Genomic DNA, 288,358 nt, shown 5'->3' on the forward strand with positions numbered 1-288,358 from the left:
GAAATTGAATCAGGATTAAATACAAAAGGCACAATGCCGACTTAAGTACAAGAAGACTGACTCTTCCAACTGTCTATGATTTGATCCATTCCTGTGACACTAGTTATAGATTCCGATGCTTCACTTCTGGTTTACTGTATCCCTCTGACACTCTTATTGACGATGAAACACAGAAATAGCATCGGAATTAAATACAATAGGCACAATGCTGACTTAAGAACAAGAAGACTGATTCTTCTTACTGTCTATGATTTGAACCATTCCTGTGCCACTAGTTATAGATACCGAAGCTTCACTTCAGGTTTACTGTATCTTTTGCACCCTCTTATTGATGATGAAACACAGAATTTGCATCAGAATTAAATACAAAATGCACAATGCCGACTTAAGTACAAGAAGACTGACCCTTCCCACTGTCTATGTTTTAACCATTCCTGTGACACTAGTTATAGATTCCGATGCTTCACTTCAGGGTTACTGTATCCCTCTGACCTTCTTATTGACGATGAAACACAGAAATTGCATCGGAATTAAATACAAAAGGCACAACGCCGACTTAAGTACAAGAAGAATGATTCTTCTTACTGTCTATGTTTTGAACCATTCCTGTGACACTAGTTATAGATTCCCAAGCTTCAAATCAGGTTTACTGTATCTTTTGGACCTTCTTATTGACGACGAAACACAGAAATTGCATCGGAATTAAATAGAAATGCACAATGCCGACTTAAGTACAAGAAGAGTCACTCTTGCTACTGTCTATGTTTTGAACCATTCCTGTGACACTAGTTCTAGATTCCGATGCTTCACTTCAGGTTCACTGTATCCCTCTCACATTCTTATTGACGATGAAACACAGAAATTGCATCGGAATTAAATACAAACGGCACAGTGCCGACTTAAGTACAAGAAGAATGACTCTTCTTACTGACTATGTTGTGAACATTTCCTGTGAGACCAGTTTAAGATTCCGATGCTTCACTATATGTTTACTGTATCCTTTGGACCTGCTTATTGAAGATGAAACACAGAAATTGCATCGGAATTAAACACAAAAGGCACAAAGCCGACTTAAGTATAAGCAGACGGACTCTTGTTACTGACTATGATTTGAACATTTCCTGTGAGACCAGTTTTAGATTCCGATGCTTCACTATATGTTTACTGTATTCCTTGGACATTCTTATTGACGATGAAACACAGAAATTAATCGGAATTAAATACAAAAGGCACAATGCCGACTTAAGTACAAGAAGACTGACTCTTCTTAGTGTCTACGTTTTGAACCATTCCTGTGACACTAGTTATAGATTCCGATGCTTCACTTCAGGTTTACTGTTTCCCTTGGACCTTCTTAATGACAATGAAACACAGAAATTGCATCGGAATTAAATACAAAAGGCACAATGCCGACTTAAGTACAAGAAGACTGACCCTTCCTACTGTCTATGTTTTGAACCAATCCTGTGACACTAGTTATAGATTCCGATGCATCACTTCAGGTTTACTGTATCCCTTGGATCTTCTTATTGACGATGAAACACAGAAATTGCATTGGAATTAAATACAAAAGGCACAATGCCGACTTAAGTACAAGAAGACTGACTCTTCTTGCTGTGTATGTTTTCAACCATTCCTGTGACACTAGTTATAGATTCCGATGCTTCACTTCAGGTTTACTGTATCCCTCTGACCCTCTTATTGACGACGAAACACAGAAATTGCATCGGAATTAAATAGAAAAGGCACAACGTCGAATTATGTACAAGAAGACTGACTCTTCCTACTGTCTATGCTTTGAACCATTCCTGTGACTCTAGTTATAGATTACGATGCTTCACTTCAGGTTTACTGTATCCCTCTGACGTTCATATTGACGTTGAAACACAGAAAATGCATCGGAATTAAATACAAAAGGCACAATGTCGACTTAAGTACAAGAAGACTGACTCTTCTTACTGTCTATGTTTTGAACCTTTTCTGTGACACTAGTTATAGATTCCGATGCTTCACTTCAGGTTTACTGTATCCCTTGGACCTTCTTATTGACGACGAAACACAGAAATTGCATCGGAATTAACTAGAAAAGGCTTAATGTCGAATTATGTACAAGAAGACTGACTCTTCCTACTGTCTATGCTTTGAACCATTCCTGTGACTCTAGTTATAGATTACGATGCTTCACTTCAGGTTTACTGTAACCCTCTGACGTTCATATTGACGATGAAACACAGAAATTGCATCGGAATTAAATACAAAAGGCACAATGCCGACTTAAGTACAAGAAGACTGACTCATCTTACTGTCTATGTTTTGAACCATTCCTGTGACACTAGTTATAGATTCCGATGCATCATTTCAGGTTTAATGTATCCCTTGGACCTTCTTATTGACGATGAAACACAGAAATTACATCGGAATTAAATACGAAAGGCACAATGCCGACTTAAGTTCAAGAAGACTGACCCTTCTTGTTGTGTATGTTTTGAACCATTCCTGTGACACTAGTTATATATTCCGATGCTTCACTTTAGGTCTACTGTATCCCTCTGACCCTCTTATTGACGACGAAACACACAAATTGCATCGAAATTAAATGGAAAAGGCACAATGCCGACATAATTACAGGAAGACTGACTCTTCCTACGTTCTATGTTTTGAACCATTCCTGCGACTCTAGTTATAGATTCCGATGCTTCACTTCAGGTTTACTGTATCCCTCTGACCTTCTTATTGACGATGAAACACAGAAATTGCATCGGAAGTGAATACAAGAGGCACAAAGCCGACTCAAGTACCAAAAGACTGACTCTTCTTACTGTCTATGTTTTGAACCTTTTCTGTGACACTAGTTATAGATTCGGATGCTTCACTTCAGATTTACTGTATCCCTTGGACCTTCTTATTGACGACGAAACACAGAAATTGCATCGGAATTAAATAGGAAAGGCACAATGCCGACTTAAGTACAAGAAGACAGACTCTTCCGTGTCTATGTTTTGAACCATTCCTGTGACACTAGATATAGATTCCGATGCTTCACTTCAGGTTTACTGTATCACTTGGACCTTCTTGTTGACGACGAAACACAGAAATTGCATCGGAATTAAAAAGAAAAGGCACAATGCCGACTTAAGTACAAGAAGACTGACTCTTCCAACTGTCTATGTTTTGAACCATTCCTGTGATACTAGTTATAGAAACCGATGCTTCTCTTCAGGTTTACTGTATCCCTATGACACTCTTATTGACGATGAAAAACAGAAATTGCATCGGAATTAAATACAAAAGGCACAATGCCGACATAAGTACAAGAGGACTGACTCTTCCTACGGTCTATGTTTTGAACCATTCCTGCGACTCTAGTTATAGATTCCGATGTTTCACTTCAGGTTTACTGTATCCCTCTGACCTTCTTATTGACGACGAAACACAGAAATTGCATCGGAATTAAATGGAAAAGGCACAATGCCGACTTAAGTACAAGAAGACTGACTCTTATTACTGCCTATGTTTTGAACCATTCCTGTCACACTAGTTATAGATTCCGATGCTTCACTTCAGGTTTACTGCATCCCTTGGACGTTCTTATTGACGATGAAACACAGAAATTGCATCGGAATTAAGTAGAAAAGGAACAATGCCGACTTAAGTACAAGAAGACTGACTCTTCCAACTGTCAATGATTTGAACCATTCCTGTGACACTAGTTATAGATTCCGATGCTTCACTTCTGGTTTACTGTATCCCTCTAACACTCTTATTGACGTGAATCACAGAAATAGAATCGGAATTAAATACAAAAGGCACAATGCTGACTTAAGAACAAGAAGACTGATTCTTCTTACTTTCTATGTTCTGAACCATTCCTGTGCCACTAGTTATAGATTCCGAAGCTTCACTTCAGGTTTACTGTATCCTTTGGACCTTCTTATTGATGATGAAACACAGGATTTGCATCGGAATTAAATACAAAAGGCACAATGCCGACTTAAGTACAAGAAGACTGACCCTTCCCACTGTCTATGTTTTAACCATTCCTGTGACACTAGTTATAGATTCCGATTCTTCAATTCAGGTTTACTGCATCCCTTCGACCTTCTTATTGACGACGAAACACAGAAATTGCATCGGAATTAAATACAAAAGGCACAATGCCGACATAAGTACAAGAGGACTGAATCTTCTTGCTGTGTATGTTTTGAACCATTCCTGTGACACTAGTTATAGATTCCGATGGTTCTCTTCAGGTTTACTGCATCCCTCTGACCTTCTTATTGTCAATGAACCACAGTAATTGCATCGGAATTAAATACAAAAGGCACAATGCCGACTCATGTACAAGAAGACTGACTCTTCTTACTGTCTATGATTTGAACCTTTCCTGTGACACTAGATATAGATTCCGATGCTTCACTTCAGGTTTACTGTATCCCTTGGACCTTATTATTGACGACGAAACACAGAAATTGCATCGGAATTAAATAGAAATGCACAATGCCGACTTAAGTACAAGAAAAGTGACTCTTGCTACTGTCTATGTTTTGAACCATTCCTGTGACACTAGTTATAGATTCCGATGCTTCACTTCAGGTTCACTGTATCCCTCTCACATTCTTATTGACGATGAAACACAGAAATTGCATCGGAATTAAATACAAACGGCACAGTGCCGACTTAAGTACAAGAAGACTGACTCTTCTTACTGACTATGTTGTGAACATTTCCTGTGAGACCAGTTTAAGATTCCGATGCTTCACTATATGTTTACTGTATCCCTTGGACCTTCATATTGACGATGAATTACAGAACTTGCATCGGAATTAAATACAAAAGGCACAAAGCCGACTTAAGTATAAGTAGACTGACTCTTCTTACTGACTATGATTTGAACATTTCCTGTGAGACCAGTTTTAGATTCCGATGCTTCACTATATGTTTACTGTATTCCTTGGACCTTCTTATTGACGATGAAACACAGAAATTGCATCGGAATTAAATACAAAAGGCACAATGCCGACTTAAGTACAAGAAGACTGACTCTTCTTGCTGTGTAAGTTTTCAACCATTCCTGTGACACTAGTTATAGATTCCGATGCTTCACGTCAGGTTAACTGTATCCCTCTGACCCTCTTATTGACGACGAAACACAGAAATTGCATCGGAATTATATGGAAAAGGCACAATGCCGAATTATGCACAAGAAGACTGACTCTTCCTACTGTCTATGCTTTGAACCATTCCTGTGACTCTAGTTATAGATTCCGATGCTTCACTTCAGGTTTACTGTATCCCTTTGACGTTCATATTGACGATGAAACACAGAAATTGCATAAGAATTTGATACAAAAGGTACAATGTCTACTTAAGTACAAGAAGACTGACTCTTCTTACTGTCTATGTTTTGAACCTTTTCTGTGACACTAGTTATAGATTCCGATGCTTCACTTCAGGTTTACTGTATCCCTTGGACCTTCTTATTGACGACGAAACACACAAATTGCATCGAAATTAAATAGAAAAGGCACAATGCTGACATAAGTACAAGAAGACTGACTCTTCCTACGGTCTATGTTTTGAACCATTCCTGCTACTCTAGTTATAGATTCCGATGCTTCACTTCGGGTTTACTGTATCCCTCTGACATTCTTATTGACGATGAAACACAGAAATTGCATCGGAATTAAATTCAAAAGGTACAATGTCGACTCAAATACAAGATGACTGGCTCTTCTTACTCCCTATGTTTTGAGCCTTTCCTGTGAGACCGGTTTTTGATTCCGTTGCTTCACTTCAGGTTTACTGTATCCCTTGGACCTTCTTATTGACGACGAAACACAGAAATTGCATCGGAATTAAATAGAAAAGGCACATTGCCGACTTATGTACAAGAAGACTGGCTCTTCTTACTGACTATGTTTTGAACATTTCCGGTGAGACCAGTTTTAGAATCCGATGCTTCACTATATGTTTACTGTATCCCTAGGAACTTCTTATTGACGAAGAAACACAGGAATTGCATCGGAATTAAATACAAGAGGCACAATGCCGACTTAAGTACATGAAGACTGACTCTTATTACTGCCTATGTTTTAAACCATTCCTGTCACACTAGATATAGATTCCGATGCTTCACTTCAGGTTTACTGTATCCCTTGGACCTTCGTATTGACGATCAAACACAGAAATTGCATCGGAATTAAATACAAAAGGCACAATACCGACTTAAGTACAAGAAGACTGACTCTTCTTATTGTCTATGTTTTGCTCCATTCCAGTGACACTAGTTATATATTTCAATGCGTCACTTCAGGTTTACTCTATCCCTCTGACCTACTTATTGACGACGAAACACAGAAATTGCATCGGAATTAAACAGAAAAGGCACAATGCCGAATTAAGTACAATAAGACTGACTCTTCCTACTGTTTATGTTTTGAAAAATTCCTGTGACACTAGTTATAGATTCCGATGCTTCACTTCAGGCTAACTGTATCCCTATGACCTTCTTATTGACGTTGAAACACAGAAATTGCATCGGAATTAAATACAAAAGGCACTATGCCGACTTAAGTACAAGAAGACTGACTTTTCTTACTGTCTATGTTTTGAACCATTCCTGTGACACTAGTTATAGATTCCGATGCTTCAATTCAGGTTTACTGTGTCCCTTGGACCTTCTTATTGACGACGAAACACGGAAATTCCATCGGAAATAAATGGAAAAGGCACAATGCCGACTTAAGTACAAGAAGACTGACTCTTCCTACTGTATATGTTTTGAACCATTCCTGAGACACTAGTTATAGATTCCGATGCTTCACTTCAGGTTTACTGTATCCCTCTGACATTCTTATTGACGATTAAACACAGAAATTGCATCGGAATTAAATAGAAGTGCACAATGCCGACTTAAGTACAAGAAGACTGACTCTTCTTACAGTCTATGTTTTGAACCATTCCTGTGACACTAGTTATATATTCCTATGCTTCACTTCAAGTTTGCTGTATCACTTGGACCTTCTTATTGACGACGAAACACAGAAATTGCATCGGAATTAAATAGAAAAGGCACAATGCCAACTTAAGTACAAGAAGTCTGATTCTTCTTACTGACTATGTTATGAACATTTCCTGTGAGACCATTTATAGATTCTGATGCTTCCCTATATGTTTACTGTATCCCTCTGACCTTCTTATTGACGATGAAACACAGAAATTGCTTCGGAATTAAATATAAAAGGCACAATGCCGACTTAAGTACAAGAAGACTGACTCTTCTTACTGTCTATGATTTGAACCATTCCTGTGACACTAGTTATAGATTCCGATGCTTCACTTCAGGTTTACTGTATCCCTGGGACCATCTTATTGACGACGAAACAGAAATTGCATCATAATTAAATAGAAAAGCACAATGCCGACTTAAGTACATGAAGACTGACTCTTCTCACTGTCTATGTTTTGAACCATTCCTGTGACACTAGTTATAGATTCCGATGCTTCACTTCAGGTTCACTGTATCCCTCTGACCTTCTTAATGACGATGAAACACAGAAATTGCATCGGAATTAAATACAAAAGGCACAATGCCGTTTTAAGTACAAGAACACTGACTCTTCCTACTGTCTATGCTTTGAACCATTCCTGTGACACTTGTTATAGATTCCGATGCTTCACTTCAGGTTTACTGTATCCCTCAGACCTTCTTATTGACGATGAAACACAGATATTGCATCGGAATTAAATACAAAAGGCACAATGCCGACTTAAGTACAAGAAGACTGACTCTTCTTACTGTCTATGTTTTGAACCTTTCCTGTGAGACCGGTTTTAGATTCCGATGCTTCACTTCTGGGTTTCTGTATCCCTTGGACCTTCTTATTGACGACAAAACACAGATATTGCATCGGAATTAAATAGAAAAGGCACAATGCCAACTTAAGGACAAGAAGACTGACTCTTCTTACTGACTACGCTTTAAACATTTCCTGTGAGACCAGTTTTAGATTCCGGTGCTTCACTATATGATTACTGTATGCCTCTGACCTTCGTATTGACGATTAAACACAGAAATTGCATCGGAATTAAATACAAAAGGCACAATGCCGACTCAAGTACAAGAAGACTGGCTCTTCTTACTGCCTGTGTTTTGAACCGTTCCTGTGAGATCGGTTTTAGATTCCGATGCTTGACTTCAGGTTTACTGTATCCCATGGACCTTCTTATTGACTTCGAAACAAGGAAATTGCATCGAAATTAAATAGGAAAGGCACAATGCCGACTTAAGTACGAGAAAACTGACTCTTCTTACTGTGTATGTTTTGAACCATTCCTGTGACACTAGTTCTAGATTCCGATGCTTCACTTCAGGTTTTCTGTATCCCTCTGACTTTCTTATTGACGATGAAACACAGAAATTGCATCGGATTTAAACACAAAAGGCACAATGCCGACTCAAGTACAAGTAGACTGGCTTTTCTTACTGTCTATATTATGAAGCATTCCTGTGAGACCGGTTTCAGATTCCGATGCTTCACTTCAGGTTTACTGTATCCCTTGGACCTTCTTATTGACGATGAAACACAGAAATTGCATCGATATTAAATACAAAAGGCATAATGCCGACTTAAGTACAAGAAGACTGACTCTTCTTACTGAATATCATTTGAACATTTCCTGTGAGACCAGTTTTAGATTCCGATGCTTCACTATATGTTTACTGTATCCCTTGGACCTTCTTATTGACGATGAAACACAGAAATTGCATCGGAATTAAATACAAAAGGCTCAATGCCGACATAAGCACAAGAAATTTAACTCTTCTTACTGACTGTGTTTTATACCATTCCTGTGACATTAGTTATCGATTCCAATGCCTCACTTCAGGTTTACTGTATCGCTCTGACCTTCTTATTGACGATGAAACACAGAAATTGCATCGGAATTAAATACAAAAGGCACAATGCCGAATTAAGTACATGAAGACTGACTCTTCCTACTGACTATGATTTCAACATTTCCTGTGAGACCAGTTTTAGATTCCGATGCTTCACTATATGTTTATTGTATCCCTTGGACCTTCTTATCGACGATGTAACACAGAAATTGCATCGGAATTAAATAGAAAAGGCACAATGCCGACTAAAGTACAAGAAAATTGACTCTTTTTACTGTCTATGTTTTTAACCATTCCTGTGACACTAGTAATAGATTCCGATGCTTCATTTCAGTTATACTGATCTCTCTGACCTTCGTATTGACGATGAATCACAGAAATTGCATCGGAATTAAATATAAAAGGCACAATGGCGACTCAAGTACAAGAAGACTGGCTCTTCTTACTGTCTATGTTTTGAAACTTTCCTGTGAGACCGGTTTTAGATTCCGATGCTTCACTTAAGGTTTACTGTATCACTTGGACCTTCTTATTGACGACGAAACACAGAAATTGCATCGGCCTTAAATAGAAATGGCACAATGCCGACTAAGATACAAGAAAACTGACTCATCTAACTGTCAATGTTTTGAACCATTCCTGTGACACTAGTTACACATTCCGATGCTTCACTTCAGGTTTACTGTATCCCTCTGACCTTCTTATTGACGATGAAACACAGAAATTGCATCGGAATTTCATACAATAGGCAAAATGCCGACTTAAGTACAAGAAAACTGACTCTTCCCACTGTCTTTGTTTGAACTATTCCTGTGACACTAATTATGGATTTCGATGCCTCACTTCAGGTTTACTGTATCCCTCTGACCTTCTTATTGACGATGAAACACAGAAATTGCATCGGAATTAAATACAAAAGGCACAATGCCGACTTATGCACAAGAAATCTAACTCTTCTTACTCTCTGTGTTTTGAACCATTCCTGTGACATTAGTTATCGATTCCGATTCTTCACTTCAGGTTTACTGTATCGCTCTGACGTTCTTATTGACGATGAAACACAGAAATTGCATCGGAATTAAATACAAAAGGCACAATGCCGAATTAAGTACAAGAAAACTGACTCTTCCTACTGTCTATGATTTGAACCATTCCTGTGACACTAGTTATAGATTCCGATGCTTCACTTCAGGTTTACTGTATCTCTCTGACCTTCTTCTTGACGATGAATCACAAAAATTGCATCGGAATTAAATACAAAAGGCACAATGCCGACTTAAGGACAAAAAGACTGAATCTTCTTACTGTCTATGTTTTGAACCATTCCTGTGACACTAGTTATAGATTCCGATGTTTCACTTCAGGTTTGCTGTATCCCTCTGACCTTCTTATTCAAGATGAAACACAGAAATTGCATCGAAGTTAAATCCAAAAGCACTATGCCGACCCAAGTACAAGAAGACTGACTCTTCCTACTGGTTATGTTTTGAACCATTCCTGTGACACCAGTGACTGATTCCGATGCTTCACTTCAGGTTTACTGTATCCCTGGGACCATCTTATTGACGACGAAACAGAAATTGCATCTTAATTAAATAGAAAAGCACAATGCCGACTTAAGTACATGAAGACTGACTCTTCCCACTGTCTATGTTTTGAACCATTCCTGTGACACTAGTTATAGATTCCGATGCTTCACTTCAGTTTCACTGTATCCCTCTGACCTTCTTAATGACGATGAAACACAGAAATTGCATCGGAATTAAATACAAAAGGCATAATGCCGTCTTAAGTACAAGAACACTGACTCTTCCTACTGTCTATGCTTTGAACCATTCCTGTGACACTTGTTATAGATTCCGATGCTTCACTTCAGGTTTACTTATCCCTCTGACCTTCTTATTGCCGATGAAATACAGAAATTGCATCGGAATTAAATAGAAAAGGCACAATGCCGACTTAAGTACAAGAAGACTGACTCTTATTACTGTCTATGATTTGAACCATTCCTTTGACACTAGTTATAGATTCCGATGCTTCACTTCAGGTTTACTGTATCCCTCAGACCTTCTTATTGACGATGAAACACAGATATTGCATCGGAATTAAATACAAAAGGCACAATGCCGACTTAAGTACAAGAAGACTGACTCTTCTTACTGTCTATGTTTTGAACCTTTCCTGTGAGACCGGTTTTAGATTCCGATGCTTCACTTCAGGGTTTCTGTATCCCTTGTACCTTCTTATTGACGACAAAACACAGATATTGCATCGGAATTAAATAGAGAAGGCACAATGCCGACATAAGGACAAGAAGACTGACTCTTCTTACTGACTATGCCTTGAACATTTCCTGTAAGACCAGTTTTAGATTCCGGTGCTTCACTATATGATTACTGTATGCCTCTGACCTTCGTATTGACGATTAAACACAGAAATTGCATCGGAATTAAATACAAAAGGCACAATGCCGACTCAAGTACAAGAAGACTGGCTCTTCTTACTGCCTGTGTTTTGAACCTTTCCTGTGAGATCGGTTTTAGATTCCGATGCTTCACTTCAGGTTTACTGTATCCCATGGACCTTCTTATTGACGTCGAAACAAGGAAATTGCATCGAAATTAAATAGGAAAGGCACAGTGCCGACTTAAGTACGAGAAAACTGACTCTTCTTACTGTCTATGTTTTGAACCATTCCTGTGACACTAGTTCTAGATTCCGATGCTTCACTTCAGGTTTTCTGTATCCTTCTGACTTTCTTATTGACGATGAAACACAGAAATTGCATCGGATTTAAATACAAAAGCACAATGCCGACTCAAGTACAAGTAGACTGGCTCTTCTTACTGTCTATATTATGAAGCATTCCTGTGAGACCGGTTTCAGATTCCGATGCTTCACTTCAGGTTTACTGTATCCCTTGGACATTCTTATTGAAGATGAAACACAGAAATTGCATCGATATTAAATACAAAAGGCACAATGCCGACTTAAGTACAAGAAGACTGACTCTTCTTACTGAATATCATTTGAACATTTCCTGTGAGACCAGTTTTAGATTCCGATGCTTCACTATATGTTTACTGTATCCCTTGGACCTTCTTATTGACGATGAAACACTGAAATTGCATCGGAATTAAATACAAAAGGCTCAATGCCGACATAAGCACAAGAAATTTAACTCTTCTTACTGTCTGTGTTTTGTACCATTCCTGTGACATTAGTTATCGATTCCAATGCCTCACTTCAGGTTTACTGTATCGCTCTGACTTTCTTATTGACGATGAAACACAGAAATTGCATCGGAATTAAATACAAAAGGCACAATGCCGAAGTAAGTACATGAAGACTGACTCTTCCTACTGACCATGATTTCAACATTTCCTGTGAGACCAGTTTTAGATTCCGATGCTTCACTATATGTTTATTGTATCCCTTGGACCTTCTTATCGACGATGTAACACAGAAATTGCATCGGAATTAAATAGAAAAGGCACAATGCCGACTACAGTACAAGAAAATTGACTCTTCTTACTGTCTATGTTTTTACCCATTCCTGTGACACTAGTAATAGATTCCGATGCTTCATTTCAGTTATACTGTATCTCTCTGACCTTCGTATTGACGATGAATCACAGAAATTGCATCGGAATTAAATACAAAAGGCACAATGGCGACTCAAATACAATTAGACTGGCTCTTCTTACTGTCTATGTTTTGAACCATTCCTGTGACACTAGTTATAGATTCCGATGCTTCACTTCAGATTTACTGTATCCCTCTGACCTTCTTATTCAAGATGAAACACAGAAATTGCATCGGAATTAAATCCAAAAGCACTATGCCGACCCAAGTACAAGAAGACTGGCTCTCCCTACTGTGTATGATTTGAACCATTCCTGTGACACCAGTTACAGATTCCGATGCTTCACTTCAGATTTACTGTATCCCTCGGACCTTCTTATTGACGATGAAAAACAGAAATTGCATCGGAATTAAATACATAGGCACAATGCCGACTCAAGTACAAGAAGACTGGCTCTTCTTAGTGTCTATGTTTTGAACAATTCCCGTGACACTAGTTATGGATTCCGATGCTTTACTTCTTGTTTACTGTATCCCTCTGACCTTCTTATTGACGATGAAACGCAGAAAATGCATCGGAATTAAATAGAAAAGGCACAATGCCGACTTAAGTACAAGAAAACTGACTCTTCTCACTGTCTAGGTTTGGAAGCATTCTTGTGACACTAGTTATAGATTCCGATGATTCACTTCAGGTTTACTGTATCCCTCTGACCGTATTATTGACGATGAAACACAGAAATTGCATCGGAATTAAATACAAAAGCTAAATGCCGAATTAAGTACAAGAAAACTAATCTTCCTACTGTCTATGTTTTGATCCATTCCTATGACACTAGTTGTAGATTCTGATGCTTCACTTTGGGTTAACTGTATCCCTCTGACCTTCTTATTGACGATGAAACACTGAAATTGCATCGGAATTAAATAGAAAAGGCACAATGCCGACTTAAGTACAAGAAAACTGACTCTTCTTACTGTCTATGTTTTGAACCCTTCCCCTGACACTAGTTATAGATACCGATGCTTCACTTCAGATTTACTGTATCCCTCTGACTTTCTTATTGACGATGATACACAGAAATTGCTTCGGAATTAAATACAAAAGGCACAATGCCGAATTAGGTACAAGAAAACTGACTCTTTTTACTTTCTATGTTTTGAACCATTCCTATGACATTAGTTATAGATTCCGATGCTTCACTGCAGGTCTACTGTAACCCTCTGACCGTCTCATTGACGATGAAACACAGAAATTTCATCGGAATTAAATACAAAAGGCACAATGGCGACTTAAGTAAAAGAAGACTGACTCTTCTTACTGTCTATGTTTTGAACCATTCCTGTGACACTAGTTATAGATTCCGATGCCTCACTTCAGGTTTACTGTATCCCTCTGACCTTCTTATTGCCGATGAAACACAGAAATTGCATCGGAATTGATTACAAAAGGCACAATCCCGAATCAAGTTCAAGAAGACTGGCTCTTCTTACTGTCTATGCTTTGAACCTTTCCTGTGAGACCGGTTTTACTTTCCGATGCTTCACTTCAGGTTTACTGTATCCCTTGGACCTTCTTATTGACGACAAAACACAGAAATTGCATCGGAATTAAATAGAAAAGACACAATGCCGACTTAAGTACAAGAAGACTGACTCTTCTTACTGACTATGTTTTGAACATTTTCTGTGAGACCAGTTTTTGATTCCGGTGCTTGACTATATGTTTACTTTATCCCTCTGACCTTCTTTTGACGATTAAACACAGAAATTGCATCGGAATTAAATACAAAAGGCACAATGCCGACTCAAGTACAAGAAGACTGGCTCTACTTACTGATTGTGTTTTGAACCTTTCCTGTGATACCGGTTTTAGATTCCGATGCTTCACTTCAGGTTTACTGTATCCCATGGACCTTCTTATTGACGTCAAAACACAGCAATTGCATCGGAATTAAAGAAAAAAGGCACAATGTCGACTTAAGTACAAGAAAACTGACTCTTCTTACTGTCTATGTTTTGAACCATTCCTGTGACACTAGTTATAGATTCCGATGCTTCACCTCAGGTTTACTGTATTGCTCTGACCGTCTTATTGACGATGAAATACAGAAATTGCATCGGAATTAAATACAAAAGGCACATTGCCGACTCAAGTACAATAAGACTGACTCTTCTTACTGACTATCATTTGATTTTTTCCTGTGAGATCAGTTTTAGACTCCGATGCTTCACTATATGTTTACTGTATCCCTTGGACCTTCTTATTGACGATTAAACACAGAAATTGCATCGGAATTGATTACAAAAGGCACAATCCCGAATCAAGTTCAAGAAGACTGGCTCTTCTTACTGATTGTGTTTTGAACCTTTCCTGTGATACCGGTTTTAGATTCCGATGCTTCACTTCACGTTTACTGTATCCCATGGACCTTCTTATTGACGTCGAAACACAGCAATTGCATCGGAATTAAAGAAAAAAGGCACAATGTCGACTTAAGTACAAGAAAACTGACTCATCTTACTGTCTATGTTTTGAAGCATTCCTGTGACACTAGTTATAGATTCCGATGCTTCACCTCAGATTTACTGTATCGCTCAGACCGTCTTATTGACGATGAAATACAGAAATTGCATCGGAATTAAATACAAAAGGCACATTGCCGACTCAAGTACAATAAGACTCACTCTTCTTACTGACTATCATTTGATTATATCCTGTGAGATCAGTTTTAGACTCCGATGCTTCACTATATGTTTACTGTATCCCTTGGACCTTCTTATTGACGATTAAACACAGAAATTGCATCGGAATTAAATACAAAAGGCACAATGACGACTTCAGTACAAGAAGACTGACTCTTCTTACTGACTATGTTTTGAACATTTCCTGTGATACCAGTTTTAGATTCCGATGCTTCACTATACGTTTACTGTATCCCTTGGACCTTCTTATTGACGATGAAACTGCATCAGAATTGAATACAAAAGGCACAATGCTGACTTAAGTACAAGAAGACTGACCCTTCCTACTGACTATGATTTCAACATTTCCTGTGAGACCAGTTTTAGATTCCGATGCTTCACTGTATGTTTACTGTATCCCTTGGACCTTCTTATTGACGATGAAACACAGAAATTGCATCGGAATTAAATAGAAAGGCGCAATGACGACTTAAGTACAAGAAAACTGACTCTTCTTTCTGTGCATGTTTTGAACCATTCCTGCAACACTAGTTATAGTTTCCGATGCTTCACTTCAGGTATACTGTATCTCTCTGACCTTCTTATTGACGATGAAACACAGAAATTGCATCGGAATTATATACAAAAGCACATTGCCGACTTAAGTACAAGAGAACTGACTCTTCTTACTGTCTATGTTTTGAACCATTCCTGTGACACTAGTTATAGATTCCGATCCTTCACTTCAGGTTTACTGTATCCCACTGACATTCTTATTGACGATGAAACACAGAAATTGCATCGGAATTAAATACAAAAGGCACAATGCCGACTCAAGTAGAAGAAGACTGACTCTTCTTACTGTCTATGTTTTTAAACTATCCTGTGAGACCGGTTTTAGATTCCGATGCTTCACTTCAGGTTTACTGTATCCCTTGGATCTTCTTATTGACGACGTAACACAGAAATTGCATCGGAATTAAAGAGAAAAGGCACAATGCCGACTTCAGTACAAGAAGACCGACTCTTCTTACTGACTATGTTTTGAACATTTCCTGTGAGACCACTTTTAGATTCCGATGCTTCACTATACGTTTACTGTATCCCTTGGACCTTCTTATTGACGAAGAAACTGCATCAGAATTAAATACAAAAGGCACAATGCTGACTTATGTACAAGAAGGCTGACCCTTCCTACAGACTATGATTTCAACATTTCCTGTGAGACCAGTTTTAGATTCCGATGCTTCACTATATGTTTACTGTATCCCTTGGACCTTCTTATTGACGATGAAACACAGAAATTGCATCGGAATTAAATACTAAAGGCTTAACGCCCACTTAAGTACAAGAAGACTGACTCTCCTTACTGAATATCTTTTGAACGTTTCCTGTGAGACCAGTTTCAGACTCCGATGCCTCACTATATGTTTACTGTATCCCTTGGACATTCTTATTGACGATTAAACACAGAAATTGCATCGGAATTAAATACAAAAGGCACAACGCCGACTTAAGTACAAGAAGACTGACTCTTCTTACTGACTATGTTTTGCACATTTCCTGTGAGACCAGTATTTGATTCCGATGCTTCCCTATATGTTTACTGTATCCCTTGGACCTTCTTATTGACGATGAAACACAGAAATTTCATAAGAATTAAATACAAAAGGCACAATGCTGACTTAAGAACAAGAAGACTGACTCTTCCTACTGACTATGATTTCAACGTATCCTGTGAGACCAGTTTTAGATTCCGATGCTTCACTATATGTTTACTGTATCCCTTGGACCTTCTTATTGACGATGAAACACAAAAATTGCATCGCAATTAAATAGAAAAGGCACAATGTGGGCTTAAGTACAAGAAAACTGACTTCTTTCTGTGTATGTTTTGAACCATTCCTGTGACACCAGTTACAGATTCCGATGCTTCACTTCAGGTATACTGTATTTCTCTGACCTTCTTGTTGACGATGAAACACAGAAATTGCATCGGAATTAAATCAAAAGGCACAATGCCGACTCAAGTCCAAGAAGACTGGCTCTTCTTACTGTCTATGTTTTGAAACTTTCCTGTGAGACCGGTTTTAGATTCCGATGCTTCACTTCAGATTTACTGTATCCCTTGGATCTTCTTATTGACGACGAAACACAGAAGTTGAATCGGAATTAAATAGAAAAGGCACAATGCCGACTTAAGTACAAGAAATCTGACTCTTCTTACTGTCTATGATTTGAACCGTTCCTGGGACACTAGTTATCGATTCCGATGCTTCACTTCAGGCTTACCGTATCGCTCTGGCCCTCTTATTGACGATGAAACACAGAAACTGCATCGGAATTAATTAAAAAAAGGCACAATGCCGAATTAAGTACATGAAAACTGACTCTTCTTACTGTCTATATTCTGAACCATTCCTGTGACACTAGTTATAGATTCCGATGCTTCACTTCAGGTTTACTGTACCCTCTGACCTTCTTATTTACGATGAAACACAGAAATTGCATCGGAATAAAATACAAAAGGCACAATGCTGACTTAAGTACAAGAAAACTGACTCTTCTTGCTGTCTATGTTTTGAAGCATTCCCGTGACACTAGTTACAGATTCCGATGCTACACTTCAGGTTTACTGTATCCCTCTGACCTTATTGACGATGAAGCACAGAAATTGCATCGGAATTAAATACAAAAGCACATTGCCGACATAAGAACAAAGGAACTGGCTCTTCCTACTGTCTATGTTTTGAACTATTCTTGTGACACTAGTTATAGATTCCGATGCTTCACTTCGGGTTTACTGTATCCCACTGACCGTCTTATTGACGATGAAACACAGAAATCGGATCGGAATTAAATACAAAAGGCACAATGCCGTCTTAAGTACAAGAAGACTGACTCTTCTTACTGTCTATGCTTTGAACCTTTCCTGTGAGACTAGTTATATATTCCTATGCTTCACTTCAAGTTTGCTGTATCCCTTGGACCTTCTTATTGACGATGAAACGCAGAAATTGCATCGGAATTAAATAGAAAAGGCACAATGCTGACTTAAGTACAAGATAACTGACTCTTCTCACTGTCTAGGTTTGGAAGCATTCTTGTGACACTAGTTATAGATTCCGATGATTCACTTCAGGTTTACTGTATTCCTCTGACCGTATTATTGACGATGAAACACAGAAATTGCATTGGAATTAAATACAAAAGCTAAATGCCGAATTAAGTACAAGAAAACTATTCTTCCTACTGTCTATGTTTTGATCCATTCCTATGACACTAGTTGTAGATTCTGATGCCTCACTTTGGGTTTACTGTATCCCACTGACCTTCTTATTGACGATGAAACGCAGAAACTGCATCGGAATTAAATACAAAAGGCACCATTGTGACTCAAGTACAAGAAGACTGGCTCTTCTTACTGTCTATGTTTTGAACCATTCCTGTGACACTAGTTATAGATTCCGATGCTTCACTTCAGGTTAACTGTATCCCTCTGACCTTCTTATTGACGATGAAACACTGAAATTGCATCGGAATTAAATAGAAAAGGCACAATGCCGACTTAAGTACAAGAAACCTGACTCATGTTACTGTCTATGTTTTGAACCCTTCCCCTGACACTAGTTATAGATTCCGATGCTTCACTTCAGATTTACTGTATCCCTCTGACTTTCTTATTGACGATGAAACACAGAAATTGCTTCGGAATTAAATACAAAAGGCACAATGCCGAATTAGGTACAAGAAAACTGACTCTTCTTACTTTCTATGTTTTGAACCATTCCTATGACATTAGTTATAGATTCCGATGCTTCACTGGAGGTTTACTGTAACCCTCTGACCGTCTCATTGACGATGAAACACAGAAATTGCATCGGAATTAAATACAAGAGGCACAATGCCGACTTAAGTAAAAGAAGGCTGACTCTTCTTACTGTCTATGTTTTGAACCATTCCTGTGACACTAGTTATAGATTCCGATGCTTCACTTCAGGTTTACTGTATCCCTCTGACCTTCTTATTGCCGATGAAACACAGAAATTGCATCGGAATTGATTACAAAAGGCACAATCCCGAATCAAGTTCAAGAAGACTGGCTCTTCTTACTGTCTATGCTTTGAACCTTTCCTGTGAGACCGGTATTACTTTCCGATGCTTCACTTCAGGTTTACTGTATCCCTTGGACCTTCTTATTGACGACAAAACACAGAAATTGCATCGGAAATAAATAGAAAAGACACAATGCCGACTTAAGTACAAGAAGACTGACTCTTCTTACTGACTATGATTTGAACATTTTCTGTGAGACCAGTTTTTGATTCCGGGGCTTGACTTTATGTTTACTGTATCCCTCTGACCTTCTTATTGACGATTAAACACAGAAATTGCATCGGAATTAAATACAAAAGGCACAATGCCGACTCAAGTACAAGAAGACTGGCTCTTCTTACTGATTGTGTTTTGAACCTTTCCTGTGATACCGGTTTTAGATTCCGATGCTTCACTTCAGGTTTACTGTATCCCATGGACCTTCTTATTGACGTCGAAACACAGCAATTGCATCGGAATTAAAGAAAAAAGGCACAATGTCGACTTAAGTACAAGAAAACTGACTCTTCTTACTGTCTATGTTTTGAACCATTCCTGTGACACTAGTTATAGATTCCGATGCTTCACCTCAGGTTTACTGTATCGCTCTGACCGTCTTATTGACGATGAAATACAGATATTGCATCGGAATTAAATACAAAAGGCACATTGCCGACTCAAGTACAATAAGACTGACTCTTCTTACTGACTATCATTTGATTATTTCCTGTGAGATCAGTTTTAGACTCCGATGCTTCACTATATGTTTACTGTATCCCTTGGACCTTCTTATTGACGATTAAACACAGAAATTGCATCGGAATTAAATACAAAAGGCACAATGCCGACTTCAGTACAAGAAGACTGACTCTTCTTACTGACTATGTTTTGAACATTTCCTGTGATACCAGTTTTAGATTCCGATGCTTCACTATACGTTTACTGTATCCCTTGGAACTTCTTATTGACGAAGAAACTGCATCAGAATTGAATACAAAAGGCACAATGCTGACTTAAGTACAAGAAGACTGACCCTTCCTACCGACTATGAATTCAACATTTCCTGAGAGACCAGTTTTAGATTCTGATGCTTCACTGTATGTTTACTGTATCCCTTGGACCTTCTTATTGACGATGAAACACAGAAATTGCATCGGAATTAAATAGAAAGGCGCAATGACGACTTAAGTACAAGAACACTGACTCTTCTTACTGTGCATGTTTTGAACCATTCCTGCAACACTAGTTATAGTTTCCGATGCTTCACTTCAGGTATACTGTATCTCTCTGACCTTCTTATTGACGATGAAACACAGAAATTGCATCGGAATTATATACAAAAGCACATTGCCGACTTAAGTACAAGAGAACTGACTCTTGTTACTGTCTATGTTTTGAACCATTCCTGTGACACTAGTTATAGATTCCGATCCTTCACTTCAGGTTTACTGTATCCCACTGACATTCTTATTGACGATGAAACACAGAAATTGCATCGGAATTAAATACAAAAGGCACAATGCCGACTCAAGTAGAAGAAGACTGGCTCTTCTTACTGATTGTGTTTTGAACATTTCCTGTGAGACCACTTTTACATTCCGATGCTTCACTATACGTTTACTGTATCCCTTGGACCTTCTTATTGACGAAGAAACTGCATCAGAATTAAATACAAAAGGCACAATGCTGACTTATGTACAAGAAGGCTGACCCTTCCTACTGACTATGATTTCAACATTTCCTGTGAGACCAGTTTTAGATTCCGATGCTTCACTATATGTTTACTGTATCCCTTGGACCTTCTTATTGACGATGAAACACAGAAATTGCATCGGAATTAAATAGAAAAGGCACAATGCCGACTTAAGTACAAGAAAACTGACTCTTCTTACTGTGCATGTTTTGAACCATTCCTGTGACACTAGTTATAGTTTCCGATGCTTCACTTTAGGTATACTGTATCTCTCTGACCTTCTTATTGACATTGAAACACATAAATTGCATCGGAATCAAATACAAAAGGCACAATGCCGACTCAAGTACAAGAAGACTGGCTCTTCTTACTGTCTATGTTTTGAAACTTTCCTGTGAGACCGGCTTTAGATTCCGATGCTTCACTTCAGGTTTACTGTATCCCTTGGATCTTCTTATTGACGACGTAACACAGAAATTGCATCGGAATTAAACAGAAAAGGCACAATGCCGACCTAAGTACAAGAAAACTGAGTCTTCTTACTGTTTTTGTTTTGAACCATTCCTGTGACATTAGTTATAGTTTTCGATGCTTCACTTCAGGTTTACTGTATGCCTGTGACCTTCTTATTGACGATGAAACACAGAAATTGCATCGCAATTAAATACAAAAGGCACAATGCCGACTTAAGTACAGGAAATCTGACTCTTCTTACTGTCTATGCTTTGAACCATTCCCGCGACACTAGTCATAGATTCCGATGCTTCACTTCAGGTTTACTGTATCACTCTGACATTCTTATTGACCATGAAACACAGAAATTGCATCGGAATTAAATAGAAATGCACAATGCCGTCTTAAGTACAAGAAAACTGACTCTTCTTACTGTCTATGTTTCGAACCATTCCTGTGACACTAGTTATAGATTCCGATGCTTCACTTCCGATTTACTGTATCCCTGTGACCTTCTTATTGACGATGAAACACAGAAATTGCATCGGAAATAAATACAAAAGGCACAATGCTGACACAAGTTCTAGAAGACTGGCTCTTCTTACTGTCTATGCTTTGAACCATTCCTGTGACACTAGTTATAGATTCCGATGCTTCACTTCCGGTTTACTGTATCCCTCTGACGTTCTTATTGAAGATGAAACACAGAAATTGCATCGGAATTAATGACAAAAGGCACAATGCCGACTTAAGTACAAGAAGACTGACTCTTCTAACTGACTATGTTTTGATCATTTCCTGTGAGAACAGTTTTAGATTCTGCTGCTTCACTATATGGTTACTGCATCCCTTGGACCTTCTTATTGACGATGAAACACAGAAATTGCATCGGAATTAAATACTAAAGGCTTAACGCCCACTTAAGTACAAGAAGACTGACTCTCCTTACTGAATATCTTTTGAACGTTTCCTGTGAGACCAGTTTCAGATTCCGATGCCTCACTATATGTTTACTGTATCCCTTGGACATTCTTATTGACGATTAAACACAGACATTGCATCGGAATTAAATACAAAAGGCACAATGCCGACCTAAGTACAAGAAGACTGACTCTTCTTACTGACTATGTTTTGCACATTTCCTGTGAGACCAGTATTTGATTCCGATGCTTCCCTATATGTTTACTGTATCCCTTGGACCTTCTTATTGACGATGAAACACAGAAATTTCATAAGAATTAAATACAAAAGGCACAATGCTGACTTAAGAACAAGAAGACTGACTCTTCCTACTGACTATGATTTCAACGTTTCCTGTGAGACCAGTTTTAGATTCCGATGCTTCACTATATGTTTACTGTATCCCTTGGACCTTCTTATTGACGATGAAACACAAAAATTGCATCGGAATTAAACAGAAAAGGCACAACGTGGGCTTAAGTACAAGAAAACTGACTTCTTTCTGTGTATGTTTTGAACCATTCCTGTGACACTAGTTACAGATTCCGATGCTTCACTTCAGGTATACTGTATTTCTCTGACCTTCTTGTTGACGATGAAACACAGAAATTGCATCGGAATTAAATCAAAAGGCACAATGCCGACTCAAGTCCAAGAAGACTGGCTCTTCTTACTGTCTATGTTTTGAAACTTTCCTGTGAGACCGGTTTTAGATTCCGATGCTTCACTTCAGATTTACTGTATCCCTTGGATCTTCTTATTGACGACGAAACACAGAAGTTGAATCGGAATTAAATAGAAAAGGCACAATGCCGACTTAAGTACAAGAAATCTGACTCTTCTTACTGTCTATGATTTGAACCGTTCCTGGGACACTAGTTATCGATTCCGATGCTTCACGTCAGGCTTACTGTATCGCTCTGGCCCTCTTATTGACGATGAAACACAGAAACTGCATCGGAATAAAATAAAAAAAGGCACAATGCCGAATTAAGTACATGAAAACTGACTCTTCTTACTGTCTATATTCTGAACCATTCCTGTGACACTAGTTATAGATTCCGATGCTTCACTTCAGGTTTACTGTACCCTCTGACCTTCTTATTTACGATGAAACACAGAAATTGCATCGGAATAAAATACAAAAGGCACAATGCTGACTTAAGTACAAGAAAACTGACTCTTCTTGCTGTCTATGTTTTGAAGCATTCCCGTGACACTAGTTACAGATTCCGATGCTACACTTCAGGTTTACTGTATCCCTCTGACCTTCTTATTGACGATGAAGCACAGAAATTGCATCGGAATTAAATACAAAAGCACATAGCCGACTTAAGAACAAGGGAACTGACTCTTCCTACTGTCTATGTTTTGAACTATTCTTGTGACATTAGTTATAGATTCCGATGCTTCACTTCGGGTTTACTGTATCCCACTGACCGTCTTATTGACGATAAAACACAGAAATCGCATCGGAATTAAATACAAAAGGCACAATGCCGTCTTAAGTACAAGAAGACTGACTCTTCTTACTGTCTATGCTTTGAACCTTTCCTGTGACACTAGTTATATATTCCTATGCTTCACTTCAAGTTTGCTGTATCCCTTGGACCTTCTTATTGACGACGAAACACAGAAATTGCATCGGAATTAAATAGAAAAGGCACAATGCCGACTTAAGTACAAGAAGACTGACTATTCTTACTGGCTATGATTTGAACATTTCCTGTGAGACCAGTTTTATGTTCCGATGCTTCTCTATATGCTTACTGTATCCCTTGGACCTTCTTATTGACGACGAAACACAGAAATTGAATCGGAATTAAATAGAAAAGGTACAATGCAGACTTAAGTTCAAGCAGTCTAACTCTTCCTACTCTCTATGCTTTGAACCATTCCTCTGACACTAGTTATGGATTCCGATGCTTCACTTCAGGTTTACTGTATCCCTCTGACCTTCTTATTGACGATGAAACACAGGAAATACATCGGAATTAAATACAAAAGGCACAATGCCGACTTAAGTACAAGAAGACTGACTCTTCTTACTGTCTATATTCTGAACCTTTCCTGTGACACTAGTTATAGATTCCGATGCTTCACTTCAGGTTTACTGTATCCCTTGGACAATCTTATTGACGACGAAACACAGAAATTGCATCTTAATTAAATAGAAAAGCACAATGCCGACTTAAGTACATGAGGACTGACTCTTCCCACTGTCTATTATTTGAACCATTTCTGTGACACTACTTATAGATTCCGATGCTTCACTTCAGGTGTACTGCATACCTCTGACCTTCTTATTGACGATGAAACACACAAATTGCATCTTAATTAAATACAAAGGCACAATGCCGACTTAACTACAAGAAGACTGACTCTTCTTACTGTCTATGCTTTGAGCAATTCGTGTGACACTAGTTATAGATTCCGATGTTTCACTTTAGGTTTACTGTATCCCTTGGACCCTCTTATTGACGACGAAACACAGAAATAGCATCGGAATGAAATAGAAAAGGCACAATGCCGACTTAAGATCAAGAAGACTTACTCTTCCAACAGTCTATGTTTGAACCATTCCTGTGACACTTGTTATAGATTTCGATGCTTCACTTCAGGTTTACTGTATCCCTTGGACCTTCTTATTGACCATGAAACACAGAAATTGCATCGGAAACAAATACAAAAGGTACAATGCCGACTTAAGTACAAGAAAACTGACTCTTCTTACTGTGCATGTTTTGAACCATTCCTGTGACACTAGTTATAGTTTCCGATGCTTCACTTCAGGTATACTGTATCTCTCTGACCTTCTTATTGGCGATGAAACACAGAAATTGCATCGGAATCAAATACAAAAGGCACAATGCCGACTCAAGTATAAGAAGACTGGCTCTTCTTACTGTCAATGTTTTGAAACTTTCCTGTGAGACCGGTTTTAGATTCCGATGCTTCACTTCAGGTTAACTGTATCCCTTGGATCTTCTTATTGACGACGTAACACAGAAATTGCATCGGAATTAAACAGAAAAGGCACAATGCCGACCTAAGTACAAGAAAACTGAGTCTTCTTACTGTTTTTGTTTTGAACCATTCCTGTGACACTAGTTATAAATTTCAAGGCTTCACTTCAGGGTTACTGTATGCCTGTGACCTTCTTATTGACGATGAAACACAGAAATTGCATCGGAATTAAATACAAAAGGTACAATGCCGATTTAAGTACAAGAAATCTGACTCTTCTTACTGTCTATGTTTTGAACCATTCCTGAGCACTAATTATTGATTCCGATGCTTCACTTCCGTTTTACTGTATCCCTGTGACCTTCTTATTGACGATGAAACACAGAAAATGCAACGAAATTAAATACAAAAGGCACAATGCCGACTCAGGTACTAGAAGACTGGCTCTTCTTACTGTCTATGCTTTGAGCCATTCCTGTGACACTAGTTATAGTTTCCGATGCATCACTTCAGGTATACTGTATCTCTCTGACCTTCCTATTGACGATGAAACACAGAAATTGCATCGGAATTAAATACAAAAGGCACAATGCCGACTTAAGTACAAGAAGACTGACTCTTTGTACTGTCTATGTTTTGAACCATTCCTGTGACACTAGTGATAGATTCCGATGCTTAACTTCAGGTGTACTGTATCCCTCTGACCTCCATATTGACGATGAACCACAGAAATTGCATCGGAATTAAATACAAAGGGCACAATGCCGACTCAAGTGCAAGAAGACTGGCTCTTCTTACTGTCTATGTTTTGAACCATTCCTATGACACTAGTTATAGATTCCGACGCTTCACTTCAGGTTTACTGTATCCCTCTGACCTTCTTATTGACGATGAAACACAGAAATTGCATCGGATTTTAATTCAAAAGGCACAATGCCGACTCAAGTACAAGAAGACTGGCTCTTCTTACTGTCTATGTTTTGAAACTTTCCTGCGAGACCGGTTTTAGATTCCGATGCTTCACATCAGGTTTACTGTATCACTCTGACCTTCTTATTGACGATGAAACACTGAAATTCCATCGGAATTAAATACAAAAGGCACAATGCCGACTTAAGTACAAGAAAACTGACTCTTCTTACTGTCTATGTTTCGAACTATTCCTGTGACACTAGTTATAGATTCCGATCTTTCACTTCAGGTTTACTGTATCCCTCTGACCTTCTTGTTGACAATGAAACACAGAAATTCTATCGGAATTAAATACAAAAGGCACAATGCCGACTTACGACAAGATATCTGATTCTTCTTACTGTATATGTTTTGAACCATTCCTGTGACACTAATTATAGATTCCGATGCTTCACTTCCGTTTTACTGTATCCCTGTGAACTTCTTATTGACGATGAAACACAGAAATTGCATCGGAATTAAATACAAAAGGCACAATGCCGACTCAAGTACTAGAAGACTGGCTCTTCTTACTGTCTATGCTTTGAACCATTCCTGTGACACTAGTTATAGATTCCGATGCTTCACTTCCGGTTAACTGTATCCCTCTGACCTTCTTATTGAAGATGAAACACAGAAATTGCATCGGAATTAAATACAAAAGGCACAGTGCCGACTTAAGTACAAGAACACTGACTCTTCCTACTGTCTATGCTTTGAACCATTCCTGTGACACTAGTTATAGATTCCGATGCTTCACTTCAGGTTTACTTATCCCACTGACCTTCTTATTGGCGATGAAACACAGAAATTGCATCGGAATTAAATAGAAAAGGCACAATGCCGACTTAAGTTCAAGAAGACTAACTCTTCCTACTCTCTATGCTTTGAACCATTCCTCAGACACTAGTTATAGATTCCGATGCTTTACTTCAGGTTTACTGTATCCCTCTGACGTTCTTAATGACGGTGAAACACAGAAATTGCATCGGAATTAAATACAAAAAGCACAATGCCGACATAGGTACAAGAAGACTGACTCTTCTTACTCTCTATGTTCTGAACCTTTCCTGTGACACTAGTTATAGATTCCGATGCTTCACTATATGTTTACTGTATCCCTTGGACCTTCTTATTGACGATTAAACACAGAAATTGCATCGGAATTAAATACGAAAGGCACAATGCCGACTTCAGTACAAGAAGACTGACTCTTCTTACTGACTATGCTTTAAACATTTCCTGTGATACCAGTTTTAGATTCCGATGCTTCACTATACGTTTACTGTATCCCTTGGACCTTCTTATTGACGAAGAAACTGCATCAGAATTAAATACAAAAGGCACAATGCTGACTTAAGTACAAGAAGACAGACCCTTCCTACTGACTATGTTTCAACATTTCCTGTGAGACCAGTTTTAGATTCCGATGCTTCACTATATGTTTACTGTGTCCCTTGGACCTCCTTATTGACGATGAAACAAAGAAATTGCATCGGAATTAAATAGAAAAGGCACAATGCCGACTTAAGTACAAGAAAACTGACTCTTCTTACTGTGCATGTTTTGAACCATTCCTGTGACACTAGTTATAGTTTCCGATGCTTCACTTCAGGTATACTGCATCTCTCTGACCTTCTTATTGACGATGAAACACAGAAATTGCATCGGAATCAAATACAAAAGGCACAATGCCGACTCAAGTATAAGAAGACTGGCTCTTCTTACTGTCTATGTTTTGAAACTTTCCTGTGAGACCGGTTTTAGATTCCGATGCTTCACTTCAGGTTTACTGTATCCCTTGGATCTTCTTATTGACGACGTAACACAGAAATTGCATCGGAATTAAACAGAAAAGGCACAATGCCGACCTAAGTACAAGAAAACTGAGTCTTCTTACTGTTTTTGTTTTGAACCATTCCTGTGACACTAGTTTTAAATTTCGATGCTTCACTTCAGGTTTACTGTATGCCTGTGACCTTCTTATTGACGATGAAACACAAAAATTGCATCGGAATTAAATACAAAAGGTACAATGCCGACTTAAGTACAAGAAATCTGACTCTTCTTACTGTCTATGTTTTGAACCATTCCTGTGACACTAATTATTGATTCCGATGCTTCACTTCCGTTTTACTGTATCCCTGTGACCTTCTTATTGACGATGAAACACAGAAATTGCATCGAAATTAAATACAAAAGGCACAATGTCGACTCAAGTACTAGAAGCCTGGCTCTTCTTACTGTCTATGCTTTAAACCATTCCTGTGACACTAGTTATAGTTTCCGATGCATCACTTCAGGTATACTGTATCTCTCTGACCTTCTTATTGACGATGAAACACAGAAATTGCATCGGAATTAAATACTAAAGGCACAATGCCGACTTAAGTACAAGAAGACTGACTCTTGTTACTGTCTATGTTTTGAACTATTCCTGTGACACTAGTTATAGATTCCGATGCTTCACTTCAGTTTTATTGTATCCCTCTGACTTTCTTATTGACGATGAAACACAGAAATTGCATCGGAGTTAAATATAAAAGGCCCAATGCCGATTCAAGTACAAGTACACTGGCTCTTCGTACTGTCTATGTTTTGAACCATTCCAGTGACACTAGTGATAGATTCCGATGCTTAACTTCAGGTGTACTGTATCCCTCTGACCGTCTTATTGACGATGAAACACAGAAATTGCATCGGAATAAATACATAGGCACAATGCCGACTCAAGTACTAGAAGACTGGCTCTTCTTACTGTCTGTGTTTTGATCCATTCCTGTGACACTAGTTATAGATTCCGATGCTTCACTTCAGGTGTACTGTATCTCTCTGACCTTCTTATTGACGATGAAACACAGAAATTGGATCGGAATTAAATACAAAAGGCACAATGCTGACTCAAGTACTAGAAGACTGGCTCTTCTTACTGTCTATGATTTGATCCATTCCTGTGACACTAGTTATAGATTCCGATGCTTCACTTTAGGTGCACTGTATCTCTCTGACCTTCATATTGACGATGAACCACAGGAATTGCATCGGAATTAAATTCAAAAGGCACAATGCCGACTCAAGTGCAAGAAGACTGGCTCTTCTTACTGTCTATGTTTTGAAAAATTCCTATGACACTACTTATAGATTCCGACGCTTCACTTCAGGTTTACTGTATCCCTCTGACCTTCTTATTGACGATGAAACACAGAAATTGCATCGGATTTTAATTCAAAAATCACAATGCCGACTCAAATACAAGAAGACTGGCTCTTCTTACTGTCTATGTTTTGAAACATTTTTTTGCGAGACCGGTTTTAGATTCCGATGCCTCACTTCAGGTTTACTGTATCCCTCTGACCTTCTTATTGACGATGAAACACTGAAATTCCATCGGAATTAAATACAAAAGGCACAATGCCGACTTCTGTACAAGTAAAAACTGACTCTTCTTACTGTCTATATTTCGAACCATTCCTGTGACACTAGTTATAGATTCCGATCCTTCACTTCAGGTTTACTGTATCCCTCTGACCTTCTTGTTGACAATGAAACACAGAAATTCTATCGGAATTAAATACAAAAGGCACAATGCCGACTTAAGTACAAGATATCTGACTCTTCTTACTGTCTATGTTTTGAACCATTCCTGTGACACTAATTATAGATTCCGATGCTTCACTTCCGTTTTACTGTATCCCTGTGACCTTCTTATTGACGATGAAATACAGAAATTGCATCGGAATTAAATACAAAAGGCACAATGCCGACTCAAGTACTAGAAGACTGGCTCTTCTTACTGTCTATGCTTTGAACCATTCCTGTGACACTAGTTATAGATTCCGATGCTTCACTTCCGGTTTACTGTATCCGTCTGACCTTCTTATTGAAGATGAAACACAGAATTTGCATCGGAATTAAATACAAAAGGCACAGTGCCGACTTAAGTACAAGAACACTGACTCTTCCTGCTGTCTATGCTTTGAACCATTCCTGCGACACTAGTTATAGATTCCGATGCTTCACTTCAGGTTTAGTTATCCCACTGACCTTCTTATTGCCGATGAAACACAGAAATTGCATCGGAATTAAATAGAAAAGGCACAATGCCGAATTAAGTTCAAGAAGACTAACTCTTCCTACTCTCTATGCTTTGAACCATTCCTCAGACACTAGTTATAGATTCCGATGCTTTACTTCAGGTTTACTGTATCCCTCTGACCTCCTTAATGACGATGAAACACAGAAATTGCATCGGAATTAAATACAAAAGGCACAATGCCGACATAGGTACAAGAAGACTGACTCTTCTTACTCTCTATGTTCTGAACCTTTCCTGTGACACTAGTTATAGATTCCGATGCTTCACTATATGTTTACTGTATCCCTTGGACCTTCTTATTGACGACAAAACACAGAAATTGCATCGGAATTAAAGAGAAAAGGCACAATGTCGACTTAAGTACAAGAAAACTGACTCTTCTTACTGTCTATGTTTTGAACCATTCCTGTGACACTAGTTATAGATTCCGATGCTTCACTGCAGGTTTACTGTATCCCTCTGACCTTCTTATTGACGATGAAATACAGAAATTGCATCGGAATTAAATACAATAGGCACATTGGCGACTCAAGTACAAGAAGACTGACTCTTCTTACTGACTATCTTTTGATTATTTCCTGTGTGACCAGTTTTAGACTCCGATGCTTCACTATATGTTTACTGTATCCCTTGGACCTTCTTATTGACGATTAAACACTGAAATTGCATCGGAATTAAATACGAAAGGCACAATGCCGACTTCAGTACAAGAAGACTGACTCTTCTTACTGACTATGCTTTAAACATTTCCTGTGATACCAGTTTTAGATTCCGATGCTTCACTATACGTTTACTGTATCCCTTGGACCTTCTTATTGACGAAGAAACTGCATCAGAATTAAATACAAAAGGCACAATGCTGACTTAAGTACAAGAAGACTGACCCTTCCTACTGACTATGTTTTCAACATTTCCTGTGAGACCAGTTTTAGATTCTGATGCTTCACTATATGTTTACTGTATCCCTTGGACCTCCTTATTGACGATGAAACACAGAAATTGCATCGGAATTAAATAGAAAAGGCACAATGCCGACTTAGGTACAAGAAAACTGACTCTTCTTACTGTGCATGTTTTGAACCATTCCTGTGACACTAGTTATACTTTCCGATGCTTCACTTCAGGTATACTGTATCTCTCTGACCTTCTTATTGACGATGAAACACAGAAATTGCATCGGAATCAAATACAAAAGGCCCAATGCCGACTCAAGTATAACAAGACTGGCTCTTCTTACTGTCTATGATTTGAAACTTTCCTGTGAGACCGGTTTTAGATTCCGATGCTTCACTTCAGGTTTACTGTATCCCGTGGATAATCTTATTGACGACGTAACACAGAAATTGCATCGGAATTAAACAGAAAACGCACAATGCCGACCTAAGTACAAGAAAACTGAGTCTTCTTACTGTTTTTATTTTGAACCATTCCTGTGACACTAGTTATAAATTTCGATGCTTCACTTCAGGTTTACTGTATGCCTGTGACCTTCTTATTGACGATGAAACACAGAAATTGCATCGGAATTAAATACAAAAGGCACAATGCCGACTTAAGTACAAGAAATCTGACTATTCTTACTGTCTATGCTTTGAACCATTCCTGTGACACTAGTTATCGATTCCGATGCTTCACTTCAGGTTTACTGTATCCCTCTGACCTTCTTATTGACGATGAAACACAGAAATTGCATCGGAATTAAATACAAAAGGCACAATGCCGACTTAAGTACAAGAAGACTGACTCTTGTTACTGTCTATGTTTTGTACTATTCCTGTGACACTAGTTATAGATTCCGATGCTTCACTTCAGTTTTATTGTATCCCTCTGACTTTCTTATTGACGATGAAACACAGAAATTGCATCGGAATTAAATATAAAAGGCCCAATGCCGATTCAAGTACAAGAAGACTGGCTCTTCGTACTGTCTATGATTTGAACCATTCCTGTGACACTAGTTATAGATACCGATGCTTAACTTCAGGTTTACTGTATCCCTCTGACCGTCTTATTGACGATGAAACACAGAAATTGCATCGGAATTAAATACATAGGCACAATGCCGACTCAAGTACTAGAAGACTGGCTCTTCTTACTGTCTATGTTTTGATCCATTCCTGTGACACTAGTTATAGATTCCGATGCTTCACTTCAGGTGTACTGTATCTCTCTGACCTTCTTATTGCCGATGAAACACAGAAATTGCATCGGAATTAAATACAAAAGGCACAATGCCGACTCAAGTACTAGATGACTGGCTCTTCTTACTGTCTATGTTTGGATCCATTCCTGTGACACTAGTTATAGATTCCGATGCTTCACTTCAGGTGTACTGTATCTCTCTGACATTCTTGTTGACGATGAACCACAGAAATTGCATCGGAATTAAATACAAAAGGCACAATGCCGACTCAAGTGCAAGAAGACTGGCTCTTCTTACTGTCTATGTTTTGAACCATTCCTATGACACTAGTTATAGATTCCGACGCTTCACTTCAGGTATACTGTATCCCTCTGACCTTCTTATTGACGATGAAACACAGAAATTCCATCGGAATTTAATTCAAAAGGCACAATGCCGACTTAAGTACAAGAAGACTGACTCTTCTTACTGACTATCTTTGCACATTTCCTGTGAGACCAGTATTTGATTCCGATGCTTCACTATATGTTTACTGTATCCCTTGGACCTTCTTATTGACGATGAAACACAGAAATTTCATAAGAATTAAATACAAAAGTTACAATGCTGACTTAAGAACAAGAAGACTGACTCTTCCTACTGACTATGATTTCAACGTTTCTTGTGAGACCAGTTTTAGATTCCGATGCTTCACTATATGTTTACTATATCCCTTGGACCATCTTATTGACGACGAAACACAGAAATTGCATCTTAATTTAATAGAAAAGCACAATGCCGACTTAAGTACATGAAGACTGACTCTTCCCACTGTCTATGATTTAAACCATTCCTGTGACACTAGTTACAGATTCCGATGCTTCACTTCAGGTATACTGTATCTCTCTGACCTTCTTGTTGACGATGATACACAGATATTGCATCGGAATTAAATCAAAAGGCACAATGCCGACTCAAGTCCAAGAAGACTGGCTCTTCTTACTGTCTATGTTTTGAAACTCTCCTGTGAGACCGGTTTCAGATTCCGATGCTTCACTTCAGATTTACTGTATCCCTTGGATCTTCTTATTGACGGCGAAACACAGAAATTGAATCGGAATTAAATAGAAAAGGCACAATGCCGACTTAAGTACAAGAAATCTGACTCTTTTTACTGTCTATGTTTTGAACCATTCCTGTGACACTAGTTATCGATTCCGATGCTTCACTTCAGGCTTACTGTATCGCTCTGGCCCTCTTATTGACGATGAAACACAGAAACTGCATCGGAATTAAATACAAAAGGCACAATGCCGAATTAAGTACAAGAAAACTGACTCTTCTTACTGTCTATATTTTGAACCATTCCTGTGACACTAGTTATAGATTCCGATGCTTCACTTACGGTTTACTGTATCCCCTGGACCGTCTTATTGACGACGAAACACAGAAATTGCATCTTAATTAAATAGAAAAGCACAATGCCGACTCAAGTACATGAAGACTGACTCTTCCCACTGTCTAAGATTTGAACCATTCCTGTGACACTAGTTATAGATTCCGATGCTTCACTTCAGGTGTACTGTATCCCTCTGACCTTCTTATTAACGATGAAACACAGAAATTACATCGGAATTAAATACAAAGGCACAATGCCGACTTAAGTACAAGAAGACTGACTCTTCTTACTGTCTATGTTTTGAGCAATTCCTATGACACTAGTTATAGATTCCGATGCTTCACTTCAGGTTTACTGTATCCCTTGGACCTTCTTATTGACGACGAAACACAGAAATTGCATCGGAATTAAATAGAAAAGGCACAATGCCGACGTAAGTACAAGAACACTTACTCTTCCTACTGTCTATGTTTTGAACCATTCCTGTGACACTTGTTATAGATTCCGATGCTTCACTTCTGGTTTACTGTATCCCTTGGACCTTCTTATTGACAATGAAACACAGAAATTGCATCGGAAACAAATACAAAAGGTACAATGCCAACTTAAGTTCAAGAACACTGACTCTTCCTACTATCTATGTTTTGAACCATTCCTGGGACACTAGTTATAGATTACGATGCCTCACTTCAGGTTTACTGTATCGCCTGGACCTTCTTATTGACGATGAAACAAAGAAATTGCATCGGAATTAAATACAAAAGGCACAGCGCCGACTTAAGTACAAGAACACTGACTCTTCCTACTGTCTATGCTTTGAACCATTCCTGTGACACTAGTTATAGATTCCGTTGCTTCACTTCAGGTTTACTTATCCCGCTGACCTTCTTATTGCCGATGAAACACAGAAATTGCATCGGAATTAAATAGAAAAGGCACAATGCCGTCTTAAGTTCAAGAAGACTAACTCTTCCTACTCTCTATGCTTTGAACCATTCCTCAGACACAAGTTATAGATTCCGATGCTTTACTTCAGGTTTACTGTATCCCTCTGACCTTCTTAATGACGATGAAACACAGAAATTGCATCGGAATTAAATACAAAAGGCACAATGTCGACATAGGTACAAGAAGACTGACTCTCCTTACTCTCTATGTTCTGAACCTTTCCTGTGACACTAGTTATGGATTCCGATGCTTCACTATATGTTTACTGTATCCCTTGGACCTTCTTATTGACGACAAAACACAGAAATTGCATCGGAATTAAATAGAAAAGACACAATGCCGACTTAAGTACAAGAAGACTGACTCTTCTTACTGACTATGTTTTGAACATTTTCTGTGAGACCAGTTTTCGATTCCGGTGCTTGACTATATGTTTACTGTATCCCTCTGACCTTCTTATTGACGATTAAACACAGGAATTGCATCGGAATTAAATACAAAAGGCACAATGCCGACTCAAGTACAAGAAGACTGGCTCTTCTTACTGATTGTGCTTTGAACCTTTCCTGTGATACCGGTTTTAGATTCCGATGCTTCACTTCAGGTTTACTGTATTCCATGGACCTTCTTATTGACGTCGAAACACAGCAATTGCATCGGAATTAAAGAGAAAAGGCACAATGTCGACTTAAGTACAAGAAAACTGACTCTTCTTACTGTCTATGTTTTGAACCATTCCTGTGACACTAGTTATAGATTCCGATGCTTCACTGCAGGTTTACTGTATCCCTCTGACCTTCTTATTGACGATGAAATACAGAAATTGCATCGGAATGAAATACAAAAGGCACATTGCCGACTCAAGTACAAGAAGACTGACTCTTCTTACTGACTATCATTTGATTATTTCCTGTGTGACCAGTTTTAGACTCCGATGCTTCACTATATGTTTACTGTATCCCTTGGACCTTCTTATTGACGATTAAACACAGAAATTGCATCGGAATTAAATACGAAAGGCACAATGCCGACTTCAGTACAAGAAGACTGACTCTTCTTACTGACTATGTTTTGAACATTTCCTGTGATACCAGTTTTAGATTCCGATGCTTCACTATACGTTTACTGTATCCCTTGGAACTTCTTATTGACGAAGAAACTGCATCAGAATTATATGCAAAAGGCACAATGCCGACTTAAGTACAAGAAAACTGACTCTTCTTACTGTGCATGTTTTGAACCATTCCTGTGACACTAGTTATAGTTTCCGATGCTTCACTTCAGGTATACTGTATCTCTCTGACCTTCTTATTGACGATGAAACACAGAAATTGCATCGGAATCAAATACAAAATGCACAATGCCGACTCAAGTATAAGAAGACTGGCTCTTCTTACTGTCTATGTTTTGAAACTTTCCTGTGAGACCGGTTTTAGATTCCGATGCTTCACTTCAGGTTTACTGTATCCCTTGGATCTTCTTAGTGTCGACGTAACACAGTAATTGCATCGGAATTAAACAGAAAGGGCACAATGCCGACTTATGTACAAGAAAACTGAGTCTTCTTACTGTTTTTGTTTTGAACCATTCCTGTGACACTAGTTACAAATTTCGATGCTGCACTTCAGGTTTACTGTATGCCTGTGACCTTCTTATTGACGATGAAACACAGAAATTGCATCGGAATTAAATACAAAAGGCACAATGCTGACTTAAGTACAAGAAATCTGGCTCTTCGAACTGTCTATGTTTTGAACCATTCCTGTGACACTAGTTATAGTTTCCGATGCTTAACTTCAGATTTACTGTATCCCTCTGACCGTCTTATTGACGATGAAACACAGAAATTGCTTCGAAATTAAATACATAGGCACAATGCCGACTCAAGTTCTAGAAGACTGGCTCTTCTTACTGTCTATGTTTTGCCATTCCTGTGACACTAGTTATAGATTCCGATGCTTCACTTCAGGTGTACTGTATCTGTCTGACCTTCTTATTGACGATGAAACACAGAAATTGCATCGGAATTAAATACAAAAGGCACAATGCCGACTCAAGTACTAGAAGACTGGCTCTTCTTACTGTCTATGTTTGGATCCATTCCTGTGACACTAGTTATAGATTCCGATGCTTCACTTCAGATGTACTGTATCTCTCTGACATTCTTATTGACGATGAACCACAGAAATTGCATCGGAATTAAATACAAAAGGCACAATGCCGACTCAAGTGCAAGAAGACTGGCTCTTCTTACTGTCTATGTTTTGAACCATTCCTATGACACTAGTTATAGATTCCGATGCTTCACTTCAGGTTTACTGTATCCCTCTGACCTTCTTATTGACGATGAAACACAGAAATTCCATCGGAATTTAATTCAAAAGGCACAGTGCCGACTCAAGTACAAGAAGACTGGCTCTTCTTACTGTCTATGTTTTGAAACTTTCCTGCGAGACCGGTTTTAGATTCCGATGCTTCACTTCAGATTTACTGTATCCCTCTGACCTTCTTATTGACGATGAAACACTGAAATTCCATCGGAATTAAATACAAAAGGCACAATGCCGACTTAAGTACAAGAAAACTGACTCCTCTTACTGTCTATGTTTCGAACCATTCCTGTGACACTAGTTATACATTACGATCCTTCACTTCAGGTTTACTGTATCCCTCTGACCTTCTTGTTGACAATGAAACACAGAAAATCTATCGGAATTAAATACAAAAGGCACAATGCCGACTTAAGTACAAGATATCTGACTCTTCTTACTGTCTATGATATGAACCATTCCTATGACACTAATTATAGATTCCGATGCTTCACTTCCGTTTTACTGTATCCCTGTGACCTTCTCATTGACGATGTAACACAGAAATTGCATCGGAATTAAATACAAAAGGCACAATGCCGACTCAAGTACTAGAAGACTGACTCTTCTTACTGTCTACGCTTTGAACCATTCCTGTGACACTAGTTATAGATTCCGATGCTTCACTTCCGGTTTACTGTATCCCTCTGACTTTCTTATTGTAGATGAAACACAGAAATTGCATCGGAATTAAATACAAAAGGCACAATGCCGACTTAAGTACAAGAAGACTATGTTTTGCACATTTCCTGTGAGTACAGTTTTAGATTCCGATGCTTCACTATAAGTTTACTGTATCCCTTGGACCTTCTTATTGACGACGCAACACAGAAATTGCATCGGATTTAAATAGAAGAGGCACAATGCCGACTTAAGTTCAAGAAGACTTACTCTTCCTACTGTCTATGTTTTGAACCATTCCTTTGACACTAGTTATAGTTTCCGATGCTTCACTTCAGGTTTACTGTATCCCTTGGACCTTCTTATTGACGATGAAACACAGAAATTGCATCGGAATTAAGTAAAAATGGCACAGTGCCGACTTAAGTACAAGAAGACTGACTCTCCCTACTGTCTATGTTCTGAACCATTCCTGTGACACTAGTTATAGATTCCGATGCTTCACTTCAGGTTTACTGTATCCCTCTGACATTCCTACTGACGATGAAACACAGAAATTGCATCGGAATTAAATAGAAAAGGCACAATGCCGACTTAAGTACAGTAAGACTGACTCTTCTTAATGTCTATATTTTGAACCATTCCTGTGACACTACTTATAGATTCCGATGCTACACTTCAGGTTTACTGTATCCCCTGGAACTCCTTATTGACGACGAAACACAGAAATGGCGTCGGAATTAAATACAAAAGGCACAATGCCGACTTAAGTACAAGAAGACTGACTCTTCTTACTGACTATGTTTTGAACATTTCCTGTGATACCAGTTTAATGTTCCGATGCTTCTCTATATGTTTACTGTATCCCTTGGACCTTCTTATTGACGACGAAACACAGAAATTGAATCGGAATTAAATAGAAAAGGCACAATGCAGACTTAAGTTCAAGCAGACTAACTCTTCCTACTCTGTATGCTTTGAACCATTCCTCTGACACTAGTTATGGATTCCGATGCTTCACTTCAGGTTTACTGTATCCCTCTGACCTTCTTATTGACGATGAAACCCAGAAATTGCATCGGAATTAAATACAAAAGGCACAATGCCGACTTAAGTACAAGAAGACTGACTCTTCTTACTGTCTATATTCTGAAACTTTCCTGTGACACTAGTTATAGATTCCGATGCTACACTTCAGGTTTACTGTATCCCTTGGACCATCTTATTGACGACGAAACACAGAAATTCCATCTTAATTAAATAGAAAAGCACAATGCCGACTTAAGTACATGAAGACTGACTCTTCCCACTGTCTATGATTTGAACCATTCCTGTGACACTAGTTATAGATTCCGATGCTTCACTTCAGGTGTACTGCATCCCTCTGACCTTCGTATTGACGATGAAACACAGAAATTGCATCGGAATTAAATACAAAGGCTCAATGCCGACTTAAGTACAAGAAGACTGACTCTTCTTACTGTCTATGTTTTGAGCAATTCCTGTGACACTAATTATAGATTACGATGCTTCACTTCAGGTTTACTGTATCACTTGGACCTTCTTATTGACGACGAAACACAGAAATTGCATCGGAATTAAATAGAAAAGGCACAATGCCGACTTAAGATCAAGAAGACTTACTCTTCCAACTGTCTATGTTTTGAACCATTTCTGTGACACTAGTTAGAGATTCCGATGCCTCACTTCAGGTTTACTGTATCCCTTGGACCTCCTTATTGACGATGAAACACAGAAATTGCATCGGAATTAAATAGAAAAGGGCACAGTTCCGACTTAAGTACAACAAAACTGACTCTTCTTACTGTGCATGTTTTGAACAATTCGTGTGACACTAGTTATAGTTTCCGATGCATTACTTCAGATATACTGTATCTCTCTGACCTTCTAATTGACGATGAAACACAGGAATTGCATCGGTATCAAATACAAAAGGCACAATGCCGACTCAAGTACAAGAAGACTGGCTCTTCTTACTGTCTATGTTTTGAAACTTTCCTGTGAGACCGGTCTTAGATTCCGATGCTTCACTTCAGCTTTAATGTATCCCTTGGATCTTCTTATTGACGACGTAACACAGAAATTGCATCGGAATTAAACAGAAAATGCACAATGCCGACCTAAGTACAAGAAAACTGAGTCTTCTTACTGTTTTTGTTTTGAACCATTCCTGTGACACTAGTTATAAATTTCGATGCTTCACTTCAGGTTTACTGTATGCCTGTGACCTTCTTATTGACGATGAAACACAGAAATTGCATCGGAATTAAATACAAAAGGTACAATGCCAACTCAAGTACTAGAAGACTGGCTCTTCTTACTGTCAATGCTTTGGACCATTCCTGTGACACTAGTTATAGATTCCGATGCTTCACTTCAGGTTTACTGTATCCCACTGACATTCTTATTGACGATGAACCACAGAAATTGCATCGGAATTAAATACAAAAGGCACAATGCCGACTCAAGTGCAAGATGACTGGCTCTGCTTACTGTCTATGTTTTGAACCATTCCTATAACACTTGTTATAGATTCCAACGCATCACTTTAGGTATACTGTATCCCTCTGACCTTCTTATTGACGATGAAACACAGAAATTGCATCGGAATTTAATTCAAAAGGCACAATGCCGACTCAAGTACAAGAAGACTGGCTCTTCTTACTGTCTATGTTTTGAAACTTCCGTGCGAGACCGGTTTTAGATTCCGATGCTTCACTTCAGGTTTACTGTATCCCTCTGACCTTCTTATTGACGATGAAACACTGAAATTTCATCGGAATCTAATACAAAAGGCACAATGCCGACTTAAATACAAGAAACCTGACTCTTCTCACTGTCTATGTTTCGAACTATTCCTGTGACACTAGTTATAGATTCCGATCCTTCACCTCAGGTTTACTGTATCCCTCTGACCTTCTTGTTGACAATGAAACACAGAAGTTCTATCGGAATTAAATACAAAAGGCACAATGCCGACTCAAGTACTAGTAGACTGGCTCTTCTTACTGTCTATGCTTTGAACCATTCCTGTGACACTAGTTATAGATTCCGATGCTTCACTTCCGGTTTACTGTATCCCTCTCACCTTCTTATTGAAGATGAAACACAGAAATTGCAACGGAATTAAATACAAAAGGCACAATGCTGACTTAAGTACAAGAAGACTGACTCTTCTTACTGACTATGCTTTGATCATTTCCTGTGAGTACAGTTTTAGATTCTGCTGCTTCACTATATGTTTACTGCATCCCTTGGACCTTCTTATTGACAATGAAACACAGAAATTGCATCGGAATTAAATACTAAAGGCACAACGCCGACTTAAGTACAAGAAGACTGACTCTTCTTACTGAATATCTTTTGAATGTTTCCTGTGAGACCAGTTTCAGATTCCGATGCCTCACTATATGTTTACTGTAACCCTTGGACATTCTTATTGACGAGTAAACACAGAAATTGCATCGGAATCAAATACAAAAGGCACAATGCCGGCTTAAGTACAAGAAGACTGACTCTTCTTACTGACTATGTTTTGCACATTTTCTGTGAGACCAGTATTTGATTCCGATACTTCACTATATGTTTACTGTATCCCTTGGACCTTCTTATTGACGATGAAACACAAAAATTTCATAAGTATTAAATACAAAAGGCACAATGCTGACTTAAGAACAAGAAGACTGACTCTTCCTACTGACTATGATTTCAACGTCTCCTGTGTGACCAGTTTTAGATTCCGATGCTTCACTATATGTTTTCTGTATCCCTTGGACCTTCTTATTGACGATGAAACACAAACATTGCATCGGAATTAAATAGAAAAGGCACAATGTGGGCTTAAGTACAAGAAAACTGACTCTTCTTACTGTGTATGATTTGAACCATTCCTGTGACACTAGTTACAGATTCCGATGCTTCACTTCAGGTATACTGTATCTCTCTGACCTTCTTGTTGACGATGAAACATAGAAATTGCATCGGAATTAAATCAAAAGGCACAATGCCGACTCAAGTCCAAGAAGACTGGCTCTTCTTACTGTCTATGTTTTGAAACTTTCCTGTGAGACCGGTTTCAGATTCCGATGCCTTACTTCAGATTTACTGTATCCCTTGGATCTTCTTATTGACGACGAAACACAGAAATTGAATCGGAATTAAATAGAAAAGGCACAATGCCGACTTAAGTACAAGAAATCTGACTCTTCTTACTGTCTATGTTTTGAACCATTTCTGTGACACTAGTTATAGATTCCGATGCTTCACTTCAGGTTTACTGTACCCTCTGACCTTCGTATTGACGATGAAACACAGAAATTGCATCGGAATTAAATACAAAAGGCACAATGCCAACTTAAGTACAAGAAAACTGACTCTTCTTACTGTCTATGATTTGAAGCATTCCCGTGACACTAGTTATAGATTCCGATGCTACACTTCAGGTTTACTGTATCCCTCTGACCTTCCTATTGACGATGAAGCACAGAAATTGCATCGGAATTAAATACAAAAGCACAATGCCGACTTAAGAACAACAGAACTGACTCTTCCTACTGTCTATGTTTTGAACTATTCTTGAGACACTAGTTATAGATTCCGATGCTTCACTTCGGGTTTACTGTATCCCACTGACCTTCTAATTGACGATGAAACACAGAAATCGCATCACAATTAAATACAAAAGGCACAATGCCTTCTTAAGTACAAGAAGACTGACTCATCTTACTGTCTATGCTTTAAACCGTTCCTGTGACACAAGTTATATATTCCTATGCTTCACTTCAAGTTTGCTGGATCCCTTGGACCTTCTTATTGACGACGAAACACAGAAATTGCATCGGAATTAAATAGAAAAGGCACAATGCCAACTTAAGTCAAGAAGACTGACTCTTCTTACTGACTATGTTTTGAACATTTCCTGTGAGACCTGTTTTAGATTCCGATGCTTAACTATATGTTTACTGTATCCCCTGGACCTTCTTGTTGACGACGAAGCACAGAAATTGCATCGGATTTAAATAGAAGAGGCACAATACCGACTTAAGTTCAAGAAGATTGACTCTTCCTACTGTCTATGTTTTGAACCATTCCTTTGACACTAGTTACAGATTCCGATGCTTCACTACAGGTTTACTGTATCCCTTGGACCTTCTTGTTGACAATGAAACACAGAAATTCTATCGGAATTAAATACAAAAGGCACAATGCCGACTTAAGTACAATATATCTGACTCTTCTTACTGTCTATGTTTAGAACCATTCCTGTGACACTAATTATAGATTCCGATGCTTCACTTCCAGTTTACTGTATCCCTGTGACTTTCTTATTGACGATGAAACACAGAAATTGCATCGGAATTAAATACAAAAGGCACAATGCCGACTCAAGTACTAGAAGACTGGCTCTTCTTACTGTCTATGCTTTGAACCATTCCTGTGACACTAGTTATAGATTCCGATGCTTCACTTCCGGTTTACTGTATCCCTCTGACCTTCTTATTGACGATGAAACACAGAAATTGCATCGGAATTAAATACAAAAAGCACAATGCCGACTTAAGTACAAGAAAACTGACTCTTCTTACTGTCTATGTTTTGAAGCATTCCCGTGACACTAGTTATAGATTCCGATGCTACACTTCAGGTTTACTGTATCCCTCTGACCTTCCTATTGACGATGAAGCACAGAAATTGCATCGGAATTAAATACAAAAGCACAATGCCGACTTAAGAACAACAGAACTGACTCTTCTTACTGACTATGATTTGAAAATTTCCTGTGAGACCTGTTTTAGATTCCGATGCTTCACTATATGTTTACTGTATCCCCTGGACCTTCTTATTGCCGACGAAGCACAGAAATTGCATCGGATTTAAATAGAAGATGCACAATACCGACTTAAGTTCAAGAAGACTGACTCTTCCTACGGTCTATGTTATGAACCATTCCTTTGACACTAGTTACAGATTCCGATGCTTCACTACAGGTTTACTGTATCCCTTGGACCTTCTTATTGACTATGAAACACAGAAATTGCATCGGAATTAAGTAGAAATGGCACAATGCCGACTTAAGTACAGGAAGACTAACTCTTCTTAGTGTCTATGTTTTGAACCCTTCCTGTGACACTAGTTATAGATTGCAATGCTTTACTTCAGGTTTACTGTATCTCTTGGACCTTCTTATTGACGACTAAACACAGAAATTACATCGGAATTAAATACAAAAGGCACAATGCCGACTTAAGTACAAGAAGACTGACTCTTCTTACTGACTATATTTTGAACATTTCCTGTGAGACCAGTTTTATGTTCCAATGCTTCTCTATATGTTTACTGTATCCCTTGGACCTTCTTATTGACGACGAAACACAGAAATTGAATCGGAATTAAATAGAAAAGGCACAATGCAGACTTAAGTTCAAGCAGACTAACTCTTCCTACTCTCTATGCTTTGAACCATTCCTCTGACACTAGTTATGGATTCCGATGCTGTACTTCAGGTTTACTGTATCCCTCTGACCTTCTTATTGACGATGAAACACAGAAATTGCATCGTAATTAAATACAAAAGGCACATTGCCGACTTAAGTACAATAAGACTGACACTTCTTACTGTCTATATTCTGAACCTTTCCTGTGACACTAGTTATAGATTCCGATGCTTCACTTCAGGTTTACTGTATCCCTTGGACCATCTTATTGACGACGAAACACAGAAATTGCATCTTAATTAAATAGAAAAGCACATTGCCGACTTAAGTACATGAAGACTGACTCTTCCCACTGTCTATGATTTGAACCATTCCTGTGACACTAGTTATAGATTCCGATGCTTCACTTCAGGTGTACTGTATCCCTCTGACCTTCTTATTGACGATGAAACACAGAAATTGCATCGGAATTAAATACAAAGGCACAATGCCGACTTAAGTACAAGAAGACTGACTCATCTTACTGTCTATGTTTTGAGCAATTCCTGTGACACTAGTTGTAGTTTCCGATGCTTCACTTCAGGTTTACTGTATCCCTTGGACCTTCTTATTGACGACGAAACACAGAAATTGCATCGGAATTAAATAGAAAAGGCACAATGCCGACTTAAGTAAAAGAAAACTGACTCTTCTTACTGTCTATGTTTTGAAGCATACCCGTGACACTAGTCATAGATTCCGATGCTACACTTCAGGTTTACTGTATCCCTCTGACCTTCTTATTGACGATGAAGCACAGAAATTGCATCGGAATTAAATACAAAAGATACAATGCTGACTTAAGTACAAGAACACTGACTCTTCCTATTGTCTATGTTTTGAACCATTCCTGTGACAATAGTTATAGATTCCGATGCCTCACTTCAGGTTTACTGTATCGCTTGGACCTTCTTATTGACGATGAAACAAAGAAATTGCATCGGAATTAAATACAAAAGGTACAATGCCGTCTTATGTACAAGAAGACTGATGCTTCTTACTGTCCATGCTTTGAACCTTTCCTGTGACACTAGTTATATAATCCTATGCTTCACTTCAAGTTTGCTGTATCCCTTGGACCTTCTTATTAATGACGAAACACAGAAATTGCATCGGAATTAATTAGAAAAGGCACAATGCCAACTTAAGTACAGGAAGACTGACTCTTCTTACTAACTATGTTTTGAACATGTCCTGTGAGACCAGTTTTAGATTCCGATGCTTCACTTCAGGTTTACTGTATCCCTTGGACCTTCTTATTGACGATGAAACACAGAAATTGCATTGGAATTAAGTAGAAATGGCACAATGCCGACTTAAGTACAGGAAGACTGACTCTTCTTAGTGTCTATGTTTTGAACCTTTCCTGTGACACTAGTTATGGATTGCGATGCTTCACTTCAGGTTTACTGTATCTCTTGGACCTCCTTTTTGACGACGAAACACAGAAATTACATCGGAATTAAATAGAAAAGGCACAATGCCGACTTAACTACAAGAAGACTGACTCTCCCTACTGTCTATGTTCTGAACCATTCCTGTGACACTAGTTATAGATTCCGATGCTTCACTTCAGGTGTACTGTTTCCCTCTGACCTTCTTATTGACGATGAAACACAGAAATTGCATCGGAATTAAATACAAAGGCACAATGCCGACTTAAGTACAAGAACACTGACTCTTGTTACTGTCTATATTCTGAACCTTTCCTGTGACACTAGTTATAGATTCCGATGCTTCACTTCAGGTTTACTGTATCCCTTGGACCATCTTATTGACGACGAAACACAGAAATTGCTTCTTAATTAAATAGAAAAGCACAATGCCGACTTAAGTACATGAAGACTGACTCTTCCCACTGTCTATGATTTGAACCATTCCTGTGACACTAGTTATATATTCCGATGCTTCTCTATATGTTTACTGTATCCCTTGGACCTTCTTATTGACGACAAAACACAGAAATTGGATCGGAATTAAATAGAAAAGCACAATGCCGACTTAAGATCAGGAAGACTAACTCTTCCTACTCTCGATGCTTTGAACCATTCCTGTGACACTAGTTATAGATTCCGATGCTTCATTTCAGGTTTTCTGTATCCCTTGGACCTTCTTATTGACGACGAAACACAGAAATTCCATCGGAATTAAATAGAAAAGGCAGAATGCCGACTTAAGTACAAGAAGACTGACTCTTCTTACTGACTGTATTTTGAACCATTCCTGTGACACTAGTTATAGATTCCGATGCGTCACGTTAGGTTTACTGTATCCCTCTGACCTTCTTATTGACGATCTAACACAAAAATTGCATCGGAATTAAATACAAAAGGCACAATGGCGACTTAAGTACAAGAAGACTGACTCTTCTTACTGTCTATGTTTTGAACCTTTCCTGTGACACTAGTTATATATTCCTATGCTTCACTTCAGGTTTGCTGTATCCCTTGGACCTTCTTATTGACGACGAAACACAGAAATTGCATCGGAATTAAATAGAAAAGGCACAATGCCAACTTAAGTACAAGAAGACTGACTCATCTTACTGACTATGTTTTGAACATTTCCTGTGAGACCAGTCTTAGATTCCGATGCTTCGCTATTTGTTTACTGTATCCCTTGGACCTTCTTATTGACGACGATACACAGAAATTGCATCGGATTTTAATAGAAGAGGCACAATGCCGACTTAAGTTCAAGAAGACTGACTCTTCCTACTGTCTATGTTTTGAACCATTCCTTTGACACTAGTTATAGATTCCGATGCTTCACTTCAGGTTTACTGTATCCCTTGGACCTTCTTATTGACGACGAAACGCAGAAATTACATCGTAATTAAATAGAAAAGGCACCATGCCGATTTAAGTACAAGAAGACTGACTCTTCCTACTGTCTATGTTCTGAACCATTCCTGTGGCACTAGTTATTGATTCCGATGCTTCACTTCATGTTCACTGTATCCCTCTGACATTCTTATTGACGATGAAACACAGAAATTGCATCGGAATTAAATACAAAAGGCACAATGCCGACTTAAGTACTAGAAGACTGACTATTCTTACTGTCTATGTTTGAACCATTCCTGTGACACTAGTTATGGATTCCGACGCTTCACTTCAGGTTTACTGTATCCCTTGGACCTTCTTATTGACGACGAAACACAGAAATTGCATCGGAATTAAATAGAAAAGGCACAATGCCGACTTAAGTTCAAGAAGACTTTCTCTTCCAACTGTCTATGTTTTGAACCATTCCTGTGACACTAGTTATATATTCCGATGCTTCACTTCAGGTTTACGTATCCCTCTGACCTTCTTATTGCCGATGAAACACAGAAATTGCATCGGAATTAAATAGAAAAGCACAATGCCGACTTAAGTACAAGATGACTGTGTCTTCTTACTGTCTATGATGTGAACCATTCCTTTGACACTAGTTATAGATTCCGATGCTTTACTTCAGGTTTACTTATCCCTCTGACCTTCTTATTGCCGATGAAACACAGAAATTGCATCGGAATTAAATAGAAAAGGCCCAATGCGGACTTAAGTACAAGAAGACTGACTCTTCTTACTGACTATCATTTGAACATTTCCTGTGAGACCAGTTTTAGATTCCGGTGCTTCACTATATGATTACTGTATGCCTCTGACCTGCTTATTGACGGTTAAACACAGAAATTGCATCGGAATTAAATTCAAAAGGCACAATGCCGACTGAAGTACGAGAAAACTGACTCTTCTTACTGTCTATGTTTTGAACCATTCCTGTGACACTAGTTCTAGATTCCGATGCTTCACTTCAGGTTTTCTGTATCCCTCTGACCTTCTTATTGACGATGAAAGACAGAAATTGCATCGGAATTAAACACAAATGGCACAATGCCGTCTTAAGTACAAGTAGACTGGCTCTTCTTACTGTCTATGTTATGAAGCTTTCCTGTGAGACCGGTTTCAGATTCCGATGCTTCACTTCAGGTTTACTGTATCCCTTGGACCTTCTTATTGAAGACGAAACACAGAAATTGAATCAGAGTTAAATAGAAAAAGCACAATGCTGACTTAAGTACAAGAAATCTATCTCTTCTTACAGTCTATGCTTTGACCCTTTCCTGTGAGACCAGTTTTAGATTCCGATGATTCACTTCAGTTTTACTGTATCCCTTGGACCTTCTTATTCACGATGAAACACAGAAATTGCATCGGAATTAAATACAAAGGGCACAATGCCGACTTAAGTACAAGAAGACTGACTCTTCTTACTGACTATGTTTTGAACATTTCCTGTGAGACCAGTTTTAGATTCTGATGCTTCACTATATGTTTATTGTATCCCTTGGACCTTCTTACTGACGATGAAACACAGAAATTGCATCGATATTAAATACAAAAGGCACAATGCCGACTTAAGTACAAGAAGATTGACTCTTCTTACTGACTATCATTTGAACATTTCCTGTGAGACCAGTTTTTTTCCGATGCTTCACTATATGTTTACCGTATCCCTTGGACCTTCTTATTGACGATGAAACACAGAAATTGCATCGGAATTAAATACAAAAGGCTCAATGCCGACTTAAGCACAAGAAATTTAACTCATCTTACTGTCTGTGTTTTGAACCATTCCTGTGACATTAGTTATCGATTCCGATGCTTCACTTCAGTTTTACTGTATCGCTCTGTACTTCTTATTGACGATGAAACACAGAAATTGCATAGGAATTAAATACAAGAGGCACAATGCCGAATTAAGTACATGAAGACTGACTCTTCCTACTGACTATGATTTCAACATTTCCTGTGAGACCAGTTTTAGATTCCGATGCTTCACAATATGTTTATTTTATCCATTGGACCTTCTTATCGGCGATGTAACACTGAAATTGCATCGGAATTAAATAGAAAAGGCACAATGCCGACTTAAGTACAAGAAAACTGACTCTTCTTACTCTCTATGTTTTTAACCATTCCTGTGACAGTAATTATAGATTCCGATGCTTCACTTCAGTTATACTGTATCTCTCTGACCTTCGTATTGACGATGAATCACAGAAATTGCTTGGAATGAAATACAAAAGGCACAATGGCGGTTCAAGTACAAGAAGACTGGCTCTTCTTACTGTCTATGTTTTGAAACTTTCCTGTGAGACCGGTTTTAGATTCCGATGCTTCACTTCAGCTTACTGTATCCCTTGGACCTTCTTATTGACGACGAAACACAGAAATTGCATCGGACTTAAATAGAAAATGCACAATGCCGACTTAAGTACAAGAAAACTTACTCATCTTACTGTCTATGTTTTGAACCATTCCTGTGACACTAGTTACACATTGTGATGCTTCACTTCAGGTTTACTGTATCCCTCTGACCTTCTTATTGACGATGACACACAGAAATTACATCGGAATTTCATACAATAGGCAAAATGCCGACTTCAGTACAAGAAAACTGACTCTTCTCACTGTCTTTGTTTTGAACCATTCCTGTGACACTAATTATGGATTTCGATGCTTCACTTCAGGTTTACTGTATCCCTCTGACCTTCTAATTGACGATGAAACACAGAAATTGAATCGGAATTAAATACAAAAGGCACAATGCCGACTTAAGCACAAGAAATCAAACTCTTCTTACTGTCTGTGCTTTGAACCATTCCTGTGACATTAGTTATCGATTCCGATTCTTCACTTCAGGTTTACTGTATCGCTCTGACCTTCTTATTGACGATGAAACACAGAAATTGCATCGGAATTAAATACAAAACGCACAATGCCGAATTAAGTACAAGAAAACTGACTCTTCTTACTGTCTATGTTTTGAACCATTCCTGTGACACTAGTTACAGATTCCGATGCGTCACTTCAGATTTACTGTATCCCTCTGACCTTCTTATTGACGATGAAACACAGAAATTGCATCGGAATTAAATAGAAAAGGCACAATGCCGGCTTAAGTACAAGAAGACTGACTCTTCCTACTGTCTATGTTTTGAACCATTCCTGTGACACTAGTTATAGATTCCGATGCTTAGCTTCAGGTTTACTGTATTCCTCTGACCTTCTTATTGCCGATGAAACACAAACATTGCATCGGAATTAAATAGAAAAGGCACAATGCGGGCTTAAGTACAAGAAAACTGACTCTTCTTACTGTTTATGCTTTGAACCATTCCTGTGACACTAGTTACAGATTCCGATGCTTCACTTCAGCCTGTATCTCTCTGACCTTCTTGTTGACGATGAAACACAGAAATTGCATCGGAATTAAATCAAAAGGCACAATGCCGACTCAAGTACAAGAAGACTGGCTCTTCTTACTGTCTATGTTTTGAAACTTTCCTGTGAGACCGGTTTTAGATTCCGATGCTTCACTTCAGATTTACTGTATCCCTTGGATCTTCTTATTGACGACGAGACACAGAAATTGCATCGGAATTAAATAGAAAAGGCACAATGCCGACTTAAGTACAAGAAAACTGACTCCTCTTACTGTCTATGTTTTGAATCATTCCTGTGACACTAGTTATAGATTCCGATGCTTCACTTCAGGTTTGCTGTACCCTCTGATCTTCTTATTGACGATGAAACACAGAAATTGCATCGGAATTAAATACAAAAGGCACAATGCGGACTGAAGTACAAGAAGACTGGCTCTTCTTACTGTCTATGTTTTGACCCATTCCCGTGACACTAGTTATAGGTTCCGATGCTTCACTTCAGGTTTACTGCATCCCTCTGACCTTCTTATTGACGATGTAACACAGATATTCCATCGGAATTAAATACAAAAGCACAATGGCGACTTAAGTACAAGAGAACTGACTCCTCTAACTGTCTATGTTTTGAACAATTCCTGTGACACTAGTTATAGATTCCGATGCCTCACTTCAGGTTTACTGTATACCTCTGACCTTCTTATTGACGATGAAACACAGAAATTGCATCGCAATTAAATGCATAAGGCACAATGCCGACTCAAGTACAAGAAGACTGGCTCTTGTTACTGTCTATGTTTTGAACCATTCCTGTGACACTAGTTACATATTCCAATGATTGACTTCAGGTTTACTGTATCCCTCTGACCTTCTTATTGACGATGAAACACAGAAATTGCATCGGAATTGAATAGAAAAGGCACAATGCCGACTTAAGTACAAGAAAAAAGACACTTCTTACTGTCTATGTTTCGAACCATTCATGTGACACTAGTTATAGATTCCGATGCTTCACTTCCGGTTTACTGTATCCCTCTGACCTTCTTATTGACGATGAAACACAGAAATTGCATCGGAATTAAATACAAAAGGCACAATGCCGACTTAAGTACAAGAAAACTGACTCCTCTTACTGTCTATGTTTTGAAACTTTCCTGTGAGACCGGTTTTAGATTCCGATGCTTCACTTCAGATTTACTGTATCCCTTGGACCTTCTTAATGACGACGAAACACAGAAATTGCGTCGGACTTATATAGAAAAGGCACAATGCCGACTTAAGTACAAGAAAACTGACTCATCTTACTGTCTATGTTTTGAACCATTCCTGTGACACTAGTTACACATTCCGATGCTTCACTGCAGGTTTACTGTATCCCTCTGACCTTCTTATTGACGATGAAACACAGAAATTGCATCGGAATTTCATACAATAGGCAAAAAGCCGACTTAAGTACAAGAAAACTGACTCTTCTCACTGTCTTTGTTTGAACCATTCCTGTGACACTAATTATGGATTTCGATGCTTCACTTCAGGTTTACTGTATCCCTCTGACCTTCTTATTCACGATGAAACACAGAAATTGCATTGGAATTAAATACAAAAGGCACAATGCAGACTAAAGCACAAGAAATCTAACTCTTCTTACTGTCTGTGTTTTGAACCACTCCTGTGACATTAGTTATCGATTCCGATTCGTCACTTGAGCGTTTACTGTATCGCTCTGACCTTCTTATTGACGATGAAACACAGAAATTGCATCGGAATTATATACAAAAGGCACTATGCCGAATTAAGTACATGAAGACTGACTCTTCGTATTGACTATGATTTCAACATTTCCTGTGAGACCAGTTTTAGATTCCGATGCTTCACTATATGTTTATTGTATCCCTTGGACCTTCTTATCGACGATGTAACACAGAAATTGCATCGGAATTAAATAGAAAAGGCACAATGCCGACTTAAGTACAAGAAAACTGTCTCTTCTTACTGTTTATGATTTTAACCATTCCTGTGACACTAGTTATAGATTCCGATACTTCATTTCACTTATACTGTATCCCTCTGACCTTCTTATTGACGATGAAACTCAGAAATTGCATCGGAATTAAATACAAAAGGCTCAATGCCGACTCAAGTACAAGAAGACTGGCTCTTCTTACTGTCTTTGTTTTGAAACATTCCTGTGAGACCGGTTTCAGATTCCGATGCATCACTTCAGGTTTACTGTATTCCTATGACATTCTTATTGACGATGAAACACTGAAATTGCATCGGAATTAAATACAAAAGGCACAATGCCGACTTAAGTACAAGAAGACTGACTCTTCCTACTGTCTATGTTCTGAACCATTCCTGTGGCACTAGTTATAGATTCCGATGCTTCACTTCAGGTTTATTGTATCCCTCTGACATTCTTATTGACGATGAAACACAGAAATTGCATCGGTTTTAAATAGAAGAGGCACAATGCCGACTTAAGTTCAAGAAGACTGACTCTTCCTACTGTCTATGTTTTGAACCATTCCTTTGACACTTGTTATAGATTCCGATGCTTCACTTCAGGTTTACTGTTTCCCTTGGACTTTCTTATTGACGACGAAACACAGAAATTACATCGTAATTAAATAGAAAAGGCACAATGCCGACTTAAGTACAAGAAGACTGACTCTTCCTACTGTCTATGTTCTGAACCATTCCTGTGGCACTAGTTATAGATTCCGATGCTTCACTTCAGGTTTATTGTATCCCTCTGACATTCTTATTGACGATGAAACACAGAAATTGCATCGTAATTAAATACAAAAGGCACAATGCCGACTTAAGTACAAGAAAACTGACTCTTAGTACTGTCTATGTTATGAACCATTCCTGTGACACTAGTTACACATTCCGATGCTCACTTCAGGTTTACTGTATCCCTCTGACCTTCTTATTGACGATGAAACACAGAAATTGCATCGGAATTAAATACAAAAGGCACAATGCCGCATTAAGTACAAGACAACTGACTCTTCTTACTGTCTATGTTTAGAACCATTCCTGTGACACTAGTTGTAGATTCCGATGCTTCACTTCAGGTTTACTGTATCCCGCTGACCTTCTTATTGACGATGAAACACAGAAATTGCATCGGAATTGAATACAAAAGGCACAATGCCACCTTTGTACAAGAAGACTGACTTTTTCTACCGTATATGTTTTGAACCATTTCTGTGACACTAGTTATAGAGTCCGATGCTTCACTTCAGGTTTACTGTATCCCTTGGAACTTATTATTGACGATGAATCACAGAAATTGCATCGGAATTAAATACAAAAGGCACAATGCCGACTTAAGTACAAGAAGACTGACTCTTCTTACTGTCTATAATTTGAACCATTCCTGTGACACTAGTTATAGATTCCGATGCTTCACTTCAGGTCTACTGTATCCCTCTGACCTTCTTATTGACGATGAAACACAGATATTACATCGGAATTAAATACAAAAGGCACAATGCCGACTTAAGTACTGGAAGACTGACTCTTCTTACTGTCTATGTTTGAACCATTCCTGTGACACTAGTTATAGATTCCGATGCTTCACTTCAGGTTTACTGTATCCCTTGGACGTTCTTATTGACGACGAAACACAGAAATTGCATCGGAATTATATAGAAAAAGCACAATGCCGACTTAAGTACAAGAAGACTGACTCTTCCTACTGTCTATGTTTTGAACCATTTCTGTGACACTAGTTATAGAGTCCGATGCTTCACTTCAGGTTTACTGTATCCCTTGGACCTTCTTAATGACGATGAAACACAGAAATTGCATCGCTATTAAATACAAAAGGCACAATGCCGACTTAAGTACGAGAAGACTGACTCTACTTACTGACTATCATTTGAACATGTCCTGTGAGACCAGTTTTAGATTCTGATGCTTCACTATATGTATACTGTATCCCTTTGACCTTCTTATTGACGATGAAACACAGAAATTGCATCGCTATTAAATACAAAAGGCACAATGCCGACTTAAGTACAAGAAGACTGACTCTACTTACCGACTATCATTTGAACATGTCCTGTGAGACCAGTTTTAGATTCCGATGCTTAACTATATGTTTACTGTATCCCTTGGACCTTCTTATTGACGATGAAACACAGAAATTGCATCGGAATTAAATACAAAAGGCTCAATGCCAACTTAAGCACAAGAAATTTAACTCTTCTTACTGTCTTTGTTTTGAACCATTCCTGTGACATTAGTTATCGATTCCGATGCCTCACATCAGGTTTACTGTATCGCTCTGACCTTCCTATTGACGATGAAACACAGAAATAGCATCGGAATTAAATACAAAAGGCACAATGCCGAATTAAGTACATGAAGACTGACTCTTCCAACTGAGTATGATTTCAACATTTCCTGTGAGACCAGTTTTAATTTCCGATGCTTCACTATATGTTTATTGTATCCCTTGGACCTTCTTATCGACGATCTAACACAGAAATTGCATCGGAATTAAATAGAAAAGGCACAATCCCAACTAAAGTACAAGAAAACTGACTCTTCTTAGTGTCAATGATTTTAACCATTCTTGTGACATTAATTATAGATTCCGATGCTTCACTTCAGTTATACTGTATCCCTCTGACCTTATTGACGATGAATCACAGAATTTGCATCGGAATTAAATACAAAAGGCACTAAGCCGACTTAAGTACAAGAAGACTGACTCTTCTTACTGTCTATAATTTGAACCATTCCTGTGACACTAGTTATAGATTCCGATGCTTCACTTCAGGTTTACTGTATCTCTCTGATCTTCTTATTGACGATGAAACACAGAAATTGCATCGGTATTAAATACATAGGCACAATGCCAACTCAAGTACAAGTAGACTGGCTCTTCTTACTGTCTATGTTTCGAACCATTCCTGTGACACTAGTTATAGATTCAGATGATTCACTTCAGGTTTACTGTATCCCGCTGGCCTTCTTATTGACGATGAAACACAGAAATTGCATCGGAATTAAATACATAGGCACAATTGTGACTCAAGTACAAGAAGACTGGCTCTTCTTACTGTCTATGTTTTGAACCATTCCTGTGACACTAGTTATAGATTCCGATGCTTCACTTCAGGTTAACTGTATCCCTCTGACCTTCTTATAGACGATGAGACACAGAAATTGCATCGGAATTAAATAAAAAAGGCACAATGCCGACTTAAGTACAAGAAAACTGACTCTTCTTACTGTCTATGATTTGAACCATTCCCCTGACACTAGTTATAGATTCCGATGCTTCACTTCAGATTTACTGTATCCCTCTGACTTTCTTATTGACGATGAAACACAGAAATTGCATCGGAATTAAATACAAAATGCACAATGCCGAATTAGGTACAAGAAACCTGACTCTTCTTACTGTCTATGTTTGAACCATTCCTATGACACTAGTCATAGATTCCGATGCATCACTGCAGGTTTACTGTAACCCTCTGACCGTCTTATTGACGATGAAACACAGAAATTGCATCGGAATTAAATACAAAAGGCACAATGCCGACTTAAGTACAAGAAGAGTGACTCTTCTTACTGTCTATGTTTTGAACCATTCCTGTGACACTAGTTACAGATTCCGATGCTTCACATCAGGTTTACTGTATCTCTCTGACCTTCTTATTGACGATGTAACACAGAGATTGCATCGGAATTGAATACATAGGCACAATGCCGACTCAAGTACAAGAAGACTGGCTCTTCTTACTGTCTGTGTTGTGAACCATTCCTCTGACCCTAGTTATAGATTCCGATGCTTCACTTCAGGTTTACTGTCTCCCTTGGACCTTCTCATTGACGATGGAACACAGAAATTGCATCTGAATTAAATAGAAAAGGCACAATGCCGACTTAAGTACAAGAAGACTGACTCTTCCTACTGTCTATGTTTTGAACCATTCCTGTGAGACTAGTTATAGATTCCGATGCTTCACTTCAGGTTTACTGTATCCCTCTGACCTTCTTATTGCCGATGAAACACAGAAATTGCATGGAATTAAATAGAAAAGGCACAATGCCGACCATAAGTCCAAGAAGACTGACTCTACTTACTGTCTATGTTTTGAACCATTCCTTTGACACTAGTTATAGATTCCGAGGCTTCACTTCAGGTTTACTGTATCCCTCTGACCTTCTAATTGATGATGAAACACAGAAATTGCATCGGAATCAAATACTAAAGGCACAATGCCGACTCAAGTACAAGAAGACTGGCTCTTCTTACTGTCTATGTTTAGAAACTTTCCTGTGAGGCCGGTTTTAGATTCCGATGCTTCACTTCAGGTTTACTGTATCCCTTGGATCTTCTTATTGACGACGTAACACAGAAATTGCATCGGAATTAAAGAGAAAAGGCACAATGCCGACTTAAGTACAAGAAAACTGACACTTCTTACTGTCTATGTTTTGAACCATTCCTGTGACACTAGTTACACATTCCGATGCCTCACTTCAAGTTTACTGTATCCCTCTGACTTTCTTATTGACGATGAAACACAGAAATTGCAGCAGATTTAAATACATAAAAGCAAAATGCCGACTTAAGTACGGGAAAACTGACACTTCTTACTGTTTTTCTTTTGAACCATTCCTGTGACACTAGTTATAGATTTCGATGCTTCACTTCAGGTTTACTGTATGCCTCAGACGTTCTTATTAAAGGTGAAACACAGAAATTGCATCGGAATTAAATACAAAAGGCACAATGCCGACTTAAGTACAAGAAGTCTGACTCTTCTTCTGTCTATGTTTTGAACTATTCCTGTGACACTAGTTATAGATTCCAATGCTTCACTTTACTTTTATTGTATCCCTCTGACCTTCGTATTGACGATGAAACACAGAAATTGCATCGGAATTAAATACAAAAAGCACAATGCCGACTCAAGTGCAAGAAGACTGTCTCTTCTTACTGTCTATGTTTCGAACCATTCCTGTGACACTAGTTATAGATTCCGACGCTTCACTTCAGGTTTACTGTATCCCTCTGACCTTCTTATTGACGATGAAACACAGAAATTGCATCGGAATTTAATACAAAAGGGACAATGCCGACTCAAGTACAAGAAGACTGGCTCTTCTTACTGTCTATGTTTTGAAACATTCCTGCGAGACCGGTTTTAGATTCCGATGCTTCACTTCAGGTTTACTGTATCCCTCTGACCTTCTTATTGACGATGAAACACTGAAATTCCATCGGAATTAAATACAAAAGGCACAATGAAGACTTAACTACAAGAAAACTGACTCTTCTTACTGGCTATGTTTCGAACCATGCCTGTGACACTATGTATAGATTCCGATCCTTCACTTCAGGTTTACTGTTTCCCTCTGACCTTCTTATTGTCGATGAAACACAGAAATTGTATCGGAATTAAATACAAAAGGCACAATGCCGTCTTAAGTACAAGAAATCTGACTCTTCTTACCCTCTATGTTTTGAACCATTCCTGTGACACTAGTTATAGATTACGATGCTTCACTTCCGGTTTACTGTATCCCTCTGACCTTCTTATTGACGATGAAACACAGAAATTGCATCGGAATTAAATACAAAAGGCACAATGCCGACTAAAGTACTAGAAGACTGACTCTTCTTACTGTCTATGCTTTGAACCATTCCTGTGACACGAGTTATAGATTCCGATACTTCACTTGCGGTTTACTGTATCCCTCTGACCTTCTTATTGACGGTGAAACACAGAAATTGCATCTGAATTAAATACACAATGCACAATGCCGACTTAAGTACAAGAACACTGACTCTTCTAACTGACTATGTTTTGATCATTTCCTGTGAGAACAGTTTTAGATTCTGCTGCTTCACTATATGTTTACTGCATCCCTTGGACCTTCTTATTGACGATGAAACACAAAAATTGCATCGGAATTTAATAGAAAAGGCACAATGCGGGCTTAAGTACAAGAAAACTGATTCTTCTTACTGAACATTTTTTGAAAATTTCCTGTGAGGCCAGTTTTAGATTCCGATGCCTCACTATATGTTTACTGTATCCCTTGGACATTCTTATTGACGATTAAACACAGAAATTGCATCGGAATTAAATACAAAAGGCACAATGCCGACTTAAGTACAAGAAATCTGACTCTTCTTACTGTCTATGATTTGAACTATTCCTGTGACACTAGTTATAGATTCCGAAGCTTCACGTCAGTTTTATTGTATCCCTCTGACCTTCTTATTGACGATGAAACACAGAAATTGCATCGGAATTAAATACAAAAGGCCCAATGCCGAATCTAGTACAAGAAGACTGGCTCTTCGTACTGTCTATGTTTTGAACCATTCCTGTGACACTAGTTATAGATTCCTATGCTTAACTTCAGGTTTGCTGTATCCCTCTGACCGTCTTGTTGACGATGAAACACAGATATTGCATCGGAATTAAATACATAGGCACATTGCCGACTCAAGTACTAGAAGACTGGCTCTTCTTACTGTCTATGTTTTGATCCATTCCTGTGACACTAGTTATAAATTTCGATGCTTCACTTCAGGTGTACTGTATCCCTCTGACTTTCTTATTGACGATGAAACTCAGAAATTGCATCGGAATTAAATACAAAAGCACAATGCCGACTTAAGTACAAGAGAACTGACTCTTATTACTGTCTATGCTTTGAACCATTCCTGTGACACTAGTTATAGATTCCGATGCTTCACTTCTGGTTTACTGTATCCCAGTGACCTCATTATTGACGATGAAACACAGAAATTGCATCGGAATTAAATACAAAAGGCACAATGCCGACTTAAGTACAAGAAAACTGACTCTCCTTACTGTCTAAGTCTTGGACCATTCATGTGACACTAGTTATAGATTCCGATGCTTCACTTCAGGTTTACTGTATCCCTCTGACCTTCTTATTGATGATAAAACACAGAAATTGCATCGGAATTAAATACAAGGGGCACAATGCCGACATACGTACAAGAAAACTGACTCTTCTTACCTTCTATGCTTTGAACCATTCCTGTGACACTAGTTATAGATTCCGATGCTTCACTTCAGGTTCACTGTATCCCTCTGACCTTCTTATTGACGATGAAACACAGAAATTGCATAGGAATGAATTTCAAAAGGCACATTGTCGACTTAGGTAGAAGAAAACTGACTCTTCTTACTGTCTATGTTTTGAACCATACCTGTGACACTAGTTCTAGATTCCGATGCTTCACTTCAGGTTTACTGTATCCCTCTGACCTTCTTATTGACGATGAAACACAGGAATTGCATCGGAATTAAATACAAAAGGCACAATGCCGACTTAAGTACAAGAAAACTGACTCTTCTTACTGTCTATGTTTAGAACCATTCCTGTGACACTAGTTGTAGATTCCGATGCTTCACTTCAGGTTTACTGTATCCCGCTGACCTTCTTATTGACGATGAAACACAGAAATTGAATCGGAATTAAATAGAAAAGGCACAATGCCGACTTAAGTACAAGAAAACTGACTCTTCTTACTGTCTATAATTTGAACCATTCCTGTGACACTAGTTGTAGATTCCGATGCTTCACTTCCGGTTTACTGTATACCTCTGACATTCTTATTGACCATGAAACACAGAAATTGCATCGGAATTAAATACTAAAGGCGCAATGCCGACTTAAGTACAAGAAAACTGACTCTTCTTACTGTCTATGTTTTGAACCATTCCTGTGACACTAGTTATAGATTCCGATGCTTCACTTCAGGTATACTGTATCCCTCTTACGTTCTTATTGACGATGAAACACAGATATTGCATCGGAATTAAATACAAAAGGCACAATGCCGACTTAAGTACAAGAAAACTGACTCTTCTTACTTTCAATGTTTTGGACCATTAATGTGACACTAGTTATAGATTCCGATGCTTCACTTCGGGTTTACTGTATCCCTCTGACCTTCTTATTGACGATGAATCACAGATATTGCATCGGAATTAAATACAAGAGGCACAATTCCGACTTAAGTACAAGAAAACTGACTCTTCTTACATTCTATGTTTTGAACCATTCCTGTGACACTAGTTATAGATACCGGTGCTTCACTCCATGTTCACTCTATCCCTCTGTCCTTCTTATTGACGATGAAACACAGAAACTGCATCGGAATTAAATACAAAAGGCACAATGCCGACTGAAGTAGAAGGAAACTGACCCTTCTTACTGTCTATGTTTTGAACCATTCCTGTAACACTAGTTACAGATTCCGATGCTTCACTTCAGGTTTACTGTATCCCTCTGACCTTCTTATTTGCGATGAAACACAGAAATTGCATCTGAATTAAATACAAAAGGCACAATGCCGACTTATGTTCAAGAAAACTGACTCTTCTTACTGTCTATGTTTAGAACCATTCCTGTGACACTAGTTGTAGCTTCCGATGTTTAACTTCAGGTTTACTGTATCCCTCTGACCTTCTTATTGACGATGAAACACAGAAATTGCATCGGAATTAAATACAAAAGGCACAATGCCGACTTAAGTACAAGAAAACTGACTCTTCTTACTGTCTACGTTCTGAACCTTTCCTGTGATACTAGTTATTGATTCCCATGCTTCACTTTAGGTTTACTGTACACCTCTGACCTTCTTATTGGCGATGAAACACAGAAATTGCATCGGAAGTAAATACAAAAGTCAAAATGCCGACTTAAGTACAAGAAAACTAACTCTTCTTACAGTCTATGTTTTGAACCATACCTGTGACACTAGTTATAGATTCCGATGCTTCACTTCAGGTTTACTGTATACCTCTGACCTTCTTATTGACGATGAAACACAGAAATAGCATCGGAATTAAATACAAAAGGCACAATGCCGACTTAAGTACAACATAACTGACTCTTCCTACTGTCTATGTTTTGAACCATTATGTGACACTAGTTATAGATTCCGATGCTTCACTTAAGGTTTACTGTATCCCGCTGACCGTCTTATTGACGATGAAACACAGAAATAGCATCGGAATTAAATACAAAAGGCACAATGACGACTTAAGTACAAGAAAACTGACTCTTCTTACTGTCTATGTTTTAACCATTGCTGTGACAGTAGTTATAGATTCCGATGCTTCATTTCAGGTTCACTGTATCCCTCTGACCTTCTTATTGACGATGAAACACTGATATTCCATCGGAATTAAATACAAAAGGCACAATGCCGACTTAAGTACAAGAAACTGACTCTTCTTTCAGTCTATGTTTTGAAACATTCCTGTGACACTAGTTATAGATTCCGATGCTTCACTTCAGGTTTACTGTATCCCTCGGACCTTCTTATTGACGATGAAACACAGAATTTGCATCGGAATTAAATACAAAAGGCACAATGCCGATTTAAGTACAAGATAACTGACTCTTCTTACTGTCTATGTTTTGAACCATTCCTGTGACACTAGTCATAGATTCCGATGCTTCACTTCAGGTTTACTGTATCCCTCTGACCTTCTTGTTGACGATGAAACACAGAAATTGCATCGGATATAAAAACAAAAGGCACAATGCCGACCTAAGTACAAGATGACTGACTCTTATTACTGTCTATGTTTTGAACCATTCTTGTGACACTAGTTATAGATTCCGATGCTTCACTTCTGGTTCACTGTATCCCTCTGACCGTCTTATTGACGATGAAACACTGAAATCCCATCGGAATTAAATACAAAAGGCACAATGCCTACTTAAGTACAAGAAAACTGACTCTTCTTACTCTCTATGTTTTGAACCATTGCTGTGACACTAGATATAGATTCCGATGCTTCACTTCAGGTTTACTGTATCCCTCTGACCTTCTTATTGACGATGAAACACAGAAATTGCGTCGGAATTAAATACAAAATTCACAATGCCGGCTTAAGTACAAGAAGACTGACTCTCCTTTCTGACTATGATTTGAACGTTTCCTGTGAGGCCAGTTTTAGATTCTGATGCTTCACTATATGTTTACTGTATCCCTTGGACCTTCTTATTGACGATGAAATACAGAAATTGCATCGGAATTCAATACAAAAGGCACAACGCCGACTTAAGTACAAGAAGACTGACTCTTCTTACTGACTATATTTGAACATTTCCTGTTATACCACTTTTAGATTCCGATGCTTCACTATATGTTTACTGTATCCCTTGGACCATCCTATTGACGTTTAAACACAGAAATTGCATCGGAATTAAATACAAAAGGCACAACGCAGACTTAAGTACAAGAAGACTGACTCTTCTTACTGACTATCTTTTGAACATTTCCTGTTATACCACTTTTAGATTCCGATGCTTCACTATATGTTTACTGTAACCCGTGTACCTTCCTATTGACGATTAAACACAGAAATTGCATAGGAATTAAATACAAAGGGCACAATGCCGACTTAAGTACAAGAAGACTGACTCTTTTTACTGACTATGTTTTGAACATTTCCTGTGAGACCAGTTTTAGATTCCTATGCTTCACTATATGTTTACTGTATCCCTTGGACCTTCTTATTGACGATGAAGCACAGAAATTGCATCGGACTTAAATAGAAAAGGCACAATGCGGACTTAAGTACAAGAAAACTGACTGTTCTTACTGTGTATGTTTTAAACCATTCCTGTGACACTAGTTATAGATTCCGATGCTTCACTTCAGGTTTACTGTATCCCTCTGACCGTCTTATTGACGATGAAACACAGAAATTCCATCGGAATTAAATACAAAAGGCACAATGCCGACTTAAGTACAAGAGGACTGACTCTTATTACTGTCTATGTTTTGAACCATTCTTGTGACACTAGTTATAGATTCCGATGCGTCACTTCTGGTTCACTGTATCCCTCTGACCGTCTTATTGACGATGAAACACTGAAATCCCATCGGAATTAAATACAAAAGGCACAATGCCTACTTAAGTACAAGAAAACTTACTCTTCTTACTCTCTATGTTTTGAACCATTGCTGTGACACTAGATATAGATTCCGATGCTTCACTTCAGGTTTACTGTATCCCTCTGACCTTCTTATTGACGATGAAACACAGAAATTGCATCGGAATTAGATACAAAAGGCACAATGCCGACTTAAGTACAAGAAGACTGACTCTTATTACTGTGTATGTATTGAACCATTCTTGTGACACTAGTTATAGATTCCGATGTTTCACTTCAGGTTCACTGTATACCTCTGACCTTCTTATTGACGATGAAACACTGAAATTCCATCGGAATTAAATACAAAAGGCACAATGCCGACTTAAGTACAAGAAAACTGAATCTTCTTACTGTCTATGTTTTGAACCATTCCTGTGACAATAGTTATAGATTCCGATGCTCCACTACAGGTTTACTGTATCCCTCAGGTCTTCTTATTGACGATGAAACACAGAAATTGAATTAGAATTAAATAGAATAAGCACAATGCTGACTTAAGTACAAGAAAACTAACTCATCTTACTGTCTATGTTTTGAACCTTTCCTGTGAGACCAGTTTTAGGGTCCGATGCTTCACTTCAGGTTTACTGTATCCCTTGGACCTTCTTATTGACGATGAAACACAGAAATTGCATCGGAATTAATTACAAAAGGCACAATGCCGACTTAAGTACAAGAAGACTGACTCTCCTTACTGACTATGTTTTGAACATTTCCGGTGAGACCAGTTTTTGATTCTGATGCTTCACTATATGTTTACTGTATCCCTTAGACCTTCTTATTGACGATGAAACACAGAAATTGCATCGGAATTAAATACATAAGGCACAATGCCGAGTTAAGTACAAGAAAACTGACTCTTCTTACTGTCTACGTTCTGAACCAATCCTGTGATACTAGTTATTGATTACGATGCTTCACTTTAGGTTTACTGTACACCTCTAACCTTCTTATTGGCGATGAAACACAGAAATTGCATCGGAAGTAAATCCAAAAGTCAAAATGCCGACTTAAGTACACGAAAACTATTTCTTCTTACTGTCTATGTTTTGAACCATACCTGTGACACTAGTTATAGATTCCGATGCTTCACTTCAGGTTTACTGTATACCTCTGACCTTCTTATTGACGATGAAACACAGAAATTGCATCGGAATTAAATACAAAAGTCACAATGCCGACTTAAGTACAAGAAAACTGACTCTTCCTACTGTCTATGATTTGAATCATCCATGTGACACTAGTTATAGTTTCCGATGCTTCACTTCAGGTTTACTGTATCCCTCTGACCATCTTATTGACGATGAAACGCAGAAATTGCATCGGAATTAAATACAAAAGGCACAATGCCGACTTAAGTACAAGAAAACTGACTCTTCTTACTGTCTATGTTTTGAACCATTCCTGTGACACTAGTTATAGATTCCGATGCTTCACTTCAGGTTTACTGTATCCCTCTGACCTTGTTATTGACGATTAAACACAAAATTGCATCGGATATAAATACAAAAGGCACAATGCCGACTTAAGTACAAGAAGACTGACTCTTATTACTGTCTATGTTTTGAACCATTCTTGTGTCACTAGTTATAGATTCTGATGCTTCACTTCAGGTTCACTGTATCCCTCTGATCTTCATATTGACGATGAATCACTGAAATTCCATCGGAATTAAATACAAAAGGCACAATGCCGACTTAAGTAGAAGAAAACTGACTCCTCTTACTGTCTATGTTTGAACCATTCCTGTGACACTAGTTATAGATTCCGATGCTTCACTTCAGGTTTACTGTATCCCTCTGACCTTCTTAGTGACGATGAAACACAGAAATTGAATCAGAATTAAATTGAAAAAGAAAAATGGTGACTTAAGTACAAGAAAACTAACTCTTCTTACTGTCTATGTTTTGATCCTTTCCTGTGAGACCAGTTTTAGGGTCCGATGCTTCACTTCAGGTTTACTGTATCCCTTGGACCTTCTTATTGACGATGAAACACAGAAATTGCATCGGAATTAAATACAAAATTCACAATGCCGACGTAAGTACAAGAAGACTGACTCTCCTTTCTGACTATGATTTGAACATTTCCTGTGAGACCAGTTTTAGATTCTGATGCATCACTATATGTTAACTGTATCCCTTGGACCTTCTTATTGACGATGAAACACAGAAATTGCATCGGAATTAAATACAAAAGGCACAACGCCGACTTAAGTACAAGAAGACTGACTCTTCTTACTGACTATCTTTTGAACATTTCCTGTTATACCACTTTTAGATTCCGATGCTTCACTATATGTTTACTGTATCCCTTGGACCTTCCTATTGACGTTTAAACACAGAAATTGCATCGGACTAAATGCAAAAGGCACAATGCCGACTTAAGTACAAGAAGACTGACTCTTCCTACTGACTATGTTTTGAACATTTCTTGTGAGACCAGTTTTAGATTCCTATGCTTCACTATATGTTTACTGTATCCCTTGGACCTTCTTATTTACCATGACACACAGAAATTGCATCAGAATTAAATACAAAAGGCACAATGCTGACTTAAGTACGAGAAAACTGACTCTTTTTACTGTCTATGTTTTGAACCATTCCTGTGACACTAGTTATAGATTCCGATGCTTCACTTCAGGTTCACTGTATCCCTCTGACCTTCATATTGACGATGAAACACAGAAATTGAATCAGAATTAAATAGAAAAGGCACAATGGTGACTTAAGTACAAGAAAACTAACTCTTCTTACTGTCTATCTTTTGATCCTTTCTTGTGAGACCATTTTTAAGGTCCGATGCTTCACTTCAGGTTTACTGTATCCCTTGGAACTTCTTATTGACGATGAAACACAGAAATTGCATCGGAATTAAATACAAAATTCACAATGCCGATTTAAGTACAAGAAGACTGACTCTCCTTACTGGCTACGTTTTGAACTTTTCCTGTGAGACCAGTTTTAGATTCTGATGCTTCACTATATGTTTACTGTATCCCTTGGACTTTCTTATTGACGATGAAACACAGAAATTGCATGGGAATTAAATACAAAAGGCACAACGCCGACTTAAGTACAAGAAGACTGACTCTTCTTACTGACTATCTTTTGAACATTTCCTGTTATACCACTTTTGGTTTCCGATGCCTCACTATATGTTTACTGTATCCCTTGGACCTTCCTATTGACGATTAAACACAAAAATTGCATCGGAATTAAATACAAAAAGGCACAATGCCGACTTAAGTACAAGAAGACTGACTTTTCTTACTGAATATGTTTTGAACATTTCCTGTGAGACCAGTTCTAGATTCCTATGCTTCACTATATGTTTACTGTATCTCTTGGACCTTCTTTTTTACCATGAAACACAGAAATTGCATCAGAATTAAATAAAAAAGGCACAATGCTGACTTAAGTACAAGAAGAATGACTCTTCCTACTGACTATGATTTCAACATTTCCTGTGAGACCAGTTTTAGATTCCGATGCTTCACTATATGTTTACTGTATCCCTTGGACGTTCTTATTGACGATGAAGCACAGAAATTGCATCAGAATTAAATAGAAAAGGCACAATGCGGACTTAAGGACAAGAAAACTGACTCTTCCTACTGTCTATGTTTTAACCATTGCTGTGACACTAGTTATAGATTCCGATGCTTCACTTCAGGTTCACTGTATACCTCTGATCTTCTTATTGACGATGAAACACAGAAATTGCATCGGAATTAAATACAAAAGGCACAATGACGACTAAAGTACAAGAAAACTGACTCCTCTTACTGTCTATGTTTTAACCATTGCTGTGACACTAGTTATAGATTCCGATGCTTCACTTCAGGTTCACTGTATACCTCTGACCTTCTTATTGACGATGAAACACAGAAATTGCATCGGAATTAAATAGAAAAAGCACAATGCCGACTTAAGTACAAGAAAACTGACTCTTCCTACTGTCTATGTTTTGAATCATTCATGTGACACTAGTTATAGTTTCCGATGCTTCACTTCAGGTTTACTGTATCCCTCTGACCTTCTTATTGACGATGAAACGCAGAAATTGTACCGGAATTAAATACAAAAGGCACAATGCGATTTAAGTACAAGAAAACTGACTCTTCTTACTGTCTATGTTTTAACCATTGCTGTGACACTAGTTATAGATTCCGATGCTTCACTTCAGGTTCACTGTATACCTCTGACCTTCTTATTGACGATGAAACACAGAAATTGCATCGGAATTAAATACAAAAGGCACAATGACGACTAAAGTACAAGAAAACTGACTCTTCTTACTGTTTATGTTTTAACCATTGCTGTGACACTAGTTATAGATTCCGATGCTTCACTTCAGGTTCACTGTATCCCTCTGACCTTCTTATTGACGATGAATCACTGAAATTCCATCGGAATTCAATTCAAAAGGCACAATGCTGACTTAAGTACAAGAAAACTGACTCTTCTTTCAGTCTATGTTTTGAACCATTCCTGTGACACTAGTTATAGATTCCGATGCTTCACTTCAGGTTTACTGTATCCCTCTGACCTTCTTATTGACGATGAAACACAGAAATTTAATCAGAATTAAATAGAAAAAGGAAAATGGTGACTTAAGTACAAGAAAACTAACTCTTCTTACTGTCTATGCTTTGAGCCTTTCCTGTGAGACCAGTGTTAGGGTCCGATGCTTCACTTCAGGTTTACTGTATCCCTTGGACCTTATTATTGACGATGAAACACAGAAATTGCATCGGAATTAAATACAAAATTCACAATGCCGACTTAAGTACAAGAAGACTGACTCTCCTTTCTGACTATGATTTGAACATTTCCTGTGAGACCAGTTTTAGATTCTGATGCTTCACTATAAGTTTACTGTATCCCTTGGACCTTCTTATTGACGATGAAACACAGAAATTGCATCGGAATTAAATACAAAAGGCACAATGCCGACTTAAGTACAAGAAGACTGACTCTTCTTACCGACTATCTTTTGAACATTTCGTGTTATACCACTTTTAGATTCCGATGCTTCACTATATGTTTACTGTATCCCTTGGACCTTCCTATTGACGTTTAAACACAGAAATTGCATCGGAATTAAATACAAAAGGCACAATGCCGACTTAAGTACAAGAAGACTGACTCTTCTTACTAACTAAGTTTTGAACATTTCTTGTGAGACCAGTTTTAGATTCATATGCCTCACTATATGTTTACTGTATCCCTTGGACCTTCTTATTGACGATGAAACACAGAAATTGCATCAGAATTAAATACAAAAGGCACAATGCTGACTTAAGTACAAGAAAACTGACTCTTCTTACAGTCTATGTTTTGAACCATTCCTGTGACACTAGTTATAGATTCCGATGCTTCACTTCAGGTTCACTGTATCCCTCTGACCTTCATATTGCCGATGAAACACAGAAATTGAATCAGAATTAAATAGAAAAGGCACAATGGTGACTTAAGTACAAGAAAACTAACTCTTCTTACAGTCTATGTTTTGATCCTTTCTTGTGAGACCATTTTTAGGGTCTGATGCTTCACTTCAGGTTTACTGTATCCCTTGGACCTTCTTATTGACGATGAAACACAGAAATTGCATCGGAATTAAATACAAAATTCACAATGCCGATTTAAGTACAAGATGACTGACTCTCCTTACTGACTATGTTTTGAACTTTTCCTGTGAGACCAGTTTTAGATTCTGATGCTTCTCTATATGTTTACTGTATCCCTTGGACCTTCCTATTGACGATTAAACACAGAAATTGCATCGGAATTAAATACAAAAAGGCACAATGCCGACTTAAGTACAAGAAGACTGACTCCTCTTACTCTCTATGTTTTGAACCATTGCTGTGACACTAGATATAGATTCCAATGCTTCACTTCAGGTTTACTGTATCCCTCTGACCTTCTTATTGACGATGAAACACAGAAATTGCATCGGAATTAGATACAAAAGGCACAATGCCGACTTAAGTACAAGAAGACTGACTCTTATTACTGTGTATGCATTAAACCATTCTTGTGACACTAGTTATAGATTCCGATGTTTCACTTCAGGTTCACTGTATACCTCTGACTTTCTTATTGACGATAAAACACTGAAATTCCATCGGAAATAAATACAAAAGGCACAATGCCGACTTGAGTAGAAGAAAACTGACTCCTCTTACTGTCTATGTTTTGAACCATTCCTGTGACACTAGTTATAGATTCCGATGCTTCACTTCAGGTTTACTGTATCCCTCTGACCATCTTAGTGACGATGAAACACAGAAATTGAATCAGAATTAAATTGAAAAAGAAAAATGGTGACTTAAGTACAAGAAAACTAACTCTTCTTACTGTCTATGTTTTGATCCTTTCCTGTGAGACCAGTTTTAGGGTCCGATGCTTCACTTCAGGTTTACTGTATCCCTTGGACCTTCTTATTGACGATGAAACACAGAAATTGCATCGGAATTAAATACAAAATTCACAATGCCGACTTAAGTACAAGAAGACTGACTCTCCTTTCTGACTATGATTTGAACATTTCCTGTGAGACCAGTTTTAGATTCTGATGCATCACTATATGTTTACTGTATCCCTTGGACCTTCTTATTGACGATGAAACACAGAAATTGCATCGGAATTAAATACAAAAGGCACAACGCCGACTTAAGTACAAGAAGACTGACTCTTCTTACTGACTATCTTTTGAACATTTCCTGTTATACCACTTTTAGATTCCGATGCTTCACTACATGTTTACTGTATCCCTTGGACCTTCCTATTGACGTTTAAACACAGAAATTGCATCGGACTAAATGCAAAGGGCACAATGCCGACTTAAGTACAAGAAGACTGACTCTTCTTACTGACTATGTTTTGAACATTTCTTGTGAGACCAGTTTTAGATTCCTATGCTTCACTATATGTTTACTGTATCCCTTGGACCTTCTTATTTACCATGACACACAGAAATTGCATCAGAATTAAATACAAAAGGCACAATGCTGACTTAAGTACAAGAAAACTGACTCTTCTTACTGTCTATGTTTTGAACCATTCCTGTGACACTAGTTATAGATTCCAATGCTTCACTTCAGGTTCACTGTATCCCTCTGACCTTCATATTGACGATGAAACACAGAAATTGAATCAGAATTAAATAGAAAAAGGAAAATGGTGACTTAAGTACAAGAAAACTAACTCTTCTTACTGTCTATGCTTTGAGTCTTTCCTGTGAGACCAGTTTTAGGGTCCGATGCTTCACTTCAGGTTTACTGTATCCCTTGGACCTTCTTATTGACGATGAAACACAGAAATTGCATCGGAATTAAATACAAAATTCACAATGCCGACTTAAGTACAAGAAGACTGACTCTCCGTTCTGACTATGATTTGAACATTTCCTGTGAGACCAGTTTTAGATTCTGATGCTTCACTATATGTTTACTGTATCCCTTGGACCTTCTTATTGACGATGAAACACAGAAATTGCATCGGAATTAAATACAAAAGGCACAATGCCGACTTAAGTACAAGAAGACTGACTCTTCTTACCGACTATCTTTTGAACATTTCGTGTTATACCACTTTTAGATTCCGATGCTTCACTATATGTTTACTGTATCCCTTGGACCTTCCTATTGACGTTTAAACACAGAAATTGCATCGGAATTAAATACAAAAGGCACAATGCCGACTTAAGTACAAGAAGACTGACTCTTCTTACTAACTATGTTTTGAACATTTCTTGTGAGACCAGTTTTAGATTCCTATGCCTCACTATATGTTTACTGTATCCCTTGGACTTTCTTATTGACGATGAAACACAGAAATTGCATCAGAATTAAATAGAAAAGGCACAATGCTGACTTAAGTACAAGAAAACTGACTCTTCTTACTGTCTATGTTTTGAACCATTCCTGTGACACTAGTTATAGATTCCGATGCTTCACTTCAGGTTCACTGTATCCCTCTGACCTTCATATTGCCGATGAAACACAGAAATTGAATCAGAATTAAATAGAAAAGGCACAATGGTGACTTAAGTACAAGAAAACTAACTCTTCTTACAGTCTATGTTTTGATCCTTTCTTGTGAGACCATTTTTAGGGTCTGATGCTTCACTTCAGGTTTACTGTATCCCTTGGACCTTCTTATTGACGATGAAACACAGAAATTGCATCGGAATTAAATACAAAATTCACAATGCCGATTTAAGTACAAGAAGACTGACTCTCCTTACTGACTATGTTTTGAACTTTTCCTGTGAGACCAGTTTTAGATTCTGATGCTTCACTATATGTTTACTGTATCCCTTGGACCTTCCTATTGACGATTAAACACAGAAATTGCATCGGAATTAAGTACAAAAAGGCACAATGCCGACTTAAGTACAAGAAGACTGACTCTTCTTACTCTCTATGTTTTGAACCATTGCTGTGACACTAGATATAGATTCCAATGCTTCACTTCAGGTTTACTGTATCCCTCTGACCTTCTTATTGACGATGAAACACAGAAATTGCATCGGAATTAGATACAAAAGGCACAATGCCGACTTAAGTACAAGAAGACTGACTCTTATTACTGTGTATGCATTAAACCATTCTTGTGACACTAGTTATAGATTCCGATGTTTCACTTTAGGTTCACAGTATACCTCTGACTTTCTTATTGACGATAAAACACTGAAATTCCATCGGAATTAAATACAAAAGGCACAATGCCGACTTAAGTAGAAGAAGACTGACTCTCCTTACTGACTATGTTATGAACATTTCCTGTGAGACCAGTTTTAGATTCTGATGCTTCACTATATGTTTACTGTATCCCTTGGACCTTCTTATTGACGATGAAACACAGAAATTGCATCGGAATTAAATACATAAGGCACAACGCCGACTTAAGTACAAGAAGACTGACTCTTCTTACTGACTATCTTTGAACATTTCCTGTTATACCAGTTTTAGATTCCGATGCTTCACTATATGTTCACTGTATCCCTTGGACCTTCTTGTTGACGATTAAACACAGAAATTGCATCGGAATTAAATACAAAATTCACAATGCCGACTTAAGTACAAGAAGACTGACTCTCCTTTCTGACTATGATTTGAACATTTCCTGTGAGACCAGTTTTAGATTCTGATGCTTCACTATATGTTTACTGTATCCCTTGGACCTTCTTATTGACGATGAAACACAGAAATTGCATCGGAATTAAATACAAAAGGCACAATGCCGACTTAAGTACAAGAAGACTGACTCTTCTTACCGACTATCTTTTGAACATTTCGTGTTATACCACTTTTAGATTCCGATGCTTCACTATATGTTTACTGTATCCCTTGGACCTTCCTATTGACGTTTAAACACAGAAATTGCATCGGAATTAAATACAAAAGGCACAATGCCGACTTAAGTACAAGAAGACTGACTCTTCTTACTAACTATGTTTTGAACATTTCTTGTGAGACCAGTTTTAGATTCAAATGCCTCACTATATGTTTACTGTATCCCTTGGACCTTCTTATTGACGATGAAACACAGAAATTGCATCGGAATTAAATACAAAAGGCACAATGCCGACTTAAGTACAAGAAAACTGACTCTTCTTACTGTCTATGTTTTGAAGCATTTCTGTGACACTAGTTATAGATTCCGATGCTTCACTTCAGGTTTACTGTATCCCTCTGACCTTCCTATTGACGATGAAACACAGAAATTGCATCGGATATAAATACAAAAGGCACAATGCCGACTTAAGTACAAGAATACTGACTCTTATTACTGTCTATGTTTTGAACCATTCTCGTGACACTAGTTATAGATTCTGATGCTTCACTTTAGGTTCACTGTATCCCTCTGATCTTCATATTGACGATGAATCACTGAAATTCCATCGGAATTAAATACAAAAGGCACAATGCCGTCTTAAGTACAAGAAAACTGACTCCTCTTACTGTCTATGTTTTGAACCATTCCTGTTACACTAGTTATAGATTCCGATGCTTCACTTCAGGTTTACTGTATCCCTCTGACCTTCTTATTGACGATGAAACACAGAAATTGAATCAGAATTAAAAAGAAAAAGGAAAATGGTGACTTAAGTACAAGAAAACTAACTCTTCTTACTGTCTATGTTTTGATCCTTTCCTGTGAGACCAGTTTTAGGGTCCGATGCTTCACTTCAGGGTTACTGTATCCCTTGGACCTTCTTATTGACGATGAAACACAGAAATTTCATCGGAATTAAATACAAAATTCACAATGCCGACTTAAGGACAAGAAGACTGACTCTCCTTTCTGACTATGATTTGAACATTTCCTGTGAGACCAGTTTTAGATTCTGATGCTTCACTATATGTTTACTGTATCCCTTGGACCTTCTTATTGACGATGAAACACAGACATTGCATCGGAATTAAATACAAAAGGCACAACGCCAACTTAAGTACAAGAAGACTGACTCTTCTTACCGACTATCTTTTGAACATTTCCTGTTATACCACTTTTAGATTCCGATGCTTCACTATATGTTTACTGTATCCCTTGGACCTTCCTATTGACGTTTAAACACAGAAATTGCATCGGAATTAAATACAAATGGCACAATGCCGACTTAAGTACAAGAAGACTGACTCTTCTTACTGACTATGTTTAGAACATTTCTTGTGAGACCAGTTTTAGATTCCTATGCCTCACTATATGTTTACTGTATCCCTTGGACCTTCCTATTGACGATTAAACACAGAAATTGCATCGGAATTAAATACAAAAGGCACAATGCCGACTTAAGTACAAGAAAACTGACTCTTCTTACTGTCTATGTTTTAACCATTGCTGTGACACTAGTTATAGATTCCGATGCTTCACTTCAGGTTCACTGTATCCCTCTGACCTTCTTATTGACGATGAAACACTGAAATTCCATCGGAATTAAATACAAAAGGCACAATGCCGACTTAAGTACATGAGGACTGACTCTTATTACTGTCTACGTTTTGAACCATTCTTGTGACACTAGTTATAGATTCCGATGCTTCACTTCTGGTTCACTGTATCCCTCTGACCGTCTTATTGACGATGAAACACTGAAATCCCATCGGAATTAAATACTAAGGGCACAATGCCGACTTAAGTACAAGAAAACTGACCCTTCTTACTCTCTATGTTTTGAACCATTGCTGTGACACTAGATATAGATTCCGATGCTTCACTTCAGGTTTACTGTATCCCTCTGACCTTCTTATTGACGATGAAACACAGAAATTGCATCGGAATTAGATACAAAAGGCACAATGCCGACTTAAGTACAAGAAGACTGACTCTTATTACTGTCTATGCATTAAACCATTCTTGTGACACTAGTTATAGATTCCGATATTTCACTTCAGGTTCACTGTATACCTCTGACCTTCTTATTGACGATAAAACACTGAAATTCCATCGGAAGTAAATACAAAAGGCACAATGCCGACTTAAGTACAAGAAAACTGCCTCTTCTTACTGTCTATGTTTTGAACCATTCCTGTGACAATAGTTATAGATTCCGATGCTCCACTTCAGGTTACTGTATCCCTCTGACCTTCTTATTGACGATGAAACACAGAAATTGAATTAGAATTAAATAGAATAAAAAACAATGCTAACTTAAGTACAAGAAAACTAACTCTTCTTACTGTCTATGTTTTGAACCTTTCCTGTGAGACCAGTTTTAGGGCCCGATCCTTCACTTCAGGTTTACTGAATCCCTTGGACCTTCTTATTGACGATGATACACAGAAATTGCATCGGAATTAATTACAAAAGGCACGATGCCGACTTAAGTAGAAGAAGACTGACTCTCCTTACTGACTATGTTATGAACATTTCCTGTGAGACCAGTTTTAGATTCTGATGCTTCACTATATGTTTACTGTATCCCTTGGACCTTCTTATTGACGATGAAACACAGAAATTGCATCGGAATTAAATACATAAAGCACAACGCCGACTTAAGTACAAGAAGACTGACTCTTCTTACTAACTATCTTTGAACATTTCCTGTTATACCAGTTTTAGATTCCGATGCTTCACTATATGTTCACTGTATCCCTTGGACCTTCTTGTTGACGATTAAACACAGATATTGCATCGGAATTAAATACAAATGGCACAATGCCGACTTAAGTACAAGAAGACTGACTCTTCTTACTGACTATGTTTTGAACATTTCCTGTGAGACCAGTTTTAGATTCCAATGCTTCGCTATCTGTGTACTGTATCCCTTGGACCTTCTTATTGACGATGAAACACAGAAATTGCATCAGAATAAAATACAAAAGGCACAATGCTGACTTAAGTACAAGAAGACTGACTCTTCCTACTGACTATGATTTCAACATTTCCTGTGAGACCAGTTTTAGTTTCCGATGCTTCACTATATGTTTACTGTATCCCTTGGACCTTCTTATTGACGATGAAACACAGAAATTTTAACGGAATTAAATAGAAAAGGCACAATGCGGACTTAAGTACAAGAAAACTGACCCTTCTTACTGTGTATGTTTTGAACCATTCCTGTGACACTAGTTATAGATTCCGATGCTTCACTTCAGGTATACTATATCTCTCTGACCTTCTTATTGGCGATGAAACACAGAAATTGCATCGGAATCAAATACAAAAGGCACAATGCCGACTCAAGTGCAAGAAGAAAGGCTCTTCTTACTGTCGATGTTTTGAAACTTTCCTGTGAGACCGGTTTTAGATTCCGATGCTTCACTTCAGGTTTACTGTATCCCTCAGATCTTCATATTGACGATGAATCACTGAAATTCCATCGGAATTATATACAAAAGGCACAATGCCGTCTTAAGTACAAGAAAACTGACTCCTCTTACTGTGTATGCTTTGAACCATTCCTGTGACACTAGTTATAGATTCCGATGCTTCACTTCAGGTTTACTGTATCCCTCTGACCTTCTTATTGACGATGAAACACAGAAATTGAATCAGAATTAAATAGAAAAAGGAAAATGGTGACTTAAGTACAAGAAAACTAACTCTTCTTACTGTCTATGCTTTGAGCCTTTCCTGTGAGACCAGTTTTAGGGTCCGATGCTTCACTTCAGGTTTACTGTATCCCTTGGACCTTCTTATTGACGATGAAACACAGAAATTGCATCGGAATTAAATACAAAATTCACAATGCCGACTTAAGTACAAGAAGACTGACTCTCCTTTCTGACTATGATTTGAACATTTCCTGTGAGACCAGTTTTAGATTCTGATGCTTCACTATATGTTTACTGTATCCCTTGGACCTTCTTATTGACGATGAAACACAGAAATTGCATCGGAATTAAATACAAAAGGCACAATGCCGACTTAAGTACAAGAAGACTGACTCTTCTTACCGACTATTTTTTGAACATTTCGTGTTATACCACTTTTAGATTCCGATGCTTCACTATATGTTTACTGTATCCCTTGGACCTTCCTATTGACGTTTAAACACAGAAATTGCATCGGAATTAAATACAAAAGGCACAATGCCGACTTAAGTACAAGAGGACTGACTCTTCTTACTAACTATGTTTTGAACATTTCTTGTGAGACCAGTTTTAGATTCCTATGCCTCACTATATGTTTACTGTATCCCTTGGACTTTCTTATTGACGATGAAACACAGAAATTGCATCAGAATTAAATAGAAAAGGCACAATGCTGACTTAAGTACAAGAAAACTGACTCTTCTTACTGTCTATGTTTTGAACCATTCCTGTGACACTAGTTATAGATTCCGATGCTTCACTTCAGGTTCACTGTATCCCTCTGACCTTCATATTGCCGATGAAACACAGAAATTGAATCAGAATTAAATAGAAAAGGCACAATGGTGACTTAAGTACAAGAAAACTAACTCTTCTTACAGTCTATGTTTTGATCCTTTCTTGTGAGACCATTTTTAGGGTCTGATGCTTCACTTCAGGTTTACTGTATCCCTTGGACCTTCTTATTGACGATGAAACACAGAAATTGCATCGGAATTAAATACAAAATTCACAATGCCGATTTAAGTACAAGAAGACTGACTCTCCTTACTGACTATGTTTTGAACTTTTCCTGTGAGACCAGTTTTAGATTCTGATGCTTCACTATATGTTTACTGTATCCCTTGGACCTTCCTATTGACGATTAAACACAGAAATTGCATCGGAATTAAGTACAAAAAGGCACAATGCCGACTTAAGTACAAGAAGACTGACTCTTCTTACTCTCTATGTTTTGAACCATTGCTGTGACACTAGATATAGATTCCAATGCTTCACTTCAGGTTTACTGTATCCCTCTGACCTTCTTATTGACGATGAAACACAGAAATTGCATCGGAATTAGATACAAAAGGCACAATGCCGACTTAAGTACAAGAAGACTGACTCTTATTACTGTGTATGCATTAAACCATTCTTGTGACACTAGTTATAGATTCCGATGTTTCACTTTAGGTTCACAGTATACCTCTGACTTTCTTATTGACGATAAAACACTGAAATTCCATCGGAATTAAATACAAAAGGCACAATGCCGACTTAAGTAGAAGAAGACTGACTCTCCTTACTGACTATGTTATGAACATTTCCTGTGAGACCAGTTTTAGATTCTGATGCTTCACTATATGTTTACTGTATCCCTTGGACCTTCTTATTGACGATGAAACACAGAAATTGCATCGGAAGTAAATACATAAGGCACAACGCCGACTTAAGTACAAGAAGACTGACTCTTCTTACTGACTATCTTTGAACATTTCCTGTTATACCAGTTTTAGATTCCGATGCTTCACTATATGTTCACTGTATCCCTTGGACCTTCTTGTTGACGATTAAACACAGAAATTGCATCGGAATTAAATACAAAATTCACAATGCCGACTTAAGTACAAGAAGACTGACTCTCCTTTCTGACTATGATTTGAACATTTCCTGTGAGACCAGTTTTAGATTCTGATGCTTCACTATATGTTTACTGTATCCCTTGGACCTTCTTATTGACGATGAAACACAGAAATTGCATCGGAATTAAATACAAAAGGCACAATGCCGACTTAAGTACAAGAAGACTGACTCTTCTTACCGACTATCTTTTGAACATTTCGTGTTATACCACTTTTAGATTCCGATGCTTCACTATATGTTTACTGTATCCCTTGGACCTTCCTATTGACGTTTAAACACAGAAATTGCATCGGAATTAAATACAAAAGGCACAATGCCGACTTAAGTACAAGAAGACTGACTCTTCTTACTAACTATGTTTTGAACATTTCTTGTGAGACCAGTTTTAGATTCAAATGCCTCACTATATGTTTACTGTATCCCTTGGACCTTCTTATTGACGATGAAACACAGAAATTGCATCGGAATTAAATACAAAAGGCACAATGCCGACTTAAGTACAAGAAAACTGACTCTTCTTACTGTCTATGTTTTGAAGCATTTCTGTGACACTAGTTATAGATTCCGATGCTTCACTTCAGGTTTACTGTATCCCTCTGACCTTCCTATTGACGATGAAACACAGAAATTGCATCGGATATAAATACAAAAGGCACAATGCCGACTTAAGTACAAGAATACTGACTCTTATTACTGTCTATGTTTTGAACCATTCTCGTGACACTAGTTATAGATTCTGATGCTTCACTTCAGGTTCACTGTATCCCTCTGATCTTCATATTGACGATGAATCACTGAAATTCCATCGGAATTAAATACAAAAGGCACAATGCCGTCTTAAGTACAAGAAAACTGACTCCTCTTACTGTCTATGTTTTGAACCATTCCTGTTACACTAGTTATAGATTCCGATGCTTCACTTCAGGTTTACTGTATCCCTCTGACCTTCTTATTGACCATGAAACACAGAAATTGAATCAGAATTAAAAAGAAAAAGGAAAATGGTGACTTAAGTACAAGAAAACTAACTCTTCTTACTGTCTATGTTTTGATCCTTTCCTGTGAGACCAGTTTTAGTGTCCGATGCTTCACTTCAGGGTTACTGTATCCCTTGGACCTTCTTATTGACGATGAAACACAGAAATTTCATCGGAATTAAATACAAAATTCACAATGCCGACTTAAGGACAAGAAGACTGACTCTCCTTTCTGACTATGATTTGAACATTTCCTGTGAGACCAGTTTTAGATTCTGATGCTTCACTATATGTTTACTGTATCCCTTGGACCTTCTTATTGACGATGAAACACAGACATTGCATCGGAATTAAATACAAAAGGCACAACGCCAACTTAAGTACAAGAAGACTGACTCTTCTTACCGACTATCTTTTGAACATTTCCTGTTATACCACTTTTAGATTCCGATGCTTCACTATATGTTTACTGTATCCCTTGGACCTTCCTATTGACGTTTAAACACAGAAATTGCATCGGAATTAAATACAAATGGCACAATGCCGACTTAAGTACAAGAAGACTGACTCTTCTTACTGACTATGTTAAGAACATTTCTTGTGAGACCAGTTTTAGATTCCTATGCCTCACTATATGTTTACTGTATCCCTTGGACCTTCCTATTGACGATTAAACACAGAAATTGCATCGGAATTAAATACAAAAGGCACAATGCCGACTTAAGTACAAGAAAACTGACTCTTCTTACTGTCTATGTTTTAACCATTGCTGTGACACTAGTTATAGATTCCGATGCTTCACTTCAGGTTCACTGTATCCCTCTGACCTTCTTATTGACGATGAAACACTGAAATTCCATCGGAATTAAATACAAAAGGCACAATGCCGACTTAAGTACATGAGGACTGACTCTTATTACTGTCTATGTTTTGAACCATTCTTGTGACACTAGTTATAGATTCCGATGTTTCACTTCTGGTTCACTGTATCCCTCTGACCGTCTTATTGACGATGAAACACTGAAATCCCATCGGAATTAAATACTAAGGGCACAATGCCGACTTAAGTACAAGAAAACTGACTCTTCTTACTCTCTATGTTTTGAACCATTGCTGTGACACTAGATATAGATTCCGATGCTTCACTTCAGGTTTACTGTATCCCTCTGACCTTCTTATTGACGATGAAACACAGAAATTGCATCGGAATTAGATACAAAAGGCACAATGCCGACTTAAGTACAAGAAGACTGACTCCTATTACTGTCTATGCATTAAACCATTCTTGTGACACTAGTTATAGATTCCGATATTTCACTTCAGGTTCACTGTATACCTCTGACCTTCTTATTGACGATAAAACACTGAAATTCCATCGGAAGTAAATACAAAAGGCACAATGCCGACTTAAGTACAAGAAAACTGCCTCTTCTTACTGTCTATGTTTTGAACCATTCCTGTGACAATAGTTATAGATTCCGATGCTCCACTTCAGGTTACTGTATCCCTCTGACCTTCTTATTGACGATGAAACACAGAAATTGAATTAGAATTAAATAGAATAAAAAACAATGCTAACTTAAGTACAAGAAAACTAACTCTTCTTACTGTCTATGTTTTGAACCTTTCCTGTGAGACCAGTTTTAGGGCCCGATCCTTCACTTCAGGTTTACTGAATCCCTTGGACCTTCTTATTGACGATGATACACAGAAATTGCATCGGAATTAATTACAAAAGGCACGATGCCGACTTAAGTAGAAGAAGACTGACTCTTCTTACTGACTATCTTTGAACATTTCCTGTTATACCAGTTTTAGATTCCGATGCTTCACTATATGTTCACTGTATCCCTTGGACCTTCTTGTTGACGATGAAACACAGAAATTGCATCAGAATAAAATACAAAAGGCACAATGCTGACTTAAGTACAAGAAGACTGACTCTTCCTACTGACTATGATTTCAACATTTCCTGTGAGACCAGTTTTAGTTTCCGATGCTTCACTATATGTTTACTGTATCCCTTGGACCTTCTTATTGACGATGAAACACAGAAATTTTATCGGAATTAAATAGAAAAGGCACAATGCGGACTTAAGTACAAGAAAACTGACTCTTCTTACTGTGTATGTTTTGAACCATTCCTGTGACACTAGTTATAGATTCCGATGCTTCATTTCAGGTATACTATATCTCTCTGACCTTCTTATTGGCGATGAAACACAGAAATTGCATCGGAATCAAATACAAAAGGCACAATGCCGACTCAAGTGCAAGAAGAAAGGCTCTTCTTACTGTCGATGTTTTGAAACTTTCCTGTGAGACCGGTTTTAGATTCCGATGCTTCACTTCAGGTTCACTGTATCCCTCTGATCTTCATATTGACGATGAATCACTGAAATTCCATCGGAATTAAATACAAAAGGCACAATGCCGTCTTAAGTACAAGAAAACTGACTCCTCTTACTGTCTATGTTTTGAACCATTCCGGTTACACTAGTTATAGATTCCGATGCTTCACTTCAGGTTTACTGTATCCCTCTGACCTTCTTATTGACGATGAAACACAGAAATTGAATCAGAATTAAAAAGAAAAAGGAAAATGGTGACTTAAGTACAAGAAAACTAACTCTTCTTACTGTCTATGTTTTGATCCTTTCCTGTGAGACCAGTTTTAGGGTCCGATGCTTCACTTCAGGGTTACTGTATCCCTTGGACCTTCTTATTGACGATGAAACACAGAAATTTCATCGGAATTAAATACAAAATTCACAATGCCGACTTAAGGACAAGAAGACTGACTCTCCTTTCTGACTATGATTTGAACATTTCCTGTGAGACCAGTTTTAGATTCTGATGCTTCACTATATGTTTACTGTATCCCTTGGACCTTCTTATTGACGATGAAACACAGACATTGCATCGGAATTAAATACAAAAGGCACAACGCCAACTTAAGTACAAGAAGACTGACTCTTCTTACCGACTATCTTTTGAACATTTCCTGTTATACCACTTTTAGATTCCGATGCTTCACTATATGTTTACTGTATCCCTTGGACCTTCCTATTGACGTTTAAACACAGAAATTGCATCGGAATTAAATACAAATGGCACAATGCCGACTTAAGTACAAGAAGACTGACTCTTCTTACTGACTATGTTTAGAACATTTCTTGTGAGACCAGTTTTAGATTCCTATGCCTCACTATATGTTTACTGTATCCCTTGGACCTTCCTATTGACGATTAAACACAGAAATTGCATCGGAATTAAATACAAAAGGCACAATGCCGACTTAAGTACAAGAAAACTGACTCTTCTTACTGTCTATGTTTTAACCATTGCTGTGACACTAGTTATAGATTCCGATGCTTCACTTCAGGTTCACTGTATCCCTCTGACCTTCTTATTGACGATGAAACACTGAAATTCCATCGGAATTAAATACAAAAGGCACAATGCCGACTTAAGTACATGAGGACTGACTCTTATTACTGTCTATGTTTTGAACCATTCTTGTGACACTAGTTATAGATTCCGATGTTTCACTTCTGGTTCACTGTATCCCTCTGACCGTCTTATTGACGATGAAACACTGAAATCCCATCGGAATTAAATACTAAGGGCACAATGCCGACTTAAGTACAAGAAAACTGACTCTTCTTACTCTCTATGTTTTGAACCATTGCTGTGACACTAGATATAGATTCCGATGCTTCACTTCAGGTTTACTGTATCCCTCTGACCTTCTTATTGACGATGAAACACAGAAATTGCATCGGAATTAGATACAAAAGGCACAATGCCGACTTAAGTACAAGAAGACTGACTCTTATTACTGTCTATGCATTAAACCATTCTTGTGACACTAGTTATAGATTCCGATATTTCACTTCAGGTTCACTGTATACCTCTGACCTTCTTATTGACGATAAAACACTGAAATTCCATCGGAAGTAAATACAAAAGGCACAATGCCGACTTAAGTACAAGAAAACTGCCTCTTCTTACTGTCTATGTTTTGAACCATTCCTGTGACAATAGTTATAGATTCCGATGCTCCACTTCAGGTTACTGTATCCCTCTGACCTTCTTATTGACGATGAAACACAGAAATTGAATTAGAATTAAATAGAATAAAAAACAATGCTAACTTAAGTACAAGAAAACTAACTCTTCTTACTGTCTATGTTTTGAACCTTTCCTGTGAGACCAGTTTTAGGGCCCGATCCTTCACTTCAGGTTTACTGAATCCCTTGGACCTTCTTATTGACGATGATACACAGAAATTGCATCGGAATTAATTACAAAAGGCACGATGCCGACTTAAGTAGAAGAAGACTGACTCTTCTTACTGACTATCTTTGAACATTTCCTGTTATACCAGTTTTAGATTCCGATGCTTCACTATATGTTCACTGTATCCCTTGGACCTTCTTGTTGACGATGAAACACAGAAATTGCATCAGAATAAAATACAAAAGGCACAATGCTGACTTAAGTACAAGAAGACTGACTCTTCCTACTGACTATGATTTCAACATTTCCTGTGAGACCAGTTTTAGTTTCCGATGCTTCACTATATGTTTACTGTATCCCTTGGACCTTCTTATTGACGATGAAACACAGAAATTTTATCGGAATTAAATAGAAAAGGCACAATGCGGACTTAAGTACAAGAAAACTGACTCTTCTTACTGTGTATGTTTTGAACCATTCCTGTGACACTAGTTATAGATTCCGATGCTTCACTTCAGGTATACTATATCTCTCTGACCTTCTTATTGGCGATGAAACACAGAAATTGCATCGGAATCAAATACAAAAGGCACAATGCCGACTCAAGTGCAAGAAGAAAGGCTCTTCTTACTGTCGATGTTTTGAAACTTTCCTGTGAGACCGGTTTTAGATTCCGATGCTTCACTTCAGGTTTACTGTATCCCTCTGATCTTCATATTGACGATGAATCACTGAAATTCCATCGGAATTATATACAAAAGGCACAATGCCGTCTTAAGTACAAGAAAACTGACTCCTCTTACTGTGTATGTTTTGAACCATTCCTGTGACACTAGTTATAGATTCCGATGCTTCACTTCAGGTTTACTGTATCCCTCTGACCTTCTTATTGACGATGAAACACAGAAATTGAATCAGAATTAAATAGAAAAAGGAAAATGGTGACTTAAGTACAAGAAAACTAACTCTTCTTACTGTCTATGTTTTGATCCTTTCCTGTGAGACCAGTTTTAGGGTCCGATGCTTCACTTCAGGTTTACTGTATCCCTTGGACCTTCTTATTGACGATGAAACACAGAAATTTCATCGGAATTAAATACAAAATTCACAATGCCGACTTAAGTACAAGTAGACTGACTCTCCTTTCTGACTATGATTTGAACATTTCCTGTGAGACCAGTTTTAGATTCTGATGCTTCACTATATGTTTACTGTATCCCTTGGACCTTCTTATTGACGATGAAACAAAGAAATTGCATCGGAATTAAATACAAAAGGCACAACGCCGACTTAAGTACAAGAAGACTGACTCTTCTTACCGACTATCTTTTGAACATTTCCTGTTATACCACTTTTTGATTCCGATGCTTCACTATATGTTTACTGTATCCCTTCGACCTTCCTATTGACGTTTAAACACAGAAATTGCATCGGAACTAAATACAAAAGGCACAATGCCGACTTAAGTACAAGAAGACTGACTCTTCTTACTGACTATGTTTGAACATTTCTTGTGAGACCAGTTTTAGATTCCTATGCCTCACTATATGTTTACTGTATCCCTTGGACCTTCTTATTGACGATGAAACACAGAAATTGCATCAGAATTAAATACAAAAGGTACAATGCTGACTTAATTACAAGAAAACTAACTCTTCTTACAGTCTATGTTTTGATCCTTTCTTGTGAGACCATTTTTAGGGTCTGATGCATCACTTCAGGTTTACTGTATCCCTTGGACCTTCTTATTGACGATGAAACACAGAAATTGCTTCGGAATTAAATACAAAATTCACAATGCCGATTTAAGAACAAGAAGACTGACTCTTCTTACTCTCTATGTTTTGAACCATTGCTGTGACACTAGATATAGATTCTGATGCTTCAATTCAGGTTTACTGTATCCCTCTGACCTTCTTATTGACGATGAAACACAGAAATTGCATCGGAATTAGATACAAAAGGCACAATGCAGACTTAAGTACAAGAAGACTGACTCTTATTACTGTGAATGCATTAAACCATTCTTGTGACACTAGTTATAGATTCCGATGTTTCACTTCAGGTTCACTAAAAACCTCTGACCTTCTTATTGACGATGAAACACTGAAATTCCATCGGAATTAAATACAAAAGGCACAATGCCGACTTAAGTACAAGTGGACTGACTATTATTACTGTCTATGTTTTGAACCATTCTTGTGACACTAGTTATAGATTCCGATGCTTCACTTCTGGTTCACTGTATCCCTCTGACCGTCTTATTGACGATGAAACACTGAAATCCCATCGGAATTAAATACTAAGGGCACAATGCCGACTTAAGTACAAGAAAACTGACTCTTCTTACTCTCTATGTTTTGAACCATTGCTGTGACACTAGATATAGATTCCGATGCTTCACTTCAGGTTTACTGTATCCCTCTGACCTTCTTATTGACGATGAAACACAGAAATTGCATCGGAATTAGATACAAAAGGCACAATGCCGACTTAAGTACAAGAAGACTGACTCTTATTACTGTGTATGCATTAAACCATTCTTGTGACACTAGTTATAGATTCCGATGTTTAACTTCAGGTTCACTGTATACCTCTGACCTTCTTATTGACGATAAAACACTGAAATTCCATCGGAATTAAATACAAAAGGCACAATGCCGACTTAAGTACAAGAAAACTGCCTCTTCCTACTGTCTATGTTTTGAACCATTCCTGTGACAATAGTTATAGATTCCGATGCTCCACTTCAGGTTACTGTATCCCTCGGACCTTCTTATTGACGATGAAACACAGAAATTGAATTAGAATTAAATAGAATAAGCACAATGCTTACTTAAGTACAAGAAAACTAACTCTTCTTACTGTCAATGTTTTGAACCTTTTCTGTGAGACCAGTTTTAGGGCCCGATGCTTCACTTCAGGTTTACTGTATCCCTCTGACTTTCTTATTGACGATGAAACACAGAAATTGCATCGGAATTAGATACAAAAGGCACAATGCCGACTTAAGTACAAGAAGACTGACTCTTATTACTGTGTATGCATTAAACCATTCTTGTGACACTAGTTATAGATTCCGATGTTTCACTTCAGGTTCACTGTATACCTCTGACCTTCTTATTGACGATTAAACACAGATATTGCATCGGAATTAAATACAAATGGCACAATGCCGACTTAAGTACAAGAAGACTGACTCTTCTTACTGACTATGTTTTGAACATTTCCTGTGAGGCCAGTTTTAGATTCCAATGCTTCGCCATATGTGTACTGTATCCCTTGGACCTTCTTATTGACGATGAAACACAGAAAATGCATCAGAATAAAATACAAAAGGCACAATGCTGACTTAAGTACAAGAAGACTGACTCTTTCTACTGACTATGATTTCAACATTTCCTGTGAGACCAGTTTTAGTTTCCGATGCTTCACTATATGTTTACTGTATCCCTTGGACCTTCTTATTGACGATGAAACACAGAAATTTCATCGGAATTAAATAGAAAAGGCACAATGCGGACTTAAGTACAAGAAAACTGACTCTTCTTACTGTGTATGTTTTGAACCATTCCTGTGACACTAGTTATAGATTCCGATGCTTCACTTCAGGTATACTATATCTCTCAGACCTTCTTATTGGCGATGAAACACAGAAATTGCATCGGAATCAAATACAAAAGGCACAATGCCGACTCAAGTGCAAGAAGAAAGGCTCTTCTTACTGTCGATGTTTTGAAACTTTCCTGTGAGACCGGTTTTAGATTCCGATGCTTCACTTCAGGTTTACTGTATCCCTTGGATCTTCTTGTTGAGGACGAAACACAGAAATTGCATCGGAATTAAATAGAAATGGCACAATGGTGACTTAAGTACAAGAAAACTGACTCTTCTTACTGTCTATGTTTTGAACCATTCCTGTGACACTAGTTACACATTCCGATGCTTCACTTCAGATTTACTGTATCCCTCTGACTTTCTTATTGACGATGAAACACAGAAATTGCATCGGAATTAGATACAAAAGGCACAATGCCGACTTAAGTACAAGAAGACTGACTCTTATTACTGTGTATGCATTAAACCATTCTTGTGACACTAGTTATAGATTCCGATGTTTCACTTCAGGTTCACTGTATACCTCTGACTTTCTTATTGACGATTAAACACAGATATTGCATCGGAATTAAATACAAATGGCACAATGCCGACTTAAGTACAAGAAGACTGACTCTTCTTACTGACTATGTTTTGAACATTTCCTGTGAGGCCAGTTTTAGATTCCAATGCTTCGCCATATGTGTACTGTATCCCTTGGACCTTCTTATTGACGATGAAACACAGAAAATGCATCAGAATAAAATACAAAAGGCACAATGCTGACTTAAGTACAAGAAGACTGACTCTTTCTACTGACTATGATTTCAACATTTCCTGTGAGACCAGTTTTAGTTTCCGATGCTTCACTATATGTTTACTGTATCCCTTGGACCTTCTTATTGACGATGAAACACAGAAATTTCATCGGAATTAAATAGAAAAGGCACAATGCGGACTTAAGTACAAGAAAACTGACTCTTCTTACTGTGTATGTTTTGAACCATTCCTGTGACACTAGTTATAGATTCCGATGCTTCACTTCAGGTATACTATATCTCTCAGACCTTCTTATTGGCGATGAAACACAGAAATTGCATCGGAATCAAATACAAAAGGCACAATGCCGACTCAAGTGCAAGAAGAAAGGCTCTTCTTACTGTCGATGTTTTGAAACTTTCCTGTGAGACCGGTTTTAGATTCCGATGCTTCACTTCAGGTTTACTGTATCCCTTGGATCTTCTTGTTGAGGACGAAACACAGAAATTGCATCGGAATTAAATAGAAATGGCACAATGGTGACTTAAGTACAAGAAAACTGACTCTTCTTACTGTCTATGTTTTGAACCATTCCTGTGACACTAGTTACACATTCCGATGCTTCACTTCAGATTTACTGTATCCCTCTGACCTTCTTATTGACGATGAAACACAGAAATTGCAGTGGAATTAAATACAAGAGGCACAATGCCGATTTAAGTACAAGGAAACTGATGCTTCTTACTGTCTATGTTTTGAACCATTCCATTGACACTAGTTATAGATTCCGATGCTTCACTTCATTTTTACTGTATCCCTCTGACCTTCTTACTGACGATGAAACACAGAAATTGCAGCGGAATTAAATACAAATAGCAAAATGCCGACTTAAGTGGAAGAAAACTGACTCTTCTTACTGTCTTTGTTTTGAACCATTCCTGTGACACTAGTTATAGTTTCCGATGCTTCACTTCAGGTTTACTGTATCCCTCTGACCTTCTTATTGACGATGAAACGCAGAAATTGTATCGGAATTAAATACAAAAGGCACAATGCCGACTTAAGTACAAGAAAACTGACTCTTCTTACCGTCTATGTTTTGAACCATTATGTGACACTAGTTGTAGTTTCCGATGCTTCACTTCAGGTTTACTGTATCCCTCTGACCGTCTTATTGACGATGAAACACAGAAATTGCATCGGAATTAAATACAAAAGGCACAATGACGACTAAAGTACAAGAAAACTGACTCTTCTTACTGTCTATGTTTTAACCATTGCTGTGACACTAGTTATAGATTCCGATGCTTCACTTCAGGTTCACCGTATCCCTCTGACCTTCTTATTGACGATGAATCACTGAAATTCCATCGGAATACAATTCAAAAGGCACAATGCCGACTTAAGTACAAGAAAACTGACTCTTCTTTCAGTCTATGTTTTGAACCATTCCTGTGACACTAGTTATAGATTCCGATGCTTCACTTCTGGTTTACTGTATCCCTCTGACCTTATTGACGATGAAACACAGAATTTGCATCGGAATTAAATACAAAAGGCACAATGCCGACTTAAGTACAAGAAAACTGACTCTTCTTACTGTCTATGTTTTGAAGCATTCCTGTGACACTAGTTATAGATTCCGATGCTTCACTTCAGGTTTACTGTATCCCTCTGACCTTCCTATTGACGATGAAACACAGAAACTGCATCGGATATAAATACAAAAGGCACAATGCCGACTTAAGTACAAGAAGACTGACTCTTATTACTGTCTATGTTTCGAACCATTCTTGAGACACTAGTTATAGATTCTCATGCTTCACTTCAGGTTCACTGTATCCCTCTGATCCTCATATTGACGATGAATCACTGAAATTCCATCGGAATTAAATACAAAAGGCACAATGCCGTCTTAAGTACAAGAAAACTGACTCCTCTTACTGTCTGTGTTTTGAACCATTCCTGTGACACTAGTTATGGATTCCGATGCTTCACTTCAGGTTTACTGTATCCCTCTGACCTTCTTATTGACGATGAAACACAGAAATTGAATCAGAATTAAATAGAAAAAGGAAAATGGTGACTTAAGTACAAGAAAACTAACTCTTCTTACTGTCTATGTTTTGATCCTTTCCTGTAAGACCAGTTTTAGGGTCCGATGCTTCACTTCAGGTTTACTGTATCCCTTGGACCTTCTTATTGACGATGAAACACAGAAATTGCATCGGAATTAAATACAAAATTCACAATGCCGACTTAAGTACAAGAATACTGACTCTTCTTACTGTCTATGTTTTAACCATTGCTGTGACACTAGTCATAGATTGCGATGCTTCACTTCAGGTTCACTGTATCCACCTGACCGTCTTATTGACGATGAAACACTGAAATCCCATCGGGATTAAATACTAAGGGCACAATGCCGACTTAAGTACAAGAAAACTGACTCTTCTTACTCTCTATGTTTTGAACCATTGCTGTGACACTAGATATAGATTCCGATGCTTCACTTCAGGTTTACTGTATCCCTCTGACCTTCTTATTGACGATGAAACACAGAAATTGCATCGGAATTAGATACAAAAGGCACAATGCCGACTTAAGTACAAGAAGACTGACTCTTATTACTGTGTATGCATTAAACCATTCTTGTGACACTAGTTATAGATTCCGATGTTTCACTTCAGGTTCACTGTATACCTCTGACCTTCTTATTGACGATGAAACACTGAAATTCCATCGGAATTAAATACAAAAGGCACAATGCCGACTTAAGTAGAAGAAAACTGCCTCTTCTTACTCTCTATGTTTTGAACCATTCCTGTGACAATAGTTATAGATTCCGATGCTCCACTTCAGCTTTCCTGTATCCCTCTGACCTTCTTATTGACGATGAAACACAGAAATTGAATTAGAATTAAATAGAATAAGCACAATGCTGACTTAAGTACAAGAAAACTAACTCTTCTTACTGTCTATGTTCTGAACCTTTCCTGTGAGACCAGTTTTAGGGCCCGATGCTTCACTTCAGGTTTACTGTATCCCTTGGACCTTCTTATTGACGATGAAACACAGATATTGCTTCTGAATTAATTACAAAAGGCACAATGCCGACTTAAGTAGAAGAAGACTGACTCTCCTTACTGACTATGTTATGAACATTTCCTGTGGGACCAGTTTTAGATTCTGATGCTTCATTATATGTTTACTGTATCCCTTGGACCTTCTTATTGACGATGAAACACAGAAATTGCATCGGAATTAAATACATAAGTCACAATGCCAAATTAAGTTCAAGAAAACTGACTCTTCTTACTGTCTATGTTTTGAACCATTCCATTGACACTAGTTATAGACTCCGATGCTTCACTTCAGGTTTACTGTATCCCTCTGACCTTCTTATTGACGATGAGACACAGAGAATGCATCGGAATTAAATACAAAAGGCACAATGCCGACTTAAGTACAAGAAGACCGACTCTTCTTACTGTCTATGTTTTGAACTATTCCTGTGACACTAGTTATAGATTCCGATGCTTCACTTCAGGTTTATTGTATCCCTCTGACCGTCTTATTGACGATGAAACACAGAAATTGCTTCGGAATTAAATGCACAAGGCACAATGCCGAGTCAAGGACAAGAAGACTGGCTCCTCCAACTGTCTATGTTTTGAACCATGCCTGTGACACTAGTTATAGATGCCGATGCTTCACTTCAGGTTTACTGTATCCCTCTGACCGTCTTATTGACGATGAAACACAGAAATTGTATCGGAATTAAATACATAGGCACAATGCCGACTTAAGTACAAGAAGACTGACTCTTATTACTGAGTATGTATTGAACCATTCTTGTGACACTAGTTATGGATTCCGATGTTTCACTTCAGGTTCACTGTATACCTCTGACCTTCTTATTGACGATGAAACACTGAAATTCCATCGGAATTAAATACAAAAGGCACAATGCCAACTTAAGTACAAGAAAACTGCCTCTTCTTACTGGCTATGTTTTGAACCATTCCTGTGACAATAGTTATAGATTCCGATGCTCCACTTCAGGTTTACTGTATCCCTCTGACCTTCTTATTGACGATGAAACTAAGAAATTGAATTAGAATTCAATAGAATAAGCACAATGCTGACTTAAGTACAAGAAAACTAACTCTTCTTACTGTCTATGTTCTGAACCTTTCCTGTGAGACCAGTTTTAGGGCCCGATGCTTCACTTCAGGTTTACTGTATCCCTTGGACCTTCTTATTGACGATGAAACACAGATATTGCTTCTGAATTAATTACAAAAGGCACAATGCCGACTTAAGTAGAAGAAGACTGACTCTCCTTACTGACTATGTTATGAACATTTCCTGTGGGACCAGTTTTAGATTCTGATGCTTCATTATATGTTTACTGTATCCCTTGGACCTTCTTATTGACGATGAAACACAGAAATTGCATCGGAATTAAATACATAAGGCACAACGCCGACTTAAGTACAAGAAGACTGACTCTTCTTACTGACTATCTTTGAACATTTCCTGTTATACCAGTTTGATATTCCGATGCTTCACTTTATGTTCACTGTATCCCTTGGACCTTCTTGTTGACGATTAAACACAGATATTGCATCGGAATTAAATACAAATGGCACAATGCCGACTTAAGTACAAGAAGACTGACTCTTCTTACTGACTATGTTTTGAACATTTCCTGTGAGACCAGTTTTAGATTCCAATGCTTCGCTATATGTTTACTGTATCCCTTGGACCTTCTTATTGACGATGAAACACAGAAATTGCATCAGAATAAAATACAAAAGGCACAATGCCGACTTAAGTACAAGAAGACTGACTCTGCCTACTGACAATGATTTCAACATTTCCTGTGAGACCAGTTTTAGTTTCCGATGCTTCACTATATGTTTACTGTATCCCTTGGACCTTCTTATTGACGATGAAACTCAGAAATTTCATCGGAATTAAATAGAAAAGGCACAATGCGGACTTAAGTACAAGAAAACTGACTCTTCTTACTGTCTATGTCTTGAACCATTCCTGTGACACTAGTTATAGATTCCGATGCTTCACTTCAGGTATACCATATCTCTCTGACCTTCTTATTGGCGATGAAACACAGCAATTGCATCGGAATCAAATACAAAAGGCACAATGCCGACTTAAGTACAAGAAAACTGACTCTTCTTACTGTCTATGTTTTGAACCATTCCATTGACACTAGTTATAGATTCCGATGCTTCACTTCATTTTTACTGTATCCCTCTGACCTTCTTACTGACGATGAAACACAGAAATTGCAGCGGAATCAAATACAAAAAGCAAAATGCCGACTTAAGTAGAAGAAAACTGACTCTTCTTACTGTCTTTGTTTTGAACCATTCCTGCGACACTAGTTATAGATTTCGATGCTTCACTTCAGGTTTACTGTATCCCTCTGACCTTCTTATTTACGATGAAACACAGAAATTGCATCGGAATTAAATAAAAAATGCACAATGCCGACTTAAGTACAAGAAATCTGACTCATCTTACTGTCTTTGTTTTGAACCATTCCTGTGACACTAGTTATCGATTCCGATGCTTCACTTCAGCTTCCCTTTATCGCTCTGACCTTCTTATTGACGATGAAACACAGAAATTGCATCGGAATTAAATACATAAGTCACAATGCCAAATTAAGTTCAAGAAAACTGACTCTTCTTACTGTATATGTTTTGAACCATTCCATTGACACTAGTTATAGATTCCGATGCTTCACTTCAGGTTTACTGTATCCCTCTGACCTTCTTATTGACAATGAGACACAGAGAATGCATCGGAATTAAATACAAAAGGCACAATGCCGACTTAAGTACAAGAAGACCGACTCTTCTTACTGTCTATGTTTTGAACTATTCCTGTGACACTAGTTATAGATTCCGATGCTTCACTTCAGGTTTATTGTATCCCTCTGACCGTCTTATTGACGATGAAACACAGAAATTGCTTCGGAATTAAATGCACAAGCCACAATGCCGAGGCAAGGACAAGAAGACTGGCTCCTCCAACTGTCTATGTTTTGAACCATGCCTGTGACACTAGTTATAGATTCCGATGCTTCACTTCAGGTTTACTGTATCCCTCTGACCGTCTTATTGGCGATGAAACACAGAAATTGCATTGGAATTAAATACAAAAGGCACAATGCCGACTTAAGTACAAGAAAACTGACTCTTCTTACTGTCTATGTTTTAACCATTGCTGTGATACTAGTTATAGATTCCGATGCTTCACTTCAGGTTCACTGTATCCCTCTGACCTTCTTATTGACGATGAATCACTGAAATTCCATCGGAATTCAATTCAAAAGGCACAATGCCGACTTAAGTACAAGAAAACTGACTCTTCTTTCAGTCTATGTTTTGAACCATTCCTGTGACTCTAGTTATAGATTCCGTTGCTTCACTTCAGGTTTACTGTATCCCTCTGACCTTATTGACGATGAAACACAGAATTTGCATCGGAATTAAATACAAAAGGCACAATGCCGACCTAAGTACAAGAAAACTGACTCTTCTTACTGTCTATGTTTTGAACCATTCCTGTGACACTAGTTATAGATTCCGATGCTTCACTTCAGGATTACTGTATCCCTCTGGCCTTCCTATTGACGATGAAACACAGAAATTGCATCGGATATAAATACAAAAGGCACAATGCCGACTTAAGTACAAGAAGACTGACTCTTATTACTGTCTATGTTTTGAACCATTCTTGTGACACTAGTTATAGATTCTGATGCTTCACTTCAGGTTCACTGTATCCCTCAGATCTTCATATTGACGATGAATCACTGAAATTCCATCGGAATTAAATATAAAAGGCACAATGCCGACTTAAGTACAAGTAAACTGACTCCTCTTACTGTCTATGATTTGAACCATTCCTGTGACAATAGTTATAGATTCCGATGCTTCACTTCTGGTTCACTGTATCCCTCTGACCGTCTTATTGACGATGAAACACTGAAATCCCATCGGAATTAAATACTAAGGGCACAATGCCGACTTAAGTACAAGAAAACTGACTCTTCTTACTCTCTATGTTTTGAACCATTGCTGTGACACTAGATATAGATTCCGATGCTTCACTTCAGGTTTACTGTATCCCTCTGACCTTCTTATTGACGATGAAACACAGAAATTGCATCGGAATTAGATACAAAAGGCACAATGCCGACTTAAGTACAAGAAGACTGACTCTTATTACTGTGTATGCATTAAACCATTCTTGTGACACTAGTTATAGATTCCGATGTTTCACTTCAGGTTCACTGTATACCTCTGACCTTCTTATTGACGATAAAACACTGGAATTCCATCGGAATTTAATACAAAAGGCACAATGCCGACTTAAGTACAAGAAAACTGCCTCCTCTTACTGTCTATGATTTGAACCATTCCTGTGACAATAGTTATAGATTCCGATGGTCCACTTCAGGTTTACTGTATCCCTCTGACCTTCTTATTGACGATGAAACACAGAAATTGAATTAGAATTAAATAGAATAAGCACAATGCTAACTTAAGTACAAGAAAACTAACTCTTCTTACTGTCTATGTTTTGAACCTTTCCTGTGAGACCAGTTTTAGGGCCCGATGCTTCACTTCAGGTTTACTGTATCCCTTGGACCATCTTATTGACGATGAAACACAGAAATTGCATTGGAATTAATTACAAAAGGCACAATGCCGACTTAAGTAGAAGATGACTGACTCTCCTTACTGACTATGTTTTGAACATTTCCTGTGAGACCAGTTTTAGATTCTGATGCTTCGCTATATGTTTACTGTATCCCTTGGACCTTCTTATTGACGATGAAACACAGATATTGCATCAGAATAAAATACAAAAGGCACAATGCTGACTTAAGTACAAGAAGACTGACTCTTCCTACTGACTATGATTTCAACATTTCCTGTGAGACCAGTTTTAGTTTCCGATGCTTCACTATATGTTTACTTTATCCCTTGGACCATCTTATTGACGATGAAACACAGAAATTTCATCGGAATTAAATAGAAAAGGCACAATGCGGACTTAAGTACAAGAAAACTGACTCTTCTTACGGTGTATGTTTTGAACCATTCCTGTGTCACTAGTTACACATTCCGATGCTTCACTTCATTTTTACTGTATCCCTCTGACCTTCTTACTGACGATGAAACACAGAAATTGCAGCGGAATTAAATACAAAAAGCAAAATTCCGACTTAAGTAGAAGAAAACTGACTCTTCTTACTGTCTTTGTTTTGAACCATTCCTGTGACACTAGTTATAGATTTCGATGCTTCACTTCAGGTATACTGTATCCCTCTGACCTTCTTATTGACGATGAAACACAGAAATTGCATTGGAATTAAATACAAAGGGCACAATGCCGACTTAAGTACAAGAAATCTGACTCATCTTACTGTCTATGTTTGGAACCATTCCTGTGACACTAGTTATCGATTCCGATGCTTCACTTCAGGTTTACTGTATCGCTCTGACCTTCTTATTGACGATGAAACACAGATATTGCATCGGGATTAAATGCAAAAGGAACAATGCCGCATCAAGGACAAGAAGACTGGCTCTTCCTACTGTCTATGTTTTGAACCATGCCTGTGACACTAGTTATAGATTCCGATGCTTCACTTCAGGTTTACTGTATCCCTCTGACCGTCATATTGACGATGAAACACAGAAATTGCATCGGAATTAAATACATAGGCACAATGCCGACTCAAGTACAAGAAGACTGGCTCTTCTTACTGTCTATGTTTTGAACCATTCCTGTGACACTAGTAATAAACTCCGATGCTTCACTGCAAGTTTACTGTATCCCTCTGATCTTCTTATTGACGATGAAACACAGAAATTGCATCAGAATTAAATAGAAAATGCACAATGCCGACTTAAGTACAAGAAAACTGACTCTTCTTACTGTCTATGTTTTGAAGCATTCCCGTGACACTAGTTATAGATTCCGATGCTTCACTTCAGGTTTACTGTATCCCTCTGACCTTCTTATTGACGATGAAACACAGAAATTGCATCGGAATTAAATACAAAAGCACAATGCCGACTTAAGTGCAAGAGAACTGAATCTTCTTACGGTCTATGTTTTGAACCATTCCTGTGACACTAGTTATAGTTTCCGATGCTTCACTTTGGGTTTACTGTATCCCACTGACCTTCTTATTGACGATGAAACACAGAAATTGCATCGGAACTAAATACAAAAGGCACAATGCCGACTTAAGTACAAGAGGACTGACTCTTATTACTGTCTATGTTTTGAACCATTCTTGTGACACTAGTTATAGATTCCGATGCTTCACTTCTGGTTCACTGTATCCCTCTGACCGTCTTATTGACGATGAAACACTGAAATCCCATCGGAATTAAATACTAAAGGCACAATGCCGACTTAAGTACAAGAAAACTGACTCTTCTTAATCTCTATGTTTTGAACCATTGCTGTGACACTAGATATTGATTCCGATGCTTCACTTCAGGTTTACTGTATTCCTCTGACCTTCTTATTGACGATGAAACACAGAAATTGCATCGGAATTAGATACAAAAGGCACAATGACGACTTAAGTACAAGAAGACTGACTCTTATTACTGTGTATGCATTAAACCATTCTTGTGACACTAGTTATCGATTTCGATGCTTCACTTCAGCTTCACTGTATCGCTCTGACCTTCTTATTGACGATGAAACACAGAAATTGCATCGGAATTAAATACAAAAGTCACAATGCCAAATTAAGTACAAGAAAACTGACTCTTCTTACTGTCTATGTTCTGAACCATTCCATTGACACTAGTTATAGATTCCGATGCTTCACTTCAGGTTTACTGTATCCCTCTGACCTTCTTATTGACGACGAGACACAGAGAATGCATCGGAATTAAATACAAAAGGCACAATGCCGACTTAAGTACAAGAAGACCGACTCTTCTTACTGTCTATGTTTTGAACTATTCCTGTGACACTAGTTATAGATTCCGATGCTTCACTTCAGGTTTATTGTATCCCTCTGACCGTCTTATTGACGATGAAACACAGAAATTGCATCGGAATTAAATGCACAAAGCACAATGCCGCATCAAGGACAAGAAGACTGGCTCTTCCTACTGTCTATGTTTTGAACCATTCCTGTGACAATAGTTATAGATTCCGATGCTCCACTTCGGGTTTACTGTATCCCTCTGACCTTCTTATTGACGATGAAACACAGAAATTGAATTAGAATTAAGTACAATAAGCACAATGCTGACTTAACTACAAGAAAACTAACTCTTCTTACTGTCTATGTTTTGAACCTTTCCTGTGAGACCAGTTTTAGGGTCCGATGCTTCACTTCAGGTTTACTGTATCCCTTGGACCTTCTTATTGACGATGAAACACAGAAATTGCTTCGGAATTAATTACAAAAGGCACTATGCCGACTTAAGTACAAGAAGACTGACTCTCCTTACTGACTATGTTTTGAACATTTCCTGTGAGACCAGTTTTAGATTCTGATGCTTCACTATATGTTTACTGTATCCCTCGGACCTTCTTATTGACGATGAAACACAGAAATTGCTTCGGAATTAAATACATAACGCACAACGCCGACTTAAGTACAAGAAGACTGACTCTTCCTACTGACTATGATTTCAACATTTCCTGTGAGACCAGTTTTAGTTTCCGATGCTTCACTATTTGTTTACTGTATCCCTTGGACCTTCTTATTGACGATGAAACACAGAAATTTCATCGGAATTAAATAGAAAAGGCACAATGCGGACTTAAGTACAACAAATCTGACTCTTCTTACTGTGTATGTTTTGAACCATTCCTGTGACACTAGTTATAGATTCCGATGCTTCACTTCAGATTTACTGTATCCCTCTGACCTTCTTATTGACGATGAAACACAGAAATTGCAGCGGAATTAAATACAAGAAGCACAATTCCGATTTAAGTACAAGAAAACTGACGCTTCTTACTGTCTATGTTTTGAAGCATTCTTTTGACACTAGTTATAGATTCCGATGCTTCACTTCATTTTTACTGTATCCCTCTGACCTTCTTACTGACGATGAAACACAGAAATTGCAGCGGAATTAAATACAAAAAGCAAAATGCCGACTTAAGTAGAAGAAAACTGACTCTTCTTACTGTCTTTGTTTTGAACCATTCCTGTGACACTAGTTACAGATTTCGATGCTTCACTTCAGGTATACGGTATCCCTCTGACCTTCTTATTGACGATGAAACACAGAAATTGCATCGCAATTAAATACAAAAGGCACAATGCCGACTTAAGTACAAGAAATCTGACTCATCTTACTGTCTATGTTTTGAACCATTCCTGTGACACTAGTTATCGATTCCGATGCTTCACTTCAGGTTTACTGTATCGCTCTGACCTTCTTATTGACGATGAAACACAGATATTGCATCGGAATTAAATGCAAAAGGAACAATGCCGAATCAAGGACAAGAAGACTGGCTCTTCCTACAGTCTATGTTTTGAACCATGCCTGTGACACTAGTTATAGATTCCGATGCTTCACTTCAGGTTTACTGTATCCCTCTGACCGTCATATTGACGATGAAACACAGAAATTGCATCGGAATTAAATACATAGGCACAATGCCGACTCAAGTACAAGAAGACTGGCTCTTCTTACTGTCTATGTTTTGAACCATTCTTGTGACACTAGTTATAGATTCCGATGCTTCACTTCTTTTTCACTGTATCCCTCTGACGGTCTTATTGACGATGAAACTCTGAAATCCCATCGGAATTAAATACTAAAGGCACAATGCCGACTTAAGTACAAGAAAACTGACACTTCTTACTCTCTATGTTTTGAACCATTGCTGTGACACTAGATAATGATTCCGATGCTTCACTTCAGGTTTACTGTATCCCTTGGACCTTCTTATTGACGATGAAACACAGAAATTGCATCGGAATTATTTACAAAAGGCACAATGGCGACTTAAGTAGAAGAAGACTGACTCTCCTTACTGACTATGATTTGGACATTTCCTGTCAGACCAGTTTTAGATTCTGATGCTTCACTATATGTTTACTGTATCCCTTGGACCTTCTTATTGACGATGAAGCACAGAAATTGCATCGGAATTAAATACATAGGCACAATGCCGACTCAAGCACAAGAAGACTGGCTCTTCTTACTGTCTATGTTTTAAACCATTCCTGTGACACTAATAGTAAACTCCGATGCTTCACTGCAGGTTTACTGTATCCCTCTGATCTTCTTATTGACGATGAAACACAGAAATTGCATCAGAATTAAATAGAAAAGGCACAATGCCGACTTAAGTACAAGAAAACTGATTCTTCTTACTGTCTATGTTTTGAAGCATTCCCGTGACACTAGTTATAGATTCCGATGCTTCACTTCAGGTTTACTGTATCCCTCTGACCTTCTTATTGACAATGAAACACAGAAATTGCATCGGAATTAAATACAAAAGGCACAATGCCGACTTAAGTGCAAGAGAACTGAATCTTCCTACTGTCTATGTTTTCAACCATTCCTGTGACACTAGTTACACATTCCGATGCTTCACTTCAGATTTACTGTATCCCTCTGACCTTCTTATTGACGATGAAACACAGAAATTGCAGCGGAATTAAATACAAGAGGCACAATGGCGATTTAAGTACAAGAAAACTGATGCTTCTTACTGTCTATGTTTGAACCATTCCATTGACACTAGTTATAGATTCCGATGCTTCACTTAATTTTTACTGTATCCCTCTGACCTTCTTGCTGACGATGAAACACAGAAATTGCAGCGGAATTAAATACAAAAAGCAAAATGCCGACTTAAGTAGAAGAAAACTGACTCTTCTTACTGTCTTTGTTATGAACCATTCCTGTGACACTAGTTATAGATTTCGATGCTTCACTTCAGGTTTACTGTATCCCTCTGACCTTCTTATTGACGATGAAACACAGAAATTGCATCGGAATTAAATACAAAATGCACAATGCCGACTTAAGTACAAGAAATCTGACTCATCTTACTGTCTATGTTTCGAACCATTCCTGTGACACTAGTTATCGATTCCGATGCTTCACTTCAGGTTTACTGTATCGCTCTGACCTTCTTATTGACGATGAAACACAGAAATTGCAACGCAATTAAATACGAAAGTCACAATGCCAAATTAAGTACAAGAAAACTGACTCTTCTTACTGTCTATGTTTTGAACCATTCCATTGACACTAGTTATAGATTCCGATGCTTCACTTCAGGTTTACTGTATCCCTCTGACCTTCTTAATGACGATGAAACACAGAAATTGCATCGGAATTAATTACAAAAGGCACAATGCCGACTTAAGTACAAGAAGACTGACTCTCCTTACTGACTATGTTTTGAACATTTCCTGTGAGACCAGTTTTAGATTCTGATGCTTCACTATATGTTTACTGTATCCCTCGGACCTTCTTATTGACGATGAAACACAGAAATTGCATCGGAATTAAATACATAAGGCACAACGCCGACTTAAGTACGAGAAGACTGACTCTTCTTACTGACTATGTTTTGAACATTTCCTGTGAGACCAGTTTTAGATTCCAATGCTTCGCTATATGTTTACTGTATCCCTTGGACCTTCTTGTTGACGATGAAACACAGAAATTGCATCAGAATAAAATACAAAATGCACAATGCTGACTTAAGTACAAGAAGACTGACTCTTCCTACTGACTATGATTTCAACATTTCCTGTGAGACCAGTATTAGTTTCCGATGCTTCACTATATGTTTACTGTATCCCTTGGACCTTCTTATTGACGAAGAAACACAGAATTTTCATCGGAATTAAATAGAAAAGGCACAATGCGGACTTAAGTACAACAAATCTGACTCTTCTTACTGTGTATGTTTTGAACCATTCCTGTAACACTAGTTATAGATTCCGATGCTTCACTTCAGATTTACTGTATCCCTCTGACCTTCTTATTGACGATGAAACACAGAAATTGCAACGGAATTAAATACAAGAAGCACAATACCGATTTAAGTACAAGAAAACTGACTCTTCTTACTGTCTATGTTTTGAACCAATCCTGTGACACTAGTTACACATTCCGATGCTTCACTTCAGGTATACTGTATCCCTCTGACCTTCTTATTGACGATGAAACACAGAAATTGCATCGGAATTAAATACAAAAGGCACAATGCCGACTTAAGTACAAGAAATCTGACTCATCTTACTGTCTATGTTTTGAACCATTCCTGTGACACTAGTAATCGATTCCGATGCTTCACTTCAGGTTAACTGTATCGCTCTGACCTTCTTATTGACGATGAAACACAGATATTGCATCGGAATTAAATGCAAAAGGAACAATGCCGAATCAAGGACAAGAAGACTGGCTCTTCCTACTGTCTATGTTTTGAACCATGCCTGTGACACTAGTTATAGATTCTGATGCTTCACTTCAGGTTTACTGTATCCCTCGGACCGTCTTATTGACGATGAACACAGAAATTGCATCGGAATTAAATACACAGGCACAATGCCGACTCAAGTACAAGAAGCCTGGCTCTTCTTTCTGTCTATGTTTTGAACCATTCCTGTGACACTAGTAATAAACTCCGATGCTTCACTTCAGGTTTACTGTATCCCTCTGACCGTCTTATTGTCTATGAAACACAGAAATTGTATCGGAATTAAATATATAGGCACAATGCCGACTTAAGTACAAGAAAACTGACTCTTCTTACTGTCTATGTTTTGAAGCATTCCCGTGACACTAGTTATAGATTCCGATGCTTCACTTCAGGTTTACTGTATCCCTCTGACCTCCTTATTGACGATGAAACACAGAAATAGCATCGGAATTAAATACAAAAGCACAATGCCGACTTAAGTGCAAGAGAACTGAATCTTCCTACTGTCTATGTTTTGAACCATTCCTATGACACTAGTTATAGATTCCGATGCTTCACTTCGGGTTTACTGTATCCCACTGACCTTCTTATTGACGATGAAACACAGAAATTGCATCGGACTTGAATACAAAAGGCACAATGCCGACTTAGGTGCAAGAGGACTGACTCTTATTACTGTCTATGTTTTGAACCATTCTTGTGACACTAGTTATAGATTCCGATGCTTCACTTCTGGTTCACTGTATCCCTCTGACCGTCTTATTGACGTTGAAACACTGAAATCCCATCGGAAATAAATACTAAAGGCACAATTCCGACTTAAGTACAAGAAAACTGACTCTTCTTACTCTCTATGTTTGAACCATTGCTGTGACACTAGATATAGATTCCGATGCTTCACTTCAGGTTTACTGTATCCCTCTGACCTTCTTATTGACGATGAAACACAGAAATTGCATCGGAATTAGATACAAAAGGCACAATGCCGACTTAAGTACAAGAAGACTGACTCTTCTTACTGTGTATGCATTAAACTATTCTTGTGACACTAGTTATAGATTCCGATGTTTCACTTCAGGTTCACTGTATACCTCTGACCTTCTTATTGACGATGAAACTCTGAAATTCCATCGGAATTAAATACAAAAGGCACAACGCCGACTTAAGTACAAGAAAACAGCCTCTTCTTACTGTCTATGTTTTGAACCATTCCTGTGACAATAGTTATAGATTCCGATGCAACACTTCAGGTTTACTGTACCCTTCTGACCTTCTTATTGACGATGAAACACAGAAATTGAATTAGAATTAAATAGAATAAGCACAATGCTGACTTAAGTACAAGAAAACTAACTCCTCTTACTGTCTATGTTTTGAACCTTTCCTGTGAGACCAGTTTTAGAGCCCGATGCTTCACTTCAGGTTTACTGTATCCCTTGGACCTTCTTATTGACGATGAAACACAGAAATTGCATCGGAATTAATTACAAAAGGCACAATGCCGACTTAAGTAGAAGAAGACGGACCCTCCTTACTGACTATGATTTGAACATTTCCTGTGAGACCAGTTTCAGATTCTGATGCTTCACTATGTTTACTGTATCCCTTGGACCTTCTTATTGACGATGAAACACAGAAATTGCATTGGAATTAAATACATAAGGCACAACGCCGACTTAAGTACAAGAAGACTGACTCTTCTTACTGACTATCTTTTGAACATTTCCTGTTATACCTGTTTTAGATTCCGATGCTTCACTATATGTTCACTGTATCCCTTGGACCTTCTTGTTGACGATTGAACACAGATATTGCATCGGAATAAAATACAAAAGGCACAATGCCGACTTAAGTACAAGAAGACTGACTCTTCTTACTGACTATGTTTTGAACATTTCCTGTGAGACCAGTTTTAGATTCCAATGCTTCGCTATATGTTTACTGTATCCCTTGGACCAACTTATTGACGATGAAACACAGAAATTGCATCAGAATAAAATACAAAAGGCACAATGCTGACGTAAGTACAAGAAAACTGACTCTTCCTACTGACTATGATTTCAACATTTCCTGTGAGACCAGTTTTAGTTTCCGATGCTTCACTATATGTTTACTGTATGCCTTGGACCTTCTTATTGACGATGAAACACAGAAATTTCATCGGAATTAAATAGAAAAGGCACAATGCGGACTTAAGTACAAGAAAACTGACTCTTCTTACAGTGTATGTTTTGAACCATTCCTGTGACACTAGTTATAGATTCCGATGCTTCACTTCAGGTATACTATATCTCTCTGACCTTCTTATTGGCGATGAAACACAGAAATTCCATCGGAATCAAATACAAAAGGCACAATGCCGACTCAAGTGCAAGAAGAAAGGCTCTTCTTACTGTCGATGTTTTGATACTTTCCTGTGAGACCGGTTTTAGATTCCGATACTTCACTTCAGGTTTACTGTATCCCTTGGATCTTCTTGTTGACGACGAAACACAGAAATTGCATTGGAATTAAATAGAAAAGGCACAATGCCGACTTAAGTACAAGAAAACAGACTCTTCTTACTGTCTATGTTTTGAACCAACTCTGTGACACTAGTTACACATTCCGATGCTTCACTTCAGATTTACTGTATCCCTCTGACCTTCTTATTGACGATGAAACACAGAGAATGCATCGGAATTAAATACAAGAGGCACAATACCGATTTAAGTACAAGAAAACTGATGCTTCTTACTGTCTATGTTTTGAACCATTCCATTGACACTAATTATAGATTCCGATGCTTCACTTCATTTTTACTGTATCCCTCTGACCTTCTTGCTGACGATGAAACACAGAAATTGCAGCGGAATTAAATACAAAATGCACAATGCCGACTTAAGTACTAGAAATCTGACTCGTCTTACTGTCTATGTTTTGAACCATTCCTGTGACACTAGTTATCGATTCCGATGCTTCACTTCAGGTTTACTGTATCGCTCTGACCTTCTTATTGACGATGAAACAAAGAAATTGCATCGGAATTAAATACGAAAGTCACAATGCCAAATTAAGTACCAGAAAACTGACTCTTCTTACTGTCTATGTTTTGATACATTCCATTGACACTAGTTATAGATTCCGATGCTTCACTTCAGGTTTACTGTATCCCTCTGACCTTCTTATTGACGATGAAACACAGAAATTGCATCGGAATTAAATACAAAATGCACAATGCCGTCTTAAGTACAAGAAATCTGACTCGTCTTACTGTCTATGTTTTGAACCATTCCTGTGACACTAGTTATCGATTCCGATGCTTCACTTCAGGTTTACTGTATCGCTCTGACCTTCTTATTGACGATGAAACAAAGAAATTGCATCGGAATTAAATACGAAAGTCACAATGCCAAATTAAGTACAAGAAAACTGACTCTTCTTACTGTCTATGTTTTGATACATTCCATTGACACTAGTTATAGATTCCGATGCTTCACTTCAGGTTTACTGTATCCCTCTGACCTTCTTATTGACGATGAGACACAGAGAATGCATCGGAATTAAATACAAAAGGCACAATGCCGACTTAAGTACAAGAAGACCGACTCTTCTTACTGTCTATGTTTTGAACTATTCCTGTGACACTAGTTATAGATTCCGATGCTTCACTTCAGGTTTATTGTATCCCTCTGACCGTCTTATTGACGATGAAACACAGAAATTGCATCGGAATTAAATGCACAAGGCACAATGCCGAATCAAGGACAAGAAGACTGGCTCTTCCTACTGTCTATGTTTTGAACCTTGCCTGTGACACTAGTTATAGATTCCGATGCTTCACTTCAGGTTTACTGTATCCCTCTGACCGTCTTATTGACGATGAAACACAGAAATTGTATCGGAATTAAATTTATAGGCACAATGCCGACTTAAGTACAAGAAGACTGACTCTTATTACTGTGTATGTATTGAACCGTTCTTGTGACACTAGTTATAGATTCCGATGTCTCACTTCAGGTTCACTGTATTCCTCTGACCTTCTTATTGACGATGAAACACTGAAATTCCATCGGAATTAAATACAAACGGCACAATGCCGACTTAAGTACAAGAAAACTGCCTCTTCTTACTGTCTATGTTTTGAACCATTCCTGTGGCAATAGTTATAGATTCCGATGCCCCACTTCAGGATTACTGTATCCCTCTGACCTTCTTATTGACGATGAAACACAGAAATTGAATTAGAATTAAATAGAATGAGCACAATGCTGACTTAAGTACAAGAAAACTAACTCTTCTTATTGTCTATGTTTTGTACCTTTCCTGTGAGACCAGTTTTAGGGTGCGATGCTTCACTTCAGGTTTACTGTATCCCTTGGACCTTCTTATTGACGATGAAACACAGAAATTGCATCGGAATTAATTACAAAAGGCACAATGCCGACTTAAGTACAAGAAGACTGACTCTCCTTACTGTCTATGGTTTGATTATTCCCTGTGAGACCAGTTTTAGATTCTGATGCTTCACTATATGTTTACTGTATCCCTCGGACCTTCTTATTGACGATGAAACACAGAAATTGCATCGGAATTAAATACATAAGGCACAACGCCGACTTAAGTACAAGAAGACTGACTCTTCTAACTGACTATGTTTTGAACATTTCCTGTGAGACCAGTTTTAGATTCCAATGCTTCGCTATATGTTTACTGGATCCCTTGGACCTTCTTATTGACGATGAAACACAGAAATTGCATCAGAATAAAATACAAAAGGCACAATGCTGACTTAAGTACAAGAAGACTCACTCTTCCTACTGACTATGATTTCAACATTTCCTGTGAGACCAGTTTTAGTTTCCGATGCTTCACTATATGTTTACTGTATCCCTTGGACCTTCTTATTGACGATGAAACACAGAAATTTCATCGGAATTAAATAGAAAAGGTACAATGCGGACTTAAGTACAAGAAATCTGACTCATCTTACTGTCTATGTTTTGAACCATTCCTATGACACTAGTTATAGATTCCGATGCTTCACTGCAGGTTTACTGTATCCCTCTGATCTTCTTATTGACGATGAAACACAGAGATTGCATCAGAATTAAATAGAAAAGGCACAATGCCGACTTAAGGACAAGAAAACTGACTCTTCTTACTGTCTATGTTTTGAAGCATTCCCGTGACACTAGTTATAGATTCCGATGCTTCACTTCAGGTTTACTGTATCCCTCTGACCTTCTTATTGACGATGAAACACAGAAATTGCATCGGAATTAAATACAAAAGGCACAATGCCGACTTCAGTGCAAGAGAACGGAATCTTCCTACTGTCCATGTTTTGAACCATTCCTGTGACACTAGTTATAGATTCCGATGCTTCACTTCGGGTTTACTGTATCCCACTGACCATCTTATTGACGATGAAACACAGAAATTGCATCGGAATTAAATACAAAAGGCACAATGCCGACTTAAGTACAAGAGGACTGACTCATATTACTGTCTATGTTTTGAACCATTCTTGTGACACTAGTTATAGATTCCGATGCTTCACTTCTTTTTCAGTGTATCCCTCTGACGGTCTTATTGACGATGAAACTCTGAAATCCCATCGGAATTAAATACTAAAGGCACAATGCCGACTTAAGTACAAGAAAACTGACACTTCTTACTCTCTATGTTTTGAACCATTGCTGTGACACTAGATAATGATTCCGATGCTTCACTTCAGGTTTACTGTATCCCTTGGACCTTCTTATTGACGATGAAACACAGAAATTGCATCGGAATTATTTACAAAAGGCACAATGGCGACTTAAGTAGAAGAAGACTGACTCTCCTTACTGACTATGATTTGGACATTTCCTGTCAGACCAGTTTTAGATTCTGATGCTTCACTATATGTTTACTGTATCCCTTGGACCTTCTTATTGACGATGAAACACAGAAATTGCATCGGAATTAAATACATAGGCACAATGCCGACTCAAGCACAAGAAGACTGGCTCTTCTTACTGTCTATGTTTTAAACCATTCCTGTGACACTAATAGTAAACTCCGATGCTTCACTGCAGGTTTACTGTATCCCTCTGATCTTCTTATTGACGATGAAACACAGAAATTGCATCAGAATTAAATAGAAAAGGCACAATGCCGACTTAAGTACAAGAAAACTGATTCTTCTTACTGTCTATGTTTTGAAGCATTCCCGTGACACTAGTTATAGATTCCGATGCTTCACTTCAGGTTTACTGTATCCCTCTGACCTTCTTATTGACAATGAAACACAGAAATTGCATCGGAATTAAATACAAAAGGCACAATGCCGACTTAAGTGCAAGAGAACTGAATCTTCCTACTGTCTATGTTTTCAACCATTCCTGTGACACTAGTTACACATTCCGATGCTTCACTTCAGATTTACTGTATCCCTCTGACCTTCTTATTGACGATGAAACACAGAAATTGCAGCGGAATTAAATACAAGAGGCACAATGGCGATTTAAGTACAAGAAAACTGATGCTTCTTACTGTCTATGTTTGAACCATTCCATTGACACTAGTTATAGATTCCGATGCTTCACTTAATTTTTACTGTATCCCTCTGACCTTCTTGCTGACGATGAAACACAGAAATTGCAGCGGAATTAAATACAAAAAGCAAAATGCCGACTTAAGTAGAAGAAAACTGACTCTTCTTACTGTCTTTGTTATGAACCATTCCTGTGACACTAGTTATAGATTTCGATGCTTCACTTCAGGTTTACTGTATCCCTCTGACCTTCTTATTGACGATGAAACACAGAAATTGCATCGGAATTAAATACAAAATGCACAATGCCGACTTAAGTACAAGAAATCTGACTCATCTTACTGTCTATGTTTCGAACCATTCCTGTGACACTAGTTATCGATTCCGATGCTTCACTTCAGGTTTACTGTATCGCTCTGACCTTCTAATTGACGATGAAACACAGAAATTGCAACGGAATTAAATACGAAAGTCACAATGCCAAATTAAGTACAAGAAAACTGACTCTTCTTACTGTCTATGTTTTGAACCATTCCATTGACACTAGTTATAGATTCCGATGCTTCACTTCAGGTTTACTGTATCCCTCTGACCTTCTTAATGACGATGAAACACAGAAATTGCATCGGAATTAATTACAAAAGGCACAATGCCGACTTAAGTACAAGAAGACTGACTCTCCTTACTGACTATGTTTTGAACATTTCCTGTGAGACCAGTTTTAGATTCTGATGCTTCACTATATGTTTACTGTATCCCTCGGACCTTCTTATTGACGATGAAACACAGAAATTGCATCGGAATTAAATACATAAGGCACAACGCCGACTTAAGTACGAGAAGACTGACTCTTCTTACTGACTATGTTTTGAACATTTCCTGTGAGACCAGTTTTAGATTCCAATGCTTCGCTATATGTTTACTGTATCCCTTGGACCTTCTTGTTGACGATGAAACACAGAAATTGCATCAGAATAAAATACAAAATGCACAATGCTGACTTAAGTACAAGAAGACTGACTCTTCCTACTGACTATGATTTCAACATTTCCTGTGAGACCAGTATTAGTTTCCGATGCTTCACTATATGTTTACTGTATCCCTTGGACCTTCTTATTGACGAAGAAACACAGAATTTTCATCGGAATTAAATAGAAAAGGCACAATGCGGACTTAAGTACAACAAATCTGACTCTTCTTACTGTGTATGTTTTGAACCATTCCTGTAACACTAGTTATAGATTCCGATGCTTCACTTCAGATTTACTGTATCCCTCTGACCTTCTTATTGACGATGAAACACAGAAATTGCAACGGAATTAAATACAAGAAGCACAATACCGATTTAAGTACAAGAAAACTGACTCTTCTTACTGTCTATGTTTTGAACCAATCCTGTGACACTAGTTACACATTCCGATGCTTCACTTCAGGTATACTGTATCCCTCTGACCTTCTTATTGACGATGAAACACAGAAATTGCATCGGAATTAAATACAAAAGGCACAATGCCGACTTAAGTACAAGAAATCTGACTCATCTTACTGTCTATGTTTTGAACCATTCCTGTGACACTAGTAATCGATTCCGATGCTTCACTTCAGGTTAACTGTATCGCTCTGACCTTCTTATTGACGATGAAACACAGATATTGCATCGGAATTAAATGCAAAAGGAACAATGCCGAATCAAGGACAAGAAGACTGGCTCTTCCTACTGTCTATGTTTTGAACCATGCCTGTGACACTAGTTATAGATTCTGATGCTTCACTTCAGGTTTACTGTATCCCTCGGACCGTCTTATTGACGATGAACACAGAAATTGCATCGGAATTAAATACACAGGCACAATGCCGACTCAAGTACAAGAAGCCTGGCTCTTCTTTCTGTCTATGTTTTGAACCATTCCTGTGACACTAGTAATAAACTCCGATGCTTCACTTCAGGTTTACTGTATCCCTCTGACCGTCTTATTGTCTATGAAACACAGAAATTGTATCGGAATTAAATATATAGGCACAATGCCGACTTAAGTACAAGAAAACTGACTCTTCTTACTGTCTATGTTTTGAAGCATTCCCGTGACACTAGTTATAGATTCCGATGCTTCACTTCAGGTTTACTGTATCCCTCTGACCTCCTTATTGACGATGAAACACAGAAATAGCATCGGAATTAAATACAAAAGCACAATGCCGACTTAAGTGCAAGAGAACTGAATCTTCCTACTGTCTATGTTTTGAATCATTCCTGTGACACTAGTTATAGATTCCGATGCTTCACTTCGGGTTTACTGTATCCCACTGACCTTCTTATTGACGATGAAACACAGAAATTGCATCGGACTTGAATACAAAAGGCACAATGCCGACTTAGGTGCAAGAGGACTGACTCTTATTACTGTCTATGTTTTGAACCATTCTTGTGACACTAGTTATAGATTCCGATGCTTCACTTCTGGTTCACTGTATCCCTCTGACCGTCTTATTGACGTTGAAACACTGAAATCCCATCGGAAATAAATACTAAAGGCACAATTCCGACTTAAGTACAAGAAAACTGACTCTCCTTACTCTCTATGTTTGAACCATTGCTGTGACACTAGATATAGATTCCGATGCTTCACTTCAGGTTTACTGTATCCCTCTGACCTTCTTATTGACGATGAAACACAGAAATTGCATCGGAATTAGATACAAAAGGCACAATGCCGACTTAAGTACAAGAAGACTGACTCTTCTTACTGTGTATGCATTAAACTATTCTTGTGACACTAGTTATAGATTCCGATGTTTCACTTCAGGTTCACTGTATACCTCTGACCTTCTTATTGATGATGAAACTCTGAAATTCCATCGGAATTAAATACAAAAGGCACAACGCCGACTTAAGTACAAGAAAACAGCCTCTTCTTACTGTCTATGTTTTGAACCATTCCTGTGACAATAGTTATAGATTCCGATGCAACACGTCAGGTTTACTGTACCCTTCTGACCTTCTTATTGACGATGAAACACAGAAATTGAATTAGAATTAAATAGAATAAGCACAATGCTGACTTAAGTACAAGAAAACTAACTCCTCTTACTGTCTATGTTTTGAACCTTTCCTGTGAGACCAGTTTTAGAGCCCGATGCTTCACTTCAGGTTTACTGTATCCCTTGGACCTTCTTATTGACGATGAAACACAGAAATTGCATCGGAATTAATTACAAAAGGCACAATGCCGACTTAAGTAGAAGAAGACGGACCCTCCTTACTGACTATGATTTGAACATTTCCTGTGAGACCAGTTTCAGATTCTGATGCTTCACTATGTTTACTGTATCCCTTGGACCTTCTTATTGACGATGAAACACAGAAATTGCATTGGAATTAAATACATAAGGCACAACGCCGACTTAAGTACAAGAAGACTGACTCTTCTTACTGACTATCTTTTGAACATTTCCTGTTATACCTGTTTTAGATTCCGATGCTTCACTATATGTTCACTGTATCCCTTGGACCTCCTTGTTGACGATTGAACACAGATATTGCATCGGAATAAAATACAAAAGGCACAATGCCGACTTAAGTACAAGAAGACTGACTCTTCTTACTGACTATGTTTTGAACATTTCCTGTGAGACCAGTTTTAGATTCCAATGCTTCGCTATATGTTTACTGTATCCCTTGGACCAACTTATTGACGATGAAACACAGAAATTGCATCAGAATAAAATACAAAAGGCACAATGCTGACGTAAGTACAAGAAAACTGACTCTTCCTACTGACTATGATTTCAACATTTCCTGTGAGACCAGTTTTAGTTTCCGATGCTTCACTATATGTTTACTGTATGCCTTGGACCTTCTTATTGACGATGAAACACAGAAATTTCATCGGAATTAAATAGAAAAGGCACAATGCGGACTTAAGTACAAGAAAACTGACTCTTCTTACAGTGTATGTTTTGAACCATTCCTGTGACACTAGTTATAGATTCCGATGCTTCACTTCAGGTATACTATATCTCTCTGACCTTCTTATTGGCGATGAAACACAGAAATTCCATCGGAATCAAATACAAAAGGCACAATGCCGACTCAAGTGCAAGAAGAAAGGCTCTTCTTACTGTCGATGTTTTGAAACTTTCCTGTGAGACCGGTTTTAGATTCCGATACTTCACTTCAGGTTTACTGTATCCCTTGGATCTTCTTGTTGACGACGAAACACAGAAATTGCATTGGAATTAAATAGAAAAGGCACAATGCCGACTTAAGTACAAGAAAACAGACTCTTCTTACTGTCTATGTTTTGAACCAACTCTGTGACACTAGTTACACATTCCGATGCTTCACTTCAGATTTACTGTATCCCTCTGACCTTCTTATTGACGATGAAACACAGAGAATGCATCGGAATTAAATACAAGAGGCACAATACCGATTTAAGTACAAGAAAACTGATGCTTCTTACTGTCTATGTTTTGAACCATTCCATTGACACTAATTATAGATTCCGATGCTTCACTTCATTTTTACTGTATCCCTCTGACCTTCTTGCTGACGATGAAACACAGAAATTGCAGCGGAATTAAATACAAAATGCACAATGCCGACTTAAGTACTAGAAATCTGACTCGTCTTACTGTCTATGTTTTGAACCATTCCTGTGACACTAGTTATCGATTCCGATGCTTCACTTCAGGTTTACTGTATCGCTCTGACCTTCTTATTGACGATGAAACAAAGAAATTGCATCGGAATTAAATACGAAAGTCACAATGCCAAATTAAGTACCAGAAAACTGACTCTTCTTACTGTCTATGTTTTGATACATTCCATTGACACTAGTTATAGATTCCGATGCTTCACTTCAGGTTTACTGTATCCCTCTGACCTTCTTATTGACGATGAAACACAGAAATTGCATCGGAATTAAATACAAAATGCACAATGCCGTCTTAAGTACAAGAAATCTGACTCGTCTTACTGTCTATGTTTTGAACCATTCCTGTGACACTAGTTATCGATTCCGATGCTTCACTTCAGGTTTACTGTATCGCTCTGACCTTCTTATTGACGATGAAACAAAGAAATTGCATCGGAATTAAATACGAAAGTCACAATGCCAAATTAAGTACAAGAAAACTGACTCTTCTTACTGTCTATGTTTTGATACATTCCATTGACACTAGTTATAGATTCCGATGCTTCACTTCAGGTTTACTGTATCCCTCTGACCTTCTTATTGACGATGAGTCACAGAGAATGCATCGGAATTAAATACAAAAGGCACAATGCCGACTTAAGTACAAGAAGACCGACTCTTCTTACTGTCTATGTTTTGAACTATTCCTGTGACACTAGTTATAGATTCCGATGCTTCACTTCAGGTTTATTGTATCCCTCTGACCGTCTTATTGACGATGAAACACAGAAATTGCATCGGAATTAAATGCACAAGGCACAATGCCGAATCAAGGACAAGAAGACTGGCTCTTCCTACTGTCTATGTTTTGAACCTTGCCTGTGACACTAGTTATAGATTCCGATGCTTCACTTCAGGTTTACTGTATCCCTCTGACCGTCTTATTGACGATGAAACACAGAAATTGTATCGGAATTAAATTTATAGGCACAATGCCGACTTAAGTACAAGAAGACTGACTCTTATTACTGTGTATGTATTGAACCGTTCTTGTGACACTAGTTATAGATTCCGATGTCTCACTTCAGGTTCACTGTATTCCTCTGACCTTCTTATTGACGATGAAACACTGAAATTCCATCGGAATTAAATACAAACGGCACAATGCCGACTTAAGTACAAGAAAACTGCCTCTTCTTACTGTCTATGTTTTGAACCATTCCTGTGGCAATAGTTATAGATTCCGATGCCCCACTTCAGGATTACTGTATCCCTCTGACCTTCTTATTGACGATGAAACACAGAAATTGAATTAGAATTAAATAGAATGAGCACAATGCTGACTTAAGTACAAGAAAACTAACTCTTCTTATTGTCTATGTTTTGTACCTTTCCTGTGAGACCAGTTTTAGGGTGCGATGCTTCACTTCAGGTTTACTGTATCCCTTGGACCTTCTTATTGACGATGAAACACAGAAATTGCATCGGAATTAATTACAAAATGCACAATGCCGACTTAAGTACAAGAAGACTGACTCTCCTTACTGTCTATGGTTTGATTATTTCCTGTGAGACCAGTTTTAGATTCTGATGCTTCACTATATGTTTACTGTATCCCTCGGACCTTCTTATTGACGATGAAACACAGAAATTGCATCGGAATTAAATACATAAGGCACAACGCCGACTTAAGTACAAGAAGACTGACTCTTCTAACTGACTATGTTTTGAACATTTCCTGTGAGACCAGTTTTAGATTCCAATGCTTCGCTATATGTTTACTGGATCCCTTGGACCTTCTTATTGACGATGAAACACAGAAATTGCATCAGAATAAAATACAAAAGGCACAATGCTGACTTAAGTACAAGAAGACTCACTCTTCCTACTGACTATGATTTCAACATTTCCTGTGAGACCAGTTTTAGTTTCCGATGCTTCACTATATGTTTACTGTATCCCTTGGACCTTCTTATTGACGATGAAACACAGAAATTTCATCGGAATTAAATAGAAAAGGTACAATGCGGACTTAAGTACAAGAAATCTGACTCATCTTACTGTCTATGTTTTGAACCATTCCTATGACACTAGTTATAGATTCCGATGCTTCACTTCAGGTTTACTGTATCCCTCTGACCTTCTTATTGACGATGAGACACAGAGAATGCATCGGAATTATATACAAAAGGCACAATGCCGACTTAAGTATAAGAAGACCGACTCTTCTTACTGTCTATGATTTGAACTATTCCTGTGACACTAGTTATAGATTCCGATGCTTCACTTCAGGTTTATTGTATCCCTCTGACCGTCTTATTGACGATGAAACACAGAAATTGCATCGGAATTAAATGCAAAAGGCACAATGCCGAATCAAGGACAAGAAGACCGGCTCTTCCTACTGCCTATGATTTGAACCATGCCTGTGACACTAGTTATAGATTCCGATGCTTCACTTCAGGTTTACTGTATCCCTCTGACCGTCTTATTGACGATAAAACACAGAAATTGCATCGGAATTAAATACATAGGCACAATGCCGACTCAAGTACAAGAAGACTGGCTCTTCTTACTGTCTATGTTTTGAACCATTCCTGTGACACTAGTTACAAACTCCGATGCTTCACTTCAGGTTTACTGTATCCCTCTGAGCTTCTTATTGACGGTGAAACACAGAAATAGCATCAGAATTAAATAGAAAAGGCACAATGCCGACTTAAGTACAAGAAAACTGACTCTTCTTACTGTCTATGTTTTGAAGCATTCCCGTGACACTAGTTATAGATTCCGATGCTTCACTTCAGGTTTACTGTATCCCTCTGACCTTCTTATTGACGATGAAACAAAGAAATTGCATCGGAATTAAATACAAAAGGCATATACCGACTCAAGTACAAGAAGACTGGCTCTTCTTACAGTCTATGTTTTGAAACTCTCCTGTGAGACCGGTTTTAGATTCCGATGCTTCACTTCAGGTTTAGTGTATCCCTCTTAGCTACTTGTTGACGATGAAACACAGAAATTGCATCGGAATTAAATCAAAAAGGCACAATGCCGACTTAAGAACAAGAAAACTGATTCTTCTTACTGTCTATGTTTTGAACCATTCCTGTGACACTAGTTATAGATTCCGATGCTTCACTTCCGGTTTACTGTATCCCTCTGACCTTCTTATTGACGATGAAACACTGAAATTGAATCGGAATTAAATACAAAAGGCACAATGCCGACTTAAGTACAAGAAAACTGACTCTTCTTACTGTCTATGCCTTGAACGATTCCTGTGACACTAGTTATAGTTTCCGATGCTTCACTTCAGGTTTACTGTATCCCTCTGACATTCTTATTGACGATGAAACATAGAAATTGCATCGGAATTAATTACAAAAGGGACAATGCTGATTTAAATACAAGAAAACTCACTCTTCTTACTGTCTATGTTCTGAATTATTCACGTGACATCAGTTATAGATTCCGATGCTTCACTTTAGGTTTGTTGTATCCCTCTGACCTTCTTATTGACGATGAAACACAGAAATTGCATGGGAATTAAATACAAAAGTCACAACGCCGACTTGAGTACAAGAAGACTGACTCTTCTTACTGACTATCTTTGATCATTTCCTTTTATACCAGTTTTAGATTCCGATGCTTCACTATATGTTTACTGTATCCCTTGGATCTTCTTATTGACGACGAAACACAGAAATTGCATTGGAATTAAATACAAAAGGCACAATGCCGACTTAAGTACAAGAGGACTGACTCTTATTACTGTCTATGTTTTGAACCATTCTTGTGACACTAGTTATAGATTCCGATGCTTCACTTCTGGTTCACTGTATCCCTCTGACCGTCTTATTGACGATGAAACACTGAAATCCCATCGGAATTAAATACAAAAGGCACAATGCCGACTAAAGTACAAGAAAACTGACTCTTCTTACTCTCTATGTTTTGAACCATTGCAGTGACAATAGATATAGTTTCTGATGCTTCACTTCAGGTTTACTGTATCTCTCTGACCTTCTTATTGACGATGAAACACAGAAATTGCATCGGAAGTAGATACAAAAGGCGCAATGCCGACTTAAGTACAAGAAGACTGACTCTTATTACTGTGTATGTATTGAACCATTCTTGTGACACTAGTTATAGATTCCGATGTTTCACTTCAGGTTCACTGTATACCTCTGACCTTCTTATTGACGATGAAACACTGAAATTCCATCGGAATTAAATACAAAAGGCACAATGCCGACTTAACTACAAGGAAACTGCCTCTTCCTACTGTCTTTGTTTTGAACCATTCCTGTAACACTAGTTATAGATTCCGATGCTTCACTTCAGGTTTACTGTATCCCTCTGACATTCTTATTGACGATGAAACATAGAAATTGCATCGGAATTAATTACAAAAGGGACAATGCTGATTTAAATACAAGAAAACTCACTCTTCTTACTGTCTATGTTCTGAATTATTCATGTGACATCAGTTATAGATTCCGATGCTTCACTTTAGGTTTACTGTATCCCTCTGACCTTCTTATTGACGATGAAACACAGAAATTGCATGGGAATTAAATACAAAAGTCACAACGCCGACTTCAGTACAAGAAGACTGACTCTTCTTACTGACTATCTTTGAACATTTCCTGTTATACCACTTTTAGATTCCGATGCTTCACTATATGTTTACTGTATCCGTTGGACCTTCCTATTGACGTTTAAACACAGAAATTGCATCGGAATTAAATACAAAAGGCACAATGCCGACTTAAGTACAAGAAGACTGACTCTCCTTACTGACTATGTTTTGAACATTTCCTGTGAGACCAGTTTTAGATTCCGATGCTTCACTTCAGGTTTAGTGTATCCCTCTGAACTTCTTGTTGACGATGAAACACAGAAATTGCATCGGAATTAAATAAAAAAGGCACAATGCCGACTTAAGAACAAGAAAACTGACTCTTCTTACTGTCTATGTTTTGAACCACTCCTGTGACACTAGTTATAGATTCCGATGCTTCACTTCAGGTTTACTGTATCCCTCTGACCTTCTTATTGACGATGAAACACAGAATTTGCATCAGAATTAATTACAAAAGGCAGAATGCCGACTTAAGTACAAGAAAACTGACTCTTCTTACTGTCTATGCTTTGAACCATTCCTGTAACACTAGTTATAGATTCCGATGCTTCACTTCAGGTTTACGGTATCCCTCTGACATTCTTATTGACGATGAAACATAGAAATTGCATCGGAATTAATTACAAAAGGGACAATGCTGATTTAAATACAAGAAAACTCACTCTTCTTACTGTCTATGTTCTGAATTATTCATGTGACATCAGTTATAGATTCCGATGCTTCACTTTAGGTTTACTGTATCCCTCTGACCTTCTTATTGACGATGAAATACAGAAATTGCATGGGAATTAAATACAAAAGTCACAACGCCGACTTCAGTACAAGAAGACTGACTCTTCTTACTGACTATCTTTGATCATTTCCTGTTATACCAGTTTTAGATTCCGATGCTTCACTATATGTTTACTGTATCCCTTGGATCTTCTTATTGACGACGAAACACAGAAATTGCATTGGAATTAAATACAAAAGGCACAATGCCGACTTAAGTACAAGAAAACTGACTCCTCTTACTGTCTATGATTTGAACCATTCCTGTGACACTAGTTGTAGATTCCGATGCTTCACTACAGGTTTACTGTATCCCTCTGACCTTCTTACTGACGATGAAACACAGAAATTGCATCGGATTTAAATACAAAAGGCACAATGCCGACTTAAGTACAAGAAAACTGACTCCTCTTACTGTCTATGATTTGAACCATTCCTGTGACACTAGTTGTAGATTCCGATGCTTCACTACAGGTTTACTGTATCCCTCTGACCTTCTTATTGACGATGAAACACAGAAATTGAATCAGAATTAAATAGAAAAGGCACAATGGTGACTTATGTACAAGAAAACTAACTCTTCTTACTGTCTATGTTTTGATCCTTTCCTGTGAGACAAGTTTTAGGGTCCGATGCTTCACTTCAGGTTTACTGTATCCCTTGGACCTTCTTATTGACGATGAAACACAGAAATTGCATCGGAATTAAATACAAAATTCACAATGCCGACTTAAGTACAAGAAGATTGACTCTCCTTTCTGACTATGATTTGAACATTTCCTGTGAGACCAGTTTTAGATTCTGATGCTTCACTATATGTTTACTGTATCCCTTGGACCTTCTTATTGACGATGAAACACAGAAATTGCATCAGAATTAAATACAAAAGGCACAACGGCGACTTAAGTACAAAAAGACTGACTCTTCTTACTGACTATCTTTTGAACATTTCCTGTTATACCAGTTTTAGATTCCGATGCTTCACTATATGTTTACTGTACCCCCTTGGACCTTCCTATTGACGTTTAAACACAGAAATTGCATCGGAATTAAATACAAAAGGCACAATGCTGACTTAAGTACAAGAAAACTGACTCTTCCTACTGTCTATGTCGTGAACCATTCTTGTGACACTAGTTATAGATTCCGATGCTTCACTTCAGGTTCACTGTATCCCTCTGACCTTCATATTGACGATGAATCACTGAAATTCCATCGGAATTAAATACAAAAGGCACAAAGCCGACTTAAGTACAAGAAAACTGACTCCTCTTACTGTCTATGTTTTGAACCGTTCCTGTGACACTAGTTATAGATTCCGATGCTTCAATTCAGGTTTACTGTATCCTTCTGACCTTCTTATTGACGATGAAACACAGAAATTGAATCAGAATTAAATAGAAAAGGCACAATGGTGCCTTAACTACAAGAAAACTAACTCTTCTTACTGTCTATGCTTTGATCCTTTCTTGTGAGACCAGTTTTAGGGTCCGATGCTTCACTTCAGGTTTACTGTATCCCTTGGACCTTCTTATTGACGGTGAAACACAGAAATTGCATCGGAAATAAATACAAATTTCACAATGCCGATTTAAGTACAAGAAGACTGACTCTCCTTACTGACTATGTTTTGAACATTTCCTGTGAGACCAGTTTTAGATTCCGATGCTTCACTTAAGGTTTAGTGTATCCCTCTGAACTTCTTGTTGACGATGAAACACAGAAATTGCATCGGAATAAAATAAAAAAGGCACAATGCCGACTTAAGAACAAGAAAACTGACTCTTCTTACTGTCTATGTTTTGAACCATTCCTGTGACACTAGTTATAGATTCCGATGCTTCACTTCAGGTTTACTGTATCCCTCTGACCTTCTTATTGACGATGAAACAAAGAAATTGTATCGGAATTAAATACAAAAGGCGCAATGCCGACTTAAGTACAAGAATACTGACTCTTCTTACTGTCTATGTTTTGAACCATTCCTGTAACACTAGTTATAGATTCCGATGCTTCACTTCCGGTTAACTGTATCCCTCTGACCTTCCTATTGACGATGAAACACAGAATTTGAATCGGAATTAAATACAAAAGGCACAATGCCGACTTAAGTACAATAAAGCTGACTCTTCTTACTGTCTATGTTTGAAGCATTCCTGTGACACTAGTAATAGATTCCGATGCTTCACTTCAGGTTTACTGTATCCCTCTGACCTTCTTATTGACGATGAAACACAGAATTTGCATCAGAATTAAATACAAAAGGCAGAATGCCGACTTAAGTACAAGAAAACTGACTCTTATTACTGTCTATGCTTTGAACCATTCCTGTGACACTAGTTATAGATTCCGATGCTTCACTTCAGGTTTACTGTATCCCTCTGACATTCTTATTGACGATGAAACATAGAAATTGCATCGGAATTAATTACAAAAGGGACAATGCTGATTTAAATACAAGAAAACTCACACTTCTTACTGTCTATGTTCTGAATTATTCATGTGACATCAGTTATAGATTCCGATGCTTCACTTTAGGTTTACTGTATCCCTCTGACCTTCTTATTGACGATGAAACACAGAAATTGAATGGGAATTAAATACAAAAGTCACAACGCCGACTTCAGTACAAGAAGACTGACTCTTCTTACTGACTAACTTTGATCATTTCCTGTTATATCAGTTTTAGATTCCGATGCTTCACTATATGTTTACTGTATCCCTTGGATCTTCTTATTGACGACGAAACACAGAAATTGCATTGGAATTAAATACAAAAGGCACAATGCCGACTTAAGTACAAGAGAACTGACTCTTATTACTGTCTATGTTTTGAACCATTCTTGTGACACTAGTTAAAGATTCCGATGCTTCACTTCTGTTTCACTGTATCCCTCTGACCGTCTTATTGACGATGAAACACTGAAATCCCATCGGAATAAAATACAAAAGGCACAATGCCGACTTAAGTACAAGAAAACTGACTCTTCTTACTCTCTATGTTTTGAACCACTGCTGTGACACTAGATATAGTTTCCGATGCTTCACTTCAGGTTTACTGTATCCCTCTGACCTTCTTATTGACGATGAATCACAGAAATTGCATCGGAAGTAGATACAAAAGGCACAATGCCGACTTAAGTACAAGAAGACTGACTCTTATTACTGTCTATGTTTTGAACCATTCTTGTGACACTAGTTATAGATTCCGATGCTTCACTTCAGGTTCACTGTATCCCTCTGACCTTCATATTGACCATGAATCACTGAAATTCCATCGGAATTAAATACAAAAGGCACAATGCCGATTTAAGTACAAGAAAACTGACACTTCTTACTGACTATGTTTTGAACATTTCCTGTGAGACCAGTTTTAGATTCCTATGCTTCACTATATGTTTACTGTATCCCTTGGAGCTTCTTATTCACCATGAAACACAGAAATTGCATCAGAATTAAATACAAAAGGCACAATGCTGACTTAAGTACAAGAAAACTGACTCTTCTTACTGTCTATGTCTTGAACCATTCCTGTGACACTAGTTATAGATTCCGATGCTCACTTCAGGTTCACTGTATCCCTCTGGCCTTCATATTGACGATGAATCACTGAAATTCCATCGGAATTAAATACATAAGGCACAATGCCGACTTAAGTACAAGAAAACTGACTCCTCTTACTGTCTATGTTTTGAACCGTTCCTGTGACACTAGTTATAGATTCCGATGCTTCACTTCAGTTTTACTGTATCCCTCTGACCTTCTTATTGACGATGAACACAGAAATTGAATCAGAATTAAATAGAAAAGGCACAATGGTGACTTAAGTACAAGAGAACTAACTCTTCTTACTGTCTATGTTTTGATCCTTTCTTGTGAGACCAGTTTTAGGGTCCGATGCTTCACTTCAGGTTTACTGTATCCCTTGGACCATCTTATTGACGATGAAACACAGAAATTGCATCGGAATTAAATACAAAATTCCCAATGCCGATTTAAGTACAAGAAGACTGACTCTCCTTACTGACTATGATTTGAACATTTCCTGTGAGACCAGTTTTAGATTCCGATGCTTCACTATATGTTTACTGTATCCCTTGGACCTTCTTATTGACGATGAAACACGGAAATTGCATCGGAATTAAATAGAAAAGGCACAATGCGGACTTAAGTACAAGAAAACTGACTGTTCTTACTGTGTATATTTTGAACCATTCCTGTGACACTAGTTATAGATTCCGATGCTTCACTTCAGGTATACTATATCTCTCTGACCTTCTTATTGACGATGAAACGCAGAAATTGCATCGGAATTAAATACAAAAGGCACAATGCCGACGCAAGTACAAGAAGACTGGCTCTTTTACTGTCTATGTTTTGAAACTGTCCTGTGAGACGGGTTTAGATTCCGATGCTTCACTTAGGGTTTACTGTATCCCTTGGATCTTCTTATTGACGACGAAACACAGAAATTGCATCGGAATTAAATACGAAAGGCACAATGCCGACTTAAGTACGAGAGGACTGACTCTTATTACTGTCTATGTTTTGAACCATTCTTGTGACACTAGTTATAGATTCCGATGCTTCACTTCTGGTTCACTGTATCCCTCTGACCGTCTTATTGTAGATGAAACTCTGAAATCCCATCGGAATTAAATACAATAGGCACAATGCCGACTTAAGTAAAATAAAACTGACTCTTCTTACTCTCTATGTTTTGAATCATTGCTGTGACACTAGATATAGATTCCGATGCTTCACTTCAGGTTTACTGTATCCCTCTGACCTTCTTATTGACGATGAAACACAGAAATTGCATCGGAATTAGATACAAAAGACACAATGCCGACTTAAGTACAAGAAGACTGATTCTTATTACTGTGTATGTATTGAACCATTCTTGTGACACTAGTTATAGATTCCGATGTTTCAGTTCAGGTTCACTGTATACCTCTGACCTTCTTATTGACGATGAAACACTGAAATTCCATTGGAATTAAATACAAAAGGCACAATGCCGACTTAAGTACAAGAAAACTGCCTCTTCTTACTGTCTATGTTTTGAACCATTCCCGTGACAATAGTTATAGATTCTGATGCTCCACTTCAGGTTTACTGTATCCCTCTGACCTTCTTATTGACGATGAAACACAGAAATTGAATTAGAATTAAATAGAATTAGCACAATGCTGACTTAAGTACAAGAAAACTAACTCTTCTTACTGTCTATGTTTTGAACCTTTCCTGTGAGACCAGTATTAGGGTCCGATGCTTCACTTCAGGTTTACTGTATCCCTTGGACCTTCATATTGACGACGAAACACAGAAATTGCAACGGAATTAATTACAAAAAGCACAATGCCGACTTAAGTACAAGAAGACTGACTCTCCTTACTGACTATGTTTTGAACATTTCCTGTGAGACCCGTTTTTGATTCTGATGCTTCACTATAAGTTTACTGTATCCCTTGGACCTTCTTATTGACGATGAATCACAGAAATTGCATCGGAATCAAATACATAAGCCACAACGCCGACTTAAATACAAGAAGACTGACTCTTCTTACTGACTATCTTTTGAACACTTCCTGTTATACCAGTTTTAGATTCTGATGCTTCACTATATGTTCACTGTATCCCTTGGACCTTCTTGTTGACGATTAAACACAGATATTGCATCGGAATTAATCACAAAAGGCACAATGCCGACTTAAGTACAAGAAGACTGGCTCTTCTTACTGACTATGTTTTGAACATTTCCTGTGAGACCAGTTTTAGATTCCAGTGCTTCACTATATGTTTACAGTATCCCTTGGACCTTCTTATTGACGATGAAACACAGAAATTGCATCAGAATAAAATACAAAAGGCACAATGCTGACTTAAGTACAAGAAGACTGACTCTTCCTACTGAGTATGATTTCAACATTTCCTGTGAGACCAGTTTTAGTTTCCGATGCTTCACTATATGTTTACTGTATCCCTTGGACCTTCTTATTGACGAAGAAACGCAGAAATTTCATCGGAATTAAATAGAAAAGGCACAATGCGGACTTAAGTACAAGAAAAGTGACTCTTCTTACTGTGTATGCTTTTGAACCATTCCTGTGACACTAGTTATAGATTCCATTGCTTCACTTCAGGTATACTATATCTCTCTGACCTTCTTATTGGCGATGAAACACAGAAATTGCATCGGAATCAAATACAAAAGGCACAATGCCGACTCAAGAGCAAGAAGAAAGGCTCTTCTTACTGTCTATGATTTGAAACTTTCCTGTGAGACCGGTTTTAGATTCCGTTGCTTCACTTCAGGTTTACTGTATCCCTTGGATCTTCTTGTTGACGACGAAACACAGAAATTGCACCGGAATTAAATAGAAAAGGCACAATGCCGACTTAAGTACAACAAAACCGACTCTTCCTACTGTCTATGTTTTGAACCATTCCTGTGACACTAGTTACACATTCCGATGCTTCACTTCAGATTTACTGTATCCCTCTGACCTTCTTATTGACGATGAAACACAGAAATTGCAGCGGAATTAAATACAAGAGGCACAATGCCGATTTAAGTACAAGAAAACTGAAGCTTCTTACTGTCTATGTTTTGAACCTTTCCATTGACACTAGTTATAGATTCCGATGCTTCACTTCATTTTTACTGTATCCCTCTGACCTTCTTACTGACGATGAAACACAGAAATTGCAGCGGAATTAAATACAAAGAGCAAAATGCCGACTTAAGTAGAAGGAAACTGACTCTTCTTACTGTCTTAGTTTTGAACCATTCCTGTGACACTAGTTATAGATTTCGATGCTTCACATCAGGTTTACTGTATCCCTCTGACCTTCGTATTGACGATGAAACACAGTAATTGCATCGGAATTAAATACAAAAGGCACAATGCCGACTTAAGTAAAAGAAATCTTACTCATCTTACTGTCTATGCTTTGAACCATTCCTGTGACACTAGTTATCGACTCCGATGCTTCACTTCAGGTTTTCTGTATCGCTCTGACCCTCTTATTGACGATGAAAAATAGAAATTGCATCGGAATTAAATACAAAAGTCACAATACCAAATTAAGTACAAGAAAACTGACTCTTCTTACTGTCTATGCTTTGAACCATTCCATTGACACTAGTTATAGATTCCGATGCTTCACTTCAGGTTTACTGTATCCCTCTGACCTTCCTATTGACGATGAGACACAGAAATTGCATCAGAATTAAATAGAAAAGGCACAATGCCGACTTAAGTACAAGAAAACTGACTCTTCTTACTGTCTATGATTTGAAGCATTCCCGTGACACTAGTTATAGATTCCGATGCTTCACTTCAGGTTTACTATATCCCTCTGACCTTCTTAGTGACAATGAAACACAGAAATTGCAGCGGAATTAAATACAAAAGCACAATGCCGACTTAAGTGCAAGAGAACTGAATCTTCCTACTGTCTATGTTTTGAACCATTCCTGTGACACTAGTTATAGATTCCGATGCTTCACTTCGGGTTTACTGTATCCCACTGGCCTTATTATTGACGATGAAACCCAGAAATTGCATCGGAATTTAATAGAAAAGGCACAATGCCGATTAAGTACATGAAATCTGATTCTTCTTACTATCCATGTTTTGAACCATTCCTGTGACACTAGTTATAGATTCCGATGCTTCACTTCAGGTTTACTGTATCCCTCTGACCTTCTTATTGACGATGAAACAAAGGAATTGCATCGGAATTAAATACAAAAGGCACAATGCCGACTCAAGTACAAGAAGACTGGCTCTTCTTACTGTCTATGTTTTGAAACTTTCCTGTGAGACCGGTTTTAGATTCCGATGCTTCACTTCAGGTTTAGTGTATCCCTCTGACCTTCTTATTGATGATGAAACACAGAAATTGCATCGGAATTAAATACAAAAGGCACAATGCCGACTCAAGTACAAGAAGACTGGCTCTTCTTACTGTCTATGTTTTGAACCATTCCTGTGACACTAGTTATAGATTCCGATGTTTCACTTCCGGTTTACTGTTTCCCTCTGACCTTCTTATTGACGATGGAACACAGATATTGCATCGGAATTAAATACAAAAGGCACAATGTCGACTTAAGTACAAGAAAACTGACTCTTCTTACTGTCTATGTCTTGAACCATTCCTGTGACACTAGTTATAGATTCCGATGCTTCACTTCCGGTTTACTGTATCCCTCTGACCTTCTTATTGACGATGAAACACAGAAATTGCAGCGGAATTAAATACAAAAAGCAAAATGCCGACTTAAGTAGAAGAAAATTGACTCTTCTTACTGTCCTTGTTTTGAATCATTCCTGTGACACTAGTTATAGATTTCGATGCGTCACTTCAGGTTTACTGTATCCCTCTGACCTTCTTATTGACGATGAAACACAGAAATTGCATCGGAATTAATTAGAAAAGGCACAATGCCGATTAAGTACATGAAAACTGATTCCTCTTACTATCCATGTTTTGAACCAATCCTGTGACACTAGTTATAGATTCCGATGCTTCACTTCAGGTTTAGTGTATCCCTCTGACCTTCTTATTGACGATGAAACACAGAAATTGCATCGGAATTAAATACAAAAGGCACAATGCCGACTTAAGTACAAGAAAACTGACTCTTCTTACTGTCTATATTTTGAACCATTCATGTGACACTAGTTATAGATTCCGATGCTTCACTTCAGGTTTACTGTATCCCTCTGACCTTCTTATTGACGATGAAACAAAGGAATTGCATCGGAATTAAATACAAAAGGCACTATGCCGACTCAAGTACAAGAAGACTGGCTCTTCTTACTGCCTATGTTTTGAAACTTTCCTGTGAGACCGGTTTTAGATTCCGATGCTTCACTTCAGGTTTAGTGTATCCCTCTGAACTTCTTGTTGACGATGAAACACAGAAATTGCATCGGAATTAAATACAAAAGGCACATTGCCGACTTAAGAACAAGAAAACTGACTCTTCTTACTGTCTATGTTTTGAACCACTCCTGTGACACTAGTTATAGATTCCGATGCTTCACTTCAGGTTTACTGTATCCCTCTGACCTTCTTATTGACGATGAAACAAAGAAATTGTATCGGAATTAAATACAAAAGGCGCAATGCCGACTTAAGTACAAGAATACTGACTCTTCTTACTGTCTATGCCTTGAACCATTCCTGTGACACTAGTTATAGATTCCGTTGCTTCACTTCAGGTTACTGTATCCCTCTGACCTTCTTATTGACGATGAAACATAGAAATTGCATCGGAATTAATTACAAAAGGGACAATGCTGATTTAAATACAAGAAAACTCACTCTTCTTACTGTCTATGTTCTGAATTATTCATGTGACATCGGTTATAGATTCCGATGCTTCACTTTAGGTTTACTGTATCCCTCTGACCTTCTTATTGACGATGAAACACAGAAATAGCATGGGAATTAAATACAAAAGTCACAACGCCGACTTCAGTACAAGAAGACTGACTCTTCTTACTGACTATCTTTGATCATTTCCTGTTATAAAAGTTTTAGATTCCGATGCTTCACTATATGTTTACTGTAGCCCTTGGCCCTTCTCATTGACGATTAAACACAGAAATTGCATCTTAATTATATACAAAAGGCACAATGCCGACTTAAGTACAAGAAGACTGACTCTTCTTACTGACAATGTTTTGAACATTTCCTGTGAGACCAGTTTGAGATTCCGATGTTTCACTATATGTTTACTGTATCCCTTGGACCTTCTTATTGACGATGAAACACAGAAATTGCATCAGAATTAAATACAAAAGGCACAAAGCTTACTTAAGTACAAGAAGACTGACTCTTCCTACTGACTATGATTTCAACATTTCCTGTGAGACCAGTTTTAGATTCCGATGCTTCACTATATGTTTACTGTATCCCTTGGACCTTCTTATTGACGATGAAGCACAGAAATAGCATCGGAATTAATTACAAAAGGGACAATGCTGATTTAAATACAAGAAAACTCACTCTTCTTACTGTCTATGTTCTGAATTATTCATGTGACATCGGTTATAGATTCCGATGCTTCACTTTAGGTTTACTGTATCCCTCTGACCTTCTTATTGACGATGAAACACAGAAATAGCATGGGAATTAAATACAAAAGTCACAACGCCGACTTCAGTACAAGATAACTGACTCTTCTTACTGTGTATGTTTTGAACCATTCCTGTGACACTAGTTATAGATTCCGATGCTTCACTTGAGGTAGGCTATATCTCTCTGACCTTCTTATTGACGATGAAACCCAGATATTGCATCGGAATTAAATACAAAATGCACAATGCCGACTCAAGTACAAGAAGACTGGCTCTTCTTACTGTCTATGTTTTGAAACTTTCCTGTGAGACCGGTTTTAGATTCCGATGCTTCATTGCAGGTATACTGTATTCCCTTGGATCTTCTTGTTGACGACGAAACACAGAAATTGCATCGGAATTAAATAGAAAAGGCACAATGCCGACTTAAGTACAAGAAAACTGACTCCTCTTACTGTCTATGCTTTGAACCAATCCTGTGACACTAGTTACACATTCCGATGCTTCACTTCAAGTTTACTGTATCCCTCTGACCTTCTTATTGACGATGAAACACAGAAATTGCATCGGAACTAAATACAAAATGCACAATGCCGACTCAAGTACAAGAGGACTGGCTCTTCTTACTGTCTATGTTTTGAACCATTCCTGTGACACTAGTTATAGATTCCGATGCTTCACTTCCGGTTTACTGTATCCCTCTGACCTTCTTATTGACGATGAAACACAGATATTGCATCGGAATTATATACAAAAGGCACAATGTCGACTTAAGTACAAGAATACTGACTCTTCTTACTGTCTATGCCTTGAACCATTCCTGTGACACTAGTTGTAGATTCCGATGCTTCACTTCAGGTTACTGTATCCCTCTGACCTTCTTATTGACGATGAAACATATAAATTGCATCGGAATTAATTACAAAAGGGACAATGCTGATTTAAATACAAGAAAACTCACTCTTCTTACTGTCTATGTTCTGAATTATTCATGTGACATCAGTTATAGATTCTGATGCTTCACTTTAGGTTTACTGTATCCCTCTGACCTTCTTATTGACGATGAAACACAGAAATTGCATGGGAATTAAATACTAAAGTCACAACGCCGACTTCAGTACAAGAAGACTGACTCTTCTTACTGACAATGTTTTGAACATTTCCTGTGAGACCAGTTTGAGATTCCGATGTTTCACTATATGTTTACTGTATCCCTAGGACCTTCTTATTGACGATAAAACACAGAAATTGCATGAGAATTAAATACAAAAGGCACAAAGCTTACTTAAGTACAAGAAGACTGACTCTCCCTACTGACTATGATTTCAACATTTCCTGTGAGACCAGTTTTAGATTCCGATGCTTCACTATATGTTTACTGTATCCCTTGGACCTTCTTATTGACGATGAAACACAGAAATTGCATCGGAATTAAATAGAAAAGGCACAATGCGGACTTAAGTACAAGATAACTGACTCTTCTTACTGTGTATGTTTTGAACCATTCCTGTGACACTAGTTACACATTCCGATGCTTCACTTCAAGTTTACTGTATCCCTCTGACCTTCTTATAGACGATGAAACACAGAAATTGCATCGGAATTAAATACAAAAGGCACAATGCCGACTCAAGCACAAGAAGACTGGCTCTTCTTACTGTCTATGTTTTGAACCATTCCTGTGACACTAGTTATAGATTCCGATGCTTCACTTCCGGTTTACTGTATCCCTCTGACCTTCTTATTGACGATGAAACACAGATATTGCATCGGAATTATATACAAAAGGCACAATGTCGACTTAAGTACAAGAAAACTGACTCTTCTTACTGTCTATGCCTTGAACCATTGCTGTGACACTAGTTATAGATTCCGATGCTTCACTTCCCGTTTACTGTATCCCTCTGACCTTCTTATTGACGATGAAACACAGAAATTGCAGCGGAATTAAATATAAAAAGCATAATGCCGACTTAAGTAGAAGAAAATTGACTCTTCTTACTGTCCTTGTTTTGAATCATTCCTGTGACACTAGTTATAGATTTCGATGCGTCACTTCAGGTTTTTCTGTATCCCTCTGACCTTCTTATTGACGATGAAACACAGAAATTGCATCGGAATTAAATACAAAAGGCACAAAGCCGACTTAAGTTAAAGAAATCTGACTCTTCTTACTGTCTATGTTTTGAACCATTCCTGTGACACTAGTTATCGATTCCGAGGCTTCAGTTCAGGTTTACTGTATCGATCTGACCTTCTTATTGACGATGAAACACAGAAATTGCATCGGAATTAAATACAAAAGGCGCAATGCCGACTTAAGTACAAGAAAACTGATTCTTCTTACTGTGTATGTTTTGAACCGTTCCTGTGACACTAGTTATAGATTCCGATGCTTCACTTCAGGTAGACTATATCTCTCTGATCTTCTTATTGACGATGAAACCCAGATATTGCATCGGAATTAAATACAAAAGGCACAATGCCGACTCAAGTACAAGAAGACTGGCTCTTCTTACTGTCTATGTTTTGAACCATTCCTGTGACACTAGTTATAGATTCGGATGCTTCACTATATGTTTACTGTATCCCTTGGACCTTCTTATTGACGATGAAACACAGAAATTGCATCGGAATGAAATAGAAAAGTCACAATGCGGACTTAAGTACAAGATAACTGACTCTTCTTACTGCGTACGTTTTGAACCATTCCTGTGACACTAGTTATAGATTCCGATGCTTCACTTCAGGTAGACTATATCTCTCTGACCTTCTTATTGGCGATGAAACCCAGATATTGCATCGGAATTAAATACAAAAGGCACAATGCCGACTCAAGTACAAGAAGACTGGCTCTTCTTACAGTCTATGTTTTGAAACTTTCCTGTGAGACCGGTTTTAGATTCCGTTGCTTCATTGCAGGTATACTGTATTCCCTTGGATCTTCTTGTTGACGACGAAACACAGAAATTGCATCGGAATTAAATAGAAAAGGCACAATGCCGACTTAAGTACAAGAAAACTGACTCCTCTTACTGTCTATGCTTTGAACCAATCCTGTGACACTAGTTACACATTCCGATGCTTCACTTCAAGTTTACTGTATCCCTCTGACCTTCTTATTGACGATGAAACACAGAAATTGCATCGGAACTAAATACAAAATGCACAATGCCGACTCAAGTACAAGAGGACTGGCTCTTCTTACTGTCTATGTTTTGAACCATTCCTGTGACACTAGTTATAGATTCCGATGCTTCACTTCCGGTTTACTGTATCCCTCTGACCTTCTTATTGACGATGAAACACAGATATTGCATCGGAATTATATACAAAAGGCACAATGTCGACTTAAGTACAAGAATACTGACTCTTCTTACTGTCTATGCCTTGAACCATTCCTGTGACACTAGTTGTAGATTCCGATGCTTCACTTCAGGTTACTGTATCCCTCTGACCTTCTTATTGACGATGAAACATATAAATTGCATCGGAATTAATTACAAAAGGGACAATGCTGATTTAAATACAAGAAAACTCACTCTTCTTACTGTCTATGTTCTGAATTATTCATGTGACATCAGTTATAGATTCTGATGCTTCACTTTAGGTTTACTGTATCCCTCTGACCTTCTTATTGACGATGAAACACAGAAATTGCATGGGAATTAAATACTAAAGTCACAACGCCGACTTCAGTACAAGAAGACTGACTCTTCTTACTGACAATGTTTTGAACATTTCCTGTGAGACCAGTTTGAGATTCCGATGTTTCACTATATGTTTACTGTATCCCTAGGACCTTCTTATTGACGATAAAACACAGAAATTGCATGAGAATTAAATACAAAAGGCACAAAGCTTACTTAAGTACAAGAAGACTGACTCTCCCTACTGACTATGATTTCAACATTTCCTGTGAGACCAGTTTTAGATTCCGATGCTTCACTATATGTTTACTGTATCCCTTGGACCTTCTTATTGACGATGAAACACAGAAATTGCATCGGAATTAAATAGAAAAGGCACAATGCGGACTTAAGTACAAGATAACTGACTCTTCTTACTGTGTATGTTTTGAACCATTCCTGTGACACTAGTTACACATTCCGATGCTTCACTTCAAGTTTACTGTATCCCTCTGACCTTCTTATAGACGATGAAACACAGAAATTGCATCGGAATTAAATACAAAAGGCACAATGCCGACTCAAGCACAAGAAGACTGGCTCTTCTTACTGTCTATGTTTTGAACCATTCCTGTGACACTAGTTATAGATTCCGATGCTTCACTTCCGGTTTACTGTATCCCTCTGACCTTCTTATTGACGATGAAACACAGATATTGCATCGGAATTATATACAAAAGGCACAATGTCGACTTAAGTACAAGAAAACTGACTCTTCTTACTGTCTATGCCTTGAACCATTGCTGTGACACTAGTTATAGATTCCGATGCTTCACTTCCCGTTTACTGTATCCCTCTGACCTTCTTATTGACGATGAAACACAGAAATTGCAGCGGAATTAAATATAAAAAGCATAATGCCGACTTAAGTAGAAGAAAATTGACTCTTCTTACTGTCCTTGTTTTGAATCATTCCTGTGACACTAGTTATAGATTTCGATGCGTCACTTCAGGTTTACTGTATCCCTCTGACCTTCTTATTGACGATGAAACACAGAAATTGCATCGGAATTAAATACAAAAGGCACAAAGCCGACTTAAGTTAAAGAAATCTGACTCTTCTTACTGTCTATGTTTTGAACCATTCCTGTGACACTAGTTATCGATTCCGAGGCTTCAGTTCAGGTTTACTGTATCGATCTGACCTTCTTATTGACGATGAAACACAGAAATTGCATCGGAATTAAATACAAAAGGCGCAATGCCGACTTAAGTACAAGAAAACTGATTCTTCTTACTGTGTATGTTTTGAACCGTTCCTGTGACACTAGTTATAGATTCCGATGCTTCACTTCAGGTAGACTATATCTCTCTGATCTTCTTATTGACGATGAAACCCAGATATTGCATCGGAATTAAATACAAAAGGCACAATGCCGACTCAAGTACAAGAAGACTGGCTCTTCTTACTGTCTATGTTTTGAACCATTCCTGTGACACTAGTTATAGATTCGGATGCTTCACTATATGTTTACTGTATCCCTTGGACCTTCTTATTGACGATGAAACACAGAAATTGCATCGGAATGAAATAGAAAAGTCACAATGCGGACTTAAGTACAAGATAACTGACTCTTCTTACTGCGTACGTTTTGAACCATTCCTGTGACACTAGTTATAGATTCCGATGCTTCACTTCAGGTAGACTATATCTCTCTGACCTTCTTATTGGCGATGAAACCCAGATATTGCATCGGAATTAAATACAAAAGGCACAATGCCGACTCAAGTACAAGAAGACTGGCTCTTCTTACAGTCTATGTTTTGAAACTTTCCTGTGAGACCGGTTTTAGATTCCGTTGCTTCATTGCAGGTATACTGTATTCCCTTGGATCTTCTTGTTGACGGGGAAACACAGAAATTGCATCGGAATTAAATAGAAAAGGCACAATGCCGACTTAAGTACAAGTAAACTGACTCCTCTTACTGTCTATGTTTTGAACCATACCTGTGACACTAGTTACACATTCCGAAGCTTCACTTCAAGTTTACTGTATCCCTCTGACCTTCTTATTGACGATGAAACACAGAAATTGCATCGGAAGTAAATACAAAAGGTACAATGCCGACTTAAGTAGAAGAAAATTGACTCTTCTTACTGTCCTTGTTTTGAACCATTCCTGTGACACTAGTTATAGATTTCGATCCGTCACTTCAGGTTTACTGTATCCCTCTGACCTTCTTATTGACGATGAAACACAGAAATTGCATCGGAATTAAATAGAAAAGGCACAATGCCGATTAAGTACAAGAAAACTGACTCTTCTTAGTGTCTATGTTTTGAACCATTCCTGTGACACTAGTTATAGATTCCGATGCTTCACTTCAGGTTTACTGTATCCCTCTGACCTTCCTATTGACGATGAAACACAGAAATAGCATCGGAATTAAATACAAAAGGCACAATGCCGACTCAAGTACAAGAAGACTGGCTCTTCTTACTGTCTATGTTTTGAAACTTTCCTGTGAGACCGGTTTTAGATTCCGATGCTTCACTTCAGGTTTAGTGTATCCCTCTGACCTTCTTGTTAGCGATGAAACACAGATATTGCATCGGAATTAAATACAAAAAGCACAATACCGACTTAAGTACAAGAAAACTGACTCTTCTTACTGTCTATGTCTTGAACGATTCCTGAGACACTAGTTATAGATTCCGATGCTTCACTTCCGGTTTACTGTATCCCTCTGACCTTCTTATTGACGATGAAACACAGAAATTGCAGCGGAATTAAAAACAAACAGCAAAATGCCGACTTAAGTAGAAGAAAATTGACTCTTCTTACTGTCCTTGATTTGAATCATTCCTGTGACACTAATTATAGATTTCGATGCGTCACTTCAGGTTTACTGTATCCCTCTGACCTTCTTATTGACGATGAAACACAGAAATTGCATCGGAATTAAATACAAAAGGCACAAGGCCGACTTAAGTTCAAGAAATCTGACTCTTCTTACTGTCTATGTTTTGAACCATTCCTGTGACACTAGTCATCGATTCCGATGCTTCAGTGCAGGTTTACTGTATCGCTCTGACCTTCGTATTGACGATGAAACACAGAAATTGCATCGGAATTAAATACAAAAGGCGCAATGCCGACTTAAGTACAAGAAAACTGACTCTTCTTACTGTCTATGTTTTGAACCATTCCTGTGACACTAGTTATAGATTCCGATGCTTCAATTCAGGTTTACTGTATCCCTCTGACCTTCTTATTGACGATGAAACACAGAAATTGCATCGGAATTAAATACAAGAGGCACAATGCCGATTCAAGAACAAGATGACTGGCTCTTCCTACTGTCTATGTTTTAACCATGCCTGTGACACTAGTTACAGATACCGATGCTTCACTTCAGGTTTACCGTATCCCTCTGACCGTCTTATTGACGATGAAACACAGAAATTGCATCGGAATTAAATATATAGGCACAATGCCGACTCAAGTACAAGAAGACTGGCTCTTCTTACTGTCTATGTTTTGAACCATTCCTGTGACACTAGTTATAGACTCCGATGCTTCACTTCAGGTTTACTGTATCCCTCTGACCTTCTTATTGACGATGAAACACAGAAATTGTATTAGAATTAAATAGAAAAGGCACAATGCCGACTCAAGTACAAGAAAACTGACTCTTCCTACTGTCTATGTTTTGAAGCATTCATGTGACACTAGTTATAGATTCCGATGCTTCACTTCAGGTTTACTGTATCCCTCTGACCTTCTTATTGACGATGAAACACAGAAATTGCATAGGAATTAAATACAAAAGGACAATGCCAACTTAAGTGCAAGAGAACTGACTCTTCCTACTGTCTATGTTTTGAACCATTCCTGTGACACTAGTTATAGTTTCCGATGCTTCACTTCGGGTTTACTGTATCCCACTGACCTTCTTATTGACGATGAAACACAGAAATTGCATCGGAATTAAATACAAAATGCACAATGCTGACTCAAGTACAAGAAGACTGGCTCTTCTTACTGTCTATGCTTTGAACCATTCCTGTGACACTAGTTTTAGATTCCGATGCTTCACTTCTGGTTTACTGTATCCCTCTTACCTTCTTATTGACGATGAAGCAGAGAAATTGCATCGGAATTAAATACAAAAGGCACAATGCCGACTCAAGTACAAGAAGACTGGCTCTTCTTACTGTCTATGTTTTGAACCATTCCTGTGACACTTGTTATAGATTCCGATGCTTCACTTCAGGATTACTGTATCCCTCTGACCTTCCTATTGACGATGAAACACAAAAATTGCATCGGAATTTAATAGAAAAGGCACAATGGCGACTTAAGTACAAGAAAACTGACTCTTCTTACTGTCTATGTTTTGTCCCATTCCCGTGACACTAGTTATAGATTCCGATGCTTCACTTCAGGTTTACTGTATCCCTCTGACCTTCTTATAGACGATGAAACACAGAAATTGCATCGGAATTAAATACAAATGCACAATGTCGACTTAAGTACAAGAGAACTGACTCTTCTTACTGTCTAAGTTTTGAACCATTCCTGTGACACTAGTTATAGAATCCGATGCTTCACTTCAGGTTTACTGTATCCCACTGACCTTCTTATTGACGATTAAACACAGAAATTGCATCGGAATGAAATAGAAAAGGCACAATGCCAATTAAGTACATGAAAACTGACTCTTCTTACTATCTATGTATTGAACCATTCCTGTGACACTAGTTACAGGTTCCGATACTTCACTTCAGGTTTACTGTTTCCCTCTGACCTTCTTATTGACGATGAAACGCAGAAATTGCATCGGAATTAAATACAAAACGCACAATGCCGACTTAAGTACAAGAAAACTGACTCTTCTTACTGTCTATGTTTTTAACCATTCATGTGACACTAATTATAGATTCAGATGCTTCACTTCGGGTTCACTGTATCCCTCTGACCTTCTATTTGACGATGAAACAGAGAAATTGCATCGGAATTTAATACAAAATGCACAATGTCGACTTAAGTACAAGAAAACTGACTCTTCTTACTGTCTATACTTTGAACCATTCATGTGACACTAGTTATGGATTCCGATTCTTCACTTCGGGTTTACTGTATCCCTCTGACCTTCTTATTGACGATGAAACGCAGAAATAGCATCGGAATTAAATACAAAAGGCACAATGCCGACTTAAGTACAAGAAGACTGACTCTTCTTACTGTCTGTGTTTTGAACCTTTCCTGTGACACTAGTTATAGATTCCGATGCTTCACTTCAGGTTTGCTGTATCCCTCTGACCTTCATATTGACGATGAAACACAGAAATTGTATTGGAATTAAATACAAAAGGCGCAATGCCCACTTAAGTACAAGAAAACTGACTCTTCTTACTGTCTATGTTTCGAACCATTCCAGTGACACTAGTTATAGATTCCGATGCTTCACTTCCGGTTCACTGTATCACTCTGACCTTCTTATTGACGATGAAACACAGAAATTGCATCGGAATTAAATACAATAGGCACAATGCCAACTTAAGTACAAGAAAACAGATTCTTCCTACTGTCTATGTTTTGAGCCATTCCTGTGACACTAGTTATAGATTCCGATGCTTCACTTCAGGTGTACTGTATCCCTCTGACCTCTTATTGACGATGAAACACAGAAATTGCATCGGAATAAATTCAAAAGGTACAATGCCGACTTAAGTACAAGAAAACTGACTCTTATTACTGTCTATGATTATAACCATTCATGTGACACTAGTTATAGATTCCGATGCTTCACTTCAGGTTTACTGTATCCCTCTGACCTTCTTAATGACGATGAAACACAGAAATTGCATCGGAATTAAATACAAGAAGCACAATGCCGACTTAAGTACAAGAAAACTGCTTCTTCTTACTTTCTATGTTTTTGAACCATTCCTGTGACACTAGTTGTAGATTCCGATGCTACACTTCAGATTTACTGTATCCCTCTGACCTTCTTATTCACGATGAGACACAGAAATTGCATCGGAATTAAATAGAAAAGGCACAATGCCGACTTAAGTACTAGAAAACTGACTCTTCTTACTATCTATGTTTTGAACCATTCCTGTGACACTAGTTATAGATTCCAATGCTTCACTTCAGGTTCGCTGTATCCCTCTGACCTTCTTATTGACGATGAAACACTGAAATTGCATCGGAATTAAATACAAAAGGCACAATGCCGACTTAAGTACAAGAAAACTGACTCTTCTTACTGTCTATGTTTTGTACCATTCCTGTGACACTAGTTATAGATTCCGATGCTTCACTTCAGGTTTACTGTATGCCTCTGACCTTCATATTGACGATGAAACAGAGAAATTGCATCGGAATTAAATAGAAAAGGCACAATGCCGACTTAAGAACAAGAAAACTGACTCTTCTTACTGTCTATGTTTTGAAGCATTCATGTGACACTAGTTATAGATTCCGATGCTTCACTTTAGGTTTACTGTATCCCTCTGACCTTCTTATTGATGATGAAACACAGAAATTGCATAGGAATTAAATACAAAAGGACAATGCCGACTTAAGTGCAAGAGAACTGACTCTTCCTACTGTCTATGTTTTGAACCATTCCTGTGACACTAGTTATAGATTCCGATGCTTCCTTCGGGTTTACTGTATCCCACTGACCTTCTTATTCACGATGAAACACAGAAATTGCATCGGAATTAAATATATAGGCACAATGCCGACTCAAGTACAAGAAGACTGGCTCTTCTTACTGTCTATGTTTTGAACCATTACTGTGACACTAGTTATAGACTCCGATGCTTCACTTCAGGTTTACTGTATCCCTCTGACCTTCTTATTCACGATGAAACACAGAAATTGTATCAGAATTAAATAGAAAAGGCACAATGCCGACTTAAGGACAAGAAAACTGACTCTTCTTACTGTCTATGTTTTGAAGCATTCATGTGACACTAGTTATAGATTCCGATGCTTCACTTCAGGTTTACTGTATCCCTCTGACCTTCTTATTGACGATGAAACACAGAAATTGCATAGGAATTAAATACAAAAGGACAATGCCGAGATAAGTGCAAGAGAACTGACTCTTCCTACTGTCTATGTTTTGTACCATTCCTGTGACACTAGTTATAGATTCCGATGCTTCCTTCGGGTTTACTGTATCCCACTGACCTTCTTATTGACGATGAGACACAGAAATTGCATCGGAATTAAATAGAAAAGGCACAATGCCGACTTAAGTACAAGAAAACTGACTCTTCTTACTCTCTATGTTTTGAACCATTCCTGTGACACTAGTTATACATTCCGATGCTTCACTTCAGGTTTACATTATCCCTCTGACCTTCTTATCGACGATTAAACACAGAAATTGCATCGGAATGAAATAGAAAAGGCACAATGCCGATTAAGTACATGAAAACTGACTCTTCTTACTATCTATGTATTGAACCATTCCTGTGACACTAGTTACAGATTCCGATGCTTCACTTCAGGTTTACTGTATCCCGCTGACCTTCTTATTGACGATGAAACACAGAAATTGCATCGGAATTAAATACAAAACGCACAATGCCGACTTAAGTACAAGAACACTGACTCTTCTTACTGTCTATGTTTTGAACCATTCATGTGACACTAAGTATAGATTCAGATGCTTCACTTCGGGTTCACTGTATCCCTCTGACCTTCTTTTTGACGATGAAACAGAGGAATTGCATCGGAATTTAATACAAAAGGCACAATGCCGACTTAAGTACAAGAAAACTGACTCTTCTTACTGTCTATGTTTTGAACCATTCCTGTGACACTAGTTATAGATTCCGAAGCTTCACATCAGGTTTACAGTATCCCTCAGACCTTCTTATTGACGATGAAACACAGAAATTGCATCGGAATTAAATACAAAAGGCACAATGGCGACTTAAGTACAAGAAAACTGACTCTTCTTACTGTCTATGTTTTGAACCATTCATGTGACACTAGTTATAGATTCCGATGCTTCACTTCTGGTTTACTGTATCCCTCTAACCTTCTTATTGACAATGAAACACAGAACGTGCATCGGAATTAAATACAAAAGGCACAATGCCGACTTAAGTACAAGAAACCTGACTCTTCTTACTGTCTATGTTTTGAACATTTCCTGTGACACTAGTTATAGATTCCATGCTTCACTTCAGGTTTACTGTATCCCTCTGACCTTATTGACGATGAAACACAGAAATTGCATCGGAATGAAATACAAAAGGTACAATGCCGACTTAAGTACAAGAAAACTGACCCTTCTAACTGTCTATGATTCGTACCATTCCTGTGACACTAGTTATAGATTCCGATGCTTCACTTCAGGTTTACTGTATCCCTCTGACATTCTTATTGACGATGAAACACAGATATTGCATCGGAATTAAAAACCAAAGGTACAATGCCGACTTAAGTACAAGAAAACAGACTCTTCTTACTGTCTATGTTTTGAACCATTCATGTGACACTAGTTATAGATTCCGATGCTTCACTTTAGGTTTACTGTATCCCTCTGACCTTCGTATTGACGATGAAACACAGAAATTGCATAGGAATTAAATACAAAAGGCACAATGCCGACTTAAGTACAAGAAAACTGACTCTTCCTACTGTCTATGTTAGAACCATTCCTGTGACACTAGTTATAGATTCCGTTGCATCACTTCAGGTTTACTGTATCCCTATGACCTTCTTATTGACGATGAAACACAGATATTGCATCGGAATTTAATACAAAAGGCACAATGCCGAATTAAGTACAAGAAAACGGACTCTTCTTACTGTCTATGTTTTGAACATTCGTGTGACACTAGGTATACATTCCGATGCTTCACTTCTGGTTACTGTATCCCTGTAACCTTCTTACTGACAATGAAACACAGAAATTGCATCGGAATTAAATACAAAAGGCACAATGCCGACTTAAGTACATGAAACCTGACTCTTCTTACTGTCTATGTTTTGAACAATTCCTGTGACCCTAGTTATAGATTCCGATGCTTCACTTCAGGTGTACTGTATCCCTCTGACCATCGTATTGACGATGAAACACAGAAATTGCATCGGAATTAAATTGAAAAGGCACAATGCCAACTCAAGTACAAGAAAACTGACTCTTCTTACTGTCTATGTTTTGAACCATTCCCGTGACACTAGTTATAGATTCCAATGCTTCACTTCAGGATCACTGTATCCCTCTGACCTTCTTATTGACGATGAAACACTGAAATTGCATCGGAATTAAATACAAAAGGCACAATGCCGACTTAAGTACAAGAAAACTGATTCTTCTTACTGTCTATGTTTTGAACCATTCCTGCGACACTAGTTATAGATTCCGATGCTTCACTTCAGGTTTACTGTATGCCTCTGACCTTCATATTGACGATGAAACACAGAAATTGCATCGGAATTAAATACAAAATGCACAATGCCGACTTAAGTACAAGGCAAATGACTATTCTTACTGTCTATGTTTTGAACCATTCCTGTGACACTAGTTATAGATTCCGATGCTTCACATCAGGTTTAAAGTATCCCTCTGACCTTCTTATTGACGATGAAACACAGAAATTGCATCGGAATTAAATACAAAAGGCACAATGCCGACTTAAGTACAAAAAAACTGACTCTTCCTACAGTCTATGTTTTGAATAATTCCTGTGACACTAGTTATAGATTCCGATGCTTCACTTCAGGTTTACTGTATCCCTCTGACCATCTTATTGACGATGAAACACAGGTATTGCATCGGAATTAAATACAAAAGGCACAATGCCGAATTAAGTACAAGAAAACGGACTCTTCTTACTGTCTATGTTTTCAACATTCGTGTGACACTAGGTATACATTCCGATGCTTCACTTCTGGTTACTGTATCCCTGTAACCTTCTTACTGACAATGAAACACAGAAATTGCATCGGAATTAAATACAAAAGGCACAATGCCGACTTAAGTACATGAAACCTGACTCTTCTTACTGTCTATGTTTTGAACAATTCCTGTGACACTAGTTATAGATTCCGATGCTTCACTTCAGGTTTACTGTATCCCTCTGACCATCGTATTGACGATGAAACACAGAAATTGCATCGGAATTAAATTGAAAAGGCACAATGCCAACTCAAGTGAAAACTGACTCTTCTTACTGTCTATGTTTTGAACCATTCCCGTGACACTAGTTATAGATTCTAATGCTTCACTTCAGGTTCACTGTATCCCTCTGACCTTCTTATTGTCGATGAAACACTGAAATTGCATCGGAATTAAATACAAAAGGCACAATGCCGACCTAAGTACAAGAAAACTGATTCTTCTTACTGTCTATGTTTTGAACCATTCCTGCGACACTAGTTATAGATTCCGATGCTTCACTTCAGGTTTACTGTATGCCTCTGACCTTCATATTGACGATGAAACACAGAAATTGCATCGGAATTATATACAAAAGGCACAATGCCGACTTAAGTACAAGAAACCTGACTCTTTTTACTGTCTATGTTTTGAACCATTCCTGTTACACTAGTTATAGATTCCGATGCTTCACTTCAGGTTCACTGTATCCCTCTGACCTTGTTATTGACGATGAAACACAGAAATTGCATCGGAATTAAATACAGAAGGCAAAATGCTGATTAAAATACAAGAAAACTAACTCTTCTTACCGTCTATGATTTGAACCATTCATGTGACACTAGTTATAGATTCCGATGCTTCCCTTTAGGTTTACTGTATCCCTCTGACCTTCTTATTGACGATGAAACACAGAAATTGCATCGGAATTAAATACAAAAGGCACAATGCCGACTTAAGTTCAAAAAAACTGACTCTTCCTACAGTCTATGTTCTGAATAATTCCTGTGACACTAGTTATAGATTCCGATGCTTCACTTCATGTTTACTGTATCCCTCTGACCTTCTTATTGACGATGAAACACAGATATTGCATCGGAATTAAATACAAAAGGGACAATGCCGACTTAAGTACAAGAAAACTGACTCTTCTTACTGTCTATGTTTTGAACAGTTCCTGTGACACTAGTTATAGATTCCGATGCTTCACTTCAGGTTTACTGTATCCCTCTGACTTTCTTAATGACGATAAAACTCAGAAATTGCTTCGGAATTAAATACAAAAGGTACAATGCCGACTTAAGTACAAGAAAACTGACCCTTCTAACTGTCTATGTTTTGAACCATTCCTGTGACACTAGTTATAGATTCCGATGCTTCACTTCAGGTTTACTGTATCCCTCTGACCTTCTTATTGACGATGAAACACAGATATTGCATCGGAATTAAATACCAAAGTCACAATGACGACTTAAGTACAAGAAAACTGACTCTTCTTACTGTCTATGTTTTGAACATTCCTGTGACACTAGGTATAGATTCCGATGCTTCACTTCAGGTTTACTGTATCCCTCTGACCTTCTTATTGACAATGAAACACAGAAATTCCATCGGAATTAAATACAAAAGGCACAATGCCGACTTAAGTACAAGAAACCTGACTCTTCTTACTGTCTATGTTTTGAACCATTCCTGTTACACTAGTTATAGACTCCGATGCTTCACTTCAGGTTCACTGTATTCCTCTGACCTTCTTATTGACGGTGAAACACTGAAATTGCATCGGATTTAAATACAAAAGGCACAATGCCCACTTAAGTACAAGAAAACTGACTCTTCTTACTGTCTATGTTTTGAACATTCCTGTGACACTAGGAATAGATTCCGATGCTTCACTTCTGGTTTACTGTATCCCACTAAACTTCTTATTGACAATGAAACACAGAAATTGCATCGGAATTAAATACAAAAGGCACAATGCCGACTTAAGTACAAGAAACCTGACTCTTTTTACTGTCTATGTTTTGAACCATTCCTGTTACACTAGTTATAGATTCCGATGCTTCACTTCAGGTTCACTGTATCCCTCTGACCTTCTTATTGACGGTGAAACACTGAAATTGCATCGGAATTAAATACAAAAGGCACAATGCCGACTTAAGTACAAGAAAACTGACTCTTCTTACTGTCTATGTTTTGAACATTCCTGTGACACTAGGTATAGATTCCGATGCGTCACTTCTGGTTTCCTGTATCCCACTAAACTTCTTATTGACAATGAAACACAGAAATTGCATCGGAATTAAATACAAAAGGCACAATGCCGACTTAAGTACAAGAAACCTGACTCTTCTTACTGTCTATGTTTTGAACAGTTCCTGTGACACTAGTTATAGATTCCGATTCTTCACTTCAGGTTTACTGTATCCCTCTGACTTTCTTATTGACGATTAAACTCAGAAATTGCATCGGAATTAAATACAAAAGGTATAATGCCGACTTAAGTACAAGAAAACTGACCCTTCTAACTGTCTATGTTTTGAACCATTCCTGTGACACTAGTTATAGATTCCGATGCTTCACTTCAGGTTTACTGTATCCCTCTGACCTTCTTATTGACGATGAAACACAGATATTGCATCGGAATTAAATACCAAAGTCACAATGCCGACTTAAGTACAAGAAAACTGACTCTTCTTACTGTCTATGTATTGAACATTCCTGTGACACTAGGTATAGATTCCGATGCTTCACTTCAGGTTTACTGTATCCCTGTGACCTTCTTATTGACAATGAAACACAGAAATTCCATCGGAATTAAATACAAAAGGCACAATGCCGACTTAAGTACAAGAAACCTGACTCTTCTTACTGTCTATGTTTTGAACCATTCCTGTTACACTGATTATAGATTCCGATGCTTCACTTCAGGTTCACTGTATTCCTCTGACCTTCTTATTGACGGTGAAACACTGAAATTGCATCGGAATTAAATACAAAAGGCACAATGCCAACTTAAGTACAAGAAAACTGACTCTTCTTACTGTCTATGTTTTGAACATTCCTGTGACACTAGGTATAGATTCCGATGCTTCACTTCTGGTTTACTGTATCCCACTAAACTTCTTATTGACAATGAAACACAGAAATTGCATCGGAATTAAATACAAAAGGCGCAATGCCGAATTAAGTACAAGAAATCTGACTCTTCTTACTGTCTATGTTTTGAACAGTTCCTGTGACACTAGTTATAGATTCCGATGCTTCACTTCAGGTTTACTGTATCCCTCTGACCTTCTTATTGACGATGAAACACAGAAATTGCATCGGAATTAAATACAAAAGGCACAACGCCGACTTAAGTACAAGTTAACTGACTCTTCTTACTGTCTATGTTTTGAACCATTCCTGTGACACTAGTTATAGAATCCGATGCTTCACTTCATTTTTACTGTATCCCTTTGACCTTCTTATTGACGACGAAATACAGAAATTGCATCGGAATTAAATAGGAAAGGCACAATGCCGACTTAAGAAAACTGACTCATCTTACTGTCTATGTTTTGAACTATTCTTGTGACACTAGTTATAGATTCCAATGCTTCACTTCAGGTTCACTGTATCCCTCTGACCTTCTTATTAACGATGAAACACTGAAATTGCATCGGAATTAAATACAAAAGGCACAATGCCGACTTATGTACAAGGAAACTGACTCTTCTTACTGTCTATGTTTTAAACTATTCCTGTGACACTAGTTATAGATTCCGATGCTTCACTTCAGGTTTACAGTATCCCTCTGACCTTCTTATTGACGATGAAACACAGAAATTGCATCGGAATTAAATACAAAAGGCACAATGCCGACTTAAGTACAAGAAAACTAACTCTTCTTACTGTCTATGTTTTGAACCATTCATGTGACACTCGTTATAGATTCCGATCCTTTACTTCAGGTTTACTGTATCCCTCTGACCTTCTTATTGACGATGAAACACAGATATTGCTTCGGAATTAAATACAAAAGGCACAATGCCGACTTAAGTACAAGTTAACTGACCATTCTTACTGTCTATGTTTTGAACCATTCCTGTGACACTAGTTATAGATTCCGATGCTTCACTTCAGGTTTACTGTATCCCTCTGTCCTTCTTATTGACGATGAAACACAGAAATTGCATCGAAAATAAATATAATAGGCACAATGCCGACTTAAGTAAAAGATAACTGACTCTTCTTACTGTCTATGTTTTGAACCATTCCTGTGACACTAGTTATAGATTCCGATGCTTCACTTCAGGTTTACTGTATCCCTCTGACCTTCTTATTGAAGATGAAACACAGAAATTGCATCGGAGTTAAATACAAAAGGCACAATGACGACTTAAGTACAAGAAAACTGACTCTTCTTACTGTCTGTGTTTTGAACCATACCTGTGACACTAGTTATAGATTCCGACGCTTCACTTCAGGTTTACTGTAAACCTCTGACCTTCTTATTGACGATGAAACACAGATATTGCTTCGGAATTAAATACAAGAGGCACAATGCCGACTTAAGTACAAGATAACTGACCCTTCTTACTGTCTATGTTTTGAAACATTCCTGTGAAACTAGTTATAGATTGCGATGCTTCACTTCAGGTTTACTGTATCCCTCTGACCGTCTTATTGACGATGAAACACAGAAATTGCATCGGAATTAAATACAGAAGGCACAATTCTGATTAAAATACAGGAAAACTAACTCTTCTTACCGTCTATGTTTTGAACCATTCATGTGACACTAGTTATAGATTCCGATGCTTCACTTCAGGTTTACTGTATCCCACTAACCTTCTTACTGACAATGAAACACAGAAATTGCATCGGAATTAAATACAAAAGGCACACTGCCGACTTAAGTACAAGAAACCTGACTCTTTTTACTGTCTATGTTTGAACCATTCCTGTTACACTAGTTATAGATTCCGATGCTTCACTTCAGGTTCACTGTATCCCTATGACCTTGTTATTGACGGTGAAACACTGAAATTGCATCGGAACTAAATACAAAAGGCACAATGCCGACTTAAGTACAAGAAAACTGACTCTTTTTACTGTCTATGTTTTGAACATTCGTGTGACACTAGGTATAGATTCCGATGCTTCACTTCTGATTTACTGTATCCCTGTAACCTTCTTATTGACAATGAAACACAGATATTGCATCGGAATTAAATTGAAAAGGCACAATGACGACTTAAGTACAAGAAAACTGACTCTTCTTAATGTCTATGTTTTGAACCATTCCTGTGACACTAGTTATAGATTCCAATGCTTCACTTCAGGTTCACTGTATCCCTCTGACCTTCTTATTGACGATGAAACACTGAAATTGCATCGGAATTAAATACAAAAGGCACAATGCCGACTTAAGTACAAGAAAACTGACTCTTCTTACTGTCTATGTTTTGAACCATTCCTGTGACACTAGTTATAGATTCCGATGCTTCACTTCAGGTATACTGTATGCCTCTGACCTTCATATTGACGATGAAACACAGAAATTCCATCGGAATTAAATACAAAAGGCACAATGCCGACTTAAGTAGAAGGATACTGACTCTTCTTACTGTCTATGTTTTGAACCATTCCTGTCACACTAGTTATAGATTCCGATGCTTCACATCAGGTTTACAGTATCCCTCTGACCTTCTTATTGATGATGAAACACAGAAATTGCATCGGAATTAAATACAAAAGGCACAATGCCGACTTAAGTACAAGAAAACGGACTCTTCATACTGTCTATGTTTTGAACCATTCATGTGACACTTGTTACAGATTCCGATGCTTTACATCAGGTTTACTGTATCCCTCGGACCTTCTTATTGACGATGAAACACAGAAATTGCATCGGAATTAAATACAGAAGGCACAATGCTGATTAAAATACAAGAAAACTAACTCTTCTTACCGTCTATGTTTTGAACCATTCCTGTGACACTAGTTATAGATTCCGATGCTTCACTTCAGGTTTACTGTACACCTTGGACCTTCTTATTGACGACGAAACACAGAAATTGAATCAGGATTAAATACAAAACGCACAATGCCGACTTAAGTACAAGAAGACTGACCCTTCCTACTGTCTATGTTTTCACCATTCCTATGACACTAGTTATAGATTTCGATGCTTCCCTTTAGGTTTACTGTATCCCTCTGACCTTCTTAGTGACGATGAAACACAGAAATTGTATCGGAATTAAATACAAAAGGCACAATGCCGACTTAAGTACAAGAAAACTGACTCTTCCTACTGTCTATGTTTTGAACCATTCCTGTGACACTAGTTATAGATTCCGATGCTTCACTTCAGGTTTACTGTATCCCACTAACCTTCTTTTTGACAATGAAACACAGAAATTGCATCGGAATTAAATACAAAAGGCACACTGCCGACTTAAGTACAAGAAACCTGACTCTTCTTACTGTCTATGTTTTAAACAGTTCCTGTGACACTAGTTATAGATTCCGATGCTTCACTTCAGGTTTACTGTATCCCTCTGACTTTCTTATTGACGATAAAACTCAGAAATTGCATCGGAATTAAATACAAAAGTTCAATGCCGACTTAAGTACAAGAAAACTGACCCTTCTAACTGTCTATGTTTTGAACCGTTCCTGTGACACTAGTTATAGATTCCGATGCTTCACTTCAGGTTTACTGTATCCCTCAGACCTTCTTATTGACGATGAAACACAGAAATTGCATCGGAATTAAATACAAAAGGCACAATGCCGACTTAAGTACAACAAAACTGACTCTTCTTACTGTCTATGTTTTGAACCATTCATGTGACACTCGTTATAGATTCCGATGCTTCACTTCAGGTTTACTGTATCACTCAGCCTTCTTATAGACGATGAAACACAGAAATTGCATCGGAATTAAATACAAAAGGCACAATGCCGACTTAAGTACAAGAAAACTGACTCTTCTTACTGTCTATGTTTTGAACCATTCCTGTGACACTAGTTATAGATTACGATGCTTCACTTCAGGTTTACTATATCCCTCTGACCTTCTTATTGACGATGAAATACAGAAATTGCATCGGAATTAAATAGAAAAGGCACAATGCCGACTTAAGTACAAGAAAACTGACTCTTCTTACTGTCTATGTTTTGAACCATTCCTGTGACACTAGTTATAGATTCCGATGCTTCACTTCAGGTTTACTGTATCCGTCTGACCTTCTTATTGACGATGAAACACAGAAATTGCATCGGAGTTAAATACAAAAGGCACAATGCCGACTTAAGTACAAGAAAACTGACTCTTCTTACTGTCTATGTTTTGAACCATTCCTGTGACACTAGTTATAGATTCCGATGCTTCACTTCAGGTTTATTGTATCCCTCTGACCTTCCTATTGACGATGAAACACAGAAATTGCATCGAAATTAAATATAAAAGGCACAATGCCGACTTAAGTACAAGAAAACTGACTCTTCTTACTGTCTATGTTTTGAACCATTCCTGTGACACTAGTTATAGATTCCGATGCTTCACTTCAGGTTCACTGTATCCCTCTGACCTTCTTATCGACGGTGAAGCACTGAAATTGCATCGGAATTAAATACAAAAGGCACAATGCCGACTGAAGTACAAGAAAACCGACTCTTCTTACTGTCTATGTTTTGAACCATTCCTGTGACACTAGTTATAGATTCCGATGCCTCAATTCAGGTTTACTATATCCCTCTGACCTTCTTATTGACGATGAAATACAGAAATTGCATCGGAATTAAATAGAAAAGGCACAATGCCGACTTAAGTACAAGAAAACTGACTCTTCTTATTGTCTATGTTTTGAACCATTCCTGTGTCACTAGTTATAGATTCCGATGCTTCATTTCAGGTCTACTGTATCCCTCTGACCTTCTTATTGACGATGAAACACAGAAATTGTATCGGAATTAAATACAAAAGGCACAATGCCGACTTAAGTACAAGAAAACTGACTCTTCCTACTGTCTATGTTTTGAACCATTCCTGTGACACTAGTTATAGATTCCGATGCTTCACTTCAGGTTTACTGTATCCCACTAACCTTCTTTTGACAATGAAACACAGAAATTGCATCGGAATTAAATACAAAAGGCACACTGCCGACTTAAGTACAAGAAACCTGACTCTTCTTACTGTCTATGTTTTAAACAGTTCCTGTGACACTAGTTATAGATTCCGATGCTTCACTTCAGGTTTACTGTATCCCACAAACCTTCTTATTGACAATGAAACACAGAAATTGCATCGGAATTAAATACAAAAGGCACACTGCCGACTTAAGTACAAGAAACCTGACTATTTTTACTGTCTATGTTTGAACCATTCCTGTTACACTAGTTATAGATTCCGATGCTTCACTTCAGGTTCACTGTATCCCTATGACCTTGTTATTGACGGTGAAACACTGAAATTGCATCGGAACTAAATACAAAAGGCACAATGCCGACTTAAGTACAAGAAAACTGACTCTTTTTACTGTCTATGTTTTGAACATTCGTGTGACACTAGGTATAGATTCCGATGCTTCACTTCTGATTTACTGTATCCCTGTAACCTTCTTATTGACAATGAAGCACAGATATTGCATCGGAATTAAATTGACAAGGCACAATGACGACTTAAGTACAAGAAAACTGACTCTTCTTAATGTCTATGTTTTGAACCATTCCTGTGACACTAGTTATAGATTCCAATGCTTCACTTCAGGTTCACTGTATCCCTCTGACCTTCTTATTGACGATGAAACACTGAAATTGCATCGGAATTAAATACAAAAGGCACAATGCCGACTTAAGTACAAGAAAACTGACTCTTCTTACTGTCTATGTTTTGAACCATTCCTGTGACACTAGTTATAGATTCCGATGCTTCACTTCAGGTATACTGTATGCCTCTGACCTTCATATTGACGATGAAACACAGAAATTGCATCGGAATTAAATACAAAAGGCACAATGCCGACTTAAGTAGAAGGAAACTGACTCTTCTTACTGTCTATGTTTTGAACCATTCCTGTCACACTAGTTATAGATTCCGATGCTTCACATCAGGTTTACTGTATCCCTCGGACCTTCTTATTGACGATGAAACACAGAAATTGCATCGGAATTAAATACAGAAGGCACAATGCTGATTAAAATACAAGAAAACAAACTCTTCTTACCGTCTATGTTTTGAACCATTCCTGTGACACTAGTTATACATTCCGATGCTTCACTTCAGGTTTACTGTACACCTTGGACCTTCTTATTGACGACGAAACACAGAAATTGAATCAGGATTAAATACAAAAGGCACAATGCCGACTTAAGTACAAGAAGACTGACCCTTCCTACTGTCTATGTTTTCACCATTCCTATGACACTAGTTATAGATTCCGATGCTTCCCTTTAGGTTTACTGTATCCCTCTGACCTTCTTAGTGACGATGAAACACAGAAATTGTATCGGAATTAAATACAAAAGGCACAATGCCGACTTAAGTACAAGAAAACTGACTCTTCCTACTGTCTATGTTTTGAACCATTCCTGTGACACTAGTTATAGATTCCGATGCTTCACTTCAGGTTTACTGTATCCCACTAACCTTCTTATTGACAATGAAACACAGAAATTGCATCGGAATTAAATACAAAAGGCACACTGCCGACTTAAGTACAAGAAACCTGACTCTTCTTACTGTCTATGTTTTAAACAGTTCCTGTGACACTACTTATAGATTCCGATGCTTCACTTCAGGTTTACTGTATCCCTCTGACTTTCTTATTGACGATAAAACTCAGAAATTGCATCGGAATTAAATACAAAAGTTCAATGCCGACTTAAGTACAAGAAAACTGACCCTTCTAACTGTCTATGTTTTGAACCATTCCTGTGACACTAGTTATAGATTCCGATGCTTCACTTCAGGTTTACTGTATCCCTCAGACCTTCTTATTGACGATGAAACACAGAAATTGCATCGGAATTAAATACAAAAGGCACAATGCCGACTTAAGTACAACAAAACTGACTCTTCTTACTGTCTATGTTTTGAACCATTCATGTGACACTCGTTATAGATTCCGATGCTTTACTTCAGGTTTACTGTATCCCTCTGACCTTCTTATTGACGATGTAACACAGATATTGCTTCGGAATTAAATACAAAAGGCACAATGCCGACTTAAGTACAAGAAAACTGACTCTTCTTACTGTTTATGTTTTGAACCATTCCTGTGACACTAGTTATAGATTACGATGCTTCACTTCAGGTTTACTATATCCCTCTGACCTTCTTATTGACGATGAAATACAGAAATTGCATCGGAATTAAATAGAAAAGGCACAATGCCGACTTAAGTACAAGAAAACTGACTCTTCTTACTGTCTATGTTTTGAACCATTCCTGTGACACTAGTTATAGATTCCGATGCTTCACTTCAGGTTTACTGTATCCGTCTGACCTTCTTATTGACGATGAAACACAGAAATTGCATCGGAGTTAAATACAAAAGGCACAATGCCGACTTAAGTACAAGAAAACTGACTCTTCTTACTGTCTATGTTTTGAACCATTCCTGTGACACTAGTTATAGATTCCGATGCTTCACTTCAGGTTTATTGTATCCCTCTGACCTTCCTATTGACGATGAAACACAGAAATTGCATCGAAATTAAATATAAAAGGCACAATGCCGACTTAAGTACAAGAAAACTGACTCTTCTTACTGTCTATGTTTTGAACCATTCCTGTGACACTAGTTATAGATTCCGATGCTTCACTTCAGGTTCACTGTATCCCTCTGACCTTCTTATCGACGGTGAAGCACTGAAATTGCATCGGAATTAAATACAAAAGGCACAATGCCGACTGAAGTACAAGAAAACCGACTCTTCTTACTGTCTATGTTTTGAACCATTCCTGTGACACTAGTTATAGATTCCGATGCTTCAATTCAGGTTTACTATATCCCTCTGACCTTCTTATTGACGATGAAATACAGAAATTGCATCGGAATTAAATAGGAAAGGCACAATGCCGACTTAAGTACAAGAAAACTGACTCTTCTTATTGTCTATGTTTTGAACCATTCCTGTGACACTAGTTATAGATTCCGATGCTTCACGTCAGGTCTACTGTATCCCTCTGACCTTCTTATTGACGATGAAACACAGAAATTGCATCGGAGTTAAATACAAAAGGCACAATGCCGACTTAAGTACAAGAAAACTGACTCTTCTTACTGTCTGTGTTTTGAACCATACCTGTGGCACTAGTTATAGATTATGATGCTTCACTTCAGGTTTACTGTATCCCTCTTACCTTCTTATTGACGATGAAACAGAGAAATTGCATCGGGATTAAATACAAAAGGCACAATGCCGACTCAAGTATAAGAGAACTGACTCTTCTTACTGTCTACGTTTTGAACCATTCCTGTGACACTAGTAATAGAATCCGATGCTTCACTTCAGGTTTACTGTATCCCTCTGACCTTCATATTGACGATGAAACACTGACATTGCATCGGAATTAAATACAAAAGGCACAATGCATACTCAAGTACAAGAAGACTGGCTCTTCTTAATATCTATGTTTTGAACTTTCCTGTGAGACCGGTTTTAGATTCCGATGCTTCACTTCAGGTTTACTGTATCCCTCGGACCTTCTTATTGACGTTGAAACACAGAAATTGCATCGGAATTAGTTACAAAAGGCACAATGCCGACAAGTACAAGAAATCTGACTCTTCTTACTGTCTATGTTTTGAACCATTCCTGTGACACTAGTTATAGATTTAGATCCTTCACTTCAGGTTTACTGTATCCCTCTGACCTTCTTATTGACGATGAAACACAGAAATTGCATCGGAATTAAATACAAAAGGCACAATGCCGACTTAAGTACAAGAAAACTGACTCTTTTTACTGTCTATGTTTTGAACCATACCTGTGACACTAGATATAAATTCCGATGCTTCACTTCAGGTTTAATGTGTACCTCTGAACTTCTTATTGACGTTGAAACACAGAAATTGCATCGGAATGAAATACAAAAGGCACAATGCTGACCTAAGTACAAGAAAACAAACTCTTCTTACTGTCTATGTTTTGAACCATTCAAGTGACAGTAGTTAAGGATTCCGATGCTTCACTTCAGGTTTACTGTATCACTCAGCCTTCTTATAGACGATGAAACACAGAAATTGCATCGGAATTAAATACAAAAGGCACAATGCCGACTTAAGTACAAGAAAACGGACTCTTCTTACTGTCTTCGTTTTGAACCATTCCTGTGACACTAGTTATAGATTCCGATGCTTCACTTCAGGTTTACTGTATCCCTCCGACCTTCGTATTAACGATGAAACACAGAAATGGCATCGGAATTAAATACAAAAGGCACAATGCCGACTTAAAAACAAGAAAACTGACTCTTCTTACTGTCTTTGATTTTAACTTTTCCTGTGACACTTGTTATAGATTCCGATGCTTCACTTCAGGTTCACTGTATCCCTGTGACCTTCTTATTGACGATGAAACACTGACATTCCATCGGAATTAAATACAAAAGGCACAATGGTGACTTAAGTACAATAAAACTGACTCTTCTTACTGTCTATGTTTTGAACCATTCCTGTGACACTAGTTATAGAGTCCGATGCTTCACTTCGGGTTTACTGTATCCCACTGACCTTCTTATTGACGATGAAACACAGAAATTGCATCGGAATTAAATACAAAAGGCACAATGCCGACTCAAGTACCCAGAAGACTGACTCTTCTTACTGTCTATGTTTTGAACCATTCCTGTGACACTAGTTATAGATTCCGATGCTTCACTTCTGGTTTACTGTATCCCTCTTACCTTCTTATTGACGATGAAACAGAGAAATTGCATCGGATTAAATACAAAAGGCACAATGCCGACTCAAGTACTAGAGAACTGACTCTTCTTACTGTCTACGTTTTGAACCATTCCTGTGACACTAGTAATAGAATCCGATGCTTCACTTCAGGTTTACTGTATCCCTCTGACCTTCATATTGACGATGAAACACTGAAATTGCATCGGAATTAAATACAAAAGGCACAATGCATACTCAAGTACAAGAAGACTGGCTCTTCTTAATGTCTATGTTTTGAACTTTCCTGTGAGACCGGTTTTAGATTCCGATGCTTCACTTCAGGTTTACTGTATCCCTCGGACCTGCTTATTGACGATGTAACACAGAAATTGCATCGGAATTAGTTACAAAAGGCACAATGCCGACTTAAGTACAAGAAAACTGACTCTTCTTACTGTCTATGTTTCGAACCATTCCTGTGACACTAGTTATAGATTCCGATGCTTCACTTCCGGTTTACTGTATCCCTCTGACCTTCTTATTGACGATGAAACACAGAAATTGCATCGGAATTAAAAACAAAAGGCGCAATGCCAACTTAAGTACAAGAAAACTGATTCTTCCTACTGTCTATGTTTTGAACCATTCCTGTGACACTAGTTATAGATTCCGATGCTTCACTTCAGGTGTACTGTATGTCTCTGACCTCTTATTGACGATGAAACACAGAAATTGCATCGGAATAAATTCAGAAGGTACAATGCCGACTTAAGTACAAGAAAACTGATTCTTCTTAGTGTCTATGATTATAACCATTCATGTGACACTAGTTATAGATTCCGATGCTTCACTTCCGGTTTACTGTATCCCTCTGACCTTCTTATTGACGATGAAACACAGAAATTGCATCGGAATTAAATACAAGAGGCACAATGCCGACTTAAGTACAAGAAAACTGACTCTTCTTACTTTCTATGTTTTTGAACCATTCCTGTGACACTAGTTGTAGATTCCGATGCTACACTTCAGGTTTACTGTATCCCACTGACCTTCTTATTGACGATGAGACACAGAAATTGCATCGGAATTAAATAGAAAAGGCACAATGCCGACTTATGTACAAGAAAACTGACTCTTCTTACTGTCTATGTTTTGAACCATTCCTGTGACACTAGTTATAGATTCCGATGCTTCACTTTAGGTTTACTGTATCCCTCTGACCTTCTTATTGACGATGAAACACATAAATTGCATCGGAATTAAATACAAAAGGCACAATGCCGACTTAGGTACAAGAAAACTGACTCTTTTTACTGTCTATGTTTTGAACCATACCTGTGACACTAGATATAGATTCCGATGCTTCACTTCAGGTTTAATGTATACCTCTGAACTTCTTATTGACGTTGAAACACAGAAATTGCATCGGAATGAAATACAAAAGGCACAATGCTGACTTAAGTACAAGAAAACAAACTCTTCTTACTGTCTATGTTTTGAACCATTCATGTGACAGTAGTTAAAGATTCCGATGCTTCACTTCAGGTTTACTGTATCACTCTGGCCTTCTTATAGACGATGAAACACAGAAATTGCATCGAAATTAAATACAAAAGGCACAATGCCGACTTAAGTACAAGAAAACTGACTCTTCTTACTGTCTTCGTTTTGAACCATTCCTGTGACACTAGTTATAGATTCCGATGCTTCACTTCAGGTTTACTGTATCCCTCCGACCTTCGTATTAACGATGAAACACAGAAATGGCATCGGAATTAAACACAAAAGGCACAATGCCGACTTAAGTACAAGAAAACGGACTCTTCTTACTGTCTTTGATTTGAACTTTTCCTGTGACACTTGTTGTAGATTCCGATGCTTCACTTCAGGTTCACTGTATCCCTGTGACCTTCTTATTGACGATGAAACACTGACATTCCATCGGAAGTAAATACAACAGGCACAATGGTGACTTAAGTACAATAAAACTGACTCCTCTTACTGTCTATGTTTTGAACCATTCCTGTGACACTAGTTATAGATTCCAATGCTTCACTTCAGGTTTACTGTATACCTCTGACCTTCTTATTGACGATGAAACACAGAATTTGCATCAGAAATAATTACAAAAGGCACAATGCCGACTTGAGTACAAGAAAACTGACTCTTCTTACTGTCCATGTTTTGAACCATTCCTGTGACACTCGTTATAGATTCCGATGCTTTACTTCAGGATTACTGTATCCCTCGGACCTTCGTATTGACGATGAAACACAGAAATTGCATCGGAATTAAATACAGAAGGCACAAAGCTGAATAAAATACAAGAAAACTTACTCTTCTTACCGTCTATGTTTTGAACCATTCATGTGACACTAGTTATAGATTCCGATGCTTCACTTTAGGTTTACTGTATCCCTCTGACCTTCGTATTGACGATGAAACACAGAAATTGCATCGGAATTAAATACAAAAGGCACAATGCCGACTTAAGTACAAGAAAACTGACTCTTCCTACTTCCTATGTTAGAACCATTCCTGTGACACTAGTTATAAATTCCGATGCTTCACTTCAGGTTTACTGTATCCCTCTGACCTTCTTATTGACGATGAAACACATATATTGCATCGGAATTAAATACAAAAGGCACAATGCCGACTTAAGTGCAAGAAAACGGACTCTTCTTACTGTCTATGTTTTGAACATTCGTGTGGCACTAGGTATACATTCCGATGCTTCACTTCTGGTTTACTGTATCCCTGTAACCTTCTTACTGACAATGAAACACAGAAATTGCATCGGAATTAAATACAAAAGGCACAATGCCGACTTAAGTACAAGAAACCTGACCCTTCTTACTGTCTATGTTTTGAACATTTCCTGTGACACTAGTTATAGATTCCGATGCCTCACTTCAGGTTTACTGTATCCCTCTGACGTTCTTATTGACGATGAAACACAGAAATTGCATCGGAATTAAATTGAAAAGGCACAATGCCGACATAAGTACAAGAAAACTGACTCTTCTTACTGTCTATGTTTTGAACCATTCCTGTGACACTAGTTATAGATTCCAATGCTTCACTTCAGGTTCACTGTATCCCTCTGACCTTCTTATTGACGATGAAACACTGAAATTGCATCGGAATTAAATACAAAGGCACAATGCCGACTTAAGTACAAGAAAACTGACTCTTCTTACTGTCTATGTTTTGAACCATTCATGTGACACTCGTTATAGATTCCGATGCTTTACTTCAGGTTTACTGTATCCCTCGGACCTTCTTATTGACGATGAAACACAGAAATTGAAACGGAATTAAATACAGAAGGCACAATGCTGATTAAAATATAAGAAAACTAACTCTTCTTACCGTCTATGTTTTGTACCATTCATGTGACACTAGTTATAGATTCCGATGCTTCCCTTTAGGTTTACTGTATCCCTTTGACATTCTTATTGACGATGAAACACAGAAATTGCATCGGAATTAAATGTAAAAGGCACAATGCCGACTTAAGTACAAGAAAACTGAATCTTCCTACTGTCTATATTTTGAACCATTCCTGTGACACTAGTTATAGATTGCGATGCTTCAATTCAGGTTTACTGTATCCCTCTGACCTTCTTATTAACGATGAAACACAGATATTGCATCGGAATTAAATACAAAAGGGACAATGCCGACTTAAGTAAAAGAAAACTGACTCTTCTTACTGTCTATGTTTTGAACATTCCTGTGACACTAGGTTTAGATTCCGATGCTTCACTTCTGGTTTACTGTATCACTCTAACCTTCTTATTGACAATGAAACACAGAACGTGCATAGGAATTAAATACAAAAGGCACAATGCCGACTTAAGTACAAGAAACCTGATTCTTCTTACTGTCTATGTTTGAACAAATCCTGTGACACTAGTTATAGATTCCGATGCTTCACTTCAGGTTTACTGTATCCCTCAGACCTTCTTATTGACGATGAAACACAGAAATTGCATCGGAATTAAATACAAAAGGCACAATGCCGACTTAAGTACAAGAAAACTGACTCTTCTTACTGTCTATGTTTTGAACCATTCATGTGACACTCGTTATAGATTCCGATGCTTTACTTCAGGTTTACTGTATTCCTCTGATCTTCTTATTGACGATGAAACACAGATATTGCTTCGGAATTAAATACAAAATGCACAATGCCGACTTAAGTACAAGTTAACTGACCCTTCTTACTGTATATGTTTTGAATTATTCCTGTGACACTAGTTATAGATTCCGATGCTTCACTTCAGGTTTACTGTATCCCTCTGACCTTCTTATTGACGATGAAACACAGAAATTGCATCGAAATTAAATATAAAAGGCACAATGCCGACTTAAGTACAAGAAAACTGACTCTTCTTTCTGTCTATTTTTTGAACCATTCCTGTTACACTAGTTATAGATTTCGATGCTTCACTTCAGGTTTACTGTATCCCTCTGACCTTCTTATTGACGGTGAAACACTGAAATTTGAATCGGAATTAAATACTAAAGGCACAATGCCGACTTAAGTACAAGAAAACTGACTCTTTTTACTGTCTATGTTTTGAACCATTCCTGTGACACTAGTTATAGACTCCAATGCTTCACTTCAGGTTTACTATATCCCTCTGACCTTCTTATTGACGATGAAATACAGAAATTGCATCGGAATTAAATAGAAAAGGCACAATGCCGACTTAAGTACAAGAAATCTGACTCTTCTTACTGTCTATGTTTTGAACCATTCCTGTGACACTAGTTATAGATTCCGATGCTTCACTTCAGGTTTACTGTATCCCTCTGACCATCTTATTGACGATGAAACAGAGAAATTGCATCGGAGTTAAATACAAAAGGCACAATGCCGACTTAAGTACAAGAAAACTGACTCTTCTTACTGTCTTTGTTTTGAACCATACCTGTGACACTAGTTATAGATTCCGATGCTTCACTTCAGGTTTACAGTATCCCTCTGATCTTCCTATTGACGATGAAACACAGAAATTGCATCGGAATTAAATACAAAAGGCACAATGCCGAATTAAGTACAAGAAAACTGACTCTTCTTACTGTCTATGTTTGAACCATTCATGTGAAACTCGTTATAGATTCCGATGCTTTACTACAGGTTTACTTTATCCCTCTGACCTTCTTATTGACGATGAAACACATATATTGCTTCGGAATTAAATACAAAAGGCACAATGCCAACTTAAGTACAAAAAAACAGACTCTTCTTACTGTCTATGTTTTGAACCATTCCTGTGACACTAGTTATAGATTCCGATGCGTCACTTCAGGTTTACTGTATGCCTCTGACCTTCATATTGACGATGAAACACAGAAATTGCATCATAATTAAATTCAAAAGGCACAATGCCTACTTAAGTAAAAGGAAACTGACTCTTCTTACTGTCTATGTTTTGAACCATTCCTGTGACACTAATTATAGATTCCGACGCTTCACTTCAGGTTTACAGTATCCCTCTGATCTTCCTATTGACGATGAAACACAGAAATTGCATCGGAATTAAATTCAAAAGGCACAATGCCTACTTAAGTAAAAGGAAACTGACTCTTCTTACTGTCTATGTTTTGAACCATTCCTGTGACTCTAGTTATAGATTCCGACGCTTCACTTCAGGTTAACTGTATCCCTCTGACCTTCTTATTGACGATGAAACACAGAAATTGTATCAGAATTAAATAGAAAAGGCACAATGCTGACTTAAGTACAAGAAAACTGACTCTTCTTCCAGTCTATGTTTTGAAGCATTCATGTGACATTAGTTATAGATTCCGATGCTTCACTTCAGGTTTACTGTATCCCTCTGACGTTCTTATTGACGATGAAACACAGAAATTGCATAGGAATTAAATACAAAAGGACAATGCCGACTTAAGTGCAAGAGAACTGACTCTTCCTACTGTCTATGTTTTGAACCATTCCTGTGACACTAGTTATAGATTCCGATGCTTCACTTCGGGTTTACTGTATCCCACTGACCTTCTTATTGACGATGAAACACAGAAATTGCATCGGAATTAAATACAAAAGGCACAATGCCGACTCAAGTACAAGAAGACTGGCTCTCCTTACTGTCTTTGCTTTGAACCATTCCTGTGACACTAGTTATAGATTCCGATGCTTCACTTCTGGTTTACTGTATCCCTCTTACCTTCTTATTGACGATGAAACAGAGAAATTGCATCGGAATTAAATACAAAAGGCACAATGCCGACTCAAGTACAAGAAGACTGGCTCTTCTTACTGTCTATGTTTTGAACCATTCCTGTGACATTTGTTATAGATTCCGATGCTTCACTTCAGGTTTACTGTATCCCTCTGACCTTCCTATTGACGATGAAACACAAAAATTGCATCGGAATTAAATAGAAAAGGCACAATGGCGACTTAAGTACAAGAAAACTGACTCTTCTTACTGTCTATGGTTTGTCCCATTCCCGTGACTCTAGTTATAAATTCCGATGCTTCACTTCAGGTTTACTGTATCCCTCAGACCTTCTTATTGACGATGAAACACAGAAATTGCATCGGAATTAAATACAAAAGCACAATGTCGACTTAAGTACAAGAGAACTGACTCTTCTTACTGTCTACGTTTTGAACCATTCCTGTGACACTAGTTATAGATTCCGATGCTTCACTTCTGGTTTACTGTATCCCTCTTACCTTCTTATTGACGATGAAACAGAGAAATTGCATCGGCATTAAATACAAAAGGCACAATGCCGACTCAAGTACAAGAAGACTGGCTCTTCTTACTGTCTATGTTTTGAACCATTCTTGTTACACTAGTTATAGATTCCGATGCTTCACTTCAGGTTAACTGTATCCCTCTGACCTTCTTATTGACGATGAAACACAGAAATTGCATCGGAATGAAATAGAAAAGTCACAATGCCGATTAAGTACATGAAAACTGACTCTTCTTACTATCTTTGTATTGAACCATTCCTGTGACACTAGTTACAGATTCCGATGCTTCACTTCAGGTTTACTGTATCCCTCTGACCTTCTTATAGACGATGAAACACAGAAATTGCATCGGAATTAAATACAAAAGTACAATGTCGACTAAAGTACAAGAGAACTGACTCTTCTTACTGTCTACGTTTTGAACCATTCCTGTGACACTAGTAATAGAATCCGATGCTTCACTTCAGGTTTACTGTACCCCTCTGACCTTCATATTGACGATGAAACACAGAAATTGCATCGGAATTAAATACAAAAGACACAATGCATACTCAAGTACAAGAAGACTGGCTCTTCTTAATGTCTATGTTTTGAACTTTCCTGTGAGACCGGTTTTAGATTCCGATGCTTCGTTTCAGGTATACTGTATCCCTCGGAACTTCTTATTGACGATGAAACACAGAAATTGCATCGGAATTAGTTACAAAATGCACAATGCCGACTTAAGTACAAGAAAACTGACTCTTCTTACTGTCTATGTTTCGAACGATTACTGTGACACTAGTTATAGATTCCGATGATTCACTTCAGGTTTACTGTATCCCTCTGACCTTCTTATTGACGATGAAACACAGAAATTGCATCGGAATTAAATACAAAAGGCACAATGCCGACATAAGTATAAGATAACTGACTCTTCTTACTGTCTATTTTTGAACCATTCATGTGACACTAGTTATAGATTCCGATGCTTCACTTCAGGTTTACTGTATCCCCCTGACCTTCTTATTGACGATGAAACACAGAAATTGCATCGGAATTAAATACAAAAGGTACAATGCCGACTTAAGTACAAGAAAACTGACTCTTCTTACTGTCTATGTTTTGAACCATTCCTGTGACACTAGTTATAGATTCCGATGCTTCACTTCAGCTTTACTGTATCCCTCTGACCTTCTTATTGACGATGAAACACAGAAATTGCAACGGAATTAAATACAAAAGGCACAATGCCGACTTATGTACAAGAAAACTGACTCTTCCTACTGTCTATGTTTGAACCATTCATGTGACACTAGTTATAGATTCCGATGCTTCACTTTAGGTTAACTGTATCCCTCTGACGTTCTTATTGACGATGAAACACAGAAATTGCATCGGAATTAAATACAATTGGCACAATGCCGTCTTAAGTACAAGAAAACTGACTCTTCTTACTGTCAATGTTTGAGCCATTCCTGTGACACTAGTTATAGATTCCGATGCTTCACTTCAGGTTTACTGTATCCCTCTGGCCTTCTTATTGACGATGAAACACAGAAATTGCATCGGAATTAAATACAAAAGGCACAATGCCGACTTAAGTACAAGAATACTGACTCTTCTTACTGTCTATGTTTTCAACCATTCCTGTGACACTAGTTATAGATTCCGATGCTTCACTTCAGGTTCACTGTATCTCTCTGACCTTCTTATTGACGGTGAAACACTGAAATTGCACCGGAATTAAATACAAAAGGCACAATGCCGACTTAAGTACAGGAAAACTGACTCTTTTTACTGTCTATGTTTTGAACATTCGTGTGACACTAGGTATAGATTCCGATGCTTCACTTCTGGTTTACTGAATCCCTGTAACCTTCTTATTGACAATGAAACACAGAAATTGCATCGGAATTAAATACAAATGGCACAATGCCGACTTAAGTACAAGAAACCTGACTCTTCTTACTGTCTACGATTAGAACCATTCCTGTGACTCTAGTTAAAGATTCCGATTCTTCACTTCAGGTTTACTGTATGCCTCTGGCCTTCATATTGACGATGAAACACAGAAATTGCATCGGAATTAAATACAAAATGCACAATGCCGACTTAAGTACAAGAAAACTGACTCTTCTTACTGTCTATGTTTTGAACCATTCCTGTGAAACTAGTTATAGATTCCGATGCTTCACTTCAGGTTTACTGTATCCCTCTGACCTTCTTAATGACGATGAAACACAGAAATTGCATCGGAATTATATACAAAAGTCACAATGCCGACTTAAGTACAAGAAAACTGACTCTTCTTACTGTCTATGATTTGAACCATTCCTGTGACACTAGTTATAGATTCCGATGCTTCACTTCAGGTTTACTATATCCCTCTGACCTTCTTATTGACGATGAAATACAGAAATTGCATCGGAATTAAATAGAAAAGGCACAATGCCGACTTAAGTACAAGAAAACTGACTCTTCTTACTGTCTATGTTTTGAACCATTCCTGTGACCCTAGTTATTGATTCCGATGCTTCACTTCAGGTTTACTGTATCCCTCTGACCTTCTTATTGACGATGAAACACAGAAATTGCATCGGAGTTAAATACAAAAGGCACAATGCCGACTTAAGTACAAGAAAACGGACTCTTCTTACTGTCTGTGTTTTGAACCATTCCTGTGACACTAGTTATAGATGCCGATGCTTCACTTCAGCTTTACTGTATGCCTCTGACCCTCTTATTGACGATGAAACACAGAAATTGCATCGGAATTAAATGTAAAAGGCACAATATCGACTTAAGTACAAGAAAACTGACTCTTCTTACTGTCTATATATTGAACCATTCCTGTGACACTAGTTATAGATTCCGATGCTTCACTTCAGGTTTACAGTATCCCTCTGACCTTCCTATTGACGATGAAACACAGAAATTGCATCGGAATTAAATACAAAAGTCACAATGCCGACTCAAGTACAAGAAAACTGACTCTTCTTACTGTCTATGTTTTGAACAATTCATGTGACACTCGTTATAGATTCCGATGCTTTACTTCAGGTTTGCTGTATCCCTCTGACCTTCTTATTGACGATGTAACACAGATATTGCTTCGGAATGAAATACAAAAGGCACAATGCCGACTTAAGTACTAGATAACTGACCCTTCTTACTGTCTATGTTTTGAACCATTCCTGTGACACTAGTTATAGATTCCGATGCTTCACTTCAGGTTTACTGTATCCCTCTGACCTTCTTATTGACGATGAAACACAGAAATTGCATCGGAATTACATATAAAAGGCACAATGCCGACTTAAGTACAAGAAAACTGACTCTTCTTACTGTCTATGTTTTGAACCATTCCTGTGACACTAGTTATAGATTCCGATGCTTCACTTCATTTTTACTATATCCCTCTGACCCTCTTATTGACGATGAAATACAGAAATTGCATCGCAATTAAATAGAAAAGGCACAATGCCGACTTAAGTACAAGAAAACTGACTCTTCTTACTGTCTATGTTTGAACCATTCCTGTGACACTAGTTATAGATTCCGATGCTTCAATTCAGGTTTACTGTATCCCTCTGACCTTCTTATTGACGATGAAACACAGAAATTGCATCGGAGTAAAATACAAAAGGCACAATGCCGACTTAAGTACAAGAAAACTGACTCTTCTTACTGTCTGTGTTTTGAACCATTGCTGTGACACTAGTTATAGATTCCGATGCTTCACTTCAGGTTTACTGTATACCTCTAACCTTCTTATTGACGATGAAACACACAAATTGCATCGGAATTAAATACCAAAGGCACAATGCCGACTTAAGTACAAGAAAACTGACCCTTCATACTGTCTATGTTTTGAACCATTCCTGTGACACTAGTTATAGATGCCGATGCTTCACTTCAGGTTTACTGTATGCCTCTGACCCTCTTATTGACGATGAAACACAGAAATTGCATCGGAATTAAATACAAAAGGCACAATGCCGACTTAAGTACAAGAAAACTGACTCTTCTTACTGTCTATGCTTTGAACCATTCCTGTGATACTAGTTATAGATTCCAATGCTTCACTTCAGGTTCACTGTCTCCCTCTGACCATCTTTTTAACGATTTAACACTGAAATTGCATCGGAATTAAATACAAATGGCACATTGCCGACTTAAGTACAAGAAAACTGACTATTCTTACTGTCTATGTTTTGAACCATTCCTGTGACACTAGTTATAGATTCCGATGCATCACTTCAGGTTTACTGTATGCCTCTGACCTTCATATTGACGATGAAACACAGAAATTGCATCGGAATTAAATACAAAAGGCACAATGCCGACTTAAGTACAGGGAAACTGACTCTTCTTACTGTCTATGTTATGAACCATTCCTGTGACACTAGTTATAGATTCCGATGCTTCACTTCAGGTTTACAGTATCCCTCTGACCTTCCTATTGACGATGAAACACAGAAATTGCATCGGAATTAAATACAAAAGGCACAATGCCGACTTAACTACAAGAAAACTGACTCTTCTTACTGTCTCTATTTTGAACCATTCATGTGACACACGTTATAGATTCCGATGCTTTACTTCAGGTTTACTGTATCCCTCTGACCTTCTTATTGACGATGAAACACAGATATAGCTTCGGAATTAAATACAAAAGGCACAATGCCGACTTAAGTACAAGATAACTGACCCTTCTTACTGTCTATGATTTGAACAATTCCTGTGACACTAGTTATAGATTCCGATGCTTCACTTCAGGTTTACTGTATCCCTCTGACCTTCTTATTGACGATGAAACACAGAAATTGCATCGGAATTAAATGTAAAAGGCACAATATCGACTTAAGTACAAGAAAACTGACTCTTCTTACTGTCTATGTATTGAACCATTCCTGTGACACTAGTTATTGATTCCGATGCTTCACTTCAGGTTTACTGTATCCCTCTGACCTTCTTATTGACGATGAAACACAGAAATTGCTTCGGAATTAAATACAAACGGCACATTGCCGACTTAAGTACAAGAAACCTGACTCTCCCTACTGTCTATGTTTTGAACCATTCCTGTGACACTAGTTATAGATTCCGATGCTTCACTTCAGGTTTACAGTATCCCTCTGACCTTCCTATTGACGATGAAACACAGAAATTGCATCGGAATTAAATACAAAAGTCACAATGCCGACTTAAGTACAAGAAAACTGACTCTTCTTACTGTCTATGTTTTGAACAATTCATGTGACACTCGTTATAGATTCCGATGCTTTACTTCTGGTTTACTGTATCCCTCTGACCTTCTTATTGACGATGTAACACAGATATTGCTTCGGAATTAAATACAAAAGCACAATGCCGACTTAAGTACTAGATAACTGACCCTTCTTACTGTCTATGTTTTGAACCATTCCTGTGACACTAGTTATAGATTCCGATGCTTCACTTCAGGTTTACTGTATCCCTCTGACCTTCTTATTGACGATGAAACACAGAAATTGCATCGGAATTACATATAAAAGGCACAATGCCGACTTAAGTACAAGAAAACTGACTCTTCTTACTGTCTATGTTTTGAACCATTCCTGTGACACTAGTTATAGGTTCCGATGCTTCACTTCAGGTTTACTGTATCCCGCTGACCTTCTTATTGACGATGAAACACAGAAATTGCATCGGAATTATATACAAAAGTCACAATGCCGACTTAAGTACAAGAAAACTAACTCTACTGACTGTCTATGTTTTGAACCATTCCTGTGACACTAGTTATAGATTCCGATGCTTCACTTCAGGTTTACTATATCCCTCTGACCCTCTTATTGACGATGAAATACAGAAATTGCATTGCAATTAAATAGAAAAGGCACAATGCCGACTTAAGTACAAGAAAACTGACTCTTCTTACTGTCTATGTTTGAACCATTCCTGTGACACTAGTTATAGATTCCGATGCTTCAATTCAGGTTTACTGTATCCCTCTGACATTCTTAATGACGATGAAACACAGAAATTGCATCGGAAATAAATACAAAAGGCACAATGCCGACTTAAGTTCAAGAAAACTGACTCTTCTTACTGTCTATGTTTTGAACCATTCGTGTGACACTAGTTATAGTTTCTGCCACTTCACTTCAGGTTTGCTGTATCCCTCTGACCTTCTTATTGACGATGAAACACAGAAATTACATCGGTGTTAAATACAAACGCCACAATGCCGACTTAAGTACAAGAAAAATGAGTCTTCTTACAGTCTATGATTTTAACCATTCGAGTGACACTAGTTATAGATTCCGATGCTTCACTTCAGGTTTACTGTATCCCTCTGACCTTCTCATTGACGATGAAACACAGAAATTGCATCGGAATTAAATGCAAAAGGCTCAATGCCGACTTAAGTACAAGAAAACTGACTCTTCTTACTGTCTATGATTTGAACCATTCCTGTGACACTAGTTATAGATTCCAATGCTTCACTTCAGGTTCGCTGTATCCCTCTGACCTTCTTATTAACGATGAAACACTGAAATTGCATCGGAATTAAAAACAACAGGCACAATGTTGACTTAAGGACAAGAAAACTGACTCTACCTACTGTCTATGTTTTGAACCATTCCTGTGACACTAGTTATAGATTCCGATGCTTCACTTCAGGTTTACTGTATCCCTCTGACCTTCTTATTGACGATGAAACACAGATATTGCTTCGGAATTAAATACAAAAGGCACAATGCCGACTTAAGTACAAGATAACTGACCCTTCTTACTGTCTATGTTTAGAAACATTCCTGTGACACTAGTTATAGATTCCGATGCTTCACTTCAGGTTTACTGTATCCCTCTGACCTTCTTGTTGACGATGAAACACAGAAATTGTTTCGGAATTATATACAAAAGTCACAATGCCGACTTAAGTACAAGAAAACTGAGTCTTCTTACTGTCTATGTTTTGAACCATTCCTGTGACACTAGTTATAGATTCCGATGCTTCACTTCAGGTTTACTGTATCCCTCTGACCTTCTTATTGACGATGAAACACAGAAATTGCATCGGTGTTAAATACAAAAGGCACAATGGCGACTTAAGTACAAGATAACTGACCCTTCTTACTGTCTATGTTTTGAACCATTCCTGTGACACTAGTTGTAGATTCCGATGCTTCACTTCAGGTTTACTGTATCCCTCTGACTTTATTATTGACGATGAAACACAGAAATTGCATCGGAATTAAATATAAAAGGTACAATGCCGACTTAAGTACAAGAATACAGACACTTCTTACTGTCTATGTTTTGAACCATTCCTGTGGCACTAGTTATAGATTCCGATGCTTCAATTCAGGTTTGCTATGTCCCTCTGACCATGTTATTGACGATAAAATACAGATATTGCTTCGGAATTAAATACAAAAGGCACAATGCCGACTTAAGTACTAGATAACTGACCCTTCTTACTGTCTATGTTTTGAACCATTCCTGTGACACTAGTTATAGATTCCGATGCTTCACTTCAGGTTTACTGTATCCCTCTGACCTTCTTATTGACGATGAAACACAGAAATTGCATCGGAATTACATATAAAAGGCACAATGCCGACTTAAGTACAAGAAAACTGACTCTTCTTACTGTCTATGTTTTGAACCATTCCTGTGACACTAGTTATAGGTTCCGATGCTTCACTTCAGGTTTAATGTATCCCGCTGACCTTCTTATTGACGATGAAACACAGAAATTGCATCGGAATTATATACAAAAGTCACAATGCCGACTTAAGTACAAGAAAACTAACTCTTCTGACTGTCTATGCTTTGACCCATTCCTGTGACACTATTTATAGATTCCGATGCTTCACTTCAGGTTTACTATATCCCTCTGACCCTCTTATTGACGATGAAATACAGAAATTGCATCGCAATTAAATAGAAAAGGCACAATGCCGACTTAAGTACAAGAAAACTGACTCTTCTTACTGTCTAGGTTTGAACCATTCCTGTGACACTAGTTATAGATTCCGATGCTTCAATTCAGGTTTACTGTATCCCTCTGACATTCTTAATGACGATGAAACACAGAAATTGCATCGGAATTAAATACAAAAGGCACAATGCCGACTTAAGTACAAGAAAACTGACTCTTCTTACTGTGTATGTTTTGAACCATTCGTGTGACACTAGTTATAGATTCTGCCACTTCACTTCAGGTTTACTGTATCCCTCTGACCTTCTTATTGACGATGAAACACCGAAATTACATCGGTGTTAAATACAAACGCCACAATGCCGACTTAAGTACAAGAAAAATGACTCTTCTTACAGTCTATGATTTGAACCATTCGTGTGACACTAGTTATAGATTCCGATGCTTCACTTCAGGTTTACTGTATCCCTCTGACCTTCTTATTGACGATGAAACACAGAAATTGCATCGGAATTAATTGCAAAAGGCACAATGCCGTCTTAAGTACAAAAAACCTGACTCTTTTTACTGTCTATGTTTTGAACCATTCCTGTTACACTAGTTATAGATTCCGATGCTTCACTTCAGGTTCACTGTATCTCTCTGACCTTCTTATTGACGGTGAAACACTGAAATTGCATCGGAATTAAATACAAAAGGCACAATGCCGACTTAAGTACAGGAAAACTGACTCTTTTTACTGTCTATGTTTTGAACATTCGTGTGACACTAGGTATAGATTCCGATGCTTCACTTCTGGTTTACTGTATCCCTGTAACCTTCTTATTGACAATGAAACACAGAAATTGCATCGGAATCAAATACAAAAGGCACAATTCCGACTTAAGTACAAGGAAACTGACTCTTCTTACTGTCTATGTTTTGAACCATTCCTGTGACACTAGTTATAGATTCCGATGCTTCACATCAGGTTTACAGTATCCCTCTGACCTTCTTATTGACGATGAAACACAGAAATTGCATCGGAATTAAATACAAAATGCACAATGCCGACTTAAGTACAAGAAAACTGACTCTTCTTACTGTCTATGTTTTGAACCATTAATGTGAAACTAGTTATAGATTCCGATGCTTCACTTCAGGTTTACTGTATCCCTCTGACCTTCTTATTGACGATGAAACACAGAAATTGCATCGGAGTTAAATACAAATGCCACAATGCCGACTTAAGTACAAGAAAACTGACTCTTCTTACTGTCTGTGTTTTGAACCATAGCTGTGACACTAGTTATAGATTCCGATGCTTCACTTCAGGTTTACTATATCCCTCTGACCCTCTTATTGACGATGAAATACAGAAATTGCATCGCAATTAAATAGAAAAGGCACAATGCCGACTTAAGTACAAGAAAACTGACTCTTCTTACTGTCTATGTTTGAACCATTCCTGTGACACTAGTTATAGATTCCGATGCTTCAATTCACGTTTACTGTATCCCTCTGACATTCTTAATGACGATGAAACACAGAAATTGCATCGGAATTAAATACAAAAGGCACAATGCCGTCTTAAGTACAAGAAAACTGACTCTTCTTACTGTCTATGTTTTGAACCATTCGTGTGACACTAGTTATAGATTCTGCCACTTCACTTCAGGTTTACTGTATCCCTCTGACCTTCTTATTGACGATGAAACACAGAAATTACATCGGTGTTAAATACAAACGCCACAATGCCGACTTAAGTACAAGAAAAATGACTCTTCTTACAGTCTATGATTTGAACTATTCGTGTGACACTAGTTATAGATTCCGATGCTTCACTTCAGGTTTACTGTATCCCTCTGACCTTCTTATTGACGATGAAACACAGAAATTGCATCGGAATTAAATGCAAAAGGCTCAATGCCGACTTAAGTACAAGAAAACTGACTCTTCTTACTGTCTATGATTTGAACCATTCCTGTGACACTAGTTATAGATTCCAATGCTTCACTTCAGGTTCGCTGTATCCCTCTGACCTTCTTATTAACGATGAAACACTGAAATTGCATCGGAATTTAATACAAAAGGCACAATGCCGACTTAAGGACAAGAAAACTGACTCTTCCTACTGTCTATGTTTTGAACCATTCCTGTGACAATAGATATAGATTCCGATGCTTCACTTCAGGTTTACTGTATCCCTCTGACCTTCTTATTGACGATGAAACACAGATATTGCTTCGGAATTAAATACAAAAGGCACAATGCCGACTTAAGTACAAGATAACTGACCCTTCTTACTGTCTATGTTTAGAAACATTCCTGTGACACTAGTTATAGATTCCGATGCTTCACTTCAGGTTTACTGTATCCCTCTGACCTTCTTGTTGACGATGAAACACAGAAATTGTGTCGGAATTATATACAAAAGTCACAATGCCGACTTAAGTACAAGAAAACTGAGTCTTCTTACTGTCTATGTTTTGAACCATTCCTGTGACACTAGTTATAGATTCCGATGCTTCACTTCAGGTTTACTGTATCCCTCTGACCTTCTTATTGACGATGAAACACAGAAATTGCATCGGTGTTAAATACGAAAGGCACAATGGCGACTTAAGTACAAGTTAACTGACCCTTCTTACTGTCTATGTTTTGAACCATTCCTGTGACACTAGTTGTAGATTCCGATGCTTCACTTCAGGTTTACTGTATCCCTCTGACTTTCTTATTGACGATGAAACACAGAAATTGCATCGGAATTAAATATGAAAGGTACAATGCCGACTTAAGTACAAGAATACAGACACTTCTTACTGTCTATGTTTTGAACCATTCCTGTGACACTAGTTATAGATTCCGATGCTTCAATTCAGGTTTGCTATGTCCCTCTGACCATCTTATTGACGATAAAATACAGATATTGCTTCGGAATTAAATACAAAAGGCACAATGCCGACTTAAGTACTAGATAACTGACCCTTCTTACTGTCTATGTTTTGAACCATTCCTGTGACACTAGTTATAGATTCCGATGCTTCACTTCAGGTTTACTGTATCCCTCTGACCTTCTTATTGACGATGAAACACAGAAATTGCATCGGAATTACATATAAAAGGCACAATGCCGACTTAAGTACAAGAAAACTGACTCTTCTTACTGTCTATGTTTTGAACCATTCCTGTGACACTAGTTATAGATTCCGATGCTTCACTTCAGGTTTACTGTATCCCTCTGACCTTCTTATTGACGATGAAACACAGAAATTGCATCGGAATTAAATGCAAAAGGCACAATGCCGTCTTAAGTACAAAAAACCTGACTCTTTTTACTGTCTTTGTTTTGAACCATTCCTGTTACACTAGTTATAGATTCCGATGCTTCACTTCAGGTTCACTGTATCTCTCTGACCTTCTTATTGACGGTGAAGCACTGAAATTGCATCGGAATTAAATACAAAAGGCACAATGCCGACTTAAGTACAGGAAAACTGACTCTTTTTACTGTCTATGTTTTGAACATTCGTGTGACACTAGGTATAGATTCCGATGCTTCACTTCTGGTTTACTGTATCCCTGTAACCTTCTTATTGACAATGAAATACAGAAATTGCATCGGAATTAAATACAAATGGCACAATGCCGACTTAAGTACAAGAAACCTGACTCTTCTTACTGTCTATGATTTGAACCATTCCTGTGACTCTAGTTATAGATTCCGATTCTTCACTTCAGGTTTACTGTATGCCTCTGACCTTCATATTGACGATGAAACACAGAAATTGTATCGGAATTAAATACAAAAGGCACAATGCCGACTTAAGTACAAGGAAACTGACTCTTCTTACTGTCTATGTTTTGAACCATTCCTGTGACACTAGTTATAGATTCCGATGCTTCACATGAGGTTTACAGTATCCCTCTGACCTTCTTATTGACGATGAAACACAGAAATTGCATCGGAATTAAATACAAAATGCACAATGCCGACTTAAGTACAAGAAAACTGACTCTTCTTACTGTCTATGTTTTGAACCATTCCTGTGAAACTAGTTATAGATTCCGATGCTTCACTTCAGGTTTACTGTATCCCTCTGACATTCTTATTGACGATGAAACACAGAAATTGCATCGGAGTTAAATACAAAAGGCACAATGCCGACTTAAGTACAAGAAAACTGACTCTTCTTACTGTCTGTGTTTTGAACCATAGCTGTGACACTAGTTATAGATTCCGATGCTTCACTTCAGGTTTACTGTATACCTCTAACCTTCTTATTGTTGATGAAACACACAAATTGCATCGGAATTAAATACAAAAGGCACAATGCCGACTTAAGTACAAGAAAACTGACCCTTCATACTGTCTATCTTTTGAACCATTCCTGTGACACTAGTTATAGATGCCGATGCTTCACTTCAGGTTTACTGTATGCCTCTGACCCTCTTATTGACGATGAAACAAAGAAATTGCATCGGAATTAAATACAAAAGGCACAATGCCGACTTAAGTACAAGAAAACTGACTCTTCCTACTGTCTATGCTTTGAACCATTCCTGTGATACTAGTTATAGAGTCCAATGCTTCACTTCAGGTTCACTGTATCCCTCTGACCTTCTTTTTAACGATTTAACACTGAAATTGCATCGGAATTAAATACAAATGGCACAATGCCGACTTAAGTACAAGAAAACTGACTCTTCTTACTGTCTATGTTTTGAACCATTCCTGTGACACTAGTTATAGATTCCGATGCTTCACTTCAGGTTTACTGTATGCCTCTGACCTTCATATTGACGATGAAACACAGAAATTGCATCGGAATTAAATACAAAAGGCACAATGCCGACTTAAGTACAGGGAAACTGACTCTTCTTACTGTCTATGTTATGAACCATTCCTGTGACACTAGTTATAGATTCCGATGCTTCACTTCAGGTTTACAATATCCCTCTGCCTTCCTATTGACGATGAAACACAGAAATTGCATCGGAATTTAAATACAAAAGGCACAATGCCGACTTAACTACAAGAAAACTGACTCTTCTTTCTGTCTCTATTTTGAACCATTCATGTGACACACGTTATAGATTCCGATGCTTTACTTCAGGTTTACTGTATCCCTCTGACCTTCTTATTGACGATGAAACACAGATATAGCTTCGGAATTAAATACAAAAGGCACAATGCCGACTTAAGTACAAGGTAACTGACCCTTCTTACTGTCTATGTTTTGAACAATTCCTGTGACACTAGTTATAGATTCCGATGCTTCACTTCAGGTTTACTGTATCCCTCTGACCTTCTTATTGACGATGAAACATTGAAATTGCATCGGAATTAAATGTAAAAGGCACAATATCGACTTAAGTACAAGAAAACTGACTCTTCTTACTGTCTATGTATTGAACCATTCCTGTGACACTAGTTATAGATTCCGATGCTTCACTTCAGGTTTACTGTATCCCTCTGACCTTCTTATTGACGATGAAACACAGAAATTGCTTCGGAATTAAATACAAACGGCACATTGCCGACTTAAGTACAAGAAACCTGACTCTCCCTACTGTCTATGTTTTGAACCATTCCTGTGACACTAGTTATAGATTCCGATGCTTCACTTCAGGTTTACAGTATCTCTCTGACATTCCTATTGACGATGAAACACATAAATTGCATCGGAATTAAATACAAAAGTCACAATGCCGACTTAAGTACAAGAAAACTGACTCTTCTTACTGTCTATGTTTTGAACAATTCATGTGACACTCGTTATAGATTCCGATGCTTTACTTCAGGTTTACTGTATCCCTCTGACCATCTTATTGACGATGTAACACAGATATTGCTTCGGAATTAAATACAAAAGTCACAATGCCGACTTAAGTACAAGAAAACTAACTCTTCTGACTGTCTATGTTTTGAACCATTCCTGTGACACTAGTTATAGATTCCGATGCTTCACTTCAGGTTTACTATATCCCTCTGACCCTCTTATTGACGATGAAATACAGAAATTGCATCGCAATTAAATAGAAAAGGCACAATGCCGACTTAAGTACAAGAAAACTGACTCTTCTTACTGTCTATGTTTGAACCATTCCTGTGACACTAGTTATAGATTCCGATGCTTCAATTCAGGTTTACTGTATCCCTCTGACATTCTTAATGACGATGAAACACAGAAATTGCATCGGAATTAAATACAAAAGGCACAATGGCGACTTAAGCACAAGAAAACTGACTCTTCTTACTGTCTATGTTTTGAACCATTCGTGTGACACTAGTTATAGATTCTGCCACTTCACTTCAGGTTTACTGTATCCCTCTGACCTTCTTATTGACGATGAAACACAGAAATTGCATCGGTATTAAATACAAAAGGCACAACGCCGACTTAAGTACAAGAAAACTGACTCTTCTTACTGTCTATGTTTTGAACCATTCCTGTGACACTAGTTATAGATTCCGATGCATCACTTCAGGTTTACTGTATCCCTCTGACCTCCTTATTGACGATGAAACACAGAAATTGCATCGGAATTAATTACAAAAAGCACAATGCCGACTTAAGTACAAGAAAACTGACTCTTCTTACTGTCTATGCTTTGAACCATTCATGTGACACTAGTTATAGATTCCGATGCTTTACTCCAGGTTTACTGTATCCCTCTGACCTTCTTATTGACGATGAAACACAGAAATTGCTTCGGAATTAAATACAAAAGGCACAATGCCGAATTAAGTATAAGAAAACTGACTCTTCTTACTGTCTATGTTTTGAACCATTCCTGTGATACTAGTTATAGATTCCGATGCTTTACTTCAGGTTTACTGTATCCCTCTGACCTTCTTATTGAAGATGAAACACCGCTATTGCTTCGGATGTAAATGCAAAAGGCACAATGCCGACTTAAGTACAAGAAAACAGACTCTTCTTACTGTCTACGTTTTGAACCATTCCTGTGACACTAGTTATAGATTCCGATGCTTCACTTCAGGTTTACTATATCCCTCTGACCTTTTTATTGACGATGAAACACAGAAATTGCATCGGAATTAAATTCAAAAGGCACAATGCCGACATAAGTACAAGAAAACTGACTGTTCTTACTGTCTATGTTTGAACCATTACTGTGACACTAGTTATAAATTCCGATGCTTCAATTCAGGTTATCTGTATCCCCCTGACAATCTTATTGACGATGAAACGCAGAAATCGCATCGGAATTAAGTACAAAAAGCACAATGCCGACTTAAGTACAAGAAATCAGACTCTTCTTACTGTCTATGTTTTGAACCATGCCTGTGACACTAGTTATGGATTGCGATGCTTCACTTCAGGTTTACTGTATCCCTCTGACCTTCTTATTGACGATGAAACACAGAAATTGCATCGGAATTAAATACAAAAGGCTCAATGCCGACTTAAGTACAAGAAAACTGACTCTTCTTAATGTCTTTGTTTGAACCATTCATCTGACACTAGTTATAGATTCCGATGCTTCACTTCAGGTTTTCTGTATCCCACTGACCTTCTTATTGTTGATGAAACACAGAAATTGCATCGGAATTAAATACAAAAGTCACAATGCTGACTTAAGTACAAGAAAACTGACTCTTCTTACTGTCTATGTTCTGAACAATTCCTGTGACACTAGTTACAGATTCCAATGCTTCACTTCAGGTTTACTGTATCCCTCAGACCTTCTTATTGACGATGAAACTCAGAAATTGCATCGGAATTAAATAAAAAAGGCACAATCCCAGCTTAAGTACAAGAAAACTGACTCTTCATACTGTCTATGTTTTAAACCATTCATGTGACACTAGTTATAGCATCCGATGCTTCACTTAAGGTTTACTGTATCCATCAGACTATCTTATTGAGGGTGAAACACAAAAAATGGCATCGGAATTAAATACAAAAGGCACAATGCCGACTTATGTACAAGAAAATTGACTCTTCCTACTGTCTATGTTTGAACCATTCCTGTGACACTAGTTATAGGTTCCGATGCATCACTTCAGGTTTACTGTATCCCTCTGACCTTCTTATTGACGATGAAACACAGATATTGCATCGGAATTAAATACAAAAGGCACAATGCCGACTTAAGTACAAGAAAACGGACTCTTCTTACTAACTATGTTTTGAACATTCGTGTGACACGAGGTATACATTCCGATGCTTCACTTCTGGTTTACTGTATCCATGTAACCTTCTTACTGACAATGAAACACAGAAATCGCATCGGAATTAAATACAAAAGGCACAATGCCGACTTAAGTACAAGAAACGTGACTCCTCTTACTGTCTATGATTTGAACCATTCCTGTGACTCTAGTTATAGATTCCGATTCTTCACTGCAGGTTTACTGTATGCCTCTGACCTTCATATTGACGATGAAACACAGAAATTGCATCGGAATTAAATACAAAAGGCACAATGCCGACTTAAGTACTAGGAAACTGACTCTTCTTACTGTCTATGTTTTGAACCATTCCTGTGACACTAGTTATAGATTCCGATGCTTCACATCAGGTTTACAGTATCCCTCTGACCTTCTTATTGACGATGAAACACAGAAATTGCATCGGAATTAAATACAAAATGCACAATGCCGACTTAAGTACAAGAAAACTGACTCTTCTTACTGTCTATGTTTTGAACCATTCCTGTGAAACTAGTTATAGATTCCGATGCTTCACTTCAGGTTTACTGTATCCCTCTGACATTCTTATTGACGATGAAACACAGAAATTGCATCGGAGTTAAATACAAAAGGCACAATGCCGACTTAAGTACAAGAAAACTGACCCTTCATACTGTCTATGTTTTGAACCATTCCTGTGACACTAGTTATAGATGCCGATGCTTCACTTCAGGTTTACTGTATGCCTCTGACCCTCTTATTGACGATGAAACAAAGAAATTGCATCGGAATTAAATACAAAAGGCACAATGCCGACTTAAGTACAAGAAAACTGACTCTTCCTACTGTCTATGCTTTGAACCATTCCTGTGATACTAGTTATAGAGTCCAATGCTTCACTTCAGGTTCACTGTATCCCTCTGACCTTCTTTTTAACGATTTAACACTGAAATTGCATCGGAATTAAATACAAATGGCACAATGCCGACTTAAGTACAAGAAAACTGACTCTTCTTACTGTCTATGTTTTGAACCATTCCTGTGACACTAGTTATAGATTCCGATGCTTCACTTCAGGTTTACTGTATGCCTCTGACCTTCATATTGACGATGAAACACAGAAATTGCATCGGAGTTAAATACAAAAGGCACAATGCCGACTTAAGTACAGGGAAACTGACTCTTCTTACTGTCTATGTTATGAACCATTCCTGTGACACTAGTTATAGATTCCGATGCTTCACTTCAGGTTTACAGTATCCCTCTGACCTTCCTATTGACGATGAAACACAGAAATTGCATCGGAATTTAAATACAAAAGGCACAATGCCGACTTAACTACAAGAAAACTGACTCTTCTTTCTGTCTCTATTTTGAACCATTCATGTGACACACGTTATAGATTCCGATGCTTTACTTCAGGTTTACTGTATCCCTCTGACCTTCTTATTGACGATGAAACACAGATATAGCTTCGGAATGAAATACAAAAGGCACAATGCCGACTTAAGTACAAGGTAACTGACCCTTCTTACTGTCTATGTTTTGAACAATTCCTGTGACACTAGTTATAGATTCCGATGCTTCACTTCAGGTTTACTGTATCCCTCTGACCTTCTTATTGACGATGAAACACAGAAATTGCATCGGAATTAAATGTAAAAGGCACAATATCGACTTAAGTACAAGAAAACTGACTCTTCTTACTGTCTATGTATTGAACCATTCCTGTGACACTAGTTATAGATTCCGATGCTTCACTTCAGGTTTACTGTATCCCTCTGACCTTCTTATTGACGATGAAACACAGAAATTGCTTCGGAATTAAATACAAACGGCACATTGCCGACTTAAGTACAAGAAACCTGACTCTCCCTACTGTCTATGTTTTGAACCATTCCTGTGACACTAGTTATAGATTCCGATGCTTCACTTCAGGTTTACAGTATCTCTCTGACATTCCTATTGACGATGAAACACAGAAATTGCATCGGAATTAAATACAAAAGTCACAATGCCGACTTAAGTACAAGAAAACTGACTCTTCTTACTGTCTATGTTTTGAACAATTCATATGACACTCGTTAAAGATTCCGATGCTTTACTTCAGGTTTACTGTATCCCTCTGACCATCTTATTGACGATGTAACACAGATATTGCTTCGGAATTAAATACAAAAGGCACAATGCCGACTTAAGTACTAGATAACTGACCCTTCTTACTGTCTATGTTTTGAACCATTCCTGTGACACTAGTTATAGATTCCGTTGCTTCACTTCAGGTTTACTGTATCCCTCTGACCTTCTTATTGACGATGAAACACAGAAATTGCATCGGAATTACATATAAAAGGCACAATGCCGACTTAAGTACAAGAAAACTGACTCTTCTTACTGTCTATGTTTTGAACCATTCCTGTGACACAAGTTATAGGTTCCGATGCTTCACTTCAGGTTTACTGTATCCCGCTGACCTTCTTATTGACGATGAAACACAGAAATTGCATCGGAATTATATACAAAAGTCACAATGCCGACTTAAGTACAAGAAAACTAACTCTTCTTACTGTCTATGTTTTGAACCATTCCTGTGACACTAGTTATAGATTCCGTTGCTTCACTTCAGGTTTACTGTATCCCTCTGACATTCTTATTGACGATGAAACACAGAAATTGCATCGCAATTAAATAGAAAAGGCACAATGCCGACTTAAGTACAAGAAAACTGACTCTTCTTACTGTCTATGTTTGAACCATTCCTGTGACACTAGTTATAGATTCCGATGCTTCAATTCAGGTTTACTGTATCCCTCTGACATTCTTAATGACGATGAAACACAGAAATTGCATCGGAATTAAATACAAAAGGCACAATGGCGACTTAAGTACAAGAAAACTGACTCTTCTTACTGTCTATGTTTTGAACCATTCGTGTGACACTAGTTATAGATTCTGCCACTTCACTTCAGGTTTACTGTATCCCTCTGACCTTCTTATTGACGATGAAACACAGAAATTGCATCGGTATTAAATACAAAAGGCACAACGCCGACTTAAGTACAAGAAAACTGACTCTTCTTACTGTCTATGTTTTGAACCATTCCTGTGACACTAGTTATAGATTCCGATGCTTCACTTCAGGTTTACTGTATCCCTCTGACCTCCTTATTGACGATGAAACACAGAAATTGCATAGGAATTAATTACAAAAAGCACAATGCCGACTTAAGTACAAGAAAACTGACTCTTCTTACTGTCATTGCTTTGAACCATTCATGTGACACTAGTTATAGATTCCGATGCTTTACTCCGGGTTTACTGTATCCCTCTGACCTTCTTATTGACGATGAAACACAGAAATTGCTTCGGAATTAAATACAAAAGGCACAATGCCGAATTAAGTATAAGAAAACTGACTCTTCTTACTGTCTATGTTTTGAACCATTCCTGTGATACTAGTTATAGATTCCGATGCTTCACTTCAGGTTTACTGTATCCCTCTGACCTTCTTATTGAAGATGAAACACCGCTATTGCTTCGGATGTAAATGCAAAAGGCACAATGCCGACTTAAGTACAAGAAAACAGACTCTTCTTACTGTCTACGTTTTGAACCATTCCTGTGACACTAGTTATAGATTCCGATGCTTCACTTCACGTTTACTATATCCCTCTGACCTTTTTATTGACGATGAAACACAGAAATTGCATCGGAATTAAATTCAAAAGGCACAATGCCGACATAAGTACAAGAAAACTGACTGTTCTTACTGTCTATGTTTGAACCATTACTGTGACACTAGTTATAAATTCCGATGCTTCAATTCAGGTTATCTGTATCCCCCTGACAATCTTATTGACGATGAAACGCAGAAATCGCATCGGAATTAAGTACAAAAAGCACAATGCCGACTTAAGTACAAGAAAACTGACTCTTCTTACTGTCTATGCTTTGAACCATTCATGTGACACTAGTTATAGATTCCGATGCTTTACTCCGGGTTTACTGTATCCCTCTGACCTTCTTATTGACGATGAAACACAGAAATTGCTTCGGAATTAAATACAAAAGTCACAATGCTGACTTAAGTACAAGAAAACTGACTCTTCTTACTGTCTATGTTCTGAACAATTCCTGTGACACTAGTTACAGATTCCAATGCTTCACTTCAGGTTTACTGTATCCCTCAGACCTTCTTATTGACGATGAAACTCAGAAATTGCATCGGAATTAAATAAAAAAGGCACAATCCCAGCTTAAGTACAAGAAAACTGACTCTTCATACTGTCTATGTTTTAAACCATTCATGTGACACTAGTTATAGCATCCGATGCTTCACTTAAGGTTTACTGTATCCATCAGACTTTCTTATTGAGGGTGAAACACAAAAAATGGCATCGGAATTAAATACAAAATGCACAATGCCGACTTATGTACAAGAAAATTGACTCTTCCTACTGTCTATGTTTGAACCATTCCTGTGACACTAGTTATAGGTTCCGATGCATCACTTCAGGTTTACTGTATCCCTCTGACCTTCTTATTGACGATGAAACACAGATATTGCATCGGAATTAAATACAAAAGGCACAATGCCGACTTAAGTACAAGAAAACGGACTCTTCTTACTAACTATGTTTTGAACATTCGTGTGACACGAGGTATACATTCCGATGCTTCACTTCTGGTTTACTGTATCCATGTAACCTTCTTACTGACAATGAAACACAGAAATCGCATCGGAATTAAATACAAAAGGCACTATGCCGACTTAAGTACAAGAAACGTGACTCTTCTTACTGTCTATGTTTTGAACATTTCCTGTGACACTAGTTATAGATTCCGATGCTTCACATCAGGTTTACTGTATCCCTCTGATCTTCTTATTGACGATGAAACACAGAAATTGCATCGGAATTAAATTGAAAAGGCACAATGCCGACTTAAGTACAAGAAAACTGACTCTTCTTACTGTCTATGTTTTGAACCATTCCTGTGACACTAGTTATCGATTCCAATGCTTCACTTCAGGTTCACTGTATCCCTCTGACCTTCTTATTGACGATGAAACACAGAAATTGCATCGGAATTAAATACAAATGGCACAATGCCGACTTAAGTACAAGACAACTGACTCTTCTTACTGTCTATGATTTGGACCATTCCTGTGACACTAGTTAGAGATTCCGATGCTTCACATCAGGTTTACAGTATCCCTCTGACCTTCTCATTGACGATGAAACACAGAAATTGCATCGGAATTAAATACAAAAGGCACAATGCCGACTTAAGTACAAGAAAACTGACTCTTCTTACTGTCTATGTTTTGAAACATTCATGTGACACTCGTTATAGATTCCGATGCTTTACTTCAGGTTTACTGTATCCCTCGGACCTTCCTATTGACGATGAAACACAGAAATCTCATCGGAATTAAATACAGAAGGCACAATGCTGATTAAAATACAAGAAAACTAACTCTTCTTACCGTCTATGTTTTGAACCATTCATGTGACACTAGTTATAGATTTCGATGCTTCCCTTTAGGTTTATTGTATCCCTCTGACATTCTTATTGACGATGAAACACAGAAATTGCATCGGAATTAAATATAAAAGGCGCAATGCCGACTTAAGTACAAGAAAACTGAATCTTCCTACTGTCTATGTTATGAACCATTCCTGTGACACTAGTTATAGATTCCGATTCTTCACTTTAGGTTTACTGTATCCCTCTGACCTTCTTATTGACGATGAAACACAGATATTGCCTCGGAATGAAATACAAAAGGGACAATGCCGACTTAAGTAAAAGAAAACTGACTCTTCTTACTGTCTATGTTTTGAACATTCCTGTGACACTAGGTATAGATTCCGATGCTTCACTTCTGGTACACTGTATTCCTCTAACCTTCTTATTGACAATGAAACACAGAACGTGCATCGGAATTAAATACAAAAGGCACAATGCCGACTTAAGTACAAGAAACCTGACTCTTCTTACTGTCTGTGTTTTGAACAATTCCTGTGACACTAGTTATAGATTCCGTTGCTTCACTGCAGGTTTACTGTTTCCCTCTGACCTTCTTATTGACGATGAAACACAGAAATTTCATCGGAATTAAATACAAAAGGTACAATGCCGACTTAAGTACAAGATAACTGACCCTTCTAACTGTCTGTGTTTTGAACCATTCCTGTGACACTAGTTATAGATTCCGATGCTTCACTTCAGGTTTACTGTATCCCTCTGACCTTCTTATTGACGATGAAACACAGATATTGCATCGGAATGAAATACCAAATGCACAATGCCGACATAAGTACAAGAATACTGACTCTTCTTACTGTCTATGTATTGAACATTCCTGTGACACTAGGTATAGATTCCGATGCTTCACTTCAGGTTTACTGTATCCCTCTGACCTTCGTATTGACGATGAAACACAGAAATTGCATCGGAATTAAATACAAAAGGCACAATGCCGACTTAAGTACAAGAAAACTGACTCTTCCTACTGTCTATGTTTGAACCATTCCTGTGACACTAGTTATGGATTCCGATGCATCACTTCAGGTTCACTGTATCCCTCTGACCTTCTTATTGACGAGGAAACACAGAGATTGCATCGGAATTAAATACAAAAGGCACAATGCCGACTTAAGTACAAGGCAACTGAATCTTCTTAATGTCTATGTTTTGGACCATTCCTGTGACACTAGTTATAGATTCCGATGCTTCACATCAGGTTTACAGTATCCCTCTGACCTTCTTATTGACGATGAAACACAGAAATTGCATCGGAATTAAATACAAAAGGCACAATGCCGACTTAAGTACAAGAAAGCTGACTCTTCTTACTGTCTATGTTTGAAACATTCATGTGACACTCGTTATAGATTCCGATGCTTTACTTCAGGTTTACTGTATCCCCCGGACCTTCTTATTGACGATGAAACACAGAAATTGCATCGGAATTAAATACAGAAGGCACCATGCTGATTAAGATACAAGAAAACTAACTCTTCTTACCGTCTATGTTTTGAACCATTCATGTGACTCTAGTTATAGATTCCGATGCTTCCCTTTAGGTTTACTGTATCCCTCTGACATTCTTATTGACGATGAAACACAGAAATTGCATCGGAATTAAATACAAAAGGCACAATGCCGACTTAAGTACAAGAAAACTGAATCTTCATACTGTCTATGTTTTGAACCATTCCTGTGACACTAGTTATAGATTCCGATGCTTCACTTCAGGTTTACTGTATCCCTCTGACCTTCTTATTGACGATGAAACACAGATATTGCATCGGAATTAAATACAAAAGGGACAATGCCGACTTAAGTAAAAGAAAACTGACTCTTCTTACTGTCTATGTTTTGAACATTCTTGTGACACTAGGTATAGATTCCGATGCTTCACATCTGGTTTACTGTATCCCTGTAACCTTCTTATTGACAATGAAACCCAGAAATTGCATCAGAATTAAATACAAAAGGCACAATGCCGACTTAAGTACAAGAAACCTGACTCTTCTTACTGTCTATGTTTTGAACAATTCATGTGACACTAGTTATAGATTCCGATGCTTCACTTCAGGTTTACTGTATCCCTCTGACCTTCTTATTGACGATGACACACAGAAATTGCATCGGAATTAAATACAAAAGGTACAATGCCGACTTAAGTACAAGAAAACTGACCCTTCTAACTGTCTATGTTTTGAACCGTTCCTGTGACACTAGTTATAGATTCCGATGCTTCACTTCAGGTTTACTGTATCCCTCTGACCTTCTTATTGACGATGAAACACAGATATTGCATCGGAATGAAATACCAAAGGCACAATGCCGACATAAGTACAAGAAAACTGACTCTTCTTACTGTCTATGTTTTGAACATTCCTGTGACACTAGGTATAGATTCCGATGCTTCACATCAGGTTTACTGTATCCCTCTGACCATCTTATTGACAATGAAACACAGAAATTGCATCGGAATTAAATACAAAATTCACAATGCCGACTTAAGTACAAGAAACCTGACTCTTTTTACTGTCTATGTTTGAACCATTCCTGTTACACTAGTTACAGATACCGATGCTTCACTTCAGGTTCACTGTATCCCTCTGACCTTCTTATTGTAGGTGAATCACTGAAATTGCATCGGAATTAAATACAAAAGGCACAATGCCGACTTAAGTACAAGAAAACTGACTCTTTTTACTGTCTATGTTTTGAACATTCGTGTGACACTAGGTATAGATTCCGATGCTTCACTTCTGGTTTACTGTATCCGTGTAACCTTCTTATTCACAATGAAACACAGAAATTGCATCGGAATTAAATACAAAAGGCACAATGCCGACTTAAGTGCAAGAAACCTGACACTTCTTACTGTCTATGTTTTGAACAATTCCTGTGACACTAGTTATAGATTCCGATGCTTCACTTCAGGTTTACTGTATCCCTCTGACCTTCGTATTGACGATGAAACACAGAAATTGCATCGGAATTAAATACAAAAGGCACAATGCCGACTTAATTACAAGAAAACTGAATCTTCCTACTGTCTATGTTTGAACCATTCCTGTGACACTAGTTATACATTCCGATGCATCACTTCAGGTTTACTGTATCCCTCTGACCTTCTTATTGACGATGAAACACAGATATTGCATCAGAATTTAATACAAAAGGCACAATGCCGACTTAAGTACAAGAAAACGGACTCTTCTTACTGTCTATGTTTTGAACATTCGTGTGACACTAGGTATACATTCCGGTGCTTCACTTCTAGTTTACTGTATCCCTGTAACCTACTTACTGACAATGAAACACAGAAATTGAATCGGAATTAAATACAAAAGGCACAATGCCGACTTAAGTACAAGAAACCTGACTCTTCTTACTGTCTATGTTTTGAACAATTCCTGTGACACTAGTTATAGATTCCGATGCTTCACTTCAGGTTTACTGTATCCCTCTGACCTTCTTATTGACGATGAAACACAGAAATTGCATCGGAATGAAATTGAAAAGGCACAATGCCAACTTAAGTACAAGAAAACTGACTCTTCTTACTGTCCATGCTTTGAACCATTCCTGTGACACTAGTTATAGATTCCAATGCTTCACTTCAGCTTCACTGTATCCCTCTGACCTTCTTATTGACGATGAAACACTGAAATTACCTCGGAATTAAATACAAAAGGCACACTGCCGACTTAAGTACAAGAAAACTGACTCTTCTTACTGTCTATGTTTTGAACCCTTCCTGTGACACTAGTTATAGATTCCAATGCTTCACTTCAGGTTTACTGTATGCCTCTGACCTTTTTATTGACGATGAAACACAGAAATTGCATCGGATTTAAATACAAAAGGCACAATGCCGACTTAAGTACAAGAAAACTGACTCTTCTTACTGTCTATGTTTTGAACCATTCCTGTGACACTAGTTATAGATTCCGATGCTTCACATAAGGTTTACAGTATCCCTCTGACCTTTTTATTGACGATGAAACACAGAAATTGCATCGGATTTAAATACAAAGGGCACAATGCCGACTTAAGTACAAGAAAACTGACTCTTCTTACTGTCAATGTTTTGAACCATTCATGTGACACTCGTTATCGATTCCGATGCCTTACTTCAGGTTTACTGTATCCCTCGGACCTTCTTATTGACGATGAAACACAGAAATTGCATCGGAATTAAATACAGAAGGCACAATGCTGATTAAAATACAAGAAAACTAACTCTTCTTACCGTCTATGTTTGAACCATTCATGTGACACTAATTATAGATTCCGATGCTTCCCTTTAGGTTTACTGTATCCCTTTGACATTCTTATTGACGATGAAACACAGAAATTGCATCGGAATTAAATACAAAAGGCACAATGCCGACTTAAGTACAAGAGACCTGACTCTTCTTACTGGCAATGTTTTGAACAATTCCTGTGACACTAGTTATAGATTCCGATGCTTCACTTCAGGTTTACTGTATCCCTCTGACCTTCTTATTGACGATGAAACACAGAAATTGCTTCGGAATTAAATACAAAAGGTACAATGCTGACTTAAGTACAAGAAAACTGACCCTTCTAACTGTCTATGTTTTGAACCATTCCTGTGACACTAGTTATAGATTCCGATGTTTCACTTCAGGTTTACTGTATCCCTCTGACCTTCTCATTGACGATGAAACACAGATATTGCATCGGAATTAAATACCAAAGGCACAATGCCGACTTAAGTACAAGAAAACTGACTCTTCTTACTGTCTATGTTTTGAACATTCCTGTGACACTAGGTATAGATTCCGATGCTTCACTTCAGGTTTACTGTATCCCTCTGACCTTCTTATTGACAATGAAACACAGAAATTGCATCGGAATTAAATACAAAAGGCACAATGCCGACTTAAGTACAAGAAACCTGACCCTTTTTACTGTCTATGTTTTGAACCATTCCTGTTACACTAGTTATAGATTCCGATGCTTCACTTCAGGTTCACTGTATCCCTCTGACCTTCTTATTGACGGTGAAACACTAAAATTGCATCGGAATTAAATACAAAAGGCACAATGCCGACTTAAGTACAAGAAAACTGACTCTTTTTACTGTCTATGTTTTGAACATTCGTGTGACACTAGGTATAGATTCCGATGCTTCACTTCTGGTTTACTGTATCCCTGTAACCTTCTTATTGACAATGAAACACAGAAATTGCATCGGAATTAAATACAAAAGGCACAATGCCGACTTAAGTACAAGAAACCTGACTCTTCCTACTGTCTATGTTTTGAACAATTCCTGTGACACTAGTTATAGATTCCGATGCTTCACTTCAGGTTTACTGTATCCCTCTGACCTTCTTATTGACGATGAAACACAGAAATTGCATCGGAATTAAATTGAAAAGGCACAATGCCGACTTAAGTACAAGAAATTGACTCTTCTTACTGTCTATGTTTTGAACCATTCCTGTGACACTAGTTATAGATTCCAATGCTTCACTTCAGGTTCACTGTATCCCTCTGACCTTTTTATTGACGATGAAACACTGAAATTGCATCGGAATTAAATACAAAAGTCACAATGCCGACTTAAGTACAAGAAAACTGACTCTTCTTACTGTCTATGTTTTGAACCATTCCTGTGACACTAGTTATAGATTCCGATGCTTCACTTCAGGTTTACTGTATGCTTCAGACCTTCATATTGACGATGAAACACAGAAATTGCATTGGAATTAAATAAAAAAGGCACAATGCCGACTTAAGTACAAGGAAACTGACTCTTCTTACTGTCTATGTTTTGAACCATTCCTGTGACACTAGTTATAGATTCCGATGCTTCACATCAGGTTTACAGCATCCCTCTGACCTTCTTATTGACGATGAAACACAGAAATTGCATCGGAATTAAATACAAAATGCACAATGCCGACTTAAGTACAAGAAAACTGACTCTTTTTACTGTCTATGTTTTGAACATTCGTGTGACACTAGGTATAGATTCCGATGCTTCACTTCTGGTTTACTGTATTCCTGTAACCTTCTTATTGACAATGAAACACAGATATTGCATCGGAATTAAATACAAAAGGCACAATGCCGACTTAAGTACAAGAAACCTGACTCTTCTTACTGTCTATGTTTTGAACAATTCCTGTGACACTAGTTATAGATTCCGATGCTTCACTTCAGGTTTACTGTATCACTCTGACCTTCTTATTGACGATGAAACACAGAAATTGCATCGGAATTAAATACAGAAGGCACAATGCTGATTAAAATACAAGAAAACTGACTCTTCTTTTCGTCTATGTTTTGAACCATTCATGTGACACCAGTTATAGATTCCGATTCTTCACTTTAAGTTTACTGTATCCCTCTGACCTTCGTATTGACGGTGAAACACAGAAATTGCATCGGAATTAAATACAAAAGGCACAATGCCGACTTAAGTACAAGAAAACTGACTCTTCCTTCTGTCTATGTTTGAACCATTCCTGTGACACTAGTTATAGATTCCGATGCATCACTTCAGGTTTACTGTATCCCTCTGACCTTCTTATTGACGATGGAACACAGATATTGCATCGGAATTAAATACAAAAGGCACAATGCCGACTTAAGTACAAGAAAACTGACTCTTTTTACTGACTATGTTTTGAACCATTCCTGTTACACTAGTTATAGATTCCGATGCTTCACTTCAGGTTTACTGTATCCCTCTGACCTTCTTATTGACGGTGAAACACTGAAATTGCATCGGAATTAAATACAAAAGGCTCAATGCCGACTTAAGTACAAGATATCTGACTCTTTTTACTGTCTATGTTTTGAACATTCGTGTGACACTAGGTATAGATTCCGATGCTTCACTTCTGGTTTACTGTATGCCTGTAACCTTCTTATTGACAATGAAACACAGAAATTGCATCGGAATTAAATACAAAGGTCACAATGCCGACTTAAGTGCAAGAAACCTGACTCTTCTTACTGTCTATGTTTTGAACAATTCCTGTGACACTAGTTATAGATTCTGCCACTTCACTTCAGGTTTACTGTATCCCTCTGACCTTCTTATTGACGATGACACACAGAAATTGCATCGGAGTTAAATACAAAAGGCACAATGCCGACTTAAGTACAAGAAAACTGACTCTTGTTTCAGTCTATGATTTGAACCATTCGTGTGACACTAGTTATAGATTCCGATGCTTCACTTCAGGTTTACTGTATCCCTCTGACCTCCTTATTGACGATGAAACCCAGAAATTGCATCGGAATTAATTACCAAAAGCACAATGCCGACTTAAGTACAAGAATAATGACCCTTCTTACTGTCTATGCTTTGAACCATTCATGTGACACTAGTTATAGATTCCGATGCTTTACTCCAGGTTTACTGTATCCCTCTGACCTTCTTATTGACGATGAAACAGAGAAATTGCTTCGGAATTAAATACAAAAGGCACAATGCCGACTTAAGTATAAGAAAACTGACTCTTCTTACTGTCTATGTTTTGAACCATTCCTGTGACACTAGTTATAGATTCCGATGCTTCTTTTCAGGTTTACTGTATCCCTCTGACCTTCTTGTTGAAGATGAAACACTGATATTGCTTCGGATGGAAATGCAAAAGGCACAATGCCGACTTAAGTACAAGAAAACTGACTCTTCTTACTGTCTATGTTTTGAACCATTCCTGTGACACTAGTTATAGATTCCGATGCTTCACTTCAGGTTTACTGTATCCCTCTGACCTTCTTATTGACGATGAAACACAGAAATTGCGTCGGAATTAAATTCAAAAGGCACAATGCCGACATAAGTACAAGAAAACTGACTCTTCTTACTGTCTATGTTCTGAACAATTCCTGTGACACCAGTTATAGATTCCGATGCTTCACTTCAGGTTTACTGTATCCCTCTGACCTTCTTATTGACGATGAAACACAGAAATTGCATCGGAATTAAATACAAAAGGCTCAATGCTGACTTAAGTACAAGAAAACTGACTCTTCTTACTGTCTTTGTTTGAACCATTCATGTGACACTAGTTATAGATTCCGATGCTTCACTTCAGGTTTACTGTATCCCACTGACCTTCTTATTGTTGATGAAACACAGAAATTGCATCGGAATTAAATACAAAAGTCACAATGCCGACATAAGTACAAGAAAACTGACTCTTCTTACTGTCTATGTTCTGAACAATTCCTGTGACACCAGTTATAGATTCCGATGCTTCAATTCAGGTTTACTGTATCCCTCTGACATTCTTAATGACGATGAAACACAGAAATTGCTTCGGAATTAGATACAAAAGGCACAATGCCGACTTAAGTACAAGAAAACTGACTCTTCTTACTGTCTATGTTTTGAACAATTCCTGTGACACTAGTTATAGATTCCGATGCTTGACTTCAGGTTTACTGTATCCCTCTGACCTTCTTATTGACCATGAAACACAGAAATTGCATCGGAATTAAATTGAAAATGCACAATGCCGACTTAAGTACAAGAAAAATGACTCTTCTTACTGTCTATGTTTGAACCATTCCTGTGACACTAGATATAGATTCCGATGCTTCAATTCAGGTTTACTGTATCCCTCTGACCGTCTTGTTGACGATGAAACACAGAAATTGCATCGGAATTAAATACAAAATGCACAATGCCGACTTAAGTACAAGAAAACTGACTCTTCTTACTGTCTATGTTTGAACCATTCCTGTGACACTAGTTATAGATTCTGCCACTTCACTTCAGGTTTACTGTATCCCTCTGACCTTCTTATTGACGATGAAACACAGAAATTGCATCGGAGTTAAATACAACAGGCACAATGCCGACTTAATTACAAGAAAACAGACTCTTCTTACAGTCTATGATTTGAACCATTCGTGTGACACTAGTTATAGATTCGGAAGCTTCACGTCAGGTTTACTGTGTCCCTCCGACCTTCTTATTGACGATGAAACACAGATATTGCATCGGAATGAAATACAAAAGGCACAATGCTGACTTAAGTGGAAGAAAACTGACTCCTCTTACTGTCTATATTTTGAACCATTCCTGTGACAGTAGTTATAGATTCCGATGCTTCACTTAAGGTTTACTGTATCCCTCTGACCTTCTTATTGACGATGAAACACAGAAATTGCATCGGAATTAAATACAAAAGGCACAATGCCGACTTAACTTGAAGAAATCCGACTCTTCTTACTGTCTATGTTTAGAACCATTCCTGTTACACTAGTTATAGATTCCGAAGCTTCACTTCAGGTTCACTTATCCCTCTGACCTTCTTATTGACGATGAAACACAGAAATTGCATCGGTATTAAATACAAAAGGCACAACGCCGACTTAAGTACGAGAAAACTGGTTCTTCTTACCGTCTATGTTTTGAACCATTCATGTGACACCAGTTATAGATTCCGATGCTTCACTTTAGGTTTACTGTACCCCACTGACCTTCGTATTGACGATGAAACACAGAAATTGCATCGGAATTAAATACAAAAGGCACAATGCCGACTTAAGTACAAGAAAACTGACTCTTCCTTCTGTCTATGTTTGAACCATTCCTGTGACACTAGTTATAGATTCCGATGCATCACTTCAGGTTTACTGTATCCCTCTGACCTTCTTATTGACGATGGAACACAGATATTGCATCGGAATTAAATACAAAAGGCACAATGCCAACTTAAGTACAAGAAAACTGACTCTTTTTACTGACTATGTTTTGAACCATTCCTGTTACACTAGTTATAGATTCCGATGCTTCACTTCAGGTTCACTGTATCCCTCTGACCTTCTTATTCACGGTGAAACACTGAAATTGCATCGGAATTAAATACAAAAGGCTCAATGCCGACTTAAGTACAAGAAATCTGACTCTTTTTACTGTCTATGTTTTGAACATTCGTGTGACACTAGGTATAGATTCCGATGCTTCACTTCTGGTTTACTGTATTCCTGTAACCTTCTTATTGACAATGAAACACAGAAATTGCATCGGAATTAAATACAAAAGGCACATTGCCGACTTAAGTGCAAGAAACCTGACTCTTCTTACTGTCTATGTTTTGAATAATTCCTGTGACACTAGTTGTAGATTCCGATGCTTCACTTCAGGTTTACTGTATCCCTCTGACCTTCTTATTGACGATGAAACACAGAAATTGCATCGGAATTAAATTGAAAATGCACAATGCCGACTTAAGTACAAGAAAACTGACTCTTCTTACTGTCTATGTTTGAACCATTCCTGTGACACTAGTTATAGATTCCGATGCTTCAATTCAGGTTTACTGTATCCCTCTGACATTCTTAATGACGATGAAACACAGAATTTGCATCGGGATTAAATACAAAAGGCACAATGCCGACTTAAGTACAAGAAAACTGACTCTTCTTACCGTCTTTGTTTTGAACCATTCCTGTGACACTAGTTATAGATTCTGCCACTTCACTTCAGGTTTACTGTATCCCTCTGACCTTCTTATTGACGATGAAACACAGAAATTGCGTCGGAGTTAAATACAAAAGGCACAATTCCGACTTAAGTACAAGAAAACTGACTCTTGTTACAGTCTATGATTTGAACCATTCGTGTGACACTAGTTATAGATTCCGATGCTTCACTTCAGGTTTACTGTATCCCTCTGACCTTCTTATTGACGATGAAACACAGATATTGCATCGGAATGAAATACAAAAGGCACAATGCCGACTTAAGTACAAGAAAACTGACTCTTCTTACTGTCTATGTTTTGAACCATTCCTGTGACACTAGTTATAGATTCCGATGATTCACTTCAGGTTTACTGTATCCCTCTGACCTCCTTATTGACGATGAAACCCAGAAATTGCATCGGAATTAATTACCGAAAGCACAATGCCGACTTAAGTACAAGAAAACTGACTCTTCTTACTGTCTATGCTTTGAACCATTCATGTGACACTAGTTATAGATTCCGATGCTTTACTCCAGGTTTACTGTATCACTCTGACCTTCTTATTGACGATGAAACAGAGAAATTGCTTCGGAATTAAATACAAAAGGCACAATGCCGACTTAAGTATAAGAAAACTGACTCTTCTTACTGTCTATGTTTTGAACCATTCCTGTGTCACTAGTTATAGATTCCGATGCTTCTTTTCAGGTTTACTGTATCCCTCTGACCTTCTTGTTGAAGATGAAACACTGATATTGCTTCGGATGGAAATGCAAAAGGCACAATGCCGACTTAAGTACAAGAAAACTGACTCTTCTTACTGTCTATGTTTTGAACCATTCCTGTGACACTAGTTATAGATTCCGATGCTTCACTTCAGGTTTACTGTATCCCTCTGACCTTCTTATTGACGATGAAACACAGAAATTGCGTCGGAATTAAATTCAAAAGGCACAATGCCGACATAAGTACAAGAAAACTGACTCTTCTTACTGTCTATGTTCTGAACAATTCCTGTGACACCAGTTATAGATTCCGATGCTTCACTTCAGGTTTACTGTATCCCTCTGACCTTCTTATTGACGATGAAACACAGAAATTGCATCGGAATTAAATACAAAAGGCTCAATGCTGACTTAAGTACAAGAAAACTGACTCTTCTTACTGTCTTTGTTTGAACCATTCATGTGACACTAGTTATAGATTCCGATGCTTCACTTCACGTTTACTGTATCCCACTGACCTTCTTATTGTTGATGAAACACAGAAATTGCATCGGAATTAAATACAAATGTCACAATGCCGACATAAGTACAAGAAAACTGACTCTTCTTACTGTCTATGTTCTGAACAATTCCTGTGACACCAGTTATAGATTCCGATGCTTCAATTCAGGTTTACTGTATCCCTCTGACATTCTTAATGACGTTGAAACACAGAAATTGCTTCGGAATTAGATACAAAAGGCACAATGCCGACTTAAGTACAAGAAAACTGACTCTTCTTACTGTCTATGTTTTGAACAATTCCTGTGACACTAGTTATAGATTCCGATGCTTGACTTCAGGTTTACTGTATCCCTCTGACCTTCTTATTGACCATGAAACACAGAAATTGCATCGGAATTAAATTGAAAATGCACAATGCCGACTTAAGTACAAGAAAAATGACTCTTCTTACTGTCTATGTTTGAACCATTCCTGTGACACTAGATATAGATTCCGATGCTTCAATTCAGGTTTACTGTATCCCTCTGACCGTCTTGTTGACGATGAAACACAGAAATTGCATCGGAATTAAATACAAAATGCACAATGCCGACTTAAGTACAAGAAAACTGACTCTTCTTACTGTCTATGTTTGAACCATTCCTGTGACACTAGTTATAGATTCTGCCACTTCACTTCAGGTTTACTGTATCCCTCTGACCTTCTTATTGACGATGAAACACAGAAATTGCATCGGAGTTAAATACAACAGGCACAATGCCGACTTAATTACAAGAAAACAGACTCTTCTTACAGTCTATGATTTGAACCATTCGTGTGACACTAGTTATAGATTCGGAAGCTTCACGTCAGGTTTACTGTATCCCTCTGACCTTCTTATTGACGATGAAACACAGATATTGCATCGGAATGAAATACAAAAGGCACAATGCTGACTTAAGTGGAAGAAAACTGACTCCTCTTACTGTCTATATTTTGAACCATTCCTGTGACAGTAGTTATAGATTCCGATGCTTCACTTAAGGTTTACTGTATCCCTCTGACCTTCTTATTGACGATGAAACACAGAAATTGCATCGGAATTAAATACAAAAGGCACAATGCCGACTTAACTTGAAGAAATCTGACTCTTCTTACTGTCTATGTTTAGAACCATTCCTGTTACACTAGTTATAGATTCCGATGCTTCACTTCAGGTTCACTTATCCCTCTGACCTTCTTATTGACGATGAAACACAGAAATTGCATCGGTATTAAATACAAAAGGCACAACGCCGACTTAAGTACGAGAAAACTGGTTCTTCTTACCGTCTATGTTTTGAACCATACATGTGACACCAGTTATAGATTCCGATGCTTCACTTTAGGTTTACTGTACCCCACTGACCTTCGTATTGACGATGAAACACAGAAATTGCATCGGAATTAAATACAAAAGGCACAATGCCGACTTAAGTACAAGAAAACTGACTCTTCCTTCTGTCTATGTTTGAACCATTCCTGTGACACTAGTTATAGATTCCGATGCATCACTTCAGGTTTACTGTATCCCTCTGACCTTCTTATTGACGATGGAACACAGATATTGCATCGGAATTAAATACAAAAGGCACAATGCCAACTTAAGTACAAGAAAACTGACCCTTTTTACTGACTATGTTTTGAACCATTCCTGTTACACTAGTTATAGATTCCGATGCTTCACTTCAGGTTCACTGTATCCCTCTGACCTTCTTATTCACGGTGAAACACTGAAATTGCATCGGAATTAAATACAAAAGGCTCAATGCCGACTTAAGTACAAGAAATCTGACTCTTTTTACTGTCTATGTTTTGAAAATTCGTGTGACACTAGGTATAGATTCCGATGCTTCACTTCTGGTTTACTGTATTCCTGTAACCTTCTTATTGACAATGAAACACAGAAATTGCATCGGAATTAAATACAAAAGGCACATTGCCGACTTAAGTGCAAGAAACCTGACTCTTCTAACTGTCTATGTTTTGAATAATTCCTGTGACACTAGTTATAGATTCCGATGCTTCACTTCAGGTTTACTGTATCCCTCTGACCTTCTTATTGACGATGAAACACAGAAATTGCATCGGAATTAAATTGAAAATGCACAATGCCGACTTAAGTACAAGAAAACTGACTCTTCTTACTGTCTATGTTTGAACCATTCCTGTGACACTAGTTATAGATTCCGATGCTTCAATTCAGGTTTACTGTATCCCTCTGACATTCTTAATGACGATGAAACACAGAATTTGCATCGGGATTAAATACAAAAGGCACAATGCCGACTTAAGTACAAGAAAACTGACTCTTCTTACTGTCTATGTTTGAACCATTCCTGTGACACTAGTTATAGATTCCGATGCTTCAATTCAGGTTTACTGTATCCCTCTGACATTCTTAATGACGATGAAACACAGATATTGCATCGGAATGAAATACAAAAGGCACAATGCCGACTTAAGTACAAGAAAACTGACTCTTCTTACTGTCTATGTTTTGAACCATTCCTGTGACACTAGTTATAGATTCCGATGATTCACTTCAGGTTTACTGTATCCCTCTGACCTCCTTATTGACGATGAAACCCAGAAATTGCATCGGAATTAATTACCGAAAGCACAATGCCGACTTAAGTACAAGAAAACTGACTCTTCTTACTGTCTATGCTTTGAACCATTCATGTGACACTAGTTGTAGATTCCGATGCTTTACTCCAGGTTTACTGTATCACTCTGACCTTCTTATTGACGATGAAACAGAGAAATTGCTTCGGAATTAAATACAAAAGGCACAATGCCGACTTAAGTATAAGAAAACTGACTCTTCTTACTGTCTATGTTTTGAACCATTCCTGTGACACTAGTTATAGATTCCGATGCTTCTTTTCAGGTTTACTGTATCCCTCTGACCTTCTTGTTGAAGATGAAACACTGATATTGCTTCGGATGGAAATGCAAAAGGCACAATGCCGACTTAAGTACAAGAAAACTGACTCTTCTTACTGTCTATGTTTTGAACCATTCCTGTGACACTAGTTATAGATTCCGATGCTTCACTTCAGGTTTACTGTATCCCTCTGACCTTCTTATTGACGATGAAACACAGAAATTGCGTCGGAATTAAATTCAAAAGGCACAATGCCGACATAAGTACAAGAAAACTGACTCTTCTTACTGTCTATGTTCTGAACAATTCCTGTGACACCAGTTATAGATTCCGATGCTTCACTTCAGGTTTACTGTATCCCTCTGACCTTCTTATTGACGATGAAACACAGAAATTGCATCGGAATTAAATACAAAAGGCTCAATGCTGACTTAAGTACAAGAAAACTGACTCTTCTTACTGTCTTTGTTTGAACCATTCATGTGACACTAGTTATAGATTCCGATGCTTCACTTCACGTTTACTGTATCCCACTGACCTTCTTATTGTTGATTAAACACAGAAATTGCATCGGAATTAAATACAAAATTCACAATGCCGACATAAGTACAAGAAAACTGACTCTTCTTACTGTCTATGTTCTGAACAATTCCTGTGACACCAGTTATAGATTCCGATGCTTCAATTCAGGTTTACTGTATCCCTCTGACATTCTTAATGACGATGAAACACAGAAATTGCTTCGGAATTAGATACAAACGGCACAATGCCGACTTAAGTACAAGAATACTGACTCTTCTTACTGTCTATGTTTTGAACAATTCCTGTGACACTAGTTATAGATTCCGATGCTTGACTTCAGGTTTACTGTATCCCTCTGACCTTCTTATTGACCATGAAACACAGAAATTGCATCGGAATTAAATTGAAAATGCACAATGCCGACTTAAGTACAAGAAAACTGACTCTTCTTACTGTCTATGTTTGAACCATTCCTGTGACACTAGTTATAGATTCCGATGCTTCAATTCAGGTTTACTGTATCCCTCTGACCTTCTTGTTGACGATGAAATACAGAAATTGCATTGGAATTAAATACAAAAGGCACAATGCCGACTTAAGTACAAGAAAACTGACTCTTCTTACTGTCTATGTTTGAACCATTCCTGTGACACTAGTTATAGATTCTGCCACTTCACTTCAGGTTTACTGTATCCCTCTGACCTTCTTATTGACGATGAAACACAGAAATTGCATCGGAGTTAAATACAAAAGGCACAATGCCGACTTAATTACAAGAAAACTGACTCTTCTTACAGTCTATGATTTGAACCATTCGTGTGACACTAGTTATAGATTCGGATGCTTCACGTCAGGTTTACTGTATCCCTCTGACCTTCTTATTGACGATGAAACACAGAAATTGCATCGGAGTTAAATACAAAAGGCACAACGCCGACTTAAGTACGAGAAAACTGGTTCTTCTTACCGTCTATGTTTTGAACCATTCATGTGACACCAGTTATAGATTCCGATGCTTCACTTTAGGTTTACTGTATCCCTCTGACCTTCGTATTGACGATGAAACACAGAAATTGCATCGGAATTAAATACAAAAGGCACAATGCCGACTTAAGTACAAGAAAACTGACTCTTCCTTCTGTCTATGTTTGAACCATTCCTGTGACACTAGTTATAGATTCCGATGCATCACTTCAGGTTTACTGTATCCCTCTGACCTTCTTATTGACGATGGAACACAGATATTGCATCGGAATTAAATACAAAAGGCACAATGCCGACTTAAGTACAAGAAAACTGACTCTTTTTACTGACTATGTTTTGAACCATTCCTGTTACACTAGTTATAGATTCCGATGCTTCACTTCAGGTTCACTGTATCCCTCTGACCTTCTTATTCACGGTGAAACACTGAAATTGCATCGGAATTAAATACAAAAGGCTCAATGCCGACTTAAGTACAAGAAATCTGACTCTTTTTACTGTCCATGTTTTGAACATTCGTGTGACACTAGGTATAGATTCCGATGCTTCACTTCTGGTTTACTGTATCCCTGTAACCTTCTTATTGACAATGAAACACAGAAATTGCATCGGAATTAAATACAAAAGGCACATTGCCGACTTAAGTGCAAGAAACCTGACTCTTCTTACTGTCTATATTTTGAATAATTCCTGTGACACTAGTTATAGATTCCGATGCTTCACTTCAGGTTTACTGTATCCCTCTGACCTTCTTATTGACGATGAAACACAGAAATTGCATCGGAATTAAATTGAAAATTCACAATGCCGACTTAAGTACAAGAAAACTGACTCTTCTTACTGTCTATGTTTGAACCATTCCTGTGACACTAGTTATAGATTCCGATGCTTCAATTCAGGTTTACTGTATCCCTCTGACATTCTTAATGACGATGAAACACAGAATTTGCATCGGGATTAAATACAAAAGGCACAATGCCGACTTAAGTACAAGAAAACTGACTCTTCTTACTGTCTATGTTTTGAACCATTCCTGTGACACTAGTTATAGATTCTGCCACTTCACTTCAGGTTTACTGTATCCCTCTGACCTTCTTATTGACGATGAAACACAGAAATTGCATCGGAGTTAAATACAAAAGGCACAATGCCGACTTAAGTACAAGAAAACTGACTCTTGTTACAGTCTATGATTTGAACCATTCGTGTGACACTAGTTATAGATTCCGACGCTTCACTTCAGGTTTACTCTATCCCTCTGACCTTCTTATTGACGATGAAATACAGATATTGCATCGGAATGAAATACAAAAGGCACAATGCCGACTTAAGTACAAGAAAACTGACTCTTCTTACTGTCTATGTTTTGAACCATTCCTGTGACACTAGTTATAGATTCCGATGCTTCACTTCAGGTTTACTGTATCCCTCTGACCTCCTTATTGACGATGAAACCCAGAAATTGCATCGGAATTAATTACCGAAAGCACAATGCCGACTTAAGTACAAGAAAACTGACTCTTCTTACTGTCTATGCTTTGAACCATTCATGTGACACTAGATATAGATTCCGATGCTTTACTCCAGGTTTACTGTATCACTCTGACCTTCTTATTGACGATGAAACAGAGAAATTGCATCGGAATTAAATACAAAAGGCACAATGCAGACTTAAGTATAAGAAAACTGACTCTTCTTACTGTCTATGTTTTGAACCATTCCTGTGACACTAGTTATAGATTCCGATGCTTCACTTCAGGTTTACTGTATCCCTCTGACCTTCTTATTGAAGATGAAACACTGACATTGCTTCGGATGGAAATGCAAAAGGCACAAAGCCGACTTAAGTAGAATTAAACTGACTCTTCTTACTGTCTATGTTTTGAACCATTCCTGTGACACTAGTTATAGATTCCGATGCTTCAATTCAGGTTTACTGTATCCCTCTGACCTTCTTGTTGACGATGAAACACAGAAATTGCATCGGAATTAAATACAAAAGGCACAATGCCGACTTAAGTACAAGAAAACTGACTCTTCTTACTGTCTATGTTTGAACCATTCCTGTGACACTAGTTATAGATTCTGCCACTTCACTTCAGGTTTACTGTATCCCTCTGACCTTCTTATTGACGATGAAACACAGAAATTGCATCGGAGTTAAATACAAAAGGCACAATGCCGACTTAAGTACAAGAAAACTGACTCTTCTTACAGTCTATGATTTGAACCATTCGTGTGACACTAGTTATAGATTCGGATGCTTCACGTCAGGTTTACTGTATCCCTCTGACCTTCTTATTGCCGATGAAACACAGATATTGCATCGGAATGAAATACAAAAGGCACAATGCTGACTTAAGTGGAAGAAAACTGACTCTTCTTACTGTCTATATTTTGAACCATTCCTGTGACAGTAGTTATAGATTCCGATGCTTCACTTAAGGTTTACTGTATCCCTCTGACCTTCTTATTGACGATGAAACACAGAAATTGCATCGGAATTAAATACAAAAGGCACAATGCCGACTTAACTTGAAGAAATCTGACTCCTCTTACTGTCTATGTTTAGAACCATTCCTGTTACACTAGTTATAGATTCCGATGCTTCACTTCAGGTTCACTTATCCCTCTGACCTTCTTATTGACGATGAAACACAGAAATTGCATCGGTATTAAATACAAAAGGCACAACGCCGACTTAAGTACGAGAAAACTGGTTCTTCTTACCGTCTATGTTTTGAACCATTCATGTGACACCAGTTATAGATTCCGATGCTTTACTCCAGGTTTACTGTATCACTCTGACCTTCTTATTGACGATGAAACAGAGAAATTGCTTCGGAATTAAATACAAAAGGCACAATGCAGACTTAAGTATAAGAAAACTGACTCTTCTTACTGTCTATGTTTTGAACCATTCCTGTGACACTAGTTATAGATTCCGATGCTTCACTTCAGGTTTACTGTATCCCTCTGACCTTCTTATTGAAGATGAAACACTGATATTGCTTCGGATGGAAATGCAAAAGGCACAATGCCGACTTAAGTACAAGAAAACTGACTCTTCTTACTGTCTATGTTTTGAACCATTCCTGTGACACTAGTTATAGATTCCGATGCTTCACTTCAGGTTTACTGTATCCCTCTGACCTTCTTATTGACGATGAAACACAGAAATTGCATCGGAATTAAATACAAAAGGCTCAATGCCGACTTAAGTACAAGAAAACTGACTCTTCTTACTGTCTATGTTCTGAACAATTCCTGTGACACCAGTTATAGATTCCGATGCTTCAATTCAGGTTTACTGTATCCCTCTGACATTCTTAATGACGATGAGACACAGAAATTGCTTCGGAATTAGATACAAAAGGCACAATGCCGACTTAAGTACAAGAAAACTGACTCTTCTTACTGTCTATGTTTTGAACAATTCCTGTGACACTAGTTATAGATTCCGATGCTTGACTTCAGGTTTACTGTATCCCTCTGACCTTCTTATTGACCATGAAACACAGAAATTGCATCGGAATTAAATTGAAAATGCACAATGCCGACTTAAGTACAAGAAAACTGACTCTTCTTACTGTCTATGTTTGAACCATTGCTGTGACACTAGTTATAGATTCCGATGCTTCAATTCAGGTTTACAGTATCCCTCTGACCTTCTTGTTGACGATGAAATACAGAAATTGCATCGGAATTAAATACAAAAGGCACAATGCCGACTTAAGTACAAGAAAACTGACTCTTCATACTGTCTATGTTTGAACCATTCCTGTGACACTAGTTATAGATTCTGCCACTTCACTTCAGGTTTACTGTATCCCTCTGACCTTCTTATTGACGATGAAACACAGAAATTGCATCGGAGTTAAATACAAAAGGCACAATGCCGACTTAATTACAAGAAAACTGACTCTTCTTACAGTCTATGATTTGAACCATTCGTGTGACACTAGTTATAGATTCGGATGCTTCACGTCAGGTTTACTGTATCCCTCTGACCTTCTTATTGACGATGAAACACAGAAATTGCATCGGAGTTAAATACAAAAGGCACAACGCCGACTTAAGTACGAGAAAACTGGTTCTTCTTGCCGTCTATGTTTTGAACCATTCATGTGACACCAGTTATAGATTCCGATGCTTCACTTTAGGTTTACTGTATCCCTCTGACCTTCGTATTGACGATGAAACACAGAAATTGCATCGGAATTAAATACAAAAGGCACAATGCCGACTTAAGTACAAGAAAACTGACTCTTCCTTCTGTCTATGTTTGAACCATTCCTGTGACACTAGTTATAGATTCCGATGCATCACTTCAGGTTTACTGTATCCCTCTGACCTTCTTATTGACGATGGAACACAGATATTGCATCGGAATTAAATACAAAAGGCACAATGCCGACTTAAGTACAAGAAAACTGACTCTTTTTACTGACTATGTTTTGAACCATTCCTGTTACACTAGTTATAGATTCCGATGCTTCACTTCAGGTTCACTGTATCCCTCTGACCTTTTTATTCACGGTGAAACACTGAAATTGCATCGGAATTAAATACAAAAGGCTCAATGCCGACTTAAGTACAAGAAATCTGACTCTTTTTACTGTCTATGTTTTGAACATTCGTGTGACACTAGGTATAGATTCCGATGCTTCACTTCTGGTTTACTGTATCCCTGTAACCTTCTTATTGACAATGAAACACAGAAATTGCATCGGAATTAAATACAAAAGGCACATTGCCGACTTAAGTGCAAGAAACCTGACTCTTCATACTGTCTATATTTTGAATATTTCCTGTGACACTAGTTATAGATTCCGATGCTTCACTTCAGGTTTACTGTATCCCTCTGACCTTCTTATTGACGATGAAACACAGAAATTGCATCGGAATTAAATTGAAAATGCACAATGCCGACTTAAGTACAAGTAAACTGACTCTTCTTACTGTCTATGTTTGAACCATTCCTGTGACACTAGTTATAGATTCCGATGCTTCAATTCAGGTTTACTGTATCCCTCTGACATTCTTAATGACGATGAAACACAGAATTTGCATCGGGATTAAATACAAAAGGCACAATGCCGACTTAAGTACAAGAAAACTGACTCTTCTTACTGTCTATGTTTTGAACCATTCCTGTGACACTAGTTATAGATTCTGCCACTTCACTTCAGGTTTACTGTATCCCTCTGACCTTCTTATTGACGATGAAACACAGAAATTGCATCGGAGTTAAATACAAAAGGCACAATGCCGACTTAAGTACAAGAAAACTGACTCTTGTTACAGTCTATGATTTGAACCATTCGTGTGACACTAGTTATAGATTCCGATGCTTCACTTCAGGTTTACTGTATCCCTCTGACCTTCTTATTGACGATGAAACACAGATATTGCATCGGAATGAAATACAAAAGGCACAATGCCGACTTAAGTACAAGAAAACTGACTCTTCTTACTGTCTATGTTTTGAACCATTCCTGTGACACTAGTTATAGATTCCGATGCTTCACTTCAGGTTTACTGTATCCCTCTGACCTCCTTATTGACGATGAAACCCAGAAATTGCATCGGAATTAATTACCGAAAGCACAATGCCGACTTAAGTACAAGAAAACTGACTCTTCTTACTGTCTATGCTTTGAACCATTCATGTGATACTAGTTATAGATTCCGATGCTTTACTCCAGGTTTACTGTATCACTCTGACCTTCTTATTGACGATGAAACAGAGAAATTGCATCGGAATTAAATACAAAAGGCACAATGCAGACTTAAGTATAAGAAAACTGACTCTTCTTACTGTCTATGTTTTGAACCATTCCTGTGACACTAGTTATAGATTCCGATGCTTCACTTCAGGTTTACTGTATCCCTCTGACCTTCTTATTGAAGATGAAACACTGATATTGCTTCGGATGGAAATGCAAAAGGCACAAAGCCGACTTAAGTACAAGAAAACTGACTCTTCTTACTGTCTATGCTTTGAACCATTCATGTGACACTAGTTATAGATTCCGATGCTTCACTTCAGGTTTACTGTATCCCTCTGACCGTCTTATTGACGATGAAACACAGAAATTGCATCGGAATTAAATTCAAAAGGCACAATGCCGACATAAGTACAAGAAAACTGACTGTTCTTACTGTCTATGTTTGAACCATTCCTGTGACACTAGTTATAGATTCCGATGCTTTACTCCAGGTTTACTGTATCACTCTGACCTTCTTATTGACGATGAAACAGAGAAATTGCATCGGAATTAAATACAAAAGGCACAATGCCGACTTAAGTACAAGAAAACTGACTCTTCTTACTGTCTATGTTTGAACCATTCCTGTGACACTAGTTATAGATTCTGCCACTTCACTTCAGGTTTACTGTATCCCTCTGACCTTCTTATTGACGATGAAACACAGAAATTGCATCGGAGTTAAATACAAAAGGCACAATGCCGACTTAATTACAAGAAAACTGACTCTTCTTACAGTCTATGATTTGAACCATTCGTGTGACACTAGTTATAGATTCGGATGCTTCACGTCAGGTTTACTGTATCCCTCTGACCTTCTTATTGACGATGAAACACAGATATTGCATCGGAATGAAATACAAAAGGCACAATGCTGACTTAAGTGGAAGAAAACTGACTCTTCTTACTGTCTATATTTTGAACCATTCCTGTGACAGTAGTTATAGATTCCGATGCTTCACTTAAGGTTTACTGTATCCCTCTGACCTTCTTATTGACGATGAAACACAGAAATTGCATCGGAATTAAATACAAAAGGCACAATGCCGACTTAACTTGAAGAAATCTGACTCCTCTTACTGTCTATGTTTAGAACCATTCCTGTTACACTAGTTATAGATTCCGATGCTTCACTTCAGTTTCACTTATCCCTCTGACCTTCTTATTGACGATGAAACACAGAAATTGCATCGGTATTAAATACAAAAGGCACAACGCCGACTTAAGTACGAGAAAACTGGTTCTTCTTACCGTCTATGTTTTGAACCATTCATGTGACACCAGTTATAGATTCCGATGCTTCACTTTAGGTTTACTGTATCCCTCTGACCTTCGTATTGACGATGAAACACAGAAATTGCATCGGAATTAAATACAAAAGGCACAATGCCGACTTAAGTACAAGAAAACTGACTCTTCCTTCTGTCTATGTTTCAACCATTCCTGTGACACTAGTTATAGATTCCGATGCATCACTTCAGGTTTACTGTATCCCTCTGACCTTCTTATTGACGATGGAACACAGATATTGCATCGAAATTAAATACAAAAGGCACAATGCCGACTTAAGTACAAGAAAACTGACTCTTTTTACTGACTATGTTTTCAACCATTCCTGTTACACTAGTTATAGATTCCGATGCTTCACTTCAGGTTCACTGTATCCCTCTGACCTTCTTATTCACGGTGAAACACTTGAATTGCATCGGAATTAAATACAAAAGGCGCAATGCCGACTTAAGTACAATAAATCTCACTCTTTTTACTGTCTATGTTTTGAACATTCGTGTGACACTAGGTATAGATTCCGATGCTTCACTTCTGGTTTACTGTATCCCTGTAACCTTCTTATTGACAATGAAACACAGAAATTGCATCGGAATTAAATACAAAAGGCACATTGGCGACTTAAGTGCAAGAAACCTGACTCTTCTTACTGTCTATGTTTGAACCATTCCTGTGACACTAGTTATAGATTTCGATGCTTCAATTCAGGTATACTGTATCCCTCTGACATTCTTAATGACGATGAAACACAGAATTTGCATCGGGATTAAATACAAAAGGCACAATGCCGACTTAAGTACAAGAAAACTGACTCTTCTTACTGTCTATGTTTTGAACCATTCCTGTGACACTAGTTATAGATTCTGCCACTTCACTTCAGGTTTACTGTATCCCTCTGACAATCTTATTGACGATGAAACGCAGAAATCGCATCGGAATTAAATACAAAAAGCACAATGCCGACTTAAAAACAAGAAATCTGACTCTTCTTACTATCTATGATTTGAACAATGCCTGTGACACTAGTTATAGATTCCGATGCTTCACTTCAGTTTTACTGTATCCCTCTGACCTTCTTATTGACGATGAAACACAGAAATTGCATCGGAATTAAATACAAAACGCTCAATGCCGACTTAAGTACAAGAAAACTGACTCTTCTTACTGTCTTTGTTTGAACCATTCATGTGACACTAGTTATAGATTCCGATGCTTCACTTCAGGTTTACTGTATCCCACTGACCTTCTTATTGTTGATGAAACACAGAAATTGCATCGGAATTTAATACAAAAGTCACAATGCCGACATAAGTACAAGAAAACTGACTCTTCTTACTGTCCATGTTCTGAACAATTCCTGTGACACTAGTTATAGATTCCGATGCTTCAATTCAGGTTTACTGTATCCCTCTGACATTCTTAATGCCGATGAAACACAGAAATTGGTTCGGAATTAGATACAAAAGGCACAATGCCGATTTAAGTACAAGAAAACTGACTCTTCTTACTGTCTTAGTTTGAACCATTCATGTGACACTAGTTATAGATTCCGATGCTTCACTTCAGGTTTACTGTATCCCTCTAACCTTCTTATTGCCCATGAAACACAGAAATTGCATCGGAATTAAATTGAAAATGCACAATGCCGACTTAAGTACACGAAAACTGACTCTTCTTACTGTCTATGTATGAACCATTCCTGTGACACTAGTTATAGATTCCGATGCTTCAATTCAGGTTTACTGTATCCCTCTGACCTTCTTGTTGACGATGAAACACAGAAATTGCATCGGAATTAAATACAAAAGGCACAATGCCGACTTAAGTACAAGAAAACTGACTCTTCTTACTGTCTATGTTTTGAACCATTCCTGTGACACTAGTTATAGATTCTGCCACTTCACTTCAGGTTTACTGTATCCCTCTGACCTTCTTATTGACGATGAAACACAGAAATTGCATCGGAGTTAAATACAAATGGCACAATGCCGACTTAATTACAAGAAAACTGACTCCTCTTACAGTCTATGATTTGTACCATTCGTGTGACACTAGTTATAGATTCGGATGCTTCACGTCAGGTTTACTGTATCCCTCTGACCTTCTTATTGACGATGAAACACAGATATTGCATCGGAATGAAATACAAAAGGCACAATGCTGACTTAAGTGGAAGAAAACTGACTCTTCTTACTGTCTATAATTTGATCCATTCCTGTGACAGTAGTTATAGATTCCGATGCTTCACTTCAGGTTTACTGTATCCCTCTGACCTTCTTATTGACGATGAAACACAGAAATTGCATCGGAATTAAATACAAAAGGCACAATGCCGACTTAACTTGAAGAAATCTGACTCTTCTTACTGCCTATGTTTAGAACCATTCCTGTTACACTAGTTATAGATTCCGATGCTTCACTTCAGGTTCAGTTATCCCTCTGACCTTCTTATTGACGATGAAACACAGAAATTTCATCGGTATTAAATACAAAAGGCACAACGCCGACTTAAGTACGAGAAAACTCACTCATCTTACTGTCTATGATTTGAACCATTCCTGTGACACTAGTTATAGATTCCGATGCTTCACTTCAGGTTTACTGTATCCCTCTGACCTCCTTATTGACGATGAAACATAGAAATTGCAACGGAATTAATTACAAAAAGCACAATGCCGACTTAAGTACAAGAAAACTGACTCTTCTTACTGTCTATGCTTTGAACCATTCATGTGACACTAGTTATAGATTCCGATGCTTTACTCCAGGTTCACTGTATCCCTCTGACTTTCTTATTGACGATGAAACACAGAAATTGTTTCAGAATTAAATACAAAAGGCACAATGCCTACTTAAGTACAAGAAATCTGACTCTTCTTACTGTCTATGTTTTGAACAATGCCTGTGACACTAGTTATAGATTCCGATGCATCACTTCAGGTTTACTGTATCCCTCTGTCCTTCGTATTGACGATGAAACACAGAAATTGCATCGGAATTAAATACAAAAGGTTCAATGCCGACTTAAGTACAAGAAAACTGACTCTTCTTACTGTCTTTGTTTGAACCATTCATGTGACACTAGTTATAGATTCCGATGCTTCACTTCAGGTTTACTGTATCCATCAGACTTTCTTATTGAGGATGAAACACAAAAAATGGCATCGGAATTAAATACAAAAGGCACAATGCCGACTTATGTACAAGAAAATTGACTCTTCTTACTGTCTATGTTTGAACCATTCCTGTGACACTAGTTATAGATTCCGATGCATGACTTCAGGTTTACTGTATCCCTCTGACCTTTTTATTGACGATGAAACACAGATATTGCATCGGAATTAAATACAAAAGGCACAATGATGACTTAAGTACAAGATAACGGACTCTTCTTACTGTCTATGTTTTGAACATTCGTGTGAAACTAGGTATACATTCCGATGCTTCACTTCTGGTTTACTGTATCCCTGTAACCTTCTTACTGACAATGAAACACAGAAATTGCAACGGAATTAAATACAAAAGGCACAATGCCGACTTAAGTACAAGAAACGTGACTCTTCTTACTGTCTATGTTTTGACAATTCCTGTGACACTAGTTATAGATTCCGATGCTTCAGGTTTACTGTATCCCTCTGACCTTCTTATTGACGATGAAACACAGAAATTGCATCGGAATTAAATAGAAAAGGCACAATGCCGACTTAAGTACAAGAAAACTGACTCTTCTTACAATCTATGATGTGAACCATTCGTGTGACACTAGTTATAGATTCGGATGCTTCACTTCAGGTTTACTGTATCCCTCTGACCTTCTTATTGACGATGAGACACAGATATTGCATCGGAATGAAATACAAAAGGCACAATGCCGACTTAAGTGGAAGAAAACTGACTCTTCTTACTGTCTATATTTTGAACCATTCCTGTGACAGTAGTTATAGATTCCGATGCTTCACTTCAGGTTTACTGTATCCCTCTGACCTTCTTATTGACGATGAAACACAGAAATTGCATCGGAATTAAATACAAAAGGCACAATGCCGACTTAACTTCAAGAAATCTGACTCTTCTTACTGTCTATGTTTTGAACCATTCCTGTGACACTAGTTATAGATTCCGATGCTTCACTTCAGGTTTACTGTATCCCTCTGACCTTCTTATTGACGATGGATCACCGATATTGCTTCGGATGTATATGCAAAAGGCACAATGCCGACTTAAGTACAAGAAAACTGACTCTTCTTACTGTCTATGTTTTGAACCATTCCTGTGACACTAGTTATAGATTCCGATGCTTCACTTCAGGTTTACTGTATCCCTCTGACCTCCTTATTGACGATGAAACACATAAATTGCATCGGAATTAATTACAAAAACACAATGCCGACTTAAGTACAAGAAAACTGAATCTTCTTACTGTCTAAGCTTTGAACCATTCATGTGACACTAGTTATGGATTCCGATGCTTTACTCCAGGTTTACTGTATCCCTCTGACCTTCTTATTGACGATGGATCACCGATATTGCTTCGGATGTATATGCAAAAGGCACAATGCCAACTTAAGTACAAGAAAACTGACTCTTCTTACTGTCTAAGCTTTGAACCATTCATGTGACACTAGTTATGGATTCCGATGCTTTACTCCAGGTTTACTGTATCCCTCTGACCTTCTTATTGACGATGAAACACAGAAATTGCTTCGGAATTAAATACAAAAGGCACAATGCCGACTTAAGTATACGAAAACTGACTCTTCTTACTGTCTATGTTTTGAACCATTCCTGTGACACTAGTTATAGATTCCGATGCTTCACTTCAGGTTTACTGTATCCCTCTGACCTTCTTATTGAAGATGAAACACCGATATTGCTTCGGATGGAAATGCAAAAGGCACATTGCCGACTTAAGTACATGAAAACTGACTCTTCTTACTGTCTATGTTTTGAACCATTCCTGTGACACTAGTTATAGATTCCGATGCTTCACTTCAGGTTTACTGTATCCCTCTGACCTTCTTATTGACGATGAAACACAGAAATTGCATCGGAATTAAATTCAAAAGGCACAATGCCGACATAAGTACAAGAAAACTGACTGTTCTTACTGTCTATGTTTAAACCATTCCTGTGACACTAGTTATAAATTCCGATGCTTCAATTCAGGTTATCTGTATCCCTCTGACAATCTTATTGACGATGAAACGCAGAAATCGCATCGGAATTAAATACAAAAAGCACAATGCCGACTTAAGTACAAGAAACCTGAATCTTCTTACTGTCTATGTTTTGAACAATGCCTGTGGCACTAGTTATAGATTCCGATGCTTCACTTCAGGTTTACTGTATCCCTCTGACCTTCTTATTGACGATGAATCACAGAAATTGCATCGGAATTAAATACAAAAGGCTCAATGCCGACTTAAGTACAAGAAAACTGACTCTTCTTACTGTCTTTGTTTGAGCCATTCATGTGACACTAGTTATAGATTCCGATGCTTCACTTCAGGTTTACTGTATCCCACTGACCTTCTAATTGTTGATGAAACACTGAAATTGCATCGGAATTAAATACAAAAGTCACAATGCCGACTTAAGTACAAGAAAACTGACTCTTCTTACTGTCTATGTTCTGAACAATTCCTGTGACACTAGTTACAGATTCCAATGCTTCACTTCAGGTTTACTGTATCCCTCTGACCGTCTTATTGACGATGAAACACAGAAATTGCATCGGAATTAAATACAAAAGGCACAATGCCAGCTTAAGTACAAGAAAACTGACTCTTCTTACTGTCTATAATTTGAACCATTCATGTGACACTAGTTATAGCATCCGATGCTTCACTTAAGGTTTACTGTATCCATCAGACTTTCTTATTGAGGATGAAACACAAAAAATGGCATCGGAATTAAATACAAAAAGTACAATGCCGACTTATGTACAAGAAAATTGACTCATCCTACTGTCTATGTTTGAACCAATCCTGTGACACTAGTTATAGATTCCGATGCATCACTTCAGGTTTACTGTATGCCTCTGACCTTCTTATTGACGATGAATGACAGATATTGCATCGCAATTAAATACAAAAGGCACAATGCCGACTTAAGTACAAGAAACCTGACTCTTTTTACAGTCTATGTTTTGAACCATTCCTGTTACACAAGTTATAGATTACGATGCTTCACTTCAGCTTCACTGTATCCCTCTGACCTTCTTATTGACGGTGAAACACTGAAATTGCATCGGAATGAAATACAAAAGGCACAATGCCGACTTAAGTACAAGAAAACTGACTCTTTTTACTGTCTATGTTTTGAACATTCGTGTGACACTAGGTATAGATTCCGATGCTTCACTTCTGGTTTACTGTATCCCTGTAACCTTCTTATTGACAATGAAACATAGAAATTGCATCGGAATTAAATACAAAAGGCACAATGCCGACTTAAGTACAAGAAACCTGACTCTTCTTACTGTCTATGTTTTGAACAATTCCTGTGACACTAGTTATAGATTCCGATGCTTCACTTCAGGTTTACTGTATCCCTCTGACCTTCGTATTGACGATGAAACACAGAAATTGCATCGGAATTAAATACAAAAGGCTCAATGCCGACTTAAGTACAAGAAAACTGACTCTTCCTACTGTCTATGTTTGAACCATTCCTGTGACACTAGTTTTAGATTCCGATGCATCACTTCAGGTTTACTGTATCCCTCTGACCTTTTTATTAACGATGAAACACAGATATTGCATCGGAATTAAATACAAAAGGCACAATGCCGACTTAAGTTCAAGAAAACTGACTCTTCTTACTGTCTATGTTTTGAACAATTCCTGTGACACTAGTTATAGATTCCGATGCTTCACTTCAGGTTTACTGTATGCCTCTGACCTTCATATTGACGATGAAACACAGAAATTGCATCGGACTTAAATACAAAAGGCACAATGCCGACTTAGGTACAAGGCAACTGATTCTTCTTACTATCTATGTTTTGAACCATTCCTGTGACACTAGTTATAGATTCCGATGCTTCACATCAGGTTTACAGTATCCCTCTGACCTTCTTATTGACGATGAAACACAGAAATTGCATCGGAATTAAATACAAAAGGCACAATGCCGACTTAAGTACAAGAAAACTGACTCTTCTTACTGTCTATGTTTTGAACAATTCATGTGACACTGGTTATCGATTCCGATGCTTTACTTCAGGTTTACTGTATCCCTCGGACCTCCTTATTGACGATGAAACACAGAAATTGCATCGGAATTAAATACAGAAGGCACAATTCTGATTAAAATACAAGAAAACTAACTCTTATTACCGTCTATGTTTTGAACCATTTATGTGACACTAGTTATAGATTCCGATGCTTCCCTTTAGGTTTACTGTATCCCTTTGACATTCTTATTGACGATGAAACACAGAAATTGCATCGGAATTAAATATGAAAGGCACAATGCTGACTTAAGTACAAGAAAACTGATTCTTCCTACTGTCTATGTTTTGAACCATTCCTGTGACACTAGTTACAGATTCCGATGCTTCACTTCAGATTTAATGTATCCCTCTGACCTTCTTATTGACGATGAAACACAGATATTGCATTGGAATTAAATACAAAAGGGATAATGCCGACTTAAGTGCAAGAAAGCTGACTCTTCTTACTGTCTATGTTTTGAACATTCCTGTGACACTAGGTATAGATTCCGATGCTTCACTTCAGGTTTACTGTATCCCTCTGACCTTCTTATTGTCAATGAAACACAGAAATTGCTTCGGAATTAAATACAAAAGGCACAATGCCGACTTAAGTACAAGAAACCTGACTCTTTTTACTGTCTATGTTTTGAACCATTCCTGTTACACTAGTTATAGATTCCGTTGCTTCACTTCAGGTTCACTGTATCCCTCTGACCTTCTTATTGACGGTGAAACACTGAAATTGCATCGGAATTAAATACAAAAGGCACAATGCCGACCTAAGTACAAGAAAACTGACTCTTTTTACTCTCTATGTTTTGAACATTCGTGTGACACTAGGTATAGATTCCGATGCTTCACTTCTGGTTTACTGTATCCCTGTAACCTTCTTATTGACAATGAAACACAGAAATTGCATCGGAATTAAATACAAATGGCACAATGCCGACTTAAGTACAAGAAACCTGACTCTTCTTACTGTCTATGATGTGAACAATTCCTGTGACACTAGTTATAGATTCCGATGCTTCACTTCAGGTTTACTGTATCCCTCTGACTTTCGTATTGACGATGAAACACAGAAATTGCATCGGAATTAAATACAAAAGGCACAATGCCGACTTAAGTAGAAGAAAACTGACTCTTCCTACTGTCTATGTTTGAACCATTCCTGTGACACTAGTTTTAGATTCCGATGCATCACTTCAGGTTTACTGTATCCCTCTGACCTTCTTATTGACGATGAAACACAGATATTGCATCGGAATTAAATACAAAAGGCACAATGCCGACTTCAGTACAAAAAAACTGACTCTTCTTACTGTCTATGTTTTGAACCATTCCTGTGACACAAGTTATAGATTCCAATGCGTCACTTCAGCTTCACTGTATCCCTCCGACCTTCTTATTGACGATGAAACACTGAAATTGCATCGGAATGAAATACAAAAGGCACAATGCCGACTTAAGTACAAGAAAACTGACTCTTCTTACTGTCTATGTTTTGAACCATTCCTGTGACACTAGTTATAGATTCCGATGCTTCACTTCAGGTTTACTGTATCCCTCTGACCTTCTAATTGAAGATGAAACACCGATATTGCTTCGGATGTAAATGCAAAAGGAACAATGCCGACTTAAGTACAAGAAAACTGACTCTTCTTACTGTCTATGTTTTGAACCATTCCTGTGACACTAGTTATAGATTCCGATGCTTCACTTCAGGGTTATTGTATCCCTCTGACCTTCTTATTGACGATGAAACACAGAAATTGCATCGGAATTAAATTCAAAAGGCACAATACCGACATAAGTACAAGAAAACTGACTGTTCTTACTGTCTATGTTTGAACCATTCCTGTGACACTAGTTATAAATTCCGATGCTTCAATTCAGGTTATCAGTATCTCTCTGACAATCTTATTGACGATGAAACGCAGAAATCGCATCGGAATAAAATACAAAAAGCACAATGCCGACTTAAGTAAAAGAAATCTGACTCTTCTTACTGTCTATGTTTTGAACCATGCCTGTGACACTAGTTATAGATTCCGATGCTTCACTTCAGGTTTACTGTATCCCTCTGACCTTCTTATTGACGATGAAACACAGATATTGCACCGGAATTAAATACAAAAGGCTCAATGCCGACTTCAGTACAAGAAAACTGACTCTTCTTACTGTCTTTGTTTGAACCATTCATGTGACACTAGTTATAGATTCCGATGCTTCACTTCAGGTTTACTGTAACCCTCTGACCTTCTTATTGAAGATGAAACACCGATATTGCTTCGGATGTAAATGCAAAAGGAACAATGCCGACTTAAGTACAAGAAAACTGACTCTTCTTACTGTCTATGTTTTGAACCATTCCTGTGACACTAGTTATAGATTCCGATGCTTCACTTCAGGTTTATTGTATCCCTCTGACCTTCTTATTGACGATGAAACACAGATATTGCATCGGAATTAAATACAAAAGGCACAATGCCGACTTAAGTACAAGAAAACGGACTCTTCTTACTGTCTACGTTTTGAACATTCTTGTGACACTAGGTATACATTCCGATGCTTCACTTCTGGTTTACTGTATCCCTGTAACCTTCTTATTGACAATGAAACACAGAAATTGCATCGGAATTAAATACAAAAGGCACAATGCCGACTAAAGTACAAGAAACGTGACTCTTCTTACTGTCTATGTTTTGAACAATTCCTGTGACACTAGTTATAGATTCCGATGCTTAGCTTCAGGTTTATTGTATCCCTCTGACCTTCTTATTGACGATGAAACACAGAAATTGCATCGGAATTAAATTGAAAAGGCACAATGCCGACTTAAGTACAAGAAAACTGACTCTTCTTACTGTCTATGTTTTGAACCATTCCTGTGACACAAGTTATAGATTCCAATGCTTCACTTCAGGTTCACTGTATCCCTCTGACCTTCCTATTGACGATGAAACACAGAAATTGCATCGGAATTAAATACAAAAGGCACAATGCCGACTTAAGTACAAGGCAACTGACTCTTGTTACTGTCTATGTTTTGGACCATTCCTGTGACACTAGTTATAGATTCCGATGCTTCCCTTTAGGTTTACTGTATCCCACTGACATTCTTATTGACGATGAAACACAGAAATTGCATCGGAATTAAATATAAAAGGCACAATGCCGACTTAAGTACAAGAAAACTGAATCTTCCTACTGTCTATGCTTTGAACCATTCCTGTGACACTAGTAATAGATTCCGATGCTTCACTTCAGGTTTACTGTATCCCTCTGACCTTCTTATTGACGATGAAACACAGATATTGCATCGCAATTAAATACAAAAGGGACAATGCCGACTTAAGTAAAAGAAAACTGACTCTTCTTACTGTCTATGTTTTGAACATTCCTGTGACACTAAGTATAGATTCCGATGCTTCACTTTAGGTTTACTGTATCCCTCTGACATTCGTATTGACAATGAAACACAGAAATTGCATCGCAATTAAATACAAAAGGCACAATGCCAACTTAAGTACAAGAAACCTGACTCTTTTTACTGTCTATGTTTTGAACCATTCCTGTTACACTAGTTATGGATTCCGATGCTTCACTTCAGGTTCACTGTATCCCTCTGACCTTCTTATTGACGGTGAAACACTGAAATTGCATCGGAATTAAATACAAAAGGCACAATGCCGACTTAAGTACAAGAAAACTGACTCTTTTTACTGTCTATGTTTTGAACATTCGTGTGACACTAGGTATAGATTCCGATGCTTCACTTCTGGTTTACTGTATCCCTGTAACATTCTTATTGACAATGAAACACAGAAAATGCATCGGAATTAAATACAAAAGGCACAATGCCGACTTAAGTACAAGACACCTGACTCTTCTTACTGTCTATGTTTTGAACAATTCCTGTGACACTAGTTATAGAATCCGATGCTTCACTTCAGGTTTACTGTATCCCTCTGACCTTCGTATTGACGATGAAACACAGAAATTGCATCGGAATTAAATACAAAAGGCACAATGCCGACTTAAGTACAAGAAAACTGACTCTTCCTACTGTCTAAGTTTGAACCATTCCTGTGACACTAGTTTTAGATTCCGATGCATCACTTCAGCTTTACTGTATCCCTCTGACCTTCTTATTGACGATGAAACACTGAAATTGCATCGGAATTAAATACAAAAGGCACAATGCCGACTTAAGTACAAGAAAACTGACTCTTCTTACTGTCTATGTTTTGAACCATTCCTGTGACACTAGTTATAGATTCCGATGCTTCACTTCAGGTTTACTGTATGCCTCTGACCTTCATATTGACGATGAAACACAGAAATTGCATCGGATGTAAATACAAAAGGCACAATGCCGACTTCAGTACAAGGCAACTGACTCTTCTTACCGTCTATGTTTTGAACCATTCATGTGACACTCGTTATCGATTCCGATGCTTTACTTCAGGTTTACTGTATCCCTCGGACCTCCTTATTGAAGATGAAACACAGAAATTGCATCGGAATTAAATACAGAAGGCACAATTCAGATTAAAATACAAGAAAACTAACCCTTCTTACCGTCTATGTTTTGAACCATTCATGTGACACTAGTTATAGATTCCGATGCTTCCCTTTAGGTTTACTGTATCCCTTTGACATTCTTATTGACGATGAAACACAGAAATTGCATCGGAATTAAATATAAAAGGCACAATGCTGACTTAAGTACAAGAAAACTGACTCTTCCTACTGTCTATGTTTTGAACCATTCCTGTGACACTAGTTATAGATTCCGATGCTTCACTTCAGGTTTACTGTATCCCTCTGACCTTCTTATTGACGATGAAACACAGATATTGCATCGGAATTAAATACAAAAGGGATAATGCCGACTTAAGTACAAGAAAACTGACTCTTCTTACTGTCTATGTTTTTAACATTCCTGTGACAGTAGGTATAGATTCCGATGCTTCACTTATGGTTTACTGTATCCCTCTAACCTTCTTATTGACTATGAAACACAGAAATTGCATCGGAATTAAATACAAAAGGCACAATGCCGACTTAAGTACAAGAAACCTGACTCTTCTTACTGGCAATGTTTTGAACAAATCCTGTGACACTAGTTATAGATTCCGATGCTTAACTTCAGGTTTACTGTATCCCTCTAACCTTCTTATTGACGATGAAACACAGAAATTGCATCGGAATTAAATACAAAAGGTACAATGCCGACTTAAGTACAAGAAAAGTGACCCTTCTAACTGTCTATGTTTTGAACCATTCCTGTGACACTAGTTATAGATTCCGATGCTTCACTTCAGGTTTACTGTATCCCTCTGACCTTCTTATTGACGATGAAACACAGATATTGCATCGGAATGAAATACCAAAGGCACAATGCCGACTTAAGTACAAGAAAACTGACTCTTCTTACTGTCTATGTTTTGAACATTCCTGTGACACTAGGTATAGATTCCGATGCTTCACTTCAGGTTTACTGTATCCCTCTGACCTTCTTATTGACAATGAAACACAGAAATTGCATCGGAATTAAATACAAAAGGCACAATGCCGACTTAAGTACAACAAACCTGACTCTTTTTACTGTCTATGTTTTGAACCATTCCTGTTACACTAGTTATAGATTCCGTTGCTTCACTTCAGGTTTACTGTATCCCTCTGACCTTCTTATTGACGATGAAACACATATATTGCATCGGAATTAAATACAATAGGTACAATGCCGACTTAAGTACAAGAAAACTAACTCATCTTACTGTCTATGTTTTGAACTATTCCTGTGACACTAGTTATAGATTCCAATGCTTCACTTCAACTTCACTGTATCCCTCTGACCTTCTTATTGACGATGAAACACTGAAATTGCATCGGAATTAAATACAAAAGGCAGAATGCCGACTTAAGTACAAGAAAACTGACTCTTCTTACTGTCTATGTTTTGAACCATTCCTGTGACACTAGTTATAGATTCCGATGCTTCACTTCAGGTCCACTGTATGCCTCTGACCTTCATATTGGCGATGAAACACAGAAATTGCATCGGAATTAAATACAAAAGGCACAATGCCGACTTAAGTACAAGAAAACTGACTCTTTTTACTGTCTATGTTTTGAACATTCCTGTGACAGTAGGTATAGATTCCAATGCTTCACTTCTGGTTTACTGTATCCCTCTAACCTTCTTATTGACAATGAAACACAGAAATTCCATCGGAATTAAATACAAAAGGCACAATGCCGACTTAAGTACAAGAAACCTGACTCTTCTTACTGTCAATGTTTTGAACAATTCCTGTGACACTAGTTATAGATTCCGATGCTGCACTTCAGGTTTACTGTATCCCTCTGACCTTCTTATTGACGATGAAACACAGAAATTGCATCGGAATTAAATACAAAAGGTACAATGCCGACTTAAGTACAAGAAAACTGACCCTTCTAACTGTCTATGTTTTGAACCATTCCTGTGACACTAGTTAAAGATTCCGATGCTTCACTTCAGGTTTACTGTATCCCTCTGACCTTCTTATTGACGATGAAACACAGATATTGCATCGGAATGAAATACCAAAGGCACAATGCCGACTTAAGTACAAGAAAACTGACTCTTCTTACTGTCTATGTATTGAACATTCCTGTGATACTAGGTATAGATTCCGATGCTTCACTTCAGGTTTACTGTATCCCTCTGACCTTCTTATTGACAATGAAACACAGAAATTGCATCGGAATTAAATACAACAGGCACAATGCCGACTTAAGTACAAGAAAAATGACTCTTTTTACTGTCTATGTTTTGAACCATTCCTGTTACACTAGTTATAGATTCCGTTGCTTCACTTCAGGTTCACTGTATACCTCTGACCTTCTTATTGATGGTGAAACAGTGAGATTGCATCGGAATTAAATACAAAAGGCACAATGCCGACTTAAGTACAAGAAAACTGACTCTTTTTACTGTCTATGTTTTGAACATTCGTGTGACACTAGGTATAGATTCCGATGCTTCACTTCTGGTTTACTGTATCCCTGAACCTTCTTATTGACAATGAAACACAGAAATTGCATCGGAATTAAATACAAAAGGCACAATGCCGACTTAAGTACAAGAAACCTGACTCTTCCTACTGTCTATGTTTTGAACAATTCCTGTGACACTAGTTATAGATTCCGATGCTTCACTTCAGGTTTACTGTATCCCTCTGACCTTCTTATTGACGATGAAACACTGAAATTGCATCGGAATTAAATACAAAAGGCACAATGCCGACTTAAGTACAAGAAAACTGACTCTTCTTACTGTCTATGATTTGAACCATTCCTGTGATACTAGTTATAGATTCCGATGCTTCACTTCAGGTTTACTGTATGCCTCTGACCTTCATATTGACGATGAAACACAGAAATTGCATCGGAATTAAATACAAAAGGCACAATGCCGACTTAAGTACAAGGAAACTGACTCTTCTTACTGTCTATGTTTTGAACCATTCCTGTGACACTAGTTATAGATTCCGATGCTTCACATCAGGTTTACAGTATCCCTCTGACCTTCTTATTGACGATGAAACACAGAAATTGCATCGGAATTAAATACAAAAGGCACAATGCCGACTTAAGTACAAGAAAACTGACTCTTTTTACTGTCTATGTTTTGAACATTCGTGTGACACTAGGTATAGATTCCGATGCTTCACTTCTGGTTTACTGTATCCCTGTAACCTTCTTATTGACAATGAAACACAGAAATTGCATCGGAATTAAATACAGAAGGCACAATGCTGATTAAAATACAAGAAAACTGACTCTTCTTACCGTCTATGTTTTGAACCATTCATGTGACACTAGTTATAGATTCCGATGCTTCACTTTAGGTTTACTGTATCCCTCTGACCTTCGTATTGACGATGAAACACAGACATTGCATCGGAATTAAATACTAAAGGCACAATGCCGACTTAAGTACAAGAAAACTGACTCTTCCTTCTGTCTAATTTTGAACCATTCCTGTGACACTAGTTATAGATTCCGATGCATCACTTCAGGATTACTGTATCCCTCTGACCTTCTTATTGACGATGAAACACAGATATTGCATCGGAATTAAATACAAAAGGCACAATGCCGACTTAAGTACAAGAAACCTGACTCTTTTTACTGTCTATGTTTGAACCATTCCTGTTACACTAGTTATAGATCCGATGCTTCACTTCAGGTTCACTGTATCCCTCTGACCTTCTTATTGACGGTGAAACACTGAAATTGCATCGGAATTAAATACAAAAGGCACAATGCCGACTTAAAAACAAGAAAACTGACTCTTTTTACTGTCTATGTTTTGAACATTCGTGTGACACTAGGTATAGATTCCGATGCTTCACTTCTGGTTTACTGTATCCCTGTAACCTTCTTATTGAGAATGAAACACAGAAATTGCATCGGAATTAAATACAAAAGGCACAATGCCGACTTAAGTACAAGAAACCTGACTCTTCTTACTGTCTATGTTTTGAACATTTCCTGTGACACTAGTTATAGATTCCGATGCTTCACTTCAGGTTTACTGTATCCCTCTGACCTTCTTATTGACGATGAAACACAGAAATTGCATCGGAATTAAATTGAAAAGGCACAATGCCGTCTTAAGTACAAGAAAACTAACTCTTCTTACCGTCTATGTTTGAACCATTCATGTGACACTAGTAATAGATTCCGATTCTTCCCTTTACGTTTACTGTATCCCTCTGACCTTCTAATTGACGATGAAACACAGAAATTGCATCCGAATTAAATACAAAAGACACAGTGCCGACTTAAGTACAAGAAAACTGACTCTTCCCAGTGCCTATGTTTTGAGCCATTCCTGTGACACTAGTTATAGATTCCGATGCTTCACTTCAGGTTTACTGTAGCCCTCTGACCTTCTTATTGACGATGAAACACAGATATTGCATCGGAATTAAATACAAAAGGGACAATGCCGACTTAAGTACAAGAAAACTGACTCTTCTTACTGTCTATGTTTTGAACATTCCTGTGCCACTAGGTATAGATTCCTATGCTTCACTTCTGGTTTACTGTATCCCACTAACCTTCTTATTGACAATGAAACACAGAAATTGCATCGGACTTAAATACAAAAGGCACAATGCCGACTTAAGTACAAGAAACCTGACTCTTCTTACTGTCTATGTTTTGAACAGTTCCTGTGACACTACTTATAGATTCCGATGCCTCACTTCAGATTTACTGTATCCCTCTGACTTTCTTATTGCCGATAAAACTCAGAAATTGCATCGGAATTAAATACAAAAGGCACAATGCCGACCTAAGTGGAAGAAAACTGACTCTTCTTACTGTCTATATTTTGAACCATTCCTATGACAGTAGTGATGGATTCCGATGCCCTCATTTCAGGTTTACTGTATCCCTCTGACCTTGTTATTGATGATGAAACACAGAAATTGCATCGGAATAAAATACAAAAGGCACAATGCCGACTTAACTTCAAGAAAACTGACTCTTCTTACTGTCTATGATTAGAACCATTCCTGTGCCACTAGTTATAGAATCCGATGCTTCACTTCAGGTTCACTGTATCCCTCTGACCTTCTTATTGACGATGAAACACTGAAATTGCATCGGAATTAAATATAAAAGGCACAATGCCGACTTAGGTACAAGAAAACTGACTCTTCTTACTGTCTATATTTTGAACCATTCCTGTGACACTAGGTATAGATTCTGATGCTTCACTTCAGGTTTACTGTATCCCTCTGACCTTCTTATTGACGATGAAACACAGAAATTGCATCGGAATTATATACAAAAGTCACAATGCTAACATAAGTACAAGAAAACTGACTCTTCTTACTGTCTATGTTTTGAACCATTCCTGTGACACTAGTTATAGATTCCGATGCTTCACTTCAGGTTTACTGTATCCCTCTGAACTTCTTATTGACGATGAAACACAGAAATTGCATCGGAATTATATACAAAAGTCACAATGCTAACTTAAGTACAAGAAAACTGACTCTTCTTACTGTCTATGTTTTGAACCATTCCTGTGACACTAGTTATAGATTCCGATGCTTCACTTCAGGTTTACTGTATCTCTCTGACCTTCTTATTGACGATGAAACACAGATATTGCATCGGAATGAAATACAAAAGTCACAATGCCGACTTAAGTGGAAGAAAACTGACTCTTCTTACTGTCTATATTTTGAACCATTCCTGTGACAGTAGTTATAGATTCCGATGCTTCACTTTAGGTTTACTATATCCCTCTGACCTTCTTATTGACGATGAAATACAGAAATTGCATCAGAATTAAATAGAAAAGGCACAATGCCGACTGAAGTACAAGAAAACTGACTCTTCTTACTGTCTAGGTTTTGAACCATTCCTGTGACACTAGTTATAGATTCCGATGCTTCACTTCAGGTTTACAGTATCCCTCTGACCTTCCTATTGACGATGAAACACAGAAATTGCATCAGAATTAAATACAAAAGGCACAATGCCGACTTAAGTACAAGAAAACTGACTCTTCTTATTGTCTATGATTTGAACCATTCCTGTGACACTAGTTATAGATTCCGATGCCTCACTTCAGGTTCACTGTATCCCTCTGACCTTCTTATTGACGATGAATCACAGAAATTGCATCGGAATTAAATACAAAAGGCACAATGCCGACTTAAGTACAAGAAAACTGACTCTTCTCACTGTCTATGTTTTGAACCATTCATGTGACACTAGTTATGGATTCCGATGCCTTACTCCAGGTTTACTGTATCCCTCTGACCATCGTATTGACGATGAAAAACAGAAATTGCTTCGGAATTAAATACAAACGGCACATTGCCGACTTAAGTACAAGAAACCTGACTCTCCTTACTGTCTATGATTTGAACCATTCCTGTAACACTAGATATAGATTCAGATGCTTCACTTCAGGTATACTGTATCCCTCTGACCTTCTTATTGACTATGAGACACAGTAAATGCATCGGAATTAAATACAAAAAGCACAATGCAGACTTAACTACGAGAAAACTGACTCTTCTTACTGTCTATGTTTTGAACCAATCCTGTGACACTAGTTATAGATTCCGATGCTTCACTTCAGGTTCACTGTATCCCTCTGACCTTCTTATTGACGATGAAACACAGAAATTGCATCGGAATTAAATACAAAAGGCATAATGACGACTTAAGTACAAGAAAACTGACTCTTCTTACTGTCTATGTTTTGAACCATTCCTGTGACACTAGTTATAGATTCTGCGACTTCACTTCAGGTTTACTGTATCCCTCTGACCTTCTTATTGACGATGAAACACAGACATTGCATGGGTGTTAAATACAAAAGGCACAATGCCGACTTAAGTACAAGAAAAATGACTCTTCTTACAGTCTATGATTTGAACCATTCGTGTGACACTAGTTATAGATTCCGAAGCTTCACTTCAGGTTTACTGTATCTCTCTGACCTTCTTGTTGACGATGAAACACAGATATTGCATCGGAATGAAATACAAAAGGCACAATGCCGACTTAAGTGGAAGAAAACTGACTCTTCTTACAGTCTATATTTGGAACCATTCCTGTGACAGTAGTTATAGATTCCGATGCTTCACTTCAGGTTTACTATATCCCTCTCACCTTCTTATTGACGATGAAATACAGAAATTGCATCAGAATTAAATAGAAAAGGCACAATGCCGACTGAAGTACAAGAAAACTGACTTTTCTTACTGTCTATGTTTTGAACCATTCCTGTGACACTAGTTATAGATTCCGATGCTTCACTTCAGGTTTACTGTATCCCTCTGAACTTCTTATTGACGATGAAACGCAGAAATTGCATCGGAATTATATACAAAAGTCACAATGCCAACTTAAGTACAAGAAAACTGACTCTTCTTACTGTCTGTGTTTTGAACCATTCCTGTGACACTAGTTATAGATTTCGATGCTTCACTTCAGGTTTACTATATCCCTCTGACCTTCTTATTGACGATCAAATAGAGAAATTGCATCGGAAATAAATAGAAAAGGCACAATGGCGACTTAAGTACAAGAAAACTGACTCTTCTTACTGTCTGTGATTTGAACCATTCCTGTGACACTGGTTATAGATTCCGATGCTTCACTTCAGGTTTACTATATCCCTCTGACCTTCTTATTGACGATGAAACACAGAAATTACATCGGAGTTATATACAAAAGGCACAATGCCGACTTAAGTACAAGAAAACAGACTCTTCTTACTGTCTGTGTTTTGAACCATACCTGTGACACTAGTTATAGATTCCGATGCTTCACTTCAGGTTTACTGTATGCCTCTGACCTTCTTATTGACGATGAAACACAGAAATTGCATCGGAATTAAATACAAAAGGCACAATGCCGACTTAAGTACAAGAAAACTGACTCTTCTTACTGTCTATGATTTGAACCATTCCTGTGACACTAGTTATACATTCCGATGCTTCACTTCAGGTTCACTGTATCCCTCTGACCTTCTAATGACGATGAATCACAGAAATTGCATCGGAATTAAAAACAAAAGGCACAACGCCACTTAAGTACAAGAAAACTGACTCTTCTCACTGTCTATGTTTTGAACCATTCATGTGACAGTAGTTATAGATTCCGATTCTTTACTCCAGGTTTACTGTATCCCTCTGACCATCGTATTGACGATGAAACACAGAAATTGCTTCGGAATTAAATACAAACGGCACATTGCCGACTTAAGTACAAGAAACCTGACTCTCCTTACTGTCTATGATTTGAACCATTCCTGTAACACTAGATATAGATTCAGATGCTTCACTTCAGGTTTACTGTATCTCTCTGACCTTCTTATTGACGATGAAACACAGAAATTGCATCGGAATTAAATACAAAAGGCACAATGCCGACTTAAGTACAAGAAAACTGACTCTTCCGACTGTCTATGTTTTGAACCATTCCTGTGACACTAGTTATAGATTCTGCCACTTCACTTCAGGTTTACTGTATCCCTCTGACCTTCTTATTGACGATGAAACACAGAAATTGCATCGGTGTTAAATACAAAAGGCACAATGCCGACTTAACTTCAAGAAAACTGACTCTTCATACTGTCTATGTTTAGAACCATTCCTGTGCCACTAGTTATAGAATCCGATGCTTCACTTCAGGTTCACTGTATCCCTCTGACCTTCTTATTGACGATGAAACACTGAAATTGCATCGGAATTATATACAAAAGTCACAATGCCAAGTTAAGTACAAGAAAACTGACTCTTCTTACTGTCTATGTTTTGAACCATTCCTGTGACACTAGTTATAGATTCCGATGCTTCACTTCAGGTTGACTATATCCCTCTGACCTTCTTATTGACGATGAAATACAGAAATTGCATCGGAATTAAATAGAAAAGGCACAATGCCGACTTAAGTACAAGAAAACTGACTCTTCTTACTGTCTATGTTTTGAACCATTCCTGTGACACTAGTTATAGATTCCGACGCTTCACTTCAGGTTTACTGTATCCCTCTGACCGTCTTATTGACGATGAAACTCAGAAATTGCATCGGAGTTAAATACAAAAGGCACAATGCCGACTTAAGTACAAGAAAACTGACTCTTCTTACAGTCTGTGTTTTGAACCATACCTGTGACACTAGTTATAGATTCCGATGCTTCACTTCAGGTTTACTGTATACCTCTGACCTTCTTATTGACGATGAAACACACAAATTGCATCGGAATTAAATACAAAAGGCACAATGCCGACTTAAGTACAAGAAAACTGACTCTTCTTACTGTCAATGTTTTGAACCATTCCTGTGACACTAGTTATAGATTCCGATGCTTCACTTCAGGTTTACTATATCCCTCTGACCTTCTTATTGACGATGAAATACAGAATTTGCATCGGAATGAAATAGAAAAGGCACAATGCCGACTTAAGTACAAGAAAACTGACTCTTCTTACTGTCTATGTTTTGAACCATTCCTGTGACACTAGTTATAGATTCCGATGCTTCACTTCAGGTTTACTGTATCCCTCTGACCTTCTTATTGACGATGAAACACAGAAATTGCATCGGAGTTAAATACAAAAGGCACAATGCCGACTTAAGTACAAGAAAACTGACTCTTCGTACTGTCTGTGTTTTGAACCATACCTGTGACACTAGTTATAGATTCCGATGCTTCACTTCAGGTTTACTGTATACCTCTGACCTTCTTATTGACGATGAAACACATAAATTGCATCGGAATTAAATACAAAAGGCACAATGCCGACTTAAGTACAAGAAAACTGACTCTTCTTACTGTCTATGATTTGAACCATTCCTGTGACATTAGTTATAGATTCCGATGCTTCACTTCAGGTTTACAGGATCCCTCTGAGCTTCCTATTGACGATGAAACACAGAAATTGCATCAGAATTAAATACAAAAGGCACAATGCCGACTTAAGTACAAGAAAACTGACTCTTCTTACTGTCTATGATTTAAACCATTACTGTGACACTAGTTATAGATTCCGATGCTTCACTTCAGGTTCACTGTATCCCTCTGACCTTCTTATTGACGATGAATCACAGAAATTGCATCGGAATTAAATACAAAAGGCACAATGCCGACTTAAGTACAAGAAAACTGACCCTTCTCACTGTCTATGCTTTGAACCATTCATGTGACACTAGTTATAGACTCCGATGCCTTACTCCAGGTTTACTGTATCCCTCCGACAATCGTATTGACGATGAAAAACAGAAAATGCTTCGGAATTAAATACAAAAAGCGCAATGCAGACTTAACTACGAGAAAACTGACTCTTCTTACTGTCTATGTTTTGAACCAATCCTGTGACACTAGTTATAGATTCCGATGCTTCACTTCAGGTTCACTGTATCCCTCTGACCTTCTTATTGACGATGAAACACAGAAATTGCATCGGAATTAAATACAAAAGGCACAATGCCGACTTAAGTACAAGAAAACTGACTCTTCTTACTGTCTATGTTTTGAACCAATCCTGTGACACTAGTTATAGATTCTGCCACTTCACTTCAGGTTTACTGTATCCCTCTGACCTTCTTATTGACGATGAAACACAGAAATTGCATCGGTGTTAAATACAAAAGGCACAATGCCGACTTAAGTACAAGAAAAATGACTCTTCTTACAGTCTATGATTTGAACCATTCGTGTGACACTAGTTACAGATTCCGATGCTTCACTTCAGGTTTACTGTATCTCTCTGACCTTCTTATTGACGATGAAACACAGATATTGCATCGGAATGAAATACAAAAGGCACAATGCCGACTTAAGTGGAAGAAAACTGACTCTTCTTACTGTCTATATTTTGAACCATTCCTGTGACAGTAGTTATAGATTCCGATGCTTCACTTCAGGTTTACTATATCCCTCTGACCTACTTATTGACGATGAAATACAGAAATTGCATCAGAATTAAATAGAAAAGGCACAATGCCGACTGAAGTACAAGAAAACTGACTCTTCTTACTGTCTATGTTTTGAACCATTCCTGTGACACTAGTTATAGATTCCGATGCTTCACTTCAGGTTTACTGTATCCCTCTGACCTTCGTATTGACGATGAAACACAGAAATTGCATCGGAGTTAAATACAAAAGGCACAATGCCGACTTAAGTACAAGAAAACTGACTCTTCGTACTGTCTGTGTTTTGAACCATACCTGTGACACTAGTTATAGATTCCGATGCTTCACTTCAGGTTTACTGTATACCTCTGACCTTCTTATTGACGATGAAACACATAAATTGCACCGGAATTAAATACAAAAGGCACAATGCCGACTTAAGTACAAGAAAACTGACTCTTCTTACTGTCTATGATTTGAACCATTCCTGTGACACTAGTTATAGATTCCGATGCTTCACTTCAGGTTTACAGTATCCCTCTGACCTTCCTATTGACGATGAAACACAGAAATTGCATCAGAATTAAATACAAAATGCACAATGCCGACTTAAGTACAAGAAAACTGACTCTTCTTACTGTCTATGATTTAAACCATTCCTGTGACACTAGTTATAGATTCCGATGCTTCACTTCAGGTTCACTGTATCCCTCCGACCTTCTTATTGACGATGAATCACAGAAATTGCATCGGAATTAAATACAAAAGGCACAATGCCGACTTAAGCACAAGAAAACTGACTCTTCTCACTGTCTATGTTTTGAACCATTCATGTGACACTAGTTATAGACTCCGATGCCTTACTCCAGGTTTACTGTATCCCTCTGACCATCGTATTGACGATGAAAAACAGAAATTGCTTCGGAATTAAATACAAACGGCACATTGCCGACTTAAGTACAAGAAACCTGACTCTCCTTACTGTCTATGATTTGAACCATTCCTGTAACACTAGATATAGATTCAGATGCTTCACTTCAGATATACTGTATCCCTATGACCTTCTTATTGACTATGAAACACAGTAAATGCATCGGAATTAAATACAAAAAGCGCAATGCAGACTTAACTACGAGAAAACTGACTCTTCTTACTGTCTATGTTTTGAACCAATCCTGTGACACTAGTTATAGATTCCGATGCTTCACTTCAGGTTCACTGTATCCCTCTGACCTTCTTATTGACGATGAAACACAGAAATTGCATCGGAATTAAATACAAAAGGCACAATGCCGACTTAAGTACAAGAAAACTGACTCTTCTTACTGTCTATGTTTTGAACCATTCCTGTGACACTAGTTATAGATTCTGCCACTTCACTTCAGGTTTACTGTATCCCTCTGACCTTCTTATTGACGATGAAACACAGAAATTTCATCGGTGTTAAGTACAAAAGGCACAATGCCGACTTAAGTACAAGAAAAATGACTCTTCTTACAGTCTATGATTTGAACCATTCGTGTGACACTAGTTATAGATTCCGATGCTTCACTTCAGGTTTACAGTATCCCTCTGACCTTCCTATTGACGATGAAACACAGAAATTGCATCGGAATTTAATACAAAAGGCACATTGCCGACTTAAGTACAAGAAAACTGACACTTCTTACTGTCTATGATTTGAACCATTCCTGTGACACTAGTTATAGATTCCGATGCTTCACTTCAGGTTCACTGTATCCCTCTGACCTTCTTATTGACGATGAAACACAGAAATTGCTTCGGAATTAAATACAAAAGGCACAATGCCGACATAAGTACAAGAAAACTGACTCTACTTATTGTCTATGTTTTGAACCATTCCTGTGACACTAGTTATAGATTCTGCCACTTCACTTCAGGTTTACTGTATCCCTCTGACCTTCTTATTGACGATGAAACACAGAAATTGCATCGGTGTTAAATACAAAAGGCACAATGCCGACTTAAGTACAAGAAAAATGACTCTTCTTACAGTCTATGATTTGAACCATCCGTGTGACACTAGTTACAGATTCCGATGCTTCACTTCAGGTTTACTGTATCTCTCTGACCTTCTTATTGACGATGAAACACAGATATTGCATCGGAATGAAATACAAAAGGCACAATGCCGACTTAAGTGGAAAAAAACTGACTCTTCTTACTGTCTATATTTTGAACCATTCCTGTGACAGTAGTTATAGATTCCGATGCTTCACTTCAGGTTTACTATATCCCTCTGACCTTCTTATTGACGATGAAATACAGAAATTGCATCAGAATTAAATAGAAAAGGCACAATGCCGACTGAAGTACAAGAAAACTGACTCTTCTTACTGTCTATGTTTTGAACCATTCCTGTGACACTAGTTATAGATTCCAATGCTTCACTTCTGGTTTACTGTATCCCTCTGACCTTCTTATTGACGATGAAACTCAGAAATTTCATCGGAGTTAAATACAAAAGGCACAATGCCGACTTAAGTACAAGAAAACTGACTCTTCGTACTGTCTGTGTTTTGAACCATACCTGTGACACTAGTTATAGATTCCGATGCTTCACTTCAGGTTTACTGTATACCTCTGACCTTCTTATTGACGATGAAACACATAAATTGCATCGGAATTAAATACAAAATGCACAATGCCGACTTAAGTACAAGAAAACTGACTCTTCTTACTGTCTATGATTTGAACCATTCCTGTGACATTAGTTATAGATTCCGATGCTTCACTTCAGGTTTACAGGATCCCTCTGAGCTTCCTATTGACGATGAAACACAGAAATTGCATCAGAATTAAATACAAAAGGCACAATGCCGACTTAAGTACAAGAAAACTGACTCTTCTTACTGTCTATGATTTAAACCATTACTGTGACACTAGTTATAGATTCCGATGCTTCACTTCAGGTTCACTGTATCCCTCTGACCTTCTTATTGACGATGAATCACAGAAATTGCATCGGAATTAAATACAAAAGGCACAATGCCGACTTAAGTACAAGAAAACTGACCCTTCTCACTGTCTATGCTTTGAACCATTCATGTGACACTAGTTATAGACTCCGATGCCTTACTCCAGGTTTACTGTATCCCTCCGACAATCGTATTGACGATGAAAAACAGAAAATGCTTCGGAATTAAATACAAAAAGCGCAATGCAGACTTAACTACGAGAAAACTGACTCTTCTTACTGTCTATGTTTTGAACCAATCCTGTGACACTAGTTATAGATTCCGATGCTTCACTTCAGGTTCACTGTATCCCTCTGACCTTCTTATTGACGATGAAACACAGAAATTGCATCGGAATTAAATACAAAAGGCACAATGCCGACTTAAGTACAAGAAAACTGACTCTTCTTACTGTCTATGTTTTGAACCAATCCTGTGACACTAGTTATAGATTCTGCCACTTCACTTCAGGTTTACTGTATCCCTCTGACCTTCTTATTGACGATGAAACACAGAAATTGCATCGGTGTTAAATACAAAAGGCACAATGCCGACTTAAGTACAAGAAAAATGACTCTTCTTACAGTCTATGATTTGAACCATTCGTGTGACACTAGTTACAGATTCCGATGCTTCACTTCAGGTTTACTGTATCTCTCTGACCTTCTTATTGACGATGAAACACAGATATTGCATCGGAATGAAATACAAAAGGCACAATGCCGACTTAAGTGGAAGAAAACTGACTCTTCTTACTGTCTATATTTTGAACCATTCCTGTGACAGTAGTTATAGATTCCGATGCTTCACTTCAGGTTTACTATATCCCTCTGACCTACTTATTGACGATGAAATACAGAAATTGCATCAGAATTAAATAGAAAAGGCACAATGCCGACTGAAGTACAAGAAAACTGACTCTTCTTACTGTCTATGTTTTGAACCATTCCTGTGACACTAGTTATAGATTCCGATGCTTCACTTCAGGTTTACTGTATCCCTCTGACCTTCGTATTGACGATGAAACACAGAAATTGCATCGGAGTTAAATACAAAAGGCACAATGCCGACTTAAGTACAAGAAAACTGACTCTTCGTACTGTCTGTGTTTTGAACCATACCTGTGACACTAGTTATAGATTCCGATGCTTCACTTCAGGTTTACTGTATACCTCTGACCTTCTTATTGACGATGAAACACATAAATTGCACCGGAATTAAATACAAAAGGCACAATGCCGACTTAAGTACAAGAAAACTGACAATTCTTACTGTCTATGATTTGAACCATTCCTGTGACACTAGTTATAGATTCCGATGCTTCACTTCAGGTTTACAGTATCCCTCTGACCTTCCTATTGACGATGAAACACAGAAATTGCATCAGAATTAAATACAAAATGCACAATGCCGACTTAAGTACAAGAAAACTGACTCTTCTTACTGTCTATGATTTAAACCATTCCTGTGACACTAGTTATAGATTCCGATGCTTCACTTCAGGTTCACTGTATCCCTCCGACCTTCTTATTGACGATGAATCACAGAAATTGCATCGGAATTAAATACAAAAGGCACAATGCCGACTTAAGCACAAGAAAACTGACTCTTCTCACTGTCTATGTTTTGAACCATTCATGTGACACTAGTTATAGACTCCGATGCCTTACTCCAGGTTTACTGTATCCCTCTGACCATCGTATTGATGATGAAAAACAGAAATTGCTTCGGAATTAAATACAAACGGCACATTGCCGACTTAAGTACAAGAAACCTGACTCTCCTTACTGTCTATGAATTGAACCATTCCTGTAACACTAGATATAGATTCAGATGCTTCACTTCAGATATACTGTATCCCTATGACCTTCTTATTGACTATGAAACACAGTAAATGCATCGGAATTAAATACAAAAAGCGCAATGCAGACTTAACTACGAGAAAACTGACTCTTCTTACTGTCTATGTTTTGAACCAATCCTGTGACACTAGTTATAGATTCCGATGCTTCACTTCAGGTTCACTGTATCCCTCTGACCTTCTTATTGACGATGAAACACAGAAATTGCATCGGAATTAAATACAAAAGGCACAATGCCGACTTAAGTACAAGAAAACTGACTCTTCTTACTGTCTATGTTTTGAACCATTCCTGTGACACTAGTTATAGATTCTGCCACTTCACTTCAGGTTTACTGTATCCCTCTGACCTTCTTATTGACGATGAAACACAGAAATTTCATCGGTGTTAAGTACAAAAGGCACAATGCCGACTTAAGTACAAGAAAAATGACTCTTCTTACAGTCTATGATTTGAACCATTCGTGTGACACTAGTTATAGATTCCGATGCTTCACTTCAGGTTTACAGTATCCCTCTGACCTTCCTATTGACGATGAAACACAGAAATTGCATCGGAATTTAATACAAAAGGCACATTGCCGACTTAAGTACAAGAAAACTGACTCTTCTTACTGTCTATGATTTGAACCATTCCTGTGACACTAGTTATAGATTCCGATGCTTCACTTCAGGTTTACTATATCCCTCTGACCTTCTTATTGACGATGAAATACAGAAATTGCATCAGAATTAAATAGAAAAGGCACAATGCCGACTGAAGTACAAGAAAACTGACTCTTCTTACTGTCTATGTTTTGAACCATTCCTGTGACACTAGTTATAGATTCCAATGCTTCACTTCAGGTTTACTGTATCCCTCTGACCTTCTTATTGACGATGAAACTCAGAAATTTCATCGGAGTTAAATACAAAAGGCACAATGCCGACCTAAGTACAAGAAAACTGACTCTTCTTACTGTCTGTGTTTTGAACCATACCTGTGACACTAGTTAAAGATTCCGATGCTTCACTTCAGGTTTACTGTATACCTCTGACCTTCTTATTGACGACGAAACACACAAATTGCATCGGAATTAAATACAAAAGGCACAATGCCGACTTAAGTACAAGAAAACTGACTCTTCTCACTGTCTATGTTTTGAACCATTCATGTGACACTAGTTATAAATTCCGATGCCTTACTCCAGGTTTACTGTATCCCTCTGACCATCGTATTGACGATGATAAGTAGAAATTGCTTCGGAATTAAATACAAACGGCACATTGCCGACCTAAGTACAAGAAACCTGACTCTCCTTACTGTCTATGATTTGAACCATTCCTGTAACACTAGATATAGATTCAGATGCTTCACTTCAGGTATACTGTATCCCTCTGACCTTCTTATTGACTATGAGACACAGTAAATGCATCGGAATTAAATACAAAAAGCACAATGCATACTTAACTACAAGAAAACTGACTCTTCTTACTGTCTATGATTTGAACCAATCCTGTGACACTAGTTATAGATTCCGATGCTTCACTTCAGTTTCACTGTATCCCTCTGACCTTCTTATTGACGATGAAACACAGAAATTGCATCGGAATTAAATACAAAATGCATAATGCCGACTTAAGTACAAGAAAACTGACTCTTCTTACTGTCTATGTTTTGAACCATTCCTGTGACACTAGTTATAGATTCTGCTACTTCACTTCAGGTTTACTGTATCCCTCTGACCTTCTTATTGACGATGAAACACAGACATTGCATCGGTGTTAAATACAAAAGGCACAATGCCGACTTAAGTACAAGAAAAATGACTCTTCTTACAGTCTATGATTTGAACCATTCGTGTGACACTAGTTATAGATTCCGATGCTTCACTTCAGGTTTACAGTATCCCTCTGTCCTTCCTATTGACGATGAAACACAGAAATTGTATCGGAATTAAATACAAAGGGCACAATGCCGACTTAAGTACAAGAAAACTGACTCTTCTTACTGTCTATGATTTGAACCATTCCTGTGACACTAGTTATAGATTCCGATGCTTCACTTCAGGCTCAGTGTATCCCTCTGACCTTCTTATTGACGATGAAACACAGAAATTGCATCGGAATTAAATACAAAAGGCACAATGCCGACTTAAGTACAAGAAAACTGACTCTTCTTACTGTCTATGTTTTGAACCATTCCTGTGACACTAGTTATAGATTCTGCCACTTCACTTCAGGTTTACTGTATCCCTCTGACCTTCTTATTGACGATGAAACACAGAAATTGCATCGGTGTTAAATACAAAAGGCACAATGCCGACTTAAGTACAAGAAAAATGACTCTTCTTACAGTCTATGATTTGAACCATTCGTGTGACACTAGTTATAGATTCCGAAGCTTCACTTCAGGTTTACTGTATCTCTCTGACCTTGTTGACGATGAAACACAGATATTGCATCGGAATGAAATACAAAAGGCACAATGCCGACTGAAGTGGAAGAAAACTGACTCTTCTTACAGTCTATATTTGGAACCATTCCTGTGACAGTAGTTATAGATTCCGATGCTTCACTTCAGGTTTACTATATCCCTCTCACCTTCTTATTGACGATGAAATACAGAAATTGCATCAGAATTAAATAGAAAAGGCACAATGCCGACTGAAGTACAAGAAAACTGACTCTTCTTACTGTCTATGTTTTGAACCATTCCTGTGACACTAGTTATAGATTCCGATGCTTCACTTCAGGTTTACTGTATCCCTCTGAACTCCTTATTGACGATGAAACGCAGAAATTGCATCGGAATTATATACAAAAGTCACAATGCCGACTTAAGTACAAGAAAACTGACTCTTCTTACTGTCTGTGTTTTGAACCATTCCTGTGACACTAGTTATAGATTCCGATGCTTCACTTCAGGTTTACTATATCCCTCTGACCTTCTTATTGACGATCAAATAGAGAAATTGCATCGGAAATAAATAGAAAAGGCACAATGGCGACTTAAGTACAAGAAAACTGACTCTTCTTACTGTCTATGTTTTGAACCATTCCTGTGACACTAGTTATAGATTCCGATGCTTCACTTCAGGTTTACTGTATCCCTCTGACCTTCTTATTGACGATGAAACACAGAAATTACATCGGAGTTATATACAAAAGGCACAATGCCGACTTAAGTACAAGAAAACTGACTCTTCTTACTGTCTGTGTTTTGAACCATACCTGTGACACTAGTTATAGATTCCGATGCTTCACTTCAGGTTTACTGTATGCCTCTGACCTTCTTATTGACGATGAAACACAGAAATTGCATCGGAATTAAATACAAAAGGCACAATGCCGACTTAAGTACAAGAAAACTGACTCTTCTTACTGTCTATGATTTGAACCATTCCTGTGACACTAGTTATACATTCCGATGCTTCACTTCAGGTTCACTGTATCCCTCTGACCTTCTAATGACGATGAATCACAGAAATTGCATCGGAATTAAAAACAAAAGGCACAACGCCACTTAAGTACAAGAAAACTGACTCTTCTCACTGTCTATGTTTTGAACCATTCATGTGACACTAGTTATGGATTCCGATTCTTTACTCCAGGTTTACTGTATCCCTCTGACCATCGTATTGACGATGAAACACAGAAATTGCTTCGGAATCAAATACAAACGGCACATTGCCGACTTAAGTACAAGAAACCTGACTCTCCTTACTGTCTATGATTTGAACCATTCCTGTAACACTAGATATAGATTCAGATGCTTCCCTTCAGGTTTACTGTATCTCTCTGACCTTCTTATTGACGATGAAACACAGAAATTGCATCGGAATTAAATACAAAAGGCACAATGCCGACTTAAGTACAAGAAAACTGACTCTTCTTACTGTCTATGTTTTGAACCATTCCTGTGACACTAGTTATAGATTCTGCCACATCACTTCAGGTTTACTGTATCCCTCTGACCTTCTTATTGACGATGAAACACAGAAATTGCATCGGTGTTAAATACAAAAGGCACAATGCCGACTTAACTTCAAGAAAACTGACTCTTCTTACTGTCTATGTTTAGAACCATTCCTGTGCCACTAGTAATAGAATCCGATGCTTCACTTCAGGTTCACTGTATCCCTCTGACCTTCTTATTGACGATGAAACACTGAAATTGCATCGGAATTATATACAAAAGTCACAATGCCAACTTAAGTACAAGAAAACTGACTCTTCTTACTGTCTATGTTTTGAACCATTCCTGTGACACTAGTTATAGATTCCGATGCTTCACTTCAGGTTGACTATATCCCTCTGACCTTCTTATTGACGATGAAATACAGAAATTGCATCGGAATTAAATAGAAAAGGCCCAATGCCGACTTAAGTACAAGAAAACTGACTCTTCTTACTGTCTATGTTTTGAACCATTCCTGTGACACTAGTTATAGATTCCGACGCTTCACTTCAGGTTTACTGTATCCCTCTGACCGTCTTATTGACGATGAAACTCAGAAATTGCATCGGAGTTAAATACAAAAGGCACAATGCCGACTTAAGTACAAGAAAACTGACTCTTCTTACTGTCTGTGTTTTGAACCATACCTGTGACACTAGTTATAGATTCCGATGCTTCACTTCAGGTTTACTGTATACCTCTGACCTTCTTATTAACGATGAAACACACAAATTGCATCGGAATTAAATACAAAAGGCACAATGCCGACTTAAGTACAAGAAAACTGACTCTTCTTACTGTCTATGATTTGAACCATTCCTGTGACATTAGTTATAGATTCCGATGCTTCACCTCAGGTTTACAGTATCCCTCTGAGCTTCCTATTGACGATGAAACACAGAAATTGCATCAGAATTAAATACAAAAGGCACAATGCCGACTTAAGTACAAGAAAACTGACTCTTCTTACTGTCTATGATTTAAACCATTACTGTGACACTAGTTATAGATTCCGATGCTTCACTTCAGGTTCACTGTATCCCTCTGACCTTCTTATTGACGATGAATCACAGAAATTGCATTGGAATTAAATACAAAAGGCACAATGCCGACTTAAGTACAAGAAAACTGACTCTTCTCACTGTCTATGTTTTGAACCATTCATGTGACACTAGTTATAGACTCCGATGCCTTACTCCAGGTTTACTGTATCCCTCCGACCATCGTATTGACGATGAAAAACAGAAATTGCTTCGGAATTAAATACAAACGGCACATTGCCGACTTAAGTACAAGAAACCTGACTCTCCTTACTGTCTATGATTTGAACCATTCCTGTAACACTAGATATAGATTCAGATGCTTCACTTCAGATATACTGTATCCCTATGACCTTCTTATTGACTATGAAACACAGTAAATGCATCGGAATTAAATACAAAAAGCGCAATGCAGACTTAACTACGAGAAAACTGACTCTTCTTACTGTCTATGTTTTGAACCAATCATGTGACACTAGTTATAGATTCCGATGCTTCACTTCAGGTTCACTATATCCCTCTGACCTTCTTATTGACGATGAAACACAGAAATTGCATCGGAATTAAATACAAAAGGCACAATGCCGACTTAAGTACAAGAAAACTGACTCTTCTTACTGTCTATGTTTTGAACCATTCCTGTGACACTAGTTATAGATTCTGCCACTTCACTTCAGGTTTACTGTATCCCTCTGACCTTCTTATTGACGATGAAACACAGAAATTGCATCGGTGTTAAATACAAAAGGCACAATGCCGACTTAAGTACAAGAAAAATGACTCTTCTTACAGTCTATGATTTGAACCATTCGTGTGACACTAGTTACAGATTCCGATGCTTCACTTCAGGTTTACTGTATCTCTCTGACCTTCTTATTGACGATGAAACACAGATATTGCATCGGAATGAAATACAAAAGGCACAATGCCGACTTAAGTGGAAGAAAACTGACTCTTCTTACTGTCTATATTTTGAACCATTCCTGTGACAGTAGTTATAGATTCCGATGCTTCACTTCAGGTTTACTATATCCCTCTGACCTTCTTATTGACGATGAAATACAGAAATTGCATCAGAATTAAATAGAAAAGGCACAATGCCGACTGAAGTACAAGAAAACTGACTCTTCTTACTGTTTATGTTTTGAACCATTCCTGTGACACTAGTTATAGATTCCAATGCTTCACTTCAGGTTTACTTTATCCCTCTGACCTTCTTATTGACGATGAAACTCTGAAATTTCTTCGGAGTTAAATACAAAAGGCACAATGCCGACCTAAGTACAAGAAAACTGACTCTTCTTACTGTCTGTGTTTTGAACCATACCTGTGACACTAGTTAAAGATTCCGATGCTTCACTTCAGGTTTACTGTATACCTCTGACCTTCTTATTGACGACGAAACACACAAATTGCATCGGAATTAAATACAAAAGGCACAATGCCGACTTAAGTACAAGGAAACTGACTCTTCTTACTGTCTATGTTTTGAACCATTCCTGTGACACTAGTTATAGATTCCGACGCTTCACTTCAGGTTTACTGTATCCCTCTGACCGTCTTATTGACGATGAAACTCAGAAATTGCATCGGAGTTAAATACAAAAGGCACAATGCCGACTTAAGTACAAGAAAACTGACTCTTCTTACTGTCTGTGTTTTGAACCATACCTGTGACACTAGTTATAGATTCCGATGCTTCACTTCAGGTTTACTGTATACCTCTGACCTTCTTATTAACGATGAAACACACAAATTGAATCGGAATTAAATACAAAAGGCACAATGCCGACTTAAGTACAAGAAAACTGACTCTTCTTACTGTCTATGATTTGAACCATTTCTGTGACATTAGTTATAGATTCCGATGCTTCACCTCAGGTTTACAGTATCCCTCTGAGCTTCCTATTGACGATGAAACACAGAAATTGCATCAGAATTAAATACAAAAGGCACAATGCCGACTTAAGTACAAGAAAACTGACTCTTCTTACTGTCTATGATTTAAACCATTACTGTAACACTAGTTATAGATTCCGATGCTTCACTTCAGGTTCACTGTATCCCTCTGACCTTCTTATTGACGATGAAGCACAGAAATTGCATTGGAATTAAATACAAAAGGCACAATGCCGACTTAAGTACAAGAAAACTGACTCTTCTCACTGTCTATGTTTTGAACCATTCATGTGACACTAGTTATAGACTCCGATGCCTTACTCCAGGTTTACTGTATCCCTCCGACCATCGTATTGACGATGAAAAACAGAAATTGCTTCGGAATTAAATACAAACGGCACATTGCCGACTTAAGTACAAGAAACCTGACTCTCCTTACTGTCTATGATTTGAACCATTCCTGTAACACTAGATATAGATTCAGATGCTTCACTTCAGATATACTGTATCCCTATGACCTTCTTATTGACTATGAAACACAGTAAATGCATCGGAATTAAATACAAAAAGCGCAATGCAGACTTAACTACGAGAAAACTGACTCTTCTTACTGTCTATGTTTTGAACCAATCATGTGACACTAGTTATAGATTCCGATGCTTCACTTCAGGTTCACTGTATCCCTCTGACCTTCTTATTGACGATGAAACACAGAAATTGTATCGGAATTAAATACAAAAGGCACAATGCCGACTTAAGTACAAGAAAACTGACTCTTCTTACTGTCTATGTTTTGAACCATTCCTGTGACACTAGTTATAGATTCTGCCACTTCACTTCAGGTTTACTGTATCCCTCTGACCTTCTTATTGACGATGAAACACAGAAATTGCATCGGTGTTAAATACAAAAGGCACAATGCCGACTTAAGTACAAGAAAAATGACTCTTCTTACAGTCTATGATTTGAACCATTCGTGTGACACTAGTTACAGATTCCGATGCTTCACTTCAGGTTTACTGTATCTCTCTGACCTTCTTATTGACGATGAAACACAGATATTGCATCGGAATGAAATACAAAAGGCACAATGCCGACTTAAGTGGAAGAAAACTGACTCTTCTTACTGTCTATATTTTGAACCATTCCTGTGACAGTAGTTATAGATTCCGATGCTTCACTTCAGGTTTACTATATCCCTCTGACCTTCTTATTGACGATGAAATACAGAAATTGCATCAGAATTAAATAGAAAAGGCACAATGCCGACTGAAGTACAAGAAAACTGACTCTTCTTACTGTCTATGTTTTGAACCATTCCTGTGACACTAGTTATAGATTCCAATGCTTCACTTCAGGTTTACTTTATCCCTCTGACCTTCTTATTGACGATGAAACTCTGAAATTTCTTCGGAGTTAAATACAAAAGGCACAATGCCGACCTAAGTACAAGAAAACTGACTCTTCTTACTGTCTGTGTTTTGAACCATACCTGTGACACTAGTTAAAGATTCCGATGCTTCACTTCAGGTTTACTGTATACCTCTGACCTTCTTATTGACGACGAAACACACAAATTGCATCGGAATTAAATACAAAAGGCACAATGCCGACTTAAGTACAAGGAAACTGACTATTCTTACTGTCTATGTTTAGAACCATTCCTGTGCCACTAGTTATAGAATCCGATGCTTCACTTCAGGTTCACTGTATCCCTCTGACCTTCTTATTGACGATGAAACACTGAAATTGCATCGGAATTATATACAAAAGTCACAATGCCAACTTAAGTACAAGAAAACTGACTCTTCTTACTGTCTATGTTTTGAACCATTCCTGTGACACTAGTTATAGATTCCGATGCTTCACTTCAGGTTCACTATAGCCCTCTGACCTTCTTATTGACGATGAAATACAGAAATTGCATCGGAATTAAATAGAAAAGGCACAATGCCGACTTAAGTACAAGAAAACTGACTCTTCTTACTGTCTATGTTTTGAACCATTCCTGTGACACTAGTTATAGATTCCGACGCTTCACTTCAGGTTTACTGTATCCCTCTGACCGTCTTATTGACGATGAAACTCAGAAATTGCATCGGAGTTAAATACAAAAGGCACAATGCCGACTGAAGTACAAGAAAACTGACTCTTCTTACTGTCTGTGTTTTGAACCATACCTGTGACACTAGTTATAGATTCCGATGCTTCACTTCAGGTTTACTGTATACCTCTGACCTTCTTATTGACGATGAAACACACAAATTGCATCGGAATTAAATACAAAAGGCACAATGCCGACTTAAGTACAAGAAAACTGACTCTTCTTACTGTCAATGTTTTGAACCATTCCTGTGACACTAGTTATAGATTCCGATGCTTCACTTCAGGTTTACTATATCCCTCTGACCTTCTTATTGACGATGAAATACAGAAATTGCATCGGAATTAAATACAAAAGGCACAATGCCGTCTTAAGTACAAGAAAACTGACTCTTCTTACTGTCTATGTTTTGAACCATTCCTGTGACACTAGTTATAGATTCCTATGCTTCACTTCAGGTTTACTGTATCCCTCTGACCTTCTTATTGACGATGAAACACAGAAATTGCATCGGAGTTAAATACAAAAGGCACAATGCCGACTTAAGTACAAGAAAACTGACTCTTCGTACTGTCTGTGTTTTGAACCATACCTGTGACACTAGTTATAGATTCCGATGCTTCACTTCAGGTTTACTGTATACCTCTGACCTTCTTATTGACGATGAAACACATAAATTGCATCGGAATTAAATACAAAAGGCACAATGCCGACTTAAGTACAAGAAAACTGACTCTTCTTACTGTCTATGATTTGAACCATTCCTGTGACATTAGTTATAGATTCCGATGCTTCACTTCAGGTTTACAGTATCCCTCTGAGCTTCCTATTGACGATGAAACACAGAAATTGCATCAGAATTAAATACAAAAGGCACAATGCCGACTTAAGTACAAGAAAACTGACTCTTCTTACTGTCTATGATTTGAAACATTCCTGTGACACTAGTTACAGATTCCGATGCTTCACTTCAGGTTCACTGTATCCCTCTGACCTTCTTATTGACGATGAATCACAGAAATTGCATCGGAATTAAATACAAAAGGCACAATGCCGACTTAAGTACAAGAAAACTGACTCTTCTCACTGTCTATGTTTTGAACCATTCATGTGACACTAGTTATAGATTCCGATGCCTTACTCCAGGTTTACTGTATCCCTCTGACCATCGTATAGACGATGAAAAACAGAAATTGCTTCGGAATTAAATACAAACGGCACATTGCCGACTTAAGTACAAGAAACCTGACTCTCCTTACTGTCTATGATTTGAACCATTCCTGTAACACTAGATATAGATTCAGATGCTTCACTTCAGGTATACAGTATCCCTCTGACCTTCTTATTGACTATGAGACACAGTAAATGCATCGGAATTAAATACAAAAAGCACAATGCAGACTTAACTACGAGAAAACTGACTCTTCTTACTGTCTATGTTTTGAACCAATCCTGTGACACTAGTTATAGATTCCGATGCTTCACTTCAGGTTCACTGTATCCCTCTGACCTTCTTATTGACGATGAAACACAGAAATTGCATCGGAATTAAATACAAAAGGCATAATGCCGACTTAAGTACAAGAAAACTGACTCTTCTTACTGTCTATGTTTTGAACCATTCCTGTGACACTAGTTATAGATTCTGCCACTTCACTTCAGGTTTACTGTATCCCTCTGACCTTCTTATTGACGATGAAACACAGACATTGCATGGGTGTTAAATACAAAAGGCACAATGCCGACTTAAGTACAAGAAAAATGACTCTTCTTACAGTCTATGAATTGAACCATTCGTGTGACACTAGTTATAGATTCCGATGCTTCACTTCAGGTTTTGCAGTATCCCTCTGTCCTTCCTATTGACGATGAAACACAGAAATTGTATCGGAATTAAATACAAATGGCACAATGCCGACTTAAGTACAAGAAAACTGACTCTTCTTACTGTCTATGATTTGAACCATTCCTGTGACACTAGTTATAGATTCCGATGCTTCACTTCAGGCTCACTGTATCCCTCTGACCTTCTTATTGACGATGAAACACAGAAATTGCATCGGAATTAAATACAAAAGGCACAATGCCGACTTAAGTACAAGAAAACTGACTCTTCTTACTGTCTATGTTTTGAACCATTCCAGTGACACTAGTTATAGATTCTGCCACTTCACTTCAGGTTTACTGTATCCCTCTGACCTTCTTATTGACGATGAAACACAGAAATTGCATCGGTGTTAAATACAAAAGGCACAATGCCGACTTAAGTACAAGAAAAATGACTCTTCTTACAGTCTATGATTTTAACCATTCGTGTGACACTAGTTATAGATTCCGAAGCTTCACTTCAGGTTTACTGTATCTCTCTGACCTTCTTGTTGACGATGAAACACAGATATTGCATCGGAATGAAATACAAAATTCACAATGCCGACTTAAGTGGAAGAAAACTGACTCTTCTTACAGTCTATATTTGGAACCATTCCTGTGACAGTAGTTATAGATTCCGATGCTTCACTTCAGGTTTACTATATCCCTCTCACCTTCTTATTGACGATGAAATACAGAAATTGCATCAGAATTAAATAGAAAAGGCACAATGCCGACTGAAGTACAAGAAAACTGACTCTTCTTACTGTCTATGTTTTGAACCATTCCTGTGACACTAGTTATAGATTCCGATGCTTCACTTCCGGTTTACTGTATCCCTCTGACCTTCTTATTGACGATGAAATTCAGAAATTGCATCGGAGTTAAATACAAAAGGCACAATGCCGACTTAAGTACAAGAAAACTGACTCTTCTTACTGTCTGTGTTTGGAACCATACCTGTGACACTAGTTATAGATTCAGATGCTTCACTTCAGGTTTACTGTATACCTCTGACCTTCTTATTGAAGATGAAACACACAAATTGCATCGGAATTAAATACAAAAGGCACAATGCCGACTTAAGTACAAGAAAACTGATTCTTCTTACTGTCTATGTTTTGAACCATTCCTGTGACAGTAGTTATAGATTCCGATGCTTCACTTCAGGTTTACAGTATGCCTGTGACCTTCTTATTGACGATGAAACACAGAAATTGCATCGGAATTAAATACAAAAGGCACAATGGCGACTTAAGTACAAGAAAACTGACTCTTCTTACTGTCTATGTTTTGAACCATTCCTGTGACACTAGTTATAGATTCCAATGCTTCACCTCAGGTTCACTGTATCCCTCTGACCTTCTTATTAACAATGAAACACTGAAATTGCATCGGAATTAAATACAAAAGGCACAATGCCGACTTAAGTACAAGAAAACTGACTCTTCTTACTGTCTATGTTTTGAACCATTCCTGTGACACTAGTTATAGATTCCGATGCTTCACTTCAGGTTTACTGTATGCCTCTGACCTTCATATTGACCATGAAACACAGAAATTGCATCGGAATTAAATACAAAAGGCACAATGCTGACTTAAGTACAAGGAAACTGACTCTTCTTACTGTCTATGTTTTGAACCATTCCTGTGACACTAGTTATAGATTCCGATGCTTCACTTCAGGTTTACAGTATCCCTCTGACCTTCCTATTGACGATGAAACACAGAAATTGCATCGGAATTAAATACAAAAAGCACAATGCCGACTTAAGTACAAGAAAACTGACTCTTCTTACTGTCTATGTTTTGAACCATTCATGTGACACTCGTTATAGATTCCGATGCTTTACTTCAGGTTTACTGTATCCCTCTGACCTTCTTATTGACGATGAAACACAGATATTGCTTTGGAATTAAATACAAAAGGCACAATGCCGGCTTAAGTACAAGATAACTGACCTTTCTTACTGTCTATGTTTTGAACCATTCCTGTGACACTAGTTATAGATTCCGATGCTTCACTTCAGGTTTACTGTATCCCTCTGACCTTCTTATTGACGATGAAACACAGAAATTGCGTCGAAATGAAATACAAAAGGCACAATGCCGACTTAAGTACAAGAAAACTGACTCTCCTTACTGTCTATGATTTGAACCATTCCTGTGACACTAGTTATAGATTCCGATGCTTCACTTCAGGTTTACTGTATCCCTCTGACCTTCTTATTGACGATGAAACACAGAAATTGCATCGGAATTATATACAAAAGTCACAATGCCGACTTAAGTACAAGAAAACTGACTCTTCTTACTGTCTATGTTTTGAACCATTCCTGTGACACTAGTTATAGATTCCGATGCTTCACTTCAGGTTTACTATATCCCTCTGACCTTCTTATTGACGATGAAACACATAAATTGCATCGGAATTAAATACAAAAGGCACAATGCCGACTTAAGTACAAGAAAACTGACTCTTCTTACTCTCTATGTTTTGAACCATTCCTGGGACACTAGGTATGGATTCCGATGCTTCACTTCAGGTTTACTGTACCCTCTGACCTTCTCATTGACGATGAAACACAGAAATTGCATCGGAATTAAATACAAAAGGCACAATGCCGACTTAAGTACAAGAAACCTGACTCTTCTTACTGTCTATGATTTGATCCATTCCTGTGACACTAGTTATAGATTAGGATGCTTCACTTCAGGTTCACTGTATCCCTCTGACCTTCTTATTGACGATGAATCACAGAAATTGCATCGGAATTAGATACAAAAGGCACAACGCCGACTTAAGTACAAGAAAACTGACTCTTCTCACTGTCTATGTTTTGAATTATTCATGTGCCACTTGTTATAGATTCCGATGCTTTACTCCAGTTTTACTGTATCCCTCTGACCATCGTATTGACGGTGAAACACAGAAATTGCTTCGGAATTAAATACAAACGGCACATTGCCGGCTTAAGTACAAGAAACCTGACTCTCCTTACTGTCTATGATTTGAACCATTCCTGTAACACCAGATATAGATTCTGATGCTTCACTTCAAGTTTGCTGTATCCCTCCGACCATCTTATTGACGATGCAACACAGAAATTGCATCGGAATTAAATACAATAGGCACAATGCCGACTTAAGTACAAGAAAACTGACACTCCATACTGTCTAAGTTTTGAACCATTCCTGTGACACAAGTTATAGATTCCGATGCTTCACTTCAGGTTTACTGCATCCCTCTGACCTTCGTATTGAAGATGAAACACCGATATTGCTTCGGATGTAAATGCAAAAGGTACAATGCCGACTTAAGTACAAGAAAACTGATTCTTCTTACTGTCTATGTTTTGAACTATTCCTGTGACACTAGTTATAGATTCTGCCACTTCACTTCAGGTTTACTGTATCCCTCTGACCTTCTTATTGACGATGAAACACAGATATAGCATCGGAATGAATTACAAAAGGCACAATGCCGACTTAAGTGGAAGAAAACTGACTCTTCTTACTGTCTATATTTTGAACCATTCCTGTGACAGTAGTTATAGATTCCGATGCTTCACTTCAGGTTTACTGTATCCCTCTGACCTTCTTATTGACGATGAAACACAGAAATTGCATCGGAATTAAATACAAAAGGCACAATGCCGACTTAACTTCAAGAAAACTGACTCTTCTTACTGTCTATGTTTAGAACCATTCCTGTTACACTAGTTATAGATTCCGATTCTTCACTTCAGTTTCACTATATCCCTCTGACCTTCTTATTGACGATGAAACACAGAAATTGCATCGGTATTAAATACAACAGGCATCCCGCTTACTTAAGTACGAGAAAACTGACTCTTCTTACTGTCTATGTTTTGAACCATTCCTGTGCCACTAGTTATAGATTCCGATGCATCACTTCAGGTTCACTGTATCCCTCTGACCTACTTATTGACGATGAAACACAGAAATTGCATCGGTATTAAATACAAAAGGCACAACGCCGACTTAAGTACAAGAAAACGGACTCTTCTTACTGTCTATGATTTGAACCATTCCTGTGACACTAGTTATAGATTCCGATGCTTCACTTCAGGTTTACTGTATCCCTCTGACCTTCGTATTGAAGATGAAACACCGATATTGCTTCGGATGTAAATGCAAAAGGCACAATGCCGACTTAAGTACAAGAAAACTGACTCTTCTTACTGTCTATGATTTGAACCATTCCTGTGACACTAGTTATAGATTCCGATGCTTCACTTCAGGTTTACTGTATCCCTCTGACCTTCTTATTGACGATGAAACACAGAAATTGCATCGGAATTATATACAAAAGTCACAATGCCGACTTAAGTACAAGAAAACTGACTCTTCTTACTGTCTATGTTTTGAACCATTCATGTGACACTCGTTATAGATTCCGATGCTTTACTTCAGGTTTACTGTATCCCTCTGACCTTCTTATTGACGATGAAACACAGATATTGCTTTGGAATTAAATACAAAAGGCACAATGCCGGCTTAAGTACAAGATAACTGACCTTTCTTACTGTCTATGTTTTGAACCATTCCTGTGACACTAGTTATAGATTCCGATGCTTCACTTCAGGTTTACTGTATCCCTCTGACCTTCTTATTGACGATGAAACACAGAAATTGCGTCGAAATGAAATACAAAAGGCACAATGCCGACTTAAGTACAAGAAAACTGACTCTCCTTACTGTCTATGATTTGAACCATTCCTGTGACACTAGTTATAGATTCCGATGCTTCACTTCAGGTTTACTGTATCCCTCTGACCTTCTTATTGACGATGAAACACAGAAATTGCATCGGAATTATATACAAAAGTCACAATGCCGACTTAAGTACAAGAAAACTGACTCTTCTTACTGTCTATGTTTTGAACCATTCCTGTGACACTAGTTATAGATTCCGATGCTTCACTTCAGGTTTACTATATCCCTCTGACCTTCTTATTGACGATGAAACACATAAATTGCATCGGAATTAAATACAAAAGGCACAATGCCGACTTAAGTACAAGAAAACTGACTCTTCTTACTCTCTATGTTTTGAACCATTCCTGGGACACTAGGTATGGATTCCGATGCTTCACTTCAGGTTTACTGTACCCTCTGACCTTCTCATTGACGATGAAACACAGAAATTGCATCGGAATTAAATACAAAAGGCACAATGCCGACTTAAGTACAAGAAACCTGACTCTTCTTACTGTCTATGATTTGATCCATTCCTGTGACACTAGTTATAGATTCGGATGCTTCACTTCAGGTTCACTGTATCCCTCTGACCTTCTTATTGACGATGAATCACAGAAATTGCATCGGAATTAAATACAAAAGGCACAACGCCGACTTAAGTACAAGAAAACTGACTCTTCTCACTGTCTATGTTTTGAATTATTCATGTGCCACTTGTTATAGATTCCGATGCTTTACTCCAGTTTTACTGTATCCCTCTGACCATCGTATTGACGGTGAAACACAGAAATTGCTTCGGAATTAAATACAAACGGCACATTGCCGGCTTAAGTACAAGAAACCTGACTCTCCTTACTGTCTATGATTTGAACCATTCCTGTAACACCAGATATAGATTCCGATGCTTCACTTCAGGTTTACTGTATCCCTCTGACCTTATTATTGACGATGAAACACAGTAAATGCATCGGAATTAAATACAAAAAGCACAATGCAGACTTAAGTACGAGAAAACTGACTCTTCTTACTGTCTATGTTTTGAACCAATCCTGAGACACTTGTTATAGATTCCGATGCTTCACTTCAAGTTTGCTGTATCCCTCCGACCATCTTATTGACGATGCAACACAGAAATTGCATCGGAATTAAATACAATAGGCACAATGCCGACTTAAGTACAAGAAAACTGACACTTCATACTGTCTACGTTTTGAACCATTCCTGTGACACAAGTTATAGATTCCGATGCATCACTTCAGGTTTACTGCATCCCTCTGACCTTCGTATTGAAGATGAAACACCGATATTGCTTCGGATGTAAATGCAAAAGGTACAATGCCGACTTAAGTACAAGAAAACTGATTCTTCTTACTGTCTATGTTTTGAACTATTCCTGTGACACTAGTTATAGATTCTGCCACTTCACTTCAGGTTTACTGTATCCCTCTGACCTTCTTATTGACGATGAAACACAGATATAGCATCGGAATGAAATACAAAAGGCACAATGCCGACTTAAGTGGAAGAAAACTGACTCTTCTTACTGTCTATATTTTGAACCATTCCTGTGACAGTAGTTATAGATTCCGATGCTTCACTTCAGGTTTACTGTATCCCTCTGACCTTCTTATTGACGATGAAACACAGAAATTGCATCGGAATTAAATACAAAAGGCACAATGCCGACTTAACTTCAAGAAAACTGACTCTTCTTACTGTCTATGTTTAGAACCATTCCTGTTACACTAGTTATAGATTCCGATTCTTCACTTCAGTTTCACTATATCCCTCTGACCTTCTTATTGACGATGAAACACAGAAATTGCATCGGTATTAAATACAACAGGCACAACGCTTACTTAAGTACGAGAAAACTGACTCTTCTTACTGTCTATGTTTTGAACCATTCCTGTGCCACTAGTTATAGATTCCGATGCATCACTTCAGGTTCACTGTATCCCTCTGACCTACTTATTGACGATGAAACACAGAAATTGCATCGGTATTAAATACAAAAGGCACAACGCCGACTTAAGTACAAGAAAACGGACTCTTCTTACTGTCTTTGTTTTGAACCATTCCTGTGACACTAGTTATAGATTCCGATGCTTCACTTCAGGTTTACTGTATCCCTCTGACCTTCGTATTGATGATGAAACACCGATATTGCTTCGGATGTAAATGCAAAAGGCACAATGCCGACTTAAGTACAAGAAAACTGACTCTTCTTACTGTCTATGTTTTGAACCATTCCTGTGACACTAGTTATAGATTCCGATGCTTCACTTCAGGTTTACTGTATCCCTCTGACCTTCTTATTGACGATGAAACACAGAAATTGCATCGGAATTAAATTCAAAAGGCACAATGCGGCCATAAGTACAAGAAAACTGCCTGTTCTTACTGTCTATGTTTGAACCATTCCTGTGACACTAGTTATAAATTCCGATGCTTCAATTCAGGTTATCTGTATCCCTCTGACCTTCTTATTGACGACGAAACACAGAGATTGCATCGGAATTAAATACAAAAGGCACAATGCCAGCTTATGTACAAGAAAACTGACACTTCTTACGGTCTACGTTTTGAACCATTCATGTGACACTAGTTATAGCATCCGATGCTTCACTTAAGGTTTACTGTATCCATCAGACTTTCTTATTGAGGATGAAACACACAAATAGCATCAGAATTAAATACAAAAGGCACAATGCCGACTTATGTACAAGAAAACTGACTCTTCTTACTGTCTATGTTTGAACCATTCATGTGACACTAGTTATAGAATCCGATGCTTCACTTCAGCATTACTGTATCCCTCTGACCTTCTTATTGACGATGAAACACAGAAATTGCATCGGAATTAAATACAAAAGGCACAATGCCGACTTTAGTACAAGACAACTGGCTCTTCTTACTGTCTATGTTTTGAACCATTCATGTGACACTAGTTATAGATTCCGTGCTTCACTTCAGGTTTACTGTATCCCTCTGACCTTCTTATTGACGATGAAACACAGAAATTGCATCGGAGTTAAATTCAAAAGGCACAATGCCGACTTAAGTACAAGAAAACTGACTCTTCTTACAGTCTATGATTTGAACCATTCGTGTGACACTAGTTATAGATTCCGATGCTTCACTTCAGGTTTACTGTATCCCTCTGACCTTCTTATTGACGATGAAACACAGATATTGCATCGGAATGAAATACAAAAGGCACAATGCCGACTTAAGTGGAAGAAAATGACTCTTCTTACTGTCTACATTTTGAACCATTCCTGTGACAGTAGTTATAGATTCCGATGCTTCACTTCAGGTTTACTGTATCCCTCTGACCTTCTTATTGACGATGAAACACAGAAATTGCATCGGAATTAAATACAAAAGGCACAATGCCGACTTAAGTACAAGAAAACTGACTCTTCTTACTGCCTATGTTTGAACCATTCGTGTGACACTAGTTATAGATTCCGATGCTTCACTTCAGGTTCACTGTATCCCTCTGACCTTCTTATTGACGATGAAACACAGAAATTTCATCGGTATTAAAAACAAAAGGCACAACGCCGACTTAAGTACAAGAAAACTGACTCTTCTTACTGTCTATGTTTGAACCATTCCTGTGACACTAGTTATAGAATCCGATGCTTCACTTCAGGTTTACTGTATCCCTCTGACCTTCTTATTGACGATGAAACACAGAAATTGCATCGGAATTAAATACATAAGGCACAACGCCGACTTAAGTACAAGAAAATAGAGTCTTCTTATTGTCTATGTTTTGAACCATTCCTGTGACACTAGTTATAGATTCCGATGCTTCACTTCAGGTTTACTGTATCCCTCTGACCTTCTTATTGACGATGAAACACAGAGATTGCATCGGAGATAAATACAAAGGGCTCAATGCCGACTTAAGTACAAGAAAACTGACTCTTCTTACTGTCTTTGTTTGAACCATTCCTGTGACACTAGTTATAGATTCCGATGCTTTACTTCATTTTTACTGATTCCCTCTGACCTACATATTGACGATGAACACAGAAATTGCATCGGAATTAAATAGAAAAGTCACAATGCCGGCTTAAGTACAAGAAAACTGACTCTTCTAATTGCTATGCTTTGAACCATTCCTGTGACACTAGTTATAGATTCCGATGCTTCACTTCAGGTTTACTGTATCCCTCTCACCTTCTTATTGACGATGAAACACAAAAATTGCATCGGAATTAAATTTAAAAGGCACAATGCCGACTTAAGTACAAGACAACTGGCTCTTCTTACTGTCTATGTTTTGAACCATTCATGTGACACTAGTTATAGATTCCGTGCTTCACTTCAGGTTTACTGTATCCCTATGACCTTCTTATTGACGATGAAACACAGGAATTGCATCGGAGTTAAATTCAAAAGGCACAATGCCGACTTAAGTACAAGAAAACTGACTCTTCTTACAGTCTATGATTTGAACCATTCGTGTGACACTAGTTATAGATTCCGATGCTTCACTTCAGGTTTACTGTATCCCTCTGACCTTCTTATTGACGATGAAACACAGATATTGCATCGGAATGAAATACAAAAGGCACAATGCCGACTTAAGTGGAAGAAAATGACTCTTCTTACTGTCTATATTTTGAACCATTCCTGTGACAGTAGTTATAGATTCCGATGCTTGACTTCATTTTTACTGATTCCCTCTGACCTACATATTGACGATGAACACAGAAATTGCATCGGAATTAAATAGAAAAGTCACAATGCCGGCTTAAGTACAAGAAAACTGACTCTTCTAATTGCTATGCTTTGAACCATTCCTGTGACACTAGTTATAGATTCCGATGCTTCACTTCAGGTTTACTGTATCCCTCTCACCTTCTTATTGACGATGAAACACAGAAATTGCATCGGAATTAAATTTAAAAGGCACAATGCCGACTTAAGTACAAGACAACTGGCTCTTCTTACTGTCTATGTTTTGAACCATTCATGTGACACTAGTTATAGATTCCGTGCTTCACTTCAGGTTTACTGTATCCCTATGACCTTCTTATTGACGATGAAACACAGGAATTGCATCGGAGTTAAATTCAAAAGGCACAATGCCGACTTAAGTACAAGAAAACTGACTCTTCTTACAGTCTATGATTTGAACCATTCGTGTGACACTAGTTATAGATTCCGATGCTTCACTTCAGGTTTACTGTATCCCTCTGACCTTCTTATTGACGATGAAACACAGAGATTGCATCGGAGATAAATACAAAGGGCTCAATGCCGACTTAAGTACAAGAAAACTGACTCTTCTTACTGTCTTTGTTTGAACCATTCCTGTGACACTAGTTATAGATTCCGATGCTTGACTTCATTTTTACTGATTCCCTCTGACCTACATATTGACGATGAACACAGAAATTGCATCGGAATTAAATAGAAAAGTCACAATGCCGGCTTAAGTACAAGAAAACTGACTCTTCTAATTGCTATGCTTTGAACCATTCCTGTGACACTAGTTATAGATTCCGATGCTTCACTTCAGGTTTACTGTATCCCTCTCACCTTCTTATTGACGATGATACAAAGAAATTACACCGGAATTAAATACAAAAGGCACAATGCCGACTAAAGTACATGAGGACCGACTCTTCTTACTTACTATGTTTTGACCCATTCCTGTGACACTAGTTATAGATTCCGATGCTTCACTTCAGGTTTACTGCATCCCTTGGACCTTCTTATTGACGATGAAACACGGAAATTGCATCGGAATTAAATAAAAAAGACACAATGCCGACATAAGCACAAGAAGACTGTATCTTCTTACTGTCTATGTTTTGAACCATTCCTGTGACACTATTTATGGTTTCCGATGCTTCACTCCAGGTTTACTGTATCCCTTGGACCTTCTTATTGACGACGAAACACAGAAATTGCATCGGAATTAAATACAAAAGGCAAAATGCCGACTTAAGCACAAGATGATTGACTCTTCTTACTGTCTATGATTTGAACCATTCCATTGACACTAGTTATAGATTCCGATTCTTGACTCCAGGTTTACTGTATCCCTTGGACCTTCTTATTGACGATGAAACACTGAAATTGCATCGGTATTAAGTAGATTAGGCAAATGTGCCGACTTAAGTACAAGAAGACTGACTCTTCTTACTGACTATGATTTCAACCATTCCTGTGACACTAGTTATAGATTCCGATGCTTCACTTCAGGTTTACTGTATCCTTGGAAATTCGTATTGACGATGAAACACAGAAATTGCATCGGAATTAAATACAAAAGGCACAATGCCGACTTAAGTACATGAAGACTGACTCTTTTTACTGACTATGTTTTGAACCATTCCTGTGACACTAGTTATAGTTTCCGATGCTTCACTTCAGATTTACTGCATCCCTTGGACCTTCTTATTGACGACGAAACACAGAAATTGCATCGGAATTAAGTAGAAAAGGCACAATGCCGACTAAAGTACAAGAAGACTGACTCTTCCTACTGTCTAAGTTTTGAACCATTCCTGTTACACTAGTTATAGATTCCGATGCTTCACTTCAGGTTTACTGTATACCTCTGACCTTCTTATTGACGATGAAACACAGAAATTGCATCGGAATAAAATACAAAAGGTAAAATGCCGACTTAAGGACAAGAAGACTGACTCTTCTTACTGACAATGTTTTGAACCATTCCTGTGACACTAGTTATAGATTCCGATGCTTCACTTCAGGTTTACTGTATCCCTCTGACCTTCTTATTGACGATGAAACACAGAAATTGCACCGGAGTTAAATACAAAAGCACAATGCCGACTTAAGTACATGAAGACCGACTCTTCTTACTGACTATGCTTTGAACCATTCCTGTGACACTAGTTATAGATTCCGATGCTTCACTTCAGGTTTACTGTATCCCTCTGACCTTCTTATTGACCATGAGACACAGACAACGCACCGGAATTAAATACAAAAGCACAATGCCGACTTAAGTACATGAAGACCGACTCTTCTTACTGACTATGCTTTGAACCATTCCTGTGACACTAGTTATAGATTCCGATGCTTCACTTCAGGTTTACTGTATCCCTTGGACCTTCTTATTGACGATGAAACACAGAAATTGCATGGGAATTAAATACAAAAGACACAATGCCAACTTAAGTACAAGAAGACTGACTCTTCTAACTGTCTATCTTTTGAACCATTCCTGTGACACTAGTTATAGATTCCGATGCTTTACTTCAGGTTTACTGTATCCCTCTGACCTTCTTATTAACGATGAAACACAGAAATTGCACCGGAATTAAACCCAAAAGGCACAATGCCGATCTAAGTACAAGAAGACTGACTCTTCTTACTGTCTTTGTTTGAACCATTCCTGTGACACTAGTTATAGAATCCGATGCTTCACTTCAGCATTACTGTATCCCTCTGACCTTCTTATTGACGATGAAACACACAAATAGCATCAGAATTAAATACAAAAGGCACAATGCCGACTTATGTACAAGAAAACTGACTCTTCTTACTGTCTATGTTTGAACCATTCATGTGACACTAGTTATAGAATCCGATGCTTCACTTCAGCATTACTGTATCCCTCTGACCTTCTTATTGACGATGAAACACAGAAATTGCATCGGAATTAAATACAAAAGGCACAATGCCGAATTCAGTACAAGTAAACTGACTATTCCTACTGTCTTTGATTGAACCATTCCTGTGACACTAGTTATAGATTGCGATGCTTCACTTCAGGTTTACTGTATCCCTCTGACCTTCTTATTGACGATGAAACACAGAAATTGCATCGGAGATAAATACGAAGGGCTCAATGCCGACTTAAGTACAAGAAAACGGACTCTTCTTACTGTCTTTGTTTGAACCATTCCTGTGACACTAGTTATAGATTCCGATGCTTCACTTCATTTTTACTGATTCCCTCTGACCTTCATATTGACGATGAAACACAGAAATTGCATCGGAATTAAATAGAAAAGTCACAATGCCGGCTTATGTACAAGAAAACTGATTCTTCTTATTGCTATGCTTTGAACCATTCCTGTGACACTAGTTATAGATTCCGATGCTTCACTTCAGGTTTACTGTATCCCTCTCACCTTCTTATTGACGATGAAACACAGAAATTGCATCGGAATTAAATACAAAAGGCACAATGCCGACTTTAGTACAAGACAACTGGCTCTTCTTACTGTCTATGTTTTGAACCATTCGTGTGACACTAGTTATAGATTCCGTGCTTCACTTCAGGTTTACTGTATCCCTCTGACCTTCTTATTGACGATGAAACGCAGAAATTGCATCGGAGTTAAATTCAAAAGGCACAATGCCGACTTAAGTACAAGAAAACTGACTCTTCCTACAGTCTATGATTTGAACCATTCGTGTGACACTAGTTATAGATTCCGATGCTTCACTTCAGGTTTACTGTATCCCTCTGACCTTCTTATTGACGATGAAACACAGATATTGCATCGGAATGAAAGACAAAAGGCACAATGCCGACTTAAGTGGAAGAAAATGACTCTTCTTACTGTCTACATTTTGAACCATTCCTGTGACAGTAGTTATAGATTCCGATGCTTCACTTCAGGTTTACTGTATCCCTCTGACCTTCTTATTGACGATGAAACACAGAAATTGCATCGGAATTAAATACAAAAGGCACAATGCCGACTTAAGTACAAGAAAACTGACTCTTCTTAATGTCTATGTTTGAACCATTCGTGTGACACTAGTTATAGATTCCGATGCTTCACTTCAGGTTCACTGTATCCCTCTGACCATCTTATTGACGATGAAACACAGAAATTTCATCTGTATTAAAAACAAAAGGCACAACGCCGACTTAAGTACAGGAAAACTGACTCTTCTTACTGTCTATGTTTGAATCATTCCTGTGACACTAGTTATAGAATCCGATGCTTCACTTCAGGTTTACTGTATCCCTCTGACCTTCTTATTGACGATGAAACACAGAAATTGCATCGGAATTAAATACAAAAGGCACAACGCCGACTTAAGTACAAGAAAATAGACTCTTCTTATTGTCTATGTTTTGAACCATTCCTGTGACACTAGTTATAGATTCCGATGCTTCACTTCAGGTTTACTGTATGCCTCTGACCTTCTTATTGACGATGAAACACAGAAATTGCATCGGAGATAAATACAAAGGGCTCAATGCCGACTTAAGTACAAGAAAACTGACTCTTCTTACTGTCTTTGTTTGAACCATTCCTGTGACACTAGTTATAGATTCCGATGCTTGACTTCATTTTTACTGATTCCCTCTGACCTACATATTGACGATGAACACAGAAATTGCATCGGAATTAAATAGAAAAGTCACAATGCCGGCTTAAGTACAAGAAAACTGACTCTTCTTATTGCAATGCTTTGAACCATTCCTGTGACACTAGTTATAGATTCCGATGCTTCACTTCAGGTTTACTGTATCCCTCTCACCTTCTTATTGACGATGAAACACAGAAATTGCATCGGAATTAAATTTAAAAGGCACAATGCCGACTTAAGTACAAGACAACTGGCTCTTCTTACTGTCTATGTTTTGAACCATTCATGTGACACTAGTTATAGATTCCGTGCTTCACTTCAGGTTTACTGTATCCCTCTGACCTTCTTATTGACGATGAAACACAGAAATTGCATCGGAGTTAAATTCAAAAGGCACAATGCCGACTTAAGTACAAGAAAACTGACTCTTCTTACAGTCTATGATTTGAACCATTCGTGTGACACTAGTTATAGATTCCGATGCTTCACTTCAGGTTTACTGTATCCCTCTGACCTTCTTATTGACGATGAAACACAGATATTGCATCGGAATGAAATACAAAAGGCACAATGCCGACTTAAGTGGAAGAAAATGACTCTTCTTACTGTCTATATTTTGAACCATTCCTGTGACAGTAGTTATAGATTCCGATGCTTCACTTCAGGTTTACTGTATCCCTCTGACCTTCTTATTGACGATGAAACACAGAAATTGCATCGGAATTAAATACAAAAGGCACAATGCCGACATAAGTACAAGAAAACTGACTCTTCTTACTCTCTATGTTTGAACCATTCGTGTGACACTAGTTATAGATTCCGATGCTTCACTTCAGGTTCACTGTATCCCTCTGACCTTCTTATTGACGATGAAACACAGAAATTGCATCTTAATTAAATACAAAAGGCACAATGCTGACTTAAGTACAACAAGACTGTTTCTTCTTATTGTCTATGTTTTGAACCATTCCTGTGACACTAGTTATAGATTCCGATGCTTCACTCCTAGTTTACTGTATCCCTTGGACCATCTTATTGACGATGAAACACAGAAATTGAATCGGAATTAAATACAAAAGTTACAATGCCGACTTAAGGACAAGAAGGCTGACTTTTCTTAATGACTATGTTTTGAACCATTCCTGTGACACTAGTTATAGATTCCGATGCTTCACTTCAGGTTTACTGTATCCCTCTGACCATCTTATTGACGATGAGACACAGACAACGCACCGGAATTAAATACAAAAGCACAATGCCGACTTAAGTACATGAAGACCAACTCTTCTTACTGACTATGCTTTGAACCATTCCTGTGACACTAGTTATAGATTCCGATGCTTCACTTCAGGTTTACTGTATCCCTAGGACCTTCTTATTGACGATGAAACACAGAAATTGCATCGGAATTAAATACAAAAGACACAATGCCGACTTAAGTACAAGAAGACTGACTCTTCTAACTGTCTATCTTTTGAACCATTCCTGTGACACTAGTTATAGATTCCGATGCTTTACTTCAGGTTTACTGTATCCCTCTGACCTTCTTATTAACGATGAAACACAGAAATTGCACCGGAATTAAACCCAAAACGCACAATGCCGATCTAAGTACAAGAAGACTGACTCTTCTTACTGTCTATGTTTTGAACCACTCCATTGACACTAGTTATAGATTCCGATGCTTTACTTCAGGTTTACTGTATCCCTCTGCCCTTCTTATTGACAATGAAACACAGAAATTGCACCGGAATTAAACCCAAAAGACTCAAGGCCGACTTAAGTACAAGATGACTGACTCTTCTTACTGTCTATGTTTTGAACCATTCCATTGACACTAGTTATAGATTCCGATGCTTCACTCCAGGTTTACTGTATCCCTTGGACCTTCTTATTGACGATGAAACACTGAAATTGCATCGGAATTAAATAGATTAGGCAAATATGCCGACTTAAGTACAAGAAGACTGACTCTTCTTACTGACTATCTTTTCAACCATTCCTGTGACACTAGTTATAGCTTCCGATGCTTCACTTCAGGTGTACTGTATCCCTTGGACCTTCTTACTGACGATGAAACACAGAAATTGCATCGGAATTAAATACAAAAGTCACAATGCCGACTTATGTACATGATGACTAACTCTTCTTACTGACTATGTTTGAACCATTCCTGTGACACTAGATTTTGATTCCGATGCTTCACTTCAGGTTTACTGTATCCCTTGGACCTTCTTAAAGACGATGAAACACAGAAATTGCATCGGAATTAAATACAAAAGGCACAATGGCGACCTAAGTACATGAAGACCGACACTTCTTACTGACTATGTTTTGAACCATTCCTGTGACACTAGTTATAGATTCCGATGCTTCACTTCAGGTTTACTGTATCCCTTGGACCTTCTTGTTGACGATGAAACACAGAAATTGCATCGTGATTTAATACAAAAAGCACAATGCCGACTCAAGTACAAGAAGACTGACTCTTCTTACTGTCTATCATTTGAACCATTCCTGGGACACTAGTTATAGATTCTGATGCTTCACTTCAGGTTTACTGTATCCCTCTGACCGCCTTATTCACGATGAAACACAAAAATGGCATCGGTATTAAACACAAAAGGCACAATGCCGACTTAACTACAAGAAGACTGACTCTTCTCACTGTCTTTATTTTGAACCATTCCTGTGACACTAGTTATAGACTCCGATGCTTCACTTCAGGTTTCCTGTATCCCTTGGACCTTCTTATTGACGATGAAACACAGAAATTGCATCGGAATTAAATACAAAAGGCACAATGCTGACTTAAGTACAACAAGACTGTTTCTTCTTACTGTCTATGCTTTGAACCATTGCTGTGACACTAGTTATAGATTCCGATGCTTCACTCCTAGTTTACTGTATCCCTTGGACCATCTTATTGACGATGAAACACAGAAATTGCATCGGAATTAAATACAAAAGGTACAATGCCGACTTAAGGACAAGAAGACTGACGCTTCTTACTGACTATGATTTGAACCATTCCTGTGACACTAGTTATAGATTCCGATGCTTCACTTCAGGTTTACTGTATCCCTCTGACCTTCTTATTGACGATGAAACACAGAAATTGCACCGGAATTAAATACAAAAGCACAATGCCAACTTAAGTACAAGAAGACTGTATCTTCTTACTGTCTATGTTTTGAGCCATTCCTGTGACACTAGTTATGGATTCCGAAGCTTCACTCCAGGTTTACTGTATCCCTTGGACCTTCTTATTGACGATGAAACACAGAAATTGCATCGGAATTAAATACAAAAGGCACAATGCCGACTTAAGTACATGGAGGCCGACTCTTCTTACTGACTATGTTTTGAACCATTCCTGTGACACTAGTTATAGATTCCGATGTTTCACTTCAGGTCTACTGTATCCCTTGGACCTTCTTAATGACGATGAAACACAGAAATTGCATCGGAATTAAATACAAAAGGCACAATGCCGACTTAAGTACATGAAGGCCGACTCTTCATACTGACTATGTTTTGAACCATTCCTGTGACACTAGTTATAGATTCCGATGCTTGACTTCAGGTTTACTGTTTCCCGTGGACCTTCTTATTGACGATGAAACTCAGAAATTGCATCGGAATTAAATACAAAAGGCACAATGCCGTCTTAAGTACTGTCTATGTTTGAACCATTCCTGTGACACTAGTTATAGATTCCGATGCTTCACTCCAGGTTAACTGTATCCCTTGGACCTTCGTATTGACGATGAAACACAGGTATAGCATCGGAATTAAATACAAAAGCTACAAATCCGCTTAAGGACAAGAAGACTGACTCTTCTTACTGACTATGTTTTGAACCATTCCTGTGACACTAGTTATAGATTCCGATGCTTCACTTCCAGTATGTTGTATGCCTCTGACCTTCTTATTGACGATGAAACACAGAAATTACATCGGAATTAAATACATAGGCACAATGCCGACTTCAGTACAAAAAGACAGACTCTTGTTACTGACTATGTTTTGAACCATTCCTGTGACACTAGTTATAGATTCCGATGCTTCACTCCAGGTGTATTGTATCCCTCTGTCCTTCTTATTGACGATGAAACACAGATATTGCATCGGAATCAAATAGAAAAAGCACAATAGCCACTTAAGTACAAGAAGACTGACTCTTCTTACTGACTATGTTTTGAACCATTTCTGTGACACTAGTTATAGACTCCGATGTTTCCCCTCAGGGTTGCTGTATCCCTCTGACCTTCTTATTCACGATGAAACACAGAAATTGCATCGGAATTAAATACAAACGGCACAATGCCGACTTAAGGACAAGAAGACTGACTCTTCCTACTGCCTATGATTTGAACCATTCCTGTGACACTAGTTATAGATTCCGATGCTTCACTTCAGGTTTACTGTATCCCTCTGACCTTCTTATTGACGATGAAACACAGAAATTGCATCGGAATTAAATACACAAGGCACAATGCCGACTTAAGTACAAAAACACTGTATCTTCTTACCGTCTATGTTTTGAACCATTCGTGTGACACTAGCTATAGAATCCGATGCTTCACTCCAGGTTTACTGTATCCCTTGGACCTTCTTATTGACGATGAAACACAGAAATTGCATCGGAATTAAATACAGAAGTCACAATGCCCACTTAAGTACATGATGACTGACCCTTCTCACTGACTATGCCTTGAACCATTCCTGTGACACTTGTTATAGATTCCGATGCTACACTCCAGGTTTACTGTATCTCTTGGATCTTCTTGTTGACGATGCAACACAGAAATTGCATCGGAATTAAATACAAAAGGCACAATGCCGACTTAAGTACAAAAAGACTGTATCTTCTTACCGTCTATGTTTGAACCATTCCATTGACACTAGTTATGGATTCCGATGCTTCACTCCAGGTTTACTGTATCCCTTGGACCTTCTTATTGACGATGAAACACAGAAATTGCATCGGAATTAAATACAAAAGGCACAATGCCGACTTAAGTACATGAAGACTGACTCTTCTTGCTGACAATGCCTTGAACCATTCCTGTGACACTTGTTATAGATTCCGATGCTTCACTTCAGGTTTACTGTGTCCCTTGGACCTTCTTATTGCGATGAAACACAGAAATTGCATCGGAATTTAATACAAAAGGCACAATGCTGACTCAAGTACAAGAAGACTGACTCTTTTTCCTGTCTATGTTTGAACCATTCCTGTGACACTAGTTATAGATTCCGATGCTTCACTTCATGTTTACTGTATCCCTCTGACCTTCATATTGACGATGAAACACAGAAATTGCGTCGGAATTAAATACAAAAGGCACAACTCCGACTTAAGTACAAGAAGACTGACTCTTCTAACTGACTATGTTTTGAACCATTTCTGTGACACTAGTTATAGATTCCGATGCTTCACTACATTGTTACTGTATCCCTCTGACCTTCTTATTGACGATGAAACACAGAAATTGCACCGGAATTAAATACAAAATGCACAATGCCGTCTTAAGTACATGAAGACTGACTCTTCTTAGTGACTATGTTTTGAACCATTCCTGTGACACTAGTTACAGATTCCGATGCTACACTCCAGGTTTACTGTATCCCTTGGACCTTCTTATTGACGATGCAACACAGAAATTGCATCGGAATTAAATACCAAACGCACAATGCCGACTTAAGGACAAGAAGACTGACCCTTCTTTCTGACTATGGTTTGAACCATTCCTGTGACACTAGTTATAGATTCCGATGCCTCACTTCAGGTTTACTGTATCCCTTGGATCTTCTTGTTGACGATGCAACACAGAAATTGCATCGGAATTAAATACAAAAGGCACAATGCCGACTTAAGTACAAAAAGACTGTATCTTCTTACCGTCTATGTTTTGAACCATTCCTGTGACACTAGTTATAGATTCCGATGCTACACTCTTGGTTTACTGTGTCCCTTGGACCTTCTTATTTACGATGAAACACAGAAATTGCATCGGAATTAAATACAAAAGGCACAATGCCGACTTAAGGACAAGAAGACTGACTCCTCTTACTGACTATGTTTCAACAATTCCTGTGACACCAGTTATAGATTCCGATGCTACACTCCAGGTTTACTGTATCCCTTGGACCTTCTTATTGACGATGCAACACAGAAATTGCATCGGAATTAAATACAAAAGGCTCAATGCCGACTTAAGGACAAGAAGAATGACCCTTCTTTCTGACTATGTTTTGAACCATTCCTGTGACACTAGTTATAGATTCCGATGCTTCACTTCAGTTTTACTGTATCCCTCTGAAATTCTTATTGACGATGAAACACAGAAATTGCATTGGAATGAAATAGAAAAGGCACAATGCCGACTTAAGTACAAGAAGACTGCCTCTTCTTACTGTCTATGATTTGAACCATTCCTGTAACACTAGTTATAGATTCCGATGCTTGACTTCAGGTTTACTGTATCCCTAGGACCTTCTTATTGACGATGAAACACAGAAATGGCATCGGAATTTAATACAAAAGGCACAATGCCGACACAAGTATAAGAAGACTGACTCTTCTTCGTGTCTATGTTTGGAACCATTCCTGTGACACTAGTTATAGATTCCGACGCTTCACTTCAGGTTTACTGTATCATTTGGACCTTCTTATTGACGATGAAACACAGAAATTACATCGGAATTAAATACAAAGGCACAATGCCGACTTAAGTACAAAAAGACTGACTCTTGTTACTGACTATGTTTTGAACCATTCCTGTGACACTAGTTATAGATTCCGATGCTTCACTCCAGGTTTACTGTATCCCTTGGACCTTCTTACTGACGATGAAACACAGAAATTGCATCGGAATTAAATACAAACGGCACAATGCCAACTTAAGTACATGGAGGCCGACTCTTCTTACTGACTATGTTTTGAACCATTCCTGTGACACTAGTTATAGATTCCGATGTTTCACTTCAGGTCTACTGTATCCCTTGGACCTTCTTAATGACGATGAAACACAGAAATTGCATCGGAATTAAATACAAAAGGCACAATGCCGACTTAAGTACATGAAGGCCGACTCTTCTTACTGACTATGATTTGAACCATTCCTGTGACACTAGTTATAGATTCCGATGCTTGACTTCAGGTTTACTGTTTCCCGTGGACCTTCTTATTGACGATGAAACACAGAAATTGCATCGGAATTAAATACAAAAGGCACAATGCCGTCTTAAGTACTGTCTATGTTTGAACCATTCCTGTGACACTAGTTATAGATTCCGATGCTTCACTCCAGGTTAACTGTATCCCTTGGACCTTCGTATTGACGATGAAACACAGATATAGCATCGGAATTAAATACAAAAGCTACAAATCCGCTTAAGGACAAGAAGACTGACTCTTCTTACTGACTATGTTTTGAACCATTCCTGTGACACTAGTTATAGATTCCGATGCTTCACTTCAGGTATATTGTATGCCTCTGACCTTCTTATTGACGATGAAACACAGAAATTACATCGGAATTAAATACATAGGCACAATGCCGACTTAAGTACAAAAAGCCTGACTCTTGTTACTGACTATGTTTTGAACCATTCCTGTGACACTAGTTATAGATTCCGATGCTTCACTCCAGGTTTACTGTATCCCTCTGTCCTTCTTATTGACGATGAAACACAGATATTGCATCGGAATCAAATAGAAAGAGCACAATAGCCACTTAAGTACAAGAAGACTGACTCTTCTTACTGACTATGTTTTGAACCATTTCTGTGACACTAGTTATAGACTCCGATGCTTCACTTCAGGGTTGCTGTATCCCTCTGACCTTCTTATTCACGATGAAACACAGAAATTGCATCGGAATTAAATACAAACGGCACAATGCCGACTTAAGGACAAGAAAACTGACTCTTCCTACTGCCTATGATTTGAACCATTCCTGTGACACTAGTTATAGATTCCGATGCTTCACTTCAGGTTTACTGTATCCCTCTGACCTTCCTATTGACGATGAAACACAGATATTGCATCGGAATTAAATTCACAAGGCACAATGCCGACTTAAGTACAAAAAGACTGTATCTTCTTACCATCTATGTTTTGTACCATTCGTGTGACACTAGCTATAGAATCCGATGCTTCACTCCAGGTTTACTGTATCCCTTGGACCTTCTTATTGACGATGAAACACAGAAATTGCATCGGAATTAAATACAGAAGGCACAATGCCCACTTAAGTACATGATGACTGACCCTTCTCACTGACTATGCCTTGAACCATTCCTGTGACACTTGTTATAGATTCCGATGCTACACTCCAGGTTTACTGTATCCCTTGGATCTTCTTGTTGACGATGCAACACAGAAATTGCATCGGAATTAAATACAAAAGGCACAATGCCGACTTAAGTACAAAAAGACTGTATCTTCTTACCGTCTATGTCTTGAACCATTCCTGTGACACTAGTTATAGATTCCGATGCTTCACTCCAGGTTTACTGTATCCCTTGGAACTTCTTATTGACGATGAAACACAGAAATTGCATCGGAATTAAATACAAAAGGCACAATGCCGACTTACGTACATGAAGACTGACTCTTCTTGCTGACAATGCCTTGAACCATTCCTGTGACACTTGTTATAGATTCCGATGCTTCACTTCAGGTTTACTGTGTCCCTTGGACCTTCTTATTGCGATGAAACACAGAAATTGCATCGGAATTTAATACAAAAGGCACAATGCCGACTCAAGTACAAGAAGACTGACTCTTCTTCCTGTCTATGTTTGAACCATTCCTGTGACACTAGTTATAGATTCCGAAGCTTCACTTCATGTTTACTGTATCCCTCTGACCTTCATATTGACGATGAAACACAGAAATTGCATCGGAATTAAATACAAAAGGCACAACTCCGACTTAAGTACAAGAAGACTGACTCTTCTAACTGACTATGCTTTGAACCATTTCTGTGACACTAGTTATAGATTTCGATGCTTCACTACATTGTTACTGTATCCCTCTGACCTTCTTATTGACGATGAAATACAGAAATTGCACCGGAATTAAATACAAAAGGCACAATGCCCTCTTAAGTACATGAAGACCGACTCTTCTTAGTGACTATGTTTTGAACCATTCCTGTGACACTAGTTATAGATTCCGATGCTACACTCCAGGTTTACTGTATCCCTTGGACCTTCTTATTGACGATGCAACACAGAAATTGCATCGGAATTAAATACCAAACGCACAATGCCGACTTAAGGACAAGAAGACTGACCCTTCTTTCTGACTATGGTTTGAACCATTCCTGTGACACTAGTTATAGATTCCGATGCCTCACTTCAGGTTTACTGTATCCCTTGGATCTTCTTGTTGACGATGCAACACAGAAATTGCATCGGAATTAAATACAAAAGGCACAATGCCGACTTAAGTACAAAAAGACTGTATCTTCTTACCGTCTATGTTTTGAACCATTCCTGTGACACTAGTTATAGATTCCGATGCTACACTCTTGGTTTACTGTGTCCCTTGGACCTTCTTATTTACGATGAAACACAGAAATTGCATCGGAATTAAATACAAAAGGCACAATGCCGACTTAAGGACAAGAAGACTGACTCCTCTTACTGACTATGTTTCAACAATTCCTGTGACACCAGTTATAGATTCCGATGCTACACTCCAGGTTTACTGTATCCCTTGGACCTTCTTATTGACGATGCAACACAGAAATTGCATCGGAATGAAATAGAAAAGGCACAATGCCGACTTAAGTACAAGAAGACTGTCTCTTCTTACTGTCTATGATTTGAACCATTCCTGTGACACTAGTTATAGATTCCGATGCTTGACTTCAGGTTTACTGTATCCCTAGGACCTTCGTATTGACGATGAAACACAGAAATGGCATCGGAATTTAATACAAAAGGCACAATGCCGACACAAGTATAAGAAGACTGACTCTTCTTCGTGTCTATGTTTGGAACCATTCCTGTGACACTAGTTATAGATTCCGACGCTTCACTTCAGGTTTACTGTATCATTTGGACCTTCTTATTGACGATGAAACACAGAAATTACATCGGAATTAAATACAAATGCACAATGCCGACTTAAGTACAAAAAGACTGACTCTTGTTACTGACTATGTTTTGAACCATTCCTGTGACACTAGTTATAGATTCCGATGCTTCACTCCAGGTTTACTGTATCCCTCTGACCTTCTTATTGACGATGAAACACAGAAATTGCATCGGAATCAAATAGAAAAAGCACAATGGCGACATAAGTACAAGAAGACTGACTCTTCTTACTGACTATGTTTTGAACCATTTCTGTGACACTAGTTATAGACTCCGATGCTTCACTTCAGGGTTGCTGTATCCCTCTGACCATCTTATTCACGATGAAACTCAGAAATTGCATCGGAATTAAATACAAACAGCACAATGCCGACTTAAGGACAAGAAGACTGACTCTTATTACTGCCTATGTTTTGAACCATTCCTGTGACACTAGTTATAGATTCCGATGCTTCACTTCAGGTTTACTGTATCCCTCTGACCTTCTTATTGACGATGAAACACAGAAATTGCATCGGGATTAAATACAAAAGGCACAATGCCGACTTAAGTACAAAAAGACTGTATCTTCTTACCGTCTATGTTTTGAACCATTCGTGTGACACTAGCTATAGATTCCGATGCTTCACTCCAGGTTTACTGTATCCCTAGGACCTTCTTATTGACGATGAAACACAGAGATTGCATCGGAATTAAATACAAAATGCACAATGCTGACTTAAGTACAACAAGACTGTTTCTTCTTACTGTCTATGCTTTGAACCATTGCTGTGACACTAGTTATAGAATCCGATGCTTCACTCCTAGTTTACTGTATCCCTTGGACCATCTTATTGACGATGAAACAGAGAAATTGAATCGGAATTAAATACAAAAGGCATAATGCCGACTTAAGGACAAGAAGATTGACTCTTCTTACTGACTATGTTTTGAACCATTCCTGTGACACTAGTTATAGATTCCGATGCTTCACTTCAGGTTTACTGTGTCCCTTGGACCTTCTTATTGCGATGAAACACAGAAATTGAATCGGAATTTAATACAAAAGGCACAATGCCGACTCAAGTACAAGAAGACTGACTCTTCTTCCTGTCTATGTTTGAACCATTCCTGTGACACTAGTTATAGATTCCGATGCTTCACTTCATGTTTACTGTATCCCTCTGACCTTCATATTGACGATGAAACACAGAAATTGCATCGGAATTAAATACAAAAGGCACAACTCCGACTTAAGAACAAGAAGACTGACTCTTCTAACTGACTATGCTTTGAACCATTTCTGTGACACTAGTTATAGATTTCGATGCTTCACTACATTGTTACTGTATCCCTCTGACCTTCTTATTGACGATGAAACACGGAAATTGCACCGGAATTAAATACAAAAGGCACAATGCCGTCTTAAGTACATGAAGACCGACTCTTCTTAGTGACTATGTTTTGAACCATTCCTGTGACACTAGTTATAGATTCCGATGCTACACTCTTGGTTTACTGTGTCCCTTGTACCTTCTTATTTACGATGAAACACAGAAATTGCATCGGAATTAAATACAAAAGGCACAATGCCGACTTAAGGACAAGAAGACTGACTCCTCTTACTGACTATGTTTCAACAATTCCTGTGACACCAGTTATAGATTCCGATGCTTCACTCCAGGTTTACTGTATCCCTTGGACCTTCTTATTGACGATGAAACACAGAAATTGCATCGGAATTAAATACAGAAGTCACAATGCCCACTTAAGTACATGATGACTGACCCTTCTCACTGACTATGCCTTGAACCATTCCTGTGACACTTGTTATAGATTCCGATGCTACACTCCAGGTTTACTGTATCTCTTGGATCTTCTTGTTGACGATGCAACACAGAAATTGCATCGGAATTAAATACAAAAGGCACAATGCCGACTTAAGTACAAAAAGACTGTATCTTCTTACCGTCTATGTTTGAACCATTCCATTGACACTAGTTATGGATTCCGATGCTTCACTCCAGGTTTACTGTATCCCTTGGACCTTCTTATTGACGATGATACACAGAAATTGCATCGGAATTAAATACAAAAGGCACAATGCCGACTTAAGTACATGAAGACTGACTCTTCTTGCTGACAATGCCTTGAACCATTCCTGTGACACTTGTTATAGATTCCGATGCTTCACTTCAGGTTTACTGTGTCCCTTGGACCTTCTTATTGCGATGAAACACAGAAATTGCATCGGAATTTAATACAAAAGGCACAATGCTGACTCAAGTACAAGAAGACTGACTCTTTTTCCTGTCTATGTTTGAACCATTCCTGTGACACTAGTTATAGATTCCGATGCTTCACTTCATGTTTACTGTATCCCTCTGACCTTCATATTGACGATGAAACACAGAAATTGCGTCGGAATTAAATACAAAAGGCACAACTCCGACTTAAGTACAAGAAGACTGACTCTTCTAACTGACTATGTTTTGAACCATTTCTGTGACACTAGTTATAGATTCCGATGCTTCACTACATTGTTACTGTATCCCTCTGACCTTCTTATTGACGATGAAACACAGAAATTGCACCGGAATTAAATACAAAATGCACAATGCCGTCTTAAGTACATGAAGACTGACTCTTCTTAGTGACTATGTTTTGAACCATTCCTGTGACACTAGTTACAGATTCCGATGCTACACTCCAGGTTTACTGTATCCCTTGGACCTTCTTATTGACGATGCAACACAGAAATTGCATCGGAATTAAATACCAAACGCACAATGCCGACTTAAGGACAAGACGAATGACCCTTCTTTCTGACTATGTTTTGAACCATTCCTGTGACACTAGTTATAGATTCCGATGCTTCACTTCAGGTTTACTGTATCCCTCTGAAATTCTTATTGACGATGAAACACAGAAATTGCATTGGAATGAAATAGAAAAGGCACAATGCCGACTTAAGTACAAGAAGACTGCCTCTTCTTACTGTCTATGATTTGAACCATTCCTGTGACACTAGTTATAGATTCCGATGCTTGACTTCAGGTTTACTGTATCCCTAGGACCTTCTTATTGACGATGAAACACAGAAATGGCATCGGAATTTAATACAAAAGGCACAATGCCGACACAAGTATAAGAAGACTGACTCTTCTTCGTGTCTATGTTTGGAACCATTCCTGTGACACTAGTTATAGATTCCGACGCTTCACTTCAGGTTTACTGTATCATTTGGACCTTCTTATTGACGATGAAACACAGAAATTACATCGGAATTAAATACAAAGGCACAATGCCGACTTAAGTACAAAAAGACTGACTCTTGTTACTGACTATGTTTTGAACCATTCCTGTGACACTAGTTATAGATTCCGATGCTTCACTCCAGGTTTACTGTATCCCTTGGACCTTCTTACTGACGATGAAACACAGAAATTGCATCGGAATTAAATACAAACGGCACAATGCCAACTTAAGTACATGGAGGCCGACTCTTCTTACTGACTATGTTTTGAACCATTCCTGTGACACTAGTTATAGATTCCGATGTTTCACTTCAGGTCTACTGTATCCCTTGGACCTTCTTAATGACGATGAAACACAGAAATTGCATCGGAATTAAATACAAAAGGCACAATGCCGACTTAAGTACATGAAGGCCGACTCTTCTTACTGACTATGATTTGAACCATTCCTGTGACACTAGTTATAGATTCCGATGCTTGACTTCAGGTTTGCTGTTTCCCGTGGACCTTCTTATTGACGATGAAACACAGAAATTGCATCGGAATTAAATACAAAAGGCACAATGCCGTCTTAAGTACTGTCTATGTTTGAACCATTCCTGTGACACTAGTTATAGATTCCGATGCTTCACTCGAGGTTAACTGTATCCCTTGGACCTTCGTATTGACGATGAAACACAGATATAGCATCGGAATTAAATACAAAAGCTACAAATCCGCTTAAGGACAAGAAGACTGACTCTTCTTACTGACTATGTTTTGAACCATTCCTGTGACACTAGTTATAGATTCCGATGCTTCACTTCAGGTATATTGTATGCCTCTGACCTTCTTATTGACGATGAAACACAGAAATTACATCGGAATTAAATACATAGGCACAATGCCGACTTAAGTACAAAAAGCCTGACTCTTGTTACTGACTATGTTTTGAACCATTCCTGTGACACTAGTTATAGATTCCGATGCTTCACTCCAGGTTTACTGTATCCCTCTGTTCTTCTTATTGACGATGAAACACAGATATTGCATCGGAATCAAATAGAAAAAGCACAATAGCCACTTAAGTACAAGAAGACTGACTCTTCTTACTGACTACGTTTTGAACCATTTCTGTGACACTAGTTATAGACTCCGATCCTTCACTTCAGGGTTGCTGTATCCCTCTGACCTTCTTATTCACGATGAAACACAGAAATTGCATCGGAATTAAATACAAACGGCACAATGCCGACTTAAGGACAAGAAAACTGACTCTTCCTACTGCCTATGATTTGAACCATTCCTGTGACACTAGTTATAGATTCCGACGCTTCACTTCAGGTTTACTGTATCATTTGGACCTTCTTATTGACGATGAAACACAGAAATTACATCGGAATTAAATACAAATGCACAATGCCGACTTAAGTACAAAAAGACTGACTCTTGTTACTGACTATGTTTTGAACCATTCCTGTGACACTAGTTATAGATTCCGATGCTTCACTCCAGGTTTACTGTATCCCTCTGACCTTCTTATTGACGATGAAACACAGAAATTGCATCGGAATCAAATAGAAAAAGCACAATAGCGACATAAGTACAAGAAGACTGACTCTTCTTACTGACTATGTTTTGAACCATTTCTGTGACACTAGTTATAGACTCCGATGCTTCACTTCAGGGTTGCTGTATCCCTCTGACCATCTTATTCACGATGAAACTCAGAAATTGCATCGGAATTAAATACAAACAGCACAATGCCGACTTAAGGACAAGAAGACTGACTCTTATTACTGCCTATGTTTTGAACCATTCCTGTGACACTAGTTATAGATTCCGATGCTTCACTTCAGGTTTACTGTATCCCTCTGACCTTCTTATTGACGATGAAACACAGAAATTGCATCGGGATTAAATACAAAAGGCACAATGCCGACTTAAGTACAAAAAGACTGTATCTTCTTACCGTCTATGTTTTGAACCATTCGTGTGACACTAGCTATAGATTCCGATGCTTCACTCCAGGTTTACTGTATCCCTTGGACCTTCTTATTGACGATGAAACACAGAGATTGCATCGGAATTAAATACAAAATGCACAATGCTGACTTAAGTACAACAAGACTGTTTCTTCTTACTGTCTATGCTTTGAACCATTGCTGTGACACTAGTTATAGAATCCGATGCTTCACTCCTAGTTTACTGTATCCCTTGGACCATCTTATTGACGATGAAACAGAGAAATTGAATCGGAATTAAATACAAAAGGCATAATGCCGACTTAAGGACAAGAAGATTGACTCTTCTTACTGACTATGTTTTGAACCATTCCTGTGACACTAGTTATAGATTCCGATGCTTCACTTCAGGTTTACTGTGTCCCTTGGACCTTCTTATTGCGATGAAACACAGAAATTGCATCGGAATTTAATACAAAAGGCACAATGCCGACTCAAGTACAAGAAGACTGACTCTTCTTCCTGTCTATGTTTGAACCATTCCTGTGACACTAGTTATAGATTCCGATGCTTCACTTCATGTTTACTGTATCCCTCTGACCTTCATATTGACGATGAAACACAGAAATTGCATCGGAATTAAATACAAAAGGCACAACTCCGACTTAAGAACAAGAAGACTGACTCTTCTAACTGACTATGCTTTGAACCATTTCTGTGACACTAGTTATAGATTTCGATGCTTCACTACATTGTTACTGTATCCCTCTGACCTTCTTATTGACGATGAAACACGGAAATTGCACCGGAATTAAATACAAAAGGCACAATGCCGTCTTAAGTACATGAAGACCGACTCTTCTTAGTGACTATGTTTTGAACCATTCCTGTGACACTAGTTATAGATTCCGATGCTACACTCCAGGTTTACTGTATCCCTTGGACCTTCTTATTGACGATGCAACACAGAAATTGCATCGGAATTAAATACCAAACGCACAATGCCGACTTAAGGACAAGAAGACTGACCCTTCTTTCTGACTATGGTTTGACCCATTCCTGTGACACTAGTTATAGATTCCGATGCCTCACTTCAGGTTTACTGTATCCCTTGGATCTTCTTGTTGACGATGCAACACAGAAATTGCATCGGAATTAAATACAAAAGGCACAATGCCGACTTAAGTACAAAAAGACTGTATCTTCTTACCGTCTATGTTTTGAACCATTCCTGTGACACTAGTTATAGATTCCGATGCTACACTCTGGGTTTACTGTGTCCCTTGGACCTTCTTATTTACGATGAAACACAGAAATTGCATCGGAATTAAATACAAAAGGCACAATGCCGACTTAAGGACAAGAAGAATGACCCTTCTTTCAGACTATGTTTTGAACCATTCCTGTGACACTAGTTATAGATTATGATGCTTCACTTCAGGTTTACTGTAACCCTCTGAAATTCTTATTGACGATGAAACACAGAAATTGCATTGGAATGAAATAGAAAAGGCACAATGCCGACTTAAGTACAAGAAGACTGTCTCTTCTTACTGTCTATGATTTCAACCATTCCTGTGACACTAGTTATAGATTCCGATGCTTGACTTCAGGTTTACTGTATCCCTAGGACCTTCTTATTGACGATGAAACACAGAAATGGCATCGGAATTTAATACAAAAGGCACAATGCCGACACAAGTATAAGAAGACTGACTCTTCTTCGTGTCTATGTTTGGAACCATTCCTGTGACACTAGTTATAGATTCCGATGCTTCACTTCAGGTTTACTGTATCCCTCTGACCTTCTTATTGACGATGAAACACAGAAATTGCATCGGGATTAAATACAAAAGGCACAATGCCGACTTAAGTACAAAAAGACTGTATCTTCTTACCGTCTATGTTTTGAACCATTCGTGTGACACTAGCTATAGATTCCGATGCTTCACTCCAGGTTTACTGTATCCCTTGGACCTTCTTATTGACGATGAAACACAGAGATTGCATCGGAATTAAATACAAAATGCACAATGCTGACTTAAGTACAACAAGACTGTTTCTTCTTACTGTCTATGCTTTGAACCATTGCTGTGACACCAGTTATAGATTCCGATGCTTCACTCCTAGTTTACTGTATCCCTTGGACCATCTTATTGACGATGAAACATAGAAATTGAATCGGAATTAAATACAAAAGGCATAATGCCGACTTAAGGACAAGAAGACTGACTCTTCTTACTGACTATGTTTTGAACAATTCCTGTGACACTAGTTATAGATTCCGATGCTTTAATTCAGGTTTACTGTATCCCTCTGACCTTCTTATTGACGACGAAACACAGAACTTGCACCGGAATTAAACCCAAAAGGCACAATGCCGACCTAAGTACAAGAAGACTGACTCTTCTTACTGTCTATGTTTTGAACCATTCCATTGACACTAGTTATAGATTCCGATGCTTCACTCCAGGTTTACTGTATCCCTTGGACCTTCTTATTGACTATGAAACACAGAAATTGCATCGGAATTAAATACAAAAGCACAATGCCGACTTAAGTACATGAAGACTGACTCTTCTTACTGACTATGTTTTGAACCATTCCTGTGACACTAGTTATAGATTCCGATGCTTCACTTCAAGTATATTGTATCCCTCTGACCTTCTTATTGACGATGAAACACAGAAATTGCACCGGAATTAAATACAAAAGGCACAATGCCGACTTGAGTACAAGAATACTCCCTCGTCTTGCTGACTATGTTTTTAACCATTCCTGTGACACTAGTTATAGATTCCGATGCTTCACTTCGGGTTTACTGTATCCCTTGGACATTCTTATTGGCGATGAAACACAGAAATTGTATCGGAATTTAATACAAAAGTCACAATGCCGAGTTAAGTACATTAAGACTGACTCTTCTTACTGACTATGATTTGTACCATTCCTGTGACACTAGTTATAGATTCCGATGCTACACTCCAGGTTTACTGTATCCCTTGGACCTTCTTATTGACGATGCAACACAGAAATTGCATCGGAATTAAATACCAAACGCACAATACCGACTTAAGGACAAGAAGACTGACCCTTCTTTCTGACTATGGTTTGAACCATTCCTGTGACACTAGTTATAGATTCCGATGCCTCACTTCAGGTTTACTGTATCCCTTGGATCTTCTTGTTGACGATGCAACACAGAAATTGCATCGGAATTAAATACAAAATGCACAATGCCGACTTAAGTACAAAAAGACTGTATCTTCTTACTGTCTATGTTTTGAACCATTCCTGTGACACTAGTTATAGATTCCGATGCTACACTCTTGGTTTACTGTGTCCCTTGGACCTTCTTATTTACGATGAAACACAGAAATTGCATCGGAATTAAATACAAAAGGCACAATGCCGACTTAAGGACAAGAAGACTGACTCCTCTTACTGACTATGTTTCAACAATTCCTGTGACACCAGTTATAGATTCCGATGCTACACTCCAGGTTTACTGTATCCCTTGGACCTTCTTATTGACGATGCAACACAGAAATTGCATCGGAATGAAATAGAAAAGGCACAATGCCGACTTAAGTACAAGAAGACTGTCTCTTCTTACTGTCTATGATTTGAACCATTCCTGTGACACTAGTTATAGATTCCGATGCTTGACTTCAGGTTTACTGTATCCCTAGGACCTTCTTATTGACGATGAAACACAGAAATGGCATCGGAATTTAATACAAAAGGCACAATGCCGACACAAGTATAAGAAGACTGACTCTTCTTCGTGTCTATGTTTGGAACCATTCCTGTGACACTAGTTATAGATTCCGACGCTTCACTTCAGGTTTACTGTATCATTTGGACCTTCTTATTGACGGTGAAACACAGAAATTACATCGGAATTAAATACAAAAGGCACAATGCCGACTTAAGTACAAAAAGACTGACTCTTGTTACTGACTATGTTTTGAACCATTCCTGTGACACTAGTTATAGATTCCGATGCTTCACTCCAGGTTTACTGTATCCCTCTGACCTTCTTATTGACGATGAAACACAGAAATTGCATCGGAATCAAATAGAAAAAGCACAATAGCGACTTAAGTACAAGAAGACTGACTCTTCTTACTGACTATGTTTTGAACCATTTCTGTGACACTAGTTATAGACTCCGATGCTTCACTTCAGGGTTGCTGTATCCCTCTGACCATCTTATTCACGATGAAACTCAGAAATTTCATCGGAATTAAATACAAACAGCACAATGCCGACTTAAGGACAAGAAGACCGCCTCTTATTACTTCCTATGATTTGAACCATTCCTGTGACACTAGTTATAGATTCCGATGCTTCACTTCAGGTTTACTGTATCCCTCTGACCTTCTTATTGACGATGAAACACAGAAATTGCATCGGGATTAAATACAAAAGGCACAATGCCGACTTAAGTACAAAAAGACTGTATCTTCTTACCGTCTATGTTTTGAACCATTCGTGTGACACTAGCTATAGATTCCGATGCTTCACTCCAGGTTTACTGTATCCCTTGGACCTTCTTATTGACGATGAAACACAGAGATTGCATCGGAATTAAATACAAAATGCACAATGCTGACTTAAGTACAACAAGACTGTTTCTTCTTACTGTCTATGCTTTGAACCATTGCTGTGACACTAGTTATAGATTCCGATGCTTCACTCCTAGTTTACTGTATCCCTTGGACCATCTTATTGACGATGAAACATAGAAATTGAATCGGAATTAAATACAAAAGGCATAATGCCGACTTAAGGACAAGAAGATTGACTCTTCTTACTGACTATGTTTTGAACCATTCCTGTGACACTAGTTATAGATTCCGATGCTTCACTTCAGGTTTACTGTGTCCATTGGACCTTCTTATTGCGATGAAACACAGAAATTGCATCGGAATTTAATACAAAAGGCACAATGCCGACTCAAGTACAAGAAGACTGACTCTTCTTCCTGTCTATGTTTGAACCATTCCTGTGACACTAGTTATAGATTCCGATGCTTCACTTCATGTTTACTGTATCCCTCTGACCTTCATATTGACGATGAAACACAGAAATTGCATCGGAATTAAATACAAAAGGCACAACTCCGACTTAAGTACAAGAAGACTGACTCTTCTAACTGACTATGCTTTGAACCATTTCTGTGACACTAGTTATAGATTTCGATGCTTCACTACATTGTTACTGTATCCCTCTGACCTTCCTATTGACGATGAAACACGGAAATTGCACCGGAATTACATACAAAAGGCACAATGCCGTCTTAAGTGCATGAAGACCGACTCTTCTTAGCGACTATGTTTTGAACCATTCCTGTGACACTAGTTATAGATTCCGATGCTACACTCCAGGTTTACTGTATCCCTTGGACCTTCTTATTGACGATGCAACACAGAAATTGCATCGGAATTAAATACCAAACGCACAATGCCGACTTAAGGACAAGAAGGCTGACCCTTCTTTCTGACTATGGTTTGACCCATTCCTGTGACACTAGTTATAGATTCCGATGCCTCACTTCAGGTTTACTGTATCCCTTGGTTCTTCTTGTTGACGATGCAACACAGAAATTGCATCGGAATTAAATACAAAAGGCACAATGCCGACTTAAGTACAAAAAGACTGTATCTTCTTACCGTCTATGTTTTGAACCATTCCTGTGACACTAGTTATAGATTCCGATGCTACACTCTTGGTTTACTGTGTCCCTTGGACCTTCTTATTTACGATGAAACACAGAAATTGCATCGGAATTAAATACAAAAGGCACAATGCCGACTTAAGGACAAGAAGAATGACCCTTCTTTCAGACTATGTTTTGAACCATTCCTGTGACACTAGGTATAGATTCCGATGCTTCACTTCAGGTTTACTGTAACCCTCTGAAATTCTTATTGACGATGAAACACAGAAATTGCATTGGAATGAAATAGAAAAGGCACAATGCCGACTTAAGTACAAGAAGACTGTCTCTTCTTACTGTCTATGATTTGAACCATTCCTGTGACACTAGTTATAGATTCCGATGCTTGCCTTCAGGTTTACTGTATCCCTAGGACCTTCTTATTGACGATGAAACACAGAAATGGCATCGGAATTTAATACAAAAGGCACAATGCCGACACAAGTATAAGAAGACTGACTCTTCTTCGTGTCTATGTTTGGAACCATTCCTGTGACACTAGTTATAGATTCCGATGCTTCACTTCAGGTTTACTGTATCCCTCTGACCTTCTTATTGACGATGAAACACAGAAATTGCATCGGGATTAAATACAAAAGGCACAATGCCGACTTAAGTACAAAAAGACTGTATCTTCTTACCGTCTATGTTTTGAACCATTCGTGTGACACTAGCTATAGATTCCGATGCTTCACTCCAGGTTTACTGTATCCCTTGGACCTTCTTATTGACGATGAAACACAGAGATTGCATCGGAATTAAATACAAAATGCACAATGCTGACTTAAGTACAACAAGACTGTTTCTTCTTACTGTCTATGCTTTGAACCATTGCTGTGACACTAGTTATAGATTCCGATGCTTCACTCCTAGTTTACTGTATCCCTTGGACCATCTTATTGACGATGAAACATAGAAATTGAATCGGAATTGAATACAAAAGGCATAAAGCCGACTTAAGGACAAGAAGACTGACTCTTCTTACTGACTATGTTTTGAACAATTCCTGTGACACTAGTTATAGATTCCGATGCTTTAATTCAGGTTTACCGTATCCCTCTGACCTTCTTATTGACGACGAAACACAGAAATTGCACCGGAATTAAACCCAAAAGGCACAATGCCGACCTAAGTACAAGAGGACTGACTCTTCTTACTGTCTATGTTTTGAGCCATTCCATTGACACTAGTTATAGATTCCGATGCTTCACTCCAGGTTTACTGTATCCCTTGGACCTTCTTATTGACGATGAAACACAGAAATTGCATCGGAATTAAATACAAAAGCACAATGCCGACTTAAGTACATGAAGACTGACTCTTCTTACTGACTATGTTTTGAACCATTCCTGTGACACTAGTTATAGATTCCGATGCTTCACTTCAAGTATATTGTATCCCTCTGACCTTCTTATTGACGATGAAACACAGAAATTGCACCGGAATTAAATACAAAAGGCACAATGCCGACTTAAGTACAAGAATACTCCCTCGTCTTGCTGACTATGTTTTTAACCATTCCTGTGACACTAGTTATAGATTCCGATGCTTCACTTCGGGTTTACTGTATCCCTTGGACATTCTTATTGGCGATGAAACACAGAAATTGTATCGGAATTAAATACAAAAGTCACAATGCCGAGTTAAGTACATTAAGACTGACTCTTCTTACTGACTATGTTTTGTACCATTCCTGTGACACTAGTTATAGATTCCGATGCTTCACTTCAGGTTTACTGTATCATTTGGACCTCCTTATTGTCGATGAAACCCAGAAATTACATCGGAATTAAATACAAAGGCACAATGCCGACTTAAGTACAAAAAGACTGACTCTTGTTACTGACTATGTTTTGAACCATTCCTGTGACACTAGTTACAGATTCCGATGCTTCACTCCAGGTTTACTGTATCCCTCTGACCTTCTTATTGACGATGTAACACAGATATTGCATCGGAATCAAATAGAAAAAGCACAATGCCGACTTAAGTACAAGAAGACTGACTCTTCTTACTGACTTTGTTTTGAACCATTTCTGTGACACTAGTTATGGACTCCGATGCTTCACTTCAGGGTTACTGTGTCCCTCTGTCCTTCTTATTCACGATGAAACACAGAAAAAGCATCGAAATTAAATACAAACGGCACAATGCCGACTTAAGGACAAGAAGACTGACTCTTCTTACCGACTATGTTTTGAACCATTCCTGTGACACTAGTTATGGATTCCGATGCTTTATTTCAGGTTTACTGTATCTCTCTGACCTTCATATTGACGATGAAACACAGAAATTGCATCGGAATTAAATACAAAAGGCACAACTCCGACTTAAGTACAAGAAGACTGACTCTTCTAACTGACTATGCTTTGAACCATTTCTGTGACACTAGTTATAGATTCCGATGCTTCACTACATTGTTACTGTATCCCTCTGACCTTCTTATTGACGATGAAACACAGAAATTGCACCGGAATTAAATACAAAAGGAACAATGCCGTCTTAAGTACATGAAGACCGACTCTTCTTAGTGACTATGTTTTGAACCATTCCTGTGACACTAGTTATAGATTCCGATGCTACACTCCAGGTTTACTGTATCCCTTGGACCTTCTTATTGACGATGCAACACAGAAATTGCATCGGAATTAAATACCAAACGCACAATGCCGACTTAAGGACAAGAAGACTGACCCCTCTTTCTGACTATGGTTTGAACCATTCCTGTGACACTAGTTATAGATTCCGATGCCTCACTTCAGGTTTACTGTATCCCTTGGATCTTCTTGTTGACGATGCAACACAGAAATTGCATCGGAATTAAATACAAAAGGCACAATGCCGACTTAAGTACAAAAAGACTGTATCTTCTTACCGTCTATGTTTTGAACCATTCCTGTGACACTAGTTATAGATTCCGATGCTACACTCTTGGTTTACTGTGTCCCTTGGACCTTCTTATTTACGATGAAACACAGAAATTGCATCGGAATTAAATACATAAGGCACAATGCCGACTTAAGGACAAGAAGACTGACTCCTCTTACTGACTATGTTTCAACAATTCCTGTGACACCAGTTATAGATTCCGATGCTACACTCCAGGTTTACTGTATCCCTTGGACCTTCTTATTGACGATGCAACACAGAAATTGCATCGGAATTAAATACAAAAGGCACAATGCCGACTGAAGGACAAGAAGAATGACCCTTCTTTCTGACTATGTTTTGAACCATTCCTGTGACTCTAGTTATAGATTCCGATGCTTCACTTCAGGTTTACTGTATCCCTCTGAAATTCTTGTTGACGATGAAACACAGAAATTGCATTGGAATGAAATAGAAAAGGCACAATGCCGACTTAAGTACAAGAAGACTGTCTCTTCTTACTGTCTATGATTTGAACCATTCCTGTGACACTAGTTATAGATTCCGATGCTTGACTTCAGGTTTACTGTATCCCTAGGACCTTCTTATTGACGATGAAACACAGAAATGGCATCGGAATTTAATACAAAAGGCACAATGCCGACACAAGTATAAGAAGACTGACTCTTCTTCGTGTCTATGTTTGGAACGATTCCTGTGACACTAGTTATAGATTCCGACGCTTCACTTCAGGTTTACTGTATCATTTGGACCATCTTATTGACGATGAAACACAGAAATTACATCGGAATTAAATACAAAGGCACAATGCCGACTTAAGTACAAAAAGACTGACTCTTGTTACTGACTATGTTTTGAACCATTCCTGTGACACTAGTTATAGATTCCGATGCTTCACTCCAGGTTTACTGTATCCCTTGGACCTTCTTATTGACGATGAAACACAGAAATTGCATCGGAATTAAATACAAAAGGCACAATGCCGACTTAAGTACATGGAGGCCGACTCTTCTTACTGACTATGTTTTGAACCATTCCTGTGATACTAGTTATAGATTCCGATGTTTCACTTCAGGTCTACTGTATCCCTTGGACCTTCTTAATGACGATGAAACACAGAAATTGCATCGGATTTAAATACAAAAGGCACAATGCCGACTTAAGTACATGAAGGCCGACTCTTCTTACTGACTATGTTTTGAACCATTCCTGTGACACTAGTTATAGATTCCGATGCTTGACTTCAGGTTTACTGTTTCCCGTGGACCTTCTTATTGACGATGAAACACAGAAATTGCATCGGAATTAAATACAAAAGGCACAATGCCGTCTTAAGTACTGTCTATGTTTGAACCATTCCTGTGACACTAGTTATAGATTCCGATGCTTCACTCCAGGTTAACTGTATCCCTTGGACCTTCGTATTGACGATGAAACACAGATATAGCATCGGAATTAAATACAAAAGCTACAAATCCGCTTAAGGACAAGAAGACTGACTCTTCTTACTGACTATGTTTTGAACCATTCCTGTGACACTAGTTATAGATTCCGATGCTTCACTTCAGGTATATTGTATGCCTCTGACCTTCTTATTGACGATGAAACACAGAAATTACATCGGAATTAAATACATAGGCACAATGCCGACTTAAGTACAAAAAGACTGACTCTTGTTACTGACTATGTTTTGAACCATTCCTGTGACACTAGTTATATATTCCGATGCTTCACTCCAGGTTTACTGTATCCCTCTGTCCTTCTTATTGACGATGAAACACAGATATTGCATCGGAATCAAATAGAAAAAGCACAATAGCCACTTAAGTACAAGAAGACTGACTCTTCTTACTGACTATGTTTTGAACCATTTCTGTGACACTAGTTATAGACTCCGATGCTTCACTTCAGGGTTGCTGTATCCCTCTGACCTTCTTATTCACGATGAAACACAGAAATTGCATCGGAATTAAATACAAACGGCACAATGCCGACTTAAGGACAAGAAGACTGACTCTTCCTACTGCCTACGATTTGAACCATTCCTGTGACACTAGTTATAGATTCCGATGCTTCACTTCAGGTTTACTGTATCCCTCTGACCTTCTTATTGACGATGAAACACAGAAATTGCATCGGAATTAAAAACACAATGCACAATGCCGACTTAAGTACAAAAAGACTGTATCCTCTTACCGTCTATGTTTTGAACCATTCGTGTGACACTAGTTATAGATTCCGATGCTTCACTCCAGGTTTACTGTATCCCTTGGACCTTCTTATTGACGATGAAACACAGAAATTGCATCGGAATTAAATACAAAAGCACAATGCCGACTTAAGTACATGAAGACTGACTCTTCTTACTGACTATGTTTTGAACCATTCCTGTGACACTAGTTATAGATTCCGATGCTTCACTTCAAGTATATTGTATCCCTCTGACCTTCTTATTGACGATGAAACACAGAAATTGCACCGGAATTAAATACAAAAGGCACAATGCCGACTTAAGTACAAGAATACTCCCTCGTCTTGCTGACTAAGTTTTTAACCATTCCTGTGACACTAGTTATAGATTCCGATGCTTCACTTCGGGTTTACTGTATCCCTTGGACATTCTTATTGGCGATGAAACACAGAAATTGCATCGGAATTAAATACAAACGGCACAATGCCGACTTAAGGACAAGAAGACTGACTCTTCCTACTGCCTATGATTTGAACCATTCCTGTGACACTAGTTATAGATTCCGATGCTTCACTTCAGGTTTACTGTATCCCTCTGTCCTTCTTATTGACGATGAAACACAGATATTGCATCGGAATCAAATAGAAAAAGCACAATAGCCACTTAAGTACAAGAAGACTGACTCTTCTTACTGACTATGTTTTGAACCATTTCTGTGACACTAGTTATAGACTCCGATGCTTCACTTCAGGGTTGCTGTATCCCTCTGACCTTCTTATTCACGATGAAACACAGAAATTGCATCGGAATTAAATACAAAGGCACAATGCCGACTTAAGTACAAAAAGACTGACTCTTGTTACTGACTATGTTTTGAACCATTCCTGTGACACTAGTTACAGATTCCGATGCTTCACTCCAGGTTTACTGTATCCCTCTGACCTTCTTATTGACGATGTAACACAGATATTGCATCGGAATCAAATAGAAAAAGCACAATGCCTCCTTAAGTACAAGAAGACTGACTCTTCTTACTGACTATGTTTTGAACCATTTCTGTGACACTAGTTATGGACTCCGATGCTTCACTTCAGGGTTACTGTGTCCCTCTGTCCTTCTTATTCTCGATGAAACACAGAAAAAGCATCGAAATTAAATACAAACGGCACAATGCCGACTTAAGTACAAAAAGACTGACTCTTGTTACTGACTATGTTTTGAACCATTCCTGTGACACTAGTTACAGATTCCGATGCTTCACTCCAGGTTTACTGTATCCCTCTGACCTTCTTATTGACGATGAAACACAGATATTGCATCGGAATCAAATAGAAAAAGCACAATGCCTCCTTAAGTACAAGAAGACTGACTCTTCTTACCGACTATGTTTTGAACCATTCCTGTGACACTAGTTATAGATTCCGATGCTTTATTTCAGGTTTACTGTATCTCTCTGACCTTCATATTGACGATGAAACACAGAAATTGCATCGGAATTAAATACAAAAGGCACAACTCCGACTTAAGTACAAGAAGACTGACTCTTCTAACTGACTATGCTTTGAACCATTTCTGTGACACTAGTTATAGATTCCGATGCTTCACTACATTGTTACTGTATCCCTCTGACCTTCTTATTGACGATGAAACACAGAAATTGCACCGGAATTAAATACAAAAGGAACAATGCCGTCTTAAGTACATGAAGACCGACTCTTCTTAGTGACTATGTTTTGAACCATTCCTGTGACACTAGTTATAGATTCCGATGCTACACTCCAGGTTTACTGTATCCCTTGGACCTTCTTATTGACGATGCAACACAGAAATTGCATCGGAATTAAATACCATACGCACAATGCCGACTTAAGGACAAGAAGACTGTCCCTTCTTTCTGACTATGGTTTGAACCATTCCTGTGACACTAGTTATAGATTCCGATGCCTCACTTCAGGTTTACTGTATCCCTTGGATCTTCTTGTTGACGATGCAACACAGAAATTGCATCGGAATTAAATACAAAAGGCACAATGCCGACTTAAGTACAAAAAGACTGTATCTTCTTACCGTCTATGTTTTGAACCATTCTTGTGACACTAGTTATAGATTCCGATGCTACACTCTTGGTTTACTGTGTCCCTTGGACCTTCTTATTTACGATGAAACACAGAAATTGCATCGGAATTAAATACAAAAGGCACAATGCCGACTTAAGGACAAGAAGACTGACTCCTCTTACTGACTATGTTTCAACAATTCCTGTGACACCAGTTATAGATTCCGATGCTACACTCCAGGTTTACTGTATCCCTTGGACCTTCTTATTGACGATGCAACACAGAAATTGCTTCGGAATTAAATACAAAAGGCACAATGCCGACTGAAGGACAAGAAGAATGACCCTTCTTTCTGACTATGTTTTGAACCATTCCTGTGACTCTAGTTATAGATTCCGATGCTTCACTTCAGGTTTACTGTATCCCTCTGAAATTCTTATTGACGATGAAACACAGAAATTGCATTGGAATGATATAGAAAAGGCACAATGCCGACTTAAGTACAAGAAGACTGTCTCTTCTTACTGTCTATGATTTGAACCATTCCTGTGACACTAGTTATAGATTCCGATGCTTGACTTCAGGTTTACCGTATCCCTA

The sequence above is a fragment of the Schistocerca serialis genome, unplaced genomic scaffold, assembly GCF_023864345.2.
Source record: "Schistocerca serialis cubense isolate TAMUIC-IGC-003099 unplaced genomic scaffold, iqSchSeri2.2 HiC_scaffold_1370, whole genome shotgun sequence".
In the NCBI taxonomy this organism is placed as follows: Eukaryota; Metazoa; Arthropoda; class Insecta; order Orthoptera; family Acrididae; genus Schistocerca; species Schistocerca serialis.